Source organism: Mustela putorius, unplaced genomic scaffold, assembly GCF_011764305.1.
Source record: "Mustela putorius furo isolate JIRA1106 unplaced genomic scaffold, ASM1176430v1.1 tig00003875_pilon_pilon_pilon, whole genome shotgun sequence".
Taxonomy (NCBI): domain Eukaryota; kingdom Metazoa; phylum Chordata; class Mammalia; order Carnivora; family Mustelidae; genus Mustela; species Mustela putorius.
In genome coordinates this window covers 3,509,550-3,765,846 of record NW_025422026.1, presented here as the reverse complement: position 1 = coordinate 3,765,846, position 256,297 = coordinate 3,509,550, and the positions used below count along the sequence as shown (strand labels likewise).

The 256,297-nt window shown below is 48.5% G+C and overlaps 1 protein-coding gene, 1 long non-coding RNA gene and 1 pseudogene across 7 annotated transcripts; 2 read left to right on the top strand and 1 right to left on the bottom strand.

Moving 5' to 3' along the window:
• Window positions 1-8,979: 8,979 nt before the first annotated feature.
• On the top strand, window positions 8,980-12,454 carry LOC101671872 (annotated as a pseudogene).
• A 9,996-nt stretch (window positions 12,455-22,450) lies between these two features.
• On the bottom strand, window positions 22,451-31,685 carry LOC101686687. Its single transcript, XR_200288.3, has 3 exons — window positions 31,249-31,685; window positions 29,523-29,628; window positions 22,451-22,772 (listed from the first exon to the last, which is right to left on the bottom strand). It is a non-coding gene; the product is annotated as an uncharacterized LOC101686687 (long non-coding RNA).
• Window positions 31,686-124,339: 92,654 nt separating this feature from the next.
• Window positions 124,340-255,831, top strand: SH3GL3 (SH3 domain containing GRB2 like 3, endophilin A3). 6 transcript variants are annotated; one of them, XR_006602658.1, is made up of 10 exons: window positions 124,340-124,581; window positions 205,101-205,169; window positions 211,033-211,105; window positions 213,722-213,865; window positions 218,258-218,391; window positions 221,684-221,842; window positions 229,945-230,048; window positions 231,099-231,208; window positions 246,684-246,898; window positions 255,132-255,237. XR_006602658.1 is itself a non-coding variant. In XM_004763659.3 (10 exons), exons 5-10 carry the CDS (start codon window positions 213,742-213,744, stop codon window positions 255,335-255,337), a joined length of 837 nt encoding a protein of 278 aa, XP_004763716.1. In that variant the 5' UTR covers window positions 124,341-124,581; window positions 176,916-177,012; window positions 205,101-205,169; window positions 211,033-211,105; window positions 213,729-213,741; the 3' UTR covers window positions 255,338-255,831. The 6 variants fall into 6 exon arrangements, 4 of the variants coding, with proteins under 4 accessions (XP_004763716.1, XP_004763714.1, XP_004763713.1 ...); XR_200286.3 differs by lacking the exon at window positions 255,132-255,237 and adding an exon at window positions 247,747-248,901; XM_004763659.3 differs by lacking the exon at window positions 246,684-246,898 and adding an exon at window positions 176,916-177,012 and having other exon boundaries at window positions 124,341-124,581; window positions 213,729-213,865; window positions 255,132-255,831.
• Window positions 255,832-256,297: the final 466 nt, after the last annotated feature.

Sequence of the window (256,297 nt, the reverse complement as noted above, 5' to 3'; positions counted from 1 at the left end):
AAGGTGGCCAAATGCAATGATCCTCGACAAGAACAAAATCTAGTGACCTCCTTCATGACCGTTTTGGAGTTACACACCTTCCCACCGTGTTCACAGCCATGGGGATTTTGCAACAGGCTTTGCTACACATGCTTTCATAAAAGCTAGTGGTTTTGTTGGGAGTCTGAAGCAAGGCGTGCAACAGCCAGTGAGTAACCCACAAGTAATGCCCGTGGTGACAATTTTGCTTTGTTCTGCTGGAGCGCGAGAAGCCGAGTCAGGACACGGGTCGCTCTTCCTGAGTGTTGGGAAAGAAAAGTCTGCGTGTTCTGAGGGGAATGTTCTCTTTATCTGAGGTGACTGCCAAGTCTTAAACACTAAAATATGTAGGTGTACTTGAGTAAAGAGAAGACATTGACATTTCAAAGATAGCTTGAGAGGAGGAGAGACGAAAGAGGAACCGGGGTCTTGGGCAGGGATGGGAGTCTACCCCTGGGAAGGTAACCTTTCGTGGAAGCCCGGGGTCCTCCGATTCTGACGGCGGGGTCCACACACATCCTCGAGCTCGCGTCTTCATGGGGCAGGCTTTCTGCTTGACCCTCTCCTCTCACTTTCTCTCTTCAGGACACCCCTAATGGATTACAGATGTCCCATTTGGTTAGAAGCACGTTCCAGATACATCTGCCCTTCTTGCTTTTATGCAAAAAACACCTGCAAATCTTTATCTTTGGTTAGATTTACCACACGTTGGAAGCTTTGAAATTTTGGTCCGGTGGGGAAGAGGAGCATGTCGCCACCCTCCTTCTCAAGTTGGATTCCATAACGGACAATAGCCCTTGGGGAGATGTTTTCATTTTTCTTTAAGGATAATGGGAAGGCTTGAAGAGCCTCAGACCTGCTCGGCTGAAGGCTAATTAATTTCTTTAATCCTACAGAGTCTTTGGGAAAATCTGTGGTGACTACGGGTGGGCAGCTCTCGAATGTGTGTGCATTTCTTCCTGATTTTCTGAGTCTTAACAAAGGAGATGAGACCACGACCTCAGCAGAAGAGAGCACAATGAAATGTTGGCAAACGGGCAAGGATATGATTACGGGACCAGCTTCCTTAGATGTGCCTTGAAAATACATGTGATGTATTTCCAATAAGTGAGTAAATCCCTCTAGGCCTCAAGGAACTTTTTTTTTTTTTTTTTCAATAAAACCACTCCCTTTTTTCATTCAGCTTCAGGATATTCCAACCCAACACCCAAGGAATGACAAAGGCCATTGAAATAGTTTTGAAATGATAAAATCATGAGCTGCCTCCGGGAGGCTTGAGAAGGAAATCCACATCCAGTGTGGTTTTGTAAGAGGTAGGACGCTGGGGCTAGCGGAACCTAGCTGCGTAACTTTGACCCTTTGGGAGCCTTGGCTTTGTGACCCGTAGACTGAGGATTAGAATCACGTGTTTATGCCACAAATAACTATTAATACTGAGTGCCTTCCACGTGCCAGGCACTCTACCGGTGCGTGAGGACCCAAGACACTCAGTCTTTGCTCTCATGAACAGCCCCTCGGCAGGACTGTCCCTTCCCGTCACCCCCTTCATTCGCTGCTGACCCCAGGGACTGGCTTAGAGCTTTGTGCCCCACCCGGGGCCTTCGTGAATCCCTGGGTTTCCGTGTTCACGTGGTCTGCCCGTCCAGGAACCCCATCCTACCATCCTTGTCCCTCCTTGGGCTTCCTCTTCTCTTCTCTTTCTCACATCTTCCCTCACACTGGAGTATGTTTTGAACCCAGAGAGACCTCCAGTGTCCTGACTCTATCCTCTCTCTCAGTCTTCTCCTGGCCTCTCTTTCTGACCTACGGACTCAGAGCCCTGTTCTATGATTCTCCTAACTCTCTCCAGTAACCCACAATTCCCTGGCATCACTATCCTCCTGAAGCGTCCAACAACCAAGTACTAAACCTGGACCCTTACTATAATCGGCCTCCTCGGCTTCAACATGCAGACTGAGTGTTGATGGAGGAACAAGATGGCGGCGGAGCTGGGGTTTCCACCAATGTCAAGTCTCTACTGCAGTGCGGCGTTTCCATGGACGACCCTCCCCCTCTTTTCCTCCCTTCAGCAATTTAACCAAAACACATCTAGAACCCCTTTTTAATCTCTCTTCCCCCGTCTTAGAGGATCGTGTTTTTCTCTATCCTCCCCACCAAGCACACCCTCGGGGACCCCATTAGTAAGAATCTCTTTTGACTGTATCTTCAATGTCTCCCTTTCAATTAGCTTGGGCTTCTCATATACACATTCTTAACTCTCCCAGATTAAGGGAAAAAACCACCCTGATAGTGGCCTGTTGTATCAGTAGATCCCTCCACCCCATTCTCCTGAGGTGTACACCCTTGAGTAGTCCCCTACCAGGGGGACTCCAGGCTTGACCGTGTAATTCGTTTTGGCTTAACGGTCATGAGCAGGTGTGGTACAAGCAGAGCCTGGGCAAGCGTGCGCATACTGAGCTTATCTCTCTCAGATTATGCCCTTTGGGAGCCCAGCCACCATGTCTAAGAAAGTCCAGACTGTCCTGCTGGAGAGAATGGCCACGTGACATGTGACAGAGGCCCTGGAGCATGAGTGGCCATTCTGGGAAAGAGGATCCCCACCTCTTAGTGTCTCACCCTCCCAAGCAGGTGACCCACCCGCCGCACACAGCCCTGCGAGCGACCTCAGGGGAGACCAGCGGAAGAGCGGCCACATTCACTCACAGAATCCGGAAAAATAACAGATCCTCGCTTTAGGTCCTCGGTTTTAGAGCGGTTTGGCATGCAGCCCCAAATACCCAAAACAACCTTGAAAGCAAAACTCAGAACACTCCCTCCATCTCACACCGCGCCTACTTTCTCTTCTTGTGGCCCCAGCTTTTCATACGCGTCTACACTGCCCCTCTTGACCTCTGATTTCTCTTCCAACAGGCCTTTGTCCGTGGCTTGCACTTTCCCTGTACCGGTCTCCCCGGACCACCGTCTCCCAGCGCGCCACGACCTCTCATGCTCCTGGCTCTCTTTGTTCCTCCTTCACTATCATTCCTCGTCCCCCTCCTGCCCTTTTCACGTTCCTCGGGTTCTGTCCGCACAGACTGTTCTAAGCATGCCCGCCTCCGTGCCTCCATGCCTGTCCCCCACACCGGGATAGCCCCACGCACCAACGTGGGGCCTCGCTCCCCACCCCTCCATTTTGGTTAATTTCTACTCTTCCTTGAGACTTAGCTCCAGCTCACTGTCCTCTGGGGAGTCTTTGCTGGGAGCCCCCATTTAACTCCTTGCTGGGCGGAGGGATGTCCCCACTCCACACTACACTCTGAGAATGACTGTATTTGCATGTAACCTGTCTAATATTTTTTAAAAAAACATTATTTTATTTATTTGACAGAGATCACAAGTAGGCAGAGAGGCAGAGAGAGAGAGGAGGAAGCAGGCTCCCCAGGGAGCAGAGAGTCCAATGTGGGGCTCGATCCCAGGACCCTGAGATCATGACCTGAGCCGAAGGCAGAGGCTTAACCCACTGAGCCACTCAGGCGCCCCACCATGACCATATCTTACTAATAATGTAGGGCTTCCCAGGGTTTAGCACAGTGTTGGAGTACCACCTGTGTCCAATAATAAAGACCCAGTAAATGATGTAGGACCGTAGAATCCACATCCCATGGCATTCCATCCATTGTAGGTTTTCATATCTGTATCTGTAAAGGAAATTGGCCTTCATATGTAACTCCTTCTATGTAAGTCACGGGAGTCTGGGCTCCGTACACATGTTTTTGTCCCATTAGTTGGTGGCCTCCCGTTCCCTGGTGCCATGGAAAAGGTTTTCAAACATGGCAACGATCTGCTTCTGTGAGATTTGACGTCATTGTCCTTTCTACTCACTTCCTCCCGATACCTGGTGACCGGGGTAGAGGTTTTGTTTTAATTACTGTGTTTTTCGATTCGTTTTCTTCTTTCTGGGTTGCCTACTCCTTCTACTTCAATTATTTATTTACTTCTGGGGAGCAATGTCCACCCAACTGCCGTTTTAAAATTCCGTAGCACAGAATTAGGCACAATTACATGATAACTTTAAAATAGATTTTCGCTCTCATTATGTCAATTGTCTCGATTCTCGTCGCGTTTTTTTTTTTCTCCCTCTTGTCCACGATATTTGTTTCTTCAAAGAGTCACGTTCTTTCATCTTTATTGTTTCCTTCCTCTTATTTTCCCTAGGCGTTCTTTTTCGTTCTATTTCTAGCAGCTTACACTGAATGCTAAATTCTTTCAAAACCTAATTTCGTTCTGTAAGTTCAATACTGGGTATATCATTAGTCCCATCTCCTATGTCTTCTTCTTTTTTTTAAGATTGTATTTATTTATTTGACAGACAGAGATCACAAGTAGGCAGAGAGGCAGGCAGAGAGAGAGGAGGAAGCAGGCTCCCTGCTGAGCAGAGAGCCCGATGCGGGGCTTGATCCCAAGACCCTGAGATCATGACCTGAGCCAAAGGCAGAGGCTTTAACCCACGGAGCCACCCAGGCGCCCCTTCCTATGTCTTCTTGTGTATTATTTCCCTAACCATTTTTTCTAAACCCTCTCTTCTTATGTTATTTTCCTTTGAGCCAGATACTACATAAGCCTTTCCAGTTGATTGATGGCTTTTTTTTGGTCTTTGGCTTACGATTTCTTACTTTACAACCCTCTGACCAGAGATTATGTCCGATGTCATTTCTACTCGTTTGAATTTATTGACAGGGCTATGTCAAAAATTATTGGTGTCTACATTACACAAAAATAATTTGTGTAATAATTCTGCTTATAAAATACCATCTCCTAATTCTACCTTAAAAGTATATTATCCATATTCTCTAGTCTCTAATTCTTCTTTGGTGCAAAATCTATTTAATCTGTCACAATCTAATAACAGTGAATTAAAACTTTTCGTTGCAGTCCTGTGTATGTGTGTGTGTGCGTGTGTGTGCGCGTGTGTTAGGATTTTCGGGCTTGGGAATCTTGGAGGTCTACTTGGAGGAGTGTGCTGAACTGTGGATAGTCCAAAGCTGAAAGGGTTAACAATGTGACGGTAGAAAGAGTCCCCATCAGTCAGCTTTCTTATGTCCCGTACTTCCCTGGTTGTTGGACTTACGACTCTGTGTTGTAGTTTCTTATACGTAGTCTCCACCAGATGGGATCTGCCCAGCTCACTGAGTATCTTAGGAGAGGCATTCAACAGAGGCCTGTTTGTGGAATAAGTCAATATTGTTGGATTCTCTTTTTTTAAAACCAACTCGAGACTCCTGGCTCTCTAACATAACACCCGATCTAAGTGCCACCTGTGCTCTGACTTTAGAGATCTTGCCATGTGCTTCCTTAGTGTTTCCTTTGTTTTTGTGCTGACATAGGAAAGGAGCCCTGTCTACTTTTGGCTTCTTGGAAGCCCTCCCCCATATTGTTCACCCCAGTCACAATTTTCTCGAAACATTTTATGAACTTCTGTTCTGTGCTCAACCAAAGCTGGAATCTTTGGACTCCCCTTTATAGACAAAAGAAATATCATGCCCTTCTGACCCTCCCTCTTCTTTCCTTACCTTTCCGATTCTTCTAACATTGAAAATCTGATCAGATTATAGGTATGTGTTGTCATGTAACAAATTATCCTAAAATGTAATAGCTTACGACAACGAGTGGTTTAGTCCCAGGACATGGCTTAGCTGGGAGTCCTCTGGCTCGGTTTCTAGTAAGCCTGTAGTCAACTGGGGAAGCATTTGCTTCCAAGCCCCCTTCCCCCATGTGGCTATGGGCAAGTGTCAGATCTTGGTTGGCTTTTTTTTTTTTTTTTTTAAGATTTTATTTATTTATTTGAAAGACAGAGATCACAAGTAGGCAGAGAGGCAGGCAGAGAGAGAGAGAGAGGGAAGCAGGCTTCCTGCGGAGCAGGGAGCCTGATGCGGGGCTCGATTCCAGGACCCTGAGATCATGACCCGAGCCGAAGGCAGCAGCCCAAACCACTGAGCCACCCACGCGCCCCTTGGTTGGCTTTTGATAACTCTGCCAGTTATCCGTTTCCTGCCACGTGGGTCTATCCATGGGGCGACTCGACATGGCGGCAGTGCTTTGCTCAGAGCAAGCAAGGGGGAAAGCGAGAGAGAACAAGAGATGGAGAGCAAGATGGAAGGCGGTGTCTTTCCGTAACGTGGTCTCACAGGGCACATGCCATTACTTCTGCTGCAGTCTGTTAGAAGAGTGTCCCGCTCACATGGCAGGGCAGGGGATCTCACGAAGACCTGAACACCCAGGGGTGGGGGGGGGGATGGGGAGGGGCTCTATGGGAGTCCCCTCCAAAGCTGTGTGTGCAGTATAAAAAAAGTCCTGTGTTCTTTTCAACTGTTTTCCCTTCTGTTCCAATATCTGCACCAGTTATTTAGAAAATAGTAACCCTTTCCCCCATTCATTGTAAAAACCTGATGTAGATTTTTATACTTACGTCCATAACTTAATTTCAATAACAGTCACCATGATTTTTGCAATCGTAACTTCCCAATTAATAGTTCCTTCACTAATTCTGACCAATGATTTGAACACTCTTGAAGAAGATCCGCATGGACAGCACTAAGCTTATTAATGTTTTTGAGTCTCTCCAAACCTGACAATGTCTTTCAGCTTCCCTTGTATATGAACGACCCGTGACTAGAAATAAAATCCCCGTGGGTTGTATCAACGTCTTACTGGACTCCAGGTTTTTCTCCACTTTGAACATTGGCTATTTCAGAAGAGACATATGGAGCAAGCTTGTTTTTAACCCCCTTGAATGTTTCCCTTGAGGTTTAAGAATATGTGAAGATATGTATTAATATTGTTTCTTTTTTATTGATCAAAGCTGGGATAAGGCAAATCCTCCTGATTTCCAAGCTCATTTTTTCCCCTGCCAAATTCTGCGTGTACTTTTATAACTTATTTTTTTTCTTTTCTTTTTTTTTTTTTTTTAATTTTAAAGTAGGCTCCGTGCCCAACATGGGGCTTGAACTCACGACCCTGAGATCAAGAGTTGTGTGCTTTATGGGCTGAGCCAGCCCGGTGCCCATAACCTATTCTTAATCAGCTGTTGTTTTTCAGGAAAGTTTTATTCAGTTTGGTGGAGAGGTCGGTGTCTTGCTCTTCATAGACATTATCTTCTTTTGCTTCATTTAAAATATTTTATTTGGACTTACCCAGCTTTTGGCATCTAATTTATGGTTTATCATCTATTTGGATGACCAGCTTTTCTGCAGTTTACATTCTGCTCTTACCACTTTTAAATGAAGATCCAATTTCAGTTATTATGGATATAATTTTGTGGCATTCTCTTTTTGTGCTGACCTGTTTATTGGTGTAATGAATTCCTTCATCTCCTTGGAAATAGCAGCTTTATCTTCAAGTTAATCTAATGAAAAGAAAGACTCTCCTTTGGGGTCTTCCATATTCTTCAGGACTGTGGAATTTCTTCATAGGTCCCACGTTTCTTTGGGCTTTTCTAAAAGTCTTTAGTGTGTTTGTCTGGAAGACTAGAGGGACTGGATTTCCCAAAAACCTCACATCCCGTGATTCATTTGAACACGGAGTGCTCTCCCTGGGACCAGTGCCAAAGGTTCAATCAAAAGGCTGCCAACAACTCTCTTAGGAAGTTCCTGGGTCTGAAAATGAAGGAGAGACTAGGAAAAGCTGCAGGTTAGCTAACCTAATTCTTCCTCAGAGTAAGACTGGAGTATAAATCAATCAGGAGGTATAGGTCACTCAGCCTGCTTCTGCTCGATGGCTGAACAAAGCAACTCTAGAGTAGACTGAGTGTTTTCTCATTCACACTGCTGAATTATTTGTGTTGGCTTGTGTTACAACATTTCCTTCTTATCTTAAGCATCTTCGGGTAACTTCTACCCAAATTTACAGTCCACAGTTCATCTACTATTCTATTTCCCCCCTCATTTGGGCTTTCTTTGTTCACAATCCATTCCCATCTCTTTGGGTTCACTTTTCTTCTTGCTGAAGTAAGTCCTTTGGTGTTTTTTCAGTGAGAATCTGTGAAGGGCAGATACCCGTTGACTTTGCAAATCTGAACAAGCTTTTCTTTTGCTCTGACTTGTGAATGATATTTTAGCTGTGTGAAGAACTCAGAACAGATTCTTTTTTTCTTTCCACACTTCGACCCCGTTATTCCACTGTAAGTCTCTGGCTTCTGATACTGCTCACGAGTGGTCCACTGTTGATCTGTCTAATACACCGCTGCAGAAACTGTCTTGCCTCTTACATGACTTTGACTTTTTTTCCTTTTTATCCTTAATTTTTTGCGGCTTAATAGCACGTATATACAAATGATTTAATTGCATGCTCTGTTTTTGGGTGTTTTTTCTTGCACTATGAGGAAAAAATCTCAGCCAACATTTTTCAACTGTTGTTCTCCCATCCTCCGATCTTCACTATCCTCTTACTTGAGACTATACTATTAGACCTATCCTGGAACCTGCTGGAATCTCTCTATCCATCCTCTGGCACATCCCAGCACAATAAAGATCGGTAACAAAGAGAGTTTTGAACTACGGGAGTTTTGAACTCTCTTTGTTACCGATCTTTATTGTGCTGGGTAAAATTCTTGGTACTCTCTCTCAATTTGCTACTTTTCATTTTATGTTCCATACAGAGGAGAATTTATTTTTACCTTAGTGAATACATTCTTCAGTTCTAAGATTTATTTTAAGTTCTTTATCGTTTTCCCTTGTTCTGGTTTCTTTTCTGCCTGTTTTGTTTTTTTATTTTTATTTTATGTTATTATTTTATTTTATTTTTATTTATTTTTAAAAAATAAATATTTTTATTTATAGCTTTTTTATTCTTTTATGGAGGTTATTCATTTATTTATCCCTTTGAAGACCCTAAAATAGTCATTTTCAGGCAGGTCTATTCTTATCATGTCAGCTGGAATGAATTCACCTACTCACTGTTGATTTAAAACTTAATGCAAGAGTCGGAACCAGAGTGCTCGCTTCGGCAGCACATATACTAAGAGTCGGAACCAGATCTAAGATCAGCGTGTACAACTGAGATTGATGTGGGACTCCCTGACCCATTAAGGAAGCCTGAAAAAAAAAATATGGCCTTTCGGGTGGTAACGATCTCCACGAGTACATGCCCCTTGTGAAGGACCTCCTCCACCCATCCCTGGAAGAGAAGAGGAAGCCGAGGAAGAAAGGCCTGGTAGAGAGCCCCAAACCCTACGCCATGGATGTGAAGTGCCATGCAGAGACAGTATTTTGTGTGTGGGCTGCCCCACTGTCCTTTGCCAGCCCACAGGAGGAAAAGCAAGGCTTACAGAAGGATGCTTCTTCTTAAGGAAGCAGCACGAAAGCATCCTGAATCAAGGTGAGTGGGCAATCATTCCAATAAGCATATTTTGGATAAAAAATATGCTAAGGCTTCCCCACTTGTCAGCTATGATTTCCGAAAAATTTAGAGTCCACGAAAGTACTTATTTTCTTTTTGAGCTTGGCTATGTATTTGTCCTGCTCTGTTTTTTACATCTTATCTATCATTGTCACCTGTAGAGGTAAAGAGGAACCCAGAGTGTGAACTTAATCCAACTTTGACTCGAGTCCTGCTTCTAAACATATAATTTATATGGGCAGTTCCATCTCCGTTCATGCCTTCAGTGTCTCTCCATCTCAGTAAGGTGTTCTGAGTCCTGCAACAACTTCAGAGACCGCTTGCAACAAGCAAGTGTCAGATGCGGTTCCTGAATTGTGAATTTCTATTTTACCACCCATTTTGAAAATTAGCATAATCATACGACCTATTAGCATCCCCAGCGCAGCTTTTATCTACATCTAAATGCCGTGGGAATCTTTGAGTCACAGAGATCATTTCAAGGGGTGTGACCATTATGTTGCCCTACTACCAGTGCTACGTTATTTCTAGTGCGCAGTTCTTACACTGATTTGCTTGGTTCTCCTAGGCAGAGATATTTACTGAGGACTTCGCTCCTGGTCCAGTGCTACCCTGGGGCTGGGGGGCCATCGAGTGCACAGGGTATCCACGGAGGCTCTGGCCCTCCGTGCACACTTACATGGTTACACAGAAGTGTAATAGTTGGAACAAAGAGAAAGCACAGTGGAGAGGGCGGGATGTCCTGCCGACGCCCAGGGAGCAGATCTGAGGTGATGGTCACTGCCATATCCTCTTCTTGCCATCCCCCAGGCACCTAGGTATCACTGCAACCTCTCCCCTTTACTTCCTTGGCCCCGGGGTGCTCGTGTGCACATGTGTGTGTGTGTGTGTGTGTCCGTCCCTCCTTATGCTTTGTGGCTGGAAGGTATAAACCTTGCAGACAACTGCCTTAGCTCCCCACTGTCCTGCTCCTTTTTTTTTTTTTTAAAGATTTTATTTATGTATTTGACAGAGATCACAAGTAGATAGAGATGCAGGCAGAGAGAGAGAGGGAAGCAGGCTCCCTGCTGAGCAGAGAGCCCGATGTGGGGCTCGATCCCAGGACCCTGAGATCATAACCTGAGCCAAAGGCAGAAGCTCAGCCCACGGAACTACCCAGGTGCCCCACTGTCCTGCTCTTAAGGAAGGACTCCTGTCCAGGGTTTAGTAGGCGGTGCTAGGAGCGCAAAACGGAGGACACTGAGAGGCAAAGGGCTCGCGGCTCCTATCAGGAGCTCAATCTGGAGTGCAGTGGCCAGTGAGGCTGAGTAGCAGGCGTCTACATTCTGATTTGGTGAGAGCCTCCAGGATTGCGCAGCAAGTCCGACGGGGGCTAGTCAGCCAGCCCACGCACACTGCGACACAGAGAATGCCACAGAGTGGAGAATGCTTGCAAAAATGTGGCCAGAAGTGGCGCGCTAGGAGAAGGAGCCCGTCACCACTCCTCGTCTGCTCCCTTGGGCGGCTGAAGGTGAGACAACTCATCCGTTCCCACCTGCACGCTTGTCCTGTTGCACGCAAGAGAGAGGAGGGAGTTTTCGCGTTTCTAAATTTTGTTTCGCATCTTGCCAATCTTGTTATGTAGGAGTTCTGAGAAGGGACTCTCCACTCGATACATACCCTTCTTATAAGGAGGCACTCTCATATTTTTATTCTGTTCTGTTTCCTTCTATCACAGTCTATTTTATTTAAAGATAGAAAACCTGCAAATTTCATGAATGGATGAATGGTTGAACAAAATACGATTTCTATCTTCTTATCTATCTAGCTATCTCCATGATGGATATTTACGGAATGGAATATCGTTTTACCTTAAAAAGGATGGAAATCCTGTCACATGCTATCCTATGGATGAAGTTTAAGGATATTACACTAAGTGAAATAGCCAGATACTGGCTATTTCAAAATACTAAAAGTAAGTATTGTATGCTGCCACTTGTTATATGAGGCACCTAAGGGTCGTCACATTTGCAGAGACAGAAAGCAGAAGGGTGGTGGCCAGGGGCTGGGGGAGAGGGGAAAGGGGAGCTATGACGGTTATGGAGTTTCAGTTTTGCAAGATAAGAAAGTTCTGGAGTTGGACGGTGGTGCTTGTTGGTGACGGTACTTAACCCGACTGAGGTGTATAAATGGCGAAGACGGTACATTTTATGTTAGGTGGTGTTTGTCCTTCTTGTTTTAACCCCACATAAAACACAATGAGGTCATTGTGACAAAGCACGGGGGCTCTGAGGGGCCCTGCCTAAAGTGGGGTCAGTCAGGGAGGGCTCCCCAGAAGAAGTGGCATTTAAAGCCAAGACCTAAGGGGCGAATGAAGTTAACCATGGCAGGGAGTGGAGGCTCCAGACGGAAGAAGCCTCCTGACTGTGAACAGGCTAAGCCTTATCAAGTCCTGTGTGGGTTCCTGCTGTCAAACGGCTTCCTGCTCTCAATCTCTTTCCACCTACACACTGATCCAGATTAATTTTCTAGAACACTGCCTGGATCATGCCAGTCTCCCACCTTCCTGGTTAATCCTTCCAGAACGTTCTTCTTTTGCCTGCTGAACAACCCCTCTGCCTGCCGCTCAAGGCCCTCTCCTCCCGGCCCCACCGTGGCCAGTCAGCACCCCGCTCCCCCCACCCAGGTGAACCCTCGCCCCAGACGTCCCTGCGCCACAGTCCCTGGACACACCTCTGCTCTTCTAGGTGCGCCCTCCTCTCTCCACCCCCACCCCCATGTCCCCGACCCTCTTGCGCCTTCGACCCCCTCTCCACTCCCTTCCTGCCGTCTGTGGCCTGGTGTTCAGCTGTTTTTTAACTCCTCCTCCTCCTTCCCCACCTCTGCACACACCCTTCTCCAGGGAACGGAGCCTTACTCAAGGTCAGAGTTAGGCCCTGTCCAAGGGCCTAACAACACTTCCCGGGGCCTAACAGTCATGGTGATCCTGAGTCCCCCAAGGTCCGCAGCTCTCACCAACCCCGGGGCAGCTGCTGACCTGAGGCCGCTGTGCGCCAGGAAGCAGCCGGTTTACCCTCCGCCCTGAGTCCCGCTCCAGCACCTTCCATCTCCTCCTGACATTCTTGAGCTGAACCTCTCCTGACCAGGCCCTCCAGATGCTTAACAGGATTATCTGCCTAACAGCGCAGCCCTCCCAGGCTGGTGATTTTATCCCCCCCGAAAAGCAGGGCAGGGACAAGCATGAAGGCACATTTTCCCAGAGGCCAGAGGACAGACACCCTCTGGGGCTGGGGGTGGGGGGCTGAGGGGTGCAGAGGATTCAGGGGGCCCTCCACCTTGGGCCTGCTCTCTTGAGAAGCCCAGCCAGGGGTCTGACCTGGAGCAAGGCGACCACCACAAAGCCGGGTTTTGCACCCGGGATCTCGGCGACTGGCAAAGGCTGCGGGGCTGTGGGGCGGAGAGGAGCGGCGAGGGCTGAGGGGGGAGGCACGGGGGTGGGGAAATCCACCTGGATGCCATCAGTCTTGCCAGAGTAAACAGAGCTGACAGGAGTGCTTGCCGGCAGCCTGGTACAGGTTAGGGGGGGTCACCGCAGCGGCCTGGTGACCCGCCTGCCTGAAGGTAGAGCCGCTCTGGAATCTGTCACAAAGGACAGAGCTGAAAGCTCATTCCTCGTGGAATGAACCCGTTTCCTGGCATTCCACACAACGGGGAGTGAGGATGCTTTTAAAAATGTCTTAAATGTAAATCTGAGCTGGGATCAAATACACACATTTAAAGCAAAACAAACAAAAGAGATTCACCCTCGCCAACCTCAAAGCAGGATCCCTAGTCTAGATGTCACTAGCCATAAAAAAAAATACCTTTCTCAGAGCTCTTTCTCAGTTTTCTGGATGCGGGAGGGTTTAGAAAGCATAGCTGGACTTAGCAGGAGAACCTACCACGTAATTATCTAGAACTCCCCATCACAACGGCAGGGCCGAACTCGAGCAAAGGTCTTTTATTAATATCCTATAATATCGGGGATGGAAACCTCTCTGTCTCTTCCTAAGAGCAAACCCTGCAAACACTCACTTCTTCTTAGTGTGACTATGAAAGTGACATCAGTGGCATAGTTAGCATACTTCCCAGCACTCTCCCACGAGCTAGACCGAGTGGGACAGAAATTGTGGGGGGAAAAAAAAAAGTTTGAGTAACTCACAAGGAATTTTGAATCATCGGAAGCACCAGCAAGACGATTGTTAATCCCTCCCTTCAGCAGGCGGCGGGGGTGGTGGTGGTGGTGGTGGTGGTGGTGGTGGGGTGTGGGGGGCTGGTAAGTGCCTCAAACAGGGCCAGAGTTTGGGATGGGGGGACCACCCAGACGCTCAAAGTCACGGCCACGGTGACTTCAGCTCGAAGACCCACACAAACGGTTTCTTTCGGAAGAAAGCCAGTCACCACCCAAACCTGCCTAAGCCCTAGCAAGATGTCCGGCTGATTTGTTTTGTGACCTTGGGCAAGTCACTTCACCAGCCCTGGTCTTGTTTCTTCACCTATAAAACAAAGATAGTAAAACCAGGGTGCCTTCGGGGTACTCCTGGCACTAATGAAGGCTTGTAAAGGGCTTTGAGATCCCCAGGATGAAAGTCTCTGCAGAACAGTAAAGCCTGATTATTACGCTTCGAACACGACATTCCCATGAAAACCCTGGTCAGGCTCTTACCCCACCTCTCCGTGAAGATTTAATAGCAGAGAGTTGTAATAAGTTCGTGAAGGACAGAGACCTCCATTACCGATACAAAATATGCTGCAGCGAACTAGTATATTAAGGCTATTATCATGAATAATTAAGGCCAGGTTCTACTCACAGATTAATGAACCAAGTGTGTGTTGTGAGGTAGTGGGTTTTCACTGTGGCTTCCTCAACCCGCTCACGTCACGAAATTTATTTATCCTCCGTGGGTCCCTCAGCTTGCGTGGATTAGCAGGTTTACCCCACCAAAGAGGCTGGCGGAGTAAACTTCTGAGGGATGCTTTCATGCCTACTGTAAGAAATAAACCCAATTAGAGGTCTCTTAGCACAGATGAAGAAGGTTCATTAATGATAATGAAGGGCTGACCTACCCTAGGCCCCTAAGTTTGTAATTAATCTTGCACAGACCTTCCAGCTTGCATATATTGAAGAATATCAAAGTCATGTACATTGCTCCGGGCTAACACACATGCACGTGGAAAGGAGAAGTGCAGGTTCATGTGCAGACATCTTGGCTGATCTCGGACAAGGAGATGCTACGTCTGATGGTGCATTCGCGTTCCAAGGTAGAGCCATAATTAGATAAAATAAAAGCCTTTAGATAACTCACAGGGCCCGAATATAAAAATCCGTAATTTCTCAATTCATTCACGACATTAAAAAAAAAAAAAAAATGTCCGGGGGAAGGGAGAGAATGTGGATTGTAAGAGAGATGGCCAAGAGGAATTACAGACATTCACGTGAGTGTATCGATCAGTGGAATGACTTAGGCTCTAACTGTCCCAAGATGAGTTTCAGCAAATATCCCGAGGATTCGTGTTTACACCGTGTGCTCCTTTTTCTGGAATTTCCATCTTGCCCCGTGCTTTTAAAAGTAGTGCCGCCACTGGGCACGGGTGGCTAAGTGGGATAAAGCCTCTGTCTTCAGCTCAGGTCATGATCCCAGGGTCCTAGGATCAAACCCCATTATGGGACTCTCTGCTCAGCAGGGAGCCTGCTTCCCCCACTCTCTCTCTGCCTGCCTCTCTGCCTACTTGCCATCTCTGCCAAATAAATAAATAAAATCTTTTAAAAAAAATAATGCTGCCACTGGAATTGGCCAAGGTAAGGTAATTAGCAACACCAGGGTGCAGGGACTGTATACAGTGAGAGAGGAAAAGAGACGACTTGCTGCTGGAGATAAGGGTCACTTGTAGATTTCTGGAATGGTCTTTAAAAAGGAGAGGTGCTGGGTAACAAAAGAGAGATGCTGTGGCCGTGAGGTCCGTCTTTGCAGCTGGGAAACTCATCTGCAACTCACCTCGAAGGGCCACATACTGAAAAAAATTACTGAGGCCATTCAGGACCATTAGGTGTATAGATAAGCAGGATAAAGTAACTTTCAAGGGAACCTGGAATTCTTTTCCTGACTCAAAGCCAAGTTTTCCAAACATGCTGGGCAGTAGGCCGCCTGGATGCAAGGACCTCCACGCACTCACCCCCTCCTCTGCCTGGGAAGCTCCTACTCATCTTCTAAGACGCCCATCTAAATGACTCTTGTTCTGTGAGCCTTCATCGGTGTTTGCAGGTCGAAGTCTATGATTCCCCCTTGATGCTCTCACGTACTCGGCACACAACCTCCTGGATGATGTAGCACATCCCATGGGGAGGATGGCCCAATCCACGTCCCCCTCCAGGCGTGAGGCTTGGAGCGTGGTGGCCCTATCTTACTCACCTTTGTTGTGGATCTAACAACAGCAGTGAGTGATAGGACGAAGTGCCTGGCGCCCGAGACATGTCCATTATTTCTAAACATAAATGTTTACCAACCAGCGTGGCACCCGGCACTGACCTGTCAGAGTACATTCTGGCTGTGAACAATCCTTAGGGTTGTTCTGGAATACAGCCCTCCCCAGGCTGCATAATAAACACCGAGTGTTTATTAAAATAAATTCAACTGCAGCTGGAGTTACCCAGTCGAGCTTTTACGGCCCCAGGGCTAGGTATCTCCATTTTCCCACCTGTAAAATGGGAGAGTAATACCTTCATGGTGTTGTCGTTGCAGATCTAAGATGGGGCGTCACGTGAGAAAGTGCTTTGTGCTTAATATAGGTTGATTCTGAATGTGCCTATGGCTAAAGTCGCCATCTATTAAGGCTCTAGAAAAGTGGCCCTGAAGTCATCCTTTCAGTATATGTGCTGCCGAAGCGAGCACTCAAGTCGTCCTTTTAAAAGGGATCATATCTTCCAAGTCATTAGGGATCCTTTGGGGAGTTTGGCCTGGACCCCTTTCAGGGAAGGTCAGGTTCAAGGGTCCGGGTGAGGTGGTACTTCTGTGGCCAGGTGGCCCAGCCTTGGGTCAAGGGAACTGATCTGTTTAGAGATAAGCAGTGCTGGTGGAATGCAGCCTGGTTCAGAGCTCTCTCAAGGGCAGAGTCTCTCCGATTTTGCCGCACATTAGCGTCAGCTGTTGGGCTTTTAAGACTGCCGTCCAGGCTGCACCCCAGGTGGATTAAATCAGAATCTCTACGGGTGGGACCCAGACATTGGTATTTTCTAAAGCCCCCTTGGAATATTCCAACAGGCAGCCAGGGTTGGTAGTCCAGAGCATAGCGGGTCACAGACCTCGATGCCCACAGAGGAGGCCCGGCCGGTCACGTGACCAACCTGTCATAAGACATTTGGGAGTAGTGAGGACTGCGGTTGTCTGGAAAGCACCTGTCCTAGTTGCAGATTTTCAGCTTTAAAAAAAAAGAACACACTGTTTGAGCCAAATGCAACACAGCTGTAAGCTGGACCTGGCCCACGGGACATGGGTTTGCAAACCTGGCCTGGGCGAATACTGCCAGAGGCCTCGGGGGGCTCTGAGCATTGGGGAAAGGAAGCTGGGCCTCAGGAAGGGCTGCAAAAGCCATCAGCCGGGGCTTCCCCAGGCTTCCCCCTCCATCCTGTCCCCTTCCCCCTCTATCTCCCCAGATGTGACTGTTAATTGGCTTTTATTTATTTTACATGCTTTGACATTTCAGGTGCCTCGAAAAATGTATTTTAACACGCCGCTCCAGCAGACGTTGGATTTCATCTTGGCAGAACGTTCTTCGCACTGATTCCTGCTGACAGGCCTCGGTGGGAGCCCCCCAGGGGGATCCCCTGTGGCAAGGGAAGGAAGCAGACTGGCCAGGGTTCTGCAGGACCCCCTCTCCTCTGGCAGGGCAGACCGTCCTCGCCGCTGGGGCGTGGCCTTCCTGCAGGAGGGCTGACTTGTGCGTCGCTGCACAAGCGGGTTGGCAGTTTGATTGTGAAGCCCTTGGTCCAAGCGCCACTGTGTTCCTTTGCGTTCTCTGGATTCAGAAGTCGTTCTCTGGATTCAGAAGTCGTTGACTAAACTGGGTGTGGCCTGGACAAGGCCGGACGCGTCCCGTCGCATCTCCCTCCCGGCCCCTCCCCACCCGTGATTAGTAAGTCCTTCCAGTCCTGCACGGAGGCCCCAGCAAAGCCATAGATCGAGGCCGGCCGGGACACAGACTGAATGAACCACACACACTTCCTGTGGCGCAAGTCAGCATTTCTTTCCAGAAATGTCCCCCCTTGCCCTGAGTGCGGTTCCTCTATAGGCTTGGCCGCTGAATGCCTTCCACAAAGGAAATCCCTCAGATGAAGGGCAGTGAAGAGACAGGCCCCTAGTGATCATTGCATAAGAATAAACCAGCATCCCTGGAACGGGGAACCCATGAATGAAAACCACCTCGCTCCTGCCCCTAGTTATCACGACTGACAGCGGACACGTTTCCTGGGGGAAAGATGAAGACAGCGTGGGATTCGGTTTTCGGGGTCACTGAACACTTTTGAGCCCAGGGAACAGAGAGGAACAAGTCAGTCCCTGCCCTCAGGGAGCCCCGTGCGTTCTAACAAGGGGTGTACAAAGCCGCTCTGTGGGACTGCAGGAGGAAGTGACTAACTTGGCCTTGGGGCACAGGGGATGTCTCGCAGATGCTGGGACAGGAGGGCGGGGTCTCCAAGGCACGCCCTGTTCCCAGCAGGAGCCTGACTCCAAGTTGGGGACAATGTCTGCCCTCAGGGGAGAGTTGGCTCAGGCCCGGTTTCCCAGCTCCGGCTTCCCAGACAGCCCTCACCTGGGAGGAGAGGGAGTCACAGGCTTCCTTTAAAGGCCGGTCCGCTGCCTCCCTCCCGCCCTCCCATCATCCGCTCTTCACCCATACGTCTCCCCCCATCACTTGGGGTACCGCGTACCCAGTGAGGGTTAACGACTCACAAATGAAAAGGCAGAACCTAAGAAAAGCTGGGAATGACAGCTGTGGTAGGCCAAGCCCTGTGTGCGGAGTGGATGGTGGGAGAGGTCCAATTCACCAGATGGGGGTCTTTTTTTTTTTTATAAGATTTTTGGGGTGCCTGGGTGGCTCAGTGGGTAAAAGCCTCTGCCTTTGGCTCAGGTCATGATCTCAGGGTCCTGGGATCGGCCCGCATCGGGCTCTCTGCTCAGCAGGGGGCCTGCTTCCTCCTCTCTCTCTGCCTGCCTCTCTGCCTACTTGTGATCTCTGTCAAATAAATACAATCTTAAAAAAAATAAATAAGTAAAATAAATTTTAGTTTATTTTTCTGACAGAGAGACACAGCGAGAGAGGGAACACAAGCAGGGGGAGTGGGAGAGAGAGAAGCAGGCTTCCCGCTGAGCAGGGAGCCTGATGTGGGGCTCAATCCCAGGACCCTGGGACCAGGACCTGAACCAAACAAAAGCAGACACTTAAGGACTGAGCCAAGGGGTGCCCCCAGATTGGGGTCTTTTATCACCAACATTGTTTAGAATCACTGGCGCATGGAGATGCTAAAAAACAGACTTTGCATCAACTCCAAGGCAAACAAATAAGCTGATAAGACCTAGTTTTGTTATTTTAAAATCCTCTAGAGACTACAGGCTCCTTTATTCCAAGCATGGTGTCCCCTGCTCCATCCCCACGTTTGTTACTGAATAAAGTAACATCCTGAAAATTCAGAAAAAAACCCTAAAAATTCAAGAGCACTGTCCATGCCTCAGAGTTTCAAAGAGGAGCTGCAGGTGTGTGACTGGCGGGCTGTGCCGGCAGGAAGGACTGGGACACAGTTTGCTAACTTGAACACGCCTGAGCAGAAGGGGCTTGGAGGATCCACCCCTCCAACAGCCCAGCGGCGGCCCATCCCTATCTTGCTCTCCAGATGGGAACCCTAGAGGCACTGGGATTGGGGAACATGGAAGGAGATCTAGGGGGGTCCAAGGAACCCCGTGTCTTCAAGGATCAGGAGTGGCAAGAAATCTCGAGGACTACTCGGACCCTTTCGGGAGGACAGAGTGCAGCCTGAGGAGGAGGTACAGGAACTTTCCCAGAAGATAGTAGCAAGATGTTTATTTGGACCCAGAAGTTTAAAGTTATTGTTAAATAGACTCTGGAAAGTCTTATAGGACTTTATAGCCAGAGGGGCACCTGAGTGGCTCAGTCGGTTCTGTGTCTTCTTTCGGCTAGATCACGATCTCTGGGTCCTGGGATGGAGCCCTGCTGAGGGCTCCCTGCCTGGTGGGGAGTCTGCTTCTCCCTCTGCCTCTGCTCCTTTCTTGCACACACTCTCGCTCTTTTTTTCACTCAAATAAACAAAATCTTAAAAAAAAAAAAAAAACTTTATAGCCAGAAAGTTTAGATTTGAATATTATGAGCTTGGGCATGTGGCTTGCCCTCTCTGTGCCTCAGTTTCTCATTCTAAAGTGGGGATAATAGTAGGACCTAGCATATTGGGTTGCCGTGAGGAGTCAGTAAGTTAATACAGGGAACGCACCTGGGAGTAGCTATTCTCACTGGTGACGACCCCCCACCCCCACCCAGTAAGGTGTTCAAGTCTGGTGTCCTTACCTGCTCAGTGATGTGGAGTCTCTGAAGTCTCTCCCAGATAAAATATTTAGGGAAATGAAAAATTTCTCCAAGAACGTTTGCTGCTCTTCAAGAAGCACCTTCTCCTTGAAGCTGCCAAGTTTCCTCAAAAAAACAGAGTGCCTCTGGTTAGCAGAATTGTGCACTTTTATGCACAATGAACAGAGAATGAACAGAGGGGATATTATTGCAGGAACAGGGCAGAAAGAGTGGGGCCCCTAGGCATCTCTGCCCCATTCTGCAGTTTGCTCCCGGTTTCCATTCCCTGTACATCAGAGTGTCATCGCGGAAAATGGAGTGTCCCCCTCAATTTTACATGACATTCTTTTAGAAAGTGCAAATTGTTTCATTACAAAAGCACTGCATAGTACTTGGAGAAAAAACAGCTTGAAAGGGAAAAAAAAATCTTATTCTCATCACCCAGAGACACCTTCTGTAACCCCAGGTGTATGGCTTTCTGGATCTGTTATATTACAGACAGAGCTTAAAAACTCTTGGCTCACTAGATAAATAATTTCGTGACCTGTATTTTCCACTTGACTGTGTATCGTGAGCATCTTTCCATGGCAATAAATATTAATTCTACAACATCATTTTTAATGGCTGAGGTCATCTCATTTCATTTAAATGGCCGAGGACCATCTTTCAATACAACTCTGACTGTTTCACACGCAGCTCCTTTCTGATGCTGGAAATCTTAAACAGGGTTGTTGATCAACCACCTGCTGGAAGATTGCTTGGAGGAACTCTTAACTCTTTCTTTCTTTTCCTTTTTCTTTTTTTGTTTTGTTTTGTTTTGGTGGTGGTGGGGGGGGGCAGGGGCAGAGGGAGAGAAACAGTCTCAAGAAGGCTCCACGCCCAGCACAGAGCTGACCTGGGGATGATCTCACGACCTTGAGATCGTGACCTGAGCTGAAATCCAGAGTCAGATGCTTAACTGAGCCGCCCAGGTGCCCCTGAACTATTCCTTTAGTATAAAATCATGTCAGTGATGTCGTAGGATCCGAGGATACGAAAGGATACATCCGCTTGAAAGGTTTGAGATAAACATTGCCAGGTCGTCCCTCTCCCTTCCTGAAGTCTGCCGTCTCATCTACCAAAGATTTTTTTTTTTAACTTTTTGCCAATTTTTTTGGCAAAAAAAAAAGTCCCTTAGTTTAACTTCTATTTTTGATAGGTAATTAGACTGACTATTTTAAGTACATTTTCTAAGCAAGGTGTATTTCAGCTTTTAAGAACTCCCAGTTCAGGTCTTTTTTTTTTTTTTAAGATTTATTTATTTGACAGAGACACAGTGAGAGGGAACACAAGCAGGGGGAATGGGAGAGAGAGGGGGAAGCAGGCTTCCCGCTGAGCGGAGAGCCTGATGTGGGGCTCCATCCTAGGACCCTGAGTTCATGACCTGAGCCGAAGGCAGAGGCTTAACCGACTGAGCCCTCCCACCCCGGCACCCCCCAGTTTAGGTCTTTAATCCAGTTTCCTTAAGTGTTGGTCTTTTTCTTTTGTAATAACTTGTAAAGTCTGAAAGAGTAAGATGATTGACGCTACTGATGAGGGAGCAGGAGGCTGGCTGAGGACAAAGCAAGAGCTGGCGCCTTGCAACCCCCCCCCCTTCATCCGCTCCCCTCCATATGTGTAGCATTCCTCAGGCACCCCTGACTGCCATAAAATGATAAATAGTTAACTTGCTGAGATCACAATCCTACAAGACAGGAGTCTCCCCTGGTTTGCAAATGTCCTTGAGATTACAACAAAGAAGTTACTTTATCAATAGCCCAATTTCCAAAGACACAGAACTCAGTTCCTCAAGCCTAATGTCACTCTCCCCTCCATGAAAAACCGAAGGAGGTGGAAGTAGAAGGAAAAGTAAATAAAGTTAAATTTCTTCTAAACCTAAATCTCATTAACAGGGATGCTTGATAGCAGGAATGTAACATTCCACCAGGAGACTCTCAATTGTCTTTACTTGATAGTAACTAAGCCTTCAATATTCTGATAGTATTCTTTGCCCCAATAGCCCTTCTGAACACCCCTTTGTCCTCACCTACCCAACTCCTGTGTATATAACCAACCACTCCTCACAACCCAGGGCAGCAGCTCTTCCTGCCCAGGGGTCCTGTCCCCGTGCTTTAATAAACCACCATTTTGCACCAATGACGTCTTAAGAATTCTTTATTTAGTCGTCGGCTCCAAACCTCCTCACCCCACCGAACCTGACTTAGGTTCTGGGACTTCATCACTACTATATTTGTTGCAAATAGGGTTTTGAAGTTTACTATTTCTCAAGTTTTTTTTTTTTTAGACACACGGAGTCAAATCTAGAATCTTTTCATTTTGAGTGTTGATCTTCACCCAAGAATACACAGAAAGCCACTTATATTCTCTTTTGGTAAGCTTTAGGGTTACATTTAAAAATTGATGTCTGGTTAATATAGCGTATAACTTGCCATTTTAAAATGTAGAATTCAGTGGTTTAGCATATTCACAAGGTCATGCAACTATCATCACTGTCTAATTCCTAAGCATTTTCATCACCCACCCATCCCCCATAGAAACCCCACACCAATACCATCCCTCTGCATTCCCCTTCTCCCAACCTTTGAACACCACTCATCTGCTTTCTGTCTCTATGGATTTGCCTATCCCAGATCTTTGATGTAAACGAAACCATACACTCTGTGGCCTTTTGCGTCTGGCTTCTTTCATTCAGCATCATGTTCCCAAGGTTCCTCTATGTTCTAGGGCGGATCAATACGTTGTTCCTTTTTTATAGTTTCCTATAAAAGAACATATAGAAACTTTTTAAAGTTTCCATTGTATGGATATACGTTTTCTTTATCCGTCCATCAGTCATTTTATTTTTATAAGACACTTTCTAGTCCTCCACGGTTCTTAAAGTGGATTCCTAGGACCTTCAGCGTCGCCCGGGAACTTGTTCAAAATGCCAATTTTCACGTCTCACCCAGACCCATTGAATTATAACCCCTTGGGGCATGGAGTTTAGCAAACTGTGTTTTAACAAGTTTTCCAGGTCACTCTGAGGCATACTTGTTTAAGAACCACTAGTAACACCGTCATTCTTTCTTGGCTTTTCTAAGGTGTATAACTTCCTCTGGCCCAAGTCTAGTATTTAAAACACATATATCCAGGTTCTAATTTTGTGACTTATTAGTCTTGCAAAGTCTGCTTTCCTCCACACTCTTTCCTTGTTAGGGTTGGTAAGCAGCTGATATTTAAATATTTCTCCCCTCTGCTTCTCTTGTTTATAAATTCAGTCTGCGGGGTTAGATACAGATTCTACTTCTTTTTCTTCAAAATGTAGATTCTCTTCCAGAAAAAGATGTTCACAGGTGTATTTAATGGTACGTTACTGAGAAGGTCATCTATTTAAGCTGGTGTTGGGGCTCATGGTAATTGCCCTGTGCACGGCTAGTCTCTTTTATACTCTGAATTGCTATAGAACACAAAAACTACAATTCCCAGCATGCCTTGCTACCCAGGGTCTTTTGTCTCCATTGCTTCACTTCTGGGAACCAGGACTCAGGATATCCAGGATTTGTCACCATGTGCCTGACCTCCTTCTGCCAGGGTGGTCCTTCTCTGTGTAGAGATGTTTCTACTGGGTGGGGTGGATGGGGCAGACATGGCCCCCAAAAGGCAGAGGGCTAGCTGCCTGATTTTCTGGTGATAATAAGGAAGCCACAGATATTTATTTCCCTTTCTTTGCTTCTGCTGGTCTGGATTTTTTTTTTTTTTTAAGATTTTATTTATTTATTTGACAGACAGAGAGCACAAGTAGGCAGAGAGGCAGGCAGAGAGAGAGGAGGAAGCAGGCTCCCTGCTGAGTAGAGAGCCCAATGTGGGACTTGATTCCAGGACTCTGAGATCATGACCTGAGCCTAAGGCAGAGGCTTTAACCCACTGAGCCACCCAGGTGCCCCTGCTGGTCTCTGTTTTGAGGCGTGAAACCAGATCATTCCCTGAGCTTAAAAATGACAGTAAGTTTATGAAATTTTTGCTCTAACTAGTTAATATCGGTTTCCCTGAGATTTTATCTTTTTCTTGGGGCAAGGGGTGTCTTAGTTTTCAGCAATGAGAATTAAAAAAAACCAAAATTCCCTGTGTCTTCATGGGCGTGTTAGTAGCCGGTTGAGAGATTGTTGGGTGTGATGGCCACACACCAGTGTGAAATGGACCAGCACATTCACTGCAGGGCCCGAGTCTCTGGAGAGTCTCTGTACCTCAGGTTTAAGAAATCACAGTTGAGGTGGGCATGTGGCTGGCTCAGTTGGTAGAGCATGTGACTCTTGATCTCAGGGTCACGAGTTCAAGTCCCACATTGGGCATGGAGCCTACTTGAAAAAAAAAAAGATTAAAAAAATCATAGTCAGTGTGAAAAGGAAAGAGACAATACAACATGAAAAGAGATCTTTGGACTCCCAGAATCCCATTGGCAAGAAGCACATAAAATCGTGCAGCTGCAAACCTAGGTCACCTTTCCTGGAAAAGGAAGACAGAGTCGGAGGTCGAACCAAGAGCCATGAGAATCACTCCCGAGAAGATGCAGGACTGAATCCTCGTCAGGGAACTTCCAACATCTGTCCAGTTGCATTTCAGGACTGCTACTGGGCAATGGCTTTGGGGTGACTACTCTTTTACCCCCTTTTCAACAGGTGCATCTATGGTGGCTGCCCTGTGCCCGTACCATCACTGCATGTTGGGTGTGTGTGTTGGGAGGGGATGGTGCAGATAACTGGGATCTTTAGCTTATAGTGAGAGAAAGTGTTTTCAAGGACTATTCCTGAAGAGCTTCATCTGCCCCCGAACTTGATTCAGCGAATGAGATCTGGGATTTGAGCTGATGCTCACATGGGGGAGAATTCTGGTGGTCTTGGAAGGCAATAACTGTCTTTTACATATGGGTAGAATGTAAATACTTTGTGCTTTGGAGATGGACGTTGATGGTTTTAAAAACATATCCACAAATTCTTTGATATTTCTCTTTCAAGGGGTGGACATTAATTCCCCTCCCTTTGAGTGTGGGCTGGACTTCATGACTCGTTTCTGATGACTAGAATATGGTAGGAGAGACAACGTGGGACTTCTGAGTCTAAGGGATAAAAAACACTGAGGCTGTTCCTTCCACTCTTTCTCTCTTGCTCTGGGGGATGCCAGCCGCTATATTGTGAGGACACTCAAGCAGTCCTACAGAGAGATCCACATGGTGAGAACTCGGGCCTCCTTCCCACAGGCATGTCATCAGGTCATTCTGGGGCTGGAGACCACAGACCCAGACTGCAGCTCCTGCCTACATCTTGCTTGAAACCTCATGAGAGACTCTGAGTAGGACTTCTTGGCTAAGTTGTTCCTTGATTCCTGACCAGTGGAAGCTCCACGATGATGAGCGGTTGCTCTGTGAAACCACTGTGTTTTGGGGTAGTTTGTTACACAGCAGCAGAGAACTAATACACAGGTGTCCGGTCATTGCGGCAGAGCTTGAACCCTGATACTTTTTGTTTATTTATTTATTTTTAGAGAGCGGGGGTGGGGTGGGGTGGGAGGGAGAGACTCTCAAGCAGGCTGCACGCCCAGCATGGACCCTGACGTGACGCTTGATCTCACGACCCTGAGATCATGACCTCAGTCAAAATCAAGAGTTAGACACTCAACTGACTAAGCCACCCAGATGCCCCTTTTGTTCCTTGACATGGAAAGAAGGATCCAGGCCAAAGTCTCTCCAGAAACAGTGCATGTGGCAGAGCTATGCCCAGAGAGAGGTACCTGTGTCATAGCTGAAGCAGGCAAAAAATCGTTATAGACTGAAAACTTGTACAGTCAGCACCCGAATCAAGAGACCAGTTTATCAGAACTTCCCCTCGTGTTCCCCTCCAGTCCTTACGCTTCTAAGGGAAGTCACTACCTTGACCTCCAACAGCAAACACTAGTGTTGCCTTTTGTTGAACTTTACCTAAAGGAGATTATACTCTTTTGTGTCTGGTGTCTTTTACTCAACATTGTGTTAATGACATTTAGCCAAATTGTTGCCTGTAATGGTAGATTGTTATTGTCATCGCCCTGTGATATTCTGTTGTGTGAAATCTGACAATTTATTATCCGTTCTGCTAGGGACAGGCATCTGGATGGTTTCCAGCTTTGGGCTATTATAAATGGTCCAACTAGGAATCCACAAAGATAAGTTTTATGATATACATGCATAATGATTGACAAGTGAACGTGCAGATGACTTTCCATAGCTTGATTTTTGGACACGCGAAAGAGGAAACGAAAGGTGGTAATCATCGAAATCCGGGTTCCCAAAAGCTAATCCGAATCACTTCCGAATCACGAAAGGGTTCCCATTGGAACCTTTCGTTCTTGCATATTCACTGCCTGCCTGCCATGTGTAACGCTCTTGAAAATATGGTATGTCAATTATACCGTAATTAAAAAAAATATCTCGGGGAGAGGCTGGTTCTGTTCTCCGGGAGTTTTCTAGAGAGCGCAGTTTTCTAGAGAGCTCTCCACGGAGCTGGAGAGCAGGGTAGAATTCTGCAGAAGCCGCGGAGACACTTTAATGAAGCGAGTCAGGGACATTCAGGGGGGCTTTGTGGAATGTGGGTCTCAGATAACAGACACAATTAGGTACTCAAAGTTGGGGCTGGGGTGGATAAAAGGACATCTTAGGAGGAGGAAACGGGAGGAGGAGAGTCGCAGAAGTTGACGTGACTTGTAGATAACCCACCTCATTAAAAATGATTTGAGGAAGCTCAGGGGTGGGAAATGCATCTTCACTCCAGCATCCCCGTTGTTAAAATGCATGCAGAGCAATTTTTCTTTTTCTCTTGCAAGGAAACCTCACTTCAGATGCCGTGTTTCTTCTGAACCTAAGCTTATTTTATCAAAGATGAGTATGTCAGAAATAGAGGCTTAGTTTAAGTTCAAAGATGCCAAGTTCAGCCATTCACCATGGAACAGCTCTTGCATGTAAGTCACAGTGTAAGTCACTGTCCCGCTCCCCCGGGGACGTGGGTGGGCGAGGGATGACTCCAGACAGAGCAGTCCCCGGCCATCCTAGTAATACAGCAGTCCCCACGGTGCGGCTGTGAAATAATTAAGCAGCACATTCCTGGAGAGGCCTTGCTACAGGAAGCTCGCTGAAGCTGATGATCTCTGCATGGTGGGGGAGATATTTTCAAGTTGTTCTCAGCCTGGAAATTGCTGCCTTCACCAAAAACCACCCCTTGACCATGGTGGTGGTCAGGGAGGCAGACTGCTGAAGGGAAGGAATTTCTAAGCCGTGGCCCTGATAGGGCCGCACAAGGGGCCTTTGCGGGACTGTGTGCGCACGGTCTGTGCAGTAGCTAGCCAGCCAGCTACCCAGTGCTATATCGATGTGCTTCTAGTGTACACTCTGAGCTGCTCTCCAACATGGGGCATTTGCATTATAGGAACACACACACACCTGCTGATTCTTCTGGAAGCTGCAACAAATTCAGGGCTCAGTAGTAGGAGGTGCCTGGATGAGACCAGCCCAGTCAAAGAAAAGACTCAACACAGAAATTCTTCCTGCTATCTTGAAGGTCTTGAAAAAGCCTTCTCGGAACATTGCCGGACAAAGAGGACTGCAGCCCGGGGACCAGAGCCCGTTGTACAAACTGGATGCCCACAAGGGTTGCTCGGTCTGACCAGGAGAGCCCCACGATGTGGTAACAAAGAAGCTCCCCCACCCCTGGGGTGTTCTGTCCCGCGATGTGTTTAGTTCTGCCAAAAACACCAGCTCCCCAAGCACCGGGAGTCTGTGTGACGTCGCTACGCGGAGAGTCGGCCTCCACAGACAGTGAACTTGGCCACGAAGAAGGAAAAGTCCACTCTTCTGCCATGGAAACACATCCTACCTCCCTCCTCCCTGGGGTTCTCAAAGTTCTCTGCCAAGTCCCACCTTGTCCAAGTCCCCCCGTGAGCGCAGATGCGGTGACCCTTCGGATGTGCCCTTTGCCCCAGGCGCTCACGGAAGGAACCTCTTCTCCAGGGCATCTTTAAGGGCCGCCTGGCGTCAGCACAGCCAGACACCCAGGGCCCTCGGGGAGCCTAAGGAAATTCAGCTTCTCGATCTGCAGTTAGAGAAGCTAAGGGATGCGTTCATTCAAAACCCTACATCGCTGGCAGCCACGTGCCCAGCAGGCTTCCCCCTGGCCCTGCTCTCAGCAAAACAGCTCTGCCCACGTCGTGCAGACGGGGAATGGACAGCAGGGATGCTGCGGCCCGTCCAGGTCCCACGGACGGTCAGTGTCGGACCCTGGCAAAAACAGCTCTTGTTCTGGACTCTTCCATTAGCTTTCTTGTGCCTAGCGTCCCCTTCTCCTGCCCCCCTCTAAATGTAACTGGAAATCCTTCCAAGTGGGTGCCTTCAAATCTAAGCATAAAAGTAGAGTGTTGACGAGCTGAACCCTCCAGAAAAGGTGTGCCCGTGCTGCTGAGGCCAGTGTCCCTCTGGGCAGGGGCTCGTGGTGACGGCTGTTCCTGAGAGAGGGCAGCTGGACAGGCAGGTCCACCGAGGACAGTCGCAGAAGGGAGACGCCGGGCACCGGAACACTCAGCAGGGTTTAATCCCGTCTCCCGCGGCCCTTTCTCTTGGTATTTCCTGAGGACAGTGTGAGGCCTGCAGGGACTAGCTCTGGGTCTGACTAAGCGTTTTCTCCTCGAGCAAGCTCCAACGTGGGCCTCATTCCTGGACGGGAGTAAGACCCGGCAGAGGCGCCTCAAGGAGGAGAGCCGAGGCTCTGGGCCCGAGGCCTGGGTGTCCTTCAGCGCAGGGGGAGAGCCTGAAGGCGTGTGGCTGTGCGTTGACAGGTGTAGGAGCTCAGCCTCGAGGCCCCTTAGGAAGCGAGACCAAGCTGAGAAGTGTCCCCCATGGCCAAAGACAAAGTTTCCCTCCAGGACCATTTCCTCCTCAGTCGTGAGACATTGGCTCTGGGAGGACCCCCACGAACCGTGACATGGGAGGGGCCCCAAATCCCTTAATCTGAGCCTCAACTCGGGTCTGCTGTGCAAATTTGGGGCCATTTTCCAAAATTGCAGTCCTTTTCGTCTGCTGTGTGTTTGTGAAGCAGCAAGACCCCCAAATCAAAATGCCTTTCCTACTGCTCTCTGGTGATAGAGACCAGAACAGTGGGGATGTGCACTGGGGGGGCTGCTGACAACGAGGGGAAGCCTGGGAGCCTTCTGGAAAGCTGGTGGTGTCCTAACCCCTTGTTCTGGGTTGGGGCACTGAGGGGTTTGTGCATGTGTGAAAACTAAACGGTTACCAAGGTGTGCACTTAAAGATTTGTGCATTTTACTCAACACAAATTATGCCTTCATGTGAAAGAAAAGTTAGAATTTTAAACGCCCTTTTCCTGGCTTCTATAAACCAGTAGTTTGGGCAGGGGGACTTTGATTTCCAGAAGCTCCAACAGACGTAACATATATATTTCAAGCCATCTCTGGGCCCCGTTCCTCCGGAGCCTTCTGTGCCCCAGAGCTCTTACCTCACAGAACATGACCGGCTTTCAAGGGTCAGAGACGAATCTTCTCCATCTGTCATTCTTGTCCGTGGCAAATGTGGACATGTCATTCGGAATGTACACGGAGGCCCTGATGAAATTGGAAAAGCATGTGGAGATAAAAATCATTCTGGGATGAATCCAGACGCTTCCTGCCACTCTCCAGATGTCACAGGGCTGGCAGCCACCCTTCCGGGGGAAGTGATTCAGCCAGCCCCGGCCAGATGTGTAGGAAGCCGCCTTGGACCCACAGGCCGACACCGTCCTGATTGTGCGCAGCAGATGCTTGCTGTCAAGAGTGAAAAATGCAGGAGGGGCACAAGCCCACCGGCAGCCTGCAGCGGGAGGCACTGACCCGTCCAGTCGGCAGACGTGTGTCACTGCCACGCAGGCCGAGGCTAGTTGAGCAGCCACAGAGCCCGGTGACCTCATGCACACACTCAGCCCTTCCTGGGAACCTTGCACTGCAGGTGTCCCGCCGTGGGCTGCGTGTCTGCGCCGTGCCGAGCCTGCCTGCCACGTCTGCCCTTGAGTGGCGCGAAGGGGCAGGAACCCTCCTTCCCGGACCCCGGCCGAGCAGTGTGCAGGTGCCGGATGCAGACTTCGCGCTCCGTGTCACTTTGAGTCCTCTTAAATGCAGCTGCATGGGGTCGTTTGGGGAACCATGTCTCGTTCCCAGGGTCTCTCTCTCTCTCCTGGTCGGGCTTCCCAGGACCCCAGGCAGCCTGCAGCTGCGTCCCCCTCCCCTATATACCCCTTCCAGGACTCCCAACTGCGCCCCCCACACCGTGTATAGAGCGCCCCGAGTGTGGATTTGCTCCAAATGCTCTGGACTCCCTGAGAAAAGCCTTTGCAGGAATCCCGCCTGCTCCCATGAACAACAGGGAAAGGTGAATTGTACTTGCTCACGGGCACACGTGTGCACGCGCGTACACACGTGTTTCTAGGAGAAGAAACCGCCAGCCGTGGGTGATGTCCCTTGGCAAGAGCCAGACATGAGGCAGGGACAGAGACACGGTAGATGAAGCCGGAAGACCTCGCAGGAAGGCCTCTGTGTGCCCACGGTCCGTCCGCTGGCCAACAGCAGCCGACACTGCTCTGAAGCAGAAATCGTGGTATGCGGTTCTCGTGGGCGAGTAGGGCTGGGCAGATGGAGAACATTTCTCAATGTTTGTTCCCAGGCCTTGGAGAGCTCTGCCCCCCACCCCCACCCCCGCCCCAGTGCTTTTTCCTGCAGACCTCCCGGCCTCTGAGGAATTCACGGATGGCGCGGGAAGGACTCCTTCTCCCGGGGCGTCCGCAGACTCAGAGGCTGTCATTTTTGGCAAAGGTGTGCACCTGTTCTCTTTCCACCCAGACACCAGGAAAGCCAAAATGACTTCAATCATCACTCCAACTCATCAAAAAACTATTGCCTTCCTGTCCACACAGAGATCTCCCTTTATAATCCTGGCTCTGGTTGCCTCCAACCTGATCCCCGGAATGGCAAGCCCAGAGGGGTTCCGCCTTCGCCTGGAACCTCCCCCCTTCCCTGAGGTGTGAGCGGTACACACTTGGACTGTGCAGACAGACCTATCTGCCAGTCCCTATGTCAGTACCAAGCACGAAGAGCAGTTGCTAAAAAGTTGGCTGAACATCGCATCTGCGGGGCGGGTCCCCTCCCCTCGCACAGAGAATTCTCGGCGAAAGCAGCAGTTGTGATAATACATACCTGGGGCTCATCACCAGTCATCCCCTTGGCTGCAGAATCTGTTTTTGTGCTCAGGCTGCAGTACGGGTCTGCCGAAGGCTGTGGGAATCCAACGTGCTTTAGATAAACTCAGTGTTCTTCCCCTTAAAGACCTGACTCAGGCAGAAGTCGACGTGGGCCGGTCTCCGTTGTGCTCCCGGCTCTGACTCGGACATCAAGAAGGCCCCCGAGTCTTTCCTGGGGAGGCCCAAGTGTCTTTGGCTGCCAGTGAGCTGCAGGAAGGGACGAGCCTTCCCTGTCCCACCACCCGCCCTCGTGCTCCCAGCTTGCTGCCTCCCCCTGACATCTGACCTCCCAAAGAGCTTCTTCCCAGCATGGGTTTTTGGGCCCCCTCCCCAAAAGACCAAAAGAGGTGCCTGCCACGTGAGTGTCTCAGACTGTTGGGCGGACATGGCTCAGAAGGTTCACTGTCTTTAGGGAAAAGGACTAGAGAGGTAAGTATAAGGCCGGAAATTATGGGGGACAGTCAGTGCCTGAGAAAGAATCCCGTCCCTAGAAGGTGAATGTTCCAAGGGCAGGGGTTTGTCTGTTCCTCCAGCATCTGGAACGGCGTTGGGACAGCATGGGAAGCCACAAGCATTTGTGGAATGAATGAGGCGAATCGAGGGCTCTAGATATTCTGCGAGGTAGTTCTCTTAAAGACGGCAAACGAACGAGCAGGTGCACACACACACACACACGTATCCAGAAAAACCCCAAAGGAAAAACCCTCAAAGCATTAACTCGTGATTTTCCGAGGAAATGGTAAAGAAGGTCTGCTTGGGTTCACGTGTTCATTCGGCACACATTTCTCGCACCGGTTCCTGTGCCAAGCCCTGGGCCCGGGACGTGTGGGGCTGGAGCCAAAGGGAGACCGCGAGCCCCCTGCCCGCTGGCTGGCGGACGGGGCCCGAGGCTCACCCGCACCGGGTGCTGAGTGCTCTCCGGGGCTGGAGACGGGCTCAGGAGCCGGGGAGGGAGTGACTAACTTCTGACTTTGCCTGGGGGCCCCGGGGAAGGCTGGGACTTGAAGCCTCAACAGGAGTTCACATGCCTGGCAAGGGGCAGAGGGAGGGAAGAAGTCCAAATTCTCCTCTTGGACCGTGGTTCCATCAGATTACACATTTACCATAGTTGCTGACAAGGAGCCAAACGGACAAGCAAAAGTTGGCTCTTCTGGCCTGTTCCCTCTTCTCCCGAGAGAGATGCTAATGAACAGCAGTGGCCAAAAAGCAGGGGACGGTCAGGAAGACACGGGAGCGAGGGTCCCCTGGAGACCCACCCCCTCGGTATCTGATATCAGCGATGCCAGCCTGAGGTCTGAGAGCCCCATGGCTTTCCCCATCAGGCTGCACCCTCCAAGGCCCCAGCAGCGACGTCCACGTGCTTATCACCCTGCGGAGCGCCAGCCACTGGGGGGTGCTGAACCAGGGGGACCACGATAGACACGCAGTCCTGAGACAAAGGGTGCTCTTAGCCGAGTGGGTGCTCCTGAAAACCTCCTGCCCGTTAATTGCCAGGGAGTAGACTATGCCAAGGTATCTTAATTCAAATCTTACCTCACCGTCCTAGGGACCTTTTGTTGCTGTAAGTAAGGATGGTCCTCGGTTCCAAGAAGAAAATTAAAGGCTGCTCCTGAGATGAGCACAGTCATTTGGATGAAAGAAAACACATGGTTGTGTTGAGAGATCAGATCTCGACAAGACGGGGCACTACCTCCTGCCCAGAGAGGATCGGGCCACAGGACGCGAAACTGGAATTCATGTGAGAATCCTTCGCCCCTGTTCTAGCACCTCTAGCTGGCGATCTCCACGCTCATCACAGGAGCTAATTAGTTCTTGTCGCCACTGCCGCACGCGCGCAGGGTACGTGCCCATTTTCCTGATGGGAAAACTGACAAGGAGCACACGGGCAGGAAAGACGTTCTTGGAGGGAAAAGACACTCCATCTGCTTCGCCGTGGTCGCCTCGGGAGACCTGTCCTTGTTCGTTTTGCCCCGGGGGCTCTGTTTGCTGCTGAGCCCAGAGGCTCTGCCCTCCAGGGTGTGGTTCTGCCATCCGTCCCCAACTTTGGAATAAACGTGGCAAAGTACTAGGCTCGAAGGGAACTGCTCACCAGAGCACCGCCTTTGGAAAATAATGCACTCGTCTGGGGCCTGCCCTCTGGAGCCAGCGTCCACGGTTTGAACCCCGGGTCTTGCACTTACCAGCTGTGTGACCTTGGTAAGTTTCTCCAGGAGGACATTAGGCCCTGGTTCCCTCAGCTGTGACCCAGCCTTGATGGCCATAAGAACCCCTTTCTCCTAAGATCCAAGGGGCTTCCCTGAGTATTTGTGAAGGTTTTGCGACAACACTTCACCCCCAGTGAAAGCAAAACATTAGGCTGGCCCATACAGAGCTTTGAGCGTTTGACTGCATTCCAGCTACCACAACGGTGGGTTCGTACGGCAGCTCGTTCTAATCTGTTTAACGATAAAGAAAGGGTTTTATTTAAAGATCATTTGCAGAATTACCACCTTTATCATATTTTCGTATCTTACTGTTATTCTCTTAGTTACTGGCACTTAGTTTATTACTTTATTACTGTACTTAGAATACTGGTTTGTAATATGCTTGTTTTTTGTTCACTCACTTACTTATATACACTTTAAAAGCAATGTGTAACTCCTCCCCCCCCTTTTTAAAAAATTAATAATCACGTATCCCAGGACGGTGTTAGGTCCCATGTCCCTGAATTGGTAAAGCAAACGCAGCAGATAGAGAAGGAAGAGGTCAAGGGGCCTGCCTTTTAGGCCAGAGAACCGTGGCCTAGGGCTGCTGGGGAAACCTCTTTGGCAGAAAGGGTGAGTGTCAGCCCCTCCTCCCCCTGCCCCTACCCCCCAACACTAGCTCTAAGGACTGGAGGGGCACAGACCTGGCCTGTCGGTGGGGGAGATATGCACCAGGTTGCTGGGAGCTGGGCAGGAAGATACAGGCCCGGCGTCGTGAGGGACCATCGATGCTGATGGGAGATTCCCAGGAGGGAGCCCTCCCCTGGGGCCTCCTGAAGGCACCCCCCGCCCTCATCCTGGCCACGTAGGGCACGTTATCGCTGGGTCAGAGGGACGTCCCCCTTGCCGACACACGTGTGGGGTGTCCACAGTCAGCTGTGCGATGACAGCTGTCTTCTAGGGCCTCCTCTAGGCCCCAGCGCTGGCCTCACTGTGGAGAGATGGCAGGAGAAGGAAGGAGAATGAGGGAGACCACCTAGAGCCGCATCAGACAAAACCACAGGTCTAGCCTTGCCTCGGGGAGAGCAGGAGAGGAACTCTGAACTGGGTATAAGAATAGCAAAACTTACATAATGCTTACTGGGCGCACTTGGCACTCTCCTAGTGCTTTAATCGCAGCAACCTTACCCCTGTGAGGTAAGCCCCGTCATTATCCCCATTTAACAGATGACAAGGCTAGGGGCACAGAGAGGTTAAGTAACTTGCCCCCGGCTCTCAGCTAGTGAGTGCAGAGCTGGAGTCCCAACCCAGGCCGCTGCCTCCAGGATCTTTCATTTTTCGGTGAACAGAACAGAGTCTTAAAAAATTGAAAGAAGTCTGTTCAAAGCAACAACAGAGAGGATGAACCGAAGAGAGAGCCGAGACGTTACAGAACCAGAAGGACATCCCAGCGACCGCACTGCTGCTGCCCACCAGGAAGACGGGGTTTGACACAACATGCCTAATGACAAGTTTTCGGTAAATAAAACAATTCCGTGTTTACCTACCCCAGTGAGTCGAGATCCCCTGATAAACCGCCTCCCCACAGCCTTCTTTGTTCCTTCCTGCAAGCCTGCAGGGCAGGCACCGTCAGCATTCTCGTCTTACAGACAAGGAAACCGGGGTTCAGAGAGGTTCAGCGAGTTCCCAGGGTCACCCAGCTCCAAGGCGGGTGTTTGAAACTCGTCCTTATTGGTTTTAGAACCTGGGCTTCCAATGCCTTTGGTGCTGCGGGGGACACTGAGCTGAAGTCAACGCGGGAAGGAGAGAGTAGAACCTTCTACCAGAATGGGACGGAGCTCGGTGGGAAGAGCCAGGAGGCGGGGGGTGGGGGGGAGTGCCACACGGGACATTTCGGTGGAGCGGAAGGAAAAGAAACTCAAAGTGATACCTCTTCAAAGGTCTTAGAAACACCAGGACTGAGGACACTGCAGGATAATGACAGATTGGCTGACATTTCCAGCCCTTCCACTATACCGGATACAAAGGAGCATCGTATCGCTTCATGGTAACCGAGGAGACAGGGTGCATCACCTCCATTCTGGGCATGAAAACCTGAGGCTTCATGACATACATACCCAAGGTCCCATGGCTTGTAAAGAGGCAAGCTCAGGTTCGAGCCAGGCCTCTCTGCTTCCAGATCTAAACCCTTGCCTCCAGCACATGGCGGTCTCCAAAGCACTGTGGCAAATCTCGTTTGATGCTCCGCAGGGACCAGAGGCAGGGGAGACATGGTCATTCCCGCTGTACAGAGCACTAGTGCGCCCAGAGCCCTTCCTGGCCCTGTCTGGGCCCACGGGAGCATCCTGCACCTGACGCCCCCCAGGGGCCTTCAGCGCACCACATCCAAAACCAGACGCATCTTCTCATCTTCCTCTCAAACTATTGTCATTTTCCCATTCACTCATTGATCAAGTCGATGAATACCTCCCAGGCTCAGGAGTGAACAGAGAACATCTCAGTAAGTATAGCAACGCTTTCTACCCAGTTGTCTCAGCCCAAAACCTGGAGATGTTCTTGCACATGCCCCGCCCGCCCAACCGTCCATGGCCAACGCTTCACAAATCCTTCACTTGCTTCTACTAGACAGCTCTCAGAGCCAGGCACACCTCCCTGGGCTATTTCCTCTGTCCCGGGCACTGCCCACCCCAGCTTTCCTGCCTTTATTTTGGCTCCTAGAGCTTTATTACAGCTCTCTTGTTGCAGGGTCTCCCACATCCTGCGCCCTTCCTACGCTCCCCTTCCCAGGAGACCACCCCTCTGACTTCTTCACCTGGCTGATACCTGTGTGCGCGGCTGATTTTGGTTTAAATGCCTCCTTCTCAGGGAGGCTCCCTGGGCCCACAGGTTAGGTGTTTTGTCCCCTGTCCCGGTACCCCGTATACTTCCTATCCTGGCAGCCGTCATTCCCTAATGGGTTAACTTATTTATCCCATCTTCTCTGCACAGACCATGCCACCCCGCCCACCAGGGAACCCTTCACGATGGAATGAACATACAAGCAAATGGACCAATGAGTGGACAGATGAAGACTGAGGGTTTTTAAAGATTATAGCAAAGTCAGGAAAGAGGCGCTATCTCTGGGGGGCTCCAGCAGGGAATCTGGAGGGACAGCAATGCAGGTGAGGATGCAGAAGGAAGCAGGAGCCGGAACAGGGTGGTCCTTGCGTGTCTGGCAGGGTTTGGACATTGTCTTGGAGGCAGTAGATTCTGTTCTTCGTGGGACAGACTGAGCGAGGGGCCTAGCTGGGCTAAACATCAGGGCACATCCTCTGTTCCTGGAGCGAACAGCAAAGACTCAGCCCCTACGGCTCCCAGGATGCCTTGTCCACCATCACGGCACGGCACGGCACGGCACACAGCATTGCTTCCAATCAAGGAACTCACTTCAGAGCAAATGAAGCGTGGTGATGGCCCATGCTCATGGGATCCGCTGGCCCTACCCTGTTGCCCACCGTCCCGATGCAGGCACCTTGGCAGTCAGTGGAATGGCCTTTCAAAGACTCAGCTACAGCATCAGTGCCGTGGAGTCCTGGCAAAGCTTCTCTAGAAGGCTGTATGTGCTCTGAATCAGTGTCCAATATAGTTGTGGTGTTTCTCCCATAGGCAGGGTTCACGGGTCCAGGAATCGAGGGATGGGAATGGGGGTGGCCCCATTCATGATTACCCCTAGTGGCTCACTAGCAGAACTTTTGCTTTCTCTCCCAGCAACTTGATGCTCAGTTGGCTTAGAGGTCTTGGTTGCAAAGGGAGGTCTGCTTCCACCAAGAAGACAGAGCGAAGATTCCATTGGATCCAAAGATTTCATGTGCCGTCGGAGTGGATATTAAAATTGCCACCTGGCCACTTTGGGCTCCTCATGCCTTTAAATCAACAGGCGAGGAAGGGACTTCCTGTGCTGTCTGGGGAAATTCTGACCACCGACGGGAAATCACACCCCACAGTGAAAGTCAGGAAGAGTGTGTCTAGAGCACGGGAGATCTCTCAGGGCATCTCCAACTACTGCCTTGCCCTGTAATTGAGGTCAGAGGAAAACTACAGCAACACAACTAATACAGGACTACTCATGGCCAGCCCTGTCACAAATGAAGATCGGGGTCTTCCCACCAGATAAAGAACCATGACCGACAGACATGCTTGCGGAAAGCAAAGTCATATGAAGTGGGTAGAGGAGGAAGGTAGTTACAACTACGAGCTCTGCCCATGTAACCAGCTCCAGGAATGAGGATTTCTTTCGTATTTTGTTATGAATATGATTGTGGATGTGCATCATGTAACACGAGGTGGCTGTAGTGACTTTATAGGATAGTATTTAAGTATTAAATTTTGTTTCCCAGCCTTATGGAGCTATAACTGACATATAACATTGTATAAGTATTTCTACCTTCCTATCACAGTATTTAAGATATGAGATCTCGAGGACAAGAGTAAAAATCATCCAAGGAGTTTGCACCCTCTCTGGGGGAAAGGTTTGTGTGTTTTCGATTGTGCGACAGGTGGTTGTGTCGTGTGTCATCTCTTTATTCAGAGATCAAGTGTGGTTTAATGAGATGTGTATGGGTGCCATGATGACAAGGGGTGGACTTGTGGTAGTTAATTTTGTGTGCCAATTAGTGTGGGCCAAGTGTCCTGGTGTGTGGCCACACATTATTCTGGATGGTTCTGTGAGAATGCTTTTGGATGAGATTAACAGTCACATCAGTGGGCTTTGAGTAAAATGTTATTTCCCTCCACAAGGTGGGTGGACCTCATCTAATCAGTTGAAGGCCTCCAGAGAAGAAAGGCCAGCCTCCCCTGAGCCCGAAGGAATTCTGCCAGCAGATGGACTTTTGAAGTTGAACTGCAACTTTGCATTGTCTTTGGGTCTGATTTTGGACTTGTCAGCCTCCATAACTGTGAACCAATTCCCTAAAATCTCTCTCTATATACACAAGCGCACACACACACGTGTGCGTGCACACACACACACACATCTTCTGTTTCTTTGGAGAACGCTGACTTATACAGCTACCCCTCAGACCATGGGGCAAGCGGATCCTCCCCTCACCTACTGGACTCCACATTCTCAAATAGATAAATGGGGGGTGGTGGGGGTCTTTAGAGCTACCCAATGACATTCCTGCATGGCACGGTATATACCCACATTTAAACATAAGGAAGCAGGGCCTTATTTCCACACCCCCGCTCTGTCCAGCTAAGTCCCAACAAGGTACCTTTGGGCGCCCCTTCTCCCTGGGGCCAGCCCTAGTGACTGAGTTCTTGCTGTTCCCTCCACGAACAGAGGATGTGCCCTGATGTTCAGCCCAGCTAGACCCCTCGCTCAGAGATCACCTGGACCATCACTGTCCATTCTCAGATGGGAAAGCTGAGGCCCCAAAGAGGAAGAGACTCACCCAACGTCATAAGTCAATTACATGTAGAGCTCAGTGAATTACGCATTGGAACTAAAACCGTGTGACTGGGTTCCTGCTCTAGGGCCCTCAATATGGGCCACCAGCCCATTCATCTATTTCATCTCCGTTTCCAGAGTTGTTTCCCTCAGGACAGGGCCCCTACGGAGTGGGATGGGAGCTAGTCCAGCCCTTTGTGCTCAAAGAGGCTGAGATTTTAAAATAATCAAGATTTTACTGATCTAAAACGCTTCACTGTCTCGGCAAGGTAAACACTTAGATCAACAGTGTGATAATGGGTTGTAATTCATAATGTCACAAGGTGGTTAACAAGAATCTGGAAACATAATCCATGACAAGTGCTCTTTAAATGGCTGTAAATCTAAACCTGGTTTCCTTTTGTGTTCCAACTGCAGAGGTGTTCAAAATTAGGCAAATAGCACAGTAAAGATTTAATGCCATTTGGGCTATCACCAGAAATAGAGACAAAAAATTAAAAGGTTGTACTGCCAGTTTAATTGATGACTGTGAAAGTTTGGGTTCTACCGTCTCTTAAATATCTTCAGGTGTAGCCACCTTAAAGGTGAGGTCCAGGTAACATGTTCTCTTGAGCTTCTCAGGCTCCCATATTGAATAATCCTGGGGATTTCCTATTTTCCTTATTACCTAACCGACAAAATTCGAAGTTTACCGGACATTGTGAGCTGTGACAATTGTAATGAGTATTTTATCAAATCAAAGTTGATTGAGAGGTATCCTTGTTGAGAATTTTCTTTCATGCCTGTGGGAACTGTAGTGATGTACCCTTTATCGTTCCTGATATCGGTCATTTGTGCCTTTTCCCTTTTCTTCCCGATTAACATTGCCAAATTTTATTGTTCTTTGTACAGACTCAACTTGGGGCTCAGCTGACCCTCTCAACTGTCTTTCAGCTCTTTATTTCACTAGTTCCTGCTCTTATCTGAATTCTTTCCTTAATTTAGCTCTTTCTCCAACTTCCCAAGATAAACACTCAAATAATTGACCTCATGCTCTCCTAATATATGCATTTAAAGCCATAAATTCCCTTCTAAACCTAGCATTAGCTGCAGCCCACACACGGAGATATTAGATATCACTTAGCATATACTTTGAAATATTTTACAATTTCTCTTGTGATTTCTTCTTTGGCCTAGGGGGTATTTAGAAGTGTATCGCTTAATTTCCAAATGTTGGGGGATTTTTTTTTTTGAAAAGTTATGTATGTATTACAGCTGTGTCAGTAATTTACTGTGATCTCAGAATGTATCCTGCATAATTTAAAAACTTTGAAATTTGTTGAGAGTTAACTCTTGAGCCAACAGAATATGGTCAGTTTTGGAAAATGTTCCCCCATACACTTAAGAAGAGCGCGCCCTCTGACCCTAACCCTAACTCTGTGTGTATGTTAGGCTGTGTGTAATGAGATCAACTTTGTTCAGATCTTTCCACATCATTACTTATCTTCTGTCCACTTATCAGCTACTACGACCAGAAGCATGTTAATATCCCTTACGATGAGGCGGAACAGGGCGGGCTTCCGCATTGTTGAATGCTGGTCTATCTCCAGCTCCAGATGAAAGCGGAGATGCTGACCATAGCCTGTCCTGCTTGGTGGTTTCTGAATATTCATCCCTGCCCAGCTGTAAGGCTGCTGTAAGGCTGCTGATGGCTCAGCTCAGCTTCCCAGATGCCCGTTTGCAGCTTTCTGCTCTGCTCATAGCTCCTTGGCGGCTGTCTTCCAGGTGACAGATTCCTTGCTGGGGAAAGTGTGCCTCCCAGGCTTACCCCTCCCACCATTCCCTTCTTGCCAGGACGTTGGCCCCTCAGATTGGCGGTCTGCATAGCTCTTGGGTGACTTCAAGAGGCTGTATCTTCTGAATATTTATCCGGGTGATGTCAGTAGGAAGACCAGTTGGCAATGAGCTAGTCTGTCATTGCCGGAAGCAGAAATTTTCTTCAGAGAATTTTTATCTCTTTGAAAAAATAGGAGAATATGAAATTTAAAAGATTAGAAGGAAGCTGATCCAGGGGTGGATAAAAGTACCGTCTTTATGTCGTTCAACCTAGAACCCAAATCACAGGTGTGGTTAACTGATAATGTGTTCGGTGAGATTTTTTACTTTGGGGTCCTCCTCCCCAACTGTACTCATTCTATAAACAATGGTAACCAGGAAAAGCAATTAATTACCCGCAATTTCATTCTTCCAGCATACTGCTGTTTTAACTGTTTTCATTATTTTTGAGCATATACCCTGACAATATGAACTTTGTGCATAAATCTACCTACAGCAACATGACCTCTCTCTCTCTCTCTCTCTCTCTCTCTATATATATATATATATATATACACTTAACACCACTTCATAAAGATATTTGATCAGCTTATGCAGTCCTAACTGTAATGGCTATCTCCCTAAGCTGAGCTGCTTTCCATTCTTGTTCCAAAACGTAGTTTCCTATAAAAATTGCCAGTGTACCTGCTTATTTGGCAGGGGTCCGTATTTTCAAAATTGAATCTATCGTAAGTACTTTCAAATGGCTTTCTTTTAAAATGCATGCGATTTTATTTCCCCAGGTTGATTTTTTTTTCTTTTTTTGGTCCTTCACATAGTGAAGGAAAATCCATCAAAATGTTTCCCTCATGACCTCTTTGAGTACCTCTTGCTGGCCCCTTGCATTTGCTGAGGATGTATTTTAGAACCGCACCCCCCCCCGCCATATTGAGAAACTCTATGGGTATTGCACTAGTCCACACTTGGTGTAGTACGAAAGAGGCAGGTGCACAGATGATATGAGAATGGAGTCATGCCCTTGCCATGGAGAAACTTGCCTTCTGGGTGGGGGGTGATGAGTGTTCTCTGCACACAGCTCCTCATGTCAATCTAATTGTGATGAGGCGTGGAACAGTGGCATCAAGAAAGTGTCTGGGAAGCAGCGGAAAGAATTAGGGGAAAACAAGGTAAGTGCTGCTTCCTAATAGGGTCCTTCAGACTTGGGGGGATCAGGGCAGACTTTGCTGAGAAGTTGAGCAGATTAGGAAGGGGCAGTAGAGAAAGAGTAGAAGGAATTCTAGGCAGAGGGTCAAGTGCATGCCAAGACCCGGAAGCCTGGGAGCTGATGTCGAAGTCCGGGGACGGTAAGCTGGTAAGTGAGGCGCGTTTTGAGAGTGGGGGCCATGCGGCGTCAAGGTGGCCACAGTGGTAGGCTCAAGTCTCTCTTGCTTCTTCACCCAGTCAAAGTTCCTCTCCTCCAGGTGCTGACATCAGCAAGGACTGACCGCCATCAGGTTGGACTCCAAGGGCTTTTGAATAGGCATCCAGGCTAATCTACCTGGGGCATGGCAGACAGACACTGTCCTGGGCAGGGAACTTCCGTGCCTGTTCCAGGCCACCGTCTCCCGCTCTCTGGGGGAAAACCTTTCCTATCCCTTCCTTTCTTTGGCAATTTGGACCCGGTGAAAATAAACATATATTGCTTAAGTTGGCGCCTAGAGCCACAACATTTTCATCAACCGGTTAATGAGAATTTCTGAATAACTCTTTATTAAGAGAACCAGAAGTCACTATGAGCTCAGATCAGTGTTTTCGAGTTGCACACAGCTGTTTCAAGAACTCAAATATCCTACGTATGCCATAATGCTGGACGGCGTGGTCGTAGAGAAGTCATTTGAGTTATGACAGGGGAATGAGCTTTGTTTATTTGTTCTTTATGGAGAAAAATGGAAAAGAAAGAACCACCACGTTTTTTCACCCTAGTGATGAACTTCGTCGTTCTTCGTTCTTGCTTCTCTCCTGCGGTCATTTCGCCGCAGCTGTCCCTAGCCTTCCTTCGTGCACACATCACTGGCTGACCTGCAGAGCTTTCCAGCGGACCCACAATTTGGCCCCCGTTTCTTCACAACTTTATCCCCAAAGATCACGGTCGATGGATGGTAGGTGTTGGGGAGGTGAGAGCTATGTGCTACTCACCCCAGCATCACCTCTGGATTCTCTTTATCGTCTCGGACATGGGAAACCTTACGCTTAGAACACGGGTCTCCAGTGCTGTGGCATGCAAACGTTAACCCCCGGGTCCGGCCCCGTTGACAGGGTCATTATCCTTCTCCCTTTCTGATGACAGACGAGTATCTTAACATTCACCTAATAGAACCGTCGATGGCAAAATAGCCAGGCTGGGGATTTCTCTACCAGCAAGGAACCACCTGCCTAGCAATCTTTTCCAAATCGGAGGAGAATAATTCTAAAAAAGAACACAAAGAAACCAGCCCTCTTTACCAAAATAGTCCTAGCTGTGGGATTCCCTGGGGAAAAAAAAAAAAATTTTTTTTTTTTTTTTTAAGTGTAAATGATGGGAAAGAGATGGCTCTGAATTGGCCGCAGCTTCCTGGCACAGAAGGCTTTCCTTTATAAAGCTTCCGTTTGAACTCACACCAGACTATTTACATTACAAAAATAGGGCATATGTGTTGATTGTAAAAACAGCCACAAAATATGAAGTAAAGTGCAAAAGTCCCCATTCTTCCTTCCAATTCCCTAAGGGTAATTCCTGTTAGAAGATCTTCAAGACAGTCTTCTGTGCAGGTGGAAATCTATCTGTGTGTAGTGAGAAGAGTTCTGAACAAGAAGATCGGACCGCACAGATGACTGTGAAATTGGCTTTATTTCCTCCAAATGATCGATATGTGCGTGTATGGAAACGTATCTCCCCTGGTTAGCACTTACACGTCTTGCCCGTTCTTTTGGGAGCTGAATGCTTTTTCCTATGCGCACGCACCACAATTACTGACCTTTCCTCCAAGTACTGAATTTTTACACTATTGCAAATAGCGCGATAAAAACCAGCCTTATGTACCTGTGGGTGTGTAACTGTCCACTTATACTTTGGGACAGCTTTTATAAGACACATAACCAGAAGTGACCTTTCTGGATTTGAGGATCTCTACGCTGGAAGGTTTTAGGAGAACGTACCCTCTACTTTTACTAACACCAGATACTATCAGTCTTTTTGATTTTTCCCAAAAGAGTAATCTTTAAAGAAAAATCCTTACATTTCCCTGACCCCTAAGACAGGTTAAATATTCTGCCTTCCATCCACTCCTCTGCGTTCGCTTCTGTTCCCACAAGCAGAGGGCAGTCAGTTCCGAGGGTCCTGTTCCACAGCCTTGACCCCGAAGTCAGGAAAAGAAAACCAACGCCGGTCGTTGGAGATCCATGCATAAAGATGCTCTGTGCTGTTTACTCTTAGCCTCTCTCCTTAGACCCGGGAACTACCCAGATTGGAGGCGAGGTGGGGGTGAGGGTGGGGACAGGTGGGGCTACCAGTTTTGTCTTAGAGGGAGGTCACATGCCTGGAGCCACATGGCATCCTCAAACCCGACACGTGGTTTCAGAGTTTGATCAAAATGCCCTAGGCCGAAGGCATGAAGGCCAAGAGCCGTGACCCGAAAGGGAACATCAGCGTGGGGAGGCGAGATGCCGGCCGTGCAGGACGTCAGGAGGGTGGTCCCACGCGGGCCCACCACTGATTTCTCCCACTGGTGGAAGGAGGGGCTGGTGGGCTCTGCAAGGCCTCTTCCAGCTGTGCGTGCCTTTGGCCCAGAAAACCACAACCCCCCCATCCGCATTTGGAATCTAGTTGCTCAGTGATAAAGTCCAGAGTGAGGTTTTGATGATAACTCCTCCCCAGTGTATGGTTCTTTCTTCTTAAGGTAGAGGTCCGTGACTCATTCATGAGTCTTGTATAACATCTAGTGCTCGTAACATCACATGTCCATCCACCAGTGACCCCATCCCTCCTCCCCTCTCCCCTCCAGCAACCCTCAGATTGTTTCCTGTGATTAAGATTCTCTTATGGTTTGTCTCCCTCTCCAGTACCATGTTGCTTTATATTTTCCTCTCTTCTCCTGTGATGCTGTTTTGTTTCTTAAATGCCACAAATGAGTGAGATCATATGACGATTGTCTTTCTCTGACTGACTTATCTCACTTAGCATAATACCCTCTAGTTCCATCCATGTCCTTGCAAATGGAGAGATATCATTTTTGATGGCTGCATAATATTTCATTGTGTCTGTATACACACACACACAATGGAATATGCACACACATGCGTGCGCGCACGCACACACACACCACTTTATCCATTCATCTGTTGATGGACATCTAGGTTCCTTCCATAGTTTGGCTATTGTGGACACTGCTGCTATGAACATTCGGGTGCAGGTACCCCTTCGGATCACTACATTTGTATCTTTGGGGTAAATACCCAGTAGTGCGATTGCTGGGTCATAGGGTAGCTCTGTTTTCAACTTTTTGAGGAACCTCCATACTGTTTTCCAGAGTGGCTGCCCCAGCCTGCATTCCCACCAGCAGTGTAGGAGGGTTCCCCTTTCTCCGCATCCTTGCCAGATCTGTCGTTTCCTGACTTGTTAATTTTAGCCATTCTGACTGGTGTGAGGTTGTATCTCACTGTGGTTTTGATCTGTATTTCCCTGATGCTGAGTGATGTGGAGCCTTTTTTTTCACGTGTCTGTTGGCCATCTGGATGTCTTCTTTGCAGAAATGTCTGTTCATATCTTCTGCCCATTTCTTGATTGGATTATTTGTTCTTTGGGTGTTGAGTTTGAGAAGTTCTTTTTTAAAAATGTTTATTTATTTGAGAGAGAAAGAGAGAGAGTGAGAAAGAGAGAGAGCACAAGCAGGGGAGGGATAGAGGGAGAAGCAGGCTCCCCACTGTGCACAGAGCACGATGCGGGACTTGTTACCAGGACCCTGGGATCAGGACCTGAGCCGAAGGCGGATGCTTCACCGACTGAACCACCCAGGCGCCCTGAGTTTGATAAGTTCTTTACAGATTTTGGATACTAGCCCTTTATCTGATAAGACATTTGCAAATTTCTTCTCCCATTCTGTCAGCTTTTGTTGACTGTTTCCTTTGCTGTGCAAAAGCTTTTTATTTTGATGAAGTCCCGACAGTTCATTTTTGCAACCCAAACAATTAGAATAGTTCCTATATCCTGGTCATTATTTCAAAGATAAATTGTCTATGAGTAAGAGAAATCACTTTCACTAGGGCACATAGTTTCCCACAGAGAGCGCCTCAATTTTACTTCTGGCTCAAGTCTCCAGATTACCAAAAGGTGGATCTTTTGTATTTGACCACCGTAAAGCTAAAACATTGAGATTACGAAGTAATAATTAACCTGATGAGGAGTTGTCCCTAGGCACTGGACTGGCTAGGTCTCACGTGAACGCAGCATCAATGCTGGACTATGTTAATGACTTCCATCCAGCCAACTTGCCTGTGTTCCCCCATCTTTTCCCTCAACGAACAGTTTAATAACAATACAACTGGAAATGTCTGTACAAAGCGTTCATTTGCAAAAAAACTTGACGGCAGCGAGGTGAATACAAGCTGTACTGTGCAGCTCGGAGAATCTCCCACAGAGAACGCACTGGGGTGAGACTTTTATTTATTTATTTTGGTTTTGGTTTTTTTTAAAAGATTTTATTCTCTTATTTGAGAGTGAGAGAGAGCGGGCAGGCAGGGGGAGGAGCAGAGGGAGATGGAGACAATCTCCAGCAGACTCCATGCTGAGTAGTTCAGAGCCCGTCTCAGGGCTTGATCCCAGGACCCCAAGATCATGACCTGAGCCAGAACCAAGAGTCGGGCGCTCAACGGTCAGATCCACCCAGGTGCTCTGGGGGTGAACATTCTAAAGCACCTGCACCTATGCCCTCTCGTCGAACCTTCACAGCCGTCCTCGAGCTGGGCAAGATGGATACTATTATTTCTAATCCAGCACTGAGCAAACTGAAGCAAACTCCCTCTGCCGGGAGTTGACCCTTGGTCTCCTGACTCCTGCAGTCAACCCACGGTCTCCACCTTCTGTGCTGGGTGCACTCTCCACAGCAGAAAGAATGAGGCACAGGAAGGTGGAAAGACCACACTAAGTCACATTTCTGGGTGCTGGGGCACCACGGAGAGGAACTGCTCATTTGCTTTCAGTAAAGAAAAAACTGAGACTTAACAGTAAGACCTCTTGCATTAAATCTCGCCATATTCTGTAAACAGTTCTTGGTTCTCAGACATTCCCAGAGTGGAACAGACACGGAGCAGACACGTATGGAGTCTCTCGTCAGTGCGAGGATGACAGTGGACACAGAGATTAAGAATGCACGGGTGTTGCTTGAAGACTGGGAAATCTGTGCAGGGGGAGGAGGTGTGGGTCATTTCCAAGGACAGCGTGGGCCGCCCTAGGAGGCGCGGGCTAGCATGTGAGTGGCACCTGTGCCGCATTTAGTTTGAGAATGGGGGAGACAGGTAGACAGAGGCCGGCCGGGGACGGGACAAGCAGAGGACATCTGATACGGCACAGTGCAGGGGGGACAGGGACAACGGACGGAAGGGAGCCGTCCATGCTTCTGCACACACCTTTGTTGATGCAATCTACCTTCTCCCGGGGAGCTACCTGAGGGAACCTGTGGAATTATATACCTGGCAGTTGGAGAACAAAGGTAAACAAAGGGCAGACAGAGCCTGAGGTCACAGCGTGAGCTGGTAATAACATCACAAATTCCTAAAGGGAAGGGTAGTCTGGTTGCAGCTGCAAACGCCTACAGGGAGGAGGTAGGCACTCGCCCAGGTTCCAGCACCCTCCATCAAATAGGCTTTTCCCGATCCTAGCTGCAGACCTGGGGCCCCGCTGAGCCCTCGCACACGGCCAGATCCAACGCGCTTCTCAGTCAAGAATCAAACCTCCTGGGAGCACCTACAAACAGTCAAGGTCATGGGCAAACGGGCTTCCTTCCCCAGCGTCCTACATCTTGAAATGGTTGCCAATCCCGGCTCCCTTTGGAAGATCAGGACCTGCTGGGCCTCCATCTGAGAGCATCCGTACCAACGTGGACTTAAACAGCCACACACGCAAGGGACAGGATGTCGTATGTGCCTCGTAGGCAACGTGCGTTTCGCTTTAAAAACGGAAAACCGGCACAGAACCCAGAATTCAGTAACGTGGCCCAAAATAAAATATTAACGAGTCTAAGCTTCAACAGAATCAGAAACCAGATGCCGATGGCTCGTGTCTGGTGCTCATCGTGGAAGATAAGCTTCATGGGGGTGTGGCCAGGAGAACCTGGGTCCCTGCCGGATCTCCAAGGCCAGGAACAGAGCCTCACCGTGGCTTGGACAACCGCGACTCAGGCTGAATAGTGGAAATGACCATGGGGGGCTCTAGTCTTTTCCTGCCCAAAAGTTTTCATTTTTTTAAAAAACATTTTATTTATTTATTTATTTGACAGACAGTGAGAGAGGGTACACAAGCAGGGGGAGCAGGAGAGGGAGAAGCAGGCTTCCCGCTGAGCAGGGAGCCCGATGCAGGGCTTGATCTCAGAACCCTGGGATCATGACCTGAGCCGAAGGCAGATGCTTAACCACTGAGCCACCCAGGCGCCCCAAAGTTTCTGGCTTTGACTGGAACACATCCTCTTAATCTCACGCACGTTTTAACTCAGCAGTTCACAGGCTTTTCCCTGAGAAAGCTGGTGTTTTCAGAACAAGAGCATATGGACACACGCGCGCGCATTCGCGTCCCGGAAATGTTTCAGAGGCTGGCATCATTTGGAAGTCTGTTTCCAGGTTCACATCCGATTCTCGGCTGCCCTGGGGTGGGGGCAGCCTGCTTGGGGTTCTTGTCAGCAACTGGTGCAGTCAGAGCCTGCCCCTCTTCACCCCCAACCCCTGGGTGACGAAAGCTGAGTTCCTCTGGGCTCTGTTCTGGGGCACACGGGACCGAGGTGCTAAATGCACATCTCATGACAGCCAGGTCCTTGGATGGGTCCCCCAGGCCCAAGAAGTGCCCTGCGCCCTACTTTACAACAGTGCACCCCCCAAACCACTTCTCATAGTATTTTCTTTCATATCATCCTGCAGTTGGGGGGAGTGCACACAGCTCAGAACAATGAGCTCCCAAGTCAGCCCCACTGCTGGGCCATCCCTCTTCTCTAAGTAGGGGAGGGCAGAGGCAGCGAGGAGATGTGGGAACCTGGAATCTTCTTGGAGCCTCACAGGCTAAGTGTGAACCTCCCCGCTCCCCCCCTTCTTACCCCTACCTCCCCCCCCCGCACCTCCTCGTCCCCTCCCCTCTTCTCTTGTTGGGGCTTTTACAGCAGTCATGTCTTCTATGAAAGGCAAGGCCTGTCCGGACACGAAGCAGCCACGGAAGGTCCTCCAGGCAAGGCTTCCCATAGACAATTTGGCCAAAATCATAAATTAAGTTGAAAATTTGATCCTGCTTGCTGCCAAGTGGGGCTAATTAATTTCTGTAGAGACTGATGAACAGGAAGCGCACTATTCATATTATTTCATCAACAATTAATTCACTAAGCTCAGATTCATTAGTTTCCTGGCATTCGCCTTCCTAAACAGTGCTGGAAGGTGCTTGCGAAGGGAGCCGGCTATTTTAAGCCTCGCGGAGAACACCTGAGGCTGAGCTGCCTGTTTGCAGGTGACTTCACCCTCCCCGGGAGAGGACTCATTAGGGATTGCTTTGCAGCCCCGGGAGGCCAGGCCTGGGTGGTGCTCCATTCCTCCCTGGAATGTTCTGGAGCTTTGCGGCCTCCCTGGCAGGGGGAAGTCCTGCTCTGGGCCCCATATTAATCGCTGCTGCACTAATGAGCTTCACAAATGCCCCGAGGTGCTCTGAGGACAGGAAGCTGGGGGGGGGGGGCGCTCTAGCTTGGTTGGCTTCAGGTTGGTCTCCTCAGCCCCACCTGGCTCCCCCTGCCCCAGGAGATGCCTTGCATTCTAGAGCAGAAGGTCCCTAAGCCAGAGCCATTCCTCAGTTGATCAGCAGGCACCTGCAGCATTCATGGGTGCAGACCTGGAAGACAGAGGAAGAACGGTATAAACACTCCACAAGAATTATAAGCTCCACAGGGTTGGGACCCTATCTGTTTCTCAACTGTATATCCAGCTTCTAGCCCAGGTCCTGATGTATAGTACGTGCTCAATAAATGTGAGGGATAGGAAGAAAGAGAGGGAGGGAAGTAGGAAAGAAGGAAGGGAAAAAATTGCAGTGACTAAGCCAAAAGCTGAGATGACTATGAGCTACCCCCAGATAGGAGAAATGGGGTGAGATGACAGTCAAAGCCATGCTGTGCAGTCGTACAGGTTGTGCACTGCACCTTTCTGAGGGCACCATTCACATGTGTAAATAGATCTAGAATTATGCAGTCTGCAACCCGCACAACTGTACACAGCATGGGGATAAACAGAACATTCAGGCTGAGCGCACAGTGTGTGCAAAGGCCTGGAAGTAAACAAGAAAAAGCAAGAGCATTGAGTGAGCTCGGATTAGCAGCTCGGATTAGCTAGAAATCAGCTTGAGGGTGGAGATGGTATTTTCTACCTCTCTGTATCTTCCACATGGTACCTCACATGTAGTGGCAGGTGAGGGATGGCCCCCGAATTAAACTTCAGGTTTCCTCCCAGAACAAAGAGAACCCAGGACTCCATGCTGATGTCCAGTCCTGGGATCACGCCCAGCACCACAAAGGCAGTGCTCACTCCACCAGGGCCATCAGACAAGGGAGAAGAGATGTCTATCACTTCCAGGCATTGTGCTGTGACTCCAGGAGGAGAAAGATGCCTTTCGGTGGTGCCTCGTCACCCTCTCTCTCTTTGGAACCGTGACTTGCAGGAGGCTGTGGTCTGAGCCCGTGTTCACTGTACTATCGCTTAGAGCCATGAAAGGCTAGAGAAATTGTCTTGTCCAGTCCTCATGTCACTCTGGAGGAGACAGGAGCCTGGAGGAGGAAGAAAGCCCACCCTGCTGGTTAGCAAAGGAATGAGGGCTCCAATCTCATCCTTTGGAAGTTCCTGCCCATCACAGGCCTCGGCAAACGTTCCCTCCTCTTCCAGCTCCCACCTCCCCAAACGGCACGACCAGCCTGAAGGTGGACAAGGTATGCTCATCGGTCCTGATCTGTTCTGAGTTCAAGTCAGGAGGTACTGTCGGCTCCTGGGTCTTAAGGGACACTGTGAAGCTCCATTCAGGTCATGGGGTTCCCCAGAACCTTCTCCAGCAAAGAGCAGAGGCAAGGCAGGCTGGCTGGCTGGCTGGGAATTGTAGGAGAAAAGAAGGCAACATGGTTTGGAGAGAGCCCAAGCAGCCCCTCCCCACAGCCCCCCACTCCCCAAGGAAGCTGCAAGTTGTGGGTCTGCACAGGACAGGAACTTGGCCTGCACACCTGGCTTGGGGACAATGGGCATCCTCACTCAGGCCAAGGAGAAGCCGTAAACAACCGTGCAAGGACAGGCTTCCGTCAGCCAGCCACGGGCTTGCGCACAGAGACGTGGTCCGGTTGGTTTACCTGGTGGTGCTCCACCCTCGTGAACGAGGACAGGCCAAGGAGAAGCCTCGGAGACAGCCAGGAGGATCTGGCTCTGGTTCTTGGCAGCAACCATACACTTGACATTCTCTGTGCTCGTGAATTTCCTTTTTTGTCTGTGCATAGTAAACGGCTGGGGCTTACAGCAAGCTTTGGCCCATGGGGCGGGCAAGTCAGAGCCCTTAAGGGCAGCCTTGCTCAGAAGCCCTGGCGTGCTCAGACCCCGTATCGCTGCAAAGAAACACGCACTCTTTTCCCCAGGAAGGGTTTGCCCATTACCACTCCCCCCCCCACCCCCCGCCGTCCCCTGCATGGTGCCAGGAACAGCATTTTACGGAGGCTCCAATATTTGAAACGTTTTGCAAAAAATATGAAATAGTGCCCTCTTTCCAATCTCAAGTGGGAAGAGAGGCTGCGTTTTGAAGTTGCAATCGTTCACTTAAGAAAGATTCTAGGTAGAAGGAGCGAAACACAGCACACCCGGCTTTTTAGGTACCCAGGCCCCCTGGTTACGACCCTTACATTATGGAAGATCCGTAAAAACGGGGGAAAACATCAAAGTTTTCCCCCGAAAACATCAAGGAGTATCTGTTAGATTGAGAATAAATGGTACAAAATGAAAAACAAAACAAAACAAAAACGGGGCCTCAATTCAACCTATAACCCACTGAGCTTCCGAAGGAGCCAAACTTCAGAAGAGACGCGGAGCCGATGCTGGACATCATGAATGTCTTTTAGCTTAAAGAGGCAGAAGGTGGAGGGAGCGGAGGACTCAGGGCTGAGGCCCAGGCTCGGGAGCGGCGCTGAGCTGGAGGCTTGACGGATGGGGGTGGCAGGGAGGGAAGGCACGAGTCCCCGCAGCAGCCGCTGGAGGCAATTTGGGTAAATTTGGGGGCCACTGAGTTGGAAGGTCTGCTGCCAAGGCAGCCTTTCATTCAGCTTCAGGCCCCTGGAGGCACCCGTGTGGTGGGAGCTACCCCCCGGGTCCAGGGTTGGGGGGTCCATGGGGAGGCACACAGTGAAAATACTTGGGGAGGGCTGTTCATGCCCCAAGACCAGAGCCCGGGGGCAGAATCTAGTAGCAGAAACATGCACTTTGCAAGAATCCGCTTCCCTCTCCTTATCCCTGGGGCCCCTCTCCTTAGCCCCAGTGGCGAGGCCACTGAACGCTTCTGTTTTAAGATCACCTAACCTGCGTGGCTCAGTCGTTAAGCCTCCGGCTCAGGTCATGATCCCAGGGTCCTGGGATCAAGCCCCACATCAGGCTCCCTGCGTGGCAGGAAGCCTACTTTTCCCTTTTCCACTCCCCTTGCTTGTGTTCTCTCTCTCTCTCTCGCTGTGTCTTTCTCTGTCAAATAAATAAAATCTTAAAAAAAAAAAAAAAAAAGATCCCATAGCAAACCCAATCAAAGATCGATACGAAGACCAAGAGTGCAGGAGGACAGAGTCAAGAAGCACTGAAAACCTGGGTTTTGTTTTTGCTTCGCGGAGTGGGGAAACAGGTCTCAAGGAAATTCTGATGGCGCAAGGGTAGGAGAATCCCAATGGCGAGGAGAGTCTGAGGACAGTTTATAAAATGTCAGTGATGATCGTAACAGTCATATAATTCTAGCAGCAGAGGCTAACACTTGTTATAAGTGACAAATGACCAGAAATAAGGCTCTAAGTGGTTTCGTCCTCACAAGAAAACCCCCAGGAGACCTCTTAGTGTTGCTGTGCCCATTTCACAGATGTGCATGTGGAGGCTCGGAGAGGCTGAAGCACTTGGAGGATGGGGGAGGGCAAGAACACACTTCTGAAAAAATATTTACTGCAAAAAAAAAAAATACATTTCACATGGCATCCGCTTTATTCTCTCTATAAAATTCAGGAATGCTTTCAAGACACAAAACCTGAATTAAGATGAAAGAAACCTAGGAAGGAAGTCGGATGACATAACAATAAAACGACGTGAATCTAAAATGTTATGGTGGAATTCGAAGCCTTAGAAGCAGGAAAGAACAGTATTTATCCCAGAGAAAATGAAAATAGAATCCGTTTCTTCCTCTGTGGATAGCCTGGCCAGAAGGAGGGGCTGGGGGGGGGGATGGTAAGGCTTAGCATCATTAGAGGCCCGGGGCCCACTGCTTGATTCTTTCGCTGGAAACATTTACACACTTTCATCTGCCTGGAAAGATCTGGATTTGATCCTGCCAACAGAGAGATGATCAAACTGGATGACTTTGCTGGCTCTCCAGCCCCTCCGGTCTGCAAATTTTCCTTCTATCAAATCACGTAAATGGGTCCTATCAAAAGTTAGGTTTGAGGGATAGTGATTTTTGAGGGGGGGGGGCGGAAGGGGAGGGTGAGGCCTATTTTCCTTTCTTGGATTCAATAAGAAGTCCAGGACCTTGCTCTTTCTATGGGGCCCTGCCTCGCTGACTCTCAGCCGGGTGCTTTGGGCAGGTCTCTCTTCCCTCCCTAGCTCCCCAGGTGGGCGCCGACTTCAGCTCTCTCCATCCTGATGCATAAACTGAGCTGCGGTAGCTTCTGACCTGGGGAAGGGGTTTGGGGGGTGGGGAGATATGGCCCAAGAAGAGAATCAGCACACTTGCAAACACGGAGCTGGGCTGAGTCCACTACATCCCTCAGACCCTGGCCGGCGTCAGGGGGCACTGTCCACCTAGCCTGACCCCGCCAGGACAGTGCAGGAACATCTGCCATCAGGCTCCCCTTCTGCTCAAGCCAGCTTGTAACTCGAAGAGGTCCAACTGATTCAGGGGCGCAGAATAAATCAATAACGTGGTCTAAAGCTAACCTTCCTTTTCTGAGACTCTGCGGGTGTTGAATACAGCATTCTAGTAGACTCTGTGCTCACGAGAGCATTCTATCTTCAGGTCCTTCTTAAGAACAATCAACAGAAGGAAAATCAATGAGCAGTACATAAACGGCACGCACATAAACAGAACTCCCTTCATGTATGCTTTTAGCATTTTAATAGTCGTGAGGGTTGCCTTCCTCACCAGGTTACAGACCCTCAGGGCCTCAAAGACCAAAGGAAGGAAGGAGCTGCGTGAGTTGAAGGTGACATGACTTGTTCCCCGACCCCAATGCCAAGCCCACCCAGTCTGAAGACGAGCCTGCTGGGTTTCCAAATGGGCAAGGTCTCTCGTAAGATGTCTATGGCCGTGCCAAGGGAGAAAAGAGGAACAGAGGAGAAAATCTCTTTTGTTCCTCTAACCAACATTCCCCGAACCTCCCTCTGTGCTCTGGCTTCCCAGCCTCCTTCCAGTTCCCTAAATGCGCCCTGCTTCTCTCTGCTTTTCCCTCCACTGTGTTTTCCGTCACGGCACCTACCTACCGCTGTAGGAAATTAAATGCTTATCGATGTTTCTTTGTTGAACATCAGACTCTATCTCAACAGTCAGGTCTGCAACGCAGAGGCCACACAGGTCTCGGCCTCTACTCCAGACTCAAGAGGGCAGACAGGCTCACCACACAGTGCTCGCTGAATAAACGAATGTAGGAACCAGGGCTTATTGCTTCTTTGGGGTTAGGAGGGATGAAGGAGTGAGTTTCTTCGTGCGTTGTTTCTGAACTGAGATTTTCTTTTACTTCTCAAGCTGCTTCTTTACTGAAAGGCTGCTATACTGTCAACAACAGTCTTTGATGTTTCGTTTCTACAGAGGAGGGGAAGGAAGGTGAGCACGCTCGGAGCCCCGTGGAGGGAGAAGGAGGTACTTGGGCTCCTCAGAAACGGGTCCTGTGAGTTTATCTTTCTCTGGATGCTTGAGGGGGTTTTCCAGCCGAGGGAATGAAAGCGATGTCGATTCTACTTCCAGAAGCGAGTCTAACCTCTGCCGTCAGAAGTCAGCTGGTGGGTACTGGCGGAGTGTTCAAATTCTGACTTCTGAATAAAAGAACATCGACCTTACTTAGAATTTTCTGATTTGCCATTATTCAAAGATGTTGGAGAACTAGGAGGGGAATGTGAAACTCAGAAAGACAAGTTCTCTCTCTCTCCCTCTCCTTTTAAATTAAGGAAATGGTGCCTCATCCACTGGGGGGGAAGGTCTGTACCCATTATGGTAGTGGGTAATCATGTTTGATTATGCCGCAGAAGCAAGTCCGAACCCAGAAACAGAAACAGAAGCAGGATCCAGTCTTGCAGCTACAGAACTGCGACGGGCATCCTGCGTGGCAGGGCCTGGCTTGGCTCTCTAGCAGCACTTCCCGTCGCCCCTGCTGCTGGGGGCCCCTGCCCACTGCCCGACGGCCATTCTAAACCCGCCTTTCACTCATGCCTGCACCCCCACGGCCACCCCTCCCCTCTCTTGCCCAACTCCCCTTGATTCTTCAGATCTCACCTTAACACATCTCTTCTGCTAGAAACCCTTTGCTAGACCCCATGGTCTGAGCAAGGGCCCTGAGGTCAGGCCCAAACCACAGGGGCTCCCAGGCCATCACACTCAGCGAGGATCTCTCCCTCTTGGCGGTACTGAGTCCTTCACTGGCCCATACCTAGCACCATGCCTGGCACAGGGTCTCAGTTAGTATTTGTGGAATACAGACCAGAGGGAAAGAGGCCAAAACGTTGCCAGTGGTTTTGCCTTGACCGTACAGCAACTCACGCTGATGAGTGTTCCTTCTTCCTCCTTTTCTGTATTTTTCAAAATTTCTACTATAAGCACGGATTACATTTGCAATAGAGAACAACAGCTACTCTGGGATCGTAACATATCTGGAGAGGGCGTGAATTGATGTAATATCAACCGTCTTTTCTTTTCTCATAGAAGGACAGAGGTATTTTGTGCTTAGGTCCTTCTCTGGGGAAAAGAAACCTTACAAATCTGTGAGGGAGAGTCATGGGGCCGGTGAGCTCTGTGAGGACGTTCTCCAACGGAGCTGCGGATGCTGGGAGGGGGGGGCCCACCCTGGCAGGAACAGGCTTTTCGGGATCTCTGGCACCCCACTCGAGGCCTGGATTGGTGCAGGCACTCACACGTGTTTGCTGAACTCCTTGGCATCAGTTTTAGGTATGAAACGAAACTAGATGATGCAAAAGAAAGCACCCTGTGCTTTGTGCCGTTGTTCTGGAAGTCTGGGGCACGCGAGAGGGGAAATTTCACTGTCACAGAAACAGAAGCGTGCTGGCAGGTGTGTAAATGCACAGTTCTGCTCCACTCATGTAGAGGTAAGACTGAATGGACTTCAATTGTCCAGACAATGATTAAAAACACAAACAAGCAGGGCACCTGGGTGGCTCAGTGGGTTAAGCCTTTGCCTTCAGCTCAGGTCATGATCTTGGGGTCCCGGGATTGAGCCCCACATTGTGCTCCCTGCTCGGCGGGGAGCCTGCTTCCTCCTCTCTCTCTGCCTGCCTCTCTGACTGTTTGTGATCTCTCTCTCTGTCAAATAAATAAATAACGTCTTTTTAAAAAAACCTTAAAAAAAAAAAACACCCACAGACAACCAAAAAATTAAAAAAAAGAAAGAAAGAAAGAAAGAAAAAGAAAAGAAGGGGAAAAAAAGAAGGAAAGAAAAAGAAAAGGAAAAAAAAATCCACAAAAACCCAAAGGATAGTCCATTAAGTGCATGAGGCCATGGTGTCTGGTTCATGCCCTGGAAACCCCAAGAGCTTGGCGGAGCCTCCTTCCAAGACGCGCGTGCGGCCTTGGGCCCCGGAGCTACGGCAGGAGCCCCACACTGTCGTGGTCGCGCCGTCTTCCACTGACAAGGCACGTGGGACCGTTCTGATGGCACAACACGAAAGGTATGTATCAGAACTAGGAATGGCCCTTCAAGAACATCTACCCTGTCCTTTTACAAAGAAGCACAATTCGGGAGGTCGGTGGACCTTCTTCAAATCGCACAGCAATAATCGTAAAACCGTGATATGACGGACAGACCAAAAAAAAAAAAAAAAAAAAAAAAATCGCAGGCTCCCGGTTCCCTCTGCCAAGGGGACTGTAACCTGGGGTTGGCCTGACCCAGTGAGATCCAGGATGGCGGGGGAGGGAGCCCTATGCTTCAGGGTGAGTTCCAACAAACATTCTTTTCATCTTTTTTTAATGGGTTCTGAAGAGCGATTACCCTCAGTGGAAGGAACCACTGACTTCTGGGGCAAAGTCCCACTGCCCAACCTTGCCGGACAGAAAAAGTATTCCTTAGTAATTACTGCAAAGTGGGTTCAGAACAAGCCCTCTCCAGCAAAACACACACACACACACACACACACACGCGCGCACAGGTTCCTACATCACTGGGCAGACTGGGTGCTCCCTGAAGGCAGGGTCCAACTTGCCCATTTTTGTAGAGTGCCCGGAGCGATGCTTTTTCTGGATGAACGAACGAATGAGTGAACCAGTGAACGAACAGTGAAGACTTCGCAGTCAGGCCGTCCTACCTCACCGCCGGTGTAGCACACCCATGTCTCGAGGCCAGTTCTTACGATCCACACTGCAGATGCATTCGGGATGACAGGAAGTAATTAAAATACACCCGAAGCACCGAGGGAACGTTGTCAACGCTCATTTCTATAACCGACAAGCAATGTGGAAACTGCATTTCGCATCCTCCCCCAGGAAACGGGGGCATGCTGACAAGTGGGACATGCAAAAATCTCACAACACGTAACATCTAGTTGGGAAGAAAGATGCCACGCGAAGGAGAAAGACGCCACACATTTGGGTCTGGTTTTTTTGGGGAGGGGGTGGCAGATTTTAGGTCCTTTATGATAGGACTTTGATTTTGTCCCTTCAGTAATTGTTCTATCTTTCCAAATAATTTTTCTCAGGGAAAAAAAAACCACCCACTGCAACCATCGGTGATGTATACACACATGCAACTTTGTTTCTTCTGCGGACTCACCTTTTCCTCCACGTGTAACTGTGAAAACCATCCTAGCACTTAGGTCCCTTATTCAGCACCTCCTTAAAATTCAGGCTATTGTTTCTTTTAATGAGCAACATTTGGGGATATCCCCCTGCTCATCTGCGCTTCTCGGAGACTACAAATTATCAGGACGCAGCTCATGTCTAGACACCCGCCGGTGTCATTTGAATCACTGATTTAAGCTGTTTACACCCCACATTGTTTTATTTATCCTTCAACATCACATCTCTGTTTAATTAAACTTGACTTTGGTCCTCCTGGCGCACGCCGGAGGGATCTCCATCCCAGCACGGAGGCGGTTTCGCCCTTTCGAATTCCATCTTCGCCTCTGTCTGTTCTAGCACAAGAACACCCTGGCGGCCCCTGTCCCGAGGGCTTGCTTTCCCCGAGAGCCCGAGTCCTGAAAACCACAGGCAGTTGCCAAGGATGTCTCCCATTTACAAGCTGTTCTCCGGCGAACGCTGATCTTCCCCAGACGCTAAATCATAATCTTCATGTTTTTCGTATTTCACATTCTAGCCACAATTTCAACATCCCATCCCCGTGACATTAGGGAATGATAAATCAGCAGGCGGGACAGCTCCCCTGTACAGACTGGTACGGGCGGACCGGGCTCTGCCAACGCCCTCACTCCCGCCAGATGTCGGCGCCCGCCGGGTTAACCCTTTCTCGCAGCTCTGCCCCCCTCCCTCCCAGGGCCCCGAGCTTCCCCAGGGGCCTAGTGTCAACAGCATACAACAGCATTAGTTTCTTCTCTTTTTAAACTTTCCCTTTTTTTTTTTCCCCCTTTCCTTCTCATGGCCTCACTAGACCTAATAGCACTTTAGGGCAAATAAAAATGCTCTCGAGCCAGATACGATGTAAACACATTTTTTTCTTAAAGGAGTCTGTATTAACATCATTTTGCTGTCTCTTATTCACCATGTATCGTTAGAGGGGGAGGAGGCCGGAAAAGCATATTCTCAGGTGCTCGAACACTGAACGCTCATGTTCTGTTGTTACCCTTCAAAGAGCTTTATTGAAATGTGATATACACACCATGGAATTTGTCTATTCAGTGGTGTGCGGGTATATTTATAGACTTGTGCAGCGATAGCCATAATCTAATTTTAGAACGTTTCTACCAGCCTCCAACACAAACCCCTCAATGCCCATTTGTAGTTTCTGCCCGCCGCGCCCCACCCCCACCCCTCCTCCCCAGCCCCCACCCCAGGTAACAGCTAATTCACCTTCTCTCTCCACGGGCATTTCATACAAATGGAATCCTACAATAGGTGGTCTTTTGTGTCTGGCTTCTTTCACTTAGCCTAATGCTTTTGAAGTTCAGTGCTAATGGCTTTTATTAGTTGGCAAAGCCGTTTGGACCGGCCAAACTGTCCCAGAAGGCTACGTAATCTGATGCGTACATGCTAAGTGTGTTCTCAGAACACGTGCCGCATAGACATGTCCCCTGCATAGAGTGAGCAACTCACTTTTCTGTTCAGGGTCAAGTTCTAAGGGGTCGCAGGGGAGGGGGCCGGCGGAGGGCTGTTTGCAAACACAAAGGCTCCCCGTCACCAGCTGGTACTGGTTTTGAGTTACAGAGAGAAAAATCCCACCCCTCCAATTTACCTGCCCATTTAGATGACAGATCAGGACCAGGTACCTTATTAGAGAAACAGAAAGGCCTTACACGTTCTACCTTTCATGTTAGAGTACTTTGCATATGGAAATAACACGCTCCTGGGGGGTCTTTATTACCTTAGCTAATATAGACCATGGAGTTAGGGAGAAAGAGAAAGTGAACACTGAACGGGGGTGGGGGGTGTCCCAGGCGAGCAGGAGGGAGAGAGGAGTGGGAAGGAGGCAGGTCTTGGGGGAGCAGGGAACGCCGTCCCTTTCCCAGCTCTACTCACCCCCAGTGATGACTTCACAGCCCTGCCGTGGCCGATTGGCCAGGCTGCCCTGCCAAGGAGCCCTTCTCCCACCTGAAGGTTGTGGCTGGGGCCCAGGTCCACAGCCACGGCTGCACGTCAGGACCACTGTGCATCTTTTAAATGACACCCAGGCCCAGGGTCACCTAAATCAGTTAGATCCAAGTCTCTGGAGATGGGGCCTGGGCATAAGCATGTTGGAAGACCTCCTCTGGGTAACTCTCATGCAGGGTCGGGCCTGAGAGCCCGTGGGCTGTGCAGACCAATGCTTATCAAACTTCCACGCATGCGAATCACCCAAGGATCTTGTTAAGCTGCAGATTAGGTCTGGGGGCCCGTGGTTCCCGTGCTTTTAGAACAAGCTCCCAGAGGATGCTGATGCCGTTGGGCCCCCGACCACACTCTGAAAGCTGGGGAGCTGGAGAAAAATCAGAGTTTCTGGCGAGCACGGGGTGTTCTGCATCTACCTCTGTTCCCGACCAGCAGCATTAGCATCACCTGAGAACTTGCTGGAAACACCCTTCCGTGGGCCTTACCCCTGACGTATTAAATCAGAAAGTCCAAGGGCAGAGCCCAGCCACAAGCTCTTCAGGTGATGCTGACACACCTTAGGGTTTGCGAACCATGGGTGCACTTGGTTTTCCTAAACATACAATTGCCCCGATATAGGTATTCCTCCTGGCTAGACGACTTTTCTTCCCCCTGATCCTCCCTCCACCGAACTCCTATTCATCCCTCAAAACACATCTCTTCTGTGGTATTTGCCATCCTGTGTTGCACTGCTAAGTGTTTAACGATCGACTCTCTAGAACCCGCTTTTATAGCTTTGGTCAATTTCTTTCTTTCTTTCATTCTTTTTTTCCTTCTTTCTTTCTTTGGTCAATTTCTTTCTTTCTTTCTTTCTTTCTTTCTTTCTTTCTCAGCTTTGGTCAGTTTCATGCTATCAGCGTGACAATGATAAAGGCAGAGCTGGGATGCATGCTTGCTAGCAAGACATGGGCTCCTGCCAGCCTGCTCCAGCACGTCACCCCCTCTATCCTAGATGTCCTTAACCCGCTGCAGTTAAGTATTTTGGCTGGCCGGCTGACTTCTTGCAAGGCGGTGAATTCTTTGAAGGCTGGTTCCATGTCTCTCCTCTGTCTCCCTCCCCCGTCTTCCAGAGGGGCCTGTGCATACAAAGTCCTTCCTGTATCTTTACTGAATTGAAGCTGACCTCTGTAGTGACATCATCTACCCACACCCATACAGGCGACTGAAATTTTCAACACTGTTCATTAGTGAGATCCTTGCTTTAACTTAAAAACCTAATTTTAGATGGAGCACAATGCCAGAGATACCCTCCATATTTTATTTCAGGATTTGGGTGCGAGCTATCAAGTTGATGACGATGGTATCCCCATTAGAAATCGCGTGAGGGAGGAGCACGGTGTTTGTTTCGTGGGAAGGCAGGCACGGAAGAGGAAGGCTGCACATGGTGGCCTCATGGAGGAGAGACCTCGGGGCCAGGGGACGTGCTCCTGGCTCTGCCATGGACCTGGTCTCAGGGTTCCCTACCCTGGACACCCACCTGTGAAGGAAGTTGCTACAGTAGCAATTAGCTCTGAAGATCTGTCTCTAGTTGGTAAATTCCAACTTAGGACTCTAAACGCTGTCTACCCAGAGAAGAAAGCATGAATTCAGAAATGTTTTCTTCATTAAAAGAGAAAAACCAAAAAAAGCTTCTCTGCTTTATGGAAAGGGTTAAGTATCTAATAAGCCCTAAAGCCTTAGGGGCTTGGTACCTTGCCCTCCTCCCTCCTGATGAATTGCCTGACACTTCCCTGATCCCGCAGCTCCTGTCTTTGGAAAGCAACATTTGGTTCTAGTCATGGCAGAAGCCTGGGCTTTGCTGATTTAAGGCTAGGAAGGAATGTGACAGCAAATTTAAATACTTTCATATCTATAAAAGCACAGGGTCCTGAAACACACATATGTTAACAGAAAACGCTTCTCAGGTCCAACAGAGTTATCTCTCATCATCAGCGTTCAGTTAGCGTTTGTTTTCCTTCCATTCTCGTTAGCAACTGTGAAACTTGGACCCGGTTACGGTTTTCTGTACCGCTGTACCATGTTGAGGCTGGGCTGTCCTTCCAAGGTTCAGGTCTCCACGGATTAACTTTACAGAATGAACAATTAGGACACGCATTTTCTCTTATGAAGACTGAGGCTTACAGCTCAGGGATGGCAGCAGCGATTCTGTAGAGACAGAATTTATTGATAAGGTGTATTTTGGGGTTTGAAGGTTATTACAAATAAACCACGGTGCCAGTAAGAGGCTCCTCTGAAAAGCCTCTCCAAGGAGGCTTAAATATTTTTTGGCAAGTGGGAGTTCAGGGATAACTATTCCCTTGGCAATTCAGAAACATAAATTAGGATAATTGTTTCAGAAAATGGTTGGAGAAGGGGATGTGCTGATCAGTTTGAGGTCCAATTAAGCAGAGTCCTTTTCAGATTGTGCTTCGACTCCAGATACGACCCCTTCTGTTCCTCGACACGGTCCCAGACCCACCGACTTCACGATCATGGGTCTTGGGGCAGCTGGGTGGCTCAGTCGTTAAGATCATCCGTCTTGTGCCTTCATAAGGCATAAGGGTTTGACAACTCGGGTTTCAACATTAGTAGAGGGCAAAGAATAAAAGGTCGTTCTGAATTTGAACAAAGAATGAATTTCAGAAAACACCTCAGCAATGTTTTTACTCATTTCCCACTAGGGGCTCCAGACTGCGTCAAACTGAAGGTGTAACAACTGAATTGATTAGCTCAGCCGCGAAAATCAGTTTGGGGTCCTGCCGTTGGTTCCGGGGGATGCACTGTCCCAGCTCCACATTCCGTCGGGAGGGTTTTCTTTCTTCGCTCTCCTTCAACATCCCCTACCCACACAATCACGAGATTCTGCCAACTCTTGCCTGTAACGCGTCTAGAATACAGCCTCTCGTTATTCTGTTCCTTCTTAACTTGAGAAGGCGTCCTTATCACCCGGGAGCTTTGTAAAAATGTACAATTCCAGCGCCGCCCCCCCCAAGATTCCGATGCAGGATGTCCACGGCGGGTCCCAAGAAGTCTGCGTTTCTAACAACGCAGCCCGGTGATCTGAGGGCCAGCGGCGCGGAGCGATGGGAGCCAGACTTGAAAGGAAGAAGCATGTTCCAGGCGGTGAGGCTGGGAGGTGAGAGCCCTGGGCAGGAGGAAGCTGATAAGGAGGGACAGAAAGGACAGAGAGGCAGGGGGCAGCCTGACGGGCAGCTTCAATGTGGGGGCTTCCCAGGTCATGGGAGACAGGCATGCTTTGGACACGTGGCCGTGTCGGCTGGAGGCAGAAGATGAGGGTCAGTAGCTGGGGAGCGAGGTCTGGGCTGGACGTGATCATTCACCCTCCGGGATGGAGCTGGCCAGCTGCCACGAGAAGGTCGTCGAGAGGGAACCCCATTTCAACAGCGACCGGGGAAGACGAGCCAGCAGACAGCACAGGAGGAAGGAAGAAAACTATTGTGGAAAACCAGGAGACCCAAGAGGAAGCGGTTAGCTGGGGAACCGTCACCCTTGTATTTGGGGGGGCCCGGAACAGAGCAGGGATATAAAAAAACGCTTTCCCAATGGAACGGAGGTGCCGCTGGGTCATGGAAGGTAAGAACTGTGTGTGGGGGGGTGCTGTCCCCTGCAGCATTTAGAGGGTCCTTCTGGGACCCTGGCAAGGACAGCCTCAGTGGAAGGGCGGTGGGCGGGTCGCAGGGGGGTGCGGAGGAACTAAGAGCTGTGGCGTCTAGTTGGCAGGAGTGCAGGAAGCATCACTGAACAAGACGAGGGGGGCAGCAGGGGGGCTGAGTCGGCTTCGAAGACGGGGAGTGGTAAGAAGCAGAGGGGAAGGCTATTTGGTGTTTTCCTGGGGAGGGGACCCCCTTCCATCTGGGGTACATGGGCTTTCTTTTTTTTTTTTTTAAAAAGATTTTATTTATTTATTTGAGAGAGAGAGAGAGCACGAGCAGGGGGAGTGGCAGAGGCTGAGGGTGAAGCAGGCTCCCACTGAGCAGAGAGCCCAGGGCTCGATCCCAGGAACCCAGGATCATGACCTGAGCCGAAGGCAGATGCTCCGCCTCTACGTGGCTTTTAACACCTGCGCTGACGAGAGAGCTTCCCTCACAGGCCTCCCGTCTCTGTGCTCTTCTGGGTTGTTCAAAATGTGACGGTGGCCAGGATTTCCTTTTTTTGAAGAAACTGTTCCTTAAAAAGCCACGGTTAAAACTACGTTTGGTCTGAGTGTGTGGCCTCTGCTCTCCCGACCCAAGGGAATTGTGACCCAGGGTGGTCCCATCACGACACGTGTTCCTGGGCCGGGTGCCTCGTGTGCAGGACCCACAGGGATGCCCGAGGTGGGGACCTCCCTCCGCGCTCCCGCAGCATCCCTCCTCCCGCCGGCGGCCACGCTGGGATTCCAGCCTCGCCGCGTCTGACTCAGAGGCCTCGGGACGGTGCCGGCCTGCCCCTGCTCCCGCTGCCTACATTCCAGAATGACAGGACCACGTCTCCCCCAACGCTCCTGACCTTTTCACATTCCAGACTGGTCCCTCTAATTGAGGTGTGGTGTCTGCCGTCGCTCGGGGCAAAGCCTTGCTGCTCTGTCCAGGCTTCCCCGCCCGCCTCGTCCCTTCTCCGGTCACCTCACCTCCCGGCGCAAGGATGGGTGGGGTCATAGCCCCGGAGCCGGGGGCTCGGAGCAGGGACGTTCCGGGAGGGACTCAGACAGGAAGACTTAGGAGAGATGACTGCGTAAGCCCACCTGTCACTATGTTGCATGTTTCGGTAATAATTCCATGATTTCAGGGTTGGAGCTATTAAACCCAACCTACCCAGTGGGATACATCTCCCTTTCGCCGTGTGTGTCTTGGTGCCCCTTCCGTAGTAGTGTCCAGCCAGGGAGGGATTTTCAGAAACCTGTTTCTCACGGGAGATGCTACAGGTGGCTTTCACGGCCAGACGCGAAGCCACTGATCGGGCCACAAGGAAGATTCAGCTTGAAGAGAGGACAGAAGAGAAACAAGTGGGAGGGCGGGGAGCAGAAATCTTCATGTCCACACTGACCTCCTGGGCCACCCTTAGTCTGGTTTGTTCCGGAATCAAAGCAGAGCTGCAGGGTCCACAGCCTGACACAAATCCCGGGAAGGTGTGGCTTTGAGTGTCCACCCCCCTTCTTCGGAGGAGGGGACGGCGTGCCAGTGCGTCTGGTCTGGGGAGGTGTGGACCCTCCCCCGGCGGGCATCCTTTGGCCCAGGACCACGGCGCAGACTGCCGGCACCCTGGCTGGCCAGGGGGCTTCCCTCCGGCCCGAAGACCAGACACCATTCAGAGCATTTGGTACCCTGGCTGCTGGGGGTGGCGGGGAGGGAACCCTCCATCACCCCCACTCGCCTTGCCAAGGAGGTGAGGCAGAGGAGGGATGAGCCATGGCACACCTGTGCCTACGGGGACAGAATTCCTTAACTTCTGGGATCCCCCGGGATTTTAAAGTGGAAAGCAGAGTAAGTTCATGAATTTGATGGAGATTTCCCGGTCTTTTTGTCAAGCAGTGAAGGCGTTCCTTAGGAGTCTCCCAGACAAGGTGTGGGAAGATGTCCCCAGAAGCGGCACTCAAAGACACCCTCTTCCTCGAGTTGTTCTGGGGTCATGGATCCTAGCTGACCATCCAGCCCCCGACACGGTGGCTTTATATCCAAGATTCACGACACCCCACCGTAGGCTTCAGTTGCTCTAGGAATCCTCCTCAAGCATATGTAATATTTCAAGTTTTTTCTTCTCTGTTACTATCACCGGAGTTTCAAGGCACCTGTGGCCCAAGAGGCCAAGTGCCACTTGCCTTGTGTTTCAGTGGGGTTGTTAGGAGATGGGCAACAGAAGGCTTTCAGAAGACTTGGGGTTTAATACAAAGTATGGTGTTTTGATGCTGTGTCTTCCCTCTGTTGGGTGATCCTTGGGGTTGAAGAGGTTGGCCCACAATGCTTTTTCAAGGTGCATTTAAAAAAAATTCCAGTAGAAATAACATACAGAGTTGTTTTACTTTCACACGTACAAAGATGGTGACTCAACAACTCTTTGACTCACTGCTCATCATGTCAGTGTCCCCTTTAATTCCCATCACCTGTTTCACCCACTCTCTATTCACCTCCCCCTGACGACAGCACTTTGTTCTCTAGAGTTAGGTCTGTTTCTTGGTTTACCTGTGTTTTTTTCCTTTCCAAGTTTGTTTCTTAAATTCCACGGATGCGTGAAATCGTATAGTATTTGCCTTTCTGTGGCTGACACAGAAGCTTTATACTCTCTAGATCTACGCATGTGGTTACAAATGGCAAAATTTCATTCTTTTTTAAGGCCAAGTAATATTCCATTGTGGATACACACAGCCTTTCTTCTTTAGCTGTTCATCATTTGATGGACACTTGGGCTGCTTCCGCAATTTGGCTATTGTAGATAACACTGCCCTAAACATCAGGAGGGCGTGTATCTCTTCCAATTAGTGGTTCCGTGTTCTTTGGGTATTCTAGAGTATTTATACCTGGGTCCTAGGGTAGTTCTACTTGTGACTTCTTGAGGACCTTCCATACTGCCTTCCACAACAGCGGCACCAGTGTGCGTTCCCACCAACACTGCTCGAGGGTTCCTTTTCCTCCACATCCTTGCCAACACCTGTTGTTTTTCAGGGTGCCCTTGGATAAGCTGATTTTATTTCTGTTCTTTCAGGTACCAGGAAGGAGAAGGGAGGGGAGGGTGCGTAGCAGAAAAATGCGCTGAGAAATCCTGCTCTCTTCACGATGAAGCTTGTCTGAAGAACTGCTTATCCTGGTTTCTCCCCGTTTGGGTTCTCTCATTTACCCCCTCACACCTCCGTGATTTGATCTCCTCTTGCCTGTGTCCCCAAATCGCCCACCTCAGGTCACCACTGACAGTCAACTTCACTGTCCTTAAGATCCTTTTCAGCTCCTGCCTTAACCTGACTTGTTTACGGTTCTTTATATGGAGCTGAATAACGGATCTTTACCCATTTCTGTCAAAGCATGCACAGTCTACACACTACTAGCTATTATTCACAAACTCTCTGGAGAAAACAAAGAATCTTCACGAAATTTAACCACCAGTTCTGACCCTGATAAATTAACTTGGTACCAATAGTCATACGTTCCTTAAATAATTGTCAAGGACCCGCTGGGTGCCCTTCACTGTATTGGGTCCTGATGACGTAATGGTGGGCCAGCCCGTGGTGTGGTTTTTCTAGATGCTGCAGGAAAGGAGCAAGTGAGGTCTGGGTGCTCTTAGGAAAATCGTTCTGGGGCTGGGATTTCAATTGTTCCAATTGGAACTACATTACCCATCTGGGCTGCTCTAGGCTCCCCGGAGACCTTACCTCTCAGGAACGAAGACAATCGCAAAGTACTTTTCCATTACACACACACACACACACACACACACACACACACACACACGAGTCAGCAATAGTTCCAAAGTTGGGCTAAATTGACCAATAGGGCTTCAATTTTCTAAAATACCCAAGGGACCCCCAAACATACATATATATATGTATGTTTGGGGATATATATATATATATGGCAGAAATTTGGCCAAAAGGACTTAAAAGACTCAGAAAATACAGTATAGCTGCACCTCCAACTTGCAAGGTTCCCAAGGTTCTTGCAAGGCAGAAAGAGGAGGCTGACCATGCAGCCCCTGTGGGCCTACGCAAGAGGAGGGGATGACTCACCAGGAAGTAGCAGGATGAGAGAGGGATTCTCCTGTTGCCTTGGAATTACAGTAAGCCACTCAGTCTGGGGTCCGGGGTCTTGCAGTGAGAGCAGCCACTATCAGCAAGGCTTGCCGGGAGGACCAATCCCGCTCCCAGAGAGCTGCCCTCTCTCTCACTCCCAATGGAAAAAGCCACGAGAAGGTTTCTGGCCTTCAAGGGTTGGGTATGCTTGGGCTGTACCTTCCCTTCTCCATGTGCAAGAGGGGAATGAAGTACCCCCCCCCCCCCGCAAGCCAGGTGATGATGGAGACTCCAAGAGAATGGCCAGACAGGACTGCAAGTTCTGGGCCAAGGGGGCTGGAGGGAGGGGCGGTGGAGGAGATTGGCTCGTGTTCCTGCTGGCTGAGCTGTGGAACCTGCAGGTGGTCAGTGGAGGAAAAAGCACAGGAGTGGAGGTGGGGAAAGTCCCCTGGGAAGGCAAGAGCTTCAGGTGTTTGGCTCAGGTCCTATCAACCCACTTTCCAAGTCCTCACGATCTCCAGCCCCTTCTCCTGCTGGTACGAGGCCACATTGCCCAACTCCTGGGGTGCTCCCACTAGATCACAGCATGAACTGTGCACACAGTGGCCCTGTCCACTATGCCCACTTAGGAGGCATTTAGCTGCATGGAACAGTAAACCACAGATGGCTTAATCCAAGATGGCGTTTACTGGTCACCAGGGCAGCAGCTCCGCCTTGCCATCAAAGACCCAGGCTCTGTTTTTATACCCTATCATCCGCAGCACACTGGCCTTGTGTCCACTGCTCATCTCCTGGCGTTGCAAAAGGGCTGCCATAGCTCCGGATATTGTATTCTGACACCAGTGGCTCAAGGTGGAAGGAGAGGGGCAGAGACAGAAAGCTATGGACTGAGAAGAGCTATGGTCCAGAGCTCCGATGTCACGCTGACCCAAAGATAAGAGAACAGGATTGCCAACCACAGAGCTTGCCCTGAGGTGACGGGCCCACCCGCGTCCTTTTACCAGTAGTCAACAGGCTGAGCACATGGGTTGAAGAGGCCATGACCAGACCCTTGGATCTGCCTTCGAGTGTCTTCTTCACCAAGCTAGAACACAGGTTCATTTCATGTATCCCTTCCTTCACGCACGAATTCAGTGACCATTTATGGGGCAATGTCCACACGACAGGCTTTGTGCCAGGTCCTGGAATCATGGGTCACCCTCTTGAACAACACGCTCAGGAGTTCACTGTCTCTTAGTCCTGTCCTCTTCTCTACGCCTCCTGACCAGCACCGGTCCTAGTCCAGCCTGATCATTTGCCTCCTTGGTACTCACTCCTGCCGGAATGGTGCTGATTGGGCCCTCAAGATCCCAGATGTTCAGCCCTATAACCAGGTTCTTTATTTATTTATTTATTTTTTTAAAAGATTTTATTTATTTATTTGTCAGAGAGAGAGTGAGTGAGAGCGAGCACAGGCAGACAGAGTGGAAGGCAGAGTCAGAGGGAGAAGCAGGCTCCCTGCGGAGCAAGGAGCCCGATGTGGGACTCGATCCCAGGACGCTGGGATCATGACCTGAGCCGAAGGCAGCTGCTTAACCAACTGAGCCACCCAGGCGCCCCTATAACCAGGTTCTTGATAGAACCCTTCAGTTCTTACACCTGCCCCCAAGGTGGCTATTCCAAACATCTCCCATGGCCCATCAAGCCCCTACTCTTCTCATCAAGTCTTTCCTACTTCCTCCCTGGGCAAGCAGAGGTCATGAACGTGTTCTCCCAGCTTTACTCTCCCGGACGGACATGCTTAGTGCCCAGAACTTCTCTCAAGACTCACCTAGAGCTACTCTTTCTTTCCTTGTCCTCTCCTAAGCCTCGGTTCAAAGGTCTCCTCTTTTTAAAACCTTAGCAGCAGTAAGACCATCACTAGCAAATATGTATTTGGCACCGGGCTGAGCATTTCACAGGAACTGTCCCAATTCTATCCTCGCACAAAGCTGGGGAAGGGTTCAGGTCCACTTGGCAGACGAGAAACGGAAGCACAGGGTAAGTTAACTTGCCCCACGTTCCTCCAGGGTGGGGCCGGGATTCAAGCCCTGATCTGCCCGGGACTCGGAAAGTGCTGCTCCCCAGGACCGGGCGAACTCTCCTGGGGCTCACCCCACCCCTGTCACTTGTGCCTTCCCGGCGCACGCGCACACATCCTCTCCCCAGACAATCAACCCACTGATGAGATCTGTCTCTCTTCTGGTCGGCTTCCCGCCCTGGACTGGGAGTGCCCCGAGGGCAGAGATCCTGTCTGATTCACAGTGTCCTCCCCAACACCTGCCACTCCCGTGGTGCGGTCGCCAGCGGCAGAGTTGGAGTCATGAGCGAGGGGATGAGGAGGGTGACACCGGCAGAGGGCGGGGTGACTCAGGACCGGTTCCCAGCAAAAAGGGTTGCTTGGCTATGGGGTGCGCGCTGGCAGGCTTAGGGATCACCCCCCCACCTGCATCATTCATTCACCAAGTGTGCGCAGGCTGTCTGCTACGTGCTGGGCATTATCATAGTTGCCAGAAACAAAAAAAGCAAATAAGAATCCCCACCCTCCCCTGGGAAGCTGACACTCCAGGGGGTACACAGGCTTTCCCAGGCAATGTGCCTAGGTTTCCACCCCCACTCGCCCACCCCTGGGTCCCTGTTTTTCCCTCAGTGCTGGGACACTTACAGTGTCTGTTGTCAAACTGTATCTCCTGAGAGTTTTTTTTTTTTTTTAAGATTTTATTTATTTATTTGACAGAGAGAAATTACAAGTACACTGAGAGGCAGGCAGAGAGAGAGAGAAGGAAGCAGGCTCCCTGCTGAGCAGAGAGCCCGATGCGGGACTCGATCCCAGGACCCTGAGATCATGACCGGAGCCTAAGGCAGCGGCTTAACCCACTGAGCCACCCAGGCGCCCTCTCCTGAGAGTTTTATCTCCAATGTTCGTCACTAAGGCCAAGGAGCTGAAGAACCAGAAATAAAAGAGAGTTTGAAACAGACAAAACCCAAAGGCGTGAATGTCACCACCCTCTCTGCTGAGCGTCACCTGCACGGGGCTTCCTGTCAGGTGTGAGACGAGGTTCCATCTCCCACTTCTCTGTGAATATAAGTCCTCCCCCGAGCTCTTCCATGAGCGAGCCAGAGCACCCTCCCCTTCCCCTGCCCCTCTAGAGGGCCCGAACGCCTCAGGGTCCAGAGCTCCCTCATGCTCCCCCTGCCCCACGCTGGGGTTGGGACTTTGCCCTTAGGACCGGGTGAGACAGGAGGCTGCCTGCAGCCCCCCCCCCCCCCCCCGAGACCTGGACCAGAGGCAGCCCCTACAGTCATTCCACGAATGCATCTGTCCGTCTTCAACCAGACCGCGCCTCAGGAGAGATCACGGACAAAGGATACAAGTCCACCCAGGGTATATGACCCCCGAAGCTTGTCACTCTGGGCCAAACCATCCAGGGCACCCAGGGCTATGTCCCCCACACTGGGGGCAAAGGGCAGGGGGAGACGGAGATGCCTGCTGCAGCAGGTCTCTGCCTTTGAGCACTGAGGTCACCCTCCTATCCACGACCTGTGGCCTGCAGGAAGAGCTGGGCAGGGGCAGCTGAGCTCAGACACTGTGGCCTCTCTCAGGAGTCCCCAGCCTCGGTGAGGCTGATCCCATGGCTCACAGCCCTGGGCTCCGCTACGGAGGGCGGGTCTCAGGCTGAGCCACCTCTGCCTGGAGCGTGCAGCCCCGCCCTTGGCTCTGGCCCAGGAGTCCCTGCCGAGGTCCGCCCGCTCCTCAGCCTCCCTGTTGCGGAAGCGACGTTCCCATGCTGGGCATGTCCTGATCACTACTTCCAGGGCAGGGCTGGGAGTGAGCTGCCGCTACTGACATGGGCCCAGCGTCGCCTAGATGTCACCCAGCAGGCCTCGGTGCTCCCCCCAGCAGTCTGGGGCCTGATCTTGCTGCTGCCAGGCCACCCCTTTTGCCTTCCGCCTCCAACCCCTGCAGGACCTGTTTGCAACCCTGTCCTGGGGCCAGGTGCGTGCAGATGCTCTGAACCTAGGCTCTGGGGGAGGGAGCTGGTTTTGCAGCCATGTGGAGGTATGGGGTCTAGGTTGTCTTAGGCACCAGGGATGGACCCAGGAACCCTCATAGGAGTGGGTGCAAGCAGGGTTTGGATGGGCAGTGGCCTGCATGCCTGATCCCAGCTCTGGGGTCTGCAGAAGGGTAGCCTCCAGGACGCTAAAGGAGCAGCCTGAATCCCCTGGGAGGAACCCACAGGCCGTGGCCTCTGTGCATCCTGGGACAGGCCACTGTGCCTCTCCCAGACTAAGCCCAGGGCAGACGCTCCCCAGCCCTGTCAGCATGAGGTCATCCCGCCAGTCGGAATTTCCTGTCCCTTAAACACTGAGTGGAGATGGTCCCGCCCCCCCGCCTATTCGTGGGCTCCCGGACTCACCAAAGAGCTTGGGGATTCGTTGCCAGGCAGCGCTGGGTCCTGGCCTCCAGGCCTCGTCACCGCCAGACACCGGGCAGGTTCCGCCATCCGTGGCAGAAAGCAAGGCCAAGTGGGCAGGCCGGTTGCGTGGCTGGTGTTCTGTGCACCGGCCTGGCCCGCCTTCCTGCGCCGCCGACCCTCTGCCTCCCATCACGCCTTCAGCCTCCCAGTGCCGGGCAGGGCAGGTGGTGTGGAACCCAGATCTCTGGGGAAACAGAGACCCAAGTGACAAGGTGCATTGTTAGGCGATGGGGACACAAACCCCTCCCTGCTGGGATGGGAGGCCAGCAGAGGTTCCTGGGGTGCACTCATGGCCTTTCCAACACGAAACCTCTGAGGGGCTCCCCGGCCGCCTTTCCCTGGGGCTGTGGCTTTTCACTTTTAGCCCCAGGCGGCAGGAGGGGTCTGCTCAGAAGCGACAGGGTGGTGGAGGGGCCCAGGGCAGGACTTCGTGAGGTTCCCTAAAAGAAGAGCTGAAGGCAGAAGTGGAGAAGGTGTTTGCGTGTAGGGGGGGTGGGGGACAAGGGGACCCCAACTATCCAGATGCGACCAGAACAGGAAAGGGGGACCTCTCTTCACTCTGAAACGGCTCGGTAAGTGAAGACACCAGGCACCGTGGGGCTCGCTCAGGCTCCCTGTTTGGAGATCCAGGACGCAGTGTCCTGTCCGAACAGGTCCCTTTGGCCACGGAGCCACAAGTCACGGGCGCCCTCAAGTGGCTTCAGGGCAGCAAGCGGAGGACGGGGCTCAGGGTGGTGAGCATCTGCACTCCCCCTGCCTCCCTTCCTCTCCCCAGAAATAACCTAGCCAGGTTTCGAGGCAGCCAGGAAGACGGAGCAGCTCAAGACAGGTCCAGAGACACCGACACCAAAAGAAGTTTTGAAGATGTGTCCGCATTTGCATCCGCCAGCTGGAGACATCCGAGAGGACAGGAACCCAGAAACACAGAACGTACTCTTCATTATTTCTCATTATTCCCCCCAATAAAGTACCACTTACTGCGTGTCTTCTGATTACGACTCGGTATTTGTTTCTTTAGAAAATGTGGACAATCCGGAGAAACCACGGAAAGGCCAACAAAAATCACTCGTTAGCGGATGCTGACGGGTAGCTAGTCTCTGCATTCTCCGTTCCACACGCGGCTTTGTAATTGACTGTATCCACTCACAAGTATACCATGGATCACTGCACACGTCAATAAATGTTCTTTTACAGCGGTTAGACGTGAAATAAAGCGCTGACGACCAGCCCGAGAAACAAATCCATACACACACGCAAAACGAGTTTCTTAGGACGAATTCCGAGGAAGACACTTGCTGGTCACGTGGGCACCACGTTTGTAACGCTTTGATACATGGTGGCAAGTTGTCTTCTAGAAAGGTCGTCTCCATTTACCTGCCCACCTACAAAGGAGGGGAATGCGTGTTGCTCCACAGTCTCACCAGAACTGGATATTATCCGTCTTTTAAAATCTTTGTCAGGGGCACCTGGGTGGCTCAGTGGGGTGGGCGATTGCCTTCGGTTCAGGTCATGATCTCGGGGTCCTGGGATGGAGCCCCACGTCTGGGTCTCTGCTCGGTGGGGAGTCTGCTTTCCCCCCTTCCCCCTGCCTGCCTCTCTGCCTACTTGTGATCTGTCAAATAAATAAGATATTTAACAAAAATAATAAAAAAATAAAATCTTTGTCAACTTGGAAGAAGAAAGGGATCATTATCCGTTTAGATGACCCTTACTTTGATTTTTAGCAAGGGTATTCAAGGCATCTTTACACTGTTTTCAGTTCTCCTTGTGTACATTGCCCGTTTGCAAAATTTGTTTTATTCCTGAATGCTTATGATGTCCCAGACATTGAGCATTTTCTACTATTTTTTTTTAAGATTTTATTTATTTATTTGTTAGAGAAAGGGAGAGAGTGAGAGCACAAGCACAGGCAGGGAGACTGGTAGGCAGAGGCAGAGGGAGAAGAGCCTCCCTACCCAGCAAGGAGCCCGATGTGGGACTCGAACCCAGGACTCTGGGATCATGACCTGAGCCACAGGCAGCCGCTTAACCCACTGAGCTACCCAGGCGCCCCAAGCATTTTCTACTATTTGATGTGCTCGGCTTTTCCTCTCTGACTTCTAGGAACTCTTTATATAATATTATTAGGCCCGTGCTTGTTCTGTTATGAAGCCTTCATTCCTGCTTGTCTTTTAACTTTGAGCTTGAGTGTGTGTTTGGCCTTATACAAATTTTAAATATTCATGTGGTCCAAACTGTGGTGGCCCAATTGGTGTTACAGCAAGAAAAGTTTTGTCCCTATCAAGAATATAAAACAAGAATTTTTTAAAAAAGATTTTATTTATTTTCCAGAGAGAGAAAGAGAGAGCACGAGCAGGGGGAGCAGCAGGCAGAGGGAGAGGGAGAAGCAGACTCCCTGTTGACCGGGGAGCCCGATGTGGGACTTGATCCCAGCACCCTGGGATCATGACCTGAGCTGAAGGCAGATGCTTAACCCACTGAGCCACCCAGGCATCCCCCCAAACAATTTTCTATACCTTCTTATTTATAATTTTCTCACCTACATTTCAATCTTTAATTCTTCTCGTATGTATACTGATGTCTGAGTTAAACTGAGGATCTAATTCACTTTTTTTTCCCCAAAAGTTTGGCCAATTTTCCCAACATTCTTAACTCCCCCAACCTTATTGGTAGAGCACTCTTTTTTCCAGAAATTTAACACGTGATTGTTTTGATTAATACTTTGATTTTTCCTATGCTTGTTAGCCTTTTGCATTTCCTCTCCCATAAATGCCTACACACACATCCTCTGGTTTTCCTCAGCAGCTTCCTCACTCGTGGGTTGGAAAGCACACCGCATATACTGAAGACACACTCCTTTGTTTTGCTGATATTGCAAATGATATTGCAAACCCTTTCCCCTGGGTGAACGTGGAGAATTAATTTTCATAAAACATTTTGGCTTCTACGGCTTTTACATTATTTGTCTTGTTGATGGCTCTGACTCGGTCGCTGGGCTGGGAACAGCCTTCTACTCACCGGGGTCCCAGCAATTGTCCCTTGAAGTTTATTTGGTTTTCTTCCTTCTTACCTCACTGCCTTCTACTTCCCACTCCACTTATTTACAATTTATTTGGACATGTGACATTAGACAAAAATCTAACTTTACCTTTTCCCCCAAAGTGTGACCCAAGCCCCCCCCCGCCCACTGTTTGTCGAGTAAGCGTTTACGTTCTGGTTTGAACCGTCCACCTTGATCTCACACGCAGTAGGTTCCAGGTCCTGTCCCGTGCTGATACCCTGCCTCTGCGCTGCTTTCAACTCTGAGATTTCCGCCCTACAAAACCTCAGTCCTGCTTGGATCCGCATTCCCGTCTCCCTGTTCTGCAGCCGGGAGCCGCGTGGGGAATCGCTCACTTCTGCGGGTCGGGGCCGCTCTGCAGTCTTGGCTCCAGCCTTGCCTTGCAGTCAGGACAATCCCCCCAACCCCTTCCCAGCCCTAGAGCGGCCCCTTCAAACCCCACGTCCTTCCTCCTCCACCCTCGCCAGCAGGTGACCTTCCCCTACAGCTAAAGAATCAATGTCACTTCGGTTGGGTCTTTCTCAACTTCTATCCACCGAGCTTCCCTCCCCGGGGGGCAGTGATCACCAGCGTCTGCCGAGCCCTTACTCTGACCCAGGCTACGCGTGCATTGGTCCTCACAACAAGGTAGTCAAGTGGGTCCTCTTACTGTCCCCAGATAACAGGAAAAGAAACCGGAAGCCAGGTTATGTAATGGGCTGAAGGTCACGCTACAAACAATGGCTGGAAAGTAGGATTCGACTCCTGGTAGGACCTTGAGAATTCAAGTTCCTATTCCTGCGCTTCAGCAGACGGGGAGTGGGGGTTCCCTCGGTCTCAGTCCTTGTCCTCTGGTGTGGCAGGAAAATCATCTGCGTTTTCATTTAGTCAAGGCTCCCGCATTCGAGCCCCTTCTATGTGCTGCCCACGGTGCAGACAGAGTCTCTGTCCTCCTGAAGCTGATGGTCTATTGGGACCAACAGACATGGACCAAAGAATCATACCAACAAGCACAAGACCACACGCCAGTAGATGTCCCAGAGGAAAGGACTGAAGAGCTACGGGCATGGACAGGAAAGACATGAGCAGTGGGGGTGAGCATGTAAGGGCAGAGCCTTTCTGAGAAAGTGACCAGTGAGCCAAAGACTGGAGACCGCTGAGCCAAACGTGAGCCAAGGAGTAACGTGAGCCAAACGCAGGGACAGGCAGGATCCGGGCACTGGAGGCAAGTGTCCCCGTGTTTTCGGCACACTTAGTGACATGCTGGGAGAGGTCTTCAGGCAGGCACACACACAGGACCTCTCCAGGACGGCCGCCCAGGCTCAGCCCACAGCCGCCCTGAGCCGCGGTCACCAGTGATGACTTGACCGGCAAAGTACACAAAGAAGAGCCCAGCCGCCCATCGGGGAGCACCACGGGTGACTACAGCTCCTAGGTCCCGTGACTTGTTGCTCCCCTAGAAGATGCCCAATGGCCGCGTTCGTCCATAGCCTCTCCTGACTTTCAGAATGTTAACAACCCTTTGCAGAACAGTCGTTATGATTCTCTAGTGGGGAGGAGCTTGCAAAGCAAACTTGGCTTACACCCGTGTCTGGGCAAGGCCACCCGTTCCCTTCTTCTCGTGTTTTCCAGAGCCGACATTAACATCAAGAGGGACACCCCTTGTCTCTCATCCGAGTCCTTCCTCTCTTCACGTGAGCACGGGGTGGTGTCAGAGGGGCTCTAAGTTATCAGATTAAAAAGAAGCTGACAGGGGTGCCTGGGTGGCTCAGTGGGTTAAGCCTCTACCTTTGGCTCAGGTCATGATCTCTGGGGCCTGGGATCGAGTCCCGCATGGGGCTCTCTGCTCAGCAGGGAGCCTGCTTCTCCTCATCTCTCTCTCTGTCTGTCTCTCTGCCTATTTGTGATCTCTCTCTCTGTCAAATAAATAAATAAAATCTTTAAAAAAAAAAAAAAAAAGAAGCTGACACACGCCGGTTCACAGATGGAGGAACTGATCTGTCAAAAGTCTGTTGCTTCCCCTCCTCTCGCCGGGGGCCAGGCTGCTGTCCTGGGTGAGTGTACATCAATGGCTGACCTGACCCTTCCCCGCCTCGGCTGCCCCCAACATCTGTCCGGGGCCAACATCGGGGGCACGTTTATAGCCAGTGTTGGCAAGCCTTCTCCGAGGAGTCTAAAGACACATTTTCCAATCAGCTTGTTAATACTAAAGCTGATGGGTTGTATCTCTGTCCATCGGTCTCACGTCTCTTACATTTATCAATTGGTTCCATATTGGGGAGAGGAAGAAAAAAAAGAAGTATTTTCTCAACAGCCCTCCCCTCCCCAACCCACCTGTCGGCCACATATTGAGAATATTTTCTCTGTTTAAGGCTTTGTGGTCCTAAACCAGCTTCTCTAACGAAAGGCAGGTGGAAGCCTCTTAGAACCCAAGATCGATGCCCACTCGCTTCCTCCGCGGCCCCGCCGGGGAGGTACGGGGGTAGGTCTGAAGGGGAGACGTGGAGACCACGCTTCTGAGCGCCAGCACCATGTCTGAAGTATTTTCCACGGGCCTATGCGGGGACAAGCAACAGCACCCATCACCGCCTGCGGGAAGTCTTCCCCTGATTCACGGCGGTGGCTCACCCTCGGGCCTTGGCAGCCCAATGTGAACACAGATACGTGGGCGCTGTCACCTGTGGCAAAGAGTCCAAACGCTTTGGGGCTCGGGATGCAGTCTCCGTGCCCCGCGGTGCGTCCTCCCCGCCTGGTTGGTTACCCGAAGGCGTCCCAGAGTCACTCCGGGGACTGAAGCGGAGGAGACCAAGACCCTGGCCCTTGCCGCTCGTCCTGGCTCACATCTGTTACAGGCCATGTGGTCCTGTCGCGGCGAGAGGGGCTGGTACTGGAGGCCACCACTCTTCTGGGCCCAGCAGCTGCCCGGGGAAGAGAACGGGATGTGACCTCCCGAGCAGAGCTCTAGGGGAAGGGAATCAGCGTGGGATGCCAGGCTCAGGAGGTGCAGCCGGGGGTATGAGGCAAGTTCTCCTTCACCAGAGTCACGGGGCAGAGATCGGATTGTTGGCCTGAGGGTAGGGAGAGTACTGAAGCCTTGGGCCCCTTTGTCTGTCTGCATTTTAGTGAGTTACTGCCCATGGAAGGGGGGTTGGGGGGCTGAAGGTGACTGACAAGGAAAACCCATCCATGCGGAAATGGGTTCTGGGTGATCTTTAAAGGCTTTGTGTTGGCACAGCTGTGGCAAGGCCAGACACAGGGTAGCCATAACGGCTGGCATTTTGGAGACCTTAGAAGGATGTTAGGCATCGTGCTAAGCCATTACATTGCAGACAGTGGCCCCTGGGGAGCAGGGGAGGGTGATAAGCGGAGAGGCTAAGGTTGGGCTAAAAATGCACATTAAGGAGGAGAGAGCCTGGCCTCTGCCTAGGGTGCCAGGGGCAGCCTGTCACTAACTCGCCAGAAACGTCCTAACGCCCAGCATCCTGGGCTCCGTGAGAGAAGAGCTACCTCTGGGGACTGTCAGGAGGGCATGTGTGGTTGGAGGTCACGGGGTGGGGGGAGCAGGCAGCGGCATCCAGGGAAGCCTGCCAGTCCCGCGTGCCACCTCTGTCCCGGGGTCCAGAGCATCTCCTCCACCCCGTGCCCCTCCCCGCCAAAACTGAGGGCTCACAGCCGAGGTCTCATAGTGGTGCCCACCCCTGTCCTCAGCTTGGGGCCCCTCTCCCGCCGGAGAGGGCCAGCACCCCTCTTGCCAGTACCTTTGAGAAGTACAGTTTACGAAGCCGTCTCGACAGCTTCCCTCCCATGACCGCGGAGGCCTTCTGATAACCCCAGGACTCCCACAGGCCATACACTCTTCTTTGTAAGAGAAACAGCAACCCCTCTCTCCTGTTCATGCTCCGGAGGAAACATGACCCCGTGTTTCTGGAAACCTAACAGGACCCGCTTCGGTCCATACCCTGGTTCTGGCGTCCGTGCATCCTCTTGGCCAGAGAAGATAACGGAACCACGACTAAGGGGAAATAGCTCTGTGGACGATCGTGTCTTTGCTCATCTTTATTTATTTCAAAAAGTTATCTTAGACCCCAGAGCTTACATTTTTCCCGTCTGTTGCAGGGCCCCGACATGGACCCTGGTGTACAAAGCACACACGGGGGGAGCTGCTTATAGAAGTGGGGAGTCATCTTAAGAGATTTAGGGAAGAGGGGACCCTGGGCCTTCTGAGGTCTTAATCGTTGTCATCTATGGCCAGGACGCTGATGTGTCTGAGAAGTTCCTGCCAACCAAAACCAAATTCATAAGCAAATAGGGCGTTGTCACGACAGCGTCAGATCCTAGGCAAATAAAGCATATTGTTAAGTATTGAATATCACAGGCCTTAGCCAAGATGCTCCCTCTTTCCCTCTGATGCCCAGACCCTACTCAGTCCCTTCTGCGGTATTTGAGGAGGAAGTACTCCTAAGCCCCTCGAGCCTAGGTATGTCTTTTCGCTTCTTGAATTTAGAGTTAAATATGTAATTTGTTTGCTCAGCGGTAGTCCTTGATGAGGATGTTTATCTTGTCTGTGAAATGTTTGGAAGTCTGAAACATCCTCAGAAATCAACTCGGCCTGGTTGTCTTCCAGGAAAGGGATCCCCTTTGCATAAGTTCTGTTCAAGGTTGAAACACAGAAGCCCCAACTGAAAGTAGCTCAAAGAATGAAGGGATGCATTGGCTTTTATAAACTGAAGGCCAGAAGTAGTTGGGTGGGCCTCAGGCCTGGTATGATCCAGCACTTTGGTGAGGAAATTAAGAACGGGTTTTTTTTTGCTGTCTTTATGCTCCGACTTTATTCTCTCTGGAAGCTTCATCCTAAACCTGGTCTCCCTCGTGATGGCAAAATGGTTGCGGCAGCTCCTGGCTTCACACGCGCACACCATGCCCTCTGGAAGATCAGAGGGTTTCCTTTCCTCAAGTGCTCTCAAAAGCTGAGTAAGCACTTTTGTCTTTCAGAAGCGTCTCACCTTATAGCCCAGAGCACTACATTGGGTCACAAGCGCCCTGGGGAATGCCGAGGGCTGACTGGTTCAGGCAATCACAGTGACAAAGGATTTGTGATTGTCCTGGTTGACGTAGATCAAAGACAGGTCACTCTTGGAGCATTCATGTCTCGTGCTGCTACACAGCAGGGGGTGGGGAAGGGGTGGGTGTAGAGCACATTAGCACGCGGTCTCCCACACTCTCTCTAGCATCCTTGGCACCCCCGGCGAGCTGTCACCCAGCATTCCATCCCATGGATGGAAAAGACCTCACTGCTGAGGGCGCTCATGCAGCAGTGGGTCGGCTCTCACGGGCCCTTCAGGACCCCCCTCCCAGCTCCACTGAGTCCACATAGCCCAAAGCCAGCTCACCCTTTAAGAGATGGTCCTTCTCTCTTCTGAGCAGAGGAGGAGGTGAGATCCTGATCGTTCAGACTCAGTAGAAAAACGAGTTAACTGTCTTTCTTCCTTCCATGCTCTCATCGGGGCTCTGCCTCGAGAAGGCAACTCTTGGGGCTGGGTCTTTCACCAGCACCCGTGCCAAAGAGAGGCATACCGAGTCCCCAAAAGAGGGTGGAGAGGATCTTTAAGATGTTTGCTTTGGGGTGATCTTTGCGGGTTCCTCATTCCAGTTGTCCTGCTTGTGGCCTGCCTTGCTCGTGGCTGTGTACGGGGCGGAGACCCTCCCCCAGAGCCAGGTCAGGGTGCACTGGACTGTGTATGTTCAGAGACTGTGACTGCTCCTGAGGGTCAGGTCTCTCCTGGCCTGGAGGGTGCCACCTAAGCAGGAGGTCTCCATTATAGTCTAATGATGATAATTTCAGCAAAATAAATAAATAAATAAATAAATAAATAAATAAATACAAACCAGCTCCTTCTAGCTCCCACTTTCAATCCACTGGCCTGAAAGTCTGCCTTACCCCATATGCTAACACCGAAGACTACAATGAGGCCACATGAAATTAATGATGTGGGTAAACTTCTATTCCAATCTTGACTCCTCATTTCTTTTTCATGTCTTATTGCATTAAAAGAACTTTTAAAAATTAATAACCACGGTAACCACTAGACCGCAAACTCCCTGAGTGCGGACACCACTTTCTCGTGACTTCGCATCCCAGCACCAAGCGCCTGGCATATACCTGAGAGACTGAACACACATGTGGACACGGACGAGACCAAATACACGAGCAGCCTTCGCCTCACAGCCGGCAGCAGCCTGCCCAGAAAACCACCCGTGTTACTACACTCGTCAGTCCAGGAAGCCGGCCTCTAAGCCAGCCGTGCAGCAGGCATCTTGCTGTCTCCAGCAGCAGCCCAGGCAACAAGGCGATGGCTTCTGGAACAGTCGGCCCCGACTGGCCGGGACTTCATTAATAACGAAGAGCCTCCCTAGTTCTTGTCTTGGTTTCCAACTTAGGATCAATCAGAGAAAGCCAAGTGTGACTCCTAACCAACCACACTGGATGCCCTGCTTCTGGCCGGGCCACCTACAGACTCCTCCGCCCCACCCCCAACCAAAGCCACCGATCTGGGCGCATCTGAAGCCTCTCCTTTTCCACCATCAAGCTGGCTCCCAGCTCTGTCTGCTTGGAGTCTCTGCCCACATGCAGGGGACGGTGGCTGACTCCCTTCCTATATCAAGATCTGAATAAATAGACTTTGCTTTTGCCATTTGGTGGGACTTAAGTTTTTTTTTCCCTCCATATAGTAGATGCTCAATAATTATTTTTATTTTAATTTTATTAACATATAATGTATTATTTGCTTCAGGGGTACAGGTCTGTGAAACATCAGTCTGACACAATTCCCAGCGCTCACCATAGCACAGACCCTTCCCGATATCCATCACCCCGCCACCCTATGAAACAAGAAGAGAAACATACTTTGAGGAAATCTAAATAGATAGACTATCCCCCAGCTTTCCTGACCTACAACTGAGGTGACGTGTAAGTTCAAGGTATGCAGTCCGGTCCTTGGATACAGGCAAATATAGATGATTTTTATTTGCTAATCACACATCAAGAGAGCTGGAAAAAAAATCCACATTCAAAAAAGGAACCAAGGAAGGAAACAGGCAATCTGTTTTGTGTCTTTGTGTCGAGGGACTAGCAGCTTTTTGCCACTTGATGTAATTTTCTCTCTTAAAAATGATCAGGCTGTGAAAAGAAAAGAATGTGGCGTCTGACTTGCTGGAATCACGATGTTACAAGGTGGGTTCTGGTTCAGTAGGTCTGGGGGGGGCCTGAGATCCTGCATTCTGGGTATCGCAGGAAACCGGTGTTCCTGGGCTCGACCCCACGCTTCCCATAGTAAGAGCCTTGTGGTCTGGGAAGTAGCTCCACAGGACGAGACCCATTTCTGTTCCCATCCCTAAAACCCCGGGTGGACAGCCCACACTGAAGACACAAAAACTGGTCCAGCGTGGAAGCCAATTACTCTAGGAGTTTAAAAAAAATACAGAAAATAATGTACATTTTGATTCCAATAAAAATGAAACAATATTCTTGGGCAGCCTTGCTATTCAGAAACGAACACTTTTCATCATGCTTTGATTAAAGGAAAGGTGCTTTCCTAATCTAGACCCATCCACAGCACAGCTGGGCACATCTCAGTTCGGGAAATTATTGCCACATGTTGTGGAATCGCCCCTGCCATGCCGGTTGTACAGTGCGGCTGGAAGCCTGTGCGAGGGAGAAGAGGATACTCGGGAAATCACCGTGCTTCTCTGAGCGCTGCAGACCCTGGGACTTGTGTGTGATGGTTACCAAAACCACCGCTAACGCACACCTTTCCAAATCATGACTCATTTCCCTGAGCAGACGCGGCCCGACGTCTGCTTAGCCCGCCCCGTCCCGATCGCTCCTTTGGTCATCTGACTCGCAGACGGGTGCCTGATCTCCTTTGATATATGGTACATGACACCCCAACAAACCCTTCTCTTTAATCAAAGGAATCAGGCCTATGCCACCATCAGAAGTCGGTGGGGGGCGGGGTGCCGAACGCGGAGCAGATGTGTTCCTGCAGGTCAGAGGGAGCGAGTGGATTTGGAACATACACTTGCCGTAATTTAAATGAACCCCAGGATCTGATTTTAAAATAAAAACCCACATTTTTCGCAGGAGAGAGACAACACCGCTCGCAGCTTTTAACAGCAGCAATGACCCAAAAGTCCTGTGCTAACTTTTCATGAATCCGCTTGGAAGGAGAGCATCCCCTTGAAAACTCTGAGGCCAGACGGTCTCAGCTTTTAAAACATCTAGAGGAAGAACACGTTCACATTCAGCCACCAATAGGATGCAGCGTATCTAAGGACTGAGGACATATACGCCATGTGCCGGAACGTATTCATTTTCTAAAAATCTCATTGACAGGTGTATGTCCACAAAAGGATAAAAATAAGCTAGTATTTCCCAGCAATTCTCCAGGACTGTTTTCTTTCAGAAGTGCTCCACAAAGCCTGCGCCCATGGGCTGGGATGAGAGGCGGGGGGGGGGGGGTAGGGGGATGGGCACGGATTCTCTAGGAAGGGGCCCCGGAAGCTGAGGTATCGGAGACTCTGCCTGACCCAGCCCCTTCTTCCCTCGGCTCCAGCTTGAGGCTGCCGCATGTGGCTGAGGAAGGGCCATGCCGGCCTTGGTGTCACTTCTGGGAAGGGATGGAGCCGCCTTCCTAGAATTTCTCTCCCTCCCCCGCAAACAGGCTCCTTGTTATCATCATTTTCACTTCTGGGAGGCAGAGTGAGGAAAGAGAAAGACTCTATCCTTTGCTTAATGGACCGGAATCTTAGCTCGCCACTTACTGTCCAGTGACCTTGAGAAAGTTGGCCAGTCGCTCTGAGCTTTCCTTTTTTTAAAAATAATAGATTTTATTTATTTATTTGAGAGACAGAGAGCACGAGTTGGGGGATGGGCAGATGGAGAAGCCGGCTCTCCATGGATCAGGGAGCCTGACGTGAACCTCCCAAGGACCCTGAAATCACGACCTGAAGGCTGACACCTAACCGACTGAGCCACCCTGGCGCCCCTCTAAGCTTCATCCATCATATTATTTATGCATATATTCAATGTGTATTGAGCTTTGACTGCATGTCAAGGGTTTACTGCCTGGTGCTAGGTCTGGGGAGTGTGACAATGACCAAGACGTCTCCATCTGGCTCCCGAGGAGCCTATAATCTAGTGGGGGACATGGAAATCTGCAAGGACATAGCAATGCAGGGTGCTGGTGACAGCAGGGTCAGTAGGGGGTGCTACAGAGGACACAAGAGGAAGCCCCAGCCAGTCTCATCTCCCCTAAAGAGGCAGCTTCCGGTGGCTATGAGGTGTCGGTGTTAGTCGGATAAAGGATGGGGTGCGGCTCTGGAGAGAACGTGGGGAGCCCAGGGGACGGCACGTTGTCTGTTACGGCTACAGCGTGGCGTTGGGGAGGGAGTCTGGAAGGCGGGAAAAAGAAGAGGTGAGAAATGCAGCTTGTAAAACAATCAGGAACTAAAGCTCGACCCTTGTAGGCCTCACGATAAGGACATCAGAGGGGCACCTGGGTGGCCTAGTCGGTTAGGCAACTGACACTTGATTTCTGCTCAGGTCATGATCTCCAGGTTGTGGGATCGAGCCCCGCTTTGGGCTCTGCATTTAGCATGGAGCCTGCTTAAGATTCTCTCTCTCTCTCTGCTCCATCTCCTCCCCCCGACCCCGTTTGCTCTCTCTTTCTAGGGAAAAAAAAAAAAAAGACAAGGATGTTGGTCTTGAGGATCTCGTAGGACATGACAGGTCTTGAGTCCTTCCTTTCTCCATCAGCTCCATCCATGTCCCTAGAAAGTCCCGTAGCTCTGCTCCTAAAACATACTCCAGACCCCCTCCTCCATGCCTGCGGGCCCGGTTCTGGTTGATGCGAGTGCCAAAAACTGGTGCCTTTGGCCCAGGGGGTGGCGCAAGGTGGGGAGACGCCACTGGTCTGAACTGAAGCAGTGGACGGATGGGTGCGGGGGGGGGGCAGGGAGTGGGTCCCTCCTGGATACGACCTTCTAATCCTGTCTCCAACCCTGCGGTCTAGTGTTCGGTCAATACTCAGGAAATCCTGTCACCAAAAGGAGAGAATGGGTGACAGGGAACCATCGGCACATTCTCCACCAGAGAGGCGACCTTGAACCCACAGAACAAAAGAGCCACACGCAGCTGCGCTGTGCTCCTCAGAGACCCTTTCCCAGAGAGAGGGAGCCCCCAAGCCGCATGTCAAGGGCCGGAGGAGGGCTGCCATGCTCGCAGAGAAGACCCCGGGCTTCACATCACCGCTGGATTTCTTTCGGGTTTGAACTAACTCCTGCTGGGTTTCTGCAGCGAGGGCGGGGAGGAAAAGACGCCGCTGGAGGAAAAGAACCGAGGAGATGCAGGAGAATCTCCGATGGAATCTGTCGCACGCTGGATGGCAGTTGCACGCCGTTAATGCCCCTGGGAAGCTGGCACGAGGGAAGGACGGGCCTCACCATGGGCCACGAGGGAGGGGGCGTCCCCACCCAGGCCTGTCCCCTGGGCCTGCAGAGTGACAGTCTTCTGGCCATAAGACAGTGTTCATTAGGTTGGTGAACAGTGTTACCTCCCAGCTGAAGACACGAAATGGGGCCTTAGGATTCCGAGGACAGATGATCATAATAATAACTCAGGACCCTCCAAATACAAGCCACCTCGAGCAAGTGAACCCTCGAAACACAGAACTGAGGTATGTTGCCCGACACACGTACTGCCTTAGGGCCTGTGTCTCATTGCATTTCCTGTTCTCGGCAATCTGTTTGCAGGCAGGATAGAGGAGAGGGCCCAGGAGTCGAACAGTGCTCCAGAGAGAGAACCACGGAACGCTCAGAGGTCCGGTTTCATACAGAGCATGTCACACGGAGTTTTAGTAGAAAAAACGGAAGGAGAAGCAGCTGACTTGGAGAGCAGGTCTTTGCTGAAAGTGGCTTAGGATCCCGGGCACATGGGCTGCTGAGCCTATAGCCCTTTTTCCTCCCTGAGCAACACTGAGGGCACAAATGTCCGCCACACGAAGCACGCCCATCTTACACAATTATTCTAAGAGAAGAAAAAAAAATGGTTTCCCAAGAGCAAAATGCAATGTAGGTTTCCAGAGAACACTTGAACCGTAAAACCTGTCTGCAGTTAAGAAGTGTCCCAGTGATTTAAAGAAGAAAACCCATTCAGACGAGCACGGCGGGGGCAGAGAGTGGACAATAATCTCCCCCGTTATTCTCCACCTGGAGGTCCACTTCCCCAGTCAGCATCAGGACCAACTGTCCAGTCAGCATCTCCATGGGACTAGAATCACGAGCAAATGAATGCAGCCTCTTGACATTCCTCTGCTGTGTGTGCAGACAAGCGGACACCTGAAGCTCCGGCATGGGGCGGGAGACCCAGGCACATCATGCACAGGCAGCATGCTTTTTCCAGAAGACCACAGTCAATAGTGGGAAATGCCTCCTGCCTTGGCAGGAAGCTTTTAAATTACCGAGACCATTAGACACAGTGGACGTGCCTGGAGCAAACATCTCTTAGCGTCAAAATATGAATGGATAATGGGACCTCTGAAAGGGGGATCAATGAGGCATTGTAATTTGCAAATACGCGGAGATGGACAGAGGCCGGAGGGACCCCCCGAACAGTGGGATCATACCTCATCCAGCTTTTTTTTTTTTTTTTTTTAATAACAAAGCCCTTGACTTGGGAGAGAACAGGTTGGCTATAAAGTGTAGCCGTTATAAAATATTTGGAATCATTTGTAAGATTTCCGTTGTTTCTCCACCAGAGGCACTTTTGCCCCCACGGGGGACATCTGGCTTCACGTGGAGGTGTTTATGGCTGTCACAGCTGGGGGGGGGGTGGGCTTCTGATAGAAACCAGGATGTTTCACATCTTACAATGGACAGAACCCGTTCCAATCTCTGCCACAGTGAAGAATCATCCAGCCCCAAATGTCGACAGCGTCAAGGCTGAGAAATCTTGGCACAGATGAAAAAAATGCAGGAAAAGCAGAAAAGGGCCAGTACTCTGGGATTCCTTGAAATAGGACATCTGCCCGACAGCATGAAGTGGGACCCTCTTTAGGATGAGGGGGGGAAACTGTCTTCAGTCTGTAAAACTTGGAACAAGCAAGAAAAGACTTGGAGCCTCACGTGCAATTAGTTGAAGTACGGAGTCGATCCTGGTGACTCTGTGTGTTGCTAGCTGGCTCTCACAGAGTCACCTACCTTTGAGAATCTTGGGGACACAGTCAAGAATAGAGAAAATGTATTAAGAAAACCTACAGAACGTTGCTGTCCGTCCATGTGGGCCAGTGCCAATTGCTTGGATCCAGGGTCAAAGGCAGAGGAAGTTCGGAGAGCGGGCTCCCCCCACTGTCCAGATGGCAGGACCAGGGGCACATGGGGCCGTGGGTCAGGGATGGCTCCCTGTTGGGGTGTCTGGTCCAGAAGCCCCGACTGGGCCTGTGACAAGCTCACTCTTGCGTCGACAGATGTCAGGGGGTCTGCTTTTGCTGGGCTGTATAGCTTTTCTGCCAAGTCCTCTGCAGCACAGGAAACTCAACTGTGTTCACAGGTCACAGGATAAACCAGGATTGAGAGCTGCAGAAGATTTGGCTCAGTTCAAACATATTTCACATTTTCTAATGTCCATGAATATGCTGTTTGATGTCCTTGCTTTCCTTACTCAAAAGGGATTTATCTTCGTTTTCTGCTGCCTGTAGAAGTCTACTGCGTCTTTCTAAGTCGGTTCTCATGACAGATTCTGAGTTGGTCTCTCTTGAGGTCTTGTATCAACTCTCCTCTTTCCGCTGACTTCTCTTGTTCCCTCTCCTTCTCTGGCGCTCACCCAGTGACACAGGGATATGAAAGGCCAGCCTCCTCCTCCGAACGTGGGACATCTGCAAAGGGCCATCCCAGCTCTAGAGATGCCCACGGGAAGGACTGAAGCCGTTGTCAAGAAAGCACGGCGGTTCGTTTCCTTTCTCTGCCCAACCCTGCTTCCCCTCTCCCTTCCAGAGGTGTTGACAGCCCCAGGAAAGGTTCTGCACTTTCTACTCTGTCTTAGATTCTGTTTCCTCCCAAAACCCACTGAGGAGCGTGTGTTGGCTCTCAGCGTGACTTCTTGCCTCCGCCCAGATCTTGGACAGTTCTGTCCCATCAAAGAGCCCAACTTTTCTCTATTTTTTTCCTCCATGAGTTTTGAGGTATGGGAAAGGAATAAAAAGACTTTCGCTCTTGTTATATTTCAGAAGAATACAGAGTCAGGATAACTAAGTCTTAAAGCTTAATTTTGACACAATTTCAAACTTCTGGAAAAGTTGCCAAAACAGTATGAAGAACTTCTGTGTCTCCTTAATCCAGATCTGCTGGGGGTCTGCACAGGCCCCGTTGACGACTTCATCATTCTCTCTCTGTATGGACCACAGCGATGTGCACTGAACCATTTGACAATAAGTAACAAACGTTGGCCTCTGTGATTAACTAACCGTTTGAGTCCCCCCCAGATTCCTATGTTGAAACCTAATCCCTTGTGTGATGGCATTTGGAGATGGGAGGTGATAGGTCATGAGGGTAGAGCCGTCATGAATGGGATTAGTGCCCTTATAAAAGGATTTCCAGACCATTCTTGTTCCTTCTGCCGTATGAGGACGCAGACAAAAGACAGCCATCTAGTGCCAGGAAGTCCTCGCTGGACATGACTCTGCTGTCCCCTTTCCTGGACTTTCTAGCTCCCAGGACTGTGAGAAATAAATTTCTCCTGTTTATAAGACACTCCCTGTCTAGTTTTCTCTTGCAGCAGCCCAGACCGATAAGGACAGTCCCCGGATCCCTGACTACCTGAGCGCAGACTTCCTAAGAACACCAACATTGTCCTACACAGTGTAACGATCACACACCAGCAAGTGAACACGGACACGAAACTGTCAATCCGGGTTAAGAATACGCCCGCCAAGGCTCTTCTCGGCAAAGGTCTAGTTTTTCCTTCTATACTTAATAAGCAGTTTATGGGAGATCGTTGGAGATTATGTAAATATTCCGTTAGTCACCAAGTCAAGCATCCACTGGTAATCTTAAAGTCATTACTCCACTGTGAATTATTTTTCCTCTGTGTAAGGAAGATCTGTCTGTATATATCTATTGTATCAGAGTGGACTCGTGGATTCTCACTTTACTCAGTGGGTTAGAAATCCTTCAATGTGCCGACATTGATTTCTCATGATTATTTCATTTGATTCCCCAATTCTCGAGATTTGGCCAACGGCAGCCCTTCAGGTAGGCTCTGTGTCCTTTAGACATGTTCTCACCAGTTTTTTAAACACATCTATATTTTCCAGTGGGACAAGATGTTTCAGGTTCATCTGTATGTTCTCTTTCCTGTTCCTGGATCCCTGGAATCAGCCATTTCTCCAAGGAGCTATCAGCCCGGAGGGAAGAGTGGTATTTAGACTTCGGATCTGGGCATGGGCATTCACAGCTACTAGAGTCATTGCTTCTAAGCTCTCTCTGTATATTTCCATATCAGTGTGTAAATTAAAAGCCATATTTCATGAACCATTCATACTGGTACTTCTCTTCCAGTCCAACACTATAAGATTTACTCTAGTCTTTGTCTTTCCATATTTCTAACTCCCTTCTTCAACAGGGAGAGATTTGGCTCCCATGATCCTCAAAAAATATACTTATTTGCTCCATACAGAATGTAGCTTCTGAATTACTAACAGATCCCACTGTGAAAAAGCAAACTTATGAACTAGAATGAATGATGAATTTTTTAAGGTAAAATTTACATACAGTAAAATGCATTGATCTTAAATATACAGCTTGACAAGACTTGATCAGTGTGTGCACCTATGTAACCGTGAAACTATCATTACGATCAAGACACAGAATATTTCCATCAGCCCAGAAGGTTCCCTCATGCCCCTTTTTAGTAAATCCTATGCCCCAAGGACAACTATTGTCCTGAATTTTATCACCACAGATTAATTTTGCCTATTCTTGAACTTGATAGAAACATAATAAATAGTATGTACTCTTTTTTGTTTAGCTTCTTTTACGCAACTTTTTTTTTTTTTTTTTTTGAGGTGAGGGGAAGGGCAGAGGCAGAGAGAATCTTAGGCAGGCTCCACATGCGGCACAGAGCCCATTACAGGGCTCCCTCTCACGACCATAATAAGATCATGACATGAGCTGAAATCAAGAGTCAGACACTTAACTGTCACCACCCAGGTGCCCCATGGAACATATTTTTCAGATTCACCTAAGAAACTCAAATTCATTTGACAGATAGAGATCACCAGTAGGCGGAGAAGCAGGCAGAGAGAGAGGAGGAAGCAGGCTCTCTGCTGAGCAGAGAGCCTGATGTGGGGCTTGATCCCAGGACCCTGGGAACATGACCTGAGCTGAAGGCAGAGGCTTTAACCCACTGAGCCACCCAGGCACCCCGAAACTCAAATTCATGTATAAATGAATGCACTATTCATTCACCTATTGTTGTATCATTGTTACATATAAGTTGTTACTGCTAAAAAGTATCCCTCAGGGTGACTATATTACCATCTGTTTATCTGTTCTCCTCTTGATGATCATTTAGTAGTTTTTGGAAATTACGAATGAAGTTCCCATCAACATTCTTGCAAAAGTCTTGTAAAGGAAAAACATTTTCATTTTTCTTAAGTAAATACCTAGCACATCCAGGATGGTTGCATGCTTGACTGCCTAAGAAATGGCCAGACCATTTCAGATCAGTTATTTCACTGTATATTCTTAGCAGCCATGCACGAGAATTGCAGTTGATCCCTGTGCTTGCCAATATTTGCTGTTGTAACTGGTTTGCTTTAATTGTAGCCATTCTAGTGGATGTGAGACAGTGTGTCATTGTGGTTTTAACTCGAACGTCCCTGATGACAAGTGATGATGAACATCTTTTCTCGGGCCGATTTGTCACCTGTGTGTCTTCTTTTGCAAAACAGCTGTTCAAGTATTTTGCCCATTTATAATTCAACTGTTCTGTCTTTTTATTATAGATCTGTAGTTCTTCATATAATCTAAACACAAGATTTTTGGGGGGGTCCTGCATATGTATTAGGGCTATCTTCTTCCAGACTCTGTTCTTTTATGTTCTCAGTGATGTCATCTGATAAGCAGAATATCTTGATTTTGAGGCCACGCAGTTCATCAAAACTTTTGTCTACATTTAGTACTTTTTGTGCCTTTATAAAAAATTATTATCCAGCCTGTTTTTATCCTAGAAGCTTTACCATCTTAGCTTTTATTTATTTATTTATTTATTTATTTAAGATTTTATTTATTTATTTGACAGAGAGAAATCACAAGTAGATGGAGAGGCAGGCAGAGAGAGAGAGAGGGAAGCAGGCTCACCGCCGAGCAGAGAGCCCAATGAGGGACTCGATCCCAGGACCCTGAGATCATGACCTGAGCTGAAGGCAGCGGCCTAACCCACTGAGCCACCCAGGCGCCCACCATCTTAGCTTTTACATCTATAAATCCATCTCAAGTGAATTTTTGTGTGTGGTGTGGGGTAGAAGTCAAGGTTCATTTTCCTTCTGCATGTTTGTCTAGTCGTTTCGGCTCATTTTACAGAAAAACTTCCTTTTTCCCTATTGAATCGCCTGGGTTGAAACTCAGTTGTCTTTATATATGTGGGCCTATTGCAGGGTTCTGGTCTCTGCCATTAACCTATTTATTCCTCTGCTAATACCACATTCTTTTGATTACTATAGCTTTATAAAAAAATTTTGCAAACAGGTAGTGTGTGTCTTCGTGCTTCTTTTTTCAAGATCGCTCTATTCTTGGCTCTTTGTATTTCCACGTACACTTTATAATGAACTCATCATTTTTCAACAAAAATCAATGTTTCAATAAACATCGCCCTTTGGCATTTGGATTGGACTTAATTCACAGACTAATTTTGGAAAGGATTAAAGCATAAACATTAAAGTGTTTCCAGTGTCTGAGCTTAGCATGGACTGGATTTGGACGGTGGAAATGCTTGAAATTCTTGAAATTCTTTTTCACAGTGTATGGGTGCACATACATATTTGTGCATATGTGCACATGTTGGATGGCCCTACTCCATGGACATTTCTTTACTCTTCTTCCATTGAGCTACAAACTGTAACTCCCACTGCTAGCACCTGTCTTTCCAGCTTGGACATGGGGATACTATGTCTCTACTGTCTCTGAGGAGAGTCAGCAGGAATGATCAGGAGACGGGCATGGACTGCTCTGTATTTGCAGCCTTCCCAGGCTACGGTCCCCTGGACGATGGTCCAACGTAGCACACGGCACTGGTGGGAAACGGATGCATAGAAACGGGGAAAATGCTAATGTTACAGAATTCTGGAGGTGAGGGAGATAAACTGCATACATTCTGGCTGAAGTGACTGGTTCTTTGACAGAGCTGATAGAAACAGTAACAGCTGTGGACAGATGCATCCCCATCTCCATAGATCTTCCTTGAAAGAGCAGGTATCCCTAGGCTGCCTTTGGGTCTGAAAGATCCACTGAATTTCACTTTTCAGGGCTGGGCCCTTGTGGGACTATTTCCCTGTGCAGAAAACACCAACTATTATATATAACATAGTATAAAAAAATAGCTACTGTTTCTTGGCCATTCATTCCCTGCCCAGCCCAATACTACCCTTTTACATTCCACTTTCACAGCCACCTTTGGGATAGATAATATCAGCTCTACCTTGCAGACGAAGACATTAAGGTTTTGAGCAGTGAAGCACACCCAGGCCCCTCCGTGAGCGAACGACTTCCCGTCTCTCCGCACAGCTCAGCACCGACCTACGTTCACTTTGCCTTTCAGGGTCCTCCCGCCCCTGGGACCTCATCTTCCTGGGGGAAGCCCTGTGATGTCTACTTCGCCTTCTTGGCAACTTCTCTCCTCCATAAATCTAGAGCAAGGCCAGGGGGAGCTCCTTGGTCGGATGCTGTCTTCGCCATGCCTTAATGAGCCCGATGGAAATGGAGCACCATGGCCACGTGGCCTGGAAGTTAGACTCGGGAGATCCCTGGTGGGGTTCAGGCCATTATCACCCAGCCTGGGCTTTAAGTGCATAAGAGCTCTCGGCATTGACCGGACTGGCTGCTCCGGCCGGCTCGCTTGTCAATTACCTCTCATTTGTCCGGCTCACCTGGCGCTGGGGGAGCACTTTCCTGGCATCGGGAGCCACCGGTTCGTCCTGAGGGATCTGGGGACTGGGCCGACTTTTATGGACGGGAAAGCGGAGACCAGGCTGTATTGAGTTCGTGTGTGTTCTTAGTCTCCTTCCGATGCTTAATGTTTACAACTGGAATGATTTCTTCTTTTCTTCTTTTTCATGTGGCTGGATCTCGAGTTTCAATCCAGCCGTTCAGTGAGCCTCTGAATGAGGCTATGTTTGGGGCATCAGAGGGAGACAGGAGAAGGGAACGGATTGATTACTGACCACGGGCCCTGGAGACCAGCCAAAGGAATACCTCCGATGTGGGGGCTGGTGGGCATTACCTGCTGTCCAGAGGCATGGGCTGGAGGTCTCCAGCTGCACAGCTGTGTGTACCTCTCACGGAAGTGGCTTTGCGGAGGCTCCCTGGGGTGACAGCAGAAGACAGACCTGTGGTCTCAGGACCTCACCTCAGATCAACGTGACTTCTGTCACATTCTTAGATCAACGTCCCTTCAACGGAAGGGACCATATCTCCACCCTTCTACTCTCCTAGCCCCCACAGGACGTTGGGTTTGGCACCAGACAGAGCTTCATGAAGAGGCTGGTTGGCCGGAGTCTAAAGAAAATGGGTAAGCAGGCAGCGCCTCCAGAAATGGTTCAGGGAAAAGGAATCCCAACCACCAGCAACTGGAGCCAAAACCTCGGGCCCCCAAAGCACTAGCAGTAACACTAAAAACAGGAGTCCGAGCAGTTGATGCTGGGAGCTGGACCTGGTAGTGGACGGAGAGCCAAGGTTGGTGGAACTGCCTTGTCCTGAGCTGGTTGGCCAGGGGCAGTGATGTTCCTCTCAGTCCTTAGGCATTGGGGGAGGAGAGCCTGAGGACTTCCCGCCTCACGTGTGCTTTCTGGAATGGAGGAGTCAGGCTGAACTTTTACATAGAGACACCAGGAGAGCAGGAGTGGCAGGCTGGAAGGGCCAGTGTCAGGGCAAGAGATTGGAGTCTGTCAGCCAAACTTTCCAGATCTACCAAGCTGGAAAACTATGGCTCCTGGTTGCTGTTCCGGTCTCAGAAATGTCCCTCTTGCTACTTGCAGCCAGTTACCAACTCTCTGAAGGCACAAGACTCTACTTCCGTAAAGTTCTAATAACATAGCTCTGTAAAGCCACGGTGCAGGGCTCTGAAATTGTTCTTTCTGGGGCACTGACCCTACAGATTTCGATTCGGTGGGTCTGGGTTGTTGTGGGGTGGGGGGCTAGCTCTGGATGAGGGACAGCTAAGGAAATCTGTATTTTTAACAAGCCAAGGAGCTTCAGGGGCCGATGGGGGATCCATCATTTCTGGAAACACTGCTAGATCCAGAAGGCCAATATGGCAGCCTCAGTGCCGGACCTCCAAGCAGGCTTGCCGCTGCTGCTGCCTTGGGCCTGTTACCCACATGCCTCGCCCCTACACTGGTTCAGGCTTACAGTCCTGCAAAGTCTCATCAGCCCTGGATCCTGTGACCTAACTTCTTAGCCACTCCCCCTGCCCCAATGGCTCTCCTGCAGCCTGGCCACCTGCCCGGTGATCTGATCTCAGGCTCCTTCCCTCCCCTCCATCCCCGTGGATGACGAGACCACGTGAGGCTCGCCTGCCAGTAGTTACAAGTAAAACCTTGAAACTGAGAAACCTGTGAGAGCCAGCAGTCCAGGAAGACAGGTCTCTGTCTTGGTGGGGGAAGGCAGAAGGTCAAGTTTGGGGATATTTCTCTGATTTTTTTCTTTTAGGGAACACAGTTAAATTATGGCACCACGAGAAGGATAAGGACAAAGCCCTTACGAATTTTGTTCCACAAACCTCGGACCCCTAGATTGGGTAGCGTCTAAATGAGACGTGTGCGTGTTTACTCTGACTCTAATCTCATGTGAAGGGTTCCTCTCTGGGAACCCAGAGGCAGAGGCAGCCCTAGCAAGAGCTTTCAATCTGTGAAACTCACTGCGTGTCTCTAACTCCCCTCCGAGAGCTATTGTCTTGGACTTTCCCATAATTTCTAGGACCCTCTGCTCCATTCATCTACAAAGAAAATAAAGGACAACGAAGAAATTGTTTAGCGTGACCATTAATTCAACATGTAACCACTACCAGGAACATGCATGTGTTTTCCAAGAGGGTCCAGGGTCCTTCTGGATTCTCGGGAGTCCCCTGGTCAGGGTCTGCCTCATCTGTCACGCCACGGCTCTGCTCAGGGCGACACTCTGGAAGGCCAAGAAGTGGGGCGCTCTCGGGGGGTCTCTCTGGCTGGCTTGAAGTTGGCATGCCAGTGGCAGGCAGCCCCTGTGTTGAGGGCGAGTCCTCAATGCCTCCTGAACGAGTCATTCCATACGAGCCTCCCGGCCTCAAGGGACTGGTCTACTGATGGAGCCCCGACTCGCACTGGACCCATCGGGGCCCTTCCCTGGAGCCCAGAGCCTGCCCGTGCTTATGTCTGCAGCTCCTGTGGGAAGCTGAGCAGAGAGGAGGAAGCAGACAATGGGGAGAATCATGAAGACCAAAGAGGAGACCAAATCTGCTGCCATTCTCTGCGCACAGAGCGACCCCACGGCTGTAAGTTTGCAGGGGTTTATTCTCTCCACAGTCCCGGAAGCCGGAGGTCCAAGATCAAGATGCAGGCGGGCTTGGTTTCTTCTGAAGCTCCCTCCTTGCGCTGTAGATGGTCCTATCTTCTCCCTGTGTTTCCACACGGTTAACTTTGGCACATGCCTGTGTCCAAACTTCTTCTAAGGACACCAGTCCCACTGGAGTAGGGCCCACCCCAAGGGCTTCATTGTAACTTAATTACCTCCTCCAAGAGTCCACCTCCCAGAATAGGTTCAGAGGTACTGGGATCTGCACCCGTCCCCGGCCTTTCTCGGGCACTCCAAAGGATCAGTGGCTGCTACAAATGGTATCTTTTTTTAATTAGTATATTTCTACGTGGGTATTGTTAGTATGTAGAATTTTTAGGGTTTTGCTATATTAGTCACAGAAGACCACTGTTTGTAGTATAAATTGCAAGTGTTTTCCCAGTTTGTTCTTGGATTTTTTTTGCTTGGCTCTTTTTAAAAACCATATAATTAAAGAAAAGTTACTGCTTCTGAATTTGAGCAGTGGTTAAATTTCTCTCTTGTGTGAGAGAGAAATAGGAAAAAGTGGCAAAGGGCACCTGGGTGGCTCAGTTAGTTAAGCCTCTGCCTTCAGCTCAGGTCATGGTCCCAGGATCTTGGGATCAAGTTCCACATCAGGTTCTCTGTTCAGCAGGGAGCCTGCTTCTCCCTCTCTCGTTCCCTCTGCTTGTACTCTCTCTCTGTCTGTCAAATAATATAATAAAGTCTTTAAAAAAAAGGAATGAAAGAAAAAATGGCCGGGAATGAAGGGAGATGGGTAGAGTTAGGGTCTGGGAACACCAGACGGAGAGCAGAGACATGGCTGAAGCAAGTAAGCCTCTTGGGGTCTCAATTTCCCTTCTCATGGGGTTGATGCTCCCCCCCCACTTCCTATCCCCAAGCCTACACTAATAACCTTGGAAAAAAAAATAGCGGTAAAGTTTCTAGTGCCTGTATGTTTCTATCCAGGAACATATAGGAAATCTGGGGAAAAAAACCTCAAAGAAGACTATAGTGAACAACATATCAGATTTCTTTAGTTTTCCATCCAAGGAAGTGTGGCCAGAATCCAGATCCTACCACGTGGCTGGGCGGGGCGGGGGGGGGGTTGTGGGAGGAGGGGGGGGGGAATCATTAGCTGCCCTCCCGCCAGCTGTCTGGGACTGTAAGATTCAAGCAAAACCGGCCGAGATGTGCTGTTCTCTGATGTAGGCTCAGCTCGGGGAGAAATATTGATTCTGGGCACAGCCATCCCTGTTTCAAACGTTATTTCATGTTCGAAAGGAGTGGAAGAGGCGATGAAAGGCGATGAAAATCTCTCTGTGTGCGATGACAGTGTCCATGAGTGCTGTCCTTAAAAGTAGAGTCTCCGCGATGGCAGCTGCTTCCCCCATGTCCCTTGGGCGGGGTCGGGATGTTCATCCCCAGAGGCCGCCTCATTTCTCAAACCCCTGCTTAAGAACCAAGTCCTTTGAACGATGTCTGCCTCCTCTGAGGGTGAAGTCGAGTTCTGGGAAGCGTGGGAAGACCTTTGGCGATGGGGAGGTCAGCTCCGCTGTTCCATAGTGGTGGCGGCGGATGGACCACCAGCCCTGGGATCGGCAGCCTCCGCTCAGGACAGAGGAGAGAACACAGCCGCCCCAGCCCACATCCCCGCCAGGCGCCGCTGCCGGAGCCCGGTTCTGTCCTCTACCTGAGCCGCAAAACCAGTGCCAGTCTGCTCCCCGCTCGGAGGCCACCTCCGTGTCCCCCCCGGGTCCCCCAACACCCAGCAACACCCAGACTCTCACTCTGAACCACTCTGCACTCTGATACCTGCGTGCAATTGCAGACGGGGCACTAACATGAGGCTGTAAAGCAGAAGGGAACTATTTCTAAACTCTCAATACCAAAAAAACACATTTCTATTGAGCATGCTCGAAAAAGAATGAATTACAGGGAGAGAGCACGTGCACACACCTATGAGTTGGGGGAAGGGCAGAGGGAGTGAGACTCTCTAGCAGACCCCCCACTGAGCCTAGAGTCCCACGCCGGGCTGGATCTCACGAGCCCAAGACCATGACCTGAGCCAAAATCGAGTCCGATGCTCAGGCGGCTGAGCCACCCAGGCCCCCTGCATCACGTTCCTATTCTCTCTATAGAACACAGTATCAGGAGACTGGTGTCCTCTGTCAGCCCTGCTTACGTCGGTGACATTTCCCAGATGCAGACCGTTCCTCTCGACGGTCCCTGACTAGGGACCCACTAGGGACTCCAGCAACTCAGCTCTCAATCTGTTCGTGATTAAGCAATAAAACTGCCTCGAGACATTACTAATATGTAAATGATCACCCTTAAATATCGTACCTCCAAACAGGATAACATAGTGAAGAGGGGAGACGGAGTGGGTCTTGGATCAGCGGGCAGGTGTCTTTACTATGGACTGTTTTGACTGCCAGTAAAAATACTGTCTACAGATAATTCACACTGTCAAGAATTTGTCTATGGAGGTTGGAAGATGACGTTATTCCCCTTTTAATGCTGTCTGGGTCTCTAAAACGCCAAGGATGGGAACTATCCCAATCATCTTCCTTTTCAAGCAAAAAGAATTGGATTCCAAAGGCACAGGAATCCGTGCGAATGAATGAAGCACGGAGGGAACAAAGCTCTTTCTTACAGGGCACTGTCATGGTTGGCCAGTGAAAATGTTATAGGTCTGTGTTATCTGTCTCTCCCCACAAGATTGCGAAGATTTGGGATCTGTTTTGTTCACTGCTGGGTCTCCAGACAGCGCTGATAAGGAACTACTTAATAAATCTGTATTAAATGAGAAAAAAACAAGAAAAACCAAGATCAGTGTATATGGAGAGACCCTCGAAGTGGATGAGGCGGAAAAGGGCAAGAGGAACGCAGAGGTGGGCTGTGTTGGGCAATTTGTGGATAAGGACAAAGACGATGGAGTCAGTAAAGTTTCCAGATTTGGGCACAGTGCCAGTCGTGATTTTCCTGCCTCCCAGCTCCCCATCCAGTGACCCCCTGAGGGAGCAGAAGCGGGGACCAGAATCTCTGGGGTAGACTCAGACTCTGCGTCCACATCTCAGTGAATGACAGGACAAGCCTCCCTCCCCGAACAGCAGATCCCGGACAGACCCACAGTGAGCCGTGGAGAATGACTGTGGCAAGGTCTTGGAGGCAAAGGAAGACTCAAGTGAGCCTAGCATCCGAGGCTACGTTCCCCCCATCCCCTGGGGGAGAAGGAGAGAAGCGGAGCTCCTGGCAGCCTTGGAAGGTTAGAAGGTCATTGCCGAGCCCTCCTTCCCTTGCTCAGTCTGTCACCCAGTCACATCCCCTGTCGCATGAGGCGGTCTCGGCCGTCTCTTCACTTCTACCTCCCAACGAGCCTCCCTCATCCCCCAATCCCGTCACATCTGAAATGCCGCCTCCACACCAGGGCCCCTCTGATCTCTTATCCACGCTGTCCTCCACAAATGCAGCCAATGTGACCCGGCCACTCATCTGCTCACTAGTTTAAGAAATTTCAACTCCTCACTATTTTCAGGATTCAGACCGGGCTCTCTAATGGCCCCCACAAGGCCCTGTGCCTCCTGGCCTCACCTACTGGTCCAGCCTCACGTCACACCACGTTTCCTCTGACTTCAGAGCTGGCCTGGCACCCTGGTTTTCTTTCAGATTTATGTCCTCTCCTCAGCCACAGGGCCTTTGCACATGCTCATACTTCTGTCTGGGAGGCTCTTTCCAATCTCTGTTCCTCAGATCTTAGCCCTGTTACTGACGGCATACCTGAAGGGCGAAATGATTACTCTCTCTTATCCTATCAGCTTTCACGAGTGTCGGAACCATCAAGACAAAGCAAAGGCTACCAGCATTGACCTGGCACCGGGTACCTTGAGGGGCCTTAACCAGGAAACACTCAGAACTGGAATGAAATGGACCAGCTACCACAATATCAAAGAGAAGTCAGCCTCTCTCTTTCTTGGGAGAGGTCTGGTGTTCTCTTGGGAAGCCAATGTTGCTCCTGGAATGGCTCTTCCCTGCCCAGCTGACTCACCCATCTGACTTACCTAGAGCCTCTTGGGCTGGACAGTGTAGGTCTGGAGGAACAGGAAGGGAGAAAATAGGTTGACTTAAACACTCGTGGTCCTAGACTGTGTAGGTCAACAATCTCCTCTAGTTGCCCTGGGAAACCAATGGGCCACAGCCACTGGGCAGAGTGGGGAGGCAGGGACATGGGCAGGAGGAACAGATCACCTCCCCAAGCCTGAGAACAGATCACAGGGGCTCCTGAGAAGCACACTAATTGGGTTCAATGAATTTTGGCATTTTCAGCATGTTCCCATGTGCCCATCGAGTGTCCCTGATAGGAAGGCAGTTGGTTGTGTGTCTTCCTTGCTCAAATCTCTCTCAGGGAGATGACAGAAAACACTGGAAACAGGAAAAGCAGGGCTTGAGGGATTCCCGTGGCGACAGGATCCTGACACAGCGCAGGGAAGCACAGTGCCGTCTGAGAAAATTCACAGTGGTTTCTAGATGCCAGACTTGCTGTTCCATCTAAAAAGGTGTGTGTGGGGCGGCGGAGGTCTCTGAGCCTCCCGGGAGCGGCTGCACATTCGAGCGGGGAGCACTGAACCAGCACCTGCTCCCTTCCCCCTGTTCTTTGTCGGCGGCATCACAGGCTGGGGTCCTCAGAGGCTCGTGGGCCAGCAGCCCTCCCCACCGTCACCCGTTCCCAGTGCTGTGCCACCCCGTCCCAGGGCATGGGCCACACGGCCAGCCCAAGGGGCTGGTTCAGCATTGGAGGTTTCTATCTGAGCCTCTTCCAGCGGCATCACAGTGAGCATCTAGACCTTCATCTCTTTAGAGAAGAGTCTCATCCCATGTTTCGCTTCACTGTTTTCCAGGGATCAAATCTATCTAAGCGTTGCCAGACTCACCCAGATCAGGTTACGCTAGAAGCAAATGCAGCAGCTGAACGATGGGCTGAGACTTTACGTTACAGGGTGATGGACCCTTCAGCCTGGTCCCGAACCTTTTCCTCAGCTTTTTCTTCCTCTGATCAGTTTCCTACCTCATTTTCTTTCCTTTTCTCTTTATTATGGTTTTATTCTTCTCAGGCTTTGTTGAGATACAGCGGACACAGAATGCTGTGTTGAGTTTACGGTGGACAGAGTGTCGATCGGATATGCACACTGCGCATCGATCACATGGGTATTGACTACGTATTGATGCAGGCCCTGCATAGATACTGCAAAGCGATTGCCACCCCAGCATTAGCTAACACTGCGGTCGCATCACACAATTACCATTAGACTTGACCCCGAACAACATGGGGGTTGGGGCACTGAGCCTCCGCACCATTGAAAATCCGAATGTAAGCTCTCACTCCCCACACTTGGCAAGGAGCAGCCTACTACTGTTAGAAAGTCTTCCCGATAATGTGACAGCTGATGGACACACATTTTGCATGTCGTGTGTGTCATACGCTGTATTGTACAGCCCAGCAGGCTAGAGAAAATGTTATTGAGAAAAGCATCAGTAGGAGAAAATGCACTTACAGGACTGTTCTGTATTTACTGAAAAAAAAAATCCACATATAAGGGAACCTGCACAGTTCAAACCTGTGTTGCTCAAGGATCAACTGGGCTTTCTTTTTGGGGGGGTGGGTGGGAATATCTGACATTTACTCTCTCAGCAACGTCAGTGCAGAAGACAGTCCCCCTCGGTTCACTGTGCTCTTCCTATAGCGCTTCACAGAAGTTGTCGTTTTTATAAATTGAAGGTCTGTGGCGCCCCTGTGTTGAGCATGTCTGTTGGCACCATTTTTCCAACAGCGTTTGCTCACTTTGTGTCTCTGGGTCACATTTTGGTAATTCTCACAATATTTCAAGCTTCTCCAGTTTATTGTTTGTCATGGAGATCTGGCACCTGAGATCTTTGATGCGATTTAACTGTTTTGCGTGTGTTCTGACGGCTCCGCCCACCAGCAGTTCCCCTCTCTCTCCCTCTCCTCAGGCCTCCCCATCCCTGAGACACAGCTATATTGAAAGCAGGGCAGTTAATAACCCGATGATGGCTTCTAAGTGTCCAAGTGAAAGGAAGAGTCCCACGTCTCTCACTTTACATCAAAAGCTAGAAATAATTAGGCTCAGTGAGAGGAAGGTGTGTTGAAAGTCTAGATAAGCCCAAAGCCCGGCTGCCCGCCCCAAACAGACAAGTTGTGAATGCAGAGTAATGGTTCTGGAAGGACCTTACAAGTGCTACTCCAGTGAACACACGAATGATGAGGAAGGGAAACCGTCTTACTGCTGATAAGGACAAAGGCTCAGTGGTCTGGACGGAAGATTCGACAGCCACAACATTCCCTTAAGCCAAAGGCCTAAACCGGAGCAAGGCTCTCACGCTCTTCAGCTCTGGGAAGGCGGAGAGGACGAAGCTACGGAAGGCAAGTCTGAACCTAGCAGGGTTGGTTCATGAGGTTGGTTCATGAGGACAGACCCTGTCCCGGTACATCAAACTGCAAGGTCAAGCCGCAAGGGCTGATGGAGAAGCTGCGGCGAGTTCTCCAGAAGATCTAGCGGAGGTCATTCACGAAGGGGGCTCCACAGTCCTACACCACGGCTTTGCAGTGTGGACCAAACAGCCTTCTCGCAGAGGAAGATGCCATTTAGGACTTTCAGGGCAGGGAAGGACAGGGCCTGGCTTCAAAGCTTCAAACGACTGGCTGGCTGTCTTGTCAGGGGCTCATGCAGCTGCTGACTTTAAGCTGAAGCCTGTGCTCGCTGAAAATCCTAGGCACCTGCAGAATTACACTAAACCCACTCTGCCTGTGCGCTACCCACAGAACGACAAAGCCTGGAGGACAGCACATCTGCTTACGACATTTGCTGAGTATTTTAAGTCCACTGTTGAGAACTGTTGGTCAGAAAAAAAGATTCTTTCCAAGATATTACTGTTTCTGGGTGTTGCATCTGGTCCCCCTAGAGCTCTGACAGGGATGGTTCAGACCTGAACACAACATCCACTCTGAAGCCCGTGGATCATGGAGAGATTCCGACTTTCCTGTCTTATTACTGAAGAAATGGAATTTCATAAGCCATGGCTGCCATAGACAATGATTCCTCTGCTGGATCTGGACAGAGTAGATGGAGAACCTTCTGGAAAGGATTCACCATTCTAGATGCCATCAGGGACACTCATGATTCAGCGCAGGAGGAAGGTAAGCCCACAGTTTCTATGGGTCACCTCAACCAGGGCAGATCCTTTGGGAGGCATCTTCTATGTTGCAATATCCAGTGGGATCTCAGTCCTCAGCGGACGTACTCATTCCCAACCTGGGCGCCCTTCTAGAAGTTGCAGCACAGACATCATTAACTCTTGGGTCGGGGCTACTTTTGTTCCATAACAAACATTCTGTTTAGCTCCCAAAGGCAGGGAGGCCCCTCTGGATGCAGTTTTATGGACATAAGTGTCCATAAAAATGTCCATTTCAAATGGACATAAGACACTACACCACAGTTCCATGACCGTGGACAGTCATGGCCTTTAAGCTGGAAGGAAGGATGGAGCAGTGGACAGAGAAAATCCGTCTTACTGGTCGACCGCTAGGCTAGCACCATGTTGTTTCTCTTCAAATTCCTCTTGTATATGCCGAAGGAATCCACGCATCTGGGGGTGATTAGGGGGAGCAAAGGGGTGGTTAATCCCCTCTCAACCAAGAGCACATGCACACCTCATTCTGAAGAATGTCCAACAAATTCCTTCTAAAAATGTAATTTAATTCTTACTAAAGCAATATGTGTACATAATTTTAAAAGTCAAGTGATACTCCATGACATATAAGAAAGTCAGCAGTGTCTGCCCCAGTCCTTCTGAAACCTCGATTTGCTTCCCCTCGCCACGGCTCATGAGAAATGCTTGAAAGTTTTTAGCTTCTCTTTCAACTTTGCTATTTCTACACAACACATTTATATTACTAATTATGATTTTCAACATTTTAGAAGTCACCTAGAGACTTCCCATTTCTGAACTTTTAGTACGTTTTCTAGATGGCTGTACAGCCCATCCCCGTCTTCCCAATTTTGTTATATCAGTTTTTGGTCAAATCGATATTTCGTATTACCATCATTATGGTTATGCCAATGTTGTTCACGCTAGCACATGCACCATATTACGATTTTATTTCCCTTACTATACCGTTTTGTATTCACTGCCTTACTTTGTGTTCACTTAGTTTTACAGCAATTACTTATCCCTGATTCATCCCCAAACATTCTAAAAGAATGTACGCTCCATGCGGTCAAACATGCCTCCTTAACTGATCAGCTGTGGGGTCTTCCCTCAGAGCTAGCCCTCCCGGGGCCGGCATTCACAGAACAAGGGGAGGGGCCTCAGCGCACAGTCGGCTGAGCTGACATCACACCAGCCAGAGTGTCTCTGGTCCAGCCTCCCTGGACACTAAGTCTTTTGCCTTCTACAAAGAGAGGCAGCTCATTCCTGTGGCTGTGTGGGCTGGGCTTGGGGTCGGAGAGGGAGGGAGCACCCAGCTCTTCCTTTCATTCAAGCTTTACATCAGTTCTGCTTTCTGCCTGCACCATGAACCCCCTATTCTCTCTCTGTGAAGGTGTTTGTGTCCTGGTTCCTGAACCTTCCCAGGCTTCTATCCTGGGAACCAGGTTGTCAGCAGTTTTGTTTCTTCTGTAGTCAGTCAGATTTCAGCCCGGACGGTGCCATTTCGTCAGCTGCATTCGCTTTCTCTAAATCTGGTTGACATCTCTGTTCCAGCATCTCTTCCCATTCTCTTATTCCTTTAGGGTCCTTTTGTGAGATTCTGGGCGGAGGCGGAGATAAAGGCTGTCTGCCTTGTTCAGCTGAAAAGCCTCCTTCAGTTAATTCTTAACCTTACGTGCAAGTGACAGAATCGATCTGTTTGGAGTATAAAGGGGTGTGTGGGGGGGAACTAATGGACTCGGTTCATCCCCACATACCGTTCATGAGTAGCAAGTCTTGTTCCTAGAGTTTAAGGGCACCCAACAGACAAACAGGTCTAGTTGTCTTCTTGACAACAGCTCATCCATGCTTGTTCTCAGTCTGCAATAATCCTGCTCTGGGCATGAGCGGAACTGGTTCCCTTGAGAACTCTTCCCAGCCACACAGCACCTCCACGCCTAGTCATTTTACCCCTCATCTTCTCCCGAAGTGGCTGCTCTCGCTACGGCCTTCGGTGTACATGGTCAGCCAGTGGGTGGAGCTTTAGGAGTGGATTTCTCTGGTTTGCCCCATGCTGGAGACAGGGTGGAAGGAGCCTCAGATCCTGCTGGTGGGATGGAAAAAGGCCATTATGGTCATCTGGTCTCCAGGTGGATTATCTCAAATATGTCAGGTACCTTGTGCTGTTGGCATATCTGCTGGGTTTTATTAGCCTGAAGAATGTCTGCCTTCCTTCCAGACTTGGGTTATACTGTGAACGCTCTTTTCAGTTATGCGACCTTTGGAAGGCACAGGCTGCAGGAAGAGGGTGGAGGAGAGAAAACCACAAAAATATTTCTTAAGGGTGAACAATTAATTTTGGAGGTATTAATCAGTATCTTGTGACCCCCTAATCCATTTATTTATTTGTTTAGCTTTAAAGTATAAATAAAAGATTTTTTTTAATATTTATTTGGGAGAGAGCGAGCACAAGCAGTGGGAGGAGCAAAAGACGGAGAAGCAGACTCTTCTCTGAGCAGGGAGCCTGATGCGGGACTCGATCCTGGGACTTCAGAATCATGACCTGAGCTGAAGGCAGACACTTAACCAACTGAGCCACCCATGTGTGCCCCTGTTATTTGTTTAGCTTTAAAAACAAAGTGCAATTGAGTTTAATATACTTATGAATCTTCCTTTTTTTTCATTCTAACCATCTGGGCAGGATTTACTAATTTGGAACAAATCCACCACCTGCTATAATTTGCTTAATAATTCCCTATGGTGTACTGAGTTGTGTAAGACTCATTTTTAAAATAGAAAAGTGGAATTAGGACACTTCAAAAAGACAAATCTGATACTTTGGGTATCCAAGATTTCTGTCAATTTGTTAAATATGCACTAGGAATATGAAAGTAAAATTAAAGAATCCTTAGAAGAAATGGGTAAAAAATAGTCACTGATATGATCAAAGGTAGAGTTAGACAAAATGAAGAGACATGAGACTATGTCCCAAATGAAAGTATAGGACAAAATCCACAGCAAGACACCTAAGTTAAATGGAGATAAGTAATATGCCTAACAGAATTCAAAATAATGATCATAAATATAGTCATTGGACTTGAGAAAAGAGTGGAGGACTACAGTGAGACCCTTAGTAGAGAGAGAGAAAAAAGAACCAGTCAGGGATAAAGAACACAATAAATGAAATAAAAAAATACACTTGATAGGGATGCCTGGGTGGCTCAGTCGGCTAAGCGTCTGCCTTTAGCTCAGGTCATGATCCCAGGGTCCTGGGATTGAGTCCCATATCAGGCTCCTTGCTCAATGAGGAGCCTGGTTCTCCCTCTGTCTGCTGCTCCCCCGCTTGTGTATACTCTCCCCCCCCCCCCGACAAATAAATTAATTTTAAAAATACACTGGATGGAATAAATAGTGGGCCAGATGAAGCAGAAGACTAGATCAGTGACCTGGGGGACAGAGTAATGGAAGGTAATCACACTGAGCAGGTGAGAGGAAAAAATTATGCAAAATGAGAATACTTAGAGAATTCAACAACTCTATCAAGAGTAATAACATTTGCCTTATAAGGATCCCAGAAGAAGACAGAGAAAAGAGGGCAGAAAATTTATTTGAAGAAATAGTAGCTGAAAAATCCCCAAATCTGGGGAAGAAAATAGAAATCCAGATCCAGGAGGCACAGAGACCCCCTTACAAAATTAACCCAAGGAGATCCACACCAAGACATGTAGTCATTAAAATGGCAAAATGTAATGATAAAGAGAGAATTTTAAAAGCAGCAAGAGAAAAGAAAACAGTTACAAATAAGGGAAACCCCATAAGGCTTTCAGGTGACTTTTCAGCAAAAAACTCTGCAGGCCAGATGGAAGTGGCATTCACAGTGCTGAAAGGAAAAAAAATCTGCAACCAAGAATACTCTACCCAGCAAGGCTATCATTCAAATTAGAAGGAGAGATAAAGAGCTTCTCAGACAAACAAAAGTTAGGAGTTCAGGACCACTAAACCAGTCCTACAAGAAATGTCAAACAGGACTTTCTGAGTGGAAAGGAAAGACCATAAATGGGAGTAAGAAAGTACAAAGTACAAAAGCAGTAGAAAAAGTATATCTATAAAAATCAGCCAAGGGACTCACAAAATAAAAGGATGTAAAGTATGACACCACATACCTAAAACATGGGGAGAGGAATAAAGAATAGGTTCAAACTTAAGTGACCATCATCTTAACACAGACTGCTATGTGCATAGGAGGTTATACACAAACCTAAAGGTAACCACAAATAAAAAACCAGCAATGGCTATTTAAAACATGAAGAGAAAGGAATCCAAGTACATTGCTCATGAAAGCCAACAAATCGTGAGAGAAGAGAGCAACGGAAGAAAGCACCAGAGAAGAACTACAAAAACAACCATAAAGGGCACCTGGGTGTCTCAGTCGGTTGAGCGGCTGCCTTCAGCTCAGGTCATGATCCTGGCGTCCTGGGACTGAGCCCCACATCGGGCTCTCTGCTCAGGAGAGCCTGCTCCTCCCTCTCCCTCTGCCTGCTGCTCTGCCTACTTGTGCTCTCTCTCTCAAATAAATAAACAATCTTTAAAAAAAAAAAAACCCAACCATAAAACAAGTAACAAAGTGGCAATAAGTACATACCCATTAATAATTACTTTCAATGTAAATGAAGTAAATAAACAGTCCAACCAAAAGACATAGGGCGATGCAGTCGATGAAAAAAAAAAAGACCCCCCTATATGCTGCCTACAAGAGGCTCATTTCAGACCTAAAGACACCTGCAGACTGAACGTGAAGGGATGGAAAAGCATTTATCATGTAAACGGGAGTGACCAGACAGCTGGGGTAGCAATACTTTTATGGGATAAAATAGACTTTAAAACAAAGAATGTAGCAAGAGACAAAGAAAGACACTGTATAATCATTAAGGAGACAATCTGACAAGAAGATATAATAATTGCAAATATTTATGTCCCCAACTTGGGAGCAACCCAAAATACTTAAAGTAGTTAATAACAAACAAAGAAAGTGATTGATAGTAATACAGTACTAGTAGGGGACTTTAACACCCCACTAACAGTAATGGACAGGTCATCCAAATGGAAAATCAACAATGGAATAGTAGCTTTGATTGACACATGGGACTGGATGGATATTTATTTATTTATTTATTTGACACAGAGAGAGATCACAAGTAGGCAGAGAGGCAGGCAGAGAGAGAGGAAGGGAAGCAGGCTCCTTGCTGAGCAGAGAGCCCGATGTGGGGCTCAATCCCAGGACCCTGAGATCATGACCTGAGCCGAAGGCGGAGGCTTAACCCACTGAGCCACCCAGGTGCCCTAGGACCGGATGGATTTAAAAGATATATTTAGAACATTCCATTCTAAAACAGAATACACATTCTTTTCAAGTATACATGGAACAGTCTCCAAAGTATATCACATATTAGACCACAAAACAAGTCTCAACAAATTAAAAAAGATCAAAGTCAAATCATGCATCTTCTGATCACAACACTATGAAACTAGGAATCAACCACAAGAAAAAATCTGGAAAAGGCACAAATAAATGGAGGCTAAGTAACATGATAGTAAGTAGCGAACCAAGAAATCAAAGAAGAAATAAAAAAATACATAGAGACAAATGAAAATGAAAACACAACACTCCAAAATCTTTGGGATGCAGCAAAAGTGGTTCTAAGAAGTAAGTTTATAGCAACACAGGCCAACCTCAAGAAACAAGAAAAATTTCAAATAAATGATCTGGTCTTACACCTAAAGGATCTAGGAAAAGAAGAACAAACAAACCCCAAACCAGTAGAAGGAAGGAAATAATAAATATTAGACTATAAATAAATGAAATAGAAGCTTTAATAAAACCAACAGAACTCATCAGTGAAACCAGGAGTTGGTTGTTTGACAAGATCAACAAAATGGATAAACCTTTAGCCATACTCAGAGGGAGAGGGACTAAGAGAGAGAGGGAGAAAGAGAGGTTGAGAGATTAAATTAAACAAAATCAGAAATGAAAAAGGAGACTTAATTGACACCACAGAAATACAATAAGGAAATATTAAAAAAAATTGTATGCCAACACATTGGATAACCCTAGAAGAAATCGATAAATTCTTAGAAACACATAACTTCCTAAAATTGAACCAGGAAGAAATAAAAAATGTGAACAGACCAATTATTAGCAATAAAATTGAATCAGGAATCAAAAACTCCCAACACACAAAAGTCCAGGACCAGATAGCTTCACAGGCGAATTCTACCAAACATCTAAGGAAGAATTAACAATTTTTCTTCTGAAACTATTTTCAAAAATAGATGAGGAAGGAAAAATTCCAAAAATCATTCTATGAGGCATGCATTACATGATACTAAAACCAGATAGAGACCCTACCAAAAAAAAAAAAAAAAAAAAAGAAAAGAAAAAAAGAATTACAGGCAAATATCTCTGATGAACATAGATACAAAAATCCTTAATATTAGCAAATCAAATCCAATAATACATTACAAAAAATCATTCACCACGATCAAGTGAGATTTACTCCCAGGATGCAAAGATAGTTCAATATTCACAAATCAATCAATGTGATAAATTGCATCCATAGAAGAAAGGATAAAAACCACATGATCATTTCGGTAGATGCAGAAAAGGCATTTGACAAAGTATAACATCCATTCATGATAAAAACCCTCAATAAAGTAGGTTTAGAAGGAATACACCTCAACATAACAAAGTCCATATATGAAAAATTCACAGCTAACATCCTGCTCAATGGTGAGAAGCTGAGAACTTTCCCCCTAAGATCAAGACAAAGATGTCCACTCTCAACACTGTTTTTCAACAGAGTACTCAAAGTCCTAGCCACAGCAATAAGACAAGAAAAAGGAATAAAATGCATCCAAATTGATAAGGAAGAAGTAAAACTGTCACTATTTGCAGATGACATCATACTCTATATAGAAAACCATAAATATGCCACCAAAACACTACTAGGTACTAGAAATGATAAATGAATCCAGTGAGGTTGCAGGATATAAAACCAATGTACAAAAATCCACTGCATTTTTACACACTAATAATGAGGCAACAGAAAAAGAAATTAAGAAAGTAATCCCATGTACAATGATACAAAAAATAATAAAATATCTAGGCAGAAAATTAACCTAGGAGGTAAAAGACCTATACTATACTGATACTATACTGATGAAAGAAACAGAAGATGACATAAACAAATGGAAAGATACTCCACGCTCACGGATAGGAAGAACACATGTTGTCAAAATGGCCATACCACCCAAAGCAATCTACAGATTCAGTGAAATCTCTATCAAAATACCAATAATATTCTGTATTATAATATTCACAGAAACTAAAACAAATAATCCTAAAATTTCTATGAAATCACAAAAGACCCCCAATAGCCAAAACAATCTTGAAAAACAAAGCCAGGGTATCATAATACCAGATTCTGAAATATACTACAAAGCTGTAGTGATCAAAATGCTATGATACCGGCACAAAAACAGATACATAGATCAATGATACAGGACAGAAAGCCCAGAAACCAACCCATGACTGTATGGTCAATCAATCTTTGGCAAAGCAGGAAAGAATATGCAATGGGCAAAAGACAGTCTCTTCAACAAATGGGTGTTGGGAAAATAGGACAGTTACATATAAAAGAACGAAACTAGGCCACTTTGTTACACATACACAAAAATAAGCTCAAAATGGATTAGAGACCTGAAACCATAACAATCCTAGAAGAGAGCACAGGCAGTAATTTTTCTGACATTCGCCATGCAGCATTTTTCTCGATACATCTTCCGAGGGAAGGGAAGCAAAAGCAAAAATAAACCACTAGGACTCCATCAAGAAAGCTTCTGTGCAGCAAAGGAAACCATCAACAAAACTAAAAGGCAACCTAGGGACCGGGAGAAGATATTTGCACACAACATATCCGATAAAGGGTTAGTGTCCAAAACATATAAAAAACCAATACAACTCAACACCCCAAAATAATTCAATTAAAAAGCAGGCAGAAGACACGAACAAAGATTTCTCCAAAGAAGACATCCAGATGGCCAACAGACACATGAAAAGATGCTCAGCCTCACTCATCCTCAGGAAAATGCAAATCCAACCTACAAGGAGAGATCACTGCACACCTGTCAGAAGGGCTAAAATCAAAAACACAAAAAAACAACAGGTGTGGGCGAGGATGTGGAGAATAAGGAACACTCATGCATTGTTGGGAGGAATGTAAATTGGTGCGGCCATTGTGGAAAACAGAATGGCAATTCCTCTGAAGTTAAACACAGAACTACCCTGTGATCCAATAATTTCAGTACTGGGTATTTACCCAAAGAAGACAAAAACACTCATTCCAAGGGACACATGCACCCCTATGTTTACTGCAGCATTGTTTACAATAGCCAAGACATGGAAGCAGTCCAAGTGTCCACAGATAGATGAATGCATAAAGATGTGATACACACACACACACACACACACACACACCACACAAAGCAATATTATTCAGACATAAAAAGAATGAAATCTTCTCGCCTGCAACAGCATGGATGGGCCTAGAAGATATTGGGCTAAGTGACATGAGTCAGAAAGAGACATGATTTGACACCTGAAACTGATACAACACTGTAAACTATGCTGGAATTAAAATAAAAAACTTAATAATTTTTAAAAAATATTTTATTTATTTATTTGTCAGAGAGAGAGAGACAGAGAGAGCAGAAGCATGGAGAGCTGCAGGCAGAACAAGCAGAGCAGGCAGAAGGAGAAGCAGGCTGAGCAAGGAGCCAGATGCAGGACTCGATCCCAGGACCCTGAGATCATGACCTGAGTCAAAGGCAGATGCTTAACCAACTGAGCCACTCAGGCGTCCCAATAATTTTTTTTAAAGTAGAGGAAGCAGAAAGATGTCAAAAGCTACCCAAAATACCTCCAAAAGAGTGGACAGGCATTCCATGGACAGTTGTGCAGGTTGTGGCCTGGACAAAGTGTCCGGCTACAGAAGCAAGCTTACACTCCTCTCTCCAGGTTAGGTATCCATGGGAATGCACAGATGGTACTGGGGAGTGGGGCAACCCTGAGAGCAGAGGCTACTACATCATACGTGAACTACAATAGATCATACAATTCTACATTTTGGGGAAATGTATCCTTAGGGAATTGACACTTTGGCTTTTAGGCTCATGAGGCTTCTCAGGGGCCCTCCAGCAGGTGGGGAACTAGATTAGGTGGTACCTGGTGCTTTCCTGCTAGACATTTGATCTGGCTCTTATGGAGGACAGAGAGGCAAGCTCTGGACCTCCAACCCTCGGGCTGTACAGATGTGGCCTGTTCAGAGAGCCAAGGAGGCTCTAGGTACTCCGAGAAACTCAGGTGTTTCAGTCTCCTTAATTAAGTTATTTGCAGGAGTCTGAGCATCTAAGTTTTCAAAGGTACTTAAAATTAGGTCCCGCCTGTGTCTGGGAAACGAGCAAAGGCAAACCACCCCCCGCCCAAAAATAAATCAGAGGGTCAAGACTGTGGAAAAGGTGGCCTCACAGATCTCAGGGGAGCGTCCTAGCACTGTCCCAGAGGGGCACAAAAAGGCTGAAGTTATTTCCCTGAAATTAAAGGCTTTGGAAGTGAGCGGGGTCCAGGTCTGGCACATCAGGCATGTGCTGTCTGTGGGGAGGGGCTGACCTCGGTAGGGGTGGCGGGGGTGGGGGTGGGGTGGGGGGTGGGGGGGTAGTTACCTGCAGGAAGGGGGAGGGGAGAGCTCCTTGCCCTCACAGTCAGCGGGAAGAAGGGAGGAACATGTGGCCTCCCAGGATCATATTCAGGAGGAGATGAGGGGTTGCAGGGAGCGCACACCAGATGCACTCAATTTTCTATATAAAAATCAGGTGAGATCATCCAGCAAGTGTCAGGGGGGAAGGGCAAAGCAGAATGGAACACAGAGAGAAGACAGGCGTGTTTGAAGTTTTTAAGCCTTAAATGTGTTGCACAGCGGTGGCCAGGATTAGGTAATTGGTGATTTGTTTTGTTTTTCAGCAGAAGTGATGGATCTGTGGAGAGAATTCGGGGCGTTTGTTCGTTGTCACGCACTTCAGCATCGCGATTTAATTCCTCTTCAGAACGGCGGCCACGCGTGGTCGAGATCTTTTAAAGTTAGGAACTTTATGCATTTTTTTTTTTGTCTCTAGAAAGATCACATATTTTTAAAAATAATTTTTAAAACTTTTATAAATATGTAATGTATTATTAGCCCCTGGGGTACAGGTCTGTGAATCGCCAGGTTTACACACTTCACAGCACTCACCATAGCACATACCCTCCCCAGTGTCCATAACCCAACCACCCTCTCCCAACCCCCCTCCCCCCAGCAACCCTCAGTTTGTTTTGTGAGATTAAGAGTCACTTATGGTTTGTCTCCCTCCCAATCCCATCTTGTTTCATTGATTCTTCTCGTACCCACTTAAGCCCCCATGTTGCATCCCCACTTCCTCATATCAGGGAGATCATATGATAGTTGTCTTTCTCCGCTTGACTTATTTCGCTAAGCATGATACCCTCTAGTTCCATCCACGTTGTTGCAAATGGCAAGATTTCATTTCTTTTGATGGCTGCATAGTATTCCATTGTGTATATACGCCACATCTTCTTTATCCACTCAAGAAAGATCACATTTAAAGAATATAGCTTAATGCTTTTTCACAAAGTGAAACCTCCTACATGTCCCGCCCCAAGAACGAGACAGAACGCGAGTGGTCCCCAGGAGACTCCTGGGTCTTTCGGGTCACGACGGGAAGCAGCACCTGATTTCTAATGGCATAGATCAGGTTTGCCTAAAACCAAATGAACTTTCAAGTCAATGCCTTCCTGTTCTTCCAAACCATAGGTAAGATCTTAAGTCATTGACTTCTCAAATGTTGTGGGATGACAGGGTTTGCTGGGTTCTGTAGTCTGCAGTGTGAGTGAGTGAGTGTGTGTGTGTGTGTATTCGCTTCTTCCAGAAGCTTGCTGCTGGTGAGCTCACAGTCCATGAGGAGGATGGCTGATGACAGGTGGGGACACACCTGACCCATCCCCATCACTTCGTCTGTGTGGGAGGAAGGCAGAGGGTGCGTGCAGGTAAAGGTCAGGAGTCAGGAAAAGTTGCAAGGATGGTTCTAGTCAATCCAACACATACTTACGAAGACTTTTTTTCCCCCCTAGCTCAGACTCTTATGACGGAGAATAAAGCCACAACTCAATACAGTAAGTGTCACATAAGTGCACAGAGCAATCCAGTCTCTAAATACACAGCACAGAATACCAAGTGAATATTCCTGCATTACAGTGCTCAGGGGAAAAGCACCCTGAGGGGTCAGTGGTAGGGACAGGTACCAGCCAGCTCACAAACTCTGGCTTTTCTCCTATGACCGTATGGGACTCTTCGTGAAACTTGCGCCTGTACTTCAAATATCAACTCCCACAAGACAAACTCTGATTTCTCTCTGCTGGCCCAGCCCCCAGCATAAGGCCAAGTACACAGTAGGCGCTCAATAAACGTGTGTTATGTGAACAAGCCCCGGTGATCTTAGAGCAAGGGTGTTTAGATACACAGAAGTTCTCTCCAGGCTGATGGGTGGACTTCTGAGGCCAAAGCTTGAGAGGCGGGTCAGCTGCACCATTTGGGGGGGGGGGCCCTTCATCATCTCTGAGCTTGGTCTTCTCCTCCTTGACCTGGAGATCGTGCGTATCTCACAGGGTTGCATGAGGGAGCATGGTGGGTCTGGCATGTCCCACCTGCACCTCTCTCCCCTTGCATGTTCAGGGGCCGCCTTGGGCCTATGCCGCGGAAGGGAACCGCGGGCCACTGGTCCCAAGCTTTGGGCGTGGGGGCACGTTCTACTCTCAGAGTAAAATCTGGCAAAATCGGGCTCAGAATTCTACACCTAGCCAGGCCAAGGTGATGACAAATAATATTAGCTTCTGAAGTTTACCAACAGAGCCGCTGAGCCACAAAAGAGAAAATCACACCCCCAAGGTCAAGGGAAAGAACCTTCCGGAAACTCAGCTGTTTCCAATCCAGCCAGTTCATCAAACACAGGAGCTGTGGGCCGTGCATGTTCACGACTCATAGGACAAATGTGTGTGAGTAAAGCTGCATCCCGCCTCTCGACCAGACTGCCATTTACCATCTTGCAACTCAAAGTGAGGTCCCTGGACCAGCAGTGTTGGCATCGCCAACACTGGACAGAAATGCAGAATCGCGGGCTTTGGGGCCTGCTGCAGACCTAGCGAACCAGAGCCTGCATCCTAGACAGATTCCAGCAGATGCATACACACGCTGCAAGTCCAGAAACTGCTTTAGAGAGCTGTGGGATCCGGTACAGGCCAACAGTAGTAGCTTAAAGCTCTGCTGTTTCGCTGAGAGCCCTACTGCCCCCTATAGGCCATAATCACAACAGCAACGGACTGACTGAAAAAAATACAAATCAATCCAGGGACGGATGCTGTAACGCTGTATAAACTTTCCTCTATGATCAGAGGTACATATAGGAGTGGTAGATTCTCGAAATACCAGAGGCTAACTGAATGCTACATGTGTAACCACGGCAAAATCCCAGGGTTAAAGGGAAACGCAATTTCTTCCCTCAAGGGCAGTAAAAATAAGAAACAGGAAGTCAAACTGGAGATCGACTTTTCCCCAGAAAAAGGGAAGCTCGCTCGTAGAAAAATAGCTCAACCCAAGGACTCTTTGCTAGCCCAGAAAACATAATTTTCTTTTCCTTTTTTAGGGTTTCATTTAACTAATCTCCACCCCCACCCTGGGGTTCGAACTCACCACCCCGAGATCAAAGGTCGCACACCCTTCCGGCTGAGCCAGCTGGAGCTGGAGAGCCCACAAACATTCGTTTCTTAAGACTGAATGTCTGTGTCTTCTCTACGGGTTCTCTTAGAATAACAGTGATCTCCAATTCCATAACCATTGCCAAGTCCTGAGAATTGGTGTCTTTTACAAGTATTCATTCAGCACAATTAAAAAAAGGAATTTGATTTTTTTTTCCCCCAGGAGGAATGGGGACGATGGGCAGTTACAGTGTTAGTCCCAGCTGGTGCCTGGAGTTGACCCGGAGAGGGAACACGTGTGAGCTTAGGCTGATGAGGTCTAGGGCTAGTGAGGGTCCACAGGCTTCTCTCCCACCCTGTGCAGTGCCCAGGAATCACGCCATGCACACTAACAATCCTGAGAAGAAGTTCTCACATACTTACAAAGCTTCCTACAAACCCTGTGAGGTCAGTGCTATCAACTTCAAGGTCCCCCCCAAGAGCTAGTCAGGGACAAGGTCGAAACCAGATGGAATTTCCCGCCCAGCCTGCCCCTGGAAAAACCCTGCTTCCTGTGCTCCCCACGCTGTGGACCGTCCGGGCAGGATTCCAGCTCTGGCTGCAGAGCGAACTCACACCTGTCCCTGGAAGTCAGCATCCGCGGGACCACTGCTCCTGTGACCTTGAATATGCAGCACGAACACCAACACCTCACATTTCCTTGGCCCCTCGATGCCATCCACGTCCACCGCAACTTGTCCCTGACCATCACTCCCACCTTCTGGCTAATCTACAGCCTCATTTTTGGTCATTTATTCATTCCATGAATATTTACGTTTTTCGAGAAGCTCTGAGACCCTAGATGTGAAACCAGGAAACAAAGGGTCAATCAATGCAGTCATCATAGCTATTGGCTACTAAGCGCAGGTGCTACTTTTTACCCAGACCTTCCTCATTTGCTTTCCATTTGAGGCGTGTCCCCTCCCCCCACCCCCCATCTCCTCCTTCGGCTGCCTCTAGAAGAAGCCCTTTCCTTGCTGTGGGCTCCACGTCTCAGGGACTGTCTTTGCTGCACATTGAGCAGAAGAATGGATCTCGGTTTGGTCCCCGGTGCTCTCCTGGCCCTGGGAACGGTGCGCTGACTACGGCAGAATCATCTCTTGCCCTTCTTGAGATCAGCTGTCCAACACAGTGGCCAGTAGCCACAGGTGGCCATTTAAATTTTAATCAAAATGAAATAAAATGAAAGACCGGGAGCAGCGGCGGCCGACTCGTAAATGCCGGATAGCGACAGCTGGTTAGCACTGGACAGCACAGACAGAGCATGTCCATCGTCACAGAAAGTTCTACTGCACAGCTCTGCCTTAGAGCTTTTATTCATTCTGCTGGCGGAGAGAGATGGGAAACATCTGAAACAGACATTATGAGGGTATCAGGCGGAGTAAAGAGTGATGAAGGACCCCAGAGAAAAAAGGGACAGATAGTGATGGAATTGGGATGCATGGGCTGGTATTGTGACCACTGGCTCTAAGGGCCATCTCCTCTTTCCTGACCTTCCTCCTCAGGTACCATGACCGGTGACCTATTCTCATACCTCTGGCTGAGCCCACCATGGAACAGCCCTTCCTGCGACTCATACAGAAGGAACCAGAGAGGGTTCCTTATTCACTGAAGCCCCAGATGTGCCCCAGGACCTCAGGTATCTTAACCCCATCCAGATGAGCTGCTGTGACACGGCTGGAGGTACAGGGTGCTTTTTAGGAGCTTTAACACGTGAGGAAAAAGACGGGTCAGGAAGCGCCGTCTAAAATGCTCACGGCTCCTGAGGATTGTCTCTGCCACTTCTCGCGACCACCACGAGGTGGCAGCACTAGCTCACAAAAGCCGTGGCCGCCGCTCTCCTCGCTCCTCCCCAAGCACAAAGCGAGCATCCCTTTATTAGGAGCATCCCTTTATTTCGAGGGAAACAGAAATCCTCCGGGGGTAAGTGTGAACATGAAAATGGCACCCATGTAATTAACAAAGGCTAATTAGAAGAGCGGCATGACCCAGAATTCTAACCGCCTGTGCACAGAGTCCAGAATAATGGAGAAATGCAGGTGATTCTGCGATGCGTTGAGTTGAGATGATCCCCTCCCCTAAATTTTGTTTTTGCATCAACGAACACACTCCAGCTTTTTCCCTCCTCCACATTTCAAAGTGAGAAGACGTCTCTTGCCTATTTTTTTTTTTTTTTGGAACTGACCAATTGGTTTTCCATTAGCTTCACATAAAACAATTAAGTGAAGAAAATCTATACGTTTGTCCCCAGTTGCAATCTTGCAAGTTCAAGGCAATCTGCCATGTTCAGCATCTGGGATACATCATGTCTGCTCTGTTACCTCATCAATGGGCACATATCTTTCCCAGATGGACGAAAGAAAAGGCCTATGAAGTTACCAGGAATGCAAAAACAGGCTCCATGCTCTCAACTTCCTGCTGCAGCCAGGTACCTGGGGACGGGAAACGGAGGGAAAGCCCGCTCTAGGTCTAGTGTGTCTGAATACGTGGCCTTCTGTACACACGTGGCCAAGCGGCCCAAAGCCACACCCATGCATGCCTGAGCAATCCCGGATCCCTCTTCAGAAGGGCGTCTGGGTGAGAGCTTTCTTGAGGAAAAAGGGAGAGAGAGACAAAGCTAGAAATAGAGAGGTCACGGTTAATCTAACATTTTAGGGTTATTTAAGACACCAGGGTTTGAACTCAGCTCTTCAAGATCTGCCTAGAACTGCAATCTGGAGCTTGTGTCAGGCCACAAGTTTAATGACATAAAATTCAAGGCAACTGGGTGATATAAATCCATGTTTCTTTGTCCCCTTCCCCTCACTCACCCCTTTTGGTATAAGACTGTCCTCTAAGGACCACGGATTAGGAAGCAATATATATCAATTTGCAACGTAGAACATTCCAATCTTTCATGCACTAATTCTACTTCTGGGAATTCAGTCTAAGGAACTATTGCTAAATACAGAAATCCTAACACGGAAAAAGATGTTTTGTGCAGCATTATTTAAATCATGAACAATTTGGGAAAAAAAACTTTTAAATTGAGCAATAGAAAATAATCAAATTCAATGATCTACCTAATGGGTTATTAAGTCATCATGGAAATGATGTGGGTAGACCAGACAAAATATAAAATGCTCCTGTAATGAAGAGAACAAGAAAAATCACGGTTGTGACAGTATGTTTAAATTTTGCATAGGAAACAGACTATGAAAGGAAAATATGCCCAAATATTAAGAGCGTTGTTTCGACGGTGATTACCAAGGTACATTTTCCTTTCCAATAGTTTCCAAATTGCCTTTAAGTGTTATTCTACAATGGGAAATACATGCTTACAAAAACATTTATTTTGAATTTGAAATAATTTCACTGTTCTTTTATCTCACGTTTCAAACTGTCTTCTCCTCATCTCTGCCTCCCTGACTTAAAACCAACACCTTGCGGCTCAGTCTCACTCGGGTTGATATTCTGTTTCCCATGAAGGACAGTGGACTCTGGTCTCCGCTGGAAACTTCTCAGACTGCTGGGGCCAGAGCACGAGCTGGTCTAAGCCGAAGGAGGGACGAGGAAGACCTGGTCCGGGGGCCCCAGGCATGGCTCGTGCTAGTCAGGCTCTGGTTTCCCCCGAATGTTTGATTATTGACATTGACAGAGAACGTAAGGTCGTATATTTTACAGAACGGTGGTAACCACTGGTGGAGGAAAGATGAGAGAGGTGTATAATTTCCAAAAGAGTAAAGAAAATCTGAGTCAACAATTAGATTCTAGTGATAGAAGGAACTATTTGAAGGGAGACAAAAGCAACCACCAGATAACATGGCATAGCATGAAAACCCAAGACCAAATATATCCTTTTCCTAATAAATGTGAATGCTTTAAATCTTTCTAACAAAAGGCAAAGACTTATTTTGGCCCCTAAACAAAGTTAAGCTTTATTGTTTATAAGAACGCATGCCTGAGACACACAGAGAGGTCAAAAGGAAAGGACACATCCTTGGAAGATGCCAAGAGAGTAGGTCTCGAATGTTCTCACCATTAAAAAAAAAAGATAATTATATGAGGTGATGGAAACACTAATCTCATTGTGGTGATCATTTCACAATTTTCATGTTATCAAATCATCACACTGCTCACCGCAACCTTACGCAATGTCATGTATCAATTATATTTCTATAAAGCTAGACAAAAGAGACCAAAAAAAAAAAAAAAAAAAAAGACCAGTTAAAATACACGAAACACAGAAGAACAAAAAGTAGGGATACAAAAATTGATATGTAACGAGTAAAATAGAAACAAATAGCCATAAACAGGACAAAATAGGTTACCTTCTATGGCCAAAATTCCCACCCACAAGGAAGATACAACAGTTGTAAACATGGGCAGGATACTGTAGCCCTGAAACACATCAACAGCTCAACTCCCAAATGTAAGCAAGACACTGTAGACCATGTTCTCCGTCTTCCATAAGGGAAGGAAAAAAAAAGTCAGGATACAGAGCATTTGGAGGATATGTCCGGAAGACTTGATTTATGGGATACATAATGGGATATGTCATCCTGTTTAGACATTAATCAGTATGCATCCCTCCCTCTTCACCCCTACCCAGGGCTCTCCATTCCCACCCACACAGGAGGCATGAGTCACTCACCACAGGACAGACACAAAGAGCACAAATCCTAGCTGCCTAAGCACAAGACAGAGAAATGTCAATGCACACCAGCATAGCACTTGGCACCAGGGAAGGTCAAGGGGATGCAAGAGCCAAGTATGACAAGAAAAGGAACAAGAGAACGCCCCAACCTCTGCCAGAACGTGGGCCATCTATCCAGAGTGATGACACAACCACGGCATCCTTCCTGTCACTGGCCCATGACAACCACCAAATGCCCAAAGATTCTGTAGGTAACACTGATCGGGGATTCAAGGCCCTCCTGCTGATTTCTTCTCCTGCAGGTGACTGTCCAATAGCCCAAGAGATTTGTATCCTCCTCCCCTGAAGAGACTGGAGAGCTGTGGGCCCTTGGGTCACTGGAGGGGCTACGGTGACCTGAAGGGCAAGCCTTGAACGGGCTGCTGTGGCTCCTGCTAGCATGAGTCTGGAATCTCATTCAGAGCTCGGACCTTCTGGAATGTGCGCTCCCATTATGGAGACAGAGAAAAACTGGACCATAGAAACAGAACACACAGTATGTCTTTGTGGTACATTTATAAAATGTAACATAAAGGGCTATGAAAAAAAAAAACCTTTAGGACATGTTCTTTGACCATAGTACAAGTCTAGGATTTAACAGACAATAAATAAAACCAATGCAACCACCTAGAAAAGATGAAAACAAAACAAAACAGTCTTGAACATTTGGATCAAAGAGGGCATTAAAACTTCAAACACAAGTTTACTTAGAAAATAATCAGAAGAACTATATCCCATAATGAGAAAAAGGCATGAAGCTGAGCCGTACTCAGGAAGAAAATTCATACATAGCCTTCAGTGTGCTGATCATAAAACATGAAAGACTAAGAACAGAGAACCCACAGATTCAACTGAAGAGACGGAGGAGTCCCCAAACAAAGGTTAGTGGGCATTTGTGTTGCTGGTTTTTTTTTTTTTTTTTTTTTTTTAATATTTTTGACTGCCTAGGATCTGCAGCTGCTTCCTTTGTCGGGGCGGGGGGTCCCTCAGGATGTGGATTTTAGACATCGCGAGCCTGGGTGCACCGTCTAGACTTAGCCAATCAGACGCTACCACCCTGCACTCTGCATCTCACGTGGGTGCCTGAAAGAAGCAGGGAACAGCTTAGCCTTCAGCCTGGAAGCCACAGCCAGCTTCGGTGGCCAAGCCAGCCCATGCCCCTGAGCTGCCCCTGGACATGCTGGGATCTGACCCCTGAGATTCCACGTTCCTGTGCATGCCTCCACGTGGTACCCTACGCGCCATCAATCTCTGGGCCCGATGCCCTTCTCCAGTCCATTCTGCTCCAGCTCACACGGGCCAGGGCCAGTTTCTTCTGTTATAACGTCAGTCTCTTGAGCAGAACAGAAGAAAGCCATGTATGAGGAAGAAAGAAATCAACGATAGGAAAAAATCTGTGGCGATGATGAGTAAGCTCCAGGACCAGTCTGAAAGACCAGCGAAACTGGCAAACCTTCCTGGGAGTCTAATCGCTGGGAAGTGAGGGTCACAAATACTTTTACAAAGGAAGGAAGGTACAGATTCTGAAGTTTAAAAATAATGAGATATGATGTACAACGGTGTACCCAATTAAATTAAGAGATGAATTACCAACATTGACGGGGGGAGGGAGGGGACTTGAATACACTATCAATCACGGAGCAAACGCCAAAAATTGTTAAAAAAAAAATCTTAAAACAACAACAACAACAAAACACAAAAAACCTCCTTCCCAAAGGGCACAGAGCTGGATTGGTTAAGGGCAAGTTCCTTCAGACCTTCCATTGACTGGGGGGAAACTTGAATATACTATCAATCACGGAGCAAACGCCAAAAAGTTGTTTAAAAAAAATCTTAACAACAAAACACCAAAAAACCTCCTTCCCAAAGGGCACAGAGCTGGATTGGTTTAGGGCAAGTTCCTTCAGACCTGTGCTACTTAAGCCATCCTGGGCCGTGGAGAAAGAAGCAGAGCAGCATGTACTGGACTAGCGCAGACAAAGGGGCCCCAACTCTAGTCCCTGCACCCAGCGGACCTCAGTGTCAGTTTCCCCTAGGGTGGAGCGCGCAGTTGACTGTTCTGTGGACGGGGCACCTTGCCACTGCTATCCTGATTCAGCCATCTCCATTGTCATGGATGTATGGCTGGTGTCAGCCACCTGTAGGCCAGTCCAGCCCATTCGGATTCATCCTTGGGGGGCCGTCTCTATCCCCCTCCCCTCAGTCCACCTGCTCCCCTACCAGAAAATGAATGCTTCTGCTCGCTGCTGTCCACGCCCTCTACGGGGTACAGGCAGGTGCAGTTACCCACCAATCGTCAATGGAATGAAGTCAGGGACAAGGGAGTCCTGAGCTAATGGCAAAGGATTTTTCCTTGGAGAAACGCATGACGCCAAGAAACAGCAGGTGCAAAACGGAAGCGCCCTGGGCAAACCATGGCTCTTGGTCATCCCAGATGGGACCTGTTGAGGGCTCAGAAAAGAGGAGCTCCTCTCTTTTAGGGGCAGCCTGGAGGACGAAGAGGTTTGTTTCTTTCAGTGTTAAGCGTGGCAAAGAGTGGGTTGGGGTCTATAGAGCCATGGGACCTTCGGAGGCAGGGTTCTGCGCTGATGCTGACCTGGTGGGGGCAGCTCTGGCACAAGGAGGCATGGGATGCTCCAGGCCCGGGGCTGGGCCTCAGCTGTGCAAAATGAGGCTGGAGAACCTACGCAGCTGGTAGGAATTACCGAGGGGGCGGGATCCCGCCCGTGGTGCGTGTCGTTCCCCCCGCCCCCCCCCCGCTCGCCCCCCTAAGGAGCGCGCACTTCACAGCTCCTTGGAGCCCCTTCCCCTTCATGCACGTGGCCGTGGGCTTCGCGAACACCGTATTTATCAGCAAATTACCCAGTAACTGCTGGGCCCTCTGGAAGGCCACGGTCATGTGGGCGGACTGCACCCAGGGCACCGCGCGGGGGCAAGCAGCAGCAGCCTCGCTGCCCTCCCCCTCCGGGCGCATTTCGGTCCCCTTCGGCGGACTTGGGAGCGTCCCTGCCTGAAAACGGACACCTACCCAAACTGCGCCCGAGGGAGGCGGTGTGGCCCCCGAGCAAACGCCGGTTTCGCACCCAGTCCCAGAAGCACGCGAGGTGCGCCCTCCCTCCGCAGCCGCGGCCACGCCACAGCCCCCGGCCCGCAGGGAGCCCCGCGTGGGCCTGCCCTCCGCACCCGCGAGCTCCCCACGCCCAGGCCCCGCGGGTCTCCACGCAACAATGAGGCGTGGGCGGCCCCGGCGGCCTCATTTGCATACCGCCGCGGCTCGGCCAATGGGCTGCGCAGGGGCTTTGGAACGCCGTGTTGCCATCTGCGTGCGCGCGTGTGTGCGAGTGTGACAGCCGCGGTGGCCGTGGCCCTGGCCGTGGGAGGCGGGCCCGGCGGAGCCCAGCCGCGCGGGGACCGGCCCCAGCGCCCGCTCCCCGAGCGCGTCGCGGCCGCGCGGCCCGGCGGAGTCCGGAGACCACCCCCCAGAGCCGGCCGGGCGCAGTCGCGATGTCGGTGGCGGGGCTGAAGAAGCAGTTCCACAAAGCCAGCCAGGTAGGGAGGCGCGGGGAGGTCGGGGCGTGGGGGTGCGGGGACCCGGGGCCGCGCTCCCCCGCGGCTTTAGGCCTCTGGCGCCCCGAGGGGCCTCTCTTGGGGCGCGGAGGTGTAGCGAGGGCCGCCCGCTCCCTTCGCCGCCGCCCCCCGCCGGCCCCCGCCGCCCCGGGCCCGCGCTCTGCCCCGAGCGCTGTCACTCGGAGGGCTTCCGTGGGCCAGGAGCAGAGGTGGCGGGCCGCGGGGGCTGGCGCGCGGGAGAGGGGCGCGCGGAGGCCTGCGCGCTGCGCTCGGCGCCGCCCCCCTACCCGCGCTGGGCGGGGGACCCCGGGGCCGCCGGGCGCCTACCTGGAGGTTGGGAGCCCTCGCGGGCGCGTCTTGCAGCCTCGCGGTGGGTCGGGCGATGCTGGGTCCGGCGGGCGCCTGCGGGTGGACCCCGCCGGAGCGCGCCACGACCCCGGGCCGGGGCTCCCCATGGCGGTGCCTCGCCTGCGCGCCGTCCTGGCGGCGCCGGCCGGGCCCCTGCTCCTGGAGAGCCGCGGTCTGGCGCGGAGACGTCGGCAGACGCGTAAACAAACTGTTAGACGCACCTCCACGCGCAGAGCGCGGCGGACAGCACGGTGGGGGCGTCTGGGAAAGCTTCCCGGAGGAGGAGACGCGTCTTTGGGGAATTAAGTAGGAGCAGGAATTGTGGGTGGGGGTGTGTTTGTGTGTGTGGAAGGGAAGGGGGAAGGGCGTTCTGAGCGAGGAAACAGGACAACAGGCAGGGAGGCATGAAATTGCTGTGTGTGCGTGAGTGTGTGTGTTGACGACAAGCAAATTTGTATTCCAAGATTGCGGTCTCTTCCGGCCATGGCAGAGCTCACACTGTCGAGCCTATCCCACACCTGCAACCCTGGTTTTGTTGCTCTGCCTCTCCCTCCTCCTCTCTCGCCCCCTCCCCCACCCCCAATTTGGCTAGCACCAAGGAGGACCGATTTCATACAGAATCCACATTTATGAGATCTTAAGCCACGAATTGGAAAGCAGCTGCGATTAGAGGATTCTCTTTTTCTAGCCTCAGTCTCAGGCTGAGGACACTGCGGTTCCCTCACTCATACCTCTTCTGTGAAGAAACTGGGGGATGCCCAGATTCTGGCTGGGGACCCTGGTTGGACAGTGATGCTGTGTGCAGGGTGATAAGGAGTCCTGAAGGAGGGGCCTGCTGGGTGTACCCATCGCTGGCCCTGGGCTCTTTGAAGGGTCTGGGGCCATTCAGAGGTCAGTGGCCTCGGGGCCACTGCCCGCCTTGATCTGGAGACCAAGGGGATGAGGCCAAGACTGGAACTGTAGACTTTTGGGGATTTAAGTCCTAAATGGACATTAAAAAATGTAAGTGCAGGAAAGTCAAAAAATGCTCGATGAGCTAAATTTAGGCTCTGGGGAGCAGCCACATTTGGGAATAATGTTTAGCCCAGTCCTTGATAAGCAGTGTCCACTCAATAAATATTTATTGAATAAAGGAAACTTTTGGGGTAGAAGAGCACAGGAAGGAAGGAGCTGGTAGAATGTTGGAGAGAGAAGAGTGTCGTGGAAGCAGGGTGGGGGGCCTTTAAAGGCAGGAGCAGTGCAGCAGGTGCTGCTGTGAGCTCAGAACTAGAGCTTGGCTGGGCACTGGGGGACTAGTAGTTTCTGGCTGTGCTTGTTACACTGGCTTCCTTAGCTCGGGCCAGAAACTGACCATTTTTGAAGATTTTCATTCGTTTGGTATGAACTTCAGAGGAGCACATCTCAGAGATGATAAACTCAAGGGTGATCCAGGTCGGTCTCTGACCCCCAGCCAGTGTGAATGTTGAAGTCTTAGAAAGTTATTGGCATTGGAGAAGTGTCATTCTGGTGATGTCATTGAGTTTAACCACCGGTCATCAGCCCCTTAAAAACAAAACAAGAGTGGATCTCATTTCGACCGTTTTGCATGAGCTGAGGTCTTTTGTGCATTTATCGCGGGAAAGAAAGGAATCACAGATTCTCTCTGCGATTTACAGACCACATTTTGTGGTCAGAGTGTCTAGTAGATAAGTTTTTATCTGTTCTAGAAGTCTTTTTGCAAGGGGAAATCTTGCAAGGGGACAGATTTGGTGGAGAAATTAGACCGGGCTTAATAGAAGAGGGAGCATGAGAGTAGAAAATGCCAGATGTTCTTGTCAGACATTTTAACAGCGGGTTTTAATTCACAAGAATCTTTCCAGGGCAGGGGAAAGGGAGTCCCCGATGATGTCAGTGGCTTGATCATTCCCAGGGATCCAGGCCTGGCTGTGCTACTGACCAGCTCTGCGACCGTTGGGAACGTGACTTGACCCACCTAAACCATAGTTGTGTCTGTACCTTGGATTAGAGGATTTGGAAGCTGTGTCTCTGTTCTAACATTGATTGTAGTGACGCACAATTCTGTGACTATTGCGAAAACCGTGGGATCCACCTTTGTGGGTGAATTGTAGGGGCTGTGGGTTATATCTCACTATATACCTCCCCGTTCTGAAATCTTAAAGTCGTTCAGAAAAAGATGATAAAGTAGATCTTTCACAAATAAAGGAACTAGGACCATGGTGACTGATGACGATTTTTCTCAACAACAGACAAGGCAAAATAACTTACAACCTCCTGATAACTGGCTCTTCTTTCTTGGTGTCTTACTCCCCTTACATTACTGAGAATGGAACTGTTCACTGCAGGGATTATGCCTCATTTCGGCAGCAGGTGGAGACCGAAAGGAAAGAGGGAGAAAATTAAGGAAAAAGAGCACAGGTGGCGTTGATCCCAAAATCTAGTTGATTCTCTTCCTCAGTGTTTTGACTTAGAACCCAAGTGTCCCTCATTCGTAATTCCTCTTTTTGCTCTTCAAAGGATTTTTCAATGGACCCTCCCAACTGGTAGGGATATAGCATGAATTCTTAGAGATAAATACAGAGAGCTTAAAGATGGCCTTGTGGTTTCTTATCAAACATGGTGCCCCATGAATGAACATGCAACTCAGAGTAATTACATCAGGGGTAGCACTCACTGATTTGTATTAATTATGCTTAAGAAGGCCTAACTCATGGTGGTTTTCTTGACATGGTGGTTCTTGTTGGAGCGGGCCGGGACACTCAGGCCACCCCTGTATTCCCTCTGAGCTGAACTCTGTGTGAATAGCCATATTCTTTCTCTCTGGACTTCCCGAAGACGTGTTCCCCATCCCAGGGAAGTCTAGGGAGCGTTTCTCTTTCCTCATTTTCTTCTTCTTTCTCCAGATTAACCATATAGCGATGACCCTGGGTGGTGGAGACACTTGGAGGCTTCATGTTCAAACAGTTCTTTTTTGAAGGGGGGGCGTTTTAACTCCCCTACCGTTTCTCTTTTAATGCATTAGCCAGAAAAAAATGATGAGCGGTCATAAGGGCCTAGAGATTTTTCGTGTGACAACCAGCTGCCCATACTGGCCATTTATGGGTAAACACTTCAGAGAAGGCCAGTCTTTGTAAATTACGAGACTCTCTAGGGAGGCAATGAATGCATCTCGTTTCACTGTCTTGTTGGAGAGAAAGATGAAAATGCACTTTACAAAATCCATAGTGATTTATTTTTTTTCTCTGAGATGCAACAGAAAGTGTATGATGCTAAAACATTGCCCCTTTCCACATAGATGGCTTGATAAATTCATCTGTAAATCTTTGTTTTTTTTTTTTTGTTTTTTTTTTTTTTAATTTGAAGTCCAGGAGCTAGAATAGATGTCCAAGCCAAATTGATTTTGATTTTTTTACACAATAGAATCCAAACATTTCTTAGCCCTGGTGACTCCCCCCCCCCCCCAAAGTAAATGTAAATTAGGGTATCATTTGCTTGGAATTTGATTTTAAAAAAGGCATTTAAAAGCAGGGATTTGGGGGGGGGGACTATCTTTTTCAGGTTAATTTTTCAACTTGATTAACAAATCGAGTGTAAATTGTATTACCCAAAGTTAAGCATGTGGGGGATCAGGGGTCTGTGGTGGAGCTGATATTGTCCTGCTGTACCCAGAAAACAAACTACGGGTAAACAGAACTGATACACTATTGGATTTGGCTAAGTAGTAGGAGAACACACTTTGAACATTCTACACCATCAAAATGCGGATGACTGGGTTTTGCATTTCAATAGAAACCCGGGAAAGTGTTGAGTTGGGGGAAGGGTCTGGGGGGGAGGACCTAGCACGAGGTACTGTGCCATTGTGACTGCGGTTGGAGTTCTGTGAAATGCCTTCCCAGGGAGCTCTTGCTTGCAGTTCCCAGGGTCTTGTCCGTATGTTGTGAAAAGAGATGGGGAAAAGCCCTCGCTTGGTCTGAGATCCTGCTTCTCCCCTTCCCAGCAAAATGTCTGGAGAACATGGTCGCCCCATTTCTACTTTCTGATCGCCTGTTCTTAGCCGGTTCCTGCCGGCTGTCTTCTCTGGCGCTCTGAGGCCTAGGTCTCCCACGAACCCCCCCAACCCTTGCCCCATCTTGGGATGGCTTCCCCACCTGACTCTCAGCAGCCTGTGACCCGAGGGACGCTGCTCCTCTCAGAGCGCCTACACTGGCTAGGTTTTCCTCTTCCTGATCTCCTTGCTCCTTCGCCGCCCCTCCATTCCCCGAGAAGCCCTGGAGTGCCCCAGGGCTCTGGCTTGGACCCCTCCCCTTTGTCTCAGCCTACGCCCCGCCAACGTATTTTCTCTCCAGCCTCACGACGTATAGACGATCCATACATTGGTTCCCCTGGGATGGTATTTCTAGTCCAGACGCTCCTTCTGCATACAGACTCCCGACAGACTCCTAGGGGTCCCCTCTCCCCCTGGATATTTAAAAAGGCTCTCAAACTGAAGCCATCCAGACTTGACCTCTGGATCCCCCCCCCCCCCCCCCTTCTTCTTCTGCCAGTGGTCTCTAAACCACACTGCCGTGCCCTCAGCTGCTTGAGTAAAACACAAATGAAAACCATCTTTCATCTCTGATTTTTTTTTTCTTTCCCTCTTTGGACAGGAAGTTCACCAGAAAGCCCTTCCTCTTGGTTCTCTTTTCAAAATAAACTGCTAATGTGTTCATCTTTCTCTTATCTCTGCTGTCACTCTGCTCGTGGCCCTGACCGAGACCGAGGGAGGCCTCCGGCCCTTAGGGCTGCGGGAGCCTCCCTCCCTGATCGCAGACCTTTATTCCTACCCGCTGCGATCTGTTTACTCACAGTGGTCACGATGCTGTTTTTAAAATCTGTCTCAGACCGAATCATTCTTTGCTCCCATTAATTCTTCCGTGGCTTCCAGCGGCATTTAGACTTAAACCCAGACTTCCTCCTCCTTTGGCCTGTGGAACCGCACATCCCACGGCCCCCTTCCACCTCCTGCTGGCGATCAGACACACCGACCTCTCAGTTCCCTTGAAGAGCTAAGGTCTTCTTATCTCGGGGGCTTTTGTAGTAGCTGTGCCCTCAACCTACCCCACCTGGCCTCTTGATCTATGCAAGGTGTGTCCGTCTTGCATTTCGATCATAGCGCAGAATCCAGGGTGGCTGGTCAGCGAGGTCTTCCCTCCCCACCACCCAATTCAAACAGAGCTGTGCCCTCGCTATCGCGTTAACCAGGTGTTTTTGAAAACCACACCACAAATATGTTAATATTTTGACAAGTGTATTCCGTGTCATTAGTTTCCTTTGTAACTCAGTGTATTTTTCAATTAAACTTTGTTTTGAGATAGTTACAGATCACAGGCAATTGGGAGAAGTAATACAGATTCCAGTACCTTTCCATGGTTTGTTTCCGGTGGTAACATTTTGCAGAAACTATAGTTCATGATCACAAGCTACCTAAACTGATACAGTTAGGATACGGAACAGATCTGTCACCACAGAGATGATGGCCACACCCACTTCCCTCCTGCCCCCCCCTTAACCTCTGGCAACCATTAATTTGTTCTAATTTGTCATTTTAGAGGTGTTATATAAGTGGAACCCATGCAGTCTGTAACTTTTTGGGATTGGGATTTTATCCCTACATAATATGCAGATTCATCTATGTTGTGGTTGGGGATGGACGTCCCACAGTTTAACCACTTACCTGTTGAAGAACATGGGGTTGTTTCTAGGTTGGAGCTTTTATGAATATACTTATTGTATGTATTTATGTACAGGTTTCATGTGAACTTAAGTTTGCATTTTTCTGGGATAAATGCTCAAGAGTGCGATTGTTGCATCTTAGGGTAGTTAACGTGTTAAGTATTTTAAGAAACTTAGTTTTCCCAAGTGGCTGTACCATAGTACATTCCTACTAATAATCTGTGAAGTTCCCATTCTTTCCACATCATCTTCAGCATTTACTGTTAGTATTTTATTTTATTTTTTAAATTTCATTGTGGCTTTTATTTGTCTCTCTCTAATCACTAACAACTTGTCATGTGCTTAGCTTATTGACTTTCTGTATCTCCTTTTAGGTGAACTGTCTTCATATCTTTAGCCCATTTTTAATAGGATTTTAAAAATTGTGAGTTCTTTATATATTCTGGATGCTAGTTCTTTGTTGGATGTGTGGTTTGCAAGTGTTTTCTTCAAGTCTGTAGTTTCTTTTTATCCTCTTAACCTGCTTTTTCATAGAGCAAAAGTTTTTAATTTCGATGAAGTCCTGTTTGAGAATTTCTCCCTTTACGGGTCATGTTTTTTGGTATCTAAGAACTCTGCCTAGCCCTGGATCCTAAGGATTTTTTCTTCCGCTTTTTTCTAAAAAGTTTTATATTTTACATTTAAGTCTGTAACCCATTTTTAGTTAATTTTTTTAAAGTAAGACTTGGGCCAGAGATCATTTTTTTGCCCACAGATATTTCCTTAACGCTTGTTGAAAATCCACTGAGTTACTTTTGTACCTTTGTCAGAATCAGTTGGGCATCTTCGTGTGGACATATTCATCTCTTCTCTGTTTTCTTCCATTCATCTGTGTGTAGTTGTCCATTCCTTTGTCAACATGATCACTGTAGCTACATGGTAAGGCTTGAAATCAGATTGATTCTTTCCAAGCTAGTCTTCTTTTTCAAGATTGTTTTAAGTTATTCTAGAGTCTTTGTCTCAATTTTAGAATCATCTTTCCTGTATGTACAAATAAACCCTTATGAAATTTTGATAGCGATTGCATTATACCTGTATATCAGTTTGGGGAGCACTGACATTTTTCCTATGCAGAGTCTTCTAGTCCATGGACACAGAGTGTCCCTCTATGTGATTTGCCCTCAGATTTCTTTCATTGGCATTTTGTAGTTTTCAGAGCACAAGTCCTGTACATGTTTTGCTAAAATTGCACCTAAGTATTTCATGTTCTTTAAAGCAATTGTAAAAGGTATTATGTTTTTAATATCCATATATTCATTGTTAGCATTTAAAAATATTATTGATTTTTGTATGTTCAATTGTTCTAGGAGGGTTTTTTCCTTTAATTAAAATTCCCTGCGATTTTCTATGCAAATGTCATCTAAAAATAGGACAGTGGTATTAATTCCTTTCTTATATGTATACCTTTTATTTCTTTTTCTTGCTTTATTACACTGGCTAGAACCTTCAGCATGATTTGATAAATGTGGTGAAAAAGGAATCCTTGCCTTGTTCCCCATTCTGGGGAAAACCATTCAGTCTTTCACTATTAAGTACAATGTTAGTTTGTAGGGTTTTTGCCGATGTTCTTTATAACGTTAGGAAGTTCCTTCTGTTTCAACTTTACTGAGGATTTTCTTTTTGTAAATAATGAATGGGTGTTGAATTTTGTCAAATGCTCTTTCTACATCAGTTGATATGATCCTGTGGTTTTTCATTATTGTATTACTGTGATGGACTACATCAATTGATTTTTGAGAATTGAACCAATTCTGCATCCTTGGAATAAAATGCACCTGGTTGTTGTGTATATTTCTTTTTAAAAATATAGAATAAATTTATAGGAATAGAAGAATTTATTTGCTGATATTTTGTTAGGGATTGTTTTTTTTGGTAGGCATCTGTATTCATTTTGTGTGTGTGTGTGTGTGTGTGTGTGTGTGTGAATTCATGAGTGATATTAGTATTTTTTGGTACTGTCTGTAGTGTTTTTGTTGTTGTTTTGTTTTTTACTAAGTAGGCTCTACGCCCAACATTGGGCTTGAACTGACAGACTCTGAGATCAAGAGTTGCATGCTGTATGGACTAAGCCAGTCAAGCAACCCTGTCTCTGTAGTTTTGGTGTCAGGTAATAATACTGCCTTAATAAAATGAATTGGGAAGTGTTCTCTTTTATTCTGTTTTCTGAAGGAAATTGTGTAGAATTGGTATTAATTGTTTTTTAGACATTTAATAGATTATTTGATGAAATTGTCTGAGATTAGAAGTTTCTCATTTTGGGGCGCCTGGGTGGCTCAGTGGGTTAAGCCGCTGCCTTCGGCTCAGGTCATGATCTTAGGGTCCTGGGATCGAGTCCCGCATCGGGCTCTCTGCTCGGCAGGGAGCCTGCTTCCCTCTCTCTCTCTCTCTGCCTGCCTCTCCATCTACTTGTGATTTCTCTCTGTCAAATAAATAAATAAAATCTTAAAAAAAAAAAAAAAAAAGAAGTTTCTCATTTGGAGGGAGCCTGACTGACTCAGTTGTTAGAGCGTGTAAGTCTTGATCTTGGGGTTGTGTGTTTGAGTCCCATGTTAGGTGTAGAGATTACTTACAAATAAAATCATTTTAAAGAGTTTCTAATTTGCGGGGCACCTGGGTGGCTCAGTGGGTTAAGCATCTGCCTTCAGCTTAGGTCATGATCTCAGGGTCCTGGGATCCAGCCTCACATCAGGCTCTCTGCTCAGCGGGAGGCCTGCTTCTCCCACTCCCCCTGCTTGTGTTCCCTCTCTCAGTGTGCCTCTCTCTGTCAATATAAACAAAATCTTTTTTTTTTTTAAGATTTATTTATTTATTTGACAGACAGAGATCACAAGTAGGCAGAGAAGCAGGCAGAGAGAGAAGGAGGGGAAGCAGGCTCCCTGCTGAGCAGAGAGCCAGATGCGGGGCTTGATCCCAGGACCCTGATATCAGGCAGGACCTGAGCTGAAGGCAGAGGCTTTAACCCACTGAGCCACCCAAGTGCCCCAATAAACAAAATCTTTCAAAAAGATAAATAAGTTTCTCATTCGGGACTTTTTTTTAGTTTGTGTCTTTCAAGGAATTGGTCTATTTCATTTAGGTTATCAATTTTATGTGCGGAGAGTTAGTATTCCCTTGTTATCATTTTGTTGTCTGCATGATCCGTAGTAATGCCCCCCCCTTTCATTCCTGATATTGGTGATTAGTGTCTTCTCCCTTTTACTTTGTCAGTCTTACAGGTTTGTGAGTTTTATTGATCTTTTCAAAGAACCAGGTTTTTGTTTCATTTTCTGTTTTGTTTTGTTGGTTTTTTTTTTTTGCTATTTTCAGTGTGATTGATTTTTGCTGTTTATTTTCTTTCTCTGCTTGCTTTAGTTTATTTTGTAATTTATTTTATTTTTCTACATTCTTGAGGGAAATCAGATCATTGATTTTTGAGATTTCTCCTCTTTCCAACATATGCGTTGGTGCTGTATATATTTCCCTCTCTGCACAGTCTTAGTTGAGTCTCACTGATATTGATATGTTAATTTTCATTCAGTTCTGTTACTTTTTGATTTCTCTTGAGACTTTCGCTTCGACCCATTGATTATTTAGAATTGTGCATTTTAGTCGCTAAGTGCTTGGCATTTTTCCTGTTATGCTCCTGTTACTGATTCCTAGTTTGATTCCATTGTCATTCAAGAACATGCTCTGCAGGAGGTCAATTTAAAAAAATTCATTGAGGTTTATTTTCTGGCTCAGGACAAGGTCTAACTTGGTATATATTCTGTGGGTGCTTGAAAATAACGTGTCTCTGCTATTGGGTGAGTATTAATTAGGTTAATAGTGTTGGATTCTTCTATATGCTTATTGATTTTTCTGTCAAGAAATTGTTAATTGTTGGGAGAAGACTTCATGTATAGAACTGGAGATTTGTTTCTTTCCTCTTCTACTGCTATCAGTTTTTGCTTTGTATGATTTCCAGCTCCACTATTTGATGTGTACACATTTAGGGTTGCTGGTGGATTTACTCTTTTAAATCTGTTGTTGTTATGGAATGTCCCTCTCTGTTTCTGGTAACATTCTTTGCCCTGATGTTGCCTTTATCTGAATTAATATAGCCAATTTTGCTTTCTTTGAGTAATGTTTGCATGATATAAATTTTTCATTCTTTTACATTCAGCCTGCCTATGTTGCAATATGTGAAGTAAGCTTCTTGTAGACCATAGTTACTTTTTAATCTGATCTGCCAGTCTGTCTTCTAATTGGTATATTTAGACCAGTTATATTTAATGTAATTATTATTTTTTTTTTCAAAGATTTTATTTATTAATTTGACAGAGAGAAATCACAAGTAGATGGAGAGGCAGCCAGAGAGAGAGAGAGAGGGAAGCAGGCTCTTTGCCGAGCAGAGAGCCCGATGCGGGACTCGATCCCAGGACTCTGAGATCATGACCTGAGCCGAAGGCAGCGGCTTAACCCACTGAGCCACCCAGGCGCCCCTAATGTAATTATTTATATGCTAGGGCAAATGGATACCATTTAGTTGTTGTGTTTTTTGTTTTTTTGTGTTTTGTTTCTTGGCTTTTCCCCCTTGTTTTTCTGTGTGTTACTTGATTTTTTAAAGTTTCATTTTGATTTATATACAGCTGACCCTTAAACAATGCTGGGCTTAGGGGTGTCCTCGTAATTGAAAATCCACATACAAGTTTGAGTCCCCTAAAACTTAATTTATTAGTAGCATGCTGTTGACTCAAAGCCTTGCCAATCACATATATTTTGTATGTTAAATGTATTATGTACTGTAGTTTTTCAATAACATAAGCTAGAGAAAAGAATACGGTATTAAGGAAGTCATAAGGAAGGGAAAATATGTTTATAGTGTTCATGTGTATTTGTTGTAAAAATTGTGCATTTGTTGAAAAACATTGTGTAGGTGGGGGAGGGGGTACAAGGTGGTGGCAGTGTGGCCCCAAGATGCTGGTCTTGTGCAGCCTGGTGGCCTCAGCTCAGCAGTTGCAGACCCTGGGAAGCAACATAGGCCCAGAATTGCAGTGCATCTGCCCCATCTGCCTGGAGGTGCATCACTGGCCTGGGACCACTGGCAGCTTCAGGCATACCTGGATGGGCAGGCCTGGAGAAGACGGTATGGCTGGGGGGTGGCGGGATCTGCCCTTTGTGGGGAGGAGCTGAGGTCTGTGGCTGCCCTGGGGCATCCCTGGAACCTAGGTGTGGGAAGGACTCCGTTGGTGAGAGGTGAGAGCCCCCTAGACCCAGTCAGCCCCTCAGTATACTAGGTGATGCACAGCCATGCCTGGTTTTGGATCTACGGGGGAGTTGCTGACTGCCTCTATCCCACATTTAGGGTGGTAGGCCCAGCCTCTGCACCTGTCTCCTTTGATTGCATGCCATGGAGAGTGGAGTGGACAGTTGTAAACATTTTGTGGCTTTTGCTGCCAACCCTTAAAAAAAAAAATCTGGGGGCACCTGGGTGGCTGAGTTGGTTAAACACCTGCCTTCAGCTCAGGTCATGACCCCAGGGTCCTGGGATTGAACCCCATATCCGGGTTTCCTGCTCAGCAGGGAGCCTACTTCTTGCTTTCCCTATGACTCTCCCCCTATTTGTGTGCACACTCTCTCCCTCTCTCTCTGTCAAATAAATAAAATCTTAAAAAAAATCCTTATACAGGTGGACCCATGTAGTTCAGACCTGTGTTGTTCTAGGGTCAACTTTAGAGTGTTTTTGAGTGAATCTCTGTATAGCGTTTTCAGTGGCTGCTCTAGGTATCACATTCTATCTACATAATTTATCACAGTCTACTGATGTCATAATCTTAGCAGTCTTAGTGAAATGTAGAGTTATCTCCCTTTATGTCCCATTATCTTTCTCTATTTGTAATATAATTGTGTTTATTGACTATTTCCTCTGCATATGTTTGGAAACATCAGTGTACTATGATTCTAATTTATGCCTCTTCACTTAATCGTCAGTGATTCTGCTTTCATCATCAGATACAATTTAGAAAACTTGGGGCGCTGGGTGGCTCAGTGGGTTAAAGCCTCTGCCTTCAGCTCAGATCATGATCCCAGGGTCCTGGGATTGAGCCCCGCATCGGGCTCTCTGCTCAGCAGGGAGCATGCTTCCTCCTCTCTCTCTGCCTGCCTCTCTGCCTACTTGTGATCTCTGTCAAATAAATAAATCTTTAAAAAAAAAAAAGAAAGAAAACTCAAGAGAAGGAATCTATACTAATTATATGTTTTTTCTTACTCTATTCTTCCCTCCTTCCTCATGTTCTAGGATTAGTTCTTTCATCATTTCCTTTCTATTTGGAGAAATCCCTCTAGCCATTATTTTAGGATAGGTCTGCTGGCAACAAATTCTTTTAGTTTTTATTCATCTGAAAATGTCTTGATTTCCCCTTCACTTCTGGAGGGTACCTCCTCTGGTTCTAGATTCCTGGTTGACCTCAGTTTTCTTTCACTAAATATCATTCTACTTTCTTCTGACTTCTGGGATATCTGATGAAAAATTTGTAATTTTAATGTTTTCCTCTGCATGTTAGGTATCATTTCTCTCTGTGCTTTTAAGATTCTTTCGCTTCGGGCTTTAGAAGTTTCACTGTATTGTTTTGGTGTGGGTTTCTTCTGCCATCCTGCTTGGAGTTTGGTTAGCTTCTTGAATCTGTAGATGTATGTCTTTTGCCAAATTTGGAAGTTTTCATTTTCTTTCTTTTTTAGTTTTTTAAAGATTTATTTCTTTATGAGAGATAGGGAGAAAGAGAGAGAGGGAGGGAATGTGGTGGGGAAGGGCAGAGGGAGAGGGAGACAAAATCTCAGGCAGACTCCCCACTGAGTATGGATCCTGATACGAGTCTTGATACTAGCACCCTGAGATCACAACCTGAGCCAAACCCAAGAGACGGATGCTTAACCGAATGTTAGCTCTTTTGTTATAATCCCACATGTCTCTGAGCTCTATTCTCTCCTTCTCCCCCCAGTTTATTTCCTCTCTGTTGTTCAGATCGGGTAATTTCTGTTCTATTCCAGGTCACTGATTGTTTTCTCCTGTAGTCTGTGGTTGAGTTGAAGGTTGAATCTTTTATATCAGTTATTGTGTTTTTGAGTTATACAATTTCTGTTTTGTTCTTCTTTATGTTGTCTGTTTCTTTGTTGAGACTTTCTGTTTTTTCATTAGTTTTGAGCATTGTCATAATTGCTTGTCAGATTATTTAAAGTCTGTCAGATAATTTTGATTGTTCTGTCATCTTGGTGTTAACATCAATTGATTTGTCTTTTCTCATTCAGTTTGAAATCTTCCTGGTGTTTTGCATGATATGGTGGTTTTTTAAATTGAAACCTGGGCCCTTTAAATATTATTTTGTAAGATTCAGTCTTATTTATTTATTTAGAGAGAGATTACCGGCACAGAGTGTGGGGCAGAGAGAGAGGGAGAGACCTCCACACCCAGTGTGGAGCTTGTTGTAGGGCTCGAACTCAGAATCCTGAGATCATGATCTGAGCCAAAATCAGGAGTCGGGCACTCAACCAACTGGGCCACCCAGGCGCTCCAAGACTTGATCTCATTTAAATTGCCTGTTTTTACTGACTTTCTCTTTGACTGCTTTGGCAGGGAAGGATGGTGGCACTGCCGTTACTTCCATGTGGGGGTAGATGCCTTATGTCCCCACTCAGAGTCTTGGTACTCAGAGCGGGAGTTCTGGCTCCCTACTGGGCCTTCGCTGATACCTTTCTGGCTGGGACAGGTAGAACAGCCTTGTTACCGATCCCCAAGTGGCCTGCGCCAACACCACGAGAGTGGGTGGCCTCGTTACCACTGGGTGGTGGTGAATGTCCGACTCTCTACCAGGCCTCCTGGCAGTGAGGGGTGGGGGACCTCACTGCCCCTCATGGAGGAGGAAGTCGAGGCTTCCTCCACAGTCTCTGCTGACATCAAAGGTGAAAGGTCAGAGTAATATGGGAGTTACGACTCCTCGGTTGAGATGGAAGTCCGGCTCCTTACTTGGTCTTGTCTGGCATGACCCCAGGGTAAGGAGAGGGTGAGGATTGGGCCACCTCATTATAGCCTGGGAAGGGTGGGAATCTAGGCTTCCCACTCGTCCTTTGCTGGTGTGGAGGGTGGTGGGGCCTCAGTTCTCTCTGTAGTGTTCAGAGTACAGCCGGAGTAGAATGGTTATTCTCTAAACATTTTCTGTCTTGCTAGGCTGATCCTTGCCTGGTCCTTTGGCTAGAGTGGGTGGTGGGTCTTTACTGGGACCTTTCCCCTCCTGGCACCTGTTAGTATTTCTGGGTTGCTGACTTCTTTAGCTGCAAGTCTTGGGTATATGGGGGGAAAAGAAAGTGCAGGAAACTCATGCCTGTGTCATTTCTTGGGTCCCGAGTTTCCTAGCTGGTCAACCTTCTTTCCACCTTTCAGGATCTTCTAATGGCTTATTATATGTAATATCTGGGGTTTTAGTTGCAGTTAATGGGAGGAATAGGAAAAAACTATATCTATTCCATCTCCCCTAAAATGGAAGTGGTCTATGTTACCCAACAAAAATCCCCGCTAGCGGCTTTACTCGTCAGTTAATTTCTTATCCTGTTTATCCCCTGTGGCCTCCTAACCCTTTGCAACACTGCCTGGCAATCGGGATGCCCAGTAACTCTCTGCTAATAAGGAAGGTTCAAACTCTACATTGTATACACAACTTCCTACTTTTAAAATATTAGTAGTGAATTAAAAAATTTAAAAAGCTGTGCAGGTCCAGAGAAAGTCTGATGTGATGAGTTGATATGCCCCACGGCTGAGTGGTTGGTAGCTTTTCCTTGAAGGTCTTAGGCTCACGAATATTGCTTGAATGGTTCCTCGGCAGGTCAGGGTTGAATAGGAGAAGAATGGTTCCTGGTTGCCCGTGTAGTTGCCGGTACTTGCTTGGGAGCTAAACGTGGTTTCTGACCAGAGAGCTTGGCTTCTTGTCTGGGGAAGCTCCTGGAAACTTTGTGGGAGGGCCTGCCTGAGGGAGCTGAACTGTGCGTTCGCCCATGCCCTTGCTGTGGTGGGCTCTCCAGAGGAGCTCAGCTGGCATAAGGTGGGAGCTGCAGAATGATCTGGAGTCAGGGCAGAGAGCTGTCAAGTGAGTTCAACAGCGCCAAGTGGGCCGAACGGCAGAAGGCAGGCTTTGGAATGAGTGGGCGGCCCCCCACGACTGTGCGACGATGGCCAGAAACGAGGTGGAGCTAGTGCTTTGCTTGTAGTGACCTAGTTAGGAATATTTTGAGGAGAGAATGCAAGAATAGGTTCTAGAACATTCTAAGGCCGGCAAGACCCCCTTCTTTGGTGCTCTTGTCAAGTCAGATGTAAAAGTCGTGTATCTTAAAATGGACAGTAATACATTTTTCATAACTCAAAATTTTTTAGAAAGAAGTTAAGCAGCAGCCTTGAGTTCTGTGCACGGGGGATTCCTGCTGTTCAGACTGATGTCTTAGACTAGGTGCTTCTTTCCAAGAAAAGGTGGTGGTTGTCAAAAGTATGGTCCCATCTCTCTAGGACTTGATTCCTGGGTATGAGGGCATGATGCCTGGACTGAGAGTGATGTTGTACAGTTAACATCTAATGAACATATTTCAGAGTGTAAATAGCATATAAAATCCCATGGTTTGGCCATAGATAGCTAGGGTTCAGGCCCTTGGAAGCTCAGAAGCCAAGAACTGACTTCTTTTGTTTCTCTGGCTTTTCAGCAGTGGAGCCCTGTCCTGGAGACAGTCGCTGGAGGCCCAGCTTTATTTTGAAGGAGCAGTAGTGGGAGTGGGAGCAACTGGGGAGAATAAAGGAATTTCTCTTTTCTTGTCTTCCTGCCCCCCCTTTGGGTGGGCGTTGTTAAGTCAAGTATGTTAAATGCGCCTTCCTTCTACTCTGTGCCGCAGCGTTTGGAGCTGAACTTCCAGGAGCTGAGTCTGTACTGATGTTGGTAGGAGCAGCTTGGATGTGCAGAGGCTGGGGGGGGGGTCTGTCTATGAACACTGGTTGTGCCAACCTGGCAGAGCTGCCAGCCTCCCCCGCGTGAGAGCCGGACGAGGTGGGTGGGGTGCGCGGGATACCCTAAGAGCATGTGATTTGGGGTTGGGAGAAGTAGGTTTCCCATGTTTGCCAAGAAGCGTGACTTTGGGAGAGGGCAACGGAACTCCCCTTGGGTTTGGTTTCCTCATCCCTAAATGAAGATCATGAGATCCATATCCGCGGTCATTCATCGGAGTGTCTGTGTATCGAGTGTGTTTTGTTTTCACGGACTCAAAGTAGGTGTTCAACACACGGACATCATCCTCGCAGCAACCTGATCAAGTCATTGCTGCTCCCGCCATGTTAACAAATGAGGGGGAAGCCTGGGTGGCTCAGTGGGTTAAGCATCTGCTTTGGGCTCAGGGTCATGATCCCAGGGTCCTGGGATCGAGCCCTGCATCGGGCTCTCTGCTCAGCGGGGCATCTGCCCCTCTTCCCAGTTCATTCTCACTCTGGCTCTCTCTCTCAAATAATAAAACAAAAACAAAAACGAGAGAAGATGGACAGCCCATGAAAAGCACCTGGACCTCCTCCTTCCCCGTGTCCCGGTGTCTGGCTTGGGGTCTCCTCTGTGCACCAGAGAGATGGAGGAGTGTTTTCAAGTTCACGGGGCGTTCTCTTCTTCATCGAGGTGCTTTAACTCCACAATTAGGAAGGGCTTGTGTGTGTTGCTTTTCGTATATAATGAACAGAATTCCTTAAGAATGAATGAACGCACGCACAGGCTGATCGATTTTTCTGTGGGGTAGGGGGAAAGGTCTGCAGTATTTTTGTATGCTGCCATAATCGTGGACAAAATGGGTGAAGTGGTAGGTGCAATCCTGTCTGAATCTGTGTATTTATATGCATTGGCTATTTCTGTAGCATGTTTTCCAGGAGCTACGTAAGGAGCCGGTGGGACAGTGAGCGTTTGCTACAGCAGGGCGGGCCCTGCGGCTTTGGCTGTTGGCGGCTCTTCCCCACGTAGCTGCACATGCCTGGGAGGCATGTTCCGTGTGTTTCTCTTGCTGCCTTTTCTTCTTGTTCCTTGGCTGTTCCTGGCTTTAAAGCTGGCGTAGCCATCAACCCCTCCTCCACCCCAACCACACACACACACACACACGCACGCACACACACATGCACACACACGCACACACTCTGATTGTAGACGCGCAGACCACACCATCCATCTCTGCTGGAATCTACCACGTTTCTGCTTCGTGACTGTTTTTCTGTCTTCTCCTTTGTTATCCGTGACATCCAGTCCCTAGTCCCGTGTAGCTCCTGCCTCCTAGGTGGTGCTCCCATGTGCTCCTCCTTTCCATCCCCGTCACACCCCCGTGCTTCACAGGGAGTAGGGCTCCCCTGGGGGTCCCCGGAGCCCTAGCATGGGTGCTCTGAGTTCCTTCACTTGCTGTGGGGCGATCTTTCCTGCGGTCGCAGTCCCTTCTCGCGGCCCTCTGCCCCCCTCTCCGGCAGCCTCGGGCTCATTCGCTCCTTGTTCTGTTCTTCTGTCTGGAAGATTCTGCTGCCGTCCTGGAGCCTGCAGACCTCCAGCTGACCCCGCTTCTGTGTGCTCAGCCTCTTTCTTCCAGATCGCTTGCTTGCCCTCACAACCCCCTGAGCCCTGACGGACACACATCGATCATGTCGTGATTATTGTGTGGAAATTATTTTGGTTACCTCTGGGGCCTTCCTACTCGATGTTGTGAACGCCCCTCATGCAGAATTCTTCCGAGATGCTTGTTGAGTGAATAAATGATGGTTCATGGTACATTCTTTCTTCAGGAGTTCGAGCTCACAACTTTCACAGAAGTCTGAGGTTTCTAGATTCCCGACAGCTGGGTAACTGGGGTGTTCTGCTGAAATGAAAATGTCCTTTTATTGTGTTAGTTTTGTGTTGAATGTCGACTTAGTTTGGAGTTTTGGCTTTTATAAGTGAGGAGTCAGGACATCTAAAAATCTTACCTTCAGATCCAGGAAGAACGTTTTGCAGTCAACCCGTCCATGGTCCCGTGGGTGTTATCAGATGAGACTAACACTAAATAGCTTTATTTTGCAGACCTGCTGGGTGCTGCAGAGGATTCTTGGAGGGGGAATCTCATTTCATCCTCGTGATAACTCTCTTGAGAAGGTACTCTGTTATTCCCCCTTTTAGAGAGGAAGGAATTAAGGCCGGGCAAGGTTAAATGCAACTTGTTCAAGGTTACGCAGCTGGACTGGGCTCCTGTGAGCCCTGGAGGAGAGGTCTGCGTGATTCCGAGACCGTACAGGACTGTCCTTGTCACCATTGTGTGACATGAATCCATTGTTGTCCTCTGCCCTCTTCCTCATGATTTCTAATTTTTGCATAAATTCAAGGCGGTGTCTTCATCATTCGTTTGAAACAGATATCATGTGTTTAGACTCTGTATCATCTAGAAGCGTTAACCTGGGGTGGGGGGCGCCTGGGTGGCTCAGTGGGTTAAGCCTCTGCCTTCAGCTCAGGTTGTGATCCTGGGGTCCTAGGATCGAGCCCTGCATCTGGCTCCCTGCTTAGCGCGGAGCCTGCTTCTCCCTTTCCAGCTCCCTTGTGCTTGTGTTCCCTCTCTCGGTGTCTCTCTCTGTCATAAAGAAATAAAATATTAAAAAGCAACAACAAATCCAGGGGTGGGCTAACTGTAGCTTCGGGGCTCCGTATAGCCCGTCACTTGTCTTTTTCGTACAGCTGGTGAGCTAAGGATGATTTTTACGTTTTTGTGACGGTGGAAGAAAATGAAAAACAGAATGACACTTGTGGCACGTGGAACTGCATACAGTTCAGATTTCCACGTCCATTAATAAAGTTTTATTGGCACACAGCCACGCGCACTCATATGTGGGTTGTCTGTGGCCACTTTTGCCCTGTAATGGCAGAGTTGAGTCCTTATGACCAGTGACAGCCGGCAGCACAAAGCCTGAATGATCACCGTTTGGCCCTCTACAGACAGAGTTTGCCAACCTTGGCTCTGAACTCTAAATCTGGGGAATCTGTGTATGCTGGTACGCACATTTCTGAAGACCCAGAAACATTTTGTCCGCATCTGCAGTTGGGCTGTGCGTTCGTTTGGAGGATCTCCACTCACTGAACAATTCTGATTCATCCTGGTGACCTGGGAAAGGCTTTGCCCTGGAAAGAAACTCTTACTGTGTAATTCAGGACACTCTCGAACCCCCAAGTCACCTGGACTAATGCCTCCCCGAAGTTGAGAGTGTCGGAGAAGAATGACTGCCATGTACTGGGATGGGGAGCAGGGGGGCTCAGGAAGTGTTTTCTGGGTCCAGGTTGTTTAGCATTTGGTTGTGCCCTTCTTTGTAATTCCTCACGGGGAAAGCAGTGCCGGGTTCATTCCACTGCTATTGTCGCCTTCTTGTTTTAATGATTCCGGCTTCCTCTTGCGTTCTCCTTTGCATCCATTTGTTAAGAGTTCCAGTTTGCTTTTCTTGCCAGTTCTCTACTTACTTTGCCCAGGCCTCAAAAATGATTCTTGAGGGTGATGTCATTTCCATGTTTATCTTCCTTCTCTAGCGTGACTTTGATGAAACATGTGTATTCTCACTCGCGAGCCATGTTCTAAGGGAGTTGATCACTGTATCCCCTTGCAAGGAGCACGGCCAGTCTTTGCCTCAGTTTACCGGAGTTGCTTGTACAATAGCAGTGGGATGTTTCGGCTTCTGTTGCATCAGGCGTGGATCCTGTATGTTCTGTAGGCTTTTCAGAAACTTCATGCAGAAATTATGTGAACCAGATGGTACCCTTTTGAGTTGCCAGACATGCATATTTTAAAGAAATATTGTGTGTTTATTCTCCTTGGGACACGTTGCGGGGAGGGGGTTCTTTGGGAATGGAAATCAGTTGAAATTGCCATAATGGAAAAAATTTTTGGAGCTTGTCATCAGAACGAGGAGTGTAACATCAGAAGGCCGGCACAGATTGTTAAGAAACAAATATTATTGCATTTATTTAATCGACTTCTCTGAGGACGAAAGCCCCACAAACTTAGGTAAAAGAAGGTATATGATATAATCCATGATACGTTTTTTTCTTTGTCAAGGCTATTGATTTGCTCACTTAGATCTCTCAGGGGCTTTCGGGGCTGTGAGAGTAGGGGGTAGGAGGTGAGGAGACTGCGTGAGCCCAGAGGATGCACGGGAAGGGAGGGCCAGGGCCTTTGATCGAAAACTAATGGGACAGGGTCAAGTCACTCTGAGAACACAAGACTTGGGAGAACTTGCAGGTGATGGAGGAGGCAGCAGCTGTCGGAGGACCTCTGCTGGTTTCCGTATGAGCGGGCAGGAGAGGAAGGTCAGCTGAGGCTCCCCCTAAGCACTGACTCTGAGCAGGGACTGTGGATGGGGGAGGGGGCTGCATCCCTCTGCCTGTACTACAGAGAGCATAGTGGAGCCCAGGAGGTCCAGCTGGTGATGGGGAGCAGAGCCTTCTGGGTTCCCCGCACCTGTACCTGCTGGGGAAGCGTTTCCTGATGCCTCAGTCTTCCTGTGTGTAAAGTGGAGGTCATTCTTCGCAGAGCTGGTGCATGTGTGAAACTGACACCATATCGGCAGTAATTCGGAGGTGTAGGCTGCAGTGGGGGTAAGAAATAATGTATCTAAAGTGCTTTGCACATAGTACGAGGTCCAGTAGATAGTGATTTTATTCTAACCATCATTCGGCAGGGACTTGTATAACCTGGTAAAAAGTTGGGGTTCGGATTCAGGGAGACCCAGTGGGAGTTCTAGCTCAGAGCTGTTCGACTGTAGACCCGTCACTTCCCTCTGTAAGCTTCAGCTCCTGCTCTGCACAGGGGGGCGAGTAACTGCTCAGATAGGGCGAAGTTAAACAAGGATCAAATGCCCTAAGGCATGTGAAGCGATGGGCACGGAGCTCGGCACGTGATTCCATGCACTCACACCAGCCGCTTGCCCGGGACAGAAAATGAAACCCTACTCCTTCTGTCTGAATTTGGCCAAGCTTCCCTCTCACCCTTGATCTCTCCTGAGAATCCTCTTCTGGGTCCTTGGGGGGCAGAAGGCTTTCTTGGGGGAATACTTTGGTCTGCCAGCTCCTCTGCACCCCTCCACGATGCCACAGGTTTCCATACGGTGTATGGTAAGTTCTGCACCTGACAGTTGGTGATGTAAGGGCCGGGTGCCTATTTCCAGGATCCTCCAGAGGACAGCACATCTGGGATGGTCACTGAAGGAACATTCTTGTTCCATTTAAATTGTGGGCAGTATAGACTGATGGGTAGAGTGTTTGGGGGTGTGGGGTCATCTAGCTGGACCGTGTGTATTGTTCTCCTTGGTTTGGGGGTCCCCATAGGCAGGCTGGAAACAAAAGTTTCTTGCAGAGGTAGTTTTTTTGAGTTGTTGCTGGTTTCAAGGCAATCCTAGGAAAACCAGTGGGGGAGTTGGGGAGTGGGGAAGAGGGGCAGGAGGAGAAGGAAGCCAGTAAAGGGGGAGCTGCCAAATGAGTTAACGTCTGAGGGCACCTGGGGCTCAGCATGCTGGGGAGGGAACCCCAGGGGCAGCATGGAAGCTGCCTGAGAGTTACCCAGCCCGAGGGAGGAGGCTCTGGGCATTTAAATCCCGGCTGCCCCGGCTCCCGGGCTGAGGGCTGCTTGTAGGACCATGGACTCCTGGGCACCACCAATAGTTTGCCCGCCACACGGGCTGATGCTGCACACGGGCTGATGCTGCTCACGCTGGGACAACAGACAAACACAGCCCAGCCTAAAAGGGGGAGGGGCTTGCAGGAAACAGTGTTGCGCGACTAGAGGGGAGTCCCGGGCCTGGGCAGGTGCCCCCTCACGTCCGCGCTCCGCCTGTAGCGTGGAGTGTTGCCTCTGCCATCTGCTCTGGGGTGGGGGGGGGGTGCCGTGATCGTGCCGTTATCTGTAAAATGGAGGTTATGACGGGATAGGGGCTTCCTTCCTAGACTCATGATGAGGATTAATTGAATGGACAGGGTTAAGGTGCTTTGTAGAATCTTTGCCGTGTAGTCATGGCTACCAAAATGCCAGCTTTTGTCATTACATGGTTATTCTTCGAGTTCTTTCCGGATCTCCGTCGGTGTGGTGGTGACCTGGGCTGTGTTCCTTGTGATGTCAGATGACCATCCTTTGAATGGAAATTAGTTTTTGGCTGTTTTTCCAATTTTTATTTTAAAACTATTACAATGCAAATGAAAAAAATTTAAGTTAAAAAAAAAATCCCTTTAATCCTACGACCCTCCTGCTATTATTCTTATCATTCTGTGTCTTTGGAGTCTGTCAGGATAAATTCATGCGTCGATACTATTTATTTACTCCTCTTTCTCGAGGGAGACAGGGCTCCACATCCAGCGCAGAGCCCCATGTGGGGCTCGATCCCAGGACTCTGAGGTCACGACCTGAGCTGAAATCAAGAGTTGGACACTCAGCCAATGGAGCCACCCATATGCCCCATACACTGTTATAATAATTAATGATAATTCCATTTTATTCACTGTTTGATCCAATAAAATAACTGCCACATGCCAGGCATACATACAGGCTTCATCTCCTATGGATCTAACAACTTTATTTTTTTTTAAGATTTTATTTATTTATTTGACAGATCATAAGTAGGCAGAGAGGCAGGCAGAGAGAGAGAGGGAAGCAGGCTCCTCGCTGAGCAGAGAGTCCGATGTGGGGCTTCACCCGAGCTGAAGGCAGAGGCTTAACCCACTGCACCAGGTGCCCCATAAGTCTAACAACTTTACACAGAGGAAGCTCCTGTCTTGTTTGACAGATGGGGAGACTGAGGTACACGGAGACTCTGCACCTTTTTTCAAAGCACAGTTGGTGCTTTGTGGGGCCCGTCATGATGGGGGAGATGGAATCCATGTCAGAAACGAGTGCTCAGGCTGACTTGTTCTTTAAGAACTGAAAATTTCCGACTGCGGACAAAGGGAACAAAGCGATGCTTTTCTTTAATCGTGTCTGAAGGAGCACAGTGGCTCACGATGATGGCAGAACTTCGTACCCTAAGGGTCCTACCCTAGAGGGAAGGTTCTTGGAGATTCGGGGATTGATCTTTTCTTTTTTTTTTTCCCTTGAAGTAAATACCCCCTTTGAATTGTGCAGAGAAATCCGTGGTTTGAAACAGGTGCGTTGGAAGAAGGCTGTTCTTGCTAAATTTGTCTTGCAGAGGTGGAGCTCACGGATTTGCTATTTTCTACGTGAGACAGACGCTGCAGAAGGCCACCGGAGGGCCGTTGGACTCTGAGGGGGCAGGAGTTCATTTTTGTGATGGAAGAAGAGGACCACGGTCTCCAGCTTACCCCCGAGCCGAAAGAGGATTCTAACTCATCTGGCCACTCAGTGGTGTTTCAGAGGGACCTGTGGGTCCCTTCCCCGCCAGCCCTGGAACTCGGCTTGCCTCTTTCAGTTTCACTGTTGTGATAAGTGTGACCCCGCGACTGGTGCTGGGTTTGGTGTGTCGGTTTCATGGCTGTGCCTGTCATCTGCGGTTCCTCTTGTGTAAATCAGAGTCAGTGTTGAAGTCCGGGACCAGCCGCCCTCCGGTCTGTTCTCCTTCAGTGCCGGGCTGGCTCTTCTGGGACTTTGGCTTCTCCAGAGAAGACTCGGGAATCAGAGGGTTGGTGCCTGCAAAGTCACTGGCTGGGATTGTGACTCGGAGGTTTTTGTTTTTTGCCTTTTATCATGAAAAAATTCAAGCACACAGAAGACTGAAGAGAAAAATATGGTGAATGCCTCGACCCTGTCATCTCCGTCTTACACAGAACGTCATCCGCATGCAGTGATGAACACTTTGCCACCTTGCGTCACCGTCTTTCTTTCCCTGAGCTATTTTTAAAGTTTTATTTATTTATTTGACAGAGGGAGAGAGAGAGAGAGAGAGCGCACACGCGGGGGGGGGGGGGGGTAGAGGCAGAGGGAGACGCAGGCTTCCCGCTGAGCATGGAGCCCCATGTGGGGCTCTTTCCCAGGACCCCGGGATCATGACCTGAGCTGAGGGCAGACGCCCAACACCTGAGCCACCCAGGCACCCCTACGTCATGATGTTTCGTCCCCGAACAGCCCAGTGTGCATGTCTGAGGCATAAGGACATTTTCCTTGTTAACTGTGGGGATCACACCCTGCCGATGCCCAGCCTGGGTTCAGGGACTTCCCTTATAGTCCCCACATGTCTTTTCTAGGCGGCCGCTACAAGCCCCAGGCTGGTCAAGGACCGAGTGTAGCATTCAGTTGTTAGGCCTCTTAAATCTCTCTTGAGGTGAGATTTGCGTGGTAGAGTTCAGTGGCATTTCATACACTGATCCTGCTGTGCAATCTCCCCCGGTCTGGTTCCAGAACATTTCCCCCCACGCCTCCACCCCCAGAATCCAGTTGGATATCTTTTAATGCAGTTCCCCGCATCTCCTCCTGCCCCTAGTCCCTGGGGCCCACTGCTCTGCTTTCTAGATGTTTCATACGGATGGGATTGTACACTCTGGGGCCTTCTGCATCTCAGTGCTGTTTTTGACCATCACGTGTCTGTGCTCTAGTCCTTTCTATGCCTGGATAATATCCCGTTGTGTGCATGTATACCTCTTTTTGTTCAATCCATTTATCCATATCTGTCTCCATTCATATTAGCCAGAGGGACTGGCTGTTATGGACAGAGTTGCCGTGAATACTTCTCTTCGTTAGCTTGGGCTGCTATAACAAAATACCGTAGACTGGGTGGTTGCAACATTTATTGTTCATAGTTCTGGAGGCTGAAAAAATCCAAGGTGCCGGCAGATTTGATTCCTGGTGAGACTCTCTTTCCTGGCTTGCACACCTCTTGGCTGCATCCTCTCGTGGTAAAGAGCACGAGCTCTGGCCTTTCTTCCTCTTCTTAGAAGGGCGCTAATCCCATCAGGAGGGCCCCACACTCATGACCTCGTATAAACCTAATACCATCGCACTGGGGGCTAGTGCTCCCACATGTGAATTTTGGGCAGAATACAAACGTTCAGACTATAACATTCAGTTCCCTTGTCCCCCCAAATTTGTGCCCTTTTTGTGTGCAAAATCCATTCATTCCATCGCAACAGGTCCAAAAGTCTTAGTTCCAGCATCAGCTCTAAAGTCCAGAGTCTCATGTAAATATCCTCTAAGGCAAACTCGAGGTAAGTTTCATCCTGAGGCAGAATTCCTCTCCAGCTGGAACCTGGGATACCAGGTAACTTAAGCAGCGGGACAGGCACAGAGTAGATGCTGCCATTCCAAGAGGGAGAAATCAGAAGGAGGGAATGGGTGGTTGGGTTCCAAGTGTTTCCAAACCCTAGCAAGACAAATGCCATTAGATCTTAAGCCTGAAGAATAAATCTCTTGGGTTTGGTGCCCTCTGTCTCTGGGACCCACCTGGGTGGTGGTCCTACCTTCAGGACCCTTGGGGGTGATGGTCCTGTCATGCCCCCACAGCTCTGGATGGCGGACCCCTGACCCTGTCAAGGCAATGAACCTGCCCCCAGCGACCTGCCCCACTTTGAGACTAAGGACCCAGCCCTGATCACTCTGCATCACCTTTGGAATCTTTCTTCGCTTGTCCTTGAAGAATGGTGCGTTTTCGCAGCTGAGGAGCTCTGTGGCCTAGTTCTGCTGGAGCTAAGAAATCCCTTCATTTTTTTTTTTTTTAAGATTTTATTTATTTATTTGACAGACACACATCACAAGTAGGCAGAGAGGCAGGCAGAGAGAGAGGGGGAAGCAGGCTCCCCACTGAGCAGAGAGCCCAATGCGGGGCTTGATCTCAGGACCCTGGGAACATGACCTGAGCCGAAGGCAGAGGCTTTAACCCACTGAGCCACCCAGGCATCCCTGAAATCCCTTCATTTTGTCCTTAGTCCCCTTCCGTTCCTTTGGCTTAATGAGTTCTTCAATGGATTTCATTCTTTTAATTTCATTTTCATTTTGTGACAAGTAGAAACCAAGGAGAAACCAAGCTGTTCCTTCAGTGTTTTGCTTAGATATGTCCTCAGCTGGGGTTTCCTAGGCGGCTCAGTCAGCTAAGCATCTGCCTTCAGCTCAGGTCATGATCCCGAGGTCCTGGGATTGGGCCCTGCATCGGGCTCTCTGCTCAGGGGAAGTCTGCTTCTCCATCTCCCTCTGCTGCTCCCCCTGCTTGTGTTCCATCTCTTTTTCTGTCTCCAATAAATAAAATCTTAAAAAGAAAGAAAGAAATGTCCTCAGCTAAGCGTCCACTTTCATGGCTCACAACTTCTGCCAGCCACCACACACAAACCAGCCGCTTCAGGCAACTTCTCATCATGGTCCATCAAGGACTGCCTGTGTCCAGGCCCGTGTTCCTCATGTCCATTGGAGGCCTCACCAGAGGACCTTTCCTCTTCCTGTTTCTCCCGCATTTTGGTCATGATTATATCTCTATCTCTAAGAAGAGAGAAGCGTCTCTTTTCTTTCCGAGCTCTTCCACAATCGCCCTTACAGCCATGTTCCCCGTGGGCACCTGTCACCAGTGAGCCTCAGCCTGTACCCAGTTCCAAAGTCGCGTCTATATTTTTAGGTCACAGCACACTTGTCACAGCAACGCCCCACCGCTTGGTACCAAAATCTGTTTTAGTCAGCTTGAGCTGCGTAACAAAATACCGTTGACCAGATGGCTAAACCATCCCTGGGTAGGAAGTCTGAGGTTCAGTTACTGGGGAGAGCCCTCTTCCTGGCTTGTCGTTGGTCGTCACCTGGCTGCCCTCAGATGGAGGACAGAGCTCTCGACTCTCCTACGTCATATAAGGACACCAGTCCCGTTGGGGGGGGGGTCCCACCCTCAGGAACTTACCTAAATGTAATGACCCCTTAATGGCCTCACCTCCAAATACCACCGCATTGGGGTTGGTGCTTTCCCATATGAATTTGGGTGGGGACAGAAACAGGACACAGCAATACTCAAACATACAATGTGTAAATAGGTGAGTACCTGTCCAGTTCTTTGGGTCTATGCCTATGTGGAACAGCTCTTAAATCGCATGATCTGGGATTCCCGCCCGCCCTCCCTTCCTGTTTTTGTTTTTGTTTCTATTTTTGTTCGTTTCCCCTGTGACACCCGCGTGTTGGAGTGGCCGGGCCAGCTGTCCCACCTTCTGTCCTCACGCCGGTTTTCAGCACCGTCGGCTGGGGGTCGCATTTCCTGTTATTTGCCTCCAGTGTGTTGATTTTCTCTGCCTGCTTCCTCCCCTCCCTGCGTTCTGTTGGATTTCTTTGCCTCTTCGGTTTGGTATGTGGCCTGTTTGCGGGGAGCGTGCCCTTGTTTCCTGTGGGGGCCCCCGTCAGCCACCGCTCTTCCCGCCACAGAGCTGTGGGTAAGACCTTTGCTCTTACTCCGCGAGGAATTGTTTTGCTCCCTTCTGCTTCACATCCTGGTCCTGGCCTCAGACATGTTGTGCTTCTGTTGGCTGGTCCATGAATGGCCTAGTGTTGGCTTGTGGACGCGCCGCACTGTCCGCTCACTGGGCCCCCCTGTCCTTGTTGTCAGGGCCCCAGGCTGGGCTGCTGTCGCCAGTGCGACCTTCTGGTCAGTGGCACAGCTCGGGCAGCTCTTTCTGGCTGACACAGTTTCTCTCTTTCCCCTCCCCATCTGTTTTCTGACGAGGGATAAGGTGAAGGCCAGCTCGGTAGGACCTGGTCGGTCTTTCCTGCCGTGAGAACTGGCAGCTGTGTGCAGGTCCTCTTTCCAGGTGAGGAGGCTGCCGGCCCAGGAGCTCGCCGTGCTGGTGGCTTGCTAGGGGCTGTGGATCCAGGATGCAGGAGGAATACACGTTACAGATAAGACGAGGGACTCGATCTCTTCGGAAAGGGGTTCCCAGCAAGCTTGCGCTGGTGGTGTGGCTTGGCTTAGATCCCTTTGGGGTTTGGCCAGTGAGGTTAGGCCACCAGTGGGGGATCATGGCTAGCCCATATGGTGCTCCTTTTGTGAATTAGACCTCAACACCTTTCACTTCCATGTGTGGGGACTCTGTTGGCCATACTGAACTTGTTACAGTGGGTCTTTGACTGCCACGTGCTAGGAAATTGTAGGATAAAGACACAGACCTACAGGGTCTGTGGTGGAAAGGGCATGCTCCCTTTGCCTGGGCACAGCTCACGCAGTGTGTGCTCACCGGCACACCTGCAGCCACTTTGGGTTGGGTGGCTGATGTCCACTGGTCACTGACCATGGAGTGGGATTCCTTCCCAACAGTAGAAGAGCCTTTTGATTTTGCTGATTTTGCTGTGTGATACAGGGATTCTTAGCTTTTCCAGACCTGTTGCTATCCCTGCCCCCCTCTAAACTTGTATTCTTTTTCATGGGTATGTCTGTGGCCCTCTAGGCACAGTTAGTCCCCCGCTTCCCCTAATCCTTGTTGATTTTCTGGTGGGGATCCTGGTGAGTTCTGAAGCGCTAATGCTGTGTACCAAGGAGGCACGGGGGCCCTGGAAGGCCAGCACTGCCTCCACTAGCACGCGGGGGTCCCTGGAAATAGCTGCTGTCTCCTGAGGCTTTGGGAAGCCTCGTTTCCCCCGACTGCACTCTAGGCAGATGTAACGTCTCGTGTGACTCCTGGGAGATGAGACTGGCTCGTGAGAGGGACTCCAGGAATCAGGGCCATTGGTCTGCTTTCCCTAATTGTGAAGATACCCTCCCTGTGAAGGACACTGAGGCCCACAGTAAAGTGAAGGAAAAAGGCAAAAAGCTCCACAGGTTTCCACTCTCCGGGGTGAACTGTGGTTCCTTCCCTTTGATGGCTGCTGCTTCCTTGGGTGGGATGAGGCTCACCCTGGGCCCTGTCCTTCAGTGACTGATTTTCTGTCACCCAGTCCTTAGCTGGTGTGTGATAGCGCGGGGACACCTGTCCGTATCTGCAGGCTGCATTATTCTTCCGTAACTATGAACCCCAGGCTTGGGTTCTGTTGGGCGAAGCAGTCGCCCGCTCCCTGGGGCATGCTTGTTGTCCATTCCAGGCTCCTGCTCTGCTGTGTGATCGCAGGAGAGTCACTGCACCTCTCTGGGTCTCTGCCTCTAAAATGAAGACAACGTATCAAAATACCCTTGCCAGGACGCCTGGGTGGCTCAGTGGGTTAAGCCGCTGCCTTCGGCTCAGGTCATGATCTCGGGGTCCTGGGATCGAGTCCCGCATCGGGCTCTCTGCTCAGCAGGGAGCCTGCTTCCTCCTCTCTCTCTCTGCCTGCCTCTCTGCCTACTTGTGATGTCTCTCTGTCAAATAAATAAAAAATTAAAAATTAAAAAAAAAAATACCCTTGCCAGGTGAAATCAAGCAGGGGACTGAGGCCTGTCAGAGAGAGGACAGGTTTGTTCCTATGGGCACTGGAGTCTGGTGGGAACGGGTTGAAGCCATGAGGGACATACGTAGGTAGCTGGACAGACAGAAAGACAAAAAGGAGCTGAGCCCTGTCCCTGTGGCAGGGGGAATGGGAACGGGGTCACTGAGGACACGATGGTACGGCTCACAGAGCTCTGCTGAGAGTTTGGGAAGAGACTGCTGACCTTGTGTGAGAAATGACCTCAGAGAGAATGACGAGGTCGGGACCCTCGAGGTCTCTATGCCTGACCCTATGGCCTGCCCTGCCCTGCGGGTCTAGGCTGCTTCCTTTCCACAGCGGTGTGGTGGAGCACCACAGCCAGTGACCGCTGAAAGCTCAGACGGTCATTAGCATTTTTAAGCAATAAGCATCGTTTAATTGAACTTGGTACATATTTTTAGATCTAATGTTCTTGCACACTTAATAGCTACAGTGCAGTGTCAGTGTAACTTACGTGCATTGGACCCTGCGTGTGGTGGTGTCTGCCTTATTGCTGGGTCCGGAAGCAAACCCGCGACATCCCCAGGTGTGCCTGGACTCGGAGCCCTTTCTGGGGAGTGTGGGAAGTGCAGCACTGGCGGGGACTGGTGACTGATGAAGGACTTCTGTGTGCCGGGCTGGGTCTCAGATCCTGGGGACACCGAGAGAAGCAAGACACGGTCCTTGCCCTTGAGAAGTCCCGGTGTGTGTGTGTCCAGGAACAGGGCCAAGGCTTGTGTCTAGGATGGGCTTCTTTGTGCCGTGACTTGGTTGAACTTGGTTGGACATTTTGTGATCAGATAAGTAATACCCATAGAGTCTGTGATAAAGTAAATATTTGGTCTTCCTCACTGGTTCTTGACCCACAGCTCCTAAAACCTTGGAGTCTTGTGAGTGATAAAATTGTCTTTTATATGCTTATTGATGAGTGGGGGCTGGGGACCCCTAGATGGCTTTAGGTGGGGCTGGTTGCCAGAAAGACCCAGGCGTGATGAAGTTGCAGCTTTGAGCCCTAGCCTTTGACTTCTTGACCTCCGTGGCCGGCGAGGGGTAGTGGGGCTGGAGACCGAGTTAAGGCCAGTGAACAGTGACTTAATCAAGTGACCTTATCAGTCATGCCTACCTGGTAGAGAACTCCATAAAAGCCCTTAAATGAAGACGTTTGGAGAGCTTCTGCGTTGGTGAACCTGTGGAGGGTGGTGAGCCCCACCCAGGGGGCATGGGAGATCTGTGAGCCGTTCTAGCAGATTATCCGACCTGCGGAGGAGACTGTAGGAACCCCCCACTTTGTAGCCAGGCCGGGCAGAAGTGCTGGTAATCCCATGCTTGGGACTCATGTCGAAGTGAGGGCTGAGCCCTCAACTCTTGGATCCGATGCAAACTTCAGGCCCTTAGTGTCAGAACCGGAGGGCACTGTAGGACACTAGTTGGTGTTGGCACCTGGAGAATGATTGTTGGTGGAGGCACAACCCACACGTGTGGGGTCACTGCATTGAGTGAAACCGATCAGTGTCTCCGATGACTTTAAGATGACACACTGGAATGCTGTTGGTCTGGGGTGATGTTCAAGGCATTGACCTTATCATGGAGGTCAAGAGAGACCCTGTCCCGGTGGTCAGCGTGGTTCCTAAGCTCACCCCGTTGGTAGGTGTTTCTGGAATGAGTGAGTTGGAGGCAAGTAGAAGTGACCTTGGGTAATGAATGAAAATGCAGTAAAGCTCCTTCCCAAGCATCAGGGGGCTGACTTGTCCGTATTGCGTGAAACACTGCACTGGACTAGATGGTTCTCTGGATTGAGCGTTTGTGTCCCTTCAGGAGCTGCTGCTTTAGCGTGGGCTGTCTGGGCAGTAGGATCAGCCAGCGCGGCTTTTCCTGGGAACCAGCGTGGGTAAGATGTGGAGCCCCTGACCAGCTCCCTCTCCCAGACACAAAGTCGGAAATACACGCCGTGCCCGGGCTGCTCGGGCCTGCAGCTTGCTTTCCGAGGGAGCGGGTATTTGAGAGCTGCTTTGAGGAGTGAGAGACTAAGTGACAGCTTCAGGTGTTCAAGTCACGGTTAAACCCAGCTCAGGATGCGTCGGGGAGGCGTCTGGATGACGCAGAGCCTCACTCCCTTGGTATTGGCTTGGCCTCCAGCGCGGGAAGGAGGTCGGCCTGCTGGGGAATAGTTGCATTAAGCAACTGAACCAACCAAGGGAAGGGAGGCAACCGGTTGTTAGATGCCCTCCCCGACCTCCAGGTCTTCCCATCAGAAGTTAGAATCTTCTAGCTACTGAGTTTACAGTGAACATGAAGGGGGAACAAAGAACACAGCACTGCTGGGTGGGGGGGCATCTGCGAAATCTAGAATGTGGGAATTAGAAGGGCTAGATAACCCATTTCTTCTGGAAGTCCGTGCGTGGGCAGGAGTAAGACGGAGAGGGAAATGGAGATGAAGGAAACGCCCAGGAGGGCAGAAGCAGTTGGCCCCCTCCTTCAGCTGGACGGCCTGGGGGGGTGGGCTCGCTGGGAGTTCTGGGGCTGGGGGGGACTCCTGTCAGGCCTTTTCTCCCACCTGAGAGAGTACACCGCCAGCAGAGCAGAGCCCCAGAGAATCAGGGGCCCCTGAGCCTCAGCCAGTGATGGACAGGCAGGTGCACAAATTACCCAGTGTCGTCCTTGCCTCCTGGGGTCAGGACACCGGGTGCCCTGCGTTCTCTCCCAGACTCCCAGAGGAACCGCGCTCCACGTGCGCCCTTTGCCGGCTTTCTTTCTTTCTTTCTTTCTTTTTATAATAAAGTTTTTTTTTTTTTTTGTAGATTTTATTTATTTATTTGACAGACAGAGATCACAAGCAGGCAGAGAGGCAGGCAGAGAGAGAGGAGGAAGCAGGCTCCGCGCTGAGCAGAGAGCCTGGTGTGGGGCTCGATCCCAGGACCCTGGGATCATGACCTGAGCCAAAGGCAGAGACTTTAACCCACTGAGCCACTCAGGCGCCCCCCTTGCCGGCTTTCTTTCCATCAACGGCTCCTTTCCCTTTTCTCCAACCAGTATTTTGCTGGGGGCCCCGCCCAGGTAAACTGTGTGCACTTGGGGCCCTTCTCCAGGGGGACCCACACTGAAACAGAGGCCTCTCGGTCCGCTGCAACATGCAGACCTTATCCGCTTCCCGATTTAAACAGACCGTCTGTGAAAAGGCAGGAGTCTGCTGGGGAGATAGGATCGCCGGCTGGATGTCAGATGCTGTTAAGGAATTGTTGTTGAATTATTTTAGGTGTGGAAATCATTTCTGGCTGTGTTGAAAATATGGGTGCTTCCCTCTTACAGATACAGACGGAAGGACTTGCAAGTATTGGGATTTGCATTGCAATAAGCCGGTGATGAGCGATGGCTACATGATGGTTCATCACCTGGTTCTGTCTACGTTGGTGATATGTTCATAGTTTTCCAAAATAGAATGTTCAAATGAAGCACAGGAACATTCCCATCTGGGCCCCCTCCTCTGTGGCGGGATGACCCACTTCCGGTCTTGGTGCCATGACACACCAGCTTTGGTTTCAGTGTGACCCAAACCTGGGGCTCATGAGCTCCAAGCATGTCCGTCCTCGGCCCCGCTCACCCTGGAAGCCGCATCCCCCACTGCGTGTCCCTAGCCAGACCGGAGGCTTCCACAGCACTCAGACCTGCTGCATCCTAAAATCTTAAATCCCGTCCAGTGATCTTCTGTTCCGAGATCAACCCATTCATCGGGTCTTCTTGAATCTACTTTCCCATCTGCAGCCCCTGCCCCTTCCCCAAGGCATGTGGTTCTGACAGTTTCAGTTACATTCCAGAGCTGCCGGGGTGGGTGAGTGGGGAGAGAGGGGCCTGGGCACTGGGGGTCAGGCCAGGCTGTGGGCTTCTCCTTTAGAGTGGTGGTTGGTAACTCCAGTGAGGTGCCCAGGAGGATGTGATGACTTTGGCCTTGGCAGTACTCCAGGGGTATTATAGGACAGGGGCAGAAAAGAAGGCCTTGCCACCATGATTCTAAGAGGTGGGAAGCAAACCCCAGTCCGGGGAGGATCCAGTAAGAGAATAGTACAGTCCTCCAGGAGAGACCGTTGGAGAAAGCTAGAGTTGTTGCCAGGCATTAGCCAAACAAATGGTGTGGACTTTTCCAGAATGAAATTGGAAAATAGGAAACTGAGGCAGAAGTCTGATCTTGGAGACTGAACACATGGGCCAGGTTTCGTCTGGTCTGACTGCTCAAGGCTTAACCACCAGTATTCTGTGCTTTAGGGAGCAAACGGGACGGCAGCCCTCAGCCACTGGAGGGGATGCGACCAGTGCCCTGCGGGGCTGGTTTCTGATGGGCTTGGCCACCGGAGCAGGTGGCCGTGGAGAATGCACTTGGAACCTGAAGGTCTTTTCTATTTGTCTTATTTATTGAGAGGTCTCAGCTCTGTACTTAAATAGAAACTGGCTTTATTTTTATCAATCACTGTTTTCCACTCTGCTGAAAATTCTCCTTTCCTTCTGTGGAGTGGGACCCCAAGGATACCTTGGGCGGAGCCATAGCTTTCCTGCCATGCTCACTTTTTAGGATACCTTCCATTTCCATAGTTATGACGTAGTCTGTCCCCTATAGCGTGGCTAGAGGCAGGGTTCTGGTTGTAGAAGTGGAGGAGGGGCTGGGGTCAGGCTCTGAGGCACCCACCGTGCTGGGTGCAGGGGGTTAGTGGGGGAGGCCAAGTTCTTTTGTGTCTCCCACCTGGGCTGGTATGTGTGTACGGTCCCTGGCCTTGGTCTGGGTGAGTAGCTTTGCCCTAGTTTCCCCCATTGGTCCCATCAGTGGTATAAAATCCCCCCATTTTCTTTGGTGCTATGTCCGGTACTTATACTTGAAGCTGCCTGGGGAATCCCCCGGGTCCTCTTGTGGGGTGCCCTGCCTGTGCCGTCTTGAGTTGGGGGACTCCTGGAGTCTTCTTCCGTACCTTCTGAGGGCCAGGGAGACCAGTAGTCCTTCCTCGAAGGCAGCTCCAGTCTTTGCCAGTGGTTTTCTTGGAGGCCCCCTGCCTGGCTTGGGGGAGGGAAAAGTACTGCCATCAGTTTCCCTTGAGAAGAGGAAGAAGTAAGAAAATGAGCTCATACTTACGTACTGCAGTTCTGAGCACATTAAGTATTTTAACGGAGCTCATCCCTGTGACAGCCATATCCACGTGGTGTTATTATCCTCATTTTATGGACCAGAGGTCTGAGGACCAGCGTGGATATGAAGTGACGCAGGTCCCACAGCGTGCGGGCGGCAGTTCTGGGACTTGAGCCCAGCCTGTCTGGCCTCGGGGTTCCATGTTCCTTTCACCCTGAAGGGCGCGTCCCCCGCAAGGCTGGCCTCCCTGGTCCTCGCCCTGTCCTGGTTTGTGGACAGTTTGGGTGGGGACGGGGGCCAGGGCTGGCATCTGCTGGTAAGCGTGGGGTGCTGGAGGCTTCGTCTGTGGCTAGAAGCTTGTTGGATGTGGGATATCATGAGCCTTTGATCTATGGCTTTGGCCTTAGCTCTGATTCAAGGTCCCTAGGAAAGTTCCACTCAGCTTGCTCCCTCTGACTTATCTCGGCAGCACAACAGCCCCCGCTCTCTCCCCAGAGCTGGGTATCTTCTGGCTTCTCTTCCTTTCCTGCCCACCTCGCTGTCCTTCAGGGCAGCCCCTGGCTCACAGACTCTTTGCAAGCCCCATCGCTGCCTTGTTTTTCACACTTCCTGCAAGCCTGGAGCCCCAGAGCCGTCCGCCGTCCATCTGCTCTCCTCCCGGGGCTGCCGGGCACTGCTGGAGGAAGTCGTGGAGCCGTGCTCGTGTCCCAGACCTCCGCTTCAGCTGCAGGATGAGCACTAGTCCTTCACGGTGCCTCCCATGGCTTCCTCTTCCACTGTCCATGGTGGCTCTTCCCGACCCACTGCAGCCCTGAGCGCTCCGGGCATCCGTCCTGGCCTCTCTTCCTCATCACCCTTAGTCACGTGTGCTGCTTCTGTAAATGCTCCCTTGACTCAGTCTCCCTCCAGCCCCTCCCGGCTCACTCCTTTCTTCAGGGCCAGACTGTTACAAAGTGTTATCACCCTCCCCCCAAGGTCACCTGCCTCTTCCCTCCCAGTCTCCCTGTGGAAAGGCTTCCATCGGGGTCCTCAGTGTCCTCTGCGAGAATCCAGCAGACATTTGTGCCTTGATCCCGTGGGCTTGGTTGTGCATGTTGATGCCCTCCTCCTCCTCGAAACACCTGCTGTGTTCGTCCTCGCGGCGCCACTTACTGCTCAGACTCCACGCTCTGTCGGCTGCAGCGTGTGGCTTCTCTTTCTCCGTCCTTTTCAGCTCGGTGGCCACTGGGACTTCGCTCTGGGTCCTCTTTGTCCTTTAGCTCTGCTCATAGTCCCCGGGCGAGCCCATCCGCTCTCAAGGTGACCCATGGGACCTCCTACCAATAATTCTCAAGGCTGTTTTCTGCCTCCTGGCATTTCACGTCAGTTATGGTCCCCGCCTACCTAGGCATCTCTACCCGGGAGCCCCCCACATCTCACATGGCCCACCATTGTGCTCCCCCCACACCCTGCCCCAGCCTTTTCACCACTCCAGTTGCTAGAAACCGTACAACTGTTCTTCTCTTTCGGGCAGGGGGCTCCAGAGCCATGTGATTGTTGATGTGATGCTAGTCATTATCTGTTTGATTGTTTTTTTTTTTTTTAACATTTTATTCATTTATATGTCAGAAAGGAGAGAAAGCTAAGAGTAGGAGTAGGCAGAGGCAGAAGCAGGCTCCCTGATGAGCACAGAGCCCAATGCGAGACTCAGTCCCAGGACCCCGGGATCATGATCCCACCCAAAAGGCAGATGCTTAACTGACTGAGCCACCTGGGTGCCCCTTGTTCGGCATTTCTCGATGGTCGTCATTTACTTGGTGCTGTCTGGGTACCCACTCGACACCCACATCTCTGCAGGGCCCACATGCTGTAGATTTTACTTCCTAAGGATCCTAAAATCTGTTAATCCCTCTCGGTACCCATCACTGCCTCAGGGGGCCTGGCTCATGGACCATCCCCGACCTTGCTGGTACACCCTGTTTTCCTCCCTTTCTAGCCATCTTCCCTAACCTGTGAGAAGGAGCTTCCTAAAACACGGATCTGATTATGTCCCACCCTACAAAAAACCCGACCCCTGGCTTTTCAGGCTTCTCAGGGTCCATGTCTGCTGCTTCCCTTTGCTGCCAGGACCGTCCTTCCTCTGCCTGTGTCTGCTGACCCAGCTCTAGCCATCCAGGACCTCCCGCAGTTGGGTTGGGTTGCCCTTTGGACCATGTCCATGCTCCTCTTCCTGCTGAGGGATCCGTCGCTGTCTACCTGGTACTTGTCTTCTCTTCCTTCAAGACTCTGCTGAAGCATTGCTTGCTGCTTCAGGCACTTTTGCTCTTTCCTGGCTCCCGCCCCCGCCCCCCGGGAAAGTTGCTTGCTCCCCCGCCGGCATCCTTATAGCAGGTACACGTGTACAGGTGTACATACCTGGTCTGTTGTGGCCTAGGAGCTCTGTCTTTCTTGTCCCTTGGTCTTTAATACCTAAAGGCTCAGAAAGGGAGATTCATGCTGACCAGTATTTTATCCAGTACTTAATTCATTAAAGCCATAAATGTAAAAGCAGATTCTAAGACTTTTTAAAAAAGATTTCATTTTAATCAATTAATTAATTAATATATGTCATGAGGTAGGAGAGGGACAGAGCAGGAGGGAGAGAGAGCATCTCAAGCCAGTTATGCTGAGCACAGAGCCCAACCCAGGGCTAGATCTCACAATCCTGAGATCGTGACCTGAGCTGAAATCAAGAGTTGGACACTTAGCTGACTGAGCCACCCAGGCGCCCCTCCATTTAAATTTTTGAAAAACTGTATATGGGGCACCTGGGTGACTCAGTTGGTTGGGCGACTGCCTTTGGCTCAGGTCATGATCCTGAAATCCCACGATGGAGTCCCACATCAGGCTCCCAGCTCCATGGGGAGTCAGCTTTTCCCTCTGGCCTTCTCCCCCTCATGCTCTCTCACTCTGTCTCTCAAATAAATAAATAAAATCTTTTAAAAAATATATAAATCTTGTAAATTCATTTGTAAACCCAGTAACATTTGTGTTAAATAAAAAAACCAATTAAGCCTTTCAAACAATACCATTTATACATTTCATTGAGTAATTTCTCTTAAACATTGTAAAGTGTAGCTACAAGTTCAATGTGTATAATTCTCGGAAGGCTTAAAACTCCATAAACAGTAGACAGACACATAAAAATGCCTGCAAACATTATTACCGTGACTGGGAGCCTTACTAATCATTATATATAGTACAGAAACATTAACACCCGGGATTTCTTTTTCCCCACAGTCCCAAGTCAGCTGTGGTCCCCTACATAGAATTGGGAAGCCAAATACAGCCAAGCTCTGTGTTACTGGTTAGATACTGGGACCTGCATTGAGAATGCGGGCTCCTTCCAGAGTGATTGTCGCTGGGCGGTCATTCAGTTGATGCTCCTTGCTGGTGTCAGGCATCTTCCACATCAACAGCCCATTCCTTTCAGTGGGCTCTTGTCCACTTCCACATGTTGATTTTTCAGCAGATGGGTAACTTTTTCCGAAATAATGCATCTTATAAATTATCAGGGACCTCCTAGGCTTTCGGATTCTAATTTCATTGGAATTAGTCTAGGATTTTTTTCAGATCTCCCCATTCTGTGCCCAGGCCCTGTTGTGTTATGTAATTATTGTGTCTTTGTTTGCTCTAATGCCGTGTGTGTACTGATAGATTTCGTGTATTTTACTCGGGTTGCAGTAATACTAGTTCAAACACTGGTAATCATTGACTTAGGTTTATAACTGGTATAGTTCTCATTGTTTACCATTTTGTGGTCATTTTATTGACTCTTAATCATTGAATCTCTGGGCCTAGAGCAGAGATGAATACACGTGTCAGGCTCTCAATCAGCATTTGTCTAGCGAATGATGTGTTTCCTTGAATAGGTTTGTGAGGATTGGAATTGTCTTATTGTTTTGCAGGACCCTAACACAGACTGGGCCTGGTTCATGGGAGCTACTCGTTATGTATGCATAAATGAATGAACAAGGCAGAAATTATGGATTGTGATTGCTGAGAACATTAAAACAATTGGATGGAGTTTAGTTTTTGGAAGATCTGTATTAAACGCCAGCCTTGAGCATCTCACCAAATTCTCTCTTGTTGACTCCTTTGACCTTCTCCTTCCTGAGCACCTGATGGCTCCCCTTTGTGGGCCACTTGCAAGGCTCTCAGAGCAGGCTGGAGTTCATAGGTGTAGCCCTGGGCCAACATGGCCTTTGAGCCACAAACGCTGAGCCTTATTGAATACCAAATCTCCCTCCACTTTTGATCTTGAGTAAAATGCCACCTTGCAGGACATGGGGCCTAGCTTCTTGAGTGGCTGCTAAAGGGCTGGGTGGTGAAACCAGAGACACTGGGTCCTTGGTTCTCTCTGATGAGCCTTAACCAATGGGACGTGATAGGAGGGAGCCACACAGATAAATTTCCTTTTCTTCCCTCCCTTCCCTGGGCTACCCTGAGGTGCAGCTTGTTCTTACAGCTCTTTCTGAGAAAGTCTCAAGTACTGGTTGGTCACACCTGCCTGGTGGCCTGTTGCCCCCTCCTGTCTACCACCTTCTGGCTTGTTGCAAAAGTGGCCTGTGCCATTACTTACTTTACTGCATCCTCCCTAGTGTCTTCCTAGGGCCCCACTCCCTTTGTCCTCACCCTCACCATCCCAGGCTTATGCCTCTCAAACAAATTGTCAGCACGTTAATCCTTGCCTCAAGCTCTGCTTTCTGGAAGACACAGCCTAAGCAGTACCCTTTGGTAAAAGTTATAGTCATGAATTCTGGAATATTTTTCTTGGCCTTCTCACTGTCTCTGAGACTTAGTACTTTGCAGGACTGGTTTATGTTGGCAATGACTAGAAAATATTACCTTTTTTGTTGTTTTTGTCTGATTTTTTTTTTTTTCCCAGTGTTCCAAAGTTGTTGTATGCTTGTCAGAAACAGACAGCCAATAGCTTGTCACCCTGTTTATGGCACAGTTAACAACTTTATGAAGTTTATGAAAGTAAATTGGTTAAATTTGAAATTATTGTCTGTGTTTTTACATTCCCTGTAACATAGCACTGTAGGCAACCCAAGTTATGAAGGACATAGTTCACATCTTAAGATAAATTCTAATTTTATATTTGTAAAGCACATCTGAAGAGTACTTTTTACCTTAATCTGATTTTCTCCTCTTGACTTACAAATTTAAAAATGATATCACTTTGTTAATCTTGGTCCTGTTTAATATTCTTGAAACAGTTAGAGGTGGAATTCAGGGTAGGATTATTGGTGTCACAAGGGGAAGAGACATTGAAAGGTCAATTTACTCATTTTCTTATTTGAGTGCAAAATCTGTTACTCATCCTGGGCATGTGAGAATGTATTGTGCATTCAAGACCTACCAGCCTCTTCTGGACAGCTTAGAGGAGAGCAAGGAAACCCGATGACTCATTAGAAAAATAGGGGTTTTATAAATAATGTTAATTGCAGTATTTCACATGCAGACAAATCCAATGGAGACCAAATTTCTCTCTAGGAATAATATAAATTAACCTGTGTTTCCCATAGGAGCACTGGCTCAGTATTTGCTCATTGAAGAAAAAGTATAGAATGCAAAGAGAAAGCAAGAAAAAAGGCATCCATATCTCATTACCATGCATTTACGTTAATCTTAATATTTGGTGTATATCTCGTATTATTACATTGACATACGTCTGTGAAAATATAAAAATAACATATACTGGCTTTGAACCTACTTTTCTCACCTAACAATATGTCAAGAATAATAAGCAGAACTTATTGAGTGCTGTGTCGGGTGATGAATTTAAGAGGTTGGTATGTTTGATTCACCTAACCCCCCTCGGCAGCCCTAAAGCATAGGTGTTACCTGTCTCCTGCTTACAGATGGGGAAATCGAGGCACCAGTCCGATGACTGTTGTGCAGAGTAAGTGTTGGATCTGGGATTCTGGGTCCCGCTGGTCTGGCTTTAGTTCGCACTCCTAACTGGAATATCGTGTAGTCAGGGACCACGTGCTCCTGTCTCTGACACATCTTTGACAATTTCTTAGGGAAAAACATAATTTGGAGGTAAGGTTTCTGGCTGAGCATTGCATATTTGAAGGACTTCTTATGCATTGCCAAGCAAAGCTGCAGAAAAATCTTCCCTCAAGAGGATAAAAGAAGCCCCGTTTCTTTCCACACGGGGCCGAAGGCAGCACACTGTTATTTTGATTTTCATTTCTTTCATTCTGAGGTGGAATATTTTCCTATTTTTACTCGTACTTTTCACTCTTTAAACGAATTGCCTATTTATTTACCCTGTGGCGTTTGTCCTTTATTGGTTTTTAAGGATTCCTTACATATTTCACATGATGGCTAAATTATGGTAAAAAATTGTTCCTTGCGGGTCATTTGAAATTTAAAGTGATTTACAGAAGGTTTTTATCGCGATGTCCACCCTACCTGTGGAGCAGTGCGTGAGTAGACCTGTGCAGTTCACCAAGTGAGTGTGAGATGAGCTGCCCCCACCACCCCGTCAAGCAGCAGAATCTTCCCGGCTTCCTGCAAGCCTCCCGTAGGAGCTGGTTGACTCTCCTTCCAACCTTCTAGAAGCCACTGTTGTGATAGCCAGTTTCAAAGGTGGCCCCCACTGATTCCCTCTTTCAGGGATTCCTGTCTTCCCTCACTCCCCGTCACACTGTTCCCACAGCTGTCCCATGTGACCAATACAACATGGCAGAAATCATGGGGTATTGATTCTCAGATTGTGTTAAAAAAGAGTGTGGCTTCCGTCTTGGGCTCTCCCATTCTCTCATGGATGAATGATTCTGGGGGAACCCAGTTGTCGCATCTTGAGGACACTCCGGTAGCCCCGTGCAGAGGCCTGGGTTGCAAGGGAATGAGGGCCTCAATCTAGGAGCTCGTGGGTGATGGAGGCCTGCCAACAACCAGGCCGCACATCGTCCTGCCTTCAGGGCACCGCAGCCCAGCGGACAGCTTACTGCAGCCTTATGATACTGTGGGCCAGGACCACCCAACCATGATGCTTCTGGATTCCTGAGCCTCAGATGCTGTGAGAAAACAAATGTTTGCTGTGGTAGATTGTGGCATACTGGCATAATTTGTTGCACAACAATACATAACAAATGTGCCTATTCTGATTTTTTTAATAATAATAATAATGATTTCCTTGCTTATAATTACAGTTTTACCCATCTATGTGTATGTCTGAACCCTACAGTTGAGTGTTGTGCATGATTTTTAATTTTTATGCATGGGATCCTTTGTATTTTTGAATTGGGGTTTTTAATATCATGCAAGTTCATCCATGTAGCTTCATTATTTTATCATTATTATTTTATCTGCAGTCTAGAAATCCACTATATAAATCCTACACTTAGGTGTCTTTTCTCCTGTTGATGGTCACTGCCATTGTTTTCCAGTGTCGTGGGCTGTCATGAACAGGGTCGCTGTATGTATTCTGGGCACATTGGTTTTCCCACATTAAAGTTTTTTAAAAATCTTGTTATCAAAAGGCATCATTTAGGGCACCTGGGTGGCTCAGTGGGTTAAAGCCTCTGCCTTCGGCTCGGGTCATGATCCCAGGGTCCTGGGATGGAGCCCCGCATCGGGCTCTCTGCTCAACAGGGAGCCTGCTTCCCTTCCTCTCTCTCTGCCTACCTGTGATCTCTGTCTGTCAAATAAATAAATAAAATCTTAAAAAAAAAAAAAAAGGCATCATTTAGTCTTTGGAGAGTTTTGAAAAAGACAAGTCACAGAGCAGGAAAATATATATGCACAGCATATGACAGGAAAGAACTAGTATCTACCATATATAAAGAACTGCAACAAATAAATAATAAACAAACAAATAAATAGACCTATGCAGATTGCATGGGTTTTCCTAGGTCCGCCTAAAGCTGTAGTAGCTTAGCTAAAGGGGATGGGCATCTTCACCTTTTCTTTCACTTTCCAGATGACGCCAGATTATACCAGTGTACACTTCCACCTTTAGGTTATGAGAGCTTCCAGTGTTTCATGACTTTGTCAACATTTGGTATTGTCAGACTTTCAGATTTTTGCATCATGTAGTGATGCCTCATTGGACTTAAGTTTACATTTCCTTGGAGACCAAGAGGTTAAGAACTCTTTCATTTATTTATTGGCCTCTTGAATTTTATCTTTAGTGCCATGCTTGTTCAACTATTTTGTCCATTTTATTATTTTCAAAGTTTTATTTATTTGAGAAAGAGAGCATAGAGAGAGAGAGAATGTGTGTGAGCATGAGCGATGGGAAGGGGCAGAGTGAGACAAAGAAGTAGGCGCCCTGCTCAGCCAGGGCTCGATTCCAGGACCCTGAGATCAGATGAAGGCAGATGCTTAACCCACTAAGCGACCCAGGCGCCCCTATTTTGTCCATTTTATAAATTGTCTTTTTCTTATTTATTTATTGCAATTCTTTATATATGGTAGGTAGTAGTTCTTTCCTGTTATATGCTGTGCATATATCTTTTCCTGCTCTGTGACTTGTCTTTTTCAAAACTCTCCAAAGACTAAATGATGTCTTTTGATAACAAGATTTTTAAAAAACTTTAATGTAGTAGGATTTTTTTGCAGTCCATTTTATTTGTCTTTTGTTCCTATTAAAGTTTCTGATTAAAAGCCTTCCTGCTCTGAGATTCCACAAATATCACCTACGTATGGTGATTTTATTTTTATTGTTTCATTTTAAAAATATTTAGACCGTGGGGTCACTAGGAATTGTTTTTTTTGACTCTGTGAGGAGTGTGCTGTGTGCAGTGTGTTTTTATGATTACAGGTTAATGAGGTTACAGACTATTTTGGCCTCTTCTACCCATCTGAAGTGCTATTTATCTTTAAACTATATAATATTGGCTTTATTTCTGAACTTTGTTTTGTTCACTGTTGTTGCTATTGATTTGGGCGCCTCCTGCTTTTTACAGTGACTACAGCTCTGCTCTCCATCTCTGTTAAAACCTGTCCCTCCTCCTTAATGGTGTTCTGCAGCATTCCTGACATTTTTTAGTTTGCATTTTTATTTTCAAGATGAGCCTTAGGACCTTTTTGTCAGTTTCCTCAAAATAGGAACATAAGAATTATTATCTGGCTTGCATTATAGATGCATCTGTGGAAAAAGGACTTGTTTGGGATTTTCGATCTTCCCACTGATGAATGTGTCCTGGTTCACCGTGTACTTCCAAATTCTTTTAGTTCCCTCGGTAAAGTCTTGCAGGTTTTCTTTCAATAGAGTCCGGCAAATTCTTTGGAGGTGTTCTAAGTCCTCAATATCTTCTGGGGCTGGCGTGACTTCCCACTTTTCTCCTCAGTGTTTTGTAACGTCTGGCTTTCTAGCCGCTTCTCCCTTGGAGATCAAGGGCCTCTGAGAGCTGACTGGGGCTGAGCACCATCCCACCTCTGCCCTCACCTGAGTAGATTTTATTTATATAATGTCTTCTGTGTAAAACACTATAGTTTTCCTGACCCGTTATTACTGAGATTTGAAAATCTGTTTTTGCATATATATTATTTTTAACTCATGACCTTTATTGTCATCTTTTATTGATTTTATGGCTTTTTTTTTTTTTTTTTTTTTAGTGATTCATCTTAGATCTTCCAGGTACTCATTCATTCAAAACATTTATTGAGGGACGCCTGGGTGGCTGAATTGGTTAAGCGTCTGCCTCCAGCTTGGGTCATGATCCTGGGGTCCTGGGATCAAGTCCAGCATCGGGCTCCCTGCTTGGCAGGGAGTCTACTTCTCCCTCTGCTCCCTGCTCCCTCTGCTTGTGCTTTCTCTTGCCCTCTCTCTCTCTCTCTGTGTCAAATAAATAAAAATCTTAAAAAATATGTTTATTGAGGGGCACCTGGGTGGCTCAGTCACTTGAGCATCTGACTCTAGATCTCAGCTCAGGTCTCAGTATCAGGGTTCAAGCCCCACGCTGGGCTCCACACTGGGTATGGAGCCTACGTTTAACCCTCTGAGCCACCCAGGCACCCCCGGATTTACATTTTAAAAAGAACATTGTGTTTGCTGCCTGAGAATAAGGGCACAGGTAGCCCCTAGGCGCAGCCTTTGCTAGCTCTAGCTCCTCCCCCAGGAGCTTCCTGTGAATTAAGCACCTGGCAGGCCTTTATGGAATGGATGTTTTGGGTTATTTTTTTTTTTAAAGACATTATTTATGAGAGAGAAAGAAAGCAAAAGCAGGGGAGCAGCAGGCAGAGGGAGAAGCAGGCTCTCCATTGAACAGGGAGCCGGATGTGGGGCTCCATCCCAGGACCCTGAGATCATGACCGGAGCTGAAGGCAGCCAACTTACCGACTGAGCCTCCCAGGCACCCCAGTGGTTTGGGTTTTTTTTAATACACGCGGAGCATTTTTGTATGCTTTAAAAACACCCACACATTTCAGAAATACCTGTTTTTCTTAGGAAGAGTATGGAACAGAAGAGTGAGGGCGGTCAGAGGGATGGCCCGTGGGACGGGCCAGTGTACCCAAGCCCCGTCCTCCGTGGACAGGAGAAGGGAGCTTGACGGGTGTCGGAGGTGAGGAGGCGGGAGATGTGGCCCGCGTGTGCGGAGATCAGATCCCAGGCATGTGGCTAGTGGGGGGCGTTCCCTCCCGCTGACACCTGCAGGGCACGGCAAGGACTGTGTCGGTGAAGTTTATGCTCGCTGCCTGCTGGTCACTGGATTCGGGCTTGAAATTAGCATCTGTTTTCTGTGACCTCGTTCTCGCGAAGCTGAGTTCTGATCATGGGGGATCGGACCTGCTCAGTAATTTGCTGCTCAGTAGTCGGAGTAATGAAGAAGTTTGTTCTTAAGCGAGGATTTCATATTTCAGACCTGGTTTTATTGGTGTGATAAAGGTTGGTTTCTGTTCAATTTAGCCGCTCGGTCAGGTTTGGTTCTGTTAATTTAAGAACTCTGTCTACACTTTAAGAAGAGGATTTAAGGGGCGCCTGGGTGGCTCAGTGGGTTAAGCCTCTGCCTTAGGCTCAGGTCATGATCTCAGGGTCCTGAGCCCCGCATCCGGCTCTCTGCTCAGCGGGGAGCCGGCTTCCCCCTCTCTCTGCCTGCCTCTCTGCCTACTTGTGATCTCTGTCTGTCAAATAAATAAATAAAATCTTTAAAAAAAAAAAGAGAGGATTTAAACTTCTGGAGAAGGAAAGAGGGCAGAGTTCTTTAAAGAATATGCCATTTTTATAATGCCTTCCAAATTTATCAAGAAACATGAATAATTCAGGGGTTTAACCCTACAGTAAGTAGAAACTGTTTTTTGGTGTCTTAAGGGGTTTCAGTCACTCTGGGAAGAGCCCATCCCCCGTCCCAGTCTGCCCGGGGCTCTACCTTTGCTCCTATTCTCATGCAGCCTTTGCTCCTATTCTCATGCAGCAACCAGAATGTTCATTTTAAAAAAGAACACAAAAAACCCATTTTAAATCACACCCTTGGAAAAAGTCCCCCCCCTCCACCCCCCAGAACAGTGCTTAGGAATAGTTGGGCTGGAGTGTCTCTCTCTCTCCCGCGCTCCTGTGGCTGTGGGCCCGCCGCTCCTCCTTCCGGAGCGTGCCCAGCGCGAGGTTCCACGGGAGTGCATGAATGTATGGGTTCGCCCACTGGCCTTATGTTGAAGGAGAAACAGAAGAGAGTGTCATGGAAGGCTTGAGGCCTCTTTTTTTCTTCTTTGGTAGCACAAAGTGCTTTTTGTTACTAATGCATGTGCCATCAGATGGCTTCACCCACAATGCACAGCAGTTGAGTAATATAGCTCTGCCTGGTGCAAAATACCTCATTTTGTACAGAAATGCAGAACCGCTTCATGTAGATAGGAGAGAAAGAGCCTTTGCTTTATTCACATATGAATAAAACGTCTTTGTTCATGGAAGAGAAAAGTGCCTCTCATTGTCCAGAAGCTCTGTGCATTTTAAGTGAAGCCGATGGCCCCGATATAGGATATCTTTCAGGGGAAGAAAATAGCTTTCCTTGATGTAAGTTCGGGCCCTAATGCCTACTATGGTGGCATAAATGATTTTTGCTTTGCCGTTTGGTTATTACGTAAAAGACCTTACGTTTGCCTCGGCTGTCCCCAGCAGTGAATTGGTTTAGCAAAGTTTTGTAATTTTAACTTGAAGTTTTTTTTATTGTTTATTTATATTCTGTGTCCCACCTAGGATTTGAAGCAGCAGAATGTGAAGGGCGATAAGGAATCATGATCAGGGAAACTGTAAATGTGTCGTGGTGAGGTCAAGACTCGTGGAGGTCTGTGGGCATAGATGTTCCCATGGACGCACCTCCAGAAAAGTCAGTGGACTTGCTCTTGTTGATTCTCAGTTGTTTGTTTGTTTGTTTTAAAGCATTGTATTTATTTATTTGAGAGAGTGGGAAAGTAGGGGGAGGGCCAGAGGGAGCGGGAAGCAGACTCTACACTCAGCGTGAGCAGGATGCAGGGCCGGGTCCCGGGGTCCCCAGAGCATGACCCGACCCGAAATCAAGAGTCCCGTGCTTCACTGTTGGAGCCGCCCGGGTGCCTCCATGATCAGATTTGATGTTGAGCTTCCCAGCAGCCAAAGTGAAAAGAGGGAAGCAATCAGTTCACCCTTTCTCTGGCCTTGCAGAGGGCTGTGTAAAGCAGGTCCAGCTCTCAGCGGGAGGGTGGCGTTGAGGTTTTCTCAAAGGACAGCCTGCCCTCAGAGGAGCAGAGTGAGTGAGGGATGGGGGGGTGCGGGGGAGGGGGTGAACACCAGTGTTCCTGCCTTGACCTCCCTCTTTGGGGAGGCTGCTGGTCTGCAGAGCCCCCTGCGGGACTGCGAGTAGGAACAGGGCTGGCAGGAATGTCCTGGCGTCCGCTAATACCAGCTCTCCAGCTCCTCGTGCGTCCGGACTCCTGGCCTTCTCGGAAGTGCTCACTGGTTCTTAGCAAAGTGAGAAAAACAAGGACCCATGCGGGGAAAGAAAGCGAGTTTCTATCAAATCTGAACTTCACTTGATTCTACTTACAATTTTAGTACTTAAAGGTTCTTACTAAAATGAACAGCAATAGTTTAAAAAAGGGGTGAAGAATCCCTTCCTGAGGACATGAAAAGTTGGAAACACTGTTGTATGGAAACAATAATAATAATAATAATAGTAAATTATTAATAATTTTTGTAACATCTTATTTTATAAAACACGTATATGAAAGTCTTTAATAAAATATTTTATTATATACACACATATAATTCATAATAATGTATTAAAATATAATTTTTTAAATTCTTACTATTACGAGTACTGTTATAACTAATTATTGCCGTTAAAATCCCAAAGTTTGCAAACTCCTGTTCTCTTGGGCTGTGAGCATCCCTACCAGCTGCTTTGTCTCTGGGCTCAGGATGAAACAGCTCCGTCCCCCCATTTTGCCCCCTACACGGGGTCCTGTGCATCTTTTCTCCCCGCCCCTCAATTCACCTTGGCTGCTAAGAAGTCACACGCTTATCTTTACCATCCCCCCGGGATTTTCTCCTAAACTCCCCGGCCCTGGCCCTGTAGTGTGGTGCCTTAATGTTGCAGACGTATAAGCTCATGGGAGTCCCCAGGGGAAGGGGGGAGTTTGTTGCTTGGAGTAATGCTGGACATGAAGGGAGCCAGGCTCCCAGAGAGACAGTCTTCATGCTGGGGTTCTGCCTAGTGTGGGCAGGACACAGACTCCCTGTTCTGGGAGTTCCACATGGAAAAGCAACGGTGCAGGGGTGGTCAGACCCAGGTCCTGTGCGGAGGTCAGGGATGGGCCCTGACAGGTCCACCCCAGGGAGACAAGTGCCACCTGCTACTTCGAAGGACTTGTCCCCACCCTGATTCTCTCCATTAGTGGGGATTTTTGAGAACTCTTCAGGAAACCTCACAGCCAGTGCTGGGCCCTGGGGGCTGTGGGTGACATTGCCTTTGTGTAATGAGGGGCACTGACATGAGCTACTGAACGGTTTAAGAGCTAGAGCTGTATATTTAAGGCGATTAAAAAAAAAAAAAAAACCTGGGGCACCTGGGTGGCTCAGTGGGTTAAAGCCTCTGCCTTTGGTTCGGGTCATGATCTCAGGGTCCTGGGATCGAGCCCCACATCGGGCTCTCTGATCGGTGGAGAGCCTGCTTCCCCCCCTCTCTCTCTGCCTGCCTTTCTGCCTACTTGTGATCTCTGTCTGTCAAATAAATAAATAATATTTAAAAAAAAAAACCCTTTGAGTAAAATGTGTTTAATACTGTTTAATAACTTTGTTTTTTTAAACAACTCTACATTTACTTAATAGTAATCTAGTTCTTGTCTTCTCTGAGGTCCCCTGACTCTTAGAGTCAGAAGCCTTCTAGGGACTTAGGTTCCAAAATATCTTCTTGTCCCAGGAAAGCCTGATGCTCTTCCCATTCCTGACGTCAGCAAAGCTGCTTCTGGTTCTGGCGGGAGCTGCTTTGCTTTGCTTTCCCTGCAGATTAAATTTGGGAAGATCTTCTCTCTGCTTCGGAGGGAAGCCAGACTGTGGTCCTGGGCTGGTCACTTTTTCCCTGACCTCTGCCCCACCCCCCTCCCCTCTTCTTCCTTCCCCCTCCCTCCCCCTCCCTCCTGCTCAGAATCACAGTGTAAGTGTAATTGTCACTCTTCCTCCCCACTGCTGTCTGGCTGTCACCTCCCCCGCTTGCTCTCCCCACCACCCCGACTCCGAACAAGGTGTCGTTTTGCAGAGGACACAGAGGATACCCGTTATCCAGGGGAAGGAGCACCAGCAGCGTTTTTTCCTGCTTCTCACATCTTTAAAAAGGTTATGTCTTTTCTCCTTATAGAGCAATTTGAAAATAATCCTGCTTAGAAACCTTACAGAGCACTGGGCCTTATGACGAGTGCCACTGCCCCTTCCTTGCTGGCGGGTCCCTAGGAGCGTGTAGAGAGGAAGACGCGGGGCTGCACCGAGGGCTTCCCCTGTTGCGTGTCTGTCGTTCCCTGCGGGGCGTGTTTGTGACTCTTCCCGCCTGACCTCCCGCTGGCGGTCCATCAGTCACCGCAGAGTTCACGGGCATGCCGTTTGATGAAGTTCTAGAACCTAGGTGAGGTTCGGTGGGCTGAGGTCTGGAGCCGATGACCAAGAAAGAATTCTTGAGACATCTTTGGTGCAAAAGGTGGTTTACTAAAGCACGGGGACAGGACCCGTGGGCAGGAAGAGCTGCTGCCCCAGGTTGTGAGGGTCGGCATGTTATATACCTTGCGGTTGGGGGAAGGTGAGGGGATGGGAGGTTTCAACAGAGTTCTCACATGTTAGGGAGGGCCTACAGGGTGCTGGGGGACGCCTTGCCCTTGTGGCCTGATCAATGTCGTCTTTAGGTCAGGCACTAACATCAAGATAGTTGGGAGATCCTTGGTGGGGTGTTATGATCCCGCTATCATTCACATTCCCTTCTACCTCAGCCTCCTCCAGTTTATGGTGGGAGGGAGACATTAGGGCTTCAGGAACCGAGAGTTATTTGCCTCTGGAAATTTGTGCTATTGATAAGGTAACCTCCCTGTTTAGGTCTCTAGGACATCTGTAGAGCAAGGGAGATTCCTGTTCTGCAGGATTGCGATCCCTGCAAGTTAACTATTTATCGTTTTATGGCGGTCAGGGGTGCCTGAGGAATGCTACACATATGGAGGGGAGCGGGTGAAGAGGGGGTGCAAGGTGCCAGCTTTTGCTCTGTCCTCAGCCAGCCTCCTGCTCCCTCATCACCGTGGAGGGGGTTTGAAGAAGTTGTTGGATCGAGACAGAACGAGGGCAAGGTTTTGAACATTAAGCGTGTAGGGTGTTAATTACTTGGTCATGGAGAGGAAATTTGTTTTCTGCGAGATCATCTGTGACTGCGGAATAAAGTCCCATAACGTGCTGTCCCGGCGCTGATGATCTCTTCCACCTCCTGTGCGAGCCTAGGTCTGCCCAGACCCTCCACTGTTGAGCACACTGGGTGTGTCCCCCTTCTGGGCCTGGACACACAGGACACCTACGTCCCCTGGGGCCTTTCCTTTCACCTGGGAACATCCTTCCCCTTCCTCTCAGCCTCTCCAATGGCCCTCACTGTCCAAGGCTAAGTGCCCATCTTCCTTCCTGTCTGAAGTCTATCCTACCGGCCCCGAGATCTTCCCTCCAACTCTGCCGTCAACTTGACGTCACGTGCCTTTGGTCTTTGGGGTTTGCTCCTCTCTGTCTCGCTCTGCCCCGTGACCTTCTGTTGATTTCTGCTTCCCACGCCACCCAGGGCATGACGAATCTTTCCCACGTGGAGTTTTTCCATTGAATCCGAAAAGTGACTAAGAGCAGAAATCACAAATGAGTAAGGATCCCAAGTGAGTGATGGTCATCCTTGGATGATTACGGGACAGACACGAAATTTGGAGCACTGAGAGGTACGGTGGCGGAGCCGTCCTCCTGGAGGGAGTCTCCGTTTACTGAATGTCCCCTATAGAAAAGACCGTGAGAAACAGCCCAGACCAGAGTTATTTCCCACATGTTCTTCCTTTCGTGCTGCTCACAGGCAGCTCTGCCGAGCCTCCTTACCATGGGTGGAGATGACGGGCTAAGTAAGGGTGCCTGCCTGTAAGAGGCTTAAGGGCAAAAGTCACAGTGCCCAGGGTTTGGGATAAAATAACGTGAAAAATAACTTTTCTGGGATACGGTGAGCTGTGACACCCTCCACTTTCCAGAACAGTGGCTCAACTTCTTTGAATATTGGGACCTAAAGAAGGATAGCCCTTGGAAAACTTTTCCCACTGTCATTTCAGCCCACGAGACACCTTGCAAAGCTCAGGTGCATTGGAAATACACAATGAAATGTTCAGGGGTAAAGTGGGGGGGTCGGATCTGCCTGTGCGCTCACCGCGGCTGAGGGGGGAGAGGGCGGGAGAGAGACCGGCGGGGCGGGGGACAAAGTCGGTGAAGCGACATTTAGGAATTGGCGGAGGACGTTGGAGAGCTCTGTGGGACTGGGGGTTCCTTGTAAAATTCTGGCAACACCTCTGTAAGCCAGACATTTGTTTCAAAAAATTATTTTAAAAAAAGCAAAAGCAAATTCTTTTAACTTTTTCCAGTTATAAAGAATGAGACAATTGCAAAAATGGTTGCGTGTGTGTATGTGTGTGTTTTAATCTGTGGTAGCACATTGTGTTAAGGATGGTTTTTCCACCATCACCAAGCAGTCAACTTGGTCCTCACACCGTCGGCCTGGAGCCAGCGTCGGGTACCCCGTTCCGCCGGTTCAGGGCCCCGTCCCCCAAGACCGCCCCCTCCCTCCTGCTTCTGACTCCTGCTGCCAGTCGGGGTTGTTCCCAGCTGATTCATCTACCAGAGCTCAGAGAAATGGTGTATTTATGAGCTCCCCGGTTTATTATGAAAGGACGGAACTCGAGAACAGCCAGATGGGGCATGGGGATGGGGCGTGGGGCTTCCGCGCCCTCGAAGTGTGCTGTCCTCCTGGAATCTCCGAGGCATAAGCTTTGTGGTGCTCCCAAGGGGGTCCTCATGAAGGAATGACAGAAGACAATGCCACTCAAGACCGTCCAGAGGTTGTTGGAGCTCTGTGCAGGAACAAAGGCCACATCCATCTCTTGGACCGCAGGGTTTAGGGTCCATTCTCCCAGAGACACTGCATTTAGGGCAAGAGTTGGTGGGGCCTCTTTGGACCCTGTCATAGGTCCGACTTCCGCTCCCTGGGTGTGACCCCCTAAAATGTCCCTGTCCTCATCCCCGGAACCTGCGAGTGTTACTGTATTTTGCAGCTGTGATCAAATTCCGTTCATCATTTTTAATTAGGTCAGCATCTTGAGACGGGATGATCATCCTGCATTATCTGGTTGGGTCTGATGGAGTCACAGGGTCCTGAGGAAACGCTGGCAAGACGGAGGAGGAGGTAATATGAAGTTGGAAGGCAGAGGCCCAGGTCATGTGACTTAGGGGCCCGGAGTCAAGGGATGCGGTGGCCCCTGGAGGCTAGGAAAGGCGGGGAGGCGTCTTGTTGCCCAGGGGCCCTGGAGGAAACCAGCCCTGCTCATGCCTTGACGTGGGCCCAGGGAGATGCATTTAGACTTCTGACCCTCAGGTCTGCAAGGGACTGCCTTTGTGTTGTTGAAGCTGCGAAGTTTTGGGTTCTGTTTTACAGGTGACACATACACTGGGTGGGGGCTTCTCTCCCTGAGATCATAATTAAGCCTTAGGGAGGCCAGAGTCTGAGCTCTGGATCGTCATCAGTGTTTCAAAGCCTTGTCAGCAGGCCCAAATAAACGATGTTCACACTCCTCTGGCTCCCCGGGCCTTAATTTAGTCCCCAGCTTTGATCACCTGTGTGACAGATGGACCAGGAATGAGTTCCAGAGCCAACAGGCAGAGCGCCTGACATCATGCGCAGAGGTGTCACGGGTGATTGTTTGCCTTGGGAGGGCCTGGTTTTAGGGAGCAGGCTGTGGCCCCCGACGGTGGGAGGAGTGAAAGGGGAAAGAGTGAACGCTGACTCAAGTGACCCCTTTTTTTAAATAAGGGACTCCTTGTGTTGAGTTTAACTTAGTTTGAGCACTAATATTATTACTCAAATACACATAAACATAAAAGTTAAGTGTTTACTTATGCTTGTAGCTTTGGGGCAACTGTAAGATCCAAAGTTATTTCAAGTTCAATGCAAATAAAACTGCCCACCCGGTAGAACGCAAATTAACAGCCCCGGGTTAATGTCACGGCGAACGTTGCTTTGCTCAATCGAAATTGGATGTTCTCCACACGGCTTCTCGCACATTTATGAAGTTGTAGCCCGTTAGTCTTTGTTTCAGCTGAACTCTATTCTCTAAGAAGACATCGTTATGTTGAAAGAAGCCTGTCCATCGCAGTAATTGATTGATGTGTCCCCCGTTTTCAGACCCGAATGCAGATGTTCACGGATTCTCGTTTGTGTAAAAATCAAAACAGATGCAGGTGAACCGTAGCATTTACTCGTGTGCGCTCTGTGGGTAAAGGCAAGGTCGTGGCCGTCTGCGGGGAGGGAGGAGGTGGTGTTGTACAGGGGTGTGTGGGAGCCCTCTCCATTCCTGGCAGTGTCCGTTTCATGACCTGGGTATTGTTTCTTGTTTCTGGTTTTTGTTTTTGTTTTCTTTTTTTTCCTATGCTGCTTTCTTTAAGGCATGAAACGTAAGTGTACGGACTGTTGGATTATTATAAATGAACAGTAGTGTGCCTCCGTCAGAGCCAAGAAACAGAACATTGCTAGCACCCCGGAAAGCATGTTCTCTTTCTAGTTAATCCTCCTCTTTCCCCTAAAAGTAACTACGATCCTATCCATGGCAGCAGTCACTTACTTATTTATAGTGGAACTACTAAAGTAGGCAACCCTAAATACTGTAGATTACTTTACCTGTTTTGGAACTTAATGAAGACCAAGTCATGTTGTGTATTTTCTTTTGTGTTTAACTTCTTTTCACCCGATATTTATTTTTTAAGAGCCATCCGTGTTGTTCTGGGTCGATGCACTCCCTTCATTTTTAATTGTCCTACAGAATACAGTCATATGCCACGTGAACCTACAGTTGTTAGGATGCAGTAATTAAGCCAGAGCGCGTGTTTGGAATCAAAGAATTGCAGTTTGGGGTAGCAACCCAAAGAGCGTCCCTCCTTGGAGCAAAGGTCAGGGGTTTTTAAAGCAAAAAGAGAATGTTTGTATGTTGTTTACAAACAATTTTTGATTTGCTCCGGCAGCAAAATAGTTTTGACGGAGGAAAGTTGACTGCTAGGGCTATGGCTAAGCAGAGTCTCTCACTGAAGGAAGTGGCCGGTGTTCTGGCTAAGTCCTTGGGATATTTGCTGTTTTCCCAGGTCAGGAGTTAATGGTTCCCCCAGTAAGGACGTGCACAAGGCCATCCCCTTAATACGTCCCAGCCAGATTTTGAAACCTCTTGGCATAAGCAGCCCCATTTGATTTCATCTGGCACAAACTCTCCCATAGTTCGTTCATCCCTTCTCCTCTTGGTAGATTTCTGGGCGGTTTTCGGTGTTTGGCTGTCACAACGTATGCTGCTGTGAACATTCTCAGACATGTCTTCTAGAGGCTATACCTAAGGGGTGGAATTGCTAGGTCAGACCGTGTACTTTACTAGATGATGCCGCCTTTCTCCAGGATGGTTTCCCGTGGTGGTTTTCATTCTACTTTGTATCTCCCCTGCTTTGAATGAAGTTGAACACCTGTACATGTGTGTCTTAGCCATTTGGATTTCCTTTTTTGTGAAGGGTCTGCTCAAATATTTTGCCCATTTTTCTATTGGATTTTCTTTTTCTTTTTCTTTCTTTTTTTTTTAATCCAAAGGATATATGTTCATTCCGGATCTAAGCTTTTGTCAGTTGTGTATCGATTGTGTTATTACTGCAGACATATTCAAACTCTTAATCATGTCTGTTGATGAATGGAGGTTTTTGGTTTTAATGTAGCCGAGTTTTTTATTTTTCTTCCCCCTCAGTGGTTAGTGCTTTTCTGTATTCTGTTTGAGACGTCTTTCCCTATTCTAGATTACGAAGCTATGTATTTGGTCTTCTAAGGCTTAATAGTTTGTTTTCACACTTAGTAATGCACGTTAGGAGCTACAGAGAGTCTGAAATTTTACACTGCTTGCACGCTAATGAGTTAGCCAGCTCGGGTTCATGAATGCTGGCAGAAGACACAAGCCACTGGGTCAGAGACAGATGACTATATTTCTCTTGGCGATAGCAGGTGTGATAGTTTCAGTATTTTCTGGGGCCGGTGCCCCAAGTCCTGAGTCCCACAGGGCAGACATTAAGAGGGCCAGCAGACTCCTGTACGTGTACTACATCGGTTATAGGGGAGGAACCTGAGCCTAGGGAACCTGAATGTTTTATAATGGGCAGTAAGCCTGCCCAACCTTTGCTCCAGAGGTAGACATTGTCTTCATGATCCTGGACAGTCAATAAACCCATCTGTTTCCCCGGAGAGAGACACTGTACCTTCTGGGACTGGTCGTCATCTGAACACCGTTGAAAAGATAGCCTTGAATAAGAGAGTAGAACCTCTGGTTGCAAGACTCCCAGAAACATGAGAGACCCAGGGGGAGATCTCATGACAGTGGAGCCCACCTGTTACAAAATTGTGTGTCCCGAGGAGAAAGCGGCTTCATTTTCCACACTGGTACAGTTATCCCTGCACCAGGGGCTGGGAAAGTGGCTGACGCTGTCTTCCCAGGGTCAGGTGCCAGGGGGTCGGGCACTGGGGTTCCTGCCGCAGAGGTGGGAGGGCTGATGGGCGCTGCTGGACCCTCTGGAGGAAGGGCTGACGGGACTCTGTGGATGGTGGGAGGCATCACCTTCTTCATCAGATCCTAAAATGCATTATTGTCCACACAGAGCAAAAGCAGACATTTAAAATTGGCTTGTTCAGTATTCAGTATGAAGCTGCCTTTAGCATCTGAAAGTTGAGTTGACGGACTGTGGGCCCGGAGTTCTCTGCCTGTCCGGCTGGCCTCTTTGTGAGGTTTTAGTTTCTTGTTACTGATACTCGTTCTTTCCTTTCCAGTCTGAAAGTCAGCCTCGCTGGCAGAGTGTATGGTAGCCAACTTGCCAGGTTTGTGCCATGGAAAGTGCTATTTTGTGAGCAAAACACAGAATCTGTCACAGAATTAAACACACTATAGGGCAAAGGGACTATGTATCATAACTCACGGTGCAGATGGGACCCAGAAACCACGCCAGACATTCCCGGTGAGAGGGATTTCTGATTCTGCAGGGGTTCAAGTCTGGAGGAACCAGCATGGAGCTGGCATAATCCTGAGAGTGGTGACTAGTGGGAGCAGCTGTTTCCCAGGGGGCAGAGGGGATGGGGACAGAGGGAAGAGGTGCTGGTACAAAGCTGCGTGGTCAGAGGAGAAGCACCCGTGGGTCATGATCACCCGCAGGGGCGGTTGGAGCTGGGATGCCAGGTGCCTGCACTCTGGGTGCCAAGAGCGGGAGCCGGAGCTTCTCCTGGGGCTGGCAGGGCGCTGCAGGAGCCCATCCCGTCTACAGGCAGACAGCCCTACAGACTCCGAGCAGACGACTGTTCAGACGGGGACATCCGACAGCAACGTGAAGACCGTAATGCCCATCTCATTGCGAGATCCAGGCACCGTGGCCTGTGGGTCCTTTTGGGGTGATGGCCGGGCTCTCTGGTCTGTCCACATGAAGTCGTGGCTCCCGGCAGGGGCTGGGTCCTTGCCGCGGCCAGTGGAGGCTAGGGTGGGAGCAGGGCTTGGGTCTGATTATTTTCAAAGGCAAGTGGAACTGGTTTGAGATTTTTGTGCGCTTTTGAGGCCACAGCTAGGAGTCCTAACATGTGAGGTCTTGTTCGCGCCCCTCTGCCGATCACCTGGGTAGCGGGTGCCGTCTGGGAAAGGCGTCAAGGGAAGGACAGGTACGGGGCATGTCGGGCTCGACCTCCGGGGGCAGCTGGGTGTGTGCATCTGGAGCTCAGGAGACTGATTCGGGGCTAGAGAGAAGACGTTGAGTGCTTGATGGGAAGTGAAGCTTTGAGAGTGTCCGGAATTTTCCAGGAGAGTGAGAAGAGATGAGGGAAAAGCTGAAACCAGAGCCCGTAGGAGCTTGTAGAGGCAAGAGGGGCCATCCTAACAGAAAGCTCTTCTCGAACCTTTCATCTTGGCTGTTACTTACTCGAATGGTCACAGAAAGCACCTGCCACAACCATGCTGTAAGTTGAAAGCTCAAACCCCGAAGTGTTGCTGTAGGGACGGTCTCCCTCAAACCACATCTGCCACAAGCGCGGTGCTGCCAGTACACCCCACAGCATGTCCCCTCCCTGCATGACTGGAGTGGGGGGTGGGGTGGGTACAGGTGTGTGTGTGGGGGGCGGGGGTAGCATCGCTCGTGCTCTGTGCTCCCACGAGTCTGACCACCCTAATTTGCCTCTAGAATTGAGTTTGAGTCACAGATTTTCCTCTCTTGCTTTGTCATTACGGTTTTTTTTTTTTTTTTTTTAAAGAAAGCAAAATTTTTAAACTTTCTAAGTCAATCTCCGTTTGGCCAAGGAGAGGCAGGATATTTGTGCCAGCTCCAGTCTGCTTGGGGATCACAGAATCAGGGTCTCTTTCTGAGTTGGGGTATCCAAGCAAACCAGCGTGGCCACAGGAAGATGACTGGGAAAACTGTTTTTTTTTATTATTATTTTTTTTTATTTTATTTTTGTCTTTTTTTGTTGTTTGTTTTGTTTTTTTAAAGCTTAACTCCCTTTTCCCATAAATCAGAGATGTTTCGCATTTTGAGAAGAGCTGATAGACCCATGTATGAAGTTACACGGCGAGATACAGGGGTGATGTCTGTGTCGTGAACAGGCTTTCATTTTGGCGAAGGACTCTTCACTGACACCTTTAAATCAGCTTCTGAAGTGAATGTACAATGTGTTTGGAATGACGAAAACCACATTTACACACAGGTTTTCAGGAGCACAACCCAGAGAGGAAGGGCAGTTGTCTGATGTTGACCTCTTTTCTCTTATCAGCATCTCAGAATAGACCGGCCCTGCATCTTTTTTGTTGTTGTTGTTACGGCGCCTTTGCAACCCCATCAGTGGCGGCTCACTTGATTTTTTTTTTAGCCTTTTAGCCTTGAGCTGAAACATGACGTGGTGGAAACCCACGAGTATTTTCAGGTGCCTGTCCTTGGAAGAGTGTGGAAGGGCAGGGCTGGGAGGGAGGCTTTGCAGGGAGGTGGGGGTGGGCGCCCAGGGGAAGAGGGGAGCATCTGGGGCAGAGCCGGGAAGAGGGTTCCTGAACGGCGTACCCCAGGCATTTGCCTGAGCCCGTTCTTCCGCGGGGCTGCCCCGTGATGGGGGCGGATCTGGAGCCATTCCCAGCAGCACTGAGTTTTCTAACCTGAATTCTGGAGTTATGACCGAGCTGACATTCTGCGTTTGGGGAGCTTTTAGGAAATCCCGTAAATGTCCTGGTCTTCCTCTCTACACGCAGACCCAACCTTGGTTTAGGCATCTGGTGTGGCCTCAAGTACTTGTAACTTTATTTTGTTTTGTTTCGGCCATTCCTCTTCTCATGTCTCATTGGCCTCAAGCCTCCAGAAACCACGGAATGTGAAGTTGGAGAGGATTCTCCTCCCTGATGCGCGGGAGCCCTGCGCTGCTGAAAGCAGCAGAGACCCCCAGAGATACCAGAACCTTCTAGCTGTGAGGGTCCTGGTTGGTGCTGACCGGTGTTAAATTTAACCCAACAGCAAAGGCCCGAGGGCGTGGCCAAGGCCACAGAAAGCAATTGTACTACACAGACGACTTCTCGGCCTGTTGGGGTGATTTACTGAAGTGTGGCTCCTCTTAGGGTCCTGGAGGCGTGTGGGGTTGGGGTGGTGAGAGCTGGGGTGGATCACAGGAACCATTAGGGGGCCTGCAGGGGCCTCTGGGGCCCCAGAAGTTTTTATTTGCAGGGGCCTGAATCAGCCTTTTCCCCCCAAAGCTTCAACACACAGAACTTGCTCACCCATTGACTGTTTTCTTAAAAACAACAACAAAAAAAGAGAAAATCTAAGTTCTGTGTTCTTTGTTGTTTTGCTGTGAGCGATGTATCTTCCCGTTTCCCGAGAGAAATCATGTACATTCATCATGCTTCCCACCTGTGACTTTCTGTTCAGCTGTTTTATTTTTAGAGGAGGAGTTTAAAAAAAAAAAAAATCCCATATAACTCGTTTACAGAGATCCAGATAAAATCGCAAGTTACCATTTTCGTGTTTTTTTTTCCTTGTCCCCCCCCCCCCCCCCCCCCCCCCCCGGAGGATACTGAAGCGACAGGTTTGCTTTCCTTCAGTTGAGAGTCAGGATTTTCTTTTCTTATCATCTAGCAACTGGGTGATGAGATGCTTTCTTTCGAAGGTCTTTGGGCCGGGAGACCATGGTTTTGAGGCATTATGGTTATTTCCTTGCTATCATTCAGGGCCCAGTTCTCCGGGACTTTTACTGGAGAAAAGTGTCACTCGTAGAAATTCAAATGAGATCCTTAATGTGCCCTTCAGTATGTTTTTGGGGAGCAGTCTGTGGTCAGGGGCCCTCTGTTCGGTATGCCCCCTTCGGGTGCTGGCGATCCCACAAGGAGTAGGACAGGCCCAGCGCTGCTTCTGGGCCACCGCAGAGGGCTGACACGTCACAGTCTTCAGTGCAGGGTGATGAGGGCTGTGGGAGCACTTCCCCACAGGAGGGGGTTCCCCCAGCCCCCAGCTGGGTCTCAGAGCCACAGGCCTGCTGGGTCCGAGGACCAGCCAAGAGGGTTGTTGGCTTCGCACAGGATAGAAATCAAACGAGTAGAGAGGACGTGAGAACAGAGTTGACCGAAGCCGTCGGGAGAGCGCGGATCGAGACAGAGCCTCTGGGAGGCTCAGAAAGACCAGAAGAGCGAGTCTCAGCTCTGCTTGGGGCCTGGGGTTTTTACTGAGGATTGGGGTGCCTGGTGCACGCGGCTGCTCAGACATCCAGGAACAGAGACGAGTGTTTGGCTGTTGTCCATGATCCCTCATACCCTGAAGCCAGGGTCTCGGGGAGTGGGTGGTCTTGGAACAGTGTTGTTCCTGATGAGTCTGCCTGGTCACTCCTCAGATAGCACCTGTTGTTGTGTTAGAAGATTCCAAAGCTCCTCCTTGACCTTTGCAAGAAGGACCTTGCCTTCCGTGTTCTGTCAAGTACGTACAAGGCAGAGGGGCAGGTCCTAGCAACAGCAGCGCAGGAAAAGGAACAACAGAACCAGATTTGTATGGGATCCCTTTACTTTCCTTGTTCCTCAGGAGGCAGGCTGAGCGCGCCGTGACCCTTGAGCTGTGCCTCGGAGGGCAGCTGGGACGAATCTTCCTTGCAGGCAGGAAAGAACAAAGTGCTCCTGTGTGACTCAGAGTTCAGGAGTAGAGGAGTGTGGGGGGTGCGCATGGGTTTGGCAGTGAATGAGGCCAGAGAGAGCTAGACGGCAGCCAGGTCGTGGTGGGCACGGCGCTCTGGTGTGGGAGTATGGGCTTTCTGCTAAAGGCAACAGCCTGGGGGGGGTGACACTTTGTGGTTGGTGTTTTGAATATCTCAGAGGAGGAATCAGAGCCCATTCAGGGGGGCTGTTAGAGCAGTTTGTGGGTGAGATGGCGGTGGCATGACTGAGGGTGCCCTCGTGGGGCTGGAGGGACAGAAACGCACTCGAGAGTTGTTTGGGATGTAGGGGGGACAGGAACAGGCAGCTGGTTATGTGGTGGGGCTGGGGGAGGATACATGAGGGACCACCGAGGGGGAAGACAGACCGGTGGCATCTCCACTCACTTTTACTTACATGAGACGCATGTGTGTGCGCACACACACACACACACACGCATGTGTCTGGGTTTCTGGGAGTCCCTTAGGATTTCTATAAGGTCTTCAACAACTTCCAGGTTCCAGACTTCCTCGACTGGGTGCGTGGTGCTTCCTCCACCAATGGAGAAAGGAGTAGAGGCCAAGGAGGAGATGTGACGAGTGAAGTGATGGGTTCGTTCATTTTTATTTTTATTTTATTTTATTTTTTTAAGATTTTATTTATTTATTTGACAGAGAGAGATCACAAGTAGGCAGAGAGGCAGGCAGAGAGAGAGAGAGAGAGGAAACAGGCTCCCTGCTGAGCAGAGAGCCCGATGCGGGACTCGATCCCAGGACCCTGAGATCATGACCTGAGCCGAAGGCAGCGGCTTAACCCACTGAGCCACCCAGGCGCCCATCATTCATTTTTAAATTGTGTGGTTGGGGTGTCCTTGGGGAGCCCGGAGACAGAGTCCAGCAGGCAACTGGGGTGTGAAAATAATTGACGTTTAGGAGAGCGGTTTGGGCTGGAGGGTACAGATTCCCATCAGCAGCATGTATAGGTGGGTGCATACATCATGGGGATTGATTAAATCACTGGGGACAGATCACGCAGGGCCAGAGAGAGGGTCAAGATGGTGACCGTGCTGGAACACAGTGAGGTCACAAAGGTCAGGAAGGAGTGTCTGGGGAGTCAGGGGAGAATGCTGAGGCCACGGAGGCCACGGGAGGGGATACTTGTCTTTTCCTTTTTAAGGTTTTATTTATTTGAGAGGGAGAGAGAGGAGCAGAGGGAGAGGGACAAGCAGACTCCACACGAGTGCAGAGCCCGACGTGGGGGCCTGATCCCACCACCCGGACATCATGACCGGAGTTGAAATCAGGAGTCGGATGCTTAACCGACGGAGCCGCCCGGCGCCCCAAAAAGGGCTACTTTCGAGCAAGGGATGGTCAGTAGCGTCAGAATGCTGAAGGAGGCCACGTGAGCTCAGAGCTGAGATTGATTTTATTCTGGCGGATTTAGAAGTTGAAAGGTCCCCGAGGAGCACAGTTTAATTGGAAGCAGACTATAAATTGTGTCAGTTAGGAGTGAGCGTGGCTGCAAGTCACTGTGGCACGTCCAGGTCTGGATTTCTCTCGTTCCCCAAGCGCGGAGCCCAGGGCGGGGCTGCTGGGGCTGTTGAGCAGCTTGGGAAAGTCTCTGCCGTTTCCTTGGTCTCTGCTGGTTTCTGCAGCCGCAGACGTCACGGGTCACATTCCAGGTAGGAGGAAGGAAGAGCGTCAGCTTTCTGTCCCGTGACATATCATTGTGTATCACCTTTATGCCGCAGTTACCCAGAAACCCCCACCCCAGGGGCTTCTGCTCGGTCTCGCTGGCTCTCATGGGTCACCCAGTCAGTTGTGGTCGTGGGAGCAGAGGACGGCACTGGCACTGGTGGCCTAGTTAGCCTTTGGCTGGTCTGGGCGTGTGGCCACCTTGAGCGACACTCGGGTACCACTAGCGAGGTGGGGGAGGCTGTCCCGAGTGGGCAGCTGGCAGGGTGGCGCTGACCCTAGGGGGTGGGATGTGAACGGGCAGTGGGGAGACGCGGCTGGTCTGTGCGGAGGCCCTTGAAGAAGCTGGTCCGAGAAGTGAGGGGAAGGGAACCAGAGGGGAACGTGGGGAGATTGTGCGAGGTCCCGTGTGAGGATGGGAAGGGCGTGAGTCCTGTCGATCTTGATTCCGCCAGGGGTCTTCACAGCCTGGCCGATGCCCAGTGAGCTCGGAGACGGGGTAGGGCTGGGCGGCAGGCAGCCCAAGGCCATCTGGGAGGGTGTGCGCTCCGATTGTCCTCCCTGAGGCTCCTTCCCAGAGCCGCTGGCCTTCCGTCTGTGGTGGGAGGAGGGGACAGTGGGACAGGGGAGTTTCTGGTGGCTTCTTTGACGATGCAGGTGGCTCTTGCTGGTCCCTGACGGGTGCTCAGAGCTGACGCCCTCACTGGGGCCTCATCTGCTCCTGGGCCTCTCTGGTTGGTATTGGCTTGTCCCCCACAATGAATGCACTTATTTTTTTATTTTTTAACTGTTGGTGGCACTAACCCTCTTTTTGAAGATCCTCTTGGGGGAGGGTCCCTATAATACCACAGGCCCCTCTTTGGGCCCCAGGGTTTGCTGGCCCTTGATCTGCCCTGAGTTTGGGGCTGCCTTACTTCCCAGGACAATGTATCTCTTCTGTTCTCTCTCTCCCTCGTGTCGGTGTAGGGCACGGGACTCTGGACCTCTGCTTCTGTCCATAGGTTCTTCAAAATTCATAAACTAGTTGACCCAGTATTGCAACTCGGGGGCTCCGTGAAGACCAAGAAAAACCAACAGGGAAAAGCCACTTGACTTTATAAAGGAGCAATTAATGTTTTCCCTGAAGATGAAGAGTAGTAAAAATGAATGTCAGAAAAGCTCCTTCCCTCAGACTTTTCTCGGCAACAGTAAATGCCAGAAAATACTGTAACTTGCTGTCTTCCGAGTATTGGGGAGGGAATAGACTGACATCCAAATGTTCTATGTAGCTTGGTACCCAGGGGGCAGTCCACTTTTTTATCTGTTGAATGGCTGAATGCAAAGGTCTCTACTTGGAGTGGATGCAGAGAAACACATGTAGCTTGTTACTTTTATAAACAGAAACATGCCCATGCCTGTGTGTGTGCGTGTACACTTGTGTGTGTGTGTGTGTGTGTGTGTGTGTGTGTGCACACGCATGTGTGGGTGTCTAAACTTAGGAAAAAGATGGAGAGAATCGTCCCAGACTGTTGAGTGAATGTATCAGGAAGTAGGGGGAACTTGGCTTCTTAATTCTCGTTAAGTCAGATTTTAATAAGACTTGATCACGTTTTACATTTTGTATTTCTCATTTTTTCAATTTTATAAAATACCGTCTACATGAAAAACAGGAACTATCATTGATCAAGGCTTGGTTATACAGTTTTAAAATTCAAAGCTTTGGGTTCCCGCTTATTCATTAAAACAACAACAACAACAACACAGATGTACCATTTGTGCTAGAACTCTCTTTAGACTGCTATTTAGACTGGTTTTATTGGTAAATCTTAGGAATAAAGGATTCTGAGCATCAGCTTCCTCCCTCCTTTCGAAGGTGAAGGAATTTTCCTCCGAGCACAGGATGGCTTGAGGAGGATGAAGTATGTTTTTCCAGCCAGACTGTTTCATGTGGTACAAAATGTATTCTTTGATTTGATTTTATAATTCCCTTCAAGGGCTGTTTGACACTGTCCTTGTGAGGTTTTTGCCTACTTAGGTCAGTGAAAAGGGACCATAACAAAACAAATCAAAACAAAGGAAGAAAGGAAAAGAGAAACTTCCTCCCCTAGTCCCAGGGGAATCCTGGCTTCCCGTGTGGGTCTGTCTGTGGTCTGGACCCCATGCACAGAGTCCCAGAAAGAGAGTGACCTTGGTGATCAATTACATTCCCCAAAGACTCTGCCTTAACCATGCAGGGCCTTCCACAACGAATATTCTAAAGAACCACATTTTGCTCTGAAAGAGATCAGTCGCCACGAATACAGGCTAGAATCAAACTTTTGAAAAGGTTAGACTCATGGAGTCCTACAACTGATGATCGTTGGATTGGGCATACATGTGGACATACTTTTAAAGAAACATAATGAAATTTATGGGGAAAAATGTCAATCTCATCCAACAACCCTAATTGAAAATGGCCAAAGAAATACAAAACTGTCATCAGTGCTAGAAACTAGAGAAGTCCTCTACCCCTATGTCACCAACTTGAAGGAAATTCTGCCCAGTAGAGTGCAAACTGTCTCCTTGGCCAAATGATAGATACCACTTCTGAGAAAGTAAGTAGAAGAGATTCTACTAGACTAAAAAGTTAGAGGCTGTCACTGAGGCTGAGTCCTCTTAGCTCCATGCCTAGGCTGAGCGGAGTCAGCCTCAGCGATAGCCTCTAATTTCTAGGCGTGTTGCTGAGAGGAGTCAGTCTTTGCATATACGGGGAACATTTACTCCAGTTGGGACCCCTCTCCCCCTGGTGGGTTCACAGTTCAGAATCAGCCCCTGTAGGAAGCCCGAAGTCATGCCTGGCCTGAGGACACAGGCCTTCCTGATAGAGTGGGTGGGGTACTCAGAAGGTGGGTGATCCTGGCCACACTTAGCCAAAATGGGGTTGGGCCAAACTTCTTTCTACTTCCCATATCCTGTTGGGTTTTGGTACGGATTCTGGGACACATTTCCTTGACTCTGGCTTCATATTCAAAGCAGTTCACCTTCAGCTTTATCTATCCTATGTTCACCCTTTTTTATTGAGTTTTTTGTTTGTTTTTGCTCTTTTCTGATTTGCTCCTTTTTCATTGGAGCCTTTTCTTGTTTTCTGCGTATAGTATCTTCTCCAATGTATCTGTGGGAGTTAATGAGAAGTCTTAGAAGTTCCTCTGTACACCTTCATCACCTCTGTTTCCTTTGGGTCATTTAATTTATTTATTAAAGATTTTTATTTTTTTATTTGATCGAGAGGTAGGGGAGCATAAGTAGGCAAAGTGGCAGGCAGAGGAAGAGGAAGCAGGCTCTCCGCTGAGCAGGGAGCCTGACATGGGGCTCGATCCCAGGATCCCGAGATCATGACCTGAGTCGAAGGCAGCCACCCAACTGACTGAGCCACCCAGTGTCCCCTCCTTTGGGTCATTTTAAAGTTTCCACTTTGACATATTCCCTCATGTTCCCAGTTTTCCTTTAACTGATTCCTGGCCATCAGTTGGTAAGAATGAAGGACAAGGTCAAACACTTAGGTAGTTGGCTTAGGTTTTGTCTATTTGTCTAACAGTCTTCTTTTATTACTGGAAGGACTGAGTTTTGGGTGGGTGTGGTGCCCAGTGGGCTTTATACCAAGGTGAGGCCATAAGACACCAGGCAGGAAGGCTGGGAAGAAGGCTTTTACTTTGGAAATGGGGGACTTTCACTTGCATCTCTCAGGCCCTCATACCCACTTTGGAGCCCACTGATTAGAGCAGTCCCCTCTCTAGATTGTAGGTGCAGGACAAACACGCTAGCTTCCCGTTTTCCAGTGGTAATATTAATGGTTACTGTTTAATGAGACACTGACTTAACAGTGTCTGATGCTGTTCTAAATGTTTCCCATTCATTAACCCTGATGAGGCAGTTACTGTTGCTGTTTGATCCATACTTCACTGATGAGGAGTTGGAGGCAGAGAGTTTCACTAATTTGCCTGCAGTTACCACTCTAGTTAGCAGTAGGACGGGGATTCGAACCAAGATGGCGCAGGGATGAGGCTGGAGGGGCCCCATTGATCCTTATTGCTTTCTGTACAGTTCTTTTAGCAGATCTCCTGATGATTTCCTAGGGGCTTGCTCCATTCTTTTTATGTTTACTCTGTTTAGACTTGGAATTTCTCTGTACAGTAACCCCTCCCCCCATCTGCACTTTCGCTTTCTGGGTTTTGATTACCCGTGGTTTGCTCTCCATGATTTTAGTGACCCGTCAGTTCAGTTATCTGCGGTCAGCCATGGTCCTGGAGCAGATGGTCCTCCTTCTGTCATATTGTCAGAAGGTCAATAATAGCTTCAGTGCTACGTCACCGTGCCTACATCCTTCACCTCATGTCATCTCCTCATGTTGGCACTGTGTCATCTCACGTCATCACAAGAAGGGTGAGCGTAGAACAGTAAGATATTTTGAGACAGAAGACCACAGTCACATAACTTTCATGACAGTGTATTGTAATAGTTCTATTTTATTATTATTGATCTTACTGTGCCTACTTTATAAATTACATTTTATCATGGGTATATTCATATACGAAAAAACAGTCTATATGAGGTTTGGTACTTTCCACGGTTTCAGGCATCCACTGGGGGTCTCAGAATGTATCCCTGTGGATAAGCGAAGACTAATGCATGAACTTACAACTTGGGAGCAGTTTCCTATCATGTACGGATTGACCTGCTGTTTGCTTAGCTCTCTGATCCCATCTGGTTTCTGTCTTCTAGGAATTTCTTGCCATTTATGATCTGCTGCTGTCACCTTTTTTGCTTCTCAGTCCTGTTATGTGTCTGTCATATGCTTCTCTCTATATATATGTTGTGTTTACAAGTTTATTTAAAGGTGTTTGGTACAGTGGAGGGGAAGATGTGTATATTCAGTCCACCATCTTGATTCGATGTCTGTGATCCTTTCTATGTATATTATCTCCTGACTACCTCTTGGTGAAATTAATTGATTTCTTTATTCTGCTGCTATAATAATTAAACTTGAAGTAGCATTTAGGGTGCAGAGGACAGAGTCATCATGTAATAGCCCCCTGGGGCTTTTTGTTTTAGGAATTCTATATGGTTTAGTCTGACTCTATTGCACAGAGACCGCCAGATGTGGATAGTCAGACGTGAATGTTACTTCTGCTATTCAGATGGAAGAGGAAGAAACAGGCCAGCACTGTTTGTTAAACTTCCTTAGGGATAAATAAATCATGATAAATATGATGTGTGCACATGCTGAAAACATTGAATGCAGAGTTTATGGGAGGGGTGGTTAAACACTTTGAACTAAAACATAGCTCAGTAGTGATGGGTCTTAACGTTATAACATCTATTATAACAAAGTGACGCACTGCTGTAGCCAGTTCTAGATCCTGTAGCCAATCTAGAACACATTCCTATAGTCAGTTCTAGATTTCTGTAGCCAGATCTAGATCTAGCATCCCAGAAAGCTCTCTTGTACCGTAAATTCAAGGTAACTACTACATTTTGATCACCAGGGATTAGTTTTTCCTGTATTCAAATTTTATGTGAATAAAATAGTACCAGATGTTCCTCTTTATTTTTGAACTTTATATAATCAGAATCATACAGCATGATGAACTTCTTCAGTGTTTCATCTGAAATCTGCCCATGTGTATTTCCTACATGGGACAGGAGCACTTCTTCCTTTTTAATTGTGATATAGAATTGCGTTATAGAAATAGCTGTAATCTATTTACTCTATTGTTAATCGACATTTAGTTTTTGGTTAATATGAGTAATGTTGCTTGTATATGGATTTTGGTTACATACATGGAATTTCTTCTGGGTCTTTACCTAGGAGTGGAATGAATGAGTCATAGAGTATAGCTTTTTATATATTCAATTATTGTGGATTCTGCCAGACTGTTTTCCCAAGTCATAGTACCAATGTAAAACCTGCCAAAAGTGTATGAGTGTTTCCATTGCTCCATTAACCCTTGGAGAAAGTTGCATTATTGTTGTTATACAATAATTTTAGTCTCTGTGATAGTGATGAGATCTCATCTCATTGTGGTTTAATGTATGTTTCCATGATGATGATGAAATGAAAATATTTTGTATGTTTATTGCCCATTTGGATATCTCTGTTTGTGAAGCTGCCTCTATATAGTTTTTGCCTGTGCTAAAATATACTTAGTATGCTGCCTTCCTCTTAATGGCTTGTAAGGATTCTTCTTAATATCTGAGTGATATTTGAATTTCAATGTGAAATGATACTTGAATTTCAATGTAAATTTCAATACACTCAGGTGAGGGTATAGAAAATATCTTTTTCTACTCTATATAGAACTTGATTTTTCACTCTCTTAGTCTTATTTTTAATGAGGCCCAAGATATCAGTCTTTTTCTTCATGTTGGGGAATTTTTAATAATGGTGGGGAATTGGTTGAGCTATCTCCTCTCTCAAGGTAATGTTATCTTGTAGATTCTCTAAGCTTTTATATTTTGTGTTTATTTGAAGATCAATGAGGAATTTTTATTTATTCTTTTAAATGGGTTCCACATGAACCCAATGTGGGGCTTGAACTCACAACCCTAAGAGCAAGACCTGAGTTGAGATCAAGAGTCAGATGCTTAACTGACTGAGTCACCCAGGTGCCCCAGGAATTGTTTTTGATGTATGGTGTGAGGTACGGGTCCTAAATTATTCTGAAGAGTAAAGCGATCCTGAAAGGTGAGAGTTTGAGAACTGGTGATTTCGAGCTCTAAAATTCCCTTTAAGGAACAGTTTTAGCTACATCCCACAAGTTCAAATGTATTTATGCATTTGGTATTGCTCACTTGTAGGTATTTCTTAATCTCTCTGGAAACTGCATATTTGATTCAGGTTATTTAGATATATATTTTCAAATATTCAAATAATTTGGAAAATTTTTCAGATACTGATTTCTGTATTAATCTCACTGTGGTCAGAGAACATGCTCTGATTGAAATTGTTGGAGACATGCCTCATGATTCAGGGCATGGTCTGTTTTAGTAAATGATCCATGTCTACTTGAAAACCATTGTTGTTCTGTCCTGTTTGCTGGAGTGTTCTCCATGTGTAAATTAGATTGTTCAAGTCAAGTCACTGTACTGATTTATTTATTTTTTTGGTCTGTTTTATTTCCTACTGAGAGAGCTGTATTGAAAAATTGAAATATTTGGAATTATTTATTTCTAGTTTTATAAGATTTTTCCTTTATACATTTTAAGGCTGTGCTGTGAAGTGCATACAAATTTAGGATGTTTATTAATTTTGAATTGACCTTTTGTCATTCTTTATGTCCTTCTTCTACCAATGTTTTTGTTCTGCAAGTATATTTTACATCTTAGTATTAGCTTCTCAAGAGTTTTTGTTGTAGAAATAAGTTTGTCCAATGTCTCTTTTCTGTTTATTTTCCTATCCTATCATATTTAATGTGCATCTCTTATAGGCAGAAAATAATATAGTTTAATATTTTATAATCTTGGCTGATGCTTTTGATTCTTTGGTTGAAATATTTAGTCCATGTCTGTGTGTACGTGTATGTAATTATTTATTTAAGATTATTTATTTATTTATTTGAGAGAGAGATTGAGAGAACAAGTGGGAGGAGGGGCAGAGGGAGAGGTAGACTCCCTGAAGAACAGGGTTCCCACTGTGGGACTTGATCCTGGGACCCTAGGATCATGATCTGAGCCAAAGGCAGACGCTTCACCAAATGAGCCACTCGGGCACCCTAGTTCATGCACACTTAAAGTAATTACAGATATTTTTGCATTTAAATCTGCTATATTATTTTTTATTTGTCGTATTCTTGTTTCTTCTCCTTCTTTTACTGTCTTTTGAATGAATCATTTTTATTATTCCATTTTCTTCTCCAGCATTTTGCTTGTTATATATTTATGATTATTTAAAGAGCAACTCTAGAGATTACAACCTGCATTTTTATGTGGTGGAGTCTTTCTTAAATTAGTACTTTAAAACATCCAAGCAATAAAAGACCCATTAACAATTTATTGCTACCTCTTTAGTGGTGACTTCTGTGCCATTGTGTTCATGTTTCAAAATTTTACATATATTTAAAACCTCACAAGATACTGTTTTAAGCTGTCAGTATTCATTTAGATTTCTCTTTCTGGTTCTCTTCATTTCCTACTGTATTTCCCAATTTCCATCTGGGATGTTTTTCTTTTATTTCAAGAACTCCCTTTAGTGCTTCTTTTGGTGTGTGTGTCTGTCAATGAAAAATTCTCCCAATTCTTTCCTCTGAATATTTTTAAAATTTTGCCTTCCTTTATGAAGGGTGTATTCACTGAGAATGGAATTTTAGGTTGGCAGATAATTTCTATCAGCATTAAAAGTTGTGATTTTTATTGTCTTGTAGCTGTGCTGTGATTTCTTTCTTTTTTTTTTTAAGATTGATTTATTTGACAGAGATCACAAGTAGGCAGGGTTGGGGGGGAGCAGGCTCCCCGCTGAGCAGAGAGCCCAATGCAGGGCTCGATCCCAGGACCCTGAGATCATGACCTGAGAAGAAGGCAAAGGCTAAACCCCTTGAGCAACCCAGGGGCCCCTGTGCTGTGATTTCTGTAGCATTGTCAGCTCACAATCTTTTTGTTGCTTTTTTGGTGTATTTTTTTCTTTAAGTTTTTCCATCTTCAGTCTTCAACAAAAGACTTGTTCCAAGTATGTGTTTCTTCATATTTATCCTGCTTGAGATTCACAGAAGAGCTTTAATTTGTGGTTTGGTGTCTTTTGACTATATTGAGCAATTCTTGTCCATCATCTCTTCAAATATTGCTTCTTTTCAATTTCTCTGTCCCCTCCTTCTGGAACTGTAAAATACACTTATGTTAGGTGTTTCTACTGCGTCTTTTATGTTTGTAATGTCTTTTTTGTGCGTGTGTTTTTAGTCGTCTTTCTCATTATGTTTCAACCTACTTTCCAGTGCTTTATCTTCCACTGTCCATATACTCTCTTTTCAGTGTCTAATTGTTATTAAATCTAGCTGTTGAATTCTGAATTTCCATTACTGCATTTTTCTTCTACCCATTTCCATTTTTACTCTTCTAGAATGTTTTCTGGTAGAATTTAACTTTGTCTTCTATTTTTTTGAACATAGGTAATCATAATTATCATGAAGATAATTTCCTTTTTAAAAAAAGATTTTATTTATTTGTGAGTGAGCATGAACGGAGGGGAGGGCCAGAGACAGAGGGAGAAGCAGTTTCCCCGTGGAGCAGAGAGCCCAGTGTGGGGTTCCAACCCGGGACCCTGAAACCATGACCTGAACCAAGGCAGATAGATGCTTAATTGACTAAGCCACCCAGGCGCCCCAATTTTGAAGATAATTTCTAATGTCAATTTGGGATTACATATTAGATTTTTTTTTTTTTTAATTTAGTTTGGGGACACCTGGCTGGCTCAGTTGCTAAAGCATGTGACTCAATCTTAGAGTTTACTTCAAATCCCACGTTGGGCATAGAGCTTACTTTTAAAAAAGTAAATAAATTTAGTTTCAATTTTTTGTTGTTGTTCAGTCTCCTGGTATACCAGATGCTTTCTAAAAAATTATTATTTTACTGACATCTGGGTGATGTTATCTTCCTCCAGGGAGGATTTAGTTTTACTCCGACAACAATGAGGGGAAAGGGAGTCCTGTACTCCAGTTTTGTCTCTTGGTGACTGGGATACTGCAGAACTCTCCACCTCAATGTTCGGCCTTCTAGCAGCCTCTTCACACTGGTATCTTAGCATCTCGCCTCGCATGTACGCAGCTGAGGAATCATCAGAAGCCTCGAGAGGAAATGGCACATAACGTGTTATAGTCACTGCTTTATGTTCCTGGGATTTTGGCCTCTTCTGTCTCAGTTTCCTTGGTTACAGTGCACTCTGGTTTTCCCCTCCCCAGTCCAAGGGGACTTCTGCAAGTTCTTGCTGATGCTTTCTGCTCAGCCTTTACGTCCTGTGTTGTCAGGCAGACATTTTTCTCCAAAGAGCAAAAGCAGCTGTAAATGCATGGCTCTCTCGGTGCGTCGTCGTCCTCTTCATGATTTTGGCTTCTCAGATCCTGACTGCCTGGGTTGCTTTCGGAAGGCTTCAGAGATTTTTTTTTTTAACTTAAATTTTGAAATAACTTGAGACTCAGAAAAGTCGCAAAACTAGTACAGAGAGCTCACTTCTACCCTTTCCTCATCTTCCCCTGATGTTAATGACTTAAAATAACCTTACTTGTTTGTATTTGTAATTGCACATTGCCCTATTTTCCAGGGCTGACAAAGCAGAGTAGGACTGCTAATAGGTTGGGGCGGGAGGGGGAGGGGGAGAGAGAACTCAGGGAGCCAATGGGGGTGACATTTTGGTGCAGGACTTCTCCAAGTAGACTTCTCAGAAATCTAAGATTTTTTCCTTGTATGAGACATCTCCCATGACCAGGTAAGGGTGGGAAATTCTACCTCTCATAGGCAGCCCCTTGGAAAGCCACAATGCCATTTCCTCATTGAAGTCTCTGAAAATGTTTTGGTAAAGAAATCTCCCTATTTGGTTAATCCCAGTATTTCCAGTTTGTATGGCCAAGGAGCTATTCATTTGGGCAGTCTGCATTTCGTGGCACACTGGTTAGAGGATACTATTCTGGAGCCCTTCCTAATTTACCCTTGCTTTTCTACATTTTTTCCTAGGTTCAGACTCTCTGGCCATTTAATTTCTTGCTTCATTAAAGGGAAGAAGGTGGAGAAGCCAAGGTTTCTTTGAAAACAGATTATTTGCCCAAGAAGAAGGCCAAGGCTGTGTTAACTTTTCCCACTCAGCCTCCCCCTCCCCCTGCTGGGTCTGGCTGAAAAGCAAGGCAAAACCTTTATTTCCCAGATAAATTTCTTTTATATCAGTGTTCCCTGTGGTCTTTGAAAATGCTCCTTTTGTTTTCCTGTTCCTGGCAAAATTAGAGGATGGCAAGTAGGCTTCTGTCTCTGACCATAGGACCAGGGCACCCCAGAGATGCCTAGTTTGCTGCGTGGTCTTTTTCACAGGGCGGGGTGTGGGCGTGGACTGTGGGAACCACGCGGATTGGCCCCAGGTGTGTGTTTCACATTCGTATCTCCTGTCTGGCGAGCCCAGGTCGGACACTGCTGTTTGTGATGGGGCAGATGACTAGGCGAGGGCAGCTGGCATATGACGTCGAAGAAGGTAGCCGGCAGAGTTTCAGAGTGAAATTTTGACACCTTTCCCCCAGTCCACCCCTTCACGTGGATGTCCCTTAGGATTTCCTAGTGGATGGTCCCTGCCCGCTCTCAGGTGCCTGTCCCGAGTGTTGTCCTGGGGCCACTCGGGTGATCTTCCTGGCTGAAGGACAGACCTGATCATACCACTCACCTGCTTGAACGTCTCCACTGCTTGAAGGATTAAGTTCAGCCTCAGGTTCTGGCCCCTGCCCCTGTGCTTGGGTGTTCATTTTCCTATCAGTTATCCATTTGGATCACTGCGCTCTCTCCTTAATGCCCTCCTATCCTAAGTAATGAAATGCCACTTCTTTTCTGGTCTCCTGGGTGCTGTCCATGTAGCCTTCTAGGCCCTGTTCTAGAACATTCTTGGCCCCTCCTCATCTGTATGATTTGCTTCCTTCCATCCGAGCTCTAATAGCAAATTCTGCATCTGTGTTTTGGGTGAGTACTTACCATATCCTGGCCATCGACTTCTGCTTCTCAGTGGGCCCACAAGCGTGTGGCGTGACCTCGGTATCTCTGGCATATGGATGTAGTCAGCGGACTTCCAGATACTTAGGGAATTAGACTGAATGACGTTGTGTCACTAATGTTTGAAATATTAAGTTGAAGTGACTTTTCATGTGGGTGAATTTAAGGTAATTCATTGATTTCTATATATCGTTCTTGCCACATCCCACACAGGTTTTGATGGATACTATTTTTATTGTTAAATTTTTAAAAATTAATTTCTTTTAGGGCTTCTTTTATCATTCATTGTCAATTAGGACCAAATTCAAAAATTTTATACTGACTTATTTATTTTTATTATTGATTTCTAATTGAATGGCATGGTGGTAAAATTAAAAAAAAATGTTCTATATAGTGTTGGCTGATTTTGTGACCTAGTAAGTGGTCAGTTTTTCTAATGTTCTGTTTTTACATTTTTCTCTTTATTGGCTGGAAGGGCAGGTATATATGTTCTTATTTGATCAAGGTTGGTCTTCCAGATCACTTATATTCCTTCCAAGATTTTTTTTTTTTAATTCACATTTGGGCCGTCAGTTTTCTGATACATTTGTATTGAAATCTGCTATGATTGTGGACTTCTTTTATTTCTTTTCTTTTCGTTCGTTCTTTCTTTTCTTTTCTTTTCTTTTTTTTTTTTTTTTTTGCTTTATTACTAGTTTTTTGAAGCTATGCTATTAGGTGGGTCATTATTGTAACAGAATTTTGGTGGCTTTCTCCTTTTATTATTAGATCTGTTCTCTGTACTTACTAGTGCTTTGCCTTAAAGTCTTTTTTTGTCTGATGCTGTTGTTACCAACTTATTTTTAATCAGCATTTTCCTAGTAGTTATAACTTATCTACTACTCATTTTCAGTTATATTTTATGTGTGTCTCATAGAGGCCACATGTAGCTGGATTTAAAAAATCTGGGGCACCTGGCTGGTTCAGTCGGTAGGCACATGACTCCTGATCTAGGGGTCGTGAGTTCAAGCCCCACGTTGGGTGGAGAGATTACTAAAAAAAAAATAAAAAATAAAAAATAATCCACTTTATTTATCCTTTAACGTGTTGAATTTAATCATTTACATGGACAATAGTTACTGAAGTATTTGGATTTATTACCGTCTTATATTGTGGTTTCCATTTTGTAATCCCCTTTGTTCTGTGCCCCGCCGCCCCCACCGTGCCAAACTTCTTTTCTTGTTTTGTTTTGTTTGGATTGGAAAACAGCGGTTTTCCAACCAACGCACTGGTGTGTAAACTATGTTATAACACGAATAGTACTGTATGTATGTTATTGTTTTATGCTTTTAGTAGTTACGATTAATTATGTAACACAGATTCTCACTTATAGTTTTGACAGTGTTTAAAGTGATGTCCATTTCCCACTTCCTCCTGAACATAAAGGAACCTTACTGTGCTCAGAATATCCGCTGGGCCCCCTCCCCCTCCCATCTTATTACTGCTTATGGTTATAACATTACCCTTTTGTGAACTCACAGACTTGTTTTTGCTTGTTTGTTTTTAGTCTGCGGTTGTATATACCACCATCGTGAATCAGTTTCTGTTCTCACTATTGTTTCTTGCAGTTCATACCTTCCGTCATGGATCAACTTTTATCTCTTTGGTGAAGTACGTTAACATTACTCTTATTAGAAACAAATGGTCTGTCTGAATAGGTCTTTGTTTTGTTTACTTTTTAAATAACAGTTGAGGGAGACACAAAATCCTAGGTTTTCACATTTCTTAGCACGTTGATACTGATCTTCCATTGCCTCCTGGAATCTGGTGTTGCTGAAGAGAAATCTGCTGTGAATCCAATTGTGGCTTTATTCCCCCTGTGGGAGTTTTAGAATTGTTTATTCTCGAAATCTTGACGTGCAAATTAATATGTACCTTGCTTAGCATTTGAGTATACGTCCAAACTGTGGACTCACGCCTTCTTTCAGTTGTGTAAACAACAACAACAACAACAACAACAAAACCACAAGAACAACAACAAAAAAACCCAGCAGAGCTTATTAACTCTTAAAATACTGAGTCTCTTATAGTCTATCCTTTTTTCTGGAGTCCGTATCTGATAGATCTTATTCTCTAAACTGATATTTCATATATTTTCTTTAAAAAAAAGATCTTTTCCTTTGAAATTTTTTGTTCTCTCCATACATTCTTTAGTGATATTTTGTGGTTTACCAGTTTTCTCTCTGGTTGTGTCCAGTCTGGACTTTATCCCATTTATTGAATTTTTTGTTTTCATGATTATTGTTTTTGGTTTCCAAGATTTCTAATTTTTAATAGCAATTTGTACAATTTCCCTTCTGTGTAATTGCTTTCTCTTCCTTAGTAGACATTGTTTCTTCATTTATCATGTTGATGACATCATTAGCATACACACAAGCTTTCTGTCATATTGTTTCATGGTGTTCACTGGACGTGAATTCACGTCATGATCTATGATTTTGTTGGCTTTCTTACTTGGTGTTAGATTTAGCCTTATGCCCTAGAATTTAGATTTCTGTGCTTAATTTTTACTGGGGAGGGTGTCTTTTTGTTACTCTTATCCCGTCTTTGCTCACTTCTCTCTGGTGGTTGTGAGGTCTTCTGCCTGGCTTCCCATGGAAGTGTGGTTTCTGGTCTCTGGTGATATTGGTGGTACCTTGGTCTAGCCAGAGAGCTGGGGGTGACCCAATTGCTTCTTTGCTCTCCAGTCTCCATGGGCCCACGGATTGCCAAAGGTACCAACCTCAGACAGTGGTTTGCATATGGATGTTTTTTCCAACTTCCCTTCCCATCCCCTGGTTTTAAGCAGAACCTGATTCTGGGCTCTTGTCTCACGGGGAACTTGTAGAGACCATTTTACCCAACAAGAGCTAGACTACTGGCCACCAGAGCCTGTGGCTGACAAGACACCAGCACAACCGAGACTTCAACTCTGTCCATCATGTTTTGTTTCTCTGTTCCTTTTCTGGTCCATGACAAAAATCGATTCTGTTGTTAAAGCATTGCTTGTCTTAATGGTTCCTTTTTGGGGGATATTTAATCTATCATTGCTCTGTATTCAGAGGGGATGTATTGGAGTTGAATTTTTCTAGTTATCTTCACTAGTAGTAGGAGCTCAAGCATTTCTGTTTAGTTTCTAACACTTACAAGAAATAGAACCCCAGTTTCTGTAACTCCTTAATGAGGTCAGGAGCCCTTAGGGACCATGCTTGTCTTTTTCGTCTCTATCTGCATGTTCTAATTATGGTGCCTTGTACATAGGAGGTGCTCAGCCATATTCTTTGGGTGATTAAGTATCAAGTATCAATAGATCATCTAAGGAGCGGATACCAAATGCGTATTTATACTGACTTTCTCAAACAGCTGAGCACCACTGGGGCACTTCAGAAAAAACAGAAGATTGATCATGATGCTTACCTGGGACTCATGTTGAAAACCGTCCTATATTATCATCTCTCTTCAAACACAGGAATATTAATCTCACTATTTTTTGTTCTTAAAAGCAGAACATTCCTCCTTCTATTAGACTCTCTGCTTTCTGAAAATAGAACAGGTAGAACCTGAACCAGTAAAACGGATTCAGATTAAGGATGTTTTGGGTCTGCCTGTCAGTGCTAAGGAGCTTTTCAAATGGGTATTTTAAAACAGGGATCTAGAGTGGGCTTCTGCAGAGGGGTTACGGTAACCCTCTGAAATTATAGGCAACTGTATCAATTCTTTTGCTGTGGAACAAACCGCCTCAATACATAGTGACTCAAAAACAAAAACTTGTCACCATTTTGTGGGTCTGTGATTTGGGCGGGACTCACCGGGGAGGTCTGTTGGTCCGGCTGACCTCAGCTGGGCTTGCACTGATCCCTCTGCTGGCAGTCAGCTGCCCAGTCAGCTGGAGGTTTGGAGCACGAGAGGGCTCAGCTGGGAAGGCTTCTCTCTGCTCTGAGTGGCCTTCGTCCTCCAACATGGTAGCTCAGGCTCATGGTTACGGTGGAGCTCGGAGCGGGGCCAGAAGTATCGACACCGCCACTTCGTAGCTATAATGAACCTATTAAGGCCTGTTACTTTCTGTTCTGTTGACACAAGCTAGTCAGTGGGGAGAGAAATAGAGGCGCTTCTCAGTGGGAGGAGCTACAAGGCCCCGTGGCCACTTTGGCATCTACCATGCAGGAAAAGGAGTGTTTCTCCTGGGGTGTGGTTGTGTAACTTTCACTGGAGTCTCAGAGTGTTACCTCCAAAGTTAAGAACTAATATTTTTTTTTTTAAGATTTTATTTATTTATTTGACAGAGAGAGAGAGAGATCACAAGTAGGCAGAGAGGCAGGCAGAGAGAGGGGGAAGCAGGCTCACCGCTGAGCAGAGAGCCCGATGCGGGGCTCGATCCCAGGACCCTGAGATCATGACCTGAGCCGAAGGCAGAGGCTTAACCCACTGAGCCATCCAGGCGCCCCAAGAACTAATATTTTAAATGGTCTCACTACTAGACAAAAAGGTGTTTGGGAGACCTAATTGATGGAGACTCCCACGTAAATGCCACTGAGCGTGTGGCCCTGGGATTCTGTCTCGTTTCTGTGGAAGGTTATACCTTGTATCAGGGCATTGGCAGACTCGCCTGTGACCTCCGTACTGAGGCTGAGAAACAGAGCTGTTGTGAGTGTATCAGCTAGCTTTTGTTGTGTAACAAAGCACTCCAGTGTTTCATGTCAAACAACCAGCATCTCTTCAAGTCCATTCCCAGGGCTTTGTCCCGTGCCTGCTGTCAGCTGCCAGACCAACTAGGGGCTCTGATCCCAGGGATGGCCTGGTTGTCCTGAGGGGAGTGTTCGGGCCACTTGTCTGTCACCACCCAGCTAATTAGCCCAGGCCTGTTCACGTGGTGGCAGCGGGGTTTCAAGAGAATGACTGAGAGCATGCCAGATCTGCAAAGGCCTCCGTTTCTGTCTGTGGTTCAAAACGAGTGTCAAGTCCAGACTCAGGGTGGGGTAGGTAGACTCCAACTCTGGCCAGGAGAAGCTGCAAAGACATAGCTACAGGGAAGATAAAAAATCATGGCCATTGTTCATTCTTCCCCTAACGACTCCATCCAGATAATTCCTCCTCCCACCTCGAGTGTAAGTTACCTGCTGTGTCTGCACTCCTCCTATTAAAGAGGAATGCTGTATTTGCAGTCCCAGTGGGAATAGCAGCAGAAAGTCGCACTGACATTAAAAAACCTGCGATCCTTTGACCATTAATTGATGGGAAACCCCTCCCCTGCTGTACTACTGATTTTTAAATTCACAGAAATATTTTAAAGGTATAAGCAGATCATGTTGCTGTGCTTTTCTAAAGAAAGCGATTTACCGGGGCGCTTGGGTGGCTCAGTGGGTTAAAGCCTCTGCCTTCGGCTCAGGTCATGATCTCAGGGTCCTGGGATCGAGTCCCACATCGGGCTCTCTGCTCAGCGGGGAGCCTGCTTCCTCCTCTCTCTCTGCCTGCCTCTCTGCCTGCTTGTGATCTCTGTCTGTCAAATAAATAAATAAAATCTTAAAAAAAAAAAAGGAAAAAGACAGCGATTTCCCTTATTTTCAGCCTCCCTCCTTGTTCTGTAATGCAGCCCACGCTGCGGCCAGACTCCCTTTGCTAAAAGGGTTCTCTGAGTACATACACTGTGTTGGACACAGAATATTTAGGGACTTCTGCGGCATACCTTTTTGCTTGGCATTTGAGAATTTGTGTGATCTGCCCGCTCTAACTTGCGGCATCTGTTTTCTCCCATTCTCCCTCGATCACTAGTCATTGTAGTCAAACCAAATGTCCTGCTGTTTCTCGAACACATTTGCCCTCTACCAGTGAGAGAGTCTGAGTCATCTAGAGACGTTCCTGGTTGTCCCCACGCATGTCTGTGTGTGCTGTCGGATTGAGTGGTGGAGGCCAGGGATGATGTTAACTCGTCGGCAATGCCCAGGACAGCCTCCCGCAACAGAGCATTATCTGGTCTAAATGCCAGAGGGGCATGGTGGTAAAACCGTGTCCTACACATTGCCGTCTCGGGGTGTTTTTTTGCACTGCCTTATGCTGCGAGACTCGTTCAGTGCTGCCTGTTGAAATGTCCCTTATCCTTAAATGGGCAGCTCAAATGCCAAGCTTTGTAGGAAACAGGTCCTGGATGTCCCCCCTTCTCTCCCGCACTTTGGGCTCCCAGAATCCTGTGATCACCAAAATGCCTGTTACTTGGTATGTTTACAGTGATTCGTACCCAGCACTGTTTTGTCCGGATTTTTCCTCCCTTGTAGTTCAGTTGAGTGTGCACGTATTATGTCTTCTGCTGAACTGTAGGTTCCTATGTAAGGATCTTATTTATCTGTGTTTCTACTAGAACACCTACTGTGTACTTTACAAACAGTAAAGTACTTTACTTTATATACTTTACTTTTACATACTTTATATACTTTACTTTTACATACATACTGTATGTAAAGTACACAGTAGGTGCTCAATTAATATCTGTTGCGTGAGTGAGAAATAGACATATTCTCGTGTCCTTTGATTCGGTTCCTTCTTCCAACAATTTTCTTTAGAGGACTTGGTTCAAAAAAAAAAATGCAACAAGCTGAACATGAGCTTTTTGTTTTTGTTTTTGTTTGTAGAGATTTGAGTCAAACTATGATAACAGATTGTACAATGCAGTTAACTTCTGTTTATTTCTGCAGCTGTTTAGTGAAAAAATAAGTGGCGTCGAAGGAACGAAACTAGATGACGAATTTCTTGACATGGAGAGGGTAAGAGAGCATGCTAATGTCAGTTGTATTACAAATTTGATTTTCATCCTCATGTGAGATGTACTGATGATGTTAAGGCTGTTAGTGGGAACCTGGGATGTGAAGACCCGTTGATGTGAGCTGGGCCGTGGCTAGTTGGTTCCCTCTAGTGGACGAAAGTCAGAATGTTCAAAACATGGTCAACCTTGGCAGTTACTGCAAGAAAAAGACCCACGTAATTGTGATAATGTATCTGGAAAATCAAAATGTATTTCTGGGATGAGACCCTTCAAATGCATAACGATGGACCATGTGGAAGACTCTGGCTCTGTTCCCATGTGTTGCAGAAGCTGCGTGACAGATAACGTTTATCTGGGTTCTGTCGCTGGGACCAGCAGTGTGAACGTGGATAAGCACTTTCATCTTTTCCGACCAGTGACACAAGTTAGATAACGTGTGCCCTGCCTGCCTCACATGGATACAAAAGAAATTATTATGCAAAAAAAATTAGGTGTTTGAAAGCATTTAGGAAAATATGATCTTGTTATAGAAATGAGTATAACACCCTCCAAAGGAAGATTGTAAAATCTCTGTCCCTTCACCTGTTTGCTGGTCAGCTGTGGAATGGCTGAGGCGGAGGGAGAACTAGGACCACTAGCAGTTACCAGCGTCCCCAGTTGCCTTCCCCTTGGTCTTGAGCCCTTTGAAAATAGCCTTGTTTTAATAATGAGACTCCCCAGATGAGAGAGGGCGGACAGAAACAAAGCATCTATCCTCAGATGTCGAATCTAGAACACCGCACAGAGCAGGTTGCAGAGCTGTCATCAGATGTGGGGGAGGAGGTCCAGTCCCAGGCCGTGACTTGGAGGGTTCCTGTCGTCAGGACACCCAGCCCTGGCCACACTGTCCTTTCTGGGTGCGCACTGTTACGTTTCTAGAAATGTTAATGCTTTGAGAGGAAAAGCTCACGTTGTTTTGCTTTTGAAAAAACTTAATTTCTGATTAATTGAAAAACACAGAAATATTTTAACATCATTGGCATACCTGAAATTACTTTTAAAAATCCCTTGGTATATAAGGATGTCATGTGTAACTTTCTTACTAACAAAATGACCCAGTTTAAATGTCAAATTGAAAAACACATCAAAACACATCTCCGCAATTGTATTTTCAGATGAAACTACAATTTTTTCTTCCTAAAACCCCAGTGAACGACAGGAGAAATATAAAAATAAAATCCATTTGTTTTCTTACAGCAGTGAAAAGCATGGAGATATCTAACGTGTGGCCAGAAATTTTAAGGACTTTCTGGAAGAGATTAATTAGATAGTATCCGATCCCCCTAAAACAAGGCACAGAAATGACAAAGGAATGGAGGAGATACTCCAAGACAAATCCTAGCCATATGGAATTGGAGGACGAATAGTAAAGTCAAAGTGAAATTTGATGGAAAAAACCCCCACTAAGTGGAAAAAGTTATGAAAAGGGGACCACCTGGGTAGCTCAGTCGGTTAAAGCAGCTGCAGCTGACTCTTGATTTTGGCTCAGGTCATGATCTCAGGCTCCTGGGATTGGGCCCCTCATCAGGCTCTGTGCTCAGCTGGGCGTCTGCTTGAGGATTCTCTCTCTCTCTCTCTCTCTCTCTCTGCCTGTCCCCCTGCTTGCTCTGTCTCTCTAAAATAAGTAAATCTTTTAAAAATTATGTGAAAAAGATGCAGTCATGCATTCTATCAGAAAATTGTGATAGTTATGAACCATTATGCACCACATAACATGGCATCTAAATACATAAGGGAAAAGTTGTCAGAAATACATGGAAAATGGACAAATCCAGAGTAGAAGAGTTCACATACCTCTCATGAATAATAGATAGAGTTGATAATAATAGATTGACTCATAGGCAGTTAGTATAAAATATAATTAGTAGTTTTGATTATATTATAAATAGATACAGAAGTCTACATTCCTCAAATTGAGAATCTGTATTCTTTTTAAGTCCCTTTAAATAATCATATGTTAGGCTCCAGAAAAAGCTTAAAAAAAAAAAAAAGAATTCCCAGGGTAAAATCATAGAATACAGGACTATAAGGAAGGTATACATTCCCAATTCTAGATGTTTAGAAATTTAAAAATGTATAAAAATTGTTGTTAAAGAAGAAATGAAAAGTAAAATCAAGGATCATTTAGGCACAAGAGACAGAATTCTATATATCAGAACCTGTGGTATAACGCTACATCTTAAAAACACTTAATAGAAAATAAATGAAGAAAATGAATAAATCATTTAAGTCAAGAACCTAGGACTGTAACAGCAAATTAAATCACTTTAGATAGAAGGAAGAAATCAATATGGATAAATGAGGGATTAATAAAATAGGAAACAATAACAACAAAATAGAAGAACCAATGAATAAAACCAAGAACCCCCCCCCGTTTTTTTTTTCCAAAAAGCCTCCTCCACCAAGTGTGACTGAGAGAGAGAAGGGTAAGACAGATAGATTGCATAAGGAATAAGATGATAGAGTGACAGGTATGGATTTTTTTTTTTTTTTTTTTGGTGGATTCTTTTTAAAAATAATTTAAAAAATAGAATATCATGAACAGCCATTGAAACCAGGGCTGTTTGCAGCTCTCCCGCCCAGGCCGAGGCCTGGAAGAGTCTGTGGCGTGGGCTTCGGGGCGCCGCAGGGGCACGCTCCCTGCCCACATTGGAAGGAAACTCCAGATTTAATCAGTGGGCAAAAGTGCCTTTGTACTAGGTAGACTTTACAAAACTGATTTTTACTTTCCCCCGTTCGTCCTGACGGCTAGCCGCAGACATTGCATAGCATCTCGTGGCCTGAACATTTCCCCCTGCCCACAAGAGCCCCAGTTATTCTAGGAGGGAGACTTTGCTTAATTTTTGTTTGTTTGTTTGTTTTTAAACTGCATGGATTTTTTTTTTTTTTCGGTGTTCATCTTCATTGCCCGTATCTGCCGGTGTGGTTCGTGGGCATCTCCTTCAGTTTGTAAAGGGTTAATTCCCAGTTCTGACTGCTGGCACGTTCTGGAAGCTGCTGTCTGATTCCCAGTTCCGACGTTCTGGAAGCGGCTCTGTCTGTGCACACCAGGCCTCTGACTCTGACCATTTGTTTCTTGGCTTCCCCCCCCCCCCCCAAAAGATAGAAAAGGATCTCAAACAGAAAGGAGCCCTGCCCACAGATCTCAGGGTCACCCTTCAGAGATGAAGGCTAGCTTCCTGGTGGCTTTTCATGTCTAAACAAGGTTGGATACGTGGAAAGGAACATGCTGAGCTGTGTCTTAATTAATAGGAGACTTGAAAAAGTTTATAAATCTAAAACCTAGTTTTTCTTAAACTTAAGCTGAACCGATGACCCTCATTTATAAATTTAGTAATTTCGGCACAAAAACGGTGATCGTCTTCGGTTACTCTTCATTTTAGGTTCTTGGAAGTCATAGGCTTAACAGATTAAACCCTTACACGTTTATCTTCACTGACTCAATTAAGCCGATGCCCTTGCACATTGCAGACGTCTAGAATCACAAAAGCGACGCATGGAATTTGCTCCAACGTCACGTCAAATTTAAAACAGGGTTTTCCTAAGAACTTGCATTTCTTGAAACTCTAGTAAAACGTAAACATTTAGGTGATCCTGTTCTCTTCAGCATTTCCTCTCAAACACTTCCTAAGCAATCGGACACACTGAAGGGATCTCAAAGCTTAGAGAACGTGTTACGAGGCCCCGTGCACGTAGGCACGTGTGCATAAGACGAGCGTGATTCGTGGCCTCGTCATTTACATGCTGTCCCGTTAAACCTTCCCGGGGCCCCGCGTTGAGGCCTTCAGCGATGGGGAACAACTAGAGCTTCAAGCTGATCGAGAGAGGACTTGGTTGAAAGCTTCGGACCCTGGCCAAAGCGTTTTTTTTTTTTGAGTTACGAAAATGAATTTCTTGTATTACAGATCACTCTACAACTTGCTTTTCCCCTGACGATGCGCTCTGGGCATCTCGCTAGTACCCATGGGGCTCCCCTATATTTTCTCTCTGATGATTAAATATTCCTTTATTTGGATGTTTCACGATTGATCCAATCAGTCTCTTACTACTTGTCATTCAAGTTGGTGTCAGTTTTCAATACGATATAAAATGGTCTAACATCCTTTTACATAATTGCACTTTGCTGGCGTGTTTCCAGATGATAAATTTCTGGAAGTCCAAGAGTGACACTGATACGCCCATTACTACTGATGATAACGCCATCTCCTTCATCTCCAGAAGCTGATTCTGTCTCGCACTCTGTGCGTGAAAGGGCCCATTCCCCCCACAGCTGTATCATACCTGATATTGGGACAAATCAATTAAAAAAAATTTTTTTTGGCCAATCTGGTGAGTGAAAAGTATCTCCTTTTTAATTTACAATTTTTCTGACATTTTGTCAAGTGTTTGAACTTGCATTTTTCCCTGTTTGTGGATTGCTGGTTTATGTTCTTGTCTCTTCTAGTTGGGCTGGGTTTTGTTTGTTTTGTTCTTTAAGTGGGAGTTCTGTGTTTTGGGGATACTAACATGTGTCCCTTGTACAGTTTTCTTTCTCTTTCATTTTGCCAATTTTGTCGAATCTTGTGTACTGTGTCTTTTCATTGTTCAGTCTTTTTAGGGTCAGAATTTTGGTCTTTTCACTTAAGACATTCGGATTTTGGGTCATGCTTTCACGATTCTTCCCATCCCCATATTTCAGAATACACTGCTGTATAATTTATTACCTTTACACTTTGTTTTTAGGTCTGTATTTGTAATCCAGTATGTTTAGTATATTAATTTGCTAAGTTGTAACAAAAAAAAAGAAAAAAATGATAATTCAGATGAGATTTGAATTCATTTTACATGTTAATTTGGGGGACGGATTTACATCTTTGTACAATTAAACTTTCCCATTTAGAAATACGGTTTTTGAAATAGATACTGTACATTTCTCATTATATTTATTCCTTATTGTTGTGTATTTCCAAGTTGCTCTTACGAATGGGATCTCCTTTTTCCTTATATTTTCTTTCAGGTTATTGAGGGTATGAAATAAAGCTATTATAATGTGTACATTTAACCTCATTGTCTGTTCTCACATTCAGTGGCTGGCTAACCAGCAGCTGGTGTCCAGGAATTTTTTTTTTTTAATATTTTATTTATTTATTTGACAGAGATCACAAGTAGGCAGAGAGGCAGGCAGAGAGAGAGGAGGAAGCAGGCTCTCTGCCGAGCAGAGAGCCTGATGCGGGGCTCGATCCTTGGACCCTGGGATCATGACCTGAGCCAAAGGCAGAGGCTCAACCCACTGAGCCACCCAGGCGCCCTCCAGGAATGGTTTTGTGGAAAGAAAGATTCAGTCTTAACGCATTGACAGAACACCTGGATGTTTATGTTAGTGACCCGCTGGTGAGAAGGATTCTTTCACTGTTGATTCACTGTGGCAGTTTCTAATGTGAGTCATTATTAGGGCGTCCTTATATGAGTATGGGGGTCAAGTTCACCCGGCAGATAAGGAAAGTTTGGTTCAGACATGCCTAGTGTTGGCCCGAGAGACATATATCCAGTGACCGAGTGGAGTGTAATGACTTGTCCGAATTTTCCAGATACTATGTGAATACTTACTTGATGTTAAAAAGAAAAAAAAATGCATCATTTTTCATTCTCCATCATCAAGGGGAGAAAGAGCTGTCCCAGAATCAAAGTGAGAAAATAATTGCTTCTCCCCTAAAATGCTGAAATTCTTTTAGGTTAAAATCACCATAATAACGTGTTCTTAATATCAAATTAATGCATATTACTCCTCTGTCTTTCTGTGAATTCTGTGTCATTTACCAACATTTTTATGTGTTTTTCTTTTAAAGAAAATAGACATTACCAATAAAGCTGTTGCAGAAATTCTTTCAAAGGCCACAGAATATCTTCAGCCAAATCCAGGTAAAGTTAGAAAATGTCTTGAAATATTCTCTTGTTCATTTGTTGTCACGGATCAATCGCCCATGTTTGCTTGACGTATGGCTGACATAATTTAGAAACAACGTTTTTTGCATCCAAATAATAAAATTCAGGGTTTTTTAAGTCAGACCTCCAGACCAAGGTATTTCAGTAAATCCCGACAGACAATGCTGTGAATTGCAGTGACCTCATTCGGGTGGGGGCTGGGCTTAGCCACAAGGCTCTGCAGAGCGAAGGCAGCTTTGAGGAGTTGCTTCTGAGAGCCAGCAAACATTTTGTATACATTTTCTTATGGAGGCATCTCCTCTTTTAGGAAAAAAAAAAAAAATCCCGTCCTCCTGCTCTGAAGGTGTATATCCCCTTGAAATTGCTTCCACAGGAGGATTTTAATTCTGAAGTCATGAACCCCTTGATGAGTTTTTCCTGGATTTCTTGTAAAATCCAGAAACCGACAGGGGGCAGGGCCTCCAAGCCTGGAACTCTGCACATTGCCAAATCTGCCTTTCCCTTTTAGGGACCTTTTAGGAATCTAGTATTTGCACGTGGTGACTGTGATTCCCTTGGCTATGGGAATCAGCACAGACCCAACAACCCTCTGAGAATCTGAACAGTAAAAATTTAAAAACATAAATTTTATAAAAATCGTGTCTGGGGAGGTTGGTGGGTGTAGAAGTCTTTAGGACCGAATAGGTGATTAGAATTTTAAAAACTATAATAAATACATCTCTGCTCTGGCCGCCTCCGGGATTGAGGTGAGCCACATACGTTCCTTTTCCGGATAAATCAGTCAGCACATACTTAGCAAGAGCTTACTCTTGGCGAGGGGTTTTCCTGGATCGTGGGGTGGCGTGAAGTTGGACCAAGATCCCATCCGCAGAGAAGCAACGTTGGAAGGGGGCAGAGTAGGGATGGGGGCGCAGCAGTGGACGCGTCTGCTTGGACAGAGGCCTCTGTTATTTCCAGCTGCACCGCGACCCGTTGCATGCCGGCTGCCTTCTGGTTTCTAACCTGACAGTGGGAAGGAGGAGCTAAGGGTGTGTGTGCGTGTGCGTGTGCATGTGTGTGTGTTTGTGTGTGTGCATGTGTGCATGTGTGTCATCTGTAGGAGAGCGAAGCCTTTGTGGGCAGGGACCAGGAGGACAATGGCTTTGAACCGAGGTGGGCACGATTCAGAAAGGCCGGCCCGTGGGAGCGTCTGCAGCAGGACTGGCGTCCCCTGAGAGACTGGGATGTGTGTGCGTGTGCATGTGTGTGTGTTTGTGTGTGTGCATGTGTGCATGTGTGTCGTCTGTAGGAGAGCAAAGCCTTTGTGGGCAGGGACCAGGAGGACAATGGCTTTGAACCGAGGTGGGCACGATTCAGAAAGACCGGCGTCCCCTGAGAGACTGGGAACACGCAGAATCCGGGCTCCTCCCAAACTGCCGGCGTCAGACTTTACGTTTTCCCAGGATCCTTGTGGGATTTGTATGCGCCTACAGTTTGAGAGGCGCTGGTCTAGAACACGTGAAAACAAACATGTCATTATTAAAGCCAAAGCAAATAAAAGTGGATCCCTTTACTTCCTAACGCTATCTCAGATACCACAAGCTAGTGTGTGCTTCACGCTCAGGCCTGTGGGATAAAGTCCCAGTCCTTAGCGTGGGGTCAGTTCATAGTCACAGCCCCCCGTAGGTACCTCCTGATTGGTCCGGGTTCCGTCCCTGCGTGGGTCAGGCCGGCTGCTCTATGTGTCGGCCAGAGACCGCAGGCGCGCCCTCTCCCACCCTTTATTAACACGATTTCGGCCTTTTTAGGGGCATCTTTCTATCTTGACTCAGCCGTATCGCTATGGCTTCCTTTTCCCGACCTCAGCCCCGACTTTATCAGCAAAGTATATCTTGTCTATTCTGCCTCACAGTAACCAGAGGGAGCTGCGTCAGGGCCAGCGCTGGCCTGGGCCGTCCCACAGAGCCAGGGTCAGGAAGCGCTTCCCGCCTGAGTCACAGAGAAGTCCAGGAGCGTGGCCACATGTCATTTCCCTAGGGGACTGGGGACCTGACCGCACCCGGGGGACCATCCACACACAGACTCCCGCTCCCTGGGGGGGGGGGTCTGTTTCCTCCTCCTGGCTCTGTGCTGAGCCAGAATGAGCAGCAGCCCTTCATAATGATACTGGATATAATCAGACGAGCACATTCTGGGGGCACAGGGAGGGTGTTCGTGGCCCGCTGGTGGTCAGAAACATCGGCACCTCGGGAGTTCTGGTCTCCGTGATCCGTTGGGCCCCAGGAAGGACTGGCTGCCCTGGTGTCTGCACCCAACTTGGTGTGGGCCACGGCAGGCCTTTCGGTGTCTCACCCTGCCCACGGGCCGGGGTAGCCCGGGTCCCCTGTGCTCCATCCCGGCCACGCAACTGGGCGCTCAGCACCACCCCCCTTGGTGAAAGAGTCTGGGAAATCCCGTGAGAGACAGACTCGGTCACACCGGCCCTGTCCCTCGCTCCAGGCCTCCTGCAAGTTGCCCACCAGGTGGCCTCTGTTTTGTCCTCCCCGGTTCAATGCGACAGACCGTGGCTTCACCTTGTCCTTTTAAGGAATTACAAATGACAATGTTTTTAAGCATACAGAGCTAAGCTAGGAATGCTGAACACTGTGTCGAAGATTCGAGGGCAGGTGAAGACCACCGGCTACCCCCAGACGGAAGGCTTGCTGGGCGACTGTATGCTGAAGTACGGGAAAGAGCTGGGCGAAGGCTCCACGTTTGGTGAGTGCGCACCGCCTGGGCCTAGGGTCTCCCGTGCCGAGTGTAGGTGATGCACGATGCCCTTTTTTTTTTTTTTTTTTTTTAAGATTCATTTATTTACATAGAGAGTGGGAGAGGTTGGTGCCCAGGGAGAGGGAACCCTCAAGCAGGCTCCCCACTGAGCCCAGAGCCCGACATGGGGCTCGATCCCACAACCCCGAGATCACGACCTGAGCCGAAACCAAGAGTCAGACATTCAGCCCATGGAGCCACCCAGCAGCCCCCACAGTGCCTTTATTTTAACAAACTTATTATTATTATTTTTTTTATATCACCCAAGTCCTCCATGTTCATCGCAGGAAGTTTGGAAAATATAAGCGAGTAAAATACAAGAAAATAAATGCCAGTGTCACTCACTCTCACACATCTAGGGGTAGAGTCTTGGTTCTCGTCTGTGTTCACAAGCACCTTACAGGAATCCGAGTGGGGTTGTGGTATAGATACCCTTAGACCATTTTGTAACCTGTTTATTCCCATCAACTCTATCCTGATCCGTGTCATAAAATAATCCCTCTTCTACGATACTGTTTCTAAACGCTGCATAATAATCCACGCATGATGTCCTAGCTCGTTCCGTCAATCCCAATTATTAGACACTTAAAGAGTTTTTCTCTTTACGCAAAAAGACTTTACACAGCATTTTAAACAACCGTTTTCATAGGTAGATCTGTGGGGATGGCCAAGATTATGTTCTTAGATGAAAACCCGAGTCGTGAAATTGCTGGGTTGAGAGCATGCCTGTTTTTGCAGACTTTTGAAGCTTACTCCCCGAGAACTCTCCAGAAAGAGGAAGCCCGCTGCACACTCTTGCCAGGAGTGAGCGAGACTGTGTTTGTTCCCCAGCACAACTGATAACTGCGGGGATTATTTTTTTAGTTTACTTTTAAATAACTGGTAATTGGATGCGTAGCATATTGAAATTGATCTCTTAGTACTGCTTTAACTGTACCTTTTAGATGGCGCGTAAGGTAGCGTTCCTTCCTGTTTGTAGACATTTTTGTCAGTTGGGTATGTGTATCCTTTGCCTCTTTTTTCATTAAGGTGTTTGTTTTTCCCCTCCCGGTTCATGAGCTCTTCCCATGGTCGGGATATTTGCTCCTTGCCTGGCTTGTATGTGAATGAAGTCAGACTCCGGCAGGGATTTAGTTCCTGATCTCCTAAACGGAGAGAGATTTTTGCTGTTTACATGGTGGGACTCATACGTCTTCCTTTGTGACTTTCGGCTTCATTATTGTGTTCAGAAAAACTTCCACCCCCCGCCCCTGTATTGTATAAGTGTTCGTTTATACTTTTATTTTGAAACATGTTTCTTTTCTTACCTTTAAATTTCTGACCTTCTGGGTTTAACAGGAAGATACTGTGCAATAACTGGGTTCTAATTTTGCTTTCTCACAAATAGCTAATTGTTTTAATACTTTATTGAAAAGTTCAGTGTTTCTCCTCCAATGAAGGGAAATTTTGTTACAACTAAATTTTTATATTCTACGTTTGTTTCTAGCCTGCCTTGTTTGTTTTCTAGATCTGTGCCCTATTTTGATCCAGTGTTGTATTTTAAGTGTTATAACTTTAAAGTACACTTTAATATACTTAGCTAAAATCTCCCTTTGCTGTCTTGTTGCACACATTTCATGAATATACTCACCCTTTTATTTTTCAGATGAAACCTAGAGTCATTTTAAGTCTCCTTTGCTAAAAACAAAACAAAACAAAAACATTTTAATTGAGATTTCTTTAAATTAATACATTGGAGGTGAGTTGAACATTCAAATGATTTCGTCTTCTAGGAAAATTTGTCACTTTTGCTATTCAGCAAGGCAGGCAATGGAAATTGAGAATTCAGATACTTGGTTGTAGTAACTGATCTAAGAAATTGGGGGGAAAAATCTCCTGAAAACTTAAAAAAAAAAAAAAATCCCAGGGGCAACTGGGTGGCTCGGTTGGTTAAGCGTCGGACTTCAGCTCAGGTCATGATCTCAGGGTCCTGGGATCGAGCCCCGCGTCAAGCTCCCTGCTTGGCAAGGAGCCTGCTTCTCTCTCCCCCGCTTGTGCCCTTTCTCTTGCTCTCCTTCTTTCTTTGAAATTAACAAAATCTTAAAAAAAAAAAAAAATCCCAAAGGCTAAAACATTCATGAGTCACAGGGGGTGACAATATCCTTCAGAGCAGTAGAGTGTGAATTGTATTGTATTCCCTGGGTGAATGTGGACAAGATGGCCTCTTCCTTATCCTGAAGGCAGACCCGTTGAGGGGACAGTGCGGGTGCTGGGGAGGCCCTCACAGCCAAGGCCAGTCCCGCTGTGCACCTGCCACGGCGACTGGGCAGGGGGCTGGATGGGCTGACAATCTGTTGGCTCCCCAGGTCCCCAGCAGTGTAGGGGAACTTGTGTTGAGGAGGAGAGCCGGTCACGGGAGGGCGTCAGGAAGAGATAGGTTGCTTACTCTTCTGGGGAGGAGACTACTGTCTGATGCTTTCCTCTCGGGGCCACATGGTAGAACCTTCCTGAAGTACAGAGGCCTCAGTGAGTGGAGGCTGAGCCTCACGTCCTCGTGGAATCTATCGCACTAAGTCTGAACCAGGGGAGGGAACGGCAGGTCCAAGGTGACGGCCGATATTGAGAATTAATTTTTGGAGTCTCCCGAGAAACATTTGAAAATGTTTCTGTCAAAGTCGAATTTGACATTCCGGGGCTGAGGGGCCAGAAACAGTAGCTTCTGTTTCTGATTAGTTGGGCAGGAGATCGTCCCCAGGCTGGGAAGCGGTATCTCATCTTTATCTTGGAAAGATTTAGACTCTGGAGCCTGAGCTAAGGACATGTAGGGGGAATGAAGTTACCAGTAGGTCAGAACGGCGTCCTGGCTAGCCATAGTTTAAAGTAAGCGTTTCCACTTGTATTTTGCAAGGTCCTGTACCATATACTATCTGGTTAATTAAAAAAAAAAAAAATAGAGGCGAGTCTTCATTGCTATCACTGTTTTGCAGATGCATGAACTTTGCATGGCTGGACTAGTAGGGGCAACAACTTGGGGTCAGAATTTCCTAGAAATGCAAAGTCTTGGGCTGGCCTCTAAGATCTTTTTCTAGGTGAAGAGTTGAGAGACCCCAAGCTCTCCATGTTTCCAGGGTCAATTTGGAGAACTGATACAGGAAAAATAGTCTGGTCTGATACATCTTGTCTCAGAGATGCCTTCAAGAGAAACTGCTACCCTTGTTCTGCTCAGCCACCAGTACTCCTGCTTGCAAATTCCGGTGGATTAGCTGGCTCCGGGATACCAGGGCGTAATCTGGCAAAAGCTGCCGATTACTGCCCAAGCCTGTGCGTGGCTGGCCCGGGCCCTGTTGCAAGAGCAAACTGTGCCCGTCCTGGTGAAAGGCTGTCCCATGTCACCCTGCCAGGCTTTCTTTGACATCAGAGGGGGTCAGGAGTCTTAGAACCATCTAAAGGATATGGGAGTGACCTCAAGATCTAGTAGCTAGAAGCTGACAGGAGGTTTTGTTCATTCATTCCTATTGTAGCCTTTATTGGTCGATACTTAGCCCTGATGAATGAATCCTTTTATCGTTTACAAAGAGGGATTTTGTTCTCCAACTTCTAAGGAACCCTAGGTGCCAGTTCACTAAACTCGAGATTTCCCTGCTCTCTGAAAGTAGAGCATTCCTAGGAGGCCTTTTGTAAAGCAAAGTGGTGTAAAGCAAAGAGGAAATGACTATTAATTTATGTGGAAAAATTCGGGAATGTTACCAGAACCCCAGAATCACCTCTCTTAGGCTTTTCTCAGATCTCAGGGCACGTCTGGCATGTCCAGGCTAAATCAAGATAAAGCACAGACGCTCCCAGTCACAGCTCAGAGCCGTGGCGGCTGGATGCTGCGGCGCCGTGTGCTGTTCTCATGACTTGGGGTACACGCTTGCCCCCTAATAACTTGCTGCAGAATGAAGGCTGAATGTTCTCACTTTTTGCTTTTTTTTTTTTTTTTTTTTGTAAAGGCAAAAATCCTTTTTTTTTTTGGTTTTGTTTTTCAGTTACCAGAAACAAGTACTTCGTAGGTGTTTTGGAAAGGCGATGGTGTTCAGCCTGAACTTTGAAGAAGCAGGGGAGACCCATACCAGTTTTTAAAGAGGGGTTTTTCGCCACCTAGTGGCCAGAATGGGAAATGCTTTGGTCTCTCTGAGCCTCAGTGGCTGTTTGTTTTTTGTTCCTGAGTCAGGATTCAACCATTGGGGGGGGGGGGGGAGATGGGGGGGACACCTTTTTGCACCGTCATCCACAAACTTTTGGGAAGGAATCAGATAAATACCCCCATTATCCTCGAGTTCTCTGCTAAAGAACCTCTCTTGTTTGCAATTTCTGTTCAAGGCAACGCGCTGATAGAAGTCGGGGAATCCATGAAGCTCATGGCGGAGGTGAAGGACTCTCTGGATATTAACGTAAAGCAGACTTTTATTGATCCCCTTCAGTTACTGCAAGACAAAGATCTAAAAGAGATTGGGGTAAGTCTTCCAGCTGTAAATCTACCTGTTGCTCCTTAAAATGAGGTCTGTATTTAAAATCATTAGAATGCCTCTGGGGGGATTCGGTGAGAGCCTCGTCTTGCCGTGGTGCTGCGAGAGTAATCCACACTGACCTGGCTCGCCGGGTCTTAGCCCGCCCTTCTGCATCTCACTGAAGCCGGCTAGACGCCAAGGTCAAGTGCAAACCAGAATGAACCATAACTTCACAGGAGAACTTTTACGATCAAGTTCATACCGTATTCGGTCCTCTCTTTTGATACTTGGCACCAGACCCGTAGTCATTATTTTTCACTGCTTCTCAAGGACATCGGTATCTGGGAATTGACGTCTTCTGTTTGGAAAACTGTTAGAAATGGTCTCCCAGAGCACGCACGGGAGCTCTCAGGGACCTGTCAGTGATCGCCTGCCGCTCGCTTGGCGGAGTTTTTGTGTATGTGCGAAAACAGCCTCGAGACTTCTACCCCGCTGGGACTTCTGCTCTGGAGGGGTAGCCTGTGCTGGCTTCTGGCACCCTTTTAGGGACCTGCCCTGAGGACCTGCCTCCAGGCACCTTCAAGAGTGATCTCAAGGCAAGCACACGCCAGCTTGGAAGTTATTTGAACCTTGGGGGTGTTCCCTTTCCTTGGGAGACCCCTGGACCAGCAGCCTCAGCATCACATGTGACAAAGGCAAATGCTTGAGCCCTAAACCAGATTTCCTGAATGGAGAGTCCCAGGTGCCTCTATGGGCATTAGGATGTGTAAGGAAATCGGAGGGTATGGAGGGGACTTTCGGGAGGTGGAAAGAAAAACAAAAGCGGACATTCAGGGACTCCTGGAACATTCAGCACCCTGACCCCCAGTATCCCTCTCACCCCTCACTCGCCCGGTTCTCTTTCCTGTCCATGTCAGGAAAACAGTGTCCCTCCTGCCCTCTGAAGCCAGGGCTCCACTGGGCCCTGGAGTCTGTGGCCATGTCCTTCGTCCTCTCTCCTGAATCTCCCATTCTTCCCCTTTCTATCTGTTGACCTCTTGCTTTAACATCTGGACACATCCGCCCAGGAGCCCTTGCCTCCGGGCTTCATGCCTCCCTCCGCCCCCAGCTCAGTCCCCATCACACCCAGGGCAGCCTTAGACGGAGACCATCCGTAGCTGCCCAGTGGTGGTGGACGACAGACCCACCACCTTAGCCCCAATTCTTTGGCCTCTCCTTCCCTCTGGGGCCTGCCCCCCCACTCAGTCCTTCCCCAGTGCTGCCACCCAGCCTCTCTGCCCGTGTTTTGCTGTGGGCAGTCCCTCTGTTCCTTATCTTTCTCTCCTTTCCCTCCCCTCCTGGCACAGTGCTCACCTCAGATCTGAGATGCTCTTTGTTTGGGGAAGCCTTTGTTCCCTCCTGGCTGAGCCTTCGCTCACCTGTGCCTCGAGCCTCCCTGCTTCTCTCCTGTTGCTGGGCACCAAGTGCCTCGGGGTGAGGAGTCCCGCTTTGTTCACTTCTGGGACCCCAAGGCCCAGGATGGGGTTTGTGGTGGCAAATTATTGAAGAACAAATGACTCGAGAAAAGGGCCATTCTGGGGATGTGGGGTCACCAAGACATCCTTCCCACACACAGAACCTTAAGACAAGAGACCCCCCCCCACCTTTGGCTGGGACATATAATACACTATTTCTTCTTGTGCTCTTGTCCTTGGGGAGAGCCAAAAGTCCTCTGGGGATTGTCCCTCGGCCCTGGACCAGCTTCAGAGCTGGCTGCGGGCGCGAGCGTGGACCAGACAGACATGCAGAGTACACCTGCCCCTCAGTGTCGGCGTCCCCCGTGCAACAGAACCGTATCCCGAGGGCGTCTCATTCCACAGCTGCCGTTTGATGCAGAAACACCATCAGTCTGCGCTGAAGTCACGTGATGATCCAGAATTCAGAGTCTCCCGTTCGGAAGCTGCTCACGTCTCCGCTGTGCTGTCTGTGCCTCAGATGCCGGCAGGGGAGAGCCTGTCCACGTCCGACCAGCGAATCAGACCCGGGAAGGGTTTTATGGATTTCAAACATTCCTTGGCCCATAAGCAGCCAGGCTCACCATCCCTGTTTGCTTTATGGCCGCACATGGAGACCAGGAGGGAATACCAGATTTGCCCCGAGTCAGAACATACAGGAAAGATGATTCTGGCTTTTTGTGCATATGCTCTTTTTGCCTGTTCATTACGGAAGCGGAACCAGTGCTCTTGACTCAAATGCACAGTAACGTTACCAGTGTCCGTCAGCAGGATGGTCTGTGTTTGTGGATCCGTTCCCTAGCAAATACCTGTTTTCCGGGGATTAGAGGTGTGAGCTCTGCTGGGCCTCTGCCTTGCCCCGTACAGCGGAGCTTTCTACGGTATTTCTGACATGGGATCCCTCTGCTTGCACGCAGACTGAGGTGGGCCATTTCCTACCACACAAAGCAGCCCATTCTGTGAATGGACAGGTTGAATGTTTACAATTGTTACATTTTGTTAAAGAGATCCTGTTTTGTTTTTTTTTTTTTAAAAGAAATCTCACCCTTCAGAGGTGGTCTGTGTTTGTCCTCTGTGTGTGCGTGTTCATTGGTGGCATTTAATGACTGTGTTCTGTCATCGCTGGGAATTCTGTGGGATACCCAGAAGTATTCTAGGGGCTACTGGAAACTTCTGCCTTTATAATCTACCTCTTAGGACTTGACAGTGGTACCAAAGGAAATGCGCTTATTTTTGGTGTAGATAATTTAGTTGGAAATTATCTGGACATGGATAGAGCTTAAGTGGTGGGTCCTATACAGAACTCTGGGCAATGGAATCTGATGCTGATGCTGTTTCCTTACGTTCCATATAGAGGCTGATTCACTCTGCCATCCACCCACACACCCGCACATCTGCCCGTCCATCCACCACCCATGCACCCATCTTCCATCTGCCCAGCTGCCCACCCAGCCACCCAACCATCCACCCATCCCTCCCTCCATCCACGCACCCACCTCCCCAACCACCCGTCCTCCATCTGCCCATGCACCCACCTGTCCACCGTCCATGTGTCTGTCCACCCACACATCCATCCGTCCAACCTTCTGCCCACCACCCTTCATCCACCCACAAATACCCCTTGAGGACCTGCATAAAGGTGGCCTCTAGTGGATGTTGGCGACACACAGACACGTAAGATGTGTCCCTGCCCCAAGAAGGTAGGCAGACGGAAAGCAGGGGCAACTTTCATGGAAACAACAGGGGTCTCTTCGCCCTGTGTTTTGAGTGTGCGCTTCTCTGAAAGACTCCTTTGTCTCGTTCAGCACCACCTGAAAAAGCTGGAAGGCCGCCGCCTGGATTATGATTATAAAAAGAAGCGAGTAGGTAAGATACCAGATGAAGAAGTCAGACAAGCGGTAGAAAAATTTGAAGAGTCAAAGGAGTTGGCTGAAAGAAGCATGTTTAATTTTTTAGAAAATGATGTAAGTATTTAAACCAAACAGGAGACTTTAATGTGATTAAAAGCCTTGACTATATGACTAGGACCAACATGTAGAGAAGTGCTGGAGCCTTAGTTTACAAAAGTTCTGGAATTTTCCATAGCCGTTATCTCCTGCTTCTGAAATTTGGCGAGTCCCGACTCAAACGCCGTGTGCTGCAGGCAGCCCCGGGGAGGGGGTGGTTTCTGGAACTAGACAGCAACTGGCCCTTGTACTTGAGGCCACAGCCTGGTGGGTTTGCAGGGGAAGGGAAGGCCCATGTCATGGGGTGAAGTGCGGTTTTGCTGAGACTGAGATGGGCACTCTGCGAGGTGGTGGTTTGTGGAGGAACTGCTGCCCCGTCACCACGAACGTTCAGGATGTCAGAGTGTGGCCTCCGTTCAGCCGCACCCGAGTGCTGGTGGTTGAGCTCGGCCAGCGTGAGGGCCTTGACACAGGTCCCTCGTACATTTAAACTCATCCGTCACACTGTGATTCCCACCAGCTTTTATTCTGTGTGTCCACGGGAAGCCGGATGCATGGTACCCAAGAGGCACGGTCACCCCCACGGTCACGGGCGGCATGAAGGCTGGAGGCTTCCCTCCTTTGCCTCAAGGATGAGGCCTTCGGCGTCTGTTGCTGCCTGATGGGAAGAGTCTTCTGCCCCCTGCTTGTCCCTGTCCTAAACTTGGACTTGGCAATGCCCGGTGCCTTTTTGGCCCAGCTTTAGCTTTGGCCCCTGTTTGTTGACCTTTCAAACCTGTGCAGACAAGTCAGAGGATCGATTTATCTACAAACCCATGTTCTGCTTCCAGTAGCTCACGGAGAGGCGTATCAGGGTCTCGCATTTCCGAGTCCCGTCGAACAAAATGTATGAGCAGCTTTTGTGTGCTGGGGTGATGTTGTGGGGGAGTTACGTTCAGTGTTGACAAGACATTGATCCTGAAGAAAACAGTCTGGAAAATTCCCCACGTCCACAAAACCTGCGTGGGGAAAAGTTGTTTTTGCTGTGCTGCTCCTTTTAGTAGTTTATCAGAAGGTTTTTTACATCTTGTGGGAAATGGAAAGATGTGAGGCCCTCGGCTCTGTTTCTCCTGCTTGTTTCTTTCCGCTTAAAAATACCAATTTTCTCTCGAAACTGTCCCAAAGCCATTGGGAATTCTGGTTTTGTTTCGTCTCAGGTTGTCGTATTTGATTTTTCGAAGTGTTCGGCGCAGATTTAAACTGAGGTCGAACCTCGTGTGTCGGGCAGGCGACGGCCCCGCCTGCTTCTTCCTCCACGGAGCGCGATGATGACGGGCTTTTGCCAAGTCCTCCATTCAGGGCCTGCTTCAGTTTCTCTGAAGTTCCCCCAAGAGACCTGCTTTCCCTTCAGGGTCAAGCAGCAGTCAGGAGTGCTCCCTTCCTCAGGGAAACTCGGTCCCTGGTCCCTGCGCCGACAGTGACCTCCCAGCCAGCCCTGCAGGAGTAAGAGCTCGATCTTAACTCCAGCGCCGCAGGGGAACTGCCGTGCGTCCCCTGAGGTTCCTGGGGTGGAGGGCACCCCCGTTCACCTCTGGGGAGCCTGGGCTGCTCCCTCAGTTCCGGGCAGGGTCCACGCCTCCCCCGACAGGTGGTGCCGGCTCGTTTCGGGGATGGCCTTATGGCCTCTGCCCTGTCCTCTCACCAAAGCCCCTGGAAGCCAGCCACGCAGGTAGGAGGAGACCGGAATCCGAAGACGATTAAGGACTTCAGAGCCGCCCTGGAACTCGGCTCCTTCCCTTTCTCTGCCCTCGGCTCCGCATGCCGCCTTTAGCTGCTGGACTCAGCCGGTCCCCCTGCTTGCTGATTCTTGCAGGCGAGGCCAGCGCGGTGCTCGAGAGGTTGGCGGTGATGGCAGTGATGGTGACAGGGACGAGGGGCCCTCTGCTGAGTGACTCATGGTGCTGGGGGTGGCACCTGCTTTCACCGTTCCCCCCTTCACGGGCTCATAGTGGAGGACACTCGCAAGGCTGTTGTCGTCCTGTTCTCGGGGCAACAGCAGTCAGACCCAGAAGGACATTCTCTTGACCTTTGCTGTGTCGGCGTGTCTGGGCCATACCCAGGTGGCCTGGCAGTCCTGTGGATGAGGCATGGTCTAGAAAATCTCCAGTTCAGCCCTCGGACCTGACAGGTGGATGGGGAGGTGGTCGGTGTTTGGGGTTCAACAGCAGGTGACTCGGGGGAAAGACAGAGAACCAGGGCATGGGGGAGGAGGCGTTCACGGAGCTCTCAGCCCTGCCCTAACCCTTCTCTGCACCCAGGCCAGTCCCAGGGGCTCTGCAGCCCTCCGAGCCCTGACTTCCTGCTCTCTCTGGGTCACCAGCTCCTGCCCTGACTTTGCCACTCGGCCCCTTCCAGCTGTGCCTGCTGTGTTCTTGGTGAGGAGGCCCTGGATGGGGAGTGAAGCTTCGGGACGGCTGGGTTTTCCTCCAGGAGCTGAGCCTGCCACTATAGGTGGCCAGGGGTCTAACTTCCCAGGTAAACATGGGAGGTCTGTCCAGGGGATTGGACGGCACTTCTGCCTGGCCTGGCACCTGCTGTGGGGACTTCCTCCAGACACAGGTGGGAGATGCTGGTACCATCGTGAGCTAGAGGTTTGGGGTCAGAGCTGGTCGTCCCTCTGAGGAATGGACACAGAAGCCAGATTGGAACCAAGGGGCAGCCCTTTTCACCGATGAGAACATGCAGGAATGAAGCCTCCAGGCCTCCTGGCAGTGGAGCTGGAGGGGATGCCAGGGGCCACGGGTGTCCAGCTAGGACGTCTGCTCCTTCTGCCCTCAGCTGACGGAAGCCGCCCTAACTCAGCCCTCCGGACGCTCTCTGAGACACGGGGCCTCCGGCTGTGCAATGCTGGCTTTGGGGGCAGAATAAGCCATCCAGTGATGAAGGAATGTTCCCTCATCTCCTCCCCAGCAGGAGTGAAGATGGGCTGGAGGAGGGAGATGAGCAGAGCGCCGCGGTGGCGTGAGGGCAGGGGCGTGTCCGTGGCCCGTGTGGCGCGGTGCCGCCCGCCCATCTCTGCCGGGCACCGACGGTTCGAACCCCAGCGTGTCACTGCCCAGGGAGCAGCTGGCGTCGTGTCCGGCGCTCACGTCCTAGCCGTGGCGAAGGCTCTAGAACGGCTTCGCCAGATAACACCAGAGGTCCATCTCTTGCCTAGGGTTTTCCGGCTAACGGGCCGTTTGTGGGGTTTCAGGGGGCGTCTGCTCATCTGTCCTCACATCTGTGTTCTCCCAGCGGAGAGACAAACAGGCACAGCCGAACCAGGGACACATACCGGCCCCTCGCCCAGAGGACAGAACTTTCTGGAAATCTGTGTGGGCCGCGTGGGCCTGGGCCTGTGGTGGGACTCCTGCTGCCTCCTTGGCCCTGAAGTCTAGACCTTGGACCCCCCCGGGGCCGTGAGGCGGGCAGAGCAGGAAGGGGATCATGGCTTGCAAACCCATGTTCTTGAAGAACTCAGACGGCAGCAGGGCCCAGTTATTGCACATTCGGTGCTGGGTGCAGACACCCTGCTTGTCGGGGGCCCCTGACGCCCTCGGTCTGACAGAGTACCCCTACCCTGTGACGTAGAAGGAAGGAAGGGGTGACATGAGGGACCCGAATCGGTCACTCCGACGTTCCGGAGGAGACTGGCGTCTGTCTTCCTCTCTAGGTTTGGCAGAGTTGCGAGCGGGAGAAGCAAAGAGAATTCTCCTCTGGCCCCACACTGGGGTCCTCGGTTGTGCTGCCCGTCAGGGCCGGATTGGAGGCCTTGGGCATCTCCACCTCTCGCTCGCACGGTTAGCCTCTTCTTCCTGGCGCAGATGCAAGCCCGCAGGTGTTTGGGTCCCCCAGCGTTCCCGGGAGTCCCGGAGGACAGGCCTGTGGCTGAGCCCTTGGGACGTGCCTGGCTGGGACTGGCGGGGCCCCCCCTAGGAGAGGGGCCCCTGTGCCCACCACAGTCCGCTCTGAGGTGGGGGGAGCGGGAAATGGAGCAGGTCGGCTGCCGTGTTCACCATTTCTTGGGAACAGCGTATCCCCCGTACAGGCCTGCTAACCCCCTCCTTCTGTCTTTGCGGGAAGCTTATCCCTTCCCCTTGACGTCACGGAATGTAGGTCTTTGACTTTGGCAGGCGCCCGAGAGAGCACCTAGAAGACCCCCATTCCAGGCCCGTGAGGACGGACAGCTGCCTCCTGCCTGGGCATCCTCTCTCCGTCCCTGGGTTCCCACAGCAAGTGGGGTTTCTGGGTTGCAGATTCCTGGGTTCTTCCCATTGGTCCCAAGCGGCATTTTTCCGAAATTCATTCCATGGGACACGATAGGTCGCGCGAAGAACGTCTCTACAGTCAAGTGAGTTGGCAGATCCTCACATGGACAGAACTAGGTTTTCTTTTTTTTTTTTTTTTTTTTTTTTTTAAAGGCAGGCAGAGAGAGAGAGGAGGAAGCAGGCTCCCCGCTGAGCAGAGAGCCCGATGCGGGGCTCGATCCCAGGACCCTGAGATCATGACCTGAGCCGAAGGCAGCGGCTTAACCCACTGAGCCACCCAGCATCTCCAGAACTAGGTTTTCTGATCCCAAGAGTCTTCATGTGATAATGGGAGAAATTCATCTCGAAGAGATTCCTGAGACAGGGTGCAGCGGGGAGCATCTCAGACTTGTTCGACCAGAGGGCACGTCCAACACCATCGTTATCGCTGTCATTTCAAGGGACTGGTGACACGCGACATGGTACATTAGGAAAAACTGGGCTCCTGGAGAGAAGGTACCCAACGAGGAACAGACCACCTGATCTCTGATGTGGTCTCACTTCTGCTCAGCTCTTTGCCTCTGGACAGTCACTTGACCTACATGTGTCAGGCACCATGTGACCAACTTTGTGCAGGAAACCTAACTTTAGGAAGGTGAAGTGGAGAACGGAAGCCCAAAGGGCTGTGACCCAGGTCACTGAGTTAATTGCCTTGCTCCGACTTCCTCAGAAACACTGAATAAAGCTTTCACCCCATTAGCAAAGACATCTGTTTGTGCCCAGACTTCTGTCTTCTCCGAAGAGTGCAGAAGGAGTGGAGGTCTCTGATAGGACAGACAAGAGAACAACTTGGACAACCACAGTTCAGATTGATGCTCCCTCCATTGGGAATGTGTCGTTTTCCGTTGTGAGAGGGTCCGGGCGGCTTATCGAGTTCCAGAAGAGATGCATTTCCTTATCCTCACACACCAGGCACGCTGCAGATTTCGGGCGTCTGGGGGAAGGCGCTACCTGCTACCAACCCTGTCCCCTCTCCTCATGCTGTGTCCTTCAGGGTGTGCCTCTCTGCCCTGCTCTACTTGGCTCCCTGCTTCCATAACCTGCGGAGAGTGGACCTTTCTACATGATGCAGTCCTCAGAGACGTCCTTCCTCTGGGTTCAGTCCAGATCCTTTGCACTTGGTCTCTGGGTCACCCCAGTGGCCCAGATCTAATTCAAGGGTCCCTGGGGCCACAGCCCACAGCAATACGGGGACGTCAATGCTCTGTCTCCATCCGCAAGGGCTCCGGACCCCCAGCAGCCTCACATGCGTGTAATCAGCCGTGGGTTTGCAGCTAACAAGAGGGTCGTGGAGTGAAGAGCACCACGGGCGGCGCCCCGGAGAGACACGGAGTCTTGCCGCAGGGAAGGGAACCAGGAAGCCCGGAGTGGTGTGGGGTCTGCCGCAAAGCCCGGGTGTCCTCATATGTCTGCCTCTGCCTCCCCTCAGGGACCTCCTTCTTGGACTCTGACCTTCCTGCTTTGCTCTCGTAGGACCCGGTGATGATACCGGGCCACGCGGATAACCCGGTCGTCCTCTAATTCAGGACCTTTAACTCCCCCGCAGAGTCTCTCTTGCCACAGATTTGACAATGCCTTGGGCGTCTTTGGAGGCCCTTTTTCTGTCCGTCACAAGCTCTTTCTGGTTCCATGACCCCCTCCTACCCCAGTACCTTCCTCATCTTCACCCACCACTTGCCAGCACCGCGGCCTGTGTCTGGCCCCTCCCCGCTCCTCCGCTAGCTTACTGGGCCGTCCGAGCCTCTTGCTTCGGGCCCCTGGCCGGGTGTGAGCCATCCTGGCGGCGAGGGCCCTTTACCCTGAGCCGGGAGTGCCGTGTGCGTGGTGTGAACCCTTCCACGGTGCGTGGTCCCACTCTGCTCCCAAGGTGGCCCCAGCCAAGGGGCGGTGCCGGTCCCGGCCGGAAGCAGAGTTACCGCTGTCTTCACGTCCCAGGTGACCTTCCCGGAGTCAGCAGGCGGGTCGGCCAGATGGAGCGCTGTGGCCCGCGCAGAAACGCTCTGCCTTCTAGACGGGTGCTCGCAAGGCCTGGCTTTAGCGCTGCTGTGGTTCTGCCTGTCCGGGGGTTGATCCTGACCGGGGTCTGGGAAGCAGAGACCACCCACGCGCACCTTGCTGCTGATGGCCTGGGGACAGCCGGACGCCTCCGTTTCCTGGCCCAGGGAGGCACGTGAGCCCCTTGTGCTACCACGTGGCTTCCAGCAAGTACTTTGCAGTCTAGTACTGCCTCTCCTCCAGGCTGCATTGAGCACCTACTGTATGCAGGCCCCTGGCGGCACTTCTGTTCTCTCCCAAGGGGCCTTGGGATTTCTTTCCTTCCCAAAGTCAGCCATCGACCGAAGAGTGGCAGATGCCTCTCCAGGGTACAGAACTTGTCTGAGGCCCTCCCTCCCCGTGTGTTTCCAGGAATATTCATTTTCTCACTGCTCCTTTGAAAAGAGAAATGTCAAATGTATTTCAAAGTGGGCATTAAAATAGAAGTTGGCTTTACTCAAGGCAGCGAGGTGGGGCTCAGCTGGGACCCAGCCCGCCGCCCCCACCCCCTGCCCCACCGGGGAGCCCATTTCCTGCTGCTGCAGATTCTGCTGTGGTCGCGCTGGGCCATGGCAGGGAAAGCCAGAGAGGTGAACCTTAAGAAATCTGTAGAATTTCCGAGGGGCCTGGCTGTCTTTGTTGTGTTTATCGGGTTTGGAGAATTTAAGGCTAGGCTTGGTGCTCTTCCCACCCCGCAAATGTGGCAAAGTGAATGCAGCACAGTGGGATTTCCTGTTTGGATGCGGAGCACAGCCGGTCACCAGTGGGATGCTGTGGGTCGTAAGTGCTCGCTGAACCCGTGTTTCAAGTGGTGCGTGCGAAGGGAAGCAAGCATAAGGGCAGACAAAGCACGGTCTGTAGCAGCAGATGGAAGCAGCCTGGGTCTTGAAGGTTGGTCCCACGTGGGGGGGGGGGGGGGGGGGGTGATAATTGGGGCAGGTCTGTCCTCAAGCTGCTTAGCATGTGGGAATGACGCATAGGCTTTGGGGATGCTTTGGACGGATGAGGGGGGATTGATTTTGGTTTGTGTCCTTCTCTGGAGGGGGAGGTCACGGGGTGCTTCCCGGGGTCCTGATCACCCCAGCCCAGAGGTCCTGCATCCGAGGCTTGCCGACATGAGCGTCATGAGTCCTGCTTTTCTCCAGCAGCTGCTCAGGCACGCGGGGGAAGCCAGGAAGCCCCCACAGGAGACATGTCTTCCTCAATCCACGCACCCCCCGGTCTCGCAGGGTTTCTTATGCGATAGAGCTTTTCTACTTCAGCTTTTCCGTCCGCTGTGATCGGGTCACACATCTCATGAATGTCTCGATTCAAGGGAAGGAGAGATGCCAGCGGCTGTAGAGGTCATTCCTCTCAGCTGTTATGTTCATGGCCGTGATTTTGTGCGGACAGCAATGAGACACAGCGGGAGCTGCCAAGTCTTTGCCGTGGTGCCCTCCCCCGCCCCTGGTTTCCTTTCTTACGTGAGGACAGCTTTATTTACTTAGCTTCCTGGTCTGACTTAGAAGATGCCCGTAGAGACGTTTCACGAAGGAAGGGGTTCGTTGACTCAGTGTTGGCTTCCCATGTCATTAGAAAGGCTTTAGCTCCCACCCCTGTGCTCAGGTCCATGAACTTCCCAGCATAAAAATCTCCCGAGAGTTAGGAAGTGAAACAGACCAGCGCCGAGGACGACGCAAAGCCGGGTCCTTGGTGCTGGTCCCCGCACGCTCTCCCAGAACGTTACCCAGGCCTTGGCATAATTTTTCACTTTTGCCGCAGGTAGAACAAGTCAGCCAGTTGGCCGTGTTTGTAGAGGCAGCTCTGGACTACCACAGACAGTCCACCGAGATCCTGCAGGAGTTACAGAGCAAGCTGCGGATGCGGTGAGGGCCTCCACCCCAGCCAGCCTCTCCGTCTGTCCGTCCCTCCGTCCGCCTGTCCCTCCATCCACCCCTTCCCACCGCCCCATTCTGTTCTGAATTTTCTTGGCTGGCTTTCAGGGTTGGGTGTGCGACAGCCCTGAAGGTATTCTGTGACCTGTGTTCAGGGCGACCGGATGGAGCTGCTCACGCAGCAGAGTTGTCCCGGCTTCGATCCCGATTTGAGAGCCGGAGCTTGGGGTGGCGATGGCCTATAGGTCCTCACCAGCGGGTGGGGATGTGGAGAAGTGTGAGATGATACAGATGACGCAGAAAGTATGTCACTATCTGGGAAGAAGATGCGTTTCTCTTCCACCAGGACAGGGAGCAGCCAGGCTCGTAGCACTGACTTGGAGACGGACTGAGTCAAAAATACCTTCTGAGTGACCCGAGAAAGGTGGCTGTTGCCCTTGGGCCTTAACCATGACGGATTCTGTACTTCTCTGAAAATCAGTACTCTCACAGGTGGTAGGCACAGTAACCCCATTAATATAATGGGGTAAAAAAAAAAAAAGATCCCTTTCTTGACCAGTTTTGGTAACAGAATATTGTTTTACCTGGGATGATGAGAATGGATACATTTAGAGGCAGGTTTGCTTGAGTCGGTGGCAGAATTCTCAGGTGTGGCCGGTCCTCCACTCTTTTTGGTGGTGGGGGGGGGCGGGAAGCCTGCAGTGCTCACCCGAGCACGTTTGTGTATCTTTCTCTTTCTGTGAGCACAAGGGAGAAAAGGCAGCTGGTGTTGCTGGGTGCCCCGTAGGACCCTGACCCTCACAGGTGCCTCAGAGACCGTGAGAGGACCCCCTCCCTTCAAATACATAGCTGAAAAACTACACCGGGGACATCACACCTTTCACTTTGAGCTACTTGCGAACCAGCACGTAAAAGTTACCCCTTCCCGACCACCACCTCTCCTCCAAGTTCGTAAGCTCCCCCAGGCAGCACAGAAATGTACCCTTGGGGCCGTGGCGTTCTCCATGTGACGTCTGACTGGTCTTGATATGCGTGTTTCAGGATATCAGCGGCATCCAGTGTCCCCAGACGAGAGTATAAGCCACGGCCCATCAAGAGGAGTCCCAGTGAGCTCAATGGGGTGTCCGCCGCCTCGACAGCAAAGACGCCAGGTGAGATAACCATTCTGTGTAGCTCAGTACTTTGGGAGGAGGCATGGCCAGAAGCCTCTGCTTACTGCTGCATTCCGCCTGAGACCCTGAATATTTTTCTTTGGTCGTTTGGTGAATCCTACCGCCTGCTCCTCTCAGGAATGCCCCTTTTCCAGCTTCCTGGTTTGGGATACTTAGGTCAGGTTTCAAAAACTGGCACTTTGGTACGAACCCTGCCCCGTCTACAGACACAGTGTATATACATGGTTTTAGACTTTTTTTCAGGTTGTCAAATACAAGGTCGTACGCGGGGTATGGTTTGCGGCTTGCTTTCTCTTGGAGTTATTTCCGTGTCGGGCCTATAGATCTGTTTCTGTTCCCCGAGTTTTGAACAGCTTCATAGCTTTCCATTATATATACCATTTCCCTATTAACAGACACCAAGGTTGTTTCTTGTTACTTGCTGAAAGCAGGTGCTGTGTCTGCCTCCGTGGGCTGACGGGCATGTCTTCCTTGGAAGTTAGAGCAAATGCAATGTCAAACGGTAGTAGCAGATGACCTTCCCATGCGGCGCGCTACTCTGGGTGTAGTAATGCCTGTTTCCCCGTACCCGGGTCATTTGACTTCCATTTTTGCCAAGCACTCATGGGTAAAAAAGAGCATTCAATCTTAATTTGCCTTTCTGGGATAACCAGTCGAGAGGAACCCCCCACCCCACCCCTGTAGTTTCGTTTGCCATTTGTATTTTCTTAGGTCTGAACTGTCTGTCCGTGTATTCATTTCTCCTGTCAGTTGTTTACTTTGCTGTGTTGATTCATTCGCAGTCTTTACATATGGGGATAGTCATAGGTTTTTCACCTCTAGTTTATAGTTGCGTTTTTTTTTTTTAAGTTTTATTTATTTAAGTGATCTCTACACCCAACGTGGGGCTTAAACTCATGACCCTGAGATCAAAATGTGTTGCTCTTCTAACTGAGCCTAATAGGGGCCCCTACTGTTACGATTTTAGAGTTCTTTATATATTCTGAATATAAGTCCTTTGATGAATCGGTGGCTACAAATGTTTTCTTTCACTCTGTAGCTTCTTTTTATTCTCCTAACAGGGTTTTCGACAGATCAGAGTTTTTAGTTGTGGTGTGAAGTTCAGTTTCTCATTTCTTCCTTTTAAGATCCCGCTTTTGGTGTCAAGTCTGAGCTTTCTCTGTCTGTCCCTGAACAAGTTCTCCTGTGCTTTTTCCCCAGAGTTGCACACATTTACATTTCAGTCCATGACCTACTCTGAGTTAGTTTCTGTACGGGACGGAAGTCCAAATTCACTTATTTGCCCACGGATTTCAAACTGGCTTTCTGTAACACAATGCCTGTGGGATTTTCTTCCAACACTGTTGTTATCTTTTGAGATTTTTTTTCAATTAAAAAATAAAAATGATGGGACTAATATATGCATATAGTTCCAGAAAGAAAGAAACAGGCTTTTTTTTTTTTTTTTAAGATTTTATTTATTTGCCAGATAGAGAGGGTACACACAAGCAGGCAGAGCAGCAGGCAGAGGGAGAAGCAGGCTTCCTGCGGAGCAAGGAGCCCAAAGCGGGACTCGATCCCAGGACCCTGGGATCATGACCTGAGCCGAAGGCAGCGGCTTAACCCACTGAGCCACCCAGGTGCCCCTGCTACCAGGCTTTTAATGAAAAGCAGCTGTCTCCCTTTCTGCCCTCTCCCCATCTTCATTTCCTGCTCTCAGAAGAACCCACTTTCAACCCTTTGGTATTTAGCTCCATTGTTCGAAATGATACACTTTTATTGCTAGTTCTTAATGTTTTGGTTTGGGGTAATATCTGTGATTTCCTGAGACGGCAATGAAGACTGTGCTCCCCGTCCTCAGCCTCCCGTGTACTTGCCCCGCTCCCTCCTCCTCCAAGTTACTCAGAATCACTGTTTTCATCGTGGTACCATCATTTTGACCACGCACAACTCCCCACCCCACCTGTTATGTTGAATGTTGCCTCTACTTCTTGGTGAAGACATGGGCAGCCCCGTGACTTACCTGGCTCCTCTTGGGTAATGGACATCTTCCACGCACTTGAGTGTATGTTTGCAGGATCTTGATTTCAAGCTGGGCTCTCCCTCCTCAAACTCCGGCTTGTTGTAGGGAAAAGATCAGTGTCAGCAAAGAGATGGGAGCTGGCTTCTCTCTTTCTCCATCCACTGCTTCTGTTCTTAAAGCTCCAGGGAGCACATTTCAAGCTCTCTTATGGGTCTTTTTTGAAAGTCTCCCTCGACTTGATGTGAAATAGGGAAGAACATAAACAGCACCCCGACCCTCCTTCAGGCTCTCCCCAAGTTTCTCTAAAAACCCTTTCTGATCTCCATCTCCTGACCCATCTGTAGCATAGACAAGGTTGGGATTAAGAGTCATGGAAACTGGTTTCCCATCTCTTCTGATCTGGTATGTGTCTTTGCGATATCCACATGGTGGTCTCCTGCTGATCCTTTTAGTTTTTTTTTTTTTTTTTTTTTAACAGTTCTGCAGCCTCAGTGGTAACTTCCATTTTTATATCCTCTATCAATTATTTATGCTGTTACGAGAATAAAATTAATACTCAAGCCGTATCATGCTGTGTACTACCATTGTGTACCCATTGTCATTCAACTTTTTATAGTGGGTTACTCTAGCTTCATCCTAAGTCTTGAAGTTGGGTGGTGTTAGTCCTCTAATGTTGGTCTTTCCCAAAGCTCTTTGGGCCGTTCTAGTAGCTTTTCTATGTGAATTATGGGATTAGCTTTTCAATTTCTCTAAAAGAAATCATGCTTAGATTTTGATTTGGTTGAGATTGAATCTATAAATCAATTTAGTGGGGATTTACAGTTTAACAATATGGAGTTTTCCAGTCTTGAACACAGTCTATTTTCCACCTCAGTTTTCTTAATTTTTATCCTGCCATGCTTTGCTGTTTTTTAGCAGATAAGACTTAACACAGTTTTAAATCAGTCTCCCAGTACTTCATATTTTTCATGTGACTCGAAACATCATTTTTAAAAAATATCAGTGACCAATTTTTTATTGCTACTGTGTAGGCATACTGCTGATTTTTATCTGTTGGTCTTTCCTGTAGATTGTTGACTTTGCCTTGTTGTACCTGCTTTTACATTGCCATGTTGCCGAATTCACTTACTAGTTTCAGCAGATTTTTTGTAGATCCTGTAAGTTTTTCTATGGAGAGGATCACGTCATCTGCAAATAAAGACTTAATGGATGTCAAGATGCCTTTAACTATTTTTGTTGCCTTTTTGCATCTGCTGGAAGCTCCAGTATCATGTTGAATAGAATAGTTGGTGTGTACCTGCTAGTTTTTTCTTGATATGAGAGGGGGGTAGCCTTCAGTATCTCATAATTAAGTATGATGTTAGCTGTAGGTTTTTCATAGATGCTTTTATCAGATTGAATTCTCTTCCCATCATAGTTTGCTGAGAGCTTTTATTAGGAATGAATTTCTTTGGCATCTGTGGAGATAATGTGTTTTTTGTTTTAGTTTGTGAACGTGGTGAGTTATGTGAAATTAATTAAAGCAGTCTTGTAGTCATGGGATAAACCCTTTGTGAGAAAGGTTTGTTTTTTTTTTTAAATAAACTTAATTTTAGAATAGTTTTAGATTTATAGAAAAGTTGAAGAGATAGTACTTATCATTCCTATATACCCCAAACTGTTCCCCTCTTACTTTTTCCCCTTATTATTAACATCTTACAAGTTTGGTACATCCAGTGAACCTGTATTGATACAGTATTAATAACTAAAGTCTGTACCTCATTCAGATTTTCTAATGTTTACCTAATGTCCTTTTTCTGTTCCAACATCCCATCGAAGACACCGCCTTACCTTTAGTCATGATATCTGCTTATAATCCTCTTGGCTATGACAGTTTCTGAGACTTTCTTTTGTTCTTAAGAGCTTGGCAGCTTTGGGGGGGTCACAGTCAGGTATTTTGTAGAATGTTCCTAGTTGAGATTTGTCGATATTTTTTTCGTGATGAGACTGGGGATATGGAATTGGGAGTGTGGAATTGGAAGGCCACAGAGGCCAAGCGCCATTCTCCGGGTATCAACCTGAATCATTACTATTGATGTTAATTGTATCGATGCTTCTGCTGGCCACCTGGCTGACGCAGTGCTTCTTGTCAGCTTTCTCTGCTAAAGTTGCTCTATAAAATAAATGTTTCCCTGTGCAAAAGTTTTTAACTACAAATCAAATTACCCTGTAAGTATGAGGCTGTTGAGGTTATCGGTTTCTTCCTGAGTGATCTTTGGTAGTTTGTGTCTTTCATGGCCTTTGTCCATATCACCTAAGTTGCCAGATTTACTGCATAAAGTCTTTTATATATTCCCTTATTTTCCTTATGAGAGATAGAGACTTTGTAGTGATGCCACTGTTCTCGATTCTGATCGAAAATTTGTGTCTTCTCTCTACCTCTGGATGTATCAATCTCCCTGTCTTCTCAAAGAACCAGTTTTCTGTTTCATTGGTTCTGTCACTTGCTGTTTTCTGGCTCATTGAGTTTCACTTTGATCTTTATTATTTCCTTCCTTTTTTGGATTTTGCTTGCTCCTCCTCATCACATTTCTTAAGGTAGAAGCTGAGGTCACTGAGTCCTTTCGTCTACCCCAATCTGTGTGTTGAGTGCTGGTTTTTCCCTTGAAGCACTGCTTTAGCAGCATCCCATAGATCTTGGTATGTTGTCTTCATTTTCATCCTCTTCAGAATAATTTCTAGTTTCATATTTGATATCCTCTTGATCCCATGGTTTATTTTGAGATATATTATTTAGTTTCCATATGTTTGGGGGATTTTCCATATCTTTCTGTTTAGGTTTCTAATTAATTCTATTTTTCTTAGATAACAGACTCTGTATGACTTGTACCCTTTAAAAAATTTTTTTAATTTTTTATTTTTTTATAAACATTTATTTTTATCCCCAGGCGTACAGTTTGTGTCTTTCATGGCCTTTGTCCATATCACCTAAGTTGCCAGATTTACTGCATAAAGTCTTTTATATATTCCCTTATTTTCCTTATGAGAGATAGAGACTTTGTAGTGATGCCACTGTTCTCGATTCTGATAGAAAACTTGTGTCTTCTCTCTACCTCTGGATGCATCAATCTCCCTGTCTTCTCAAAGAAGACGCCAGGTTTACACACTTCACAGCACTCACCAAAGCACATACCCTCCCCAGTGTCCATAACCCCACCCCCCCTTTCTCCCAACCCCCCTCCCCCCAGCAACAAGATGGGATTGGGAGGGAGACAAACCATAAGTGACTCTTAACCTTTAAAATTTTTTGAAACTTCCTTTTGATGGCCCAGGGTACGGTCCATCTTTGTAAATGTTCTTCCCTTGAAATGCGTGTGTGTTCTGTTCTTGTTGGGCGAAGGGTTCTGTAAATGCCAGTTTGGTCAAATTGTTTGATAACGTAGTTCAAATCACTTGTACCTCGTGGCTATTTTGTCTAGTCTTTTCTATTAATTTTTAGGCAGGGGGTGTTGAGGTCTCTGACTGTAACTGTGGAGTTGTCTCTCCCTCCTGGCAAGTCTATTGGAATTACGAGAAGATCGGTGTACCCCCTCCCTTCCCTTTGTTCTCACTGACCCTTTCAATCTGATTACTCATACTGTTTTTAGTGATGGGAGATCTTTTTTTAATGCTTTAAGTAGCCTGTTTGATTCTCTCTGATTTTTTCTTTTCAAAGTCCTATTAGATGTTGAAAATGTGTCTTTTCTCTTTGGCTCATCTTTTCCTTCTTGCTCTCTAGATCTCTGTTCTTTTTACTTTGTCTTCAGAGAAAATTTCACCTTGTGAATTTTATTCCTTGTACGCATTCATTTACGTAGCCCATCAGTTGAATTTCTTTTTCCAACTGAATGAACTTAAAATCACACAAATTTATTGTCTGTCTTACAGTTCTGGAGGTGAGAAGTCCTAAAACCAAGGTGTTGGTGTTCCCTTGAGAGGCTCTGGTGAAGAAGCTGTTATCTTGTCTCTTCTAGAGCCTTCTAGAAAGCTGCCTTCTCTCCTCGTCCTTTCTCTTCTAGAACCTTCTAGAGGCTGCCTACATTCTGTGGCTTGTGGCCCCTCATTCCATGTTCAGAGCCAATGGTGGACCATCTTCCAAGCTGTCTGACTTGTGTTTGCATTATCATATCACTTTCTCTGCCTCTCACCCTCCCGGCTTCCTCTTCTAAGATCACTTGGGATTACGGCTGATAAAACTAGGCCCGCCCACATCCTTCAGGTCTCGGTCCATCTCAAGGTCTGTAATTTAATCACATCTGCAGATCCCTTTCTGCCACGTAAGGAAGGAATCCACGGATTCTAGGATGTGGGCGGGGGGTGGGAAGATGGTTATTACTCTGCTTATCACACAGTTTTTTAGTTTTTTAGTCAAATTTTTTAGTTTTAACATGTAATTTGATAAGTCCTTAGCTTCCTCACATCCCTGTAAGGGACCCAGGGATGCTGTGACGAGAGAGGTGCGTTGGTTTCTGGTTTTCTGGGTGTTTGCCTCCTCACTGCCTCAACATTCTGGTCCAGGTCCCTGCCCTCGTGACTCCTTCCTGGAGGTGGATGCCTGGGCCCCCCGGTGCTTGGTGTGGACCTGGGGTGGGAGGGCTCACCTGGCTGCTCTGTTCCCAGAATGCCGGCCAGTCGTCCAGCTTGCAGCCCGCACCGGCTCTGGGCCTTGGGCGTCCTCGGGGTCCGCTTCTGGAGCATCCCTCGTCGGGAACCGCTCGGGCTTTGTACCTTCCATCTGCACATCCTTTCTTCAGCTGTTCCGCACATTCCTCATGATTTCTGGTCCTCCAGCCGTGTTCGGTCTTGTTTGCCAACATCCCCTGGAAATTTTAAAAATTTCGTTTTACGAGAGATGGAGATTCGAGATTGGAGGACAGGCTGCCAGCCTGTCCAGCCTCCCTCGGGTCAGTCACATGTGTCCCCCTGGACACGTCTCCCTGCTGTTTGCCATCCCAGGGGTATTTGGGCGCCCAGGGGCCACACACATGAAGAACCTTCAATCATATCCTAAGACGATTATTTTCTTTTCTCAATTCTTTTTTCATCATTCTGAGTTCAAGGAGAGAAAGCCACAGTGTTTACTTAGATGGGAATGTTTTTAATGTCAGATTCTAGCAGACGAGATAGGCGTTGGCCTGAAAGCCTTTTGCAGGCAGGAGTACCCAGCTTGAATTGAACAAAATTGTCTAGTTTGGGGCGCCAGCGTGGCTCCATCTCTTAAGCGTCTGGACTCTGGATTTCGGCTCAGGTGGTGATCACGGGGTGGACAGATGGAGTCCTGCATCGGGCACCACACCGGGGTCAGAGTCGGCCTGAGGAGTCTGTCTCTCTCCCTCTGCTCCTCTCCTGCTCACGCTCCCTTTCACACTCTCTCTCCTTAAAAAAAGTTTTGTTTTTTCCATCATAATTAGTCTCCCCGTTACATTCTCTATGGTACGTGGCATGAGTTTCCATTTTACATCTTTGATGTACTATTTCATTTAAAGTTATTTGCTCTCTCTCTCAAAAAATATAGTAATAATAATAATAGTAATAATAACAATAATAATTCGCTGGATGCACCAAGCTGCAGCTCGTGCACACTCACGTTTTGTTCTATCCAGCTTTTTCTTTCGAGCTACTGGTATGTGATACGCTTTCAAAGTCACCGTAGGCCACGGTTTCACCAGATGTTCTGCCACGCCCTAACGAGGGTCAGTGGGCTTCATGCCTGTTACACCTGCTTCCTCCTCCCTGCCCGCTCACCGACTCCGCACCCCGTGCTTGATGGTGAGGACACCCCACTGCTGCCACTAGGTTGTGTCAGGTCGTAGTTACTGCTCCATGGAGACTCCAAAAAACAGTGGTTCAGAAGGTGGAGATCAAGGCTGGGAGCCCAGGCTCGAGATTTCTCCTTAGGAAATGGGCTCCAACTGGCTCACCTCACTTCCGCTCCCAGCCTGGCGAGAGCAGCGTCCAATGGCGACACCTCGCTGCAAAGGCTGGGGAAGGGGGGAGGGAAGCCAGAAAGCCACATCCTAGCCGGGTCCATATTCCTGGGGAAGAAAGCAAGCGTGGGTTTTGGTGGTTAGCTTGTGGCTTCTGCCGCAGACACATACGACACCTTTGTTGAGGAAGACACATCTGTTCTCTCTCTCCCTGACCTCTCTGTGGGGTCCCACATGATTCACTTCCGTTAGAGTGTGGCCCCGCGCCTGGGCCCGCACTGCTGGTGGGGACGCATAGTAAGGTAACTTAAAGAGTTGGCAGATGTCTTGTGTCAGGGGTTAAGTGAAAAATCCTTCACGCTTCATGGGCTCTATGGCCTCTCTTGTAGCCCTGTAACTCAGTCAGAAGTGCCCGTAGACAATCCGAAAATGAATGCGCAAGGCTGTGTCCCATTAAAACATTATTTGGCCTGCAGACCAGAGTTTGCCGAGCCCTGGGGTGACTCACTGGGAAATCCACTGAGCAGTGTCTATCAGAATTAATGAAAATGTTCATGCTTTCTCAGTGGCTTCATTCCTGGAAATGTATTCTAAGGAAATAATTTAAGCAGTAGCCTACCTGTCCTTCTGTTACAGCACTGTCTAGAGACGTGACAAGCCAGACGTGAAAATAACACAATGACCGGTGTTTGTTTATATGTATTTGTCAGTAGTAGGATACCGGTTAAGGAGATGTGGAACATCAAATGGGACCTCATGCAGCCATCCAAATGCACTGGAACGGATGTTATGTAGAAACGTGAAAATGTTCATGGTACGATGGTTGGGTGGGTAGTTAGTGCAGTGTGATGGTTGGGTGGGTAGTTAGTACAGTGTGATGGTTGGGTGGGTAGTTAGTGCAGTGTGTAGTTGGGTGGGTAGTTAGTGCAGTGTGATGGTTGGGTGGGTAGTTAGTGCAGTGTGTAGTTGGGTGGGTAGTTAGTGCAGTGTGATGGTTGGGTGGGTAGTTAGTGCAGTGTGTAGTTGGGTGGGTAGTTAGTGCAGTGTGATGGTTGGGTGGGTAGTTAGTGCAGTGTGATGGTTGGGTGGGTAGTTAGTGCAGTGTGTAGTTGGGTGGGTAGTTAGTGCAGTGTGATGGTTGGGTGGGTAGTTAGTGCAGTGTGATGGTTGGGTGGGTAGTTAGTGCAGTGTGATGGTTGGGTGGATAGTTAGTGCAGTGTGATGGTTGTGTGGGTAGTTAGTGCAGTGTGATGGTTGGGTGGATAGTTAGTGCAGTGTGATGGTTGGGTGGGTAGTTAGTGCAGTGTGATGGTTGGGTGGATAGTTAGTGCAGTGTGATGGTTGGGTGGGTAGTTAGTGCAGTGTGTAGTTGGGTGGGTAGTTAGTGCAGTGTGTAGTTGGGTGGGTAGTTAGTGCAGTGTGATGGTTGGGTGGGTAGTTAGTGCAGTGTGTAGTTGGGTGGGTAGTTAGTGCAGTGTGATGGTTGGGTGGGTAGTTAGTGCAGTGTGTAGTTGGGTGGGTAGTTAGTGCAGTGTGATGGTTGGGTGGGTAGTTAGTGCAGTGTGATGGTTGGGTGGGTAGTTAGTCCAGTGTGATGACAGTTTTGCAGATCAGTGTCTCTGCACAGACCAGGTTAAAGGGTAGTAATTTATGGGCAATATTTTCCTGTTTTCAAGTTCGTCTTTAATATTTGAATAAAAAGTATATTTAATAATGGGACAGTTGATGGCCCTTGAGAAAAGGTATACTTCTTTCTTCAGTGAAATTGTGCATTACATTTTATTGCCTGTTTTCCCTGGCCACTGGGAAGCTCCGCGCCAGATGCAAAGGCCCAGCCCAGGGACCGTTGACGGTACTGCAGCTGCCTCACGGGCCCCTCCTCCCCTTCCACCAGGGCGGCCGTGTGTCCTCATTAGCTTGGGACAGGCCCAAGTCAACTGTCCCAAGACAGTCCTGTGTCTCACTTTAGTTCAGTTTTTAGTATTGCCCCCCACCCCGACTTTTACTCTCGAAAGTTCTCTTGTTTGGATGAAAATCTGTTGTTTCCCTAGTGTTTGTAGCTTTGCTTTTTGACTTCTGGTACAGAAACACTCTATTCTGAATATGTGTATTGTTGTAGGCCACTTCAGAATTTCTGTTTGGAAAGAAGCTGGATAGAAAAACAAACTAAGTAAAAACTTTGAAAATGCGTCCAACTCCAGGCTGCCCGTCAGCCGCCCTCCCCGCACTCTGAGTGGAGCCCAGCTAGCAGACCCCAGCACCGAGGGTCCAGCTCCCAGCCCCCTTGCTGTCTTCTGCTATCCAGGAAAACTCAGCTGTCCTGTGATAAGAGGGTGTCCTCATCTACCTGTAGCGATACTAACTTTGACCTTTCAGACTCGCAGTTTAACTGAAGTATCACTTAAGGGCATAGGGACATAGCATGCCATCTTTTTCAGTACCAGAAATATGGAAGGTATATATTATACCCCATTTCATGGCCATAACACACACACACACACACACACACACACACACACACACCATTTCATGGCCATAAAAATATTGCAAGGAAGTGGTAACGTAGAAAATAAAACAGAAACAAATAACAATGTAACAATATAGCCGTTCCACTTACCGAGTACTTAATGTGGGTCAGCTAATGTACAGAAGACGTCCTTCACATTTCTCATGTGGTTATTGTGCCCATTTTACAGACCAGTACACGGAGGCCCAGGGAGGTTAAGTGAGATTTTCTCAAGGCCACAGAGACAATAAGTAGCAGCGTCAGATCCTTCACTTTCTAGATCTTTCACTTTATATCCTTAAGAAGGAATACTGGGGAACATTTAAAATGTACAAGAGCATTGGGAATGATTTAGTTCCAAGCTCCTCGATCACGGGGAATCCGTGGCCAGCGAGCGGTTGCAAAGGGAGCCTGTTGTATGCATCTGACTTGGACAAAGGAAATGCTGATAGGACAGTGAGTTCTTTGGCTTTTCTTTTCCAGACTGTGCATGTCAGTGCTTTTGTACCCTCCTCCTTGGCCAGTAGCTAGGGCCCCGGGCAGATTAAGTTGTTAGAAGAGCGATGGTCAGCCAGAGATCACAGATGTGCAAAAGATGTCTTTTCGGAAGGCTCAGCGTCCCAAGGGCGGGCTCTCCACTGCTGCCCTTCCCAGGCTGCCTCTCTGAAATTGCCCTTGGCAGTGGCTTTGGCCCCCGACTCCAGTATCGGGCTTCGGTGATTTGTGGGTGCAATTTGCGATTGTAAAGGGGTCCTGTACTGTTTGTTTCTGGGGCAGGGTTTCAAAAGAAAATGGCATTTTATAGCCCGTATTAATGGGAAATTACTTTCCATTAGGATCCTGAATGATTTGCACATAGTGTTTATAAAGCGAAGGAAAAATGTCAAGCATTTCACTAACAATTTAAAGCAAAGCTCTCAGAACTGCGCCAGGAACGCATTCCAAGAACATTTTCTTCATCATTTCTTTCTCAAGGAACAGAGAAGAGGGAGATGAAAGGGCGCAGGTCAGCTAGGCAGACTCCATCGTGCGACCGAGATGGACGCTTTGATAGCACATTTCTCGCTGCCTGAGAGAATGAGTAAAGTGAGCCAGGAGCAGGGGAGGGGGCGGGGGGGTGCGGGTCACCTCTTGAGATGATGGATTGCAGGCAGAACCGAGTTCAGCCTGGCTCAGAGGAGGCCCAGCCCGTCCAAGCCCCTGTGTGTGGGGTCACGACGCGTCATCAGCGTGTGCTGCCCCTGTGTCCCCAAAGAGACCGGAGGGCCAAGAAAAGCCCCCGGACTGAAACGTGCGCCTGCCTTGTTCCCATAAAACCCTCGGTTTTGAAGAAAACAGGCTGGGAGTATGCAGTCTAGGCTCGCGTGTTATCGGGGCCCCTCGTGGTCACTTACGGAATTAGAAAAAGAATATTTTGCATTTCTTTTTTTTTTTTAAGGTTTTATTTATTTATTTGACAGAGAGAGATCACAAGCAGGCAGAGAGGTAGGCAGAGAGAGAGGAGGAAGCAGGCTCCCGGCTGAGCAGAGAGCCCGATGCGGGACTCGATCCCAGGACCCTGAGATCATGACCTGAGCCGAAGGCAGCGGCTTAACCCACTGAGCCACCCAGGCGCCCCATATTTTGCATTTCTTATCAACTCCTTTATTTATTAGTGTTTTTTCCCTTTCCCCATTTAAGTTCTTAAAGAGGGTGTCACTTTTTATATACTCCCAACTTGGGGTTCATACGCTCCAGCTTGAGGTCGACTTTGAAAACAAGGAAGGCCGAGGGTAGGGAACACGTGTGGGTTCCAAGTGCACGCTCCGGGCGTTGCAGAGTGAGGCGAAATAAATCTCTCAAATGGCTTCTGTGAAGACATTCTCACTCCCTCCAGGTATAAAAGAGACTTTTATATAAAGTTCTTGACACGGCTAAGGGGGCTTGGAAGTAACATCTGGAGTCTGAGTCGTTCCCCTCGTCGGAGCAAAAATCTCTGGGATTACATTAGAAAATAAACATTTATTCCAAAGTCAAGTGTGAAGTTCGCAACTTGAAGAAGACAAGCACTTTCCAAAGAGAAATATATGCTTTTTTTTTTTTTTTTACCTAAATTTCCGAAGAGGAAATGAAAATTTTCACTCGGCAGCAACCGTGGCGATCGCCCAGTGGGCAGGTTGTTTCTTGCTTTTCCTTCTTTCCTTCCCACAGTTTTCTCACTTGTTTTTCGGTCACCAACCATCCCCTTCTCGGTCCCCCTCATAAGCATTTCTGTACATGATCAGCGGTGGGTGGGTCAGAGCTATTGACAGGAGAGAAGTGAACAGGCCCTGTAGTGCAGTTCAGAATCTGGCGCTCATTTGCTGTGTGACTTTGGGGGAGTTTCTTAAGCTTTCTGGGCGGATTTGAACTTGCCCCTGAATGAAGTGATTGGATTGAACACACTCCAGGTTTCCTCCCCTGTCAGTGCTGTGGCTGCTGTAGTTCTAGTTCATGAGTATCTAGCTTTCATAAAAACGTGAGAAGTGCACAGATTGACCATTTTCTGTGTTCTCTGTTTAAAAAAATATTTCTTTAAATTGATGGAACGTGAACCGTGATTCTTACTGTTGATCAGCAGCCACTGACTCAGGAAGGGGGAAGAGTCCTCTTACTTTTCATCCCGAGGAAGCTTTAGAGAGGAAGGCTTTCTCACGGCAAGGAATGGTTTCCTGAAATTCTTCTAAAGAGTCTGTAAAAAGAGTTTTTGGAAAGCTGTAAGGTGTGACTTCTGATGTAGTGGTGGGAGTTTCACTGCTACTTGGCTCAAATGATGGCATTTTATTATCTCCGATGCTGCCTATTTAAACATTTTGATATTCTGTGGTGATGAAGCATTAGGTCTCTAAGCTAACACTTGAAATGCCCTCATCTAAAGATTAACATAGATACTCATATTTTTTAAAAAAGAGTGTAGGAGTCGATGTTTCCTGGGATAACACAGAGGGCAGCTATAAGGCATGGTCCCATAGCACTTTATGTTTGAGTCCATGATAATGACCCCCCTGGAGTTGTCCTGTGGGTGTGGCCCCAGCTGCAAACCCCAGTGCCAGAGTATGGGGATGAGAGATCCAGGGCAAGTGTAAGAAACCTGGCACCAGGCGGCTGACATGGACCTCCGTGGCAGGTGCACAGAAGGGGAGAGGTGAGTCTGTGGCCAGGTATGGAATACTAGTCCTGTCCAAAGGGGGGCGCTGGCTGCCAGGAGCAGCTGTTTGTTGCCTCGGAATATGGGCCCAGAAGAGCCCGCCTTTCTGATTTCTCAAGAGAAGCCAGAAATCATACATTTGCTTACATGCAATCTCCTGATTTTTAAGTATTGATAACTTAGCCACACTGTGCGGAGCAGGGGGCAGCCCAAACAAAGCCCATCCGTGAGCTTGAACTCCACTCTGGGGGCCAGGAAGTCGCCTCTGATTAAGGCCATCGTGTGTCATCTTCTCTCCCTTCACTCGGAGCCGCGAAGGCAGCCCACAAACACGGGACCTGGTGGTCCCAGGAAGCTTTTGAGATAATGTCTCCGGACTCGCAAGGCTGTGCGAGGGGGAGGGCACAAAACTCCCTGCGCACACCCACCTCGTGCAGCCGGTGTAAGCAGTGGAGGGTTGGAATTACAGTGAAAACAAGTCACACCTGCTTATTTAATAGATTACAGTGTGATGAGTGAGGTTGAGTCCCCCGACAAGAGATTTCCACAAGTCATGTCTCCTTTGGGTGCACGGAGTGTTCTTATTTCTAGAAAGAGAGTTCGTAGATTTTCACTGGACTTTTCTTAGTAACTTACTACCTGTCTTAGGGAGCTTGGGCGGCTCTAACGGAATACCACTGACCAGGGGGCTCGAACAATCATTTCTCCCAGTGCTGGGGCTGAGAGCTCCAAGATCGAAGCGCTACCAGATTCCACTTCCGGTGAGGGTCCGCTTCCTGGTTTACGGGTGGCTGTCTTCTCGATGTGTCCCGACACAGCAGCATTGTTCCATTCACGAGGGCACACCCTCATGGCCTAATCGCCTCCCCAAAGCCCCCCCATACCACTGCCCTGGGGATTAGGGCTTTGACGTAGGAATTCGGAGGGGATGCAGACATTTGATCTATAACATTAACCACAGATTAAGGCATAAAATTTGCAGCTAAGAAAATCTGGGACCAGGGGTGACCTCATCCAGAGCTAGAAACCAGGGATCTGCCGTTCCCCTGTAGTTTATTAGCAGTGGACAAAAATAGCATGTCAGAGGCGGCGGACAAAATGGTTTGGGGGGTATTTATTACAATTCTGCACCAGCGCTGTGTTTGGGTCAGCTACAGGGAAAGTGCTTAACTTCCAAATAATTCTTCTGCAAGGGCTTGAGATTTTAGATTGGGAAAAGAGAAATTACAATTTGAACCAAACCTCATAGGTTGAGGGAGGTGCCTGGCCGGGAGGGAGTAAGCGCTCGCTGGGTGTTGGAGAGGAGTCGGAACCGGACATACACTGAAGAGTTTGAATCCGGTCTGTGCCCCCGCGGGTTAAAAGGCAAACTACCCCATTGTCTAATGGTGCAGGCAAAGCCAGCTCTCAGGGTCACCCTGGTGCACAACCAAAGCCTCCAGAGGGAGGCTCGGGTCCGTTCCCGGCTGGGGTAACTCCCCCCGTGAACAGGAAACTTGCTCTCTGCAGCCCCACGCGTAGCATTGGTGGTAAGGAAACACCCCCTGAACTTCCAGACGTCCGCCCAGGAAATAGGCAAAACGGGAGCCTACCTGGCCCAGACAGGTGCCACCTGCGGGCCTTAGTATTAGATGGGCTGTGAGGTCACAGGGAGGTCCAGATCCTGGCTCTTGGTTACTCCTGTTGGGTCTCAAGCTCATGCTCGAGAGAGCAGATAGTACCACCGTGACTGCCCGGGGTTGTCCTACGATCATGTGGATCGGAGGAGGTGCTGGGCAGGGCGCTTGTCATGGAGCAAGAGTTCGTGTGACCTAACTGGTTATCTGATTTCTTAGCCTACAGCAGACTGGAAGCCGCAGATTAGAAAGGCCGAGGGACGGCTTCGGGAAGGTCCACTGACGGCAGGAAAGTGACAGGTCACAGCCCGGCGACAAGGGAGGCAAGAGAAAGACTTAAAAAACAAACAAACAAACAAAAACAAAGCAGGAACAAAAAGTCAAAAGGCACAGCAGTCTGGGGCATTTACTAAAAGACAAAGAGCCATCCTCAGGTCAGTAGCTTCTGGTAGTCGCCAGACCTTGTTCCCTGATGGGCACACACGTCGACAACCGTCCTGTAACTCTCGTCTCTCTCTGTCCCCTTTCCCTTCTAAAAATAGGACTGGGGGATCGAGGGGGCATCACAGCTTACCTTTTCAGTGGGGACGGCTTGCCCCAGGTGCCTCCAGGGAATGAAGTCCTCAGAGGCAGCACCCGCAGACAAGAGCAAGTTGGGGGGGTTCCTGTGAGGGTCTGGAAGGGACCCAAGTTTAAGTCCAGCAAAGAAGAGTGGCAGGATTTTTGTGCTACGGAGAGAAGCATGCCCCCTGCTGCGCGGACCTCTCCCTGCCTCTCCCCCTCCAGCACAGTCAGTGCCAGGAGCAGAAGTCCAGCCCTGGAGTACCGGCCCCCAGATCCTGGCACATGGCAAAGTGTGAGGGGAGCACAGGAGCAGACCAGGCTGCAGAAACCCAGGGCCATCAGATGCCACATTTACTCTGGTGGCTGCTGTGCCACCCAGAGTCAACTCCGGTGCTTGCTTTGTTTTTTTGTTTTCTCACTGAAGCCTGAGCTGCCTACTCAGAAGCAGGCACTCAGGCAGAGGAAAGCAGGACCGGGAATAAGTAGCCAAAGGACATCTCTGGAGCATGTGGGACCTGGTAGACCTTTGAGGGCCAGCGAGGGCTGTAGGAGAGAATGCTCCCAAAGAACATTCCAGGGCCTGGGAGCTCCCCGGAGCAGGCCAGGCTCCGAAGCCCAACTGATAGACCCCGCCCCCTGCCCTCATGCCCATCCCTGGCCTGGGGTTGGCTCAGAAGCTGAGTGGGGATAATCTCACAGGCCAGTGATTTTTTTTCAGGCCAAGAGCAGACTCTGGACCCAGATGGAGGCCACGTCTCAGCACCACTGCTGAGTTGCTTTGAACTTGTGGATGCTCATTCCTCCATCCACCAAACTGGGGGGAGTCATGGTACCAGAGTAAAGCCACCTAGAATATTGTCCTGGCACTGAGGGTTATGAAGTCATCCCCGCTGCTGGCGGGACGGCGAGCAGAAGGAGAGCGCTGGGCATCTCCGTGAGAGTGAGGGGCCTCTGCACCTGGGACTTGGGGACACAGAGGGAGGATGGGGAAGGGCCCTCCCCAGAACTGTAGTGTTGTTCAAATGATAAGAGGGGACCCAGTATTGTAAAATGAGAAGAGGGGACCCAGTATTGTAAAATGAGAAGAGGGGACCCAGGCCATAGTATTGCCAAGAGGGCAGGGAACATACTTTAGGGAAACACGAGCTCCCGGCCTCTTGTGCATTCCCGACGCAGTACACACTCACCACACACCCGGCCCCCTTGAAACTCCTGTGTTATGGATTCCTTTGTTTCTTTTTTCTCCTAATGGTGTGGATCAGGACTTGAATAATAAATATTTAACAGGGACCCTCCTTTTTCTCTGTTAAAATAATCTTTGTTGTGGTGCTTTCACAAGGAAGACTTTTTCCCACCTCTGCTCTCATGTTACGTTAAGCCAGGGCTCGGGAGTAAGAGAAAATAAACACGGGCCCCTTGGCCAGGGCAGGCAGGCGGAGGCCTGGGCTAGGGCTGGGGGTGTCAGCCACCTGCCAGACAGCATGGGCCACCCCTCAGCCAGCAAGGTGTGCCCAAGCTCAAGGAGCAGTGGCTGGGAGGCCCCAGGGGACAGAAGGATCGAGGTGTCCCCAGAGACAGTACACTGGATAGAATCCGTCTTTCCTTATGGGAAGGTTTCTGCAGAGGTGCTGGCTTCTGATGGGGGGGAAGCTGGGGGTCCCATGCAGGTGTTTGTGTCTGGTCCGGTGAGGAAGACCCCCCCCCCCTTTCTGCCTGGTCCCATGGGCTCCATCCCATGCTGACTCCGACCCCTCTTTAGTGGAGAGGGGAACTTCCTACATTATCACTTCGGTGGGCAGAAGCTTGACTTCTCTTAAGTGAACTGAACTTGCTTATGTGTCTCCATTTAGAGCAGTGGGGGAAACAAGTTAATCTTTTTTCCATTTCTACTGTTGGCCAAAAAAAAAGAAAAAAAAAAAAAAAAATTAATCTTTTTTCCATCTCTTCTAATGGTGGAAAAAACCATAATCTTGCCATTTTAAGGTAACCCGGTCTCTTGCACTAGAAAGTACACTAGCCGTTTATCACTTGGTCAGTTCAGGACCCACACCCGGTCTGTTCCGTGGAGACCCCCTGTCAGGGCAGCTCATGGTTCTCGCAGACCCCCTCCTCCGCACACCGCTCCCCCCGGATGTTGCCCGGAGGCCAGGGGACGTGGGATGGACGTCACGGTGGCAGGCGGCGGGGCTGGTCTGGGGCTGAACTGCTGGCACCGCTGGGATCATTTGTTACTCCAGGCCCAGCTCTGTGGGCCAGGCCCCCCGACTCTGGCTTGTGGGGGCTCAGCGTCCTGCCCGCCCCAGGCCATCTTTGGTCCAGCTGTCCCCTTTCCCCACAGCACCTGCTCACTTCCAGAGGGCACTCGAGAGGTGTTCCAAGGTCATGGGGAGCCAGGGGTGGCTCCCTAGGCCCCTCCCTGTGTAATTACACCTCCCCACCATGCTGGCTGGGAGCACTTGGAGGATGTGCCTCCTCCCAGAGTTCCAGTGGGAAGTGGAGCCTAAGACCCCCCCCACCCCCACCCTGGGTAGACTCAGGGGAGCATTTCAACCTTCTTGCCCACCCTCTTCTCTCTCCAGCCCCTTCTCCACCTCTAGAAAAAGCTCATAGGTCTTCTCTAGTGGCGGGAAATAGCCCTTCCCTCTCCATGGCTTGTAATCAAATCTCCACGCTCTGGGTTCTTCACATCCTGGTTCCTTAGACTCCAGAAGTCAGGTTGTCTGTCTGTCTGTCTCTCTGTCTTTTAAATTTCCTAAAAGCCCACCTGGCTCTGGTCTGGGCATGAAAGCCTGTAAACCTTGGCTTTCACACCAGTTTGTGGCTGAAATGGCATGATTTGGGAACCTAGAAGTTACAACATTGACTGCGTTGTTCATGTGCAGGCTCTCCTCTCTCCCTAAAGTAAGGGAGGCTGCAGTCCTTGGGCTGAAGGCCCCCAAGAGTGGAAATGACCCAGATCGACAAAGGCACTGGGTGATATTCCAGAATATCATCCTGCTGCTGTAGACCAGGACAGCCAACCCCAGCTCTGGGGGCACTGTGTGCGGTGCCGGGGGCGGTGCAGACATGACCGGAGAGCCAGGTGCTCATGCCTTGCCTGGGTCAGGGAACTGTGGCCCGCCTCATGACGCCAGCCCACCGCCTCTCAGGAGAGACGCCATGTTTGGGGCTCACTTGCTGATGGAGTGTGATATGAGCGCTGGTTGTTTTCCAGCTCTTAGAAAATCAAAATGGGCAGCATGGCAGTGGTCCCTTGCCTAGAATAAATGAAGTGAGAAGTGAGTAATGTGTCTTTTCCCTGATTTGTTCAGTGTGTGTGCCAGCCGTGCACACGTGGGCGCATGCCGCGGGCTGGTGGGCAGGGTGTGTGTGCGCCTCACGTTCAGCATTGATTTCAGTCACTGCAGGTAGCTTGCAGAGTCAATGGGAGGAAAAACTGTTATGTTGTGATACCCTTGGTCAGTGTGATAGCCCGTAAAATGTCTTGGCGACCCTTCGCGGTGTCACAGATCATGTAGGAGGTGACATCAGCAGGATAGAGCCCAGGCTGGGAGCCCTGGTGTCTGGTTCTGGCTTTACCATTAGCCCAGGGGCCAGGCTGTTGTGACCTCTTGGAGGTGTCACTGTGTCTTCTTCAAAAAGAGAGAGGTCCGTGGACGGCCACCAGATACCCTTCTAGCACTGACATTTCACGTTCAAGGAAATCTGTCCAAGATAACCGTGTGGTTTGGCACCGAACTCCATCTCCCTCTTCAGTGCACCGGGAGGGCAAGACATGCTATAGGCTAGTAATCACTTCGATAGACCACGTTACAACTGGTATTCATTAATAGAGTTGACTTCGACTCCACAGTCCCAGTTGGCGTGGATTTTCAGTGCCCCGGCTCACCCGGCGAGGCATCGCCTTTCCAAAGGAAAATGAAAATTCTGCAGGCTAAACTCAGTTTCCAGTGCTCTGAAACGATGGAACGTCGTTCTGTTCCAACGCAAGGTAACGAACAGGACCTCGTGTTGAAGTCCTTCCACGGCCACCATTAGGACAAAAGGAATACAGGAGGTTGGGATAGGACGGAGGCGTGTCCTGGAAGGAGCCATCCAAGGGCTAGAAACATCGCCTGTCTTCTAGAGACAACAGTGCACGCGGATTCAGGTTCTGAAAGGCTCCTCTTCCTGTAAGTCCCCACGCAGGAAGGAGCGTCTTCCCCGGAGAGGGAGAAGTGGGTCCCCTCCCCTTTCCCTACCCGATGAAACTCCTCTACACTCCCCAGCTCTGGTTGAAGAAAGTGCACCGAAGGGAAGGCCGTTAGGTGGGTGATTTGCAACCTCCCTTGGACCCTGGAGACTCCTGAGAAATCTTAAAAATCCTCAGGCCCCGGCGCCAGCGTCAGAGCTTCATGATTTCATTGGCCCAGGGTTCTGCTGACGAAGAGCTTGTTCGCCAGCCGCCATGTTGAGAGCCGCCATGACAGGAAGACAAGGGGTCATCTCCGCTCCGTGGAGAACTGCACTGAGGAACGGCCTGCAAGGGAAGGAGGGCTTGGCTCCTGCTCCCTCCCGGGTGTGGACAGCGTGCTGGGAAGGTCAGGAGTGGGGCTGGCCCTGACGGAGGACCAGAGAAATGAACGGGCCCCACGCAGGGATCTGCTGCCCAGGACTGAGGGGCTCCTTGTTTGACCAACCAGAGAAATACCCAAATTTCTCCTCTCTTTCCGGGGACATGAAAGGTTTGGTGAGGAAGGGGCATAATCTTGAGCAGAGCTTGTTTCCACTCTCAAAGTCCAGAGAGAGAGAAAGGATGTTTCGTAAGAACAGAAAAAGGAAGCAAGCACAGAAAGCGTCAAACAGGATGGCAGAGGTGATAGTTCAGGATGGCATGTGTGGATAGTTCAGTCCTGTGCGGGGATTAAGCTCTTCTTAGAGGACTTGGACCATGAACCTGGTATGGTCTCGACCTGGGACACTGCCTCTCGCCTTTGCAGACCTCGCTGTGCTGGTCTGACCAAAGAAACAGGGCCATGAGGAGTTGGCTGTGGATGGTGTGGAGACCTCCCTGGTCTCCTTCTGGACGGCCTGTTGGGCCTTCTGCTGGGGGCTTTTGCCCCTGGGGTGGTTGCCAGGTAGACAGGGGTGTGGTTTTCCTGGGGCGGGGCTGGCTTCCTCCCAGCTCCATCTTCCCTGGGACAGTCGTGTCTGCGCTAGACTCACCAGTGTCCATGCCCTTGACCTGATTGGGTCAGGCGTCACCTCCCCTGCCCAGGGCAGCCTCAGCTACTCCATGTGGAATCATGAGAACCACTGAGGCCACATGTCCCCGTGAGAGGCTATGGTGAGCTGGACCACGATGACCCCCTCTCCTTCTCAGACACTCTATGTCACCATCATAAACTGTCCGAGAAAGCATTCTACATTCAGAAATCCGTAAGCCAAGATAATTGGGGGCAAATCGTTTCAAATCTTCAAGTTCGAATATTTTAGAAAATAGAAAAAAAGTTTATTTTTTAAAGCTGACATTCTCTGATATCAAGGCCTGACCAGAGTATAAAATGGGAGGAATTTCACTTTTAAATACAGATGGAAAAATTTTAAATAGTAACAAATTCAGTCTAGCTCTAGATAAAAGTATCACCCATGAGAAAGTTGTTCCTTCTGGGCCTGCAGTGGCCAACAGTCATTTAAAATATTCCGGGGCTGCCTGGGTGGCTGAGGCAGTTAAGCAGCTGACTGGATTTTGGTTCAGGTCCTGATCTCAGGGTCCTGGGATCGAGCCCCATATTGGGCTCCATGCTAGGTGGGGAGTCTGCTTGAAGATTCCCTCTCTCCCTCTGCCTCGCCCTGCTTATGTCTCCCCCTCTCTCAAATAAATACATCTTTGAAAAAAGAGTAGTAAAAAAATATCCATTTAAAATCAAAATGAGATTTGTTAAAAGTAATGGCTATGCCCAATATGGGGCTCGAACTCACTATCCTAAAATCAATCACCTGTATGCTCTACTGACCGAACCAGCCAGGTACCCCCCAAAAAGAAATTTCGAGGTGGGGGAACTCAATAAAGTTTACCAGGTGGAATGATTTCATGAGGTTAGGAAATGAGGAGCTTACCTTGTTAATTATTAACGCATAACCCTTTAAAGCTACAATATTTAAAATGATACATTGTTAGTTTCCTGAGTGGATCAGTGGAAAAAATAGAAAATCCTGAAATATGTCCAAGTGCACGTGATCATTAAATATATGACAGATAAAAGTAGTATTTGAAGTCAGTGGAGGAATAACGGGTCCTTTAATGAGTTGTCTTGAGATAACTGCTCCGTGTCATCAAAAATAAATAATGCCTTGGGGCGCCTGGGTGGCTCAGTGGGTTGAAGCCTCTGCCTTCGGCTCGGGTCATGATCTCGGGGTCCTGGGATCGAGCCCCGCATCGGGCTCTCTGCTCAGCGGGGAGCCTGCTTCCCCCTCTCTCTGCCTGTCTCTCTGCCTACTTGTGATCTCTGCCTGTTAAATAAATAAATAAAATCTTTAAAAATAAATAAATAAATAATGCCTGTGTTGGCCAAAATTCGGTGGAATTAAGAGTAAAAATTTTCACATAAAGAAATTAAATCATTCCTGGGATGCATTTAGTTGAATGAATGTGGAGGAGAAACTAGGGATGGAAAGCTCGATGAGCGTGACTGTGCTGATTAAAATCTCTGTGTGTTCTCTCTGTGTGCCAGAGATGCTCTTCCCTGCCCCAGCCCCAAGACACGCTCCGGAAACAAATGGAAGAAAACATGATACATATAGAAAATATTTATGACATTTTCTAAGGGGCTCCTGAAACTTTTAAGACAAAAACAATGGACAAATAAACTGGAAATAAATGTTTAAAGTCTTGGAACAATTGATGGTTTTATGAATAGTAAATTCCCCCTCTGAAGTTTACCTTCCGGTGTTGATAGTGCATGTTTGTAAATAAACATGTATTAGGATGTTTTTCAAAGAGTTCTGTAGGAACGCCACGAGAGAATAAAAGAAAAAGAAGAAAGGAAGGAAGGACCTTATGTATCCAGCAATATAGGAGGAGGGTCACAGAAATCAAGTCATAGAGTATGTCGTAGCATGACACAGTGTGTCTGTGTCATCCTGATAGAGTTGACAGCTGGTCGGCCGTCGAAAGGATTCTGGAAAGAGATTCACAATGATACGGATAGGGATGGTCTTTGATGAAACGAATATATTTATGTAAATACATACACAGATACGTTCATCACGACGTCTGGAAGCTTCTCCACCAAAATGTTCATTTAACATCGGTTCGCCCTGGGTTGGTGGGTTACAGGGGACTTCTCTCCATTTTACATGCCGTCCTCCGCCCTTCCCTAGTTCCCCCTCCCTCCCCCCTCCTCTCCTCTCCCCTCCCTCTCCCTTCCCCCTCCCCTTCCGTCTCTCCTCCAACCCTTTCTTACTATTGCCATGTTTTCGTTTTGAAATTAGAACATAACTATTGGAATAAACCTTATTCCGAGCCCTTCTGGCTTCACCCAGGGAGCCCAGCACGTCAGTCAGGCTGGTCTGTGAAGGGTTTGTCCGTCCTCTCCCGAGTCACGCCCTGCCTCCTTCCAGCTCCTGGTCACCAGCTCCGGGAAGATGTCCCGACCACCCAGGCCTTTCCTGCCTCCTTCCCTGAGCTTCGGAGCTATCAGTGATTCTCCACCTCATCTGGGTCCTTTAAATGTCCCCCACATACTGTCCGGTGTCCACAAAGAAACCATAAGCTCCCTGAGGACAGGGGTCTGGCCTTGGAATTCTGTTGTGTCCCTCGGGCTCCAGGCCGAGGAGAGGAGCTGCTTTTGGGGGCGGGGGCTGGGCTTGACTCCTCCAGATGGGAGTACCCAAGGGAGAAGCCAAAAGCCTTGGGCCTGGAAGGTCAGCAAGGGCGTCCTGGGGTTGGCAGCAGCTGGTGCAGACGCCGCGAGCTCAGCACCAGTGAGTGGCCGAGCCGGCCCCGTGGGCAGGAAGCCGGGGCCGACCTGCTCATGACGTCTCCAGCTCTCCGGCTCCCCCTCCTCCAAGGACAATGTATCACATTAACCTGTACTTTTTGTCTCCATATAATGTGGACAGGTTCTAACGTTCCCATGGACCAGCCCTGCTGTCGTGGTCTCTATGATTTTGAACCAGAAAACCAAGGAGAACTAGGATTTAAAGAAGGGGACGTCATTACATTAACCAATCAAATAGATGAGAACTGGTATGAGGGCTTGCTACACGGAGAATCTGGATTCTTCCCCATTAACTATGTTGAAGTGATCGTGCCTTTACCTCAGTAAATGTGTAACTCACACTTTGGACACACTTTCATAACTGAAATGAATTCACACCAGTGTTCTCCCAGTGTGGTGGTCTGTGACACCCTTGTTCTTTGACCAACCTAATGACTTTTGTAGGTGTGTTCTCTTTATAATGTATTTTGTATCCGTTCCGTTTGTATAAATGATTTTCCTGTCTTAGCTACATGAAACTATAGTTTTTTGTTTTGGTTTTGCTTTTGGGTTTTGGTTTTTTTTTTCTTTTTTTTTTGCTTATTGTCCTAAAAGTTATCGGTTCAATAAATGTTTGTGCTTCTTGTTGCTAAAAATAAATCGTGGTTATGTCCACGAATTGCCCGTTTATATCCCTCAGCTGCAACGGAATGCAAAATTTGAAACTTAAGAAATGCTAAATATTTTGTTTCCTGACATTACTGGTGTCATCTGGTCTTTCCTTATGTTCTAGCTGACTGTGACTCGCCCAATAAACTTGAACATCATGTTGGCAAAAGGCCTCAGCTGTTCTTCATGTTGGACTGATTTCCAGGCGCCGTGGGGTCCAGCTGTAAACTGCCCCCTTGCCCCGGGGCTGGCCATTGGGTCCCAGTGTGGGTGCCTGGGTGCTTCTTACTGAGTCAGCAGGTGTGAGAGTGGGGCTTCACTGTCCCCCAGTTCAGACACAGCACACCCTCCTTCCACCTCAGGGTTAGAAAACTCTTCAATGCAGTGTCAAGTCCATTTAAAGAGCCCGTAGCACAAGCTTTGGCTACTGCCTGATACCCAGTAAGTGTTTTACGCCGGTCCTGTTGGGGTGCTCAGGAGGGAGCAGGAGTTGGATTGCGGGCACAGTAACAAGACCGCTCGGGGTCAGAGAACCAGCCCCTGGCCTCGCTCAGAGTACAGACTCAGCGTGTACTTTGATCCAGGGGGTGCCACAAGCGCCCATCAGGCAGGGGCGAGTACCCTTTCTCCTCCCACAGA

Bases quoted from the DNA above. Each gene is read 5' to 3' on its own strand.
- SH3GL3 (XM_004763656.3), top strand. From the start codon at position 124,537: ATGTCGGTGGCGGGGCTGAAGAAGCAGTTCCACAAAGCCAGCCAG. The intron at 124,582-205,100 runs GTAGGGAGGCGC...TTATTTCTGCAG, and splicing joins AGTTCCACAAAGCCAGCCAG to CTGTTTAGTGAAAAAATAAG. The intron at 211,106-213,721 runs GTAAAGTTAGAA...AATGTTTTTAAG, and splicing joins ATATCTTCAGCCAAATCCAG to CATACAGAGCTAAGCTAGGA.